Raw genomic sequence first — 269,121 nt, 5'->3', positions numbered from 1 at the left:
GCCCATGGGTTTATTGCCTCTGCTTCCTCTATCCACCACAACGTAACCTTTTGCTTTCAATTATTGCCTCTGTGTCCTCTATCTGCTACAATGTAACAATTTGCTTCCTGCATTAACTCTCTCTCTCCTGAACTTTATCTCCCTAAACTGTCAGCTAGGAACAAGGGAGGAAATAAGGAATGTAACCTCAGTGCCTGGTGTATTTCTATGCTCTCAGAGTTAGGTATGAAGAGCCGCCAAACATCGCTGTGTGAACTGGAGATGGGCCGATGTTATCTCCCCTTTTCCCACAATGGACCTAACACCTGGGGATTTGCCGTCCCATCCAGCCAGCAGACTATGGGGTGGGTCTGGCTTGGGGATACCTTAATCTATTGTTCTGCACAGGAAGTCTCAGGTCCTGTCTATTATGCCTGCTATCAATTACTCTTAATAAAATTTCCTGTTGGAAGAAATCACTTCCAAGAGTTCTGCTTTCTTAAGATGTAGGATTGAAGTGGGTCCTGACATTATTTTTGGAATGCATACAGCATTTATATCATAGTTCTGACAGTTTATTGCTATCAAATTTATCTATCTGTCTGTCATCCATCCATCCCATTGGCTTCTCTGTCACAAATTGTTGATTTGATTAAATATCATATTACCAATCAAACCTGAAAGAAAGGTTGTTCCAGTGGCTGCAGCTGAAATGCACTGCCTTCATCACCTCCTTAAGCAAACCTTCTCAGAATGAACATACCAGATGGATCAGTTCTAATTGGAAGACACAGTCACAATGATATCTAGTAACTAACCCATACAGGGCTTTATTCAGCCATCAAGTCCAACCACATATTCAGTATAGAATAAATATATAAAAGTTACAGAAATGAGGGGTCCTTGGTGCTCTGTGAGCTTGCTTGTTTCTTGCAGACATTTCATTACCGAAACTACATAACATCATCAGTGCTAGTAAGGAGTTCAGTTTGCTGTCAGTGTTGGTGGGGAGTGGTCTTAGAGATTCTTTGGTTGAGCTGATTGTTGTTGGATTCTTTGGAAGTTTCTTCTTGATTGGGGTATTGTTTACTTCACTGTTGGTCTGATGTTAATCTTGGAGTTAATCTATGCTTAACTGGGTGCTGATTGCTGGTGGAGAGGTGCTTCGGTCTTTTGTTCTTTTTGGGGGCTGGGTGATAGTCTCTTCTGCATAGTCTATAGATATTGTTAATGTCTATGTGTCTATTGATGGTTGATTTGTCAGATTGCCAGACTTCTAGAAATTCCCCAGTGTTTTTGGACTTTGCTTAGTCTAGGATGGTCAAATTTTTCCAATTGAAACTATGGTTTAATCCAGGGGTGTCAAACTCAATTTCATTGAGGGCCACATCAGCATTGCAGTTGCTCTCAGGGGGCTGGGTGGTATGGCCAAGGTGGGCGTGGCCTACTGGGTAGGCGTGGCAAGAGTGCATATGGCCTACTGGGTGGGCATGGCCAGCTCTACATCGTTTGCATCAAGGGTGACTATGGGGGCCTGGGCAGGAGTGGGACAGATCTGAGGATCTCTGGCAGGAGGAGGGTCTCTGGGCCAGGGCCAAGGCAGTGGGGGCCGTTCCCTCACTGTTTCCAGGATGGCTTTGCGGGCCACATGAAACCACTTCGTGGGCCGGATCCGGCCCCCGGGCCTTGTGTTTGACATGTCTGGTTTAATCTATCTATAAATTGTGAAATTAAAGAATTTTTATTATGTCTTCTGACTGCTAGTTGGTGTTCGTGGATGTGTTCTGCCAGTCTTCAGTCCTACATATTGATTGTTGCCATCCTTACATTGTATGTTGTAGATGACTCCTGTTTTTTTCCTGTTGGGTCTTTTGGTCTGCTTAGAATGTTTTGAAGGGCTTTAGTTGGCTTGTGTGCTATTCTGATTCCATGTGTTTGTGGTAGTTTGTTGGTAGTTTTGGAGATATTCTTGATATAGTTTGTGTTGATTGTGCTTGTATTGGGTTGAGTGGTCAGGGACTTTTTGATAAAAAGCAGCAAGGACCCCTCATGTCAACCATGAGCTACAAATATTCTTCTTTATTAGTTTCAGAAATGTTGATGCAGCCTTTTTAACTATATGCAGATCAGGAGAATTCACCATCTCCCTTAGTTAATGGTTCTACTGTTTAACTGTTTTTACTAATCAGAGGCTTTCCCCCCCTAGAATTTCACCAAATACAGCCACTCTTCTGCATATTGTGGGATGACAGATAAAATGTTAAATTTTGCAAGACTGATCTCATATCTTTTCTCAGTTGTCTTTTCTCAAATCTTTCCTCAAGGCTTCCTCAATCCACTCATGTAATGCTTACTTACTTCAAACTGGTAGATATCTAAGATATTCTAATATTGCACTTACTTATTTAAAAATATATTTGTAAATGATAAGTATGTGTCAGAATCTATTTATATTTCATTTCTAACTCTCCTCTGTGCAAAACCCAAATCTCATCTTCCCCTGGATTCTCCCATTCCCAAGGGGGAGAGGGGACAGGCATGTGGGTTTTATTGTCTTCACTTCCTCCATAAATGTACCCTTTTGTTTATTCCACCAATAGCTTTCTATGCTAGGCATTCCCTCTGAACTTACCGGGCAACTAGAAAAGGGGGTGGGGAGAAAAAATACAACCCTCCAGGATCTGGTTTGTTTCTCCAAAGAAAGTGTGAGGAGCAGTGGAAATGATTGTGCTGCATTCATCTTCAGTACCTCTAATGAAGTGTAAATGCCCAGTTCTATCAAGCTCAACTAAATTTTCACCTTTTCATCTTATTTACATAATCCAATGATATCCTAATGCATATTGTTGAGTTCAATCACCAATTCTTCTAGTCGAGCATCCATTTTCATTGTTTGAATGTAGACCATTTCTATGTCTAAAGTTCAAAGGCAGCCTGATTTAACCCAGTGATTCTTAGCACCCTCTGCCTTCAAGCAGGTTGGAGCTTGACTCCCTCTGCTTTGTGGCAGCCCCTGAGATATTGGAACACTGCTAACATGTCACCCATCATCCTTCTCTTCATTAAACTAGACCATGGGTCGGCAACCCGCAACTCTGGAGCCGCATGCAGCTTGTCAGAATCTGTTTATATCCCATTCATAAAACTCTATCTGTATGTTTCTAAAATCTTATACCTCTCCCTGGATTCTGCCATTTTTCCAAGGAGGAGAAGAGAAGATGTTAATAGGTGCAAGGATTGTTTATTCATCCTGCTGGGAGGCTGTCTTCAAAGACCAGGGGAAGTACCTTTGAACTGAGAACAACAAAGAAAGGTGGGGGGGGGGAAGAGATCTGGTTTGTATCTCCGATTAGAATCTAAAAGGAAGGAGGTAATTGTCGTAAAGGCATGGGAAAATCCCTCTTTCCCATGGAAGGGTTTGACACCTGAATTTTCATTGATCTGGCACTGACCAGATGGTTTGAGGGGAGGGGTTTGACTCGGGGAATCTTTAAAAGTACCAATCTGTAACACAGTTTCAGATCCTGTCTAGTATTCCCATTACCAATCATGTTTTAGTAAAAGCTCCTTTTGGACAATTCCTGATTCAAGAGTTCTTCCTTTCCTAAGATGTGGATTGGAGTGGGTCCTGACATTAGACAGGATCTGCAGTAAAAGTCAACCTGGAAGGAAAACCCTTACCGGGGGACTTTGCAAAAAATACAATGTCTAATGACGAAGCAAGGGAGAAGGAAAGCCCCATGGAAAGGGAGTTTTCCCCTCAACTGAAACCCCACCAACGGTCGGAAGCCGAAGCATCAGATTCCTCCGGGCAAGAGGTGGTGGAGACACATGACCACAAACCACGGTGGTCGTTGGGCGTTGGAAGGAAAATTGAGTGGGAAAAGGCACCGAGGAAAGTGACCCTGAGGCAGGGTGGCCACCAACCTGAATGGAGGCAAGAGATGGAGAGCTCCCTGCACATCAGTGAAGAGGAGTGGGTCCTCGAGAGAGCTATTGACCTGATAAAGAAAACCCTTAGCTCACTAAGAGAGGAGAAAGCTGAGTACCACAGCCGCAGCAGCACCTGGGTCCACAACTGGAGAGACAGTTGGGGGGGATCCGGTACCTACAACACCAGGGCCGTCCGCTGGAACAGGAGGTGCTGTCTCAGAAATACCCCCCCAGAACCACAGATGAGGATCAGGATGAGGGGCAATACCGCCCGCGGTGCAGACAATGATCCATTCAAAGACTTCCACCCCTAGAAGCTAAATTCAGGGGGGAGCCACCATGCTTGGGGGTTTTCCTAACCCAAGTCCTCAGCTATATGGAAGAATACGGATGAGACATCCCCAGTGACAAAGCCCACATCTGTATCATACAATCTGCCCTGGACAGACCAGCTGCAGACTGGGTAGTGAACCTGCATGACTCCAATGCCCCAGAATTCAATGACTTCAGCCGATTCATGTCATCCTTGATGAGGCAGTTTGAGGATCCTTTGGCTGATCGTAAGGCCCGGGAGAGAATCAAAACAGTCAGGCAGGGCAGCTGGCCGGTGGCTGAATATACCCAAGAATTCCGAGCCATTGCCAGCAAGCTGAACTGGCCAGAAGATATCCTCCTTAGCCATTTCAAGGATGGGCTAAACTACAACCTGTATGATGCTTGCCTGCCTCGAGGAGACCCACACCATCTTGACGACTGGTATGTCCTGGCAGAGGAGGCGGAGATGGACCTAATGAAGAGACACTGTCAGGGGAAACCATGGTCCTACCTGCCAACCAAGCAAACATGCGAGACGGAAAAACCACTGTCCACAGCTAAAAAATCAACAGGATGTTTCAAATGCGGGAGAGAGGGTCACTATGCCGCAGAATGCTGCTCAAAATCCCCCCAGTACAAATCAGAGGCATCACCCTCCAAGAAACTAGGGAAGCCCCAAGGCAACCCAAAAGAATCTTCCATGAAGGGGACAGAGGCTGTAGAGTCCACAACCCCTGCCAAGAACTGGGATTGGATTCCGGCCTACACCGCAGGGGCGGTGGATACCTCGGAAGATACCTCAGAGGGAGACCCTTTGGTAAGTGGATCCATCCCACCCATCCTTAACACAGTGACTATATTAGCTTCCTCTATGCCTGAAGCCGTCAAAATAAAAGCCCTAATAGACTCTGGTTGCACCTGCTGCCTTATCAGCCCAATGGTGGTGGGGAGGCTCAGAATCCCAATGAGGAGACTAAAACAACCAATCTCCTTTGGCCAGTTAGATGGGTCAATAGCAGGGGGGAACCAGCTACCCTAGCCACTTTACCAATTCACCTGTCCCTGGGGTCTCATGAGGAAGACATAACATTTGTAGTGGTCCCAGGCATGGAATGCCCAATGATTTTAGGAGTGGAATGGCTGAAGAAATGGAACCCCAGGATAAATTGGAGGACAGCAGAACTCAACTTCCCAGAGGGGGAAAGGAATGATGTTTACTAAACTAGACCTGAGGAAAGCATATTACTGCATTAGGATTAAGGAAGGAGACGAATGGAAGACTGCATTCAATTGCCCAATGGGTTGCTACCAGTTCAAAGTACTGCCATTTGGACTGCAAGGGGCCCCTGCAGTATTTATGCAATTAATTAATGACGTGCTAAGAGAGCACCTATATAAGGGGGTCCTGGTTTACCTAGATGATATCCTTATCTTCACTGAGACTAAAGAGGAACATATCAACCTAGTCAGAGCAGTCCTGAAAACGTTGCGGGCTGCCCACCTATATGCTAAACTATCGAAATGTGAATTCCACCAGGAAAGAATAGACTATCTGGGGTATCACATATCCCCAGAGGGCATCGAAATGGACTCTGGGAAAGTCAGGGCAGTATTAGAATGGGCACCCCCCCTGCACACGGAAGCAATTGCAAAGTTTCCTGGGATTTGCAAATTTCTATCGCCAATTTATCCCTTCATTTGCCCAAATAGCTCTACCCCTCACTAACTTGTTGAAAATGAAAGGGGGGTCCCCAGGGAAACCCATCCAGCCTCTGAAGTGGACAATGGAATGTTAAGCAGTATTTGAGATTTTAAAGAGACTTTTTTCTGCTGAACCTGTTCTGAGACACCCAGATGCCGATAAACCTTTTGTAATACAGGCAGATGCTAGTGATGCAGTGGTGGGAGCTGTATTATTACAGGAAAATGATGAGGGGGCATTGCAACCATGTGCATATACATCCAGGAAACTCACGGAGACAGAAAAGCGTTGGCCCACGTGGGAAAAAGAGGCATATTCAATAAGATGGGCATTACTCACATGGCGCCAGTTCTTAGAAGGAAATAAAATCCCTTTTCCAGGTCTGGCTAGACCACAAAAACTTGGAAGCATTAAAAACACCCAGGAAACTCACTTCTAAGCAAGCCCGCTGGTCCCAACATTTTCACCGATTCAATGTCACTCTCAAACACTTACCGGGGAAATTTTTTCCTGGCAGATGCATTATCTTGCATGCCCCAATATAGCAGCACACGGACCACTGACTCTAAACCACTTGTGCCTGAACTGTTGTTCAGCACCAGTCACCACCAGGGCTCAAATAAAAATGAAGCTGAGGGTGGATATCCAAACTGGAATAGAATTCTGAAAGTCTTTGGAAAGTTATGAATGGTTCCAGAAAAATAGACATGTGTGCTCAATTAAAGATGGACTACCCTGGGTGGGTGAGAAGTTATACATACCTGCCAACCAAAGGATCAATTTCATGCAACTGTGCCATGATACAAAATCAGCAGGGCATTTTGGGTTTGTAAAAACCATACACTTAACTAAAAGGCAATTTTGGTGGCCATCTATGAAAAAGGACATAGAAAGCTACGTGGGCAGCTGTCAAATTTGTGCGATGGCCAACAGGCTGCAAGGGAAATCACCAGTACTGTTACAACCATTGGTGAACCTCTCAGCCCCATGGAAAGAAATAGCCATGGATTTTATAGTGGAACTACAAGAAAGCAATGGGAACACAGTAGTCTGGACTGTCACAGATCTGGTCTCTAAACAAGTGCATTTCATACCTTGCCAAAAGATCCCTACCGCAAACGTTTTAGCCAAACCTTTTGTACAGCATATTTACAGATTGCATGGGGCACCACAACGCATCATATCTGATAGAGGGGTGCAATTTACATCAGCATTTTGGAAAGAATTTTTATCCCTTTTAGGAACCACCCAAGGACTGACATCTAGTCATCACCCTCAATTGAACGGTCAATGCGAAAAGGCTAACTGAGTGCTTGAGCAATATCTGAGATGCTTTATTAATTTCCAGAAAACAAACTGGACAGACCTATTGCCTTTCACAGAAGTGGCATATAATAATGCAGTCCACTCCAGCACAGGTTACACTCCTTTTCAAGTAGCTACCGGTCAAAGTTTCAACCCATGCCAGAACTAACCCCAACTGAACCGGTAATTCCCGAACTGAAAGAGTGGATTGCTCAATTACAAAACATTTGGCCAATCATTAGGAAAGCTTTAGATGAAGCTAGACAAGCATACAAGACACAGATGGACAAAAAAAGAGTAGATCCCATACCATTCAGGGTGGGAGAGATGGTATATTTATCCACAAAATACCTTAAATCACTACAACCCTGTAAAAAAACTCGGACCAAAATATATTGGACCTTTTCCAATTAACAGAATCGTAAACCCAGTAACAGTTGAGTTAGGACTACCTAAAAATCTTAGACAAATAGATCCAATTTTTCACTGCAGTTTACTAAAGAGAGAACAACAGTCACCCCTGTGAACAACCCCCCCACCTCCCATCATGGTGGAAGGAGAACAACACTTTGAGGTGAAGGAAATCCTAGATTCCAGGAAACACCATGGAGCAATTCAGTATCTCATAGCTTGGAAACACCTCCCCTACTCAGAAAATGGTGCACATTAAAGCACCAAAGTTGCTTAAGAGGTTTCATACAGAATATCCGAACAAACTGGGCTAATGTTTATATTTTATTTCCTCTACAGATGGACCTATCTTTTTTCTAAGGGGAGCAGATTTTCAGAATCCATTTATATCCCATTCATAAAACTCTATCTGTATGTTTCTAAAATCTTATACCTCTCTCTGGATTCTGCCATTTTTCCAAGGAGGATAAGAGAAGATGTTAATAGTTGCAAGGATTGTTTATTCATCCTGCCAGGAGGCCGTCTTCAAAGACCAGGGGAAGTACCTTTGAACTGAGAACAACAAAGGAAGGGGGGGAAGAGATCTGGTTTGTATCTCCGATTAGAATCTAAAATGAAGGAGGTAATTGTCGTAAAGGCATGGGAAGATCTCTCTTTCCCATGGAAGGGTTTGACACCAGAATTTCCATTGATCCGGGACTGACCAGATGCTTTGAGGGGAGGGGTTTTACTCGGGGACTCTTTAAAAGTACCAATCTGTAACACAGTTTCAGATCCTGTCTTGTATTCCCATTACCAATCATGTTTTAGTAAAAACTCCTTTTGGATAATTCCTGTTTCAAGAGTTCTTCCTTTCCTAAGATGTGGATTGGGGTGGGTCCTGACAGGCTCTTTCACCCATCTCCTGCAGTTCCCAGTCCTCCTCTGCCATGTGCAGTTCCCCTCCCCCAAAAAAGTGGGACTAAAAAGTTCAACCAATCACTTCAAACTTCTCATGAAAAAAAAACCTCGCCAATTTTGAATTGATTGGTTGAACTTCTTTGGTTTATGGGACTGCCCACAAACCTCTTTTCTTCTTCGGACTGCACATGGCGGCAGTGGAGGAAGAGAGTTGGAAAGGTGAGTGGGCCCTTTTTCCACCTGCTGCGCCTTCCTCGGGCTCCCCTCCTCCGAACACAGCGCTGCTGCCTTGCCTGACTCCCTCCCCACCCCACTCTTTTGCAGTAGGGCCGTCCACCCCTTTTTCCATCTGCTGCACTTTCCTCAGGCTCCCCTCCTCCGAACACACTGCTGCAGCCTTGCCCAACTCCCTCCCCACCTCACTGGGTGAAACAGTGGAGAAGGGGAGCCTGAGGAAGGTGCAGTATATGGAAAAAGGGCTGGACGGCTTGCTGCAAAAGAATGGAGTGGAGAGGGAGTCAGGCAAGATGGCAGTGGTGTGTTCAGATGAGGGGAGCCTGAGAAATGTGCAGCAGATGGGAAAAGGACTGGACGGCCCTGCTGCAAAAGAGTGGGGTGGGGAGGGAGTTGGGCCGTCCACTTTTTGTGAATGGAACAGAGAAGTCTGCAAGGCACACGCGCCTCTCTACCCTGGGCCAAGCAGAAGCGGCGCCTCTAGCTCAGTGTTTTGGACAGTGGGCATTTGTAGTTGCAGCAACCCACCCTTTCCTCCTTCCCCCCCTTCTCCCTGCATGCTCAGTTGGCCTTGGAGCCACTGCTGGGCAATGTCGTTCAAGTGCTACCGAAAGGTCATGATCCTGGGATACCACTCAGTCCATGAGTGGTGCTCTGCCCAGCCAGAGGAAAGTGGAGGGGGATGTCCATGGGAGGCACCATGTGGCAAGAGGTGCTGGGTGGCTGCTCTGCTGCAAGCGGTGCCCCAAGAGCATATGATATGATCTTGATTCTATCCCTCTGGTTAATGCAGCCTTGCACTGTGTTGGCCTTTTTGGCAGCTGCAGCACACTGCTGGCTCATATATTTAACTGATTGTCCACTAGGACTCCAAGATCCCTCTCACAGTTACTACTATTGAGCAAGGTACCACCTACTATACTTGTGCATTTGGTTTTTCTTGTCTAAATGTACTAAATGTACATTTACTTTTTTACCATTGAATTTCATTTTGCTAGATAGTGCCCAATGTTCAAGTCTTCAAGATCATTCTGTATCTGAAGCCTATCTTCTGGAGTGTTGGCTATTCCTGTCAGCTTGGCATCGTCTGCAAGTTTGATGAGTTCCCCATCTATCCCCTCATCCAAATCATTGATGAAAATGTTGAAGAGCACAGGGCCCAGAACAGAGCCCTCAGACACCCCACTACACACTTCCCTCCATGTAGATGCAGTTCCATTGAGGACCACACGTTGAATATGGCCGATCACCCAGCTACGAATCTATCTGGTGGTGATGCTGTCTAAACCACATTTTACTATCTTATCAAGTAATAGATAGTGGTCTACTTTATCAAATATGTTACTGAAGTACAAGTAAATTATACCCACAGTATTCTTCTGGTCCACTAATGTTGGCTTTTGGTAATGACTTTGATTGCCTAGGTGTTTGCTGATTTGTTGCTTGATTTGATTTGATTTGTTGCATGGGTGGAGAAGGAGGCCCTTGCCCAGTGTGGCCCCAACCACTCGATGGCTCTGACAGGGGTGGCTTCTGCTGCTGCTCCAACCAGTCAATCATGCAGGAAAGCAGGAGAAGGTGGAGGGGCAGCCGGGGGGAGGATCTGGACCCACCTTGGCTGCTCACTGGCAGCCAGATGAGGCAGCAGATCTCACACACCAGCTGCCCCTCCTGCTTCCCTGCATGGTTGACCGGTCAGAGCAGCAGCAGAAGTTGCCCCCATCAGAGCCAGCAAGTGGATGGGCCGGGCTTCCTTCCGGCCATCCTGGGGCCATCTCCACCTGTGCCAATGGGGCTCTGTGGCCAGTTAGCCATTTTTTAGGACAGTCAGCATGCTGTGGCTGCTGATGGACACTGTTGGCCCCCATGCGCTCACTGGCCTCTGTGTGCGGGGCCACACTATCTGTATTTTGGAACTAAGAAATCTCACTAACCTGTCCAGAAAGGAAAATTTGTATTTTTTTTAGAACTAAAGCAGAATGGGAGAAAACAGAGAAGTTGCTGGACTGAAGAACAAGTTGGATTGAAAATCTTCACACCATCTCAGAATTAATTTATTGGAATTTCCAGAAGAAATACCTATAGCAGGAGCCCCATTGGTGTGGGCAGAGATGGCCCGGGGACGGCTGGAAGGAAGCCTGGCGCATCCACTTGATGGCTCTGATGGAGGCAACTTCTTCTGCTGCTCCGATCAGTTAACCATGCAGGGAAGCTGGAGGGGCAGTTGGTGCGCAAGATCCGCTGCCTCGTCAGGCTGCCAGTGAGCAGCCAAGGTGGCTCCAGACCCCCGGCTGCCCTTCCACTTCCTCCTGCTTCCCTGCATGGTTGACCAGTTGGGACAGCAGCAGAAGCCACCCCCATCAGAGCCATTGAGTGAATGGGGCCACGCAGGGCAAGGGCTTCCTTCTCTGCCCACACCAATGGAGCTGCCATGATGCAGGACAGCCAGAAGGCTGTGACTGCTTACATACATCGTTGGCCCCCATGTGCTCAATGGCCTCTGTGTGTGGGGGCTGATGGTGCCAGGCAGCAGCTGCTCCAGCCCCTGCCTTACCTTGCCTTACCCCACGGCAATTGGCACACCTGCCCTACCTCACCTCACCTTGCAGGATGAGCCTCTGGTCCACCGCCCCACCCACCAGAGACTCCCTGGATCTCCTCCAACCCTGCCTGGCCCCCACAGGCATCCTTCCCCACAAGCATCATTGAGGTGGCCACACCCACTGGGGCCACACCCACCCAGTCAGCCATGATCACTGCAGCCACACCCACCCAGTCGGCCATGACCACCCGGCACCTGATGCTAAATAAATGAGCTTTGGGTTGCAGTTTGGGCACTCAGTCACTAAAAGGTTTGTGTTGTGTCCTTAGTTACGGAGGGTTCTCCTTCGGAGGGAAAACTCAGAGCAGCCATTGGCTGTTACTCTCGGCGCCTGATTCAAAGCCGGGGATTGGTTACGTTTGAATAACAGTTAGTATATAAGGTAGTGTTTAACCGTTAGTTAGTCAGTTGACATATGTGAGTTCAATAAATGTTCCTTGCTAAACCTCGCTGTCTCTGCTCGTCAATCCGGACTTAACAGTGGCGACGAGGATGGGATTTGACGGCAGATCAGCAAAGGAGCCAGGGGTAAATAAATAAATAAATAAATTAAAAAAACCCGACCGGGTGAAAAGCGGGAAATTTGAACCACAGTCAACTGAGCAGCAAGCGATTAGACCTAAAGGATGGCGCAAGTTGGGTCTCTGAAGGAGTTCGACCCTAATTACCCCGAAGACTGGGAGGAGTATGTCGGTCAAGTTGAGGGGTTCATGTTGGTCAACGGGATCACGGAGGACAGGAAAAAGGCGGCGGCTCTCCTAATAATCAGCGGCACACCGGTTTACCAGGTAGCCGTAGGCCTGTGCCAACCCCTGCCAGTCTCCAGCGTATTGTACGCTGACCTGTTGGCCAAGCTGAAGGTCCATTTCACCCCAAAAAGGTCGGAGCTGTTTTGGCAGCGGATATTCAAGAAGCGGAACCAACGGCCGGGTGAATCTATTCAACAGTTTGTGGCGGCGGTCAGAGAAACAGCCCTGCGCTGCAAATACGACAATCTGGAGATTCGTATTAGGGACAGAGTGGTTTTGGGACTTCATGACGAACAATTGCAAAACCGTATCATCTCAAAACCTACTGGCAACCTCCAAGAAGTTCTAGATGAGCTTCTGACATACGAATCTACCGGCAGACGCGACCCCCCCCCCTACAACAGCATGGCTGCCTCAGCTGAAGTAAACCTTGAGAGCCATGTGGACGGTGGGGAGGTGGATTACCAGTGGGAAGCTGATATTGCGGAGATCACCTGAAGGTTCGGAAAGATGGTGCCGAGACCATCACGCGCCGACGGACCTGACCAAAGCAGAAGACAGCATCCGCCCGCGTACCAACAATCCCAGAGGGACATTCCAAACAGACCTCACGACCCAGAAACGAAGTGTGGAAGCTGCGGGGGAAATCACCAACGCTCGACATGCAGATTCAGAAATGCAAAATGTCGAGGCTGCGGAAAAACGGGCCACATCCAGGCCATCTGCCGAAGCCGACCGCACGACAACCGTCTCCACGAGCTTGATGTTTGGCCCACAGGTGAGGTAACCCCCGATCGGAGTGGTAGAGAAGTCCCTAGACTAGAGGCACGCACTTCCAACCCGGGGGCTGGGGCGAGGGTCAACCACGTGGGAAACCCTAAATTTAATTACACCCCAAGAATCAACCACATATTGAGGCCTAAATTGAGGATAGAAGTCCAAATGCAAGGCATTCCTTGCAAGATGGAAGTGGACTCAGGGGCCTCTGTATCAATAATTTCAAGGGACACCCTGAGTTACATAGAAAGGAGAAGTGGCCATAGAATTCCCCTTAAACCCACCGAACTACAACTAGCTGACTTCCAAAAAACACCTATTGAATTAGTGGGAGAGGCTAGCATTATGGTTAAATACAAGGGGTTTAGAGGAGTATTAACTGTTCTAGTCACTGAAGGCCAGAGAACTACTCTTATAGGCCTTAATTGGTTCTCGGCCTTGGGCATCTGGGTTGGGGGAATTAACTCTATACAAAGGAAGACCCTCAAATCCGTCTGCGATAACTTCACAGATGTATTTGAGGGGTCATTAGGGAGGTACAAAGGACCCCCCATTAACTTTAATTTAGACCCAGCAGTCAGGCCCATTAGGCTTAAGGCCCGGAGGGTGCCTTTCGCCCTTAAACAGAAAATCGAGGCCGAACTAGATAAGCTAGTAGGCCAGGGCGTTTTAGAACCAGTTGAAGGGGGCCTTTGGGAGACACCAATCGTCACACCCCTGAAACCGAACGGGGATGTGAGGATCTGTGCCGACTATAAAGCCACCCTAAACCTCGCAATGAAAAAACACGCTTACCCGGTCCCGACGGTGAAGCAGGTCCTCGCGACAATCCAGGACGGCGCCATTTTCGCCAAGCTTGACTTGGCGCAGGCGTACTTGCAACTTACTGTGTCTAAGGAAGCCGCCGAGGCTCAAACGATAGTTACCCACAAGGGGGCGTTCTGCGTGCACAGACTTCAGTTCGGGATAGCTGCAGCTCCAGGCATCTTCCAGGAGGTGATGGAGAGGACCTTGAAGGGCATTCCAGGTGTATGCCCTTACTTTGACGATGTCCTCATCGCTGGAAAAACTGAGGACATCCTAGCTGAGAGGCTAGAACAGGTACTGGGGAAATTTAGAGAGGCAGGGTTGAAATTAAAAAAAGATAAGTGTTGCATAGGGGTAAAATCAACAGAATTCTTAGGGTTCAGGATTGATGCCCAGGGCATCCACCCAACAGAAGGAAAAATTAGAGCATTAAATTAGCTCCAGAACCTAAGAACAAGGCGGAATTACAAGCCTTCCTTGGCTTGATTAATTTTTATCACACATTCCTGCCTCACAAAGCAGCTATAGCTGAGCCCCTACACAGACTCTTAGATAGGAAGACCCCGTGGCAGTGGCAGAAAAAACACAGGACCAGTTTTCAAACACTAAAAGACATATTGTCCAGTAACTCCACTGTCACTCACTTTATAGAAAATAAACCCATATTCTTAGTCTGTGATGCTTCCCCTTATGGCGTGGGAGCTGTCATCAGTCACATGGATGATCTGGGTCAACAGAGGCCTATAGCTTACTATTCCCGAACCTTAACAAAGGCAGAACGGAATTATGCACAGATTGACCGGGAAGCATTGGCCTTCGTGGCAGGCGTAAAAAAGTTCCACGATTACCTGTACGGTAGGGACTTCACCATTTACACTGACCATAAACCCCTGCTAGGATTATTCACTACTGATAGACAAACACCACAAATTATGTCTCCAAGAATGCTCAGATGGTCAATCTTCCTATCGGCTTATACATTCTCAATTAAACACAGGCCAGGCAAAGAGGATACCATTAGAGGATAGTGACACAGACCCTGCACCTGTGGGACAGATCATGTCCCTACAAGAACTTCCTGAGTGCCCCCTGACGGCTAGAGACATTGCAGCAGCTACCAGAAGAGACCCCATACTCAGCAGGATAGCAGCATGGGTACAAGAGGGATGGCCCAACAAAAATCCTGACCCCAAGTTCACACCGTACTTTAGAAGGAAGGATGAATTGTCATCTCACTTAGGGTGTATCTTATGGGGAAACAGGGTTGTGATTCCAGAGTATCATAGGAACACAGTGATTGGGGAACTTCATGAAGGGCACCCAGGTATTGTGCATATGAAAGCTCTTGCTAGAAGCCATTTATGGTGGCCAGGGTTGGACAACGCCATTGAGGTCAAAGTTGCAGGGTGCTATCAGTGCCAGAGATCCAGACCAGAGCTAGCACATACAACAGTACATAAATGGGAAGAGGCAAGAAACCCGTGGTCTAGGATCCATATTGACTTCGCTGGCCCATTCCAGGGCCTCACATTCCTTGTAGTAGTGGACAGCTACTCCCGCTGGTTGGAGGTCGTGCCTGTTAAGTCCATGACATCAGCCAAAACCATACAGGTCTTAAGGGGACTCTTTGCCACTCATGGGTTACCTGACGTGATTGTTTCTGACAATGGGCCCCAATTCACATCTAATGAATTTCAGGACTTCCTCAAGGCCAACTGGATTAGGCACGCGACATCGGCACCCTTCCACCTCTCCTCCAATGGATTGGCAGAACGAAACGTCAGGACAGCCAAGGACGCCCTTCGAAGACTCATCCACAGCAACTGGCATCAGAGACTGGCTCAGTTCCTGTTGGCCCAACATACCACACCCTGCATGGCCACAGGAAAGAGCCCAGCCGAAATGAGGTGGGGCAGACATTTAACAACAAAACTGGACAGGCTGCACCCTGACAGGCTACCTGCTGAACAAGAGCTGGACGCTTCAACCCGGTCTCTGAACATTGGGGATATGGTGTGGGCTAGGAATTATGGACAAGGGGACAAATGGGTTCCTGGGGTAGTAATTGACAAAACTGGACCACTGTCGTATTTAATTGAGGGGGAAGGGAGGCAACTGCTTAGGAGACACATTGATCAGTTAAGGAAAAGGGCCCCCGAATGTGTGCTAGCCAACAAAGTAGGTGAGAACACCACAGCCAGGGTAAACACAGCACCAGGGGGTAATGGGAGGGAAATACAATTCAGGTCAATAGAAGCAACCCCCCAGATTCGCAATGCTGAAACAGAAATTGCGTTCCCTGACAGCCCAACAGAGTTGTCCAGTCAGTCCAGTGAACCCCAACAACAGCATCAACAACAACAGCCCGATAGGGATTCACCATCTGAAACACCAATACACACACCTGGGTCAGAGGCAATTGGCAATGGTGGAACTGAAACCCATTCAGCAGCTAGTATGGTCAGCAGATACCCAGTCAGGAAGCATAAGCCTCCTGGGTACTTGAAGGACTATATCCAATGGTAAATTTCATCCAGGGGGGAAGGGGTGTTGTGTCCTTAGTTACGGAGGGTTCTCCTTCGGAGGGAAAACTCAGAGCAGCCATTGGCTGTTACTCTCGGCGCCTGATTCAAAGCCGGGGATTGGTTACGTTTGAATAACAGTTAGTATATAAGGTAGTGTTTAACCGTTAGTTAGTCAGTTGACATATGTGAGTTCAATAAATGTTCCTTGCTAAACCTCGCTGTCTCTGCTCGTCAATCCGGACTTAACAGTTTGCATATATATATATAGCATTCATGACTCCAGCTTCTGGAAATTTGTTTGTATATATTTTCAAAACATGGGTGAAGACTTGTTTAAAGGAATGCATACATTGCAACTTAGAACAAACTCATACTGAATAATTAACATAACAATCTCAGAAATTATTAAGAACAATTTTATGAAGCAATATATAATGCCTTTGTTCCTCTTTACCCAAAGGACCACACCAAGTTATTATGTAACACTTGGTCCTGTAAAAAGAATAAAAAAAACTCCTAAAGGACTTTTGTTCCTAAAAATCCCTTCTTGCAGAGCATCATTAATTTCCTGTACATTTTTTCTTTAAGAAAGACATTAGAAGAACATTTCAAAATGGTACTATAGTCATTTCCTAGTAAGTGTCCTTGATAAACACCTAATTTTGCAGCAGCAACAACAATAACAGCAAATTTCAGTATACATAGTTTTGAACTGATGTTATTTGGGTTCTTAGGTTATGTAAAACATGAATTTAGCCCATAATAACAGAGTTACTGAACATGAAAAACTGACAAATTCCACCCTTGATGAGCCTGAGATGGGATTTTGCATGCTCAGAATCTATAACTGAAGAAGATATCTGCTGATTGTGTTGTTCAACTCCATCAACCAATCAAGATGTAAAAACACAGCCAACCAACCCGCTTACAGCAACAAAGCCAGCACCTCACACCCCCCACCCCCACCAATATTTATAGAGAGACGGCAGCTCCGACCACGCTTTGCTCACACAAGCACAAAGCCGAAGACACCAGCCTGAAGATGACGAGTGGGACCTCGTCAAAACGTCGCCAAGACACTCTCAATCTTACACAGGAAAAGACCCGAATATGCCAAGAATTACCTGTACCTGTGAAAATCTACAAACACACACACACACACACACACACACACGATCTGGCAAGCGTGCGAAGAAATGCGGGACATTTAGAAATGCTACGGCTGATTGAAGTTAATAGACCGGTGACCCACTCAATGAGCAGGGTGCAAAAGCAGCCAGCTATATAGGCAAACTCCTGGATCTCCTATTCTTACTGTGATGACGTCGGCAGTTTGGTTGACAAAAGCTAAGTGTTTTGCATATTACACAGTTTGTTTATTTTTCTATCCTGGTGCTGGATTCTTTTCTTTCTAATATGCACACACCCAGGATTCATATTTTTAGTTTTCAAAGGTTTATCTCAGCAGTAAATGAAATTTTCGTTACCACTACTTGTACATTTGATTCAATGTCTATTTTTTTAAAAAAAGTTGCCTTATAACTTGTTAATTAATCAGCCTGAGAATGAATATTGAGAATAAAAGTACTTTCCTAAACATGCGGACAAGCCCATTCACACATACTATGTTGTGAGTTGCACAGGAACAAAATATGTAATATGTGTACCTCTGATCCAGAGATTTACCTCTGAAGATTGCAAACACACACACACACACACACACACACACACATCCATAGAAAAAAAATCAGAACTTCCAAAATACATTTTTGCAGTTAATCATTATTAAATTAATAATTCATAATTCAATGAAATAGTTTTCGGATTTCTTCATTTAGGTCCAGTTGTGCTCTCCAAAGGAAAGAATGTTTCAGCCATATTTTATATTTCCTATATGCTTTTCTAAGAAATAATATTTAGTATAATTTTTCCATACATTACAGTATTTATTGAATATCCAACTCTGTACACATAGTTATATATGAAGCAAATGATTAATTTATGAACTATGGAACTCTGTCTGAAATTAGTTTGTTATATGAAGTCTCATGGCTTTTAGAAAGACAGGATAACTCTTCTATAGTATCTTATTATACCTCTATAGTAGAACACATTCTTTACATGTGATCTTTGAGGTATTTTGGTAGGATTAGCGAAGAATGTTGAAATCATGAAACTGATAATGGAGTAGAAAGAAACCAGTTGATATATGACTTTCATATATTTATATAAAGTTTCATATTATATTCTGGCAATTAAATATCAGAAACAAGACTTCCGGTCCTGCATGCAGCGAAGCAGTTTGAGGGATTTGGAATGCTGAGCCCTTCAGCTGAATTTCTTTCTGTTTGGGGACCCTAAATGGGCCAGAAGCCACCCCAGAGAGGTGGCATGAAGGAAGGAAATCCCAGGGACCTAGGAGAGATGGCAGTGTCCCTGAACGGTTCAGGAGAAACCTTCCAGAAACCAAGTCTAGCCTAACCGTCAGAGTCTAGCCCAAGCAGCAAACATATATAAACTGTATATATATACATATATATGTATACACACACACACATATATATATATTGTCAAAAAAGCCTTGGCAAACACTTAACATATATATATATATATATAAAGGGAACAGAAAATAAGACATCCTACTATTAAATGCACTACATTGTGTTGTTTAAGTGTTCCCTTTATTTTTTGAGCTATTGGTCGGCAGTTTGGTGGGTCGAATCCCGAGTGCTGCATAGCAGAGTGAGTGCCTGTTACTCATCCCAGCTTCTACCAACCTAGCAGTTCGAAAGCACATAAAAATGCAAGTAGAAAAATAGGGACCACTACGGTGGGAAGGTAACATTCCGTGCACCTTTGGCATCTAGTCATGTCGGCCACTTGACCACGAAACAAGCGCTGGCTCTTCGGCTTTGAAACGGAGATGAGCGCCAGCCCCTAGAGTCGGAAATGGCTACATGCATGTGCGGGCGAACCTTTACCTTTACACACACACACACACACATATATTGCTCAAAAAAATAAAGGGAACAGAAAATAAGACATCCTACTATTAAATGCAGTACATTGTGTTGTTTAAGTGTTCCCTTTATATATATATATATATATATATATATATATATATATATATATATATATATATATATATATATATATATTGTATATATATATTGTATATATATATATATATTGTATATATATGTGTGTACATATGTGTATGTATGTGTATATATATATATATATATATATATATATATATATATATATATATATATATATATATATATATATATATATGTTTTCTGAGGTTTTCGCGGGTGTTTGTATGTGGATCTTTGCTCATTCAGGTTTTTTCCCACGTAGAATTGAAGGTGTAAGAGCAACGTTTCGACGGAATCCCATCCGTCATCCTCAGGCTGGTGGCTTCAGCTTCCTTCTTCTGGGAGAAGCATGTGGTAGCGGCTGTTTGTTCCTCTTTTTTAAACTGCCAGAGGGGGTGTGTTCTGTGGGTTGAGGTGTGCTCTGATTGGGTGGGAGTGTGTTTTGAATGGTGGGTGTGTTCTGATTGGGTGGGGGTGTGTTTTGAGTGGATGGGCTGGTCTCAGCTGCCAGCCTTAGACCTGAGCTGGTGAGTTGTGCTGCTTTTGTTCGGCTTCGTGTTTGTGGTGGTGCCATGTTTTTATAGTGGGTGTCAGTTTGCTTATTGTGTGGTTTGGAGGGGTTTAAAGTGGCTGATGTTGCAGCTGTAGTTAGGTTTCTGTTTTGTGGTTGTGCGTTGTTATCATTGTGGGTTTGGATTTGCTTTTTGAATGGTTGTGTGGTGGTGATGTCATGTGATGTTATCATGAGTTTGGGTCTGGTATCATTCTTGGTGGTTGGGCCTTGTCTGTCAATCAAGGTGGGTTTCCAAATGGCTGGTAGACGATAGGTATCATCTCGTTTGTTTATGCTGTGGGGGCGTTTTTCTATCTCAATGGCTTCTCTGATTATTCTGTTGTTAAAATGTTCAATTTTGGCGATAGTTTTGGTTTTTTTAAAAATCAATTTCATGTCCCATGGCTTCAAAGTGTTGGACCAGGGATGAAGTTTGTTCTCCCTTTCTGAGTGAGTTTTTGTGCTCTTCAATGCATGCACTTATTCTTCTGTTGGTCTGTGCGATGTATGTGGTGGTGCAGGTGGTGCATGGGATTTCGTATACTCCTTGGTTTTCTAACCCAATTATGTCTTTGGGGTTTCTTAGGATGGTGGATATTTTTCTGTCTGTGTAGAATGCTGTTTTGATGTTGTGTTTTTGGAGGATCTTGCTGATTCTGTCTGTGATCCCTTTTAAGTAAAAATATCCACCATCCTATATATAGTATGAAGTATGTGTTAGATAGGCAGTGGTTGGTCAGATCTAGGATGTGTTTTGGGGGGTTGTATTTATTTAGGATAGCTGTCAAGGCTTCTTTGATTGGCACTTGGGTGAAGAGGGATACGACATCGAAGCTCACAAGTAGGTCACAGGGCTGTAAGTTTAGTTTACTTATGATCTCTATGAATTGGAATGAATCTTGTACGTGTGAGGTGATGGAATTTGCGTAAGGCTGTAGTTGTTTGGCAAGAAATTTGGCTAGATTTTGTAGAGGTGAGCCTATGGAGCTGACTATGGGTCTGAGTGGGGTTCCTTCTTTGTGTATCTTGGGCAGACCATAGAGCTGACCAACCACTGCCTATCTAACACATACTTCATCTACAATGGACAAAGATACAAACAAATGGAAGGAGCACCCATGGGATCACCCCTTTCACCTGTCATCGCAAACCTCTACATGGAACACTTTGAAACCCTCGCTCTAGAAAAATCCAACCACAAACCCAAACTCTGGCTCAGATACGTAGATGACACCTTCGTAATCTGGCCACACGGCAAAGAAAAACTGGATGACTTCCTCACACACCTCAATAGCCTACACCCCAAAATACAATTCACTATGGAAACAGAAGCTAACAATCAACTTCCCTTCCTTGATGTCTTAGTCTACAAGAAATCCAACGGCTCCCTAGGACACACTATCTACCATAAAAAAACACACACAAACCGCTATCTGAACGCACTCTGACACCACCACCCAGCACAGATCAACTCCGTAGCCAAGACACTCATCTCCAGAACAAAACACCTAGCTGACGAACAACACCAAAAAACCGAACTACACACTCTCACTAATGTACTAACAGCCAATGGATTCCAAAGAAACACGATTACCAACTTAATCCGAAGAGAGACACCCACAAAAACCCAAGACAGAGAACAAGAAAATGGCAAAGCCCTCCTCCCATACTTAAAAGGGACCACAGACAGAATCAGCAAGGTCCTCCAAAAACACAACATCAAAACAGCATTCTACACAGACAGAAAAATATCCACCATCCTAAGAAACCCCAAGGACATAATTGGCTTAGAAAACCAAGGAGTATACGAAATCCCATGCACCACCTGCCCCACCACATACATCGGACAGACCAACAGAAGAATAAGTGCATGCATTGAAGAGCACAAAAACTCACTCAGAAAAGGAGAACAAACTTCATCCCCGGTCCAACACTTTGAAGCCACGGGACATGAAATTGATTTTAAAAAAACCAAAACTATCGCCAAAATTGAACATTTTAACAACAGAATAATCAGAGAAGCCATTGAGATAGAAAAACGCCCCCACAGCATAAACAAACGAGATGATACCTCTCGCCTACCAACCATTTGGAAACCCGCCTTGATTGACAGACGAGTCCCAACCACCAAGAATGATAGACCCAAACTCATGATAACACCACATGACATCACCACCACACAACCATTCAAAAAGCAAATCCGAACCCACAATGATAACGAGGCACAACCACAAAACAGAAACCTAACTACAGCTGCAACATCAGCCACTTTAAACCCCTCCAAACCACACAATAAGCAAACTGACACCCACTATAAAAACATGGCACCACCACAAACACGAAGCCGAACAAAAGCAGCACAACTCACCAGCTCAGGTCTAAGGCTGGCAGCTGAGACCAGCCCATCCACTCAAAACACACCCCCACCCAATCAGAACACACCCACCATTCAAAACACACTCCCACCCAATCAGAACACACTTACTCCCCCACCCAATCAGAGCACACCACCCACAGAACACACCCCCTCTGGCAGTTTAAAAAAGAGGAACAAACAGCCACATGCTTCTCCCAGAAGAAGGAAGCAGAAGCCACCAGCCTGATGATGACGGATGGGATTCCGTCGAAATGTCGCCCTTACACCTTTAGTTCTACGCGGGGAAAAACCTGAATAACCAAAGATGCATATATATATATATATATATATATATATATATATATATATATATATATATATATATATATATATATATATATATATATATATATATATATATATATATGAAACAAGACTAAGAAAATTATTGGTTCAAGAGATTCAAGAAGTTTTCATTTGAATTAATAATTATGCTTAATTGTAAGATCATTACTACCTTAACCTGGTGAGAGCTAACATTCTGGTTAACAAATATTTAATATCCCTTTTCACATGACAGACTGTAATTAAAGAAAATAATAAAATTTATGAGTAATTATAGATTGTATTTGTTTTGTTCAGTGGTTTGAATATCAGCAACTGGCATTCCATAAAGTTCTCTGCAAACTCCTAGCAAGATAGGTTACAGTATTTATCTATATCTTTGGCTTTAGTATTTATCTTTATCATTTCAACCCTTTAAAGTATTGACAAGGCTCATTATGGACTACATATCACATGATATGCTCACATACATGTGCACGCTCACACAGAGATTTTCAAAATGATGGTTTTACAAAAATGATAAACACGTAATTTTTTGCACAAAGCATTAGAAAATACTGTGATATTTTATTATTAAAAATGCTGCTGAAAAGTTTATACATATGTGTCCAGCCATATATATCTTCTGTCCTTACTTAAGCCAAAAACCAAAAAGAAAAAAAATGAAGAAATAATAACAAAAGAAACTCTGCGTGCCTCTTAAGGTCAAGAAGAAAGGTCTGGGATTTTTTCTTTTCTTTAAAGTATCCTTTGTTGTTATTATACAATTCTTTGAAGAGACTAAAAATTTTCATTTATAAATCATACATCTATCCCAATGTATTAAATTATTAAAGTGACAACAACAATCATTGATTTTTAAAAGCTAAAATCATTCACTTACAGAAATGGTTTTACCCAAATGTCACAAGCCTGACACAGTATTGTACATATTGCTAGCAGAAAACAACTGGAAGTACTAAACAAATACCATGATTCACATAACAAACATATTCATCTGAATAAGTTGCCCTCATTTTCCTTATTTTTCCCCACTGAGTCATGAAGAAGTGTTATGTTTTAGTCATGATGGCAAAGATCCAGCTTTAGATAGCCAGTGTTACAAAGTGGTTAAGATACTGCACAAGGATTGAGAAGGCCCAATTTATAGTCCACCTTCAGCTAGGAAAGCTCACTAGATAACTTTATGCCAATCCCTACTTTTAAGAACTATCAATTTCACAGGGTTGTTTTCATGGGGAAAAGCTGGAGGAGGCAGTGTTATGGCATGAGCTCCTAGAGGAAAAGTGAAATATAAAACTAACAAAATAAAACCATTAGAATTACATTAAAATAATTAAGGAAAGCATTGAGTTCCTTTGACTATTGGGTAAAAATTGGAACTGTTAAAATTTTACCTGGAAGGAAAAGGAAAGTATGTACTAATTTTGTTTTCTAAAATGGAGGATTATGTTAACAATTCTATTAGGTCTCCAGCTGTTGTTTTCTACTCTAGGAACTTGTTTTCTCTCTCAGAAACAGCATGAAGCTGTTCTATACTCCATAGCCAGCAAAACATCAAGATAGCTATAAGTTAGAATAGCTCAAACTATCTATTTTAAAGCAGAAGGCATCCTGTGTTACATTATGTGACAACATATCACATACATATTTATTATTACAAAGATGATAGCATAGCAGTATTGTGCCTTCCACAATAAAAGAGAAAAAAATAGAATATACACCCCAGGAAAGACGTGATCTTGTGCAGAACAACTCTGTTCAAATATCTTTGGTTTCCACCTTTATAAACCATTTGTTACTCACTAATAACTACCTGTATTTCTACTTTTATAATGTCTGATTTATTTTGTTGATTGATTTTCTTTAGAACTGTTTTTCAACTCTGTACAGAGATGTCAGACATATTGTTGGAACAGCTGCATTTCACATCATACTTCCCTATGTTTGTAGATGATGTGAATAATATTTTCTTATAGAATTAATAATGATGAATTATTAAATGATTCAACTTCTTCAAGGAAACTCACCCATATACACTTGTTTTCCTTGGTATCAAACCTAAGCTTGATTAAAATGGGTCAAAAGTTTTAGCTACTGATCCAGCAAGAACTCCCTTCTTAATGAATGGGAAAAAATATCACCCTTTATCTGACTTGTGTGGTCTACCTTGTTCAACATAGCTATATCAATTTCCCTTCTTTGCATAACCTTTACTGCCATCTGCTAGGGCAGACAGAACCTTATTTTTTTTTAAAAAAACCTGGTTTAGAAAGTAGACTGTGAAAGAAGTAAAGGTTCATGGCACATAGGATACCAACAACAGGATTCCTAGATCAACTGAACAAGCTTGTTGAAATTCTTCTAATTTGTCTCTGTGTTACAATATAATAGAGGCTAACACAAAGAGGAAAGAAAATAGTAGGGTGGGGTGGGGGGAGAGAACCTTCTTTTTTTTAAGGGAGGAAAAATAAAATCCTGCTTCCTATCAACAAATGCCTTAACATACATCTATTTAGCCTGTAAAGGAAAATCTAGCAGGCCACACAGTCATCTGTGTACTTTGTATGATACAACATGTTTTCCCAGAAATGAAACATTAGGAAAAATCTTTCATGTTTGGATCATCAGTAGTAATTAAGAAGAACACCCTCATTTAGGTCTGGGAGGAAACATAGATGGTATGATTAATGCTTATACACATAAATCACAACTGAAAGCACATTTTTTTCTAAAAGCTTTTTTCAAACTGAAAACATCAATAAAAGCTTCTTTTTTAAAACTCACAGCTATGTACTTTTTTTTTACAAAGTTCCTTAAATATAGTTCAGGCTGGCAAGTCTTCTCTTTCACAGAACTATACATATTTACTGCATAGTCAGTCCTATTTTTTAATAATAATAAAATCTTATTTCCCCATTCTGGATTACAGCTTCTTAGGATGGGTAAAATCCCATGATGATGTTTTTGTATAACAAGGGCCATTCATGATATGGCACATATAGAACATCTTTTTTAAAATTTTATTTACTAAAAGAAAAAAAGAAGAAACCTATACAGTCACAGGCTCTGTGTTTGAAAAGTTCTGTTTCCGTTTGTTACACTCAATATATATCCTTTTCTAGGAGACTTTCTTCAGGCCTCAACTCTTATTTTCAATCAAAGTGGTTGAGATATTAAAGCAGAATTCTAATAGCAATGTACACATTTCACATTTCACAGGGTTTGGGAGGGTGATCTTTCTTGATATAAGAGTTCCTTTGGAAAGGATCTGAAGAAAATTATGACGGTTCTGCTCGTTCACCTTTTGACTTCATTTTCACAAATTGCTTGATGGAGAATATGAATTTTTCCCCTTTTTCTTAAGGTTAATCTTCCAGGTGAGTGACAGAGCTATACTCTAGTGGTGGAATGTCCATGAGGCAAATTAGTACTGTTCTGTCCTCCACTGAAAGTGTTGAAAGTATGCAAAGGTTGCATTCCTGTTAATGTATTTGGAATCATGGTTATGGTGTTGGGTGTCATGAGTGGAATATCATCTGGAGATCTTCTAAGAGTCAGGGTGTAATCAGGTGGACAGGTGAGTCTCAGAGTATCATGAGCTTGTAGTGACTCACAGTCATGATCATGCTCAAGCTGTTTCATCTGCAGTGACATAATTTCTTCATTTTGTATATGGGCAATATCATTGGTTGTGTTCCTTTGGGGACTGGGGCGTCTGTGTGTCTCATGACGTCGCTTGTCTTTCTTGTAGTACAAGGCTGCAAATGCCAAAATGTTGAGGAATAATAATGATGCTCCTACAGCAATAGTAACACTTAGCTCTGTAGAATAATCTCTCTTGTTTTCTATCAGGACACTTGTATCCTCTGGAGAGGTTTTATGGGTGTCTTTTGAATGCTTTGGATTGTTGCTTGGTGTCATTAATGGGCGTTTGGTGGTAAACTTTCCAGGAGAACGTCGGGTAACATAAGGGAATGATGTCATATCAGGTGGTGGCACCTTAGTCGTAGTGGAAACATATTGAAATATTTCATTCAAATTGTGCAAGTGTGGTACAAGTTCTAACCAGAAAGCGACTTTTGTTGCTCGGTAGTGATCTCGAACTCTAGGTTTCAAACCAATGTGCAAATAAAGTTGGTCTTTTGGGTTGTATTTAGACCAGGCAACTTCTTCAAAACGATTAGGCTTTGTATGGATGAATTTTGTATCTTGAGGAACAGGCTGGTTTGGATCCCTAAAAGTATACAAATAAATAATATTAAAAACAATCAACTTACATATTCAAATATATTACAAGAGCTAAAGTCAATTTCCTTATAGTCTTGACTTGATGATATTTTGAGTTTCAAAGTTATGACTAATACAGCATAGTCTGTTTAGATTAGAATAATTGCCCAAAATATATGCTCTGGATAGAGTTTATAATACTTGCAAAACAAATAGTACATTTGCCTAATGTATGAAAGTAATACTTTAAGTTACCTCTTCAAAAAAGGAAGGAAGGAAGGAAGGAAGGAAGGAAGGAAGGAAGGAAGGAAGGAAGGAAGGAAGGAAGGAAGGAAGTGATTTTCAATAATAGCTCACAAATGCAGATTTCAATAATGGGTATGGACACAGGCATTCAGAAAGTGAGTAAAGTGTCAGGTATGAAAGACCAGATCTACATGTGAAGATTCAATTAAACTGATTTATTGCTAAAAGCCTATGCACCTGCTTAGTTAGATAAGGGTCAACAACACTCAAGAGGAATTGGATTTAGTTTTTTTTAAATGGGTATGTAGGGATTCTAGGCTGTTTCCCCTTTTCATTCCACCCCAGGATTTGCCATCCCTTCTCCTACATAAATGGATGAACTATGAATTGTAATATCACTGAACAAACTTCATGACTTGACAACTTGAATCTGATTTGGGATGCTAATATGAAAAGGAGCTATTTCGTGATGTTAGGTGGTATGTTTCCTCTAAATTCTTTCTTATTATCCCATCACAATCTAACAGATTCTCAATTGCCCGCATAAATCAAATTAAAAATATGTTTATAAATAACCATAAAACACATACTATCAAAGAGGTATCATGATTTAAAAGCTCTCTAAAAGAGCCCAGTTTCTAATGTATTCCAGAAGGTGGCATATCTGCCTCCTCATGCAAGAGGCCATTCCAAAGGGCCAGAACTGCCACTGAAAAATATTACTTCTGAATGTTATTATTTATTTATTTTATTTTAATTCAGGGTGGCTTACAAGCTTAGCAGTTAACTCCACATGACCTCTTGAAAGTGGAGAACAGTCTGCTGCTTCTCGTAACTTGATTGAAACAGATGGGCCAGTGGGAGATGCACTCTCTAGATAGCTTGGCACTAAGTCATAAAGCATTAACATCAGAACCTTAAATTTTACTTAGAAGCTAACAGACAGTTAATGCACTGCTCAGAGTACAGATATAATATGCTCCCAAAAATAACTAAGGTTTAAGGTTTAAGGTTTATTATATTTGTATACTGCCCTTCTCCCAAAGGACTCAGGGCGGTGAACTACTGATAAGTATCCAGTAATTGCATTCTGTACTAAATGAAGCTTCAAGTAAGTTTTCAAAGATAAACTCATTCAGTATCATGATGGCTTACATCAGCTACCTATGAACACAGAAATCTTTTTTAAGGCTAAAATGTCAAATCTTGAAAGTTGTAATTAAAGTGTTGGATATCTCTGTAAAAACTAACAATTTTGAAATAAAGAACATTAAAGGTTTTGAGAATGTGATGGAATTTTTCTCTATCATCTCTATACATAAAATACACTCATTTCTTTGTCATAGAAAAACTGGTCCACCCCATGGGGTTTCATTTTAATTACAGAGGGCTGTTAAAACAAATCATTATAAATATCAAGCCTTTATTTTGCTATGTTCACCATTAGTTTTGTTGAAACAGCAGTAATTTGTATTAATGGCTACTGAAACAGTACATGTCAATAATTAGACCTCAAGTATAATTGGTATCCCCTTCATGGATTACTGCCTTGTCGTGGCGAAGGGGCTTGCGTAATTCAATGAAGCTATGAGCTATGCCGTGCAGGGCCACCCAAGACGGACAGGTCATAGCTGAGAGTTCTGACAAAACGTGATCCACTGGAGAAGGAAATGGCAACCCACTCCAGTATCTTTGCCATGAAAACCCTATGGACAGTACCAAAAGGCAAAACGATATGATGCTGGAAGATGAGCCCCTCAGGTCGGAAGGCGTCCAATATGCTACTGGGGAAGAGCAGAGGGCTAGTACTAGTAGCGCCAGAAAGAATGAAGCGACTGGGCCAAAGCCAAAAGGACGCTCAGCTGTGGATGTGTCTGGTGGTGAAAGGAAAGTCCGATGCTGTAAAGATTTTTTCTCCATAGGAACCTGGAATGTAAGATCCATGAATCAAGGAAAGCTGGACGTGGTCAAACAAGAGATGTCAAGACTGAACATCGACATCTTAGGTATTAGCGAACTAAAATGGACAGGAATGTGTGAATTTAATTCAGATGACCATCAGGTATACTACTGCGGGCAAGAATCCCTCAGAAGAAATGGAGTAGCCTTCATAGTCAATAAAAGAGTAGGAAAATCAATACTGGGATACAATCCTCAAAATGACAGAATGATCTCAGTTCGAATCCAAGGGAAACCATTCAATATCACAGTAGTCCAAGTCTATGCCCCAACCACCAGTGCTGAAGAGGATGAAATTGACCGGTTCTATGAAGCCCTACAGCACCTTATAGAACTAACACCAAAAAATGATGTCCTTATCATCATGGGGGATTGGAATGCTAAAGTAGGAAGCCAAAAGATAACTGGAATAACAGGCAAGTTTGGCCTTCGAGTACAAAATGAAGCAGGGCACAGGCTGATAGAATTTTGTCAAGAGAATACGATGGTCATAGCAAACACTCTTTTCCAACAACCCAAGAGACGGCTCTACACATGGACATCACCAGACGGTCAACACAGAAATCAGATTAACTATATGCTCTGCAGCCAAAGATGGAGAAGCTCTATACAAGACCAGGAGCTGACTGTGGCTCAGACCATGAGCTTCTCCTTGCAAAGTTTAGGCTTAAACTGAAGAAAGTAGGGAAAAGCACTAGGCCACTCAGGTATGAATTAAATCATATCCCTGTTGAATATACAGTAGAGGTGACAAATAGATTTAAGGAATTAGATCTGATAGACAGAGTGCCTGAAGAACTATGGACAGAGGTTCGCAACATTGTACAACAGGTAGCAACCAAAACCATCCCAAAGAAAAAGAAATGCAAGAAAGCAAAATGGCTGTCTGAGGAAGCTTTGCAAATAGCTGAGGAAAGGAGGAAAGCGAAAGGCAAGGGAGAAAAACATAGATATGCCCAATTGAATGCAGAATTCCAGAGAATAGCTAGAAGAGATAAGAATGCCTTCTTAAATGAACAGTGCAAAGAAATAGAAGAAAACAATAGAATAGGGAGGACCAGAGATCTTTTCAAGAAAATTGGAGAGATGAAGGGAACATTCCATGCAAAAATGGGCATGATAAAGGACCAAAATGGCAGGGACCTAACAGAGGCAGAAGAGATTAAGAAGAGGTGGCAAAATTACACAGAAGAACTATACAAGAATGAGCTTAACGTCCCTGATAATCACAATGAGGTGGTCACTGACCTCGAGCCAGACATCCTAGAACGTGAAGTGAAGTGGGCCTTAGAAAAGCTGAGCAACAACAAAGCTAGTGGAGGTGACAGTATTCCAGCTGAGCTATTCAAAATCTTAAAAGACAGTGCAGTAAAAGTGCTACACTCAATTTGCCAGCAAATTTGGAAAACTCAACAGTGGCCACAGGATTGGAAATGATCAGTTTACATTCCAATTCCAAAGAAAGGCAGTGCCAAAGAATGTTCAAACTATCGCACCATTGCACTCATTTCTCATGCTAGTAAAGTCATGCTTAAAATCCTACAAGCTAGACTTCAGCAGTATGTGGATCGAGAACTACCAGAAGTACAGGCAGGATTTCGAAGAGGCAGAGGAACTAGAGATCAAATTGCCAAGATACGCTGGATCATGGAGAAAGCTAGGGAGTTCCAGAAAAACATCTACTTCTGCTTCATTGACTATGCTAAAGCCTTTGATTGTGTGGATCATAACAAACTGTGGCAAGTTCTTAAAGAGATGGGAGTACCAGACCACCTTATTTGTCTCTTGAGAAACCTATATGCGGGTCAAGAAGCAACAGTGAGAACTGGACACGGAACCACTGATTGGTTCAAAATTGGGAAAGGAGTCCGGCAAGGCTGTATACTGTCGCCCTGCCTATTTAACTTATATGCAGAGCACATCATGAGAAAGGCAGGGCTAGATGAATCAAAAGTTGGAATTAAGATTGCTGGAAGAAATATCAACAACCTAACATACGCAGATGATACCACTCTAATGGCAGAAAGTGAAGAAGAACTAAAGAGCCTCTTGTTGCGGGTGAAGAAGGAGAGTGCAAAACTTGGGTTGAAACATAACATTAAGAAAACCAAGATCATGGCATCTGGCCCTCTCAATTCCTGGCAAATAGATGGGGAAGAAATGGAGGTAGTGACAGATTTTGTTTTCCTGGGCTCCAAGATCACTGCAGATGGGGACTGTAGCCAAGAAATTAAAAGACGCTTGCTCCTGGGAAGGAAAGCCATGGCAAATCTAGACAGCACACTAAAAAGCAGAGACATCACCCTGTCGACAAAAGTGCGTATAGTCAAGGTTATGGTCTTCCCAGTTGCAATGTATGGCAGTGAAAGTTGGACCATAAGAAAGGCTGAGCGCCAAAGAATTGAGGCCTTTGAACTGTGGTGCTGGAGAAGACTCCTGCGAGTCCCTTGGACTGCAAGGCGATCAAACTGGTCAGTCCTAGAGGAGATCAATCCTGACTGCTCTTTAGAAGGCCAGATCTTGAAGCTAAAACTCAAATACTTTGGCCACCTAATGAGAAAGAAGGACTCACTGGAGAAGAGCCTAATGCTGGGAAAGATCGAGGGCAATAGAAGAAGGGGACGACAGAGAATGAGGTGGCTGGATGGAGTCACTGAAGCAGTAGGCATGAGCTTAAATGGACTCCAGAAGATGGTGGAAGACAGGAAGGCCTGGAGGAACGTTGTCCATAGGGTCGCGATGAGTCGGACACGACTTCGCAGCTAACAACAACAAAATAATTGGTATAAAAGCTACAACTATATTCCTGCAACAGATTGTTTCAAGCAAAGGTATCAAACTTGCTATAATGCAGATCACCATCTTTATAAATATAACTTCATCTGAAATTATTCAGGCTACATTCTACATTTCCCATCATTACCCTTCTAATGGTGGAGCAGTGGGCTAATGCCTCCTTAAGTAACACCTGCTGCCTGCAATTAGTGCAGGTTTGCATCCTACCAGGCTCAAGGTTGACTCAGCCTTCCATCCTTCCGAGGTAGGTAAAATGAGAGGAGAGCCAGCTATGGAGAGGAGAGGGGAGCTTACTGTGCACCATTTCAGCAGTCCTGTTTGCTGGAGGAAGCTGAAGCTGTGGCAGACCAGCAAACAGGAGCCACATGGCTGCAGAGCAAAGGGAAGAAGAACTGTAGCAGGGAGGAGAGCCAGCATCAAGGGGCAGCACAGTGAATTACAGCCTGAGAGCAGCACATTGGTGGAGCAATGGGGAATCGGAGTCTGTCGTTAGTACAGACTGGCAACTGTGAACGGCAACAGAACAGTGTGATAGACCAACAGTTGAGGGGGACGGTAGCACTGAGAAAAGCAGGGAAAGCTGAATAGCAGGTAGTGGCAGATGAAAACACGTTGGAAGAGAGGCTAAAAAAAATACAGAACACAAGGCAAAAAAAAATAAAAGCTGAGTAAAAAAATAACAAACACAGAACATATAAAGGTAGAGAAGAAAGGAATAAATAAAGCTCACAAGAAGGCAGGGAGGAAAGGGATAATTATAGAACATTCCAGGACAGGATAAGAACTTGGCATCAACACTGAAAATTTTAAAAATTTGACATTTTAAATAAACTGTTAGAACTTTGCATTTTTAAACTAGACATTTTCCTCAAAATTTTTAAATTTTTATATGATCTCTTAGAATATCAAATCTCTAAATTGGACATTTATCCCTTTTAAAAATCTATGGCAAAACCCTCTAAACTCCATTTTTATTTTATTCTCACTTTCATTTTATTTTCATTTTCATTTTTTTAAATCCACTCATGAAAAAAAAGAAACTGATGCTATTGTGATCTGCAAAACATGTTCCATGTATACGCTTTTGCCCATAGAAGATCCAAAATATAAATGTACCAATGTAAACTAATTGTGTTATTAGAAGAAATAATAAAAGGGAAACTTGCTAAGCACATTGATTTGTGCTTTAAATTGTAAGCCGCCCTGAGTCTTCGGAGAAGAGCGGGATATAAATGGGATTAAAATAAATAAATAAAAAATAGATTAATCAATTGATAACAGAAGAAGAAATTCTTAAAGCAATTAAGGAACTGAAGGTGGATAAAGCGCCAGGCACGGATGGTCTGACTGCGGTTTACTACAAAAATCTACAATTGGAGCTGATAAAAGCGTTAAAGGAATTGTTTCAGACAATTCAGATGAGGGGAAAGGTGCCTCCGTCTTGGAGAACTGCTTTTATTTCTTTGATTCCAAAGGAAGATCAAGATGTTACTCAAGTAAAAAACTATAGACCGATATCACTTTTAAATACAGACTACAAGATATTTGCCAAGGTGTTAGCTAATAGACTGGTGAGGGTTCTGCAACAGGTGATTCATGGGGATCAAACTGGGTTTATTAGTGGTAGACAAATGAAAAATAATGTGAGGCATATAGTTGATGTGGTGGAGTTTTTGGAAAGGAACAACCAGATCCCTGCGGCGCTAATTTTCTTAGATGCTGAAAAAGCTTTTGATCAATTGAATTGGCAATTTTTGATGAAAGTTTTAGATAAAATGAATTTTGGGGACAAATTTTTACAACCAATTAGGGCATTATATCAAAAACAAACTGCCCGAATAATAGTTAATAATAGTTTGACTGAAGTATGCAATATTGAGAAGGGTACAAGACAAGGGTGTCCGTTATCACCTTTATTATTTGTTTTAACATTGGAGATATTATTGATAAAAATATGGAACTCAGAAAAAATTAAGGGTATTCAAATTAGAGATCAAGATTATAGACTGAGGGCGTTTGCAGACGATCTGGTTGTTACGGTGACTCAGCCAGAAAACTCTGTTGTGGACCTGATGGAGATAATAATGCAATATGGGAAGGTTTCTGGATTTAAGGTTAATGGACAAAAAACCAAAATTTTGGCCAAAAATATGACAGTATCGCAAAAGGCCCTTTTAGAAGGACTAACTGGATTTGAGATCGTTAAAAGGGTCAAATATTTGGGGGTGTATTTGTCACCCTCTAATACAAAGTTATATAAAAATAACTATGAAAAGTTATGGGGAAAAATTCAAAAAGAATTGGAGAGCTGGGAAAAATTGCAATTGTCCTTGTTGGGAAGAATTGCAGCAGTGAAAATGAACGTCCTGCCTAAATTTTTATTTTTATTTCAAATGATACCGGTCCTTAAAAAAGATTCTAATTTGGAAGAATGGCAACGGGGTATCAATAAATTTGTCTGGGCAGGGAAAAGGCCACGAGTTAAACTTAAGATTATGCAGGATACTCGTGAAAGAGGTGGTCTTAAAATGCCTAATCTTAAATTATATTATGAAGCTGCTGCGTTGTCAGGAATAAGTGACTGGATTAATTTGACACAAGGGAGATTATTAAATCTTGAGGGCCACGACTTGTTATTTGGCTGGCATGCATATTTGTTGTATGATAAGAAGGTAGATAATGTGTTTAAACTGCATATTTTAAGACAGGCATTGTTGAGAGTCTGGAAGAAGTATAGATATAAGTTAGATTACAAGATGCCGTTGTGGGCAATCCCAAAACACGCAATAGAAAATATAAATGTTGGCTTCAAGCATGATGTGACAACGTATAAGGAGATTTTAAGCTTGGAAAGAAATGTCTGGTGTTTGAAGCCGTATAATCTCTTGAGAGATGAGAAGATCGTTCAAACTTGGTTTCAATATACTCAGTTACGGGCCAGGTGGAAAGAAGACCAGAAAATTGGTTTTGCAATGACTGATGAAAATTTGATAAAGCAAATTAGAAACCAGGGTCCAGCACATATCAAACGGATATATCTTGCATTGATAGAAATTGACTCAGAAACAGAACTCGTTAAAGATTGTATGATAAAATGGGCTCAGAATATTCAAGAAGTTATTACAATGGACACGTGGGAAAAGATCTGGGTGAGGAACGTAAAATTCACGCAAGCCCAAAACTTAAGAGAGAACTTTTATAAAATGTTTTATAGATGGCATCTAGACCCTAAAAAGCTTGCAAGTATGTATCCGAATTATCAGCCTAAATGTTGGAGGTATGGAAGTGAAGATGCAACGTATTTTCATATATGGTGGACCTGCAAAAAGGTTAAGGCTTTCTGGATAAAAATTTGGTGGAATATGCAGAAGATTTTTAGGCAAAGGATAAAGTTTTGTCTACAACTGTTTTTGTTGGGCATAATTACAGAAGCTACTGTAGTGGACGTTAAGTTGATGCTGAACTTAATCACAGCAGCAAGACTTTTAATAGGTCAATATTAGAAAAAGGAGGAACTGCCGACTATAGAAGAATGGACTTTAAAGGTTTCTGACCTGGTGGAAATGGCAAAGATTTCGGCTTACTTGAAAGATCATTCGCAAGAACGTTATATTATGGAGTGGAAAAAGTGGATTGATTATATTCAGAATAAATATGGGATTAAGAAATTTCATTTAGCATTTGAGTAAGTTTCCTTTTCTGTTTTCTTTTCTTTTTATATGTAATATTAATATTGCTTGTAATCATTTTATATGAGCTAGAGGGTGATAGAATTAATAGTTTATTGTTGTTAGCATATGGATGCTTATGTTTGTTGTTTGTTTTTATACCCTGTATTTAGCTCTGGGAAGTCGGGGGGGAGGGGGGAATGGGGGGGAGGGATAGGGAGGGTTAGGTAGGGGTGGGGGGAGGGGGGATTGTTAAAGTTAAAATGTACTGTAAAACTTTTCAATAAAAAAAATAAAAATAAAAATAAAAAACTTCCAGTCTGATGCCATGACAAGAAGGGTGGAAGAAACCAGGGTTCTGGCTTCTTAGCCTGATTTTGTTTGGTCCGGTGACCCCAAGCGGTTGGTCCAGACGGACTGAAGAAACCTTTCTAAAGGATGGAAGAAAGGCTGCCTGGTAAGCACAGGCAGCCCAAGTCATTGTCAGCCGGAAAAAAAAGCTGTGGTGCTCCGCCAAACAGCTGATTGTCAACAGTGTGCTGAAACTGGGTGAGCCTGTTTTTTAATCCTTTTCCTTATAGACTCAGAAATACTGATCCCCTGATTGGGAAAAATATATGAAGTAAAGACCCCAGAAGGACTAGGGGAGAAGAGAGTTAAAAGTGGTGACAAATTACAAAAGGGGGGGAGGAATTTAAGGAATGTAAACGAATACTTTAAAATGGAACTTAGATTGACTTAAAGAAAGACTGCTTAACCTCCAGGACATGGAGGGAAATATATTTAATTTCTAGGGTAAATAACTTACAAAAAACCTTAAAAGAAAATTTTGTAAAAATCTTTTAAAACCAGATATAGAAAATACAGTGTATGAGGACATCCAGTGGTGAAAGAGATACTACAGTAATACCAAATAATGAAAGAATTTGAAGTGTTTGACCTTGAAACAACACCTGGTGTAAACAAAGTGCCTTTATATGACTTTGCATGAGAAAAGACTCTCTACAATTATATTTGTTGACTCTGGATATAACCAAAACATGAATTATTTGGAGACAGTGGGCATTTTACATTTGTGTTTTGACTGGAGGATTTGGATTTAGCCTAAAGTAGTTGGCTTAATTATATGAATGGATTTTAGCCTAAGATAGTTGGCTCAAAAAATGAGTGCATCAAATTTCACTAGACTTATGAAAAAAAACTTTCTCTGCACCTTCTGTTAGAACAACCTATCCAAAAAGCCAGGGATCTATTGAAACAATGTTGCAGCATGAGAAAATAAGCACTGCCCAAACTGAGATGCAAACCACATTAAAATTAATTCAAGAATCAATACAGAGAAACCATGAAGAGACAAAAAGTAATTTTGATAAATTAAATGAAGAAATGTTGGATATAAAGACACAATTTGAAGCTCATCAGCAAATGATTGTTAAAAATGAACAAAAAATTCAGAAAATGAAAAATAAATCAGATGATATTGACAAAAAAATGGAAGTACTAATGCAAGAAAATGACAAATTAGAACAAGCAAATCAAAACCTAGAAGGGGCGTGGCAGTTTTAGAAATGGAGAAAGAACATTATTTAAGATTTCAAAAGATTCCTGAAGACAGAGAAGAAGGTATAGCAGTTGTGATTATTGATTTACTGGCAGAGGCTTTGAAAGCAGACCGAGCAGAGATACAAATGGAGATAGATGAAATATTTTGAATGAATTCAAGCTATGCAAGGAAATATAAACTACCCAGAGAAGTTCATGTAAGATTCATAAAGAAAACAACAAGAGATGAAATACTGAGAAAAGTCAGAGATGAGCCATTACAATACAAGAATAAAGAAATTGTGGTGTTGAAGCAGATCCCCAAGAGAGTAAGAGACACCTGAAGACAATATCACTTCTTTTTTTTCCTTCCCCCCTCCCCCCTCCCCAACTTCCCAGAGTTAAATACAAGGTATAAAAGCAAAAAGCAATCATAAACAACCATATGCTAACAACAATAAACTATTATGTCTATCGCACTCTAGCTCATATGAAATGACTACAAGCAATACTAATATCACATAAAAAAAAGAAAAAAGAAAAAAAACTTATTCAAATGCTAAGTGAAACTTTTTAGTCTGGATATAATCAATCCACTTTTTCCATTCCATAATATAACGTTGTTGCGAATGATCTTTCAAATAAGCCGAAATCTTTGCCATTTCCGCCAGGTCAGAAACTTTTAGAGTCCATTCTTCTATAGTCGGCAGTTCCTCCTTCTTCCAATATTGACCTAGTAAAAGTGTTGCTGCTGTAATTATGTTCAACATCAACTTGGTGTCCACAACAGTAGTATCTGTAATTATGCCCAATAAGAACAATTGCGGACAAAACTTTATCCTTTGCTTAAATATCTTCTGCATATTCCACCAGATTTTAATCCAAAAAGCCTTAACCTTTTTACAGGTCCACCATATATGAAAATACATTGCATCTTCGCCACCACATCTCCAACATTTAGGTTGATAGTTCGGATACATACTTGCAAGCTTTTTAGGATCTAAATGCCACCTATAAAACATTTTGTAAAAGTTTTCTCTTAAATTTTGAGCTTGTGTAAATTTTACGTTCCTCACCCTGATCTTTTCCCAAGTGTCCATTGTGATAACTTCTTGAATATTCTGAGCCCACTTTATCATACAATCTTTAAAAAGTTCTGTTTCTGAGTCAATTTCTATCAATGCAAGATATATCCGTTTGATATGTGCTGGACCCTGATTTACCAGATTTTCATCAGTCATTGAAAAACCAATTTTCTGATCTTCTTTCCACCTGGCCCGTAATTGACCATATTGAAACCAGGTTTGAACAATCTTCTCTTCTCGTAGAAAATTATACGGCTTCAAACACCATACGTTCCTCTCCAAACTTAAGATTTTCATCAGTCATTGAAAAACCAATTTTCTGATCTTCTTTCCACCTGGCCCGTAATTGACCATATTGAAACCAGGTTTGAACAATCTTCTCTTCTCGTAGAAAATTATACGGCTTCAAACACCATACGTTCCTCTCCAAACTTAGGATTTCCTTATATGTACCGTATTTTCCGGCGTATAAGACGACTTTTTAACGCATGAAAATCTTCTCAAAAGTTGGGGGGTCATCTTATACACCCAGTCGCCTTATACGCTGGAAAATAGTAAATCCTTGGGAGCAGAGCCGTTAGTGGAAACGGAAAAATCCAGCGCTCGAGAATGGCGAAAGACGGCCTACTCATAAAGAAACCGCCCACCCCACCCATACACGCCTACATCCGCCCACTCCCTTTTTCCACCCCACCCTTCCCTGACACCCTCCTGCCTCACCCCTGCCTCCCGGTGTCTTCCGCTCGCCAGGTAAACTTCCATTGTACTCCGGGACCACCTCCTCGCAGCCCACCATTCCTCCCACCATGCCCATCACCCACCCGTGCATGGCCCCCTCCCAGCTCCAGTCCATGGCCCCCTCTTCAGCCTTCACAGGCTCTGACGCTGCTGCCGACAATATCACTTCTTAACTACAAAGCTAAATGCAAAAGGTATAAACTTCAGATGGTTAATGCCAGAAGGGATCTTAATCAACTAATAATACAAGATACAATAATACAACTGGACTCAGTTTGGAAGGCACAAGAATTTGAGGAAAGAAATCAAGCATTTTTAAATGAAGGAGTATAATATCAACAAGAGGAGAGAAAAGATCAGAAACAAACAGAAGAAGCAACTGAGTAAGCAACTATACAAGCAGAAGAACAGAAAGAAAAACTTGATCAAGAGTGAGGGAATAGCCAGAAAACAGAGGACTATGAGATTGACAAGACCTAAATATAAAAGTAATTGAAATTGAGAAAGAAAACGGATTTTGTTAATGAATATAAATGGACTGAATTCCCCTTCAAAAAGAAATAAATTTTTTAGAAAACTACAGAAATTAAACAGAGATGTAATTTTTTTTGCAAGAGACACATATAAAAAGACAATATTACAAACTGTTGGAATATCCAAAAATTGGGAAACTTTACCATGCATCAGCGCAGCAGAAAAAAAGAGGTGTAGCTGTAGAGACAATAGACTCTAAAAAGATTTATTCAGATAAAAAGGAAGAATTATAATGGTAGAAATATTTCTACATCAAAAACAAACATTGTTGGTAGCAATATATGCATTGCAAATGAATCTGCAAAAGAAGATTCTGAAAAGAGAAATGGAAACAATAAAACATAAATTAACTTTGTTGCATTCAGAAAAATTGGCACAGTAAATAAAAAGAGCAAAACAATTTTTTTTGAAAATGCAAACAAACCAGGAAGATGGTTAGCTTACAAACTTAAAAAACAGAAGGAGAGGAAACTGATAATTTAGTAGATGAAAAAGGTTGCCTACAATTTAAAAACAAAGAAATAAAAAAGATAATTAAATAATATTATAAGAAAATGTATGATATAGAAGAAATTCCAAGGGAGAAAATGATTCAATATCTGGAAGAAAATAATCTTCCAAAAATTTCAGAAACTTTTAAAATTATACTAGAGGAAAAAATAACAATGATGGAAATAACAAGCTATAAGAAGACAAAAAAATGAGAAAACACCGGGGCCAGATGGACTACCGGTGGAATTATATAAAGCTTTACAAGATATATTAAGTGAACCATTGAAGGATGTGTGCAATGAACTTTTGTTGGAGGCTAAACTCCCAAATACATGGACAGAAGCAAATATTACCTTAATACCAAAAGAAGATTCAGACTTACACAGATAAAAAAAATTACAGACCGATGTGTATAAATGAAGTGTAGAAAAAGGGCTACCTGAAATACCAGAGGAATACAGAGATCTTGCTGAAATTTGCAGTGAGGAGAGGGCAGATGAGCTCCCTCTCCACCAACCCATGGACTGTGCCATAGAATTCAAGCCCGGGGCAAGACTCCTGAAGTCCAGATTATACTCGATGAGCCCAAAGGAGAAGGAGGAAATGGAAAGATTCATAAATAAAAACCTAGAAAGGGGGTTCATTGAGCCAGCCAAGCCTAAAGTGGCCACTCCGGTTGGCTCTTTATGCTTTTACGTAGACTATTGCCTATTGAACACAATCAGTGAAAGCAACCTATACCCCTTACCCCTCATGAAGGACATGTTATCACACCTCTCGAAAGGAAAAAAAAATACTAAACGAGATCTAAGGGAAGCGTATTACCACGTTAGAATTAAGGAAGGGGATGAATGGAAAACTGCATTTAATTGTGCAATGGGGTGCTACCAATTTAAAGTTTTGCCATTTGGATTACAAGCCCCCCCACAGTATTTATGCAATTAATCAAAGAGGTACTAAGGAAGCACCTATTTAAGGGGGGCCTGGTTTATCTAGATGACATCCTTATCTTCACTGAAACAAAAGAGGAACATGTCAACCTAGTCAGAGAGGTTTTAAAGAAACTGCGAGCTGCTCACCTACATGCCAAATTATCGAAATGCAAATTCCACCAGGAAAGAATAGACTACCTGGGTTATCACATATCTCCACAGGGCATTGAAATGGACCCAGAGAAGGTTAGAGGAGTATTAGAATGAGCACCACCTCGCACAAGAAAGCAACTACAAAGTTTCCTGGGCTTCGCAAATGTTTACCGTCAATTTATCCCCTCATTTGCCCAGATAGCCCTGCCCCTCACAAACTTATTAAAAACAAAGGGAGTATTCTCAGTAAAGCCTAGCCAGCCACTAAAATGGACAATGGAAATGCCAAGTGGCATTTGAGAGATTAAAGAGACTCTTTTCTGCATAACCTATTCTGAAGCACCCAGACATGGATAAGGCCTTTATAATACAGGCAGATGTAAGTGATGTGGCAGTGGAGGCTGTACTATTACAAGAAAATGATGAAGGGTTATTGCAACCCTGCACATATACATCCAAGAAACTCACCAAAACGTAACAGCGCTGGCCCGTGTGGGAGAAAGAGGCATACAGGATACGTTGGTCATTACTTACGTGGTGTCAGTTCCTTGAAGGGAATAAAATCCCTTTTCAGGTGTAGACAGACCACAAAAATCTGGAAGCATTGAAAACACCCAGGAAGCTCAACCCCAAGCAATCCCGCTGGTCCCAATATTTTCACCAATTCCACTTTACGCTCAAGCATTTGCTGGGAGAAAGAACTTCCTGGCAGATGCACTATCTTGCATGTCCTAATATAACAGCACATGAGCCACCAATTCTAAACCACTTATGGTGGAATCACAACTGGCAGCACCAGTAACTACCAGAGTCCAAGCTAAATTAAAACTGCAGCTGGATAGCCAAGCCGGAATTGAATTCCAGAAAACTTTGGAAATGGATGAATGGTTTCAGAAAAATAAACACGTGTGCACAGTGAAGGATGGACTACCATGGATGGGGGAAATGTTATATACACCAACCACCCAGAGGGTCACATTCATGCAGCTTTGCCATGACACCAAATCAGCAGGGGATTTTGGATTTGTAAAAACATTACACTTAATTAAAAAGCAATTTTGGTGGCCATCCATGAAAAAAGACATAGAAAGTTACGTGGCCAGCTGCCCTACTTGCACTACTGCAAAGAGGTTGCAAGGGAAATCAACCAGACTGTTACAAACAGTGGCAAATCCCTCATCCCCCTGGAGGGAAATAGCCATGGATTTTATAGTGGAATTACCAGAAAGCAATGGGAATACTGTAATCTGGACACTCACAGACTTGTTTTCCAAACAGGTGAACTTCATCCCTTACCAAAAGATTCTCACCGCAAAATCTTTAAAAAGTCTTTAAAAACCAATCCTTACTATCTCTTGGATTCTGTCATATAAAAGGGGACGGGGTAAGCATGGGGGTTTTACTACTTTTATTGTGTATTTACATGTTATATGTTATGTTACCATGTTCCTAGTTATGAGGAAGCGTAACCACTTGACAGCTCTCGGCTGTCAAGAACCGCCGGTTACTGCACAGGCGCGAGTAGCTTGACAGCTCCAGGCTGTCAAAACTCCTTCGCCGATTGGCCCGCTTGGACAAGTGGGAAACCGGCACAGCCCTGATTGGTTGCCGACCGGCCAGCTGGAGTATAAATAGAAGGCATTGTAAGTCTGTTCCTTGCCCGGTTCTGACAATAAAAGGTTTTCGTTAGCCAGCTGTCTCGCGTGCCTCTTCAGCTGACAGAGCACTGGCGACGAAGGTGGGATTTACTGCTTCGCACTGCTGAAGTCACTAGCCAAGGGAAAGAAGAGATTATTTTCCGCGGCTCAGAGCTAAGTAATGGCTGAAGTCACCGGCGGGAAGTACAACTTCCCAACGCCCGCGAAGCAGTACCCACAACCGGGACAGTATGGCCAACCTTGGCCACATCCGCGAGTTCAATATTCGCCACCCTGAGTGCTGGGAGTCGCATTGGGGCCAGGTAGAAGGGTTCCTGCTGGTCAATAAGATCACGGACGACCAGGCCAAGGCTGCTGCACTCCTTTGCCTCAGCGGACGCCGTCCAACGAAGGTTTGAAAAGCTCAAGATCCAACGTGACAACCGAGGGGGGCCCCCAAACAACAAAAGCACTAACCAGCAAGGCATCAGAGCCAAATGCGCCAGCTGCGGGGGAAACCACCCAAGAGTGTTGTGCCGTTTCCGCAGTGCCAAATGCCACAGCTGTGGCAAAACAGGACACCTCAGAGCTGTATGCTGTAGCCAGAGCCGGGAGAACCTGCACGAATTGGAGGTGACATCCGCAGGTACGAGTCCGACAACATCCACCGGGAAAAAGCCCTCTAGGTCCCTAGTACTAACTGTCAGAAGGAGTAAGGGGGTGGGAGCAGTCCATTTAGTGTTAAAGCCCAAGGTTAAGGTTAACGTCCTGCTCCACGGGGTTCCCTGTGAAATGGAAGTCGATTCGGGATCCTCAGTCTCCCTCATTTCGTGGAATACTTATAAAAGCATTTGCAGCCGTAGCTGGCAGCAAACCTCCCTACAACCCACCAACTTATGCCTTGCTGACTTCCAAAAAAACCCCATCCGACTCAAGGGAAAAGCCAAAATTCTGGTGGAATTTAGGCAGTTTAGGGGACTCCTCACGATTCTAGTTACGCAGGAAAACCGAACCAGTCTACTGGGTCTTGACTGGTTCGAAGCATTAGGAATTGCATTAACAGGAATTAATACAACTCAGTCCACAAGCCTAGAAGCTGTCTGCCAGCAGTTCGCAGACGTCTTCGATGGCTCGTTAGGGAAATATACTGGCCCCCCAGTGTCACTAAAATTAAACCCCGATGTACTGCCCATACGAATTAAAGCTAGAAGAGTCCCGTTCGTGCTAAAAAACAAAATTGAGAACGAACTGGACCGACTTGTCAATCTAGGAGTTTTAGAACCAGTCGAGGGGGGGAATGGGAAACACCAATCGTAACCCCAATTAAATCAAATGGCCAAATAAGAATTTGCACCGACTATAAGGCCACCTTGAACCGAGCATTGAATTCGCACGCTTACCCCGTCCCAGCAGTGAAAGACATCCTCGCAGCCATTAGATCTGGCACCATTTTTGCTAAATTGGATTTGGCGCAGGCGTATTTACAACTACCTGTCACCCCTGACACTGCCATGGCACAGACAATCGTCACACACCGCAGAGCCTTCAAAATAAATCGCTTACAATTTGGCATATCTGCAGCCCCAGGGATATTTCAAGAAATTATGGAAAAGACACTTAAAGGAATCCCTGGGGTCTGCCCGTACTTCGACGATGTACTTATTGCAGGGGAATCTGAAGGGGATTTGGCAAACAAATTGCAGGAAGTTCTAAGCAAGTTCAGGGCAGCAGGACTTAAATTAAAAAGAGATAAATGCTCCATTGGGGTTCCATCCACAGAATTTCTAGGTTACAAAATTGACGCAGGGGGAATTCACCCCACGGACTCAAAAATCAATGCCATCAAAACGGCACCCACTCCAAAAAACAAGCAGGAACTTCAAGCCGTTCTGGGGCTACTAAATTTTTATCATGCCTTCCTGCCCCACAAGGCAACCATCGCGGAACCCCTGCACAGGCTACTGGACAAGGGTACCCCTTGGTCCTGGTCCCCTCAGCATGACTCCAGTTTCAAGCCCCTTAAAAACCTGCTCACCAGTAATTCCACTGTTACACTTTACAAAGAAGAAATGCCCCTATGTCTAGCATGCGATGCTTCCCCTTACGGGATCGGGGCGGTCCTAAGTCATTTAACTCAGAATGGAACCCAAACGCCAATAGCGTTTTACTCCAGAACGCTTTCCAAACCAGAGCACAATTACGCTCAAATTGACAAGGAGGCTTTAGCGATAGTTGCCAGTGTGAAAAAATTTCACGACTACCTCTATGGACGGCAATTCACTATTTTCACTGACCACAAACCACTACTTGGAATTTTTACATGGGATAAGCAGACACCACAAATTCTATCCCCCCGCATTCTCAGATGGTCTACCTTTTTATCTGCTTATTCCTTCAAATTGATACACAAGCCGGGGAAGGAAATGGGGCATGCTGATGGATTAAGTAGACTCCCCCTTCCCATAATAGACCCGGACCCCACCCCTGCTGGTAACATCCTAGCAATTTTGGAGCTACCTGAATGCCCCTTATCTGTCAAAGACATCGCGGCCGCTACAACTTCCGACAAGACCCTGGGCAGAATCCTTAGCTGCATCACCTCGGGGTGGCAATCTAACCCCCCTGGTCCCGAATTCCAACCATATTTTTCAAGGAAAACGGAATTGTCATCCCACCTGGGGTGCATTCTGTGGGGGAATAGAGTAGTAATCCCTGAAAAGCATAGGACCAAGGTTCTAGAAACATTGCATGAGGGACACCCGGGGACTGTTAAAATGAAGGCGTTAGCTAGAAGCTACGTATGGTGGCCTGGCATTGATAAGCAAATTGAAGCATACGTAGCCGGCTGCTACCCCTGCCAGGTTGTCAGAGCTGCACAACCGCAAGCACCCAATCAGCCCAACATCAATACCTGGGAAGATAATGGAAAAGATAATCAAAAAACAGATCTGCAAACATTTAGAAAGAAATAAAGTTATAAGTAGAAGTCAGCATGTGTTTGTTAAAAACAGATAATGCCAAACCAATTCTTTGACCAAGTAACTAAATTAGTAGACCAGTATAGTATACTTAGACTTCAGCAAGGCATTCAACAAAGTAGACTGCAACCTACTTCTTGGGAAGCTAGAAAAAAGTGGGTTAGTCAGCATCACTACCCAACAAGCAGTCCTTAATGGTATTACGTCTACATGGAGGGAAGTAAACTGGGTTATCACAAGGTTTTTTCTGCCCAGTACTCTTCAACTTCATAAATGACTTAGATGAGGGTATAGAAGGGGAACATATCAAATCTGCAGATGATACTAAGCTGGCAGGAATAGCCAACATCCTAGATGATAGACTTAAGGTCTTGACAGACTTGAACACTTGCCCCTATCTAACAAAATGAAATTCAATGTAGCAAAAAGTAAAGTCTTACACATAGGTTTGAAAAACCAAAAGTACAAATATAGATTCGGTGAAACCAGACTTAATATCAGTAACTATGAGAGGGATCTTGGAGTCTTAGTGGACAATCAATTGAATATGAGCCAATATTGTGCAGTGGCAGCCAAAAAAGCCAATGCAATCCTAAGTTGCATTAACAAAGGGATTCAATCAATATAACGGGACATACTAATACCACTCTATAAAGCCTTAGTAAGACCATACCTAGAATACTGCAACCAATTTTGGTCTCCACACTATAGAAAAAATGTTGATACTCTAGAAAAAGTGCAAAGAAGAGCAACAAAGATGATTAGGGGACTGGAGGCTAAACATATGAAGAATGGTTACAGGAACTGGGCATGGCTAGGACAGGGGAGACATGATAGCAGTGTTCCAATACTTGAGGGGCTGTCACAGAGAGGAGGGGATCAACCTATTTTCCAAAGTGCCTGAAGGCCAGACAAGGAATAATGGATGGAAACAGATCAGGTAGAGATTCAACCTAGAAATAAGGAGAAATTTTTTGACAGTGAAAACAATCAACTAATGTAACACTTTGCCTTCAGATGTTGCATGAGTTTAATCACTGGAAGCTTTCAAGAAGAGACTGGACTGCCATCTGTCAGAAATGGTGTAGGGTCTCCTGCTTGAGTGGGGGTTTGGACTAGATGATCTACAAGTCCCTTCCAATTCTGATGTTATGTTATGTTGTTATGTTATGTTATGTTATGTTATGTTATGTTATGTTATGTTATGTTATGTTATGTTATGTTATGTTATGTTATGTTATGTTATGTTATGTTATGTTATGTTGTGTTGTGTTGTGTTGATGTTATTTATGATTTTAATGGGAAAAATTACCACTTTGATGGAGGTCAAAGTGGGATTGATCTATCTGTCCAATCATCCATGCATCCATTTCTCCATCCATCCAAAATGTAAGAATGCAGTTGAAATTTAGGAGTCAAGGAAGAATGAAGAGTACATCACTTTTTAATATAGAGAAGGATATGTTCTCTCTTGGTTTCTTTGTGGAACAGAAACAATTGCTTGCTTTTGTGATGATATGTACTATGCCAGTCTGACTTTCTTAAATCCTATGAAATCTACTTAAGTTCCTGAATGAATCAGGACACTATGTTTTTCTCTGAACTGTCCAATATTGCTGCATATCATTTTCTGTACTGCAGTAGAGCTGCGGTTCTGAAAGCATGGATTTGCCATAAAGGTTCACTGGAAAGATTGATGGGCCCTTACTCCAAGGAACATTCTTAAAATTCAATACTAAGACAAGAAAAGAGAACCAAAAAAAGTTTCAAAACCTGAAACAAAAGAACAACCATCACTGCTATCTAGAGGGGAAAATACTGCATCTGTCGGACAAAATCGCTCAGATTCGGGCCGGTCTGGATTCCGACTGGGCAGAGTCTGACGGACATGACATGAGCGGTCTTGGTGATGTTATCTGGGAAGAGTGTGACCCTGTGACTCCGGAAGATGTGGACAGGATCATGGGGAAGCTGAGCTCCACCACGTGTTTATTGGACCCGTGCCCCTCCTGGCTGGTCTATGTGGCTCGGGAGGGGACACGAGGCTGGCTCCAGGCAGTGTTAACTGCTTCTTTGAGTGAGGGTAGCTTTCCTGCTGCCTTGAAGGAGGCGGTGGTGAGGCCCCTCCTCAAGAAGCCTGCCCTGGACCCGGCTATTTTGAATAACTATCGTCCGGTCTCCAACCTTCGCTTTCTTGTGAAGGTTGTTGAGAGGGTGGTGGCGCATCAGCTCCCTCTGTTCCTGGAGGAAGCGGATTATCTGGACCCGTACCAATCGGGCTTTAGTCCCGGGTACAGCATGGAGACGGCATTGGTCGCGCTGGTGAATGATCTCTGGCGGGCTCGGGACAGGGGTTGCTCCTCTGTCCTAGTCCTATTAGATCTCTCAGTGGCTTTTGATACCATCAACCATGGTATCTTACTGCGGCGCCTCAGGGGGTTGGGAGTGGGGGGCACTGTTCTCCAGTGATTCTCCTCCTACCTCCTGGGAGGAGGGCAGAGGTCGGCCTCAAGGCCTCTCTTTTGTGGAGTTCCTCAGGGGTCGGTCCTCTCGCCTCTCCTGTTCAACATCTATATGAAGCCACTGGGTGAGATCATTCGTGGTTTTGGAGTGGGGTATCATCAGTACGCCGATGATACCCAGCTTTTCATCTTCACCCCAAACCACCCCAGTGATGCCCTTGATGTGATGTCCCGTTGCCTAGAGGCGGTTCGGGTCTGGATGGGGTGGAGCAGGCTTTGGCTCAATCCTGACAAGACCGAGTGGTTGTACGTTTTGGCATCCCGGGAAATTCAGTTTACTCCATCTTTAACCATGGGGGGTGAGGTGTTACCCCCCATAGATAGGGCTCGCAACTTGGGTGTCCTCCTGGATTCACAGCTCAGTTTGGATGACCATGTAGGAGCTGTGACCAGGGGGGCTTTTGCCCAGGTTCGCCTGGTGCACCAGTTGCGACCCTATCTGGACCGGGATGCCTTGCATAAAGTCACTCATGCACTCGTGACCTCTCGTATAGACTACTGCAATGCTCTGTACATGGGGCTGCCCTTGAGGACCACTCCGACGCTTCAGCTGGTGCAGAATGCGGCCGCGCGAGTTGTGATGGGGGTCTCCCGATACTCCCATGTAACACCTCTTCTCCACGAGCTGCATTGGCTTCCAGTTGCCCTCTGGGTGAGATTCAAGGTGCTGGTAATTACCTATAAAGCCCTAAATGGCATGGGTCCGGACTACTTACGGGATCACCTGCTGCCGGTGTTATCTTCCCTTCGCCCTGTGTGCTCCCACAGAGAGGGCCTCCTCAGGGTGCCATCGGCCAGAGAGTGTTGGCTTGTGGCCCCCAGGGGGAGAGCATTCTCTGTGGGCATGCCAGCCTTCTGGAATCAATTACCGGTTGACCTCCGGATGGCTCCCGACCTTCGCTCTTTCCGCCGGGATCTGAAAACCTATTTATTTGAACAGGCCGGCCTGGTTTAAGGGTTTGGGGTATTTTTAATTATTTATTGTTAGGGCTTAATTAATTTAATTTCATTTTAACTTTTGTATGTAAAGCATTTACTGCCCTGTATACCGCCCTGAGTCCTTCGGGAAAAGGGCGGTATAGAAATTCAATTGAAATAATATTTATATAAAATGTTTTCTGTTAGCTTTACCAATAAGTTCCTCTGACCTATTGTAGCATTATGTTCCTTTCATATGCTTCACAAATGTATAGGGAGCTTTCACATTTAAGAAACTAACAATACATTTTAAAATTAATCATATACCTAAATGAAGAAACAAATATATATAATTACTTCTATTGCATCTTCTACCCCTTTTTAATTTTAAAGGCAACCAATTAATTATATAAAGAAACCACAGTGGCAGTATTGATTAAATCATTTTTCTTTTGTTTTTTTCTTTGTAACATATTATATGCCCTAAATGTTACGGGAATATACAATACTGAGAAAACAGGGCTGAAATAGACAAACTAACCACATTGTTGCTATTTATGAAACAATTTAATGTGACAAAGATATCTCTCAGCCATAGCAATATCTATATGCAGAAATCAAATGTGCTTGATTATTGAATTATATTTTGTATTGCAATTCTTCCAAAGAAATGTAGTTGGATGGCAAGAAATATGATCTGTAGTCTTGATAATACCTAAAAATGGCAAATTTGCTTTAGTGCCTTGCCTCTTTTAAACAGGGTTGATGGGATAAGGCCTATTTTAGTCAAAGATAATAAACTTTATTGTATAAGATCCAAAGACTTGAAAGCTATTTAGAAAAATTTGTAAAAAAGAGAAAATAATTAATCCTTATACTTTTACATATATAGAGATCAAGTTCTTAAAAATCTACACATTCTTTTAAGCTAGCCTTGCTTATATATTATATGTGGAACACACTGCTTTCATTCTAGAGCAGGGTGCTCTCTGTGAAACAAGGACAGGTCCAACAAGGATTGTATAAGAATATCAAAAATAACCTTTTATCATTATAATTATATTATTATAAAGCAGTGAAATGCCTAAAATTTTAGTGTCATCCTACCCTGTTTTGGCAAAGTTTGTCCAATAGGTCATAACAACCGCACTGAGCATGACATCATTCTTTGAAAAGTTGCAGTTGAATAATTCAGTAGGACCTATCATGGGGATACCAAACACATAAGGGACTTCATCACCATGTGCAGAATCAGCCCAAGTGGGTTTCATTTCACTTTGGCAATGGTGATAAAATGCATAGAAGTAGGTTGGAGAACCATATTGAGCATGGAGGTCTGCTGTGGCAACAGCTGGTGCAACCCATTGGTGGTCAGTAAAAAGTGCTACCAGGGTCTTCCTTCGTGTTTCAGGATTCTCCTTGTCTGCCCAATCTGTGTACATGAATTTAATGGTTTCTCTTAGAGTATCTTTCCCTTCTGGATAACCATATAGATTGTCCACAAAATTAGACACGGAGAAATCAAAATCATTTGGAGATATGCCTTCTTCATTATCCACAATTCCATCTACAAATTTTAAACCTTCTCCTTGGTTTACACCTAGCATTATATCATAGTTCAGAAATTCTCCCTGTTCCATTAGAATCTGTGGATCATCTGGAATTACATCCCCATCAATCACAGGCCCAAAGGCAATGTGGTATGTAGCTGGCGTGATTGTTTGCTGAATGAGTTCTTTGTAGTTCTTATTCCGAAAGCATTCAACTAAGTCTGTAGTGTCCAAAGTGTTGCATCCCACTTTTTCTGCCAAAATTGCAGTGTACTTGGCAGGCTGGTAATTCACTGCCCAGCTGGACAGGGCTGTTCCACTCTGAATGATTGCTTTTTGGAACAGACCTGCAGGTGCAAAAGTGAAAATTAAAATACACATACAAACAAAAGGTGACAAAGCAAAAGGAATATTTATATGATTTCAAGAAGACGTACTGATTAAGAGAAGCACAGTTCAGTTTGCTTAGAACAATGACAACAAAACATTATTGCAGTCCTCTTGCCAAATAATAGCTATATTTCCTCTCATATTCAATGTTCATTGTATTAAAAAACTGAATATCTAAGAGGTGAAATTATTTCTGAAATGTACAGCACATTGAAATAATTGACTCCAATTTTCACTGAATCCATCTATGTAATAGGATGTTACTTTCTCTTCCTAACATACATACACATTGATAGCAATTGTTATCTGGCAACATTAACTTTTTTATTTAAAAAAAAACACCTGCAATGCTTTTGACATTTGTATGTGGACTTTGCTAAGCTTCATGGAATCTCTTATACATAAGCTACTTCAAAACAGAGAACTGATTTGACAATCAAGTCTGCAGATTTTGTTCAAAGGGATGATTCAATCAACTCAACTTCAAACAGAATAGTGGAGTAGAATATTTAAGTAGAATATTGTGCAGTCTAACACAAATTTATATCTTTTTTTTTGCAATATGTGTGGTTGACCAATCTAATTGTGGCAAAAGATTTTTGGATGCTGTATTTTTTAGAATGGAATTGTACTCATTTGGTCCTGATTAGTTTATTGATTTAATCTATATATTATGAAAACATTTATTATCATGACTTTTAACTGGGCAAATAATGCATGATAGGGCAACAATTTTTGAGCTAAGGGACCTCAAGTGGGCTAACTTACAGAATGCATTCAAAATCTGTGACCCATGTCTCCCATGGTAATGAAATTTGGAAAAGTTGTGATTGCTACAGATTGCTGCTGCATTACTAGACTGCTGCTGCAGTCACTGATCTTCATTTTCAATGTCTCTTGAAAGTTTCCCAGCCAGTCTCCCAATGACTTGCTTCCTCCCCCACTCATCAGCAGCCACTTACCTACCTGTCGAAAAGGGGAAGGGAAGGGAAGGGAAGGGAAAGGAAGGGAAATTTCCATTGTTAGCTGTCAGATTCCCATAAGGAAACTCAGTGAGGAAGCTGGCAGGGAGTTGGAAGTCACTTCTGCTCCCATTACTTTTTTACCCATGCTTAGTCATTCTGTTTCTTTGTTTAGATAAGGAAATATCATTGAAACAATGATCCATCCAGGCATGTGTGTCTAGTATTACATAAGTTGCTGATATCATACAGGTAGTCCTTGACTTACAACCATTTGTGACCATTTGAAGTTATAGACACACTGAAAAAATGAAATTTCCATTTACGACCCAACACATCTCCATGGTCATGTGTTCAAAGTTGGACACTGGCAACTGGCATGTATTTATGAAAGTTGCAATCTCCTATAGTCATGTGATCACCTTTAGCGACCTTCTGATAAGCAAAGTCAATGAGGAAGCCAGATTCATTTAACAACTGGGTTATTAACTTAACAACTGCAGTGTTTTACTTAACAATTGTGGCAAGAAATGTTATAAAATGGGGTAAAATTCACTTAATAAATGTTTCACTTAACAGAAAATTTTGGCTCAATTGTGGTTGTGAATTGAGCATTACCTGTACTAATTTCTAGAACCAACTCCTACTGATTTTGCAATCCACTCTTGCTTTATGACTATTAAAATTATATTATTTAACATGGAGAATGGTTACCTTCTGAATAGTGGGATAATGTCAACAGACTAACACAAGATGCTCCAGCTCCTGATCCAAAAATAGTGACTCTTTTGGGGTCTCCTCCAAATGATCCAATATTTTCTTCAATCCATCTCAGAGCTTGAATTTGGTCAAGTAATCCATAATTGCCTTTTGCTGCTTGGTCTCCAGTACTTAGGAAACCTAAAAATTAAAAAAGAAAGAAAGGAAGGAAGGAAAGAATACATTAAACTCACTAGTCAGCGAATGAGTTACAGGGCACGCACTACATATCTTTCCATCTTCCAATTTTCAAAAGCTTACAGTTCTACTAAAATATAATTAATACAAGCTTTAAGGACCTAATTATTTTTTCTATCATATAAAAATGTAGGAAGTATGGCTATTTTTGTTTCTTTTATATTTATTCTCCTATAGCAATTACAATATTAAGAAAGGTTTGGTTTTTTAAAAAGTGTTTCCTGTCTGGTCTATGTAATAAGGCAGATAGGAGCTGACAATTTTGAGGCCTAACCCAAAGACAACTTTGTGAGATCCAAGCAAATCCAGTTCTCTTCAGGGAGGGAAGATTTTTCTTTTAACAATCTTTTATTATTATTTTAATAATCACAAATCCTTAATATTTTATAAGCAGCATGTTGTCTGGGTTCCAGTATTTAGCTTACTAATACAGTACATATTAAACTCCCTTCTCTCTACCTCCTTTCTCACATTGATAAAATGTTCTGAAGTATTCTGAATCTTCTGAATCTTCTTTCTTTCATTTTCAATGTAAGTCTGTCCATTTCTACACCAAAATTTTCTTGATTATCTCTTCCTCCATCTCTTCCTTAATCTTTCTAATATTGAGCAAATACAAGTCTCGCTGCAGTCTACATTTCCAATAATTGCTAGACATATTTTTGAACATTTTTGCTAACTGCATAGGTGTTAAGTAAAACATTTTATACAGGTTTTCTTTGTAAGCCACTGCCTTTGTTATTTTAGACTTTCTTTCCGAAAGGCTTTGCCAGTTTTCTAATTCTATGTTAAGCCCAAAGTTTTTTGCCCACATTATCATTGTTTCTTTTACTTGTTCCTCTTCCATCTTTAAACTTAACATATATTTATACAGTTTCTTAATCAATTTTTCATCTGATGTCAATAGTATCTGGCCAAATTCTTTTTCTTTATAAAATCGAGATGTTTTAGGATCTTTTTCCTATCTTGTTTGAAATTGCAGGTGTGGCCACCATGATGGATAATGCCCTGTTCTTCCAGTTCTTGTCTAGATTTTAGTTTCCCTTCAATATTCAAAATGTCTTTATAAGTCAAAATTTTCTGATAGTTAATTAGATTGGGTGAACAAGCACTTCCATTGTTGAAAACCATCCAGGTATTTTCATATAAATTTTCACTTTTACCTTTTCCCATTCTAGAAAAAGTGCATTTCTTATATAGTGGCTTTGAAAGTATTCATGTATTTTATTCTTCCTATACCATAGGAAGGCATGCAATCCAAGTTGTAGGTCATGCCCTTCTAGGTATAATAATTATTTATGTCTAAGGGTTATCTATTCTTTCAACTATGTTAATACAGATGCCTGATATTATAAAGGCCAATCTGGCAGCCCAAATCCTCCATTTTGTTTTGCTTCTTGTAGCATTTTTAATCTAATTGTCAGGACCCACCCCAATCAACATCTTAGGAAAGAAGAACTCTTGGAGACAGGATTGTCCAAGCAGGAACCTTTACTAAAACATGATTGACAGTGGATAATCTACACAGGATCTGGAAACTGTGCTGCATATTGATACTTTTAAAGTGTCCCCAAGTAAAAACCCCTCCCCTCAGTCCATTTGGTCCATCTCAGATCAGTTAAGTTTCATGTATCAAAACCTTTCATGGGGAAAAAAGAACTTCCATGCATTTACAACATTTGTTTCCTCCCCTTCAAATACCAATCGGAGATACAAACCAGAATCCCCCCCTCTTTCTTTGTTCTTCTCAGTTCAAAGGTTCTTTCCCTCATCTTTAATGATGGACCCCAGGCAAGCTGAATAAACAACCTTGCATCTAATGGATAGGGATGGCCAGTTAACATCTTCTCTTCCTGTCCTTGGGAATGGCAGAATCCAGTAAGGGGGTGGGATTTAGGTTTGCACAGATAGGGAGTTAGGAATGGAATATAAATAGATTTTGACACTAATTCTGGCTTTTTTTCCTTGCCAAATAAATTTCAAGATCAATGTATTTAGTTCATCAAAGATTTTCCCCCCTAGTTTTATAGGCATTGTTTGAAATAAAAAGAGTAGTTTTGGTAAGATATTCATCTTCACCATTGCTATTCTCCCTAACATTCAAAATTGTAGATTTTCCCATTTTTCCCAAGTCTAGTTTTGTTTTAATAATTTTACATAGTTGTCTTCTTTTATTGTTGCACATCTTGCTGTTAAGTATATCCCCAAATATTTAACTTTCTTAAATATTTGAAGATCTGTTTTTTTCTGACAGTTGATTTTTTTTCCTTTATCTGAAGGTTTTTGGTTATCACTTTGGACTTTTCTCTATTTATTTTCAGTCCTGGCATTCTCCAAATTCTTCTATCTTTTTCAGAAGCTTGAGGCTTGTCTCAAGGGGCAATTCTAACATAAAAACCAAGTCATCCGCGAATGCTTGTAGTTTGTGTTTTTCATCTTTTATATCCATTCCTTTGATTCCTGAATCTTGCCTAATATTTCTATTAGGAAGAATAATTTTATGGTAGTTGCACCCTATTTCCCAGAATGTGTGTGTGTGTGTGTGTGTATGTATGTATGTACATATATACATACTTTGGGAGACAGAGTACAACTAACATAAAATTATTCTTCCCTCCCCATCCTGTTCACAACTGCACATTATCTTGTCTTGGACTCATCTCTGGAATGTGCTATCTCTTGCCTCGGAAGCCACAGTGCTACTGCTAACTTCCTCCTGCTCTCATTCCTTCTTCAGGTACACTATCCATATACAGCTGTTGAGATGGAGTGAGGTATTATCAACATGGGATGGGCAGAAGAGCTTTGGAAGCTCTGATCCACTGCCTGGAGATCATTAGGTCCAGAGAGAGAAAAACAACATAGGCTTAATTCCATATAGTAAACATAGCAACTATTTTCAAAGGTAGTTCATTTTGGATATTAAATGAACTCTAATGAAACATCTGGATATCCTCATGGACTCACAAATTCTGCATAAATAGCAGATAGAGACTATGACTTTTGCACAGTAACATGTTTGTTTATTTTATTTATTTATTTATTTATTTATTTATTTATTTATTTATTTATTTATTTATTTATTTATTATTGGGACTTATATCCCGCCCTATCTCCCAAAGGACTCAGGGCGGCTAACAACAATAACATACAATAAATACAGAAATTAAGATAAAATTAAAATTAAAGGCCTCTGTACAATAAATTAAAATTAAAATTAAAATAAATTAAAAATTAGAGTTAAAAATTGTAAACATAATTAAAATCCCTGTCAGTCCAGATCAGCCAGGTGGAAAAGGAGTGTTTTGAGGCCGCGGCGAAAGGACTGGAGATCTGGGGCCATCCGAAGCTCAGGGGGGAGCTGGTTCCACAGGGCTGGCGCTCATGAAAAAGAAAACTTTTCTCTAGGTTGTGATCTTGTCATCTAATTGCTAGACTGCTACAGTTTGTTTTATATAAGTCAGCCCTTGAAAATTATATGGAAACCTATTGATTCAGCACACAGTAACAGAAGGAACACCAGTTAACAATAATGGAGTCTGCACTGGCTGCCATCTGTTGAAGGAAAAGTCTTCATCCAAGCTGGGGATAAACAACATGGTGACTGCTTTAGGAAGAAGGTTACAGTTTATTGCAGAGGAAAGCCAGACAGAAAGATGGTTCCAGAAGAAAAAGGACTGAGCACATGTAGGTTTTTATACCCTCTGGAGCCTTTTGTTTGGAGTTATTTCCTGTGTCAAGCTTTGTATTTCCTGTGTCACATATTCTGACCTGAGTCTGGGTGTGCCTTTCTGGTATTTTTGATGGTTGTGTGGGTGTGCCTTTTCTGGTATCCTTGATGGTTGTGGGTCAATCCTAGTATGTCCCTGGGGCTGGGGTATGTAGATTTTAAGTATTTTGTCTTCCTAAGCTTCTAGCTCCAATCTTCCTGATGGTTTACATTTGCATGTCTATAGAACTGTTTTTCTCCTTGGGGGAAAGAGACCTGGGCTATTAAGAAAACTGGGCATGCTTTCCTGGTTCTTCAATATCTTTTTAGGAAATATATTTTTCTGTCCTTTTAATATTTCCTTTTCTGGGGAGCTGACTTCCCTCAATCCCCCCTTGGCACCATATAGTTTGAGTGACACACTTACTGGCACAAGATTAAAATTGGTCTGATCAGGGATACTTGGTAAACAAGCTTTAAACTGTTAATGCAAAAAGAAGAAAAACACTAACGGAGAGGCAGAAAAAGGATCCCTGCAGTTTCTCCCAAAAGGGAGCTTCCAACCCATAAAGTTCTAAAAGTCAGGGCAAAAACTTTGTTAGGTGGAAAAGAAATTTATAGTGTCCAATATTCTGTCCCAATCCTTTTCAAATGTTGGATGTCACCTTTAGCTTCCAATCAGGTTTGCACATTACTCCCAAAATTCTTCACAGCCATGGTTTGCCTCAGTACATAATCACTGGCTACCCATTTTCAAGACTTATTTCCTGTGTTAGCTCTTAGTTCAGTGCATCCAGGTTTGTAATGTCCAATTGAGGTTAGCCAGTATGTAAGCCAGGCTATTTTTTTTTCTTAAATTGCACATAGTGAATCCACCAGTACAAAATATTCAAGGCTTAGGTTTGAGATCTCTTTTCTGCTACTTCCTCAGTCAGGGCATATGAATTGCAAATCACCTGAGGGGGCCTGGTTCCCTCCCCCTTGGAATTTTGCTGGAGGTTGTTCCTACAAAGTTTTTAATGACACAGGACAAGAATCAGGCTGGAGCTTTACTGAAGGTAAGTGGAGGGGATAGACTCAATGTGATTCTGAATGGTGTGTGTGTGTGTGTGTGTATGTGTACAGCTACTAATACAAACAGGCAATACAAACAGGGCATATGAATTGCAAATCACCTGAGGGGGCCTGGTTCACTCCCCCTTGGAATTTTGCTGGAGGCTGTTCCTACAAAGTTTTTAAAGACACAGGACACCAATGCCCAGTGTATGAACAGTAAATAGGGTGAACTAGAAATCCAGGTAAATGAGGGCAGATATGACATTGTTGCCATTATGGAAACATGGTGGAATGAAACCCACAAATGGAACACTCAGCTAGAGGGATTTAAATTATTTAAAGGAAAAAGACCAAATAAAAGAGGTGGAGTTTCTCTATCTATAAGAAATAACTACATCTCTACGGAAATAGAGCACAACAATGATGAAAACTGTCTTGAATGCATTTCAGTCAATATAGAGGGGGGAAAATGACATTGCCATAAGGTGTATACTATAGGCCACCCAACCAAACAGAGGAAATAGATAAACTTTTTGCTCGTCAGCTAACTAAGGTATGTAGGAAGCACATCACAATAGTAATGGGGGACTTTATTTACCTTGGCATCAACTGGGAGACAAACTGCACCAAGTGGAAGATCAAACAGATTCCTGACAAACCTAGCAGACAACTTTGTCTCCCAAAAGTAGAGAAGGGAACTAGGGGATTATCCATACTGGATCTAATCCTCACTAACAGAGATGAAATGATAGAAGGTGTTGAAGCCACAGGAACCTTGGGGGGGAGAGTGATCATGCAATATTAGAATTCAACATTATGAAAGCACAAGCAATAGTCAAACTAGAACCGTGGTGGTGAACCTATGGCATGCATGCCACAGGTGGCACACAGAGCCGCCTCTGTGGGCATGCGCACCATTGCCCCAGTCCTAGGCATTCAGCTGGGTTTTATAAAACTTTTTTGCTTTAGGCCTCCACCACCGTGTGCAAAAAAAAAGAGATTCAATCAATTTCAACTTCTCACAGGAAAAAAAAAGATCTCGCAAAGTCGGGATTGATTGATTGAACATTTTAGTCCCACCCAGTCTGTCATTACCACTGCAGCCACGCCCACCCAATGGGCCACACTTATCCGGCACCCAACAATACATAAGTAGGTTTTGGGTTGCAGTTTGGGCACTTGGTCTCTAAAAGGTTCGCAATCACTGAATTAGAATCTTGGACTTTAAGGGAGCTAATTTCAATAAATTTAGAGAGGGCTTAGGAAGGATTCCATGGATGAGAATCCTCAAAAGGAAAACAACTCAAAAAGCTTGGGAAATTTCTTAAAAAAAAAACAGTCTAGCTAGCACAATACCAACAAAGAGGAAAAATAACAGCTCTCAAAAGAAACCAGCATGGCTGCATTAAGAACTCTCTGATAAATTGAAAAATAAAAAGGACAAGTATAAAAAGTGAAAAGGGGCACATAACTAAAGCAGAATATCAGCAAATAGTCCAAGTCTGCAAAGATGAATTGAGGACAGCTAAGGCTCAAAATGAACTAAGGCTTGTGACCAAAGTTAAAAATAACAAAAAAGCTTATATTAACATGTAAAAAACAAGGAAATGATTGGTTCATTACTGGGGAAAGTGGCAAGAAGGTGACAAGCAACAGGGAGAACTATTTAACTCATTTTTTCTTTTTCTTTTTTGCATCTGTCTTTACACAAAGGGAGAGAAAAAACAGTCCAACCTATCAAAAACAATAGCATAAAAATAGATTAGAAACACAAGTTAAAATAGGCAAGAAAATGGTAAATGAGCACCTATCCAGCCTAGACGAGTTCAAATCACCAGGACCAGATGGATTACACCCAGGGTTCTCAAGGAACTGGCAGATGTGATCTCAGAACCACTGAACTATATTTTTCAAAGATCCTGAAGCACTAGGACTGGAAAAAGGCTGATGTGGTTTCCATCTTCAAAAAAAAAGCAGAAAGAAAGAAGAAAAAAAATAGATCCAGGAAAATACAGACCTATCAGTCTCACCTCAATACCTGGGAAGATTCTGGAAAAGATAATCAGACAACAAATCAATGAACACCTAGAGCACGAGTCGGCAACTCTTGGCTGTGGACCTGCATATGGCTCTTTCAGCTGTCTCCTGCTGCTCCCAGTCCTCCTCTACCATGTGCAGTCCAAAAAAAAATGTGGGAGTAAAAAAGTTCAACCAACCAATTCAAACTTACCACAGGAAAAAAAAAACTTGTGAAATTTGAATTTATTGGTTGAAGTTCTTTGGTTTTTGGGACTGCCCACAAGCTGTTTGTGGGACTGCCCACAAACCTTTTTTCTTCTTTGGACTGCACGTGGTGGCAGTGAAGGAAGAGATGGGAGGACTGCTGGGTCAGTCAGATGGGGCGTGCTCTAACAATCAAGATGGCGCCTGACTGATTTTTTTTCTTTTTAACAAGAAGCGAAAGTGCTTTTTCTCAAAGTAAAGTGACTGTTTGAACTGAGTAGGAATATGTAAAATGGACTTTTAAACCTTAAAAGAGCTAGTTACAATTTGGAGGTGCTAAAAAGTTATTTTCAAGATTTGGTTATTTCACAGTTTAACTACAAAGTAATAAATGGACTAGAAAGTGAAAGTGTGTATTGAAAGTTATTAGTTGCAAAAATGGCTCCCAAACCGCATAGACCTGTGTGAGTGCTGAGGCATTGTTTGTTCAGCAATCTGGAATGCAGTCTTTGAAGTTACCTCCCGAAGCTGCTACATCTGTATTGACTTTAAAAGATTTACAATATGCTCTAAACGATGCCTTAAAAATTCAGTCTGAAAAAATATTTGAGAAGGTGGCAGAATTTATTGGAAAGGAGAGCAAGAAAATAAGGGAGGATACTTTGATGGCACTTCAAGTGTTTTCAGGCTGTATTGAGAATCTGGATGAATGTGTGGAAGAAGTGAAACAAAATAATCTGATGCTGGAGGCTAAAATGGGTGAAGTGGAGAATAAAATGGAAAAACTTGAAGATGAAATGATGATAATGCAATATAGAGATATGGAATTCGCCTTGAGGATCAGAGGTTTGAAAGAAAATCCGCAGGAGAATCTGGAAGAGACATTGGTGGATGCCCTGGCGCCTATTTTGGTGTTTCAACTTGAGGATTTTTTTGGGAAGATAAAGTATTTTGTGTTAATTCTTGGATTGCTAAACAAAGGAAACTGCCAAGGGATGTGGTTGTGTATTTTACAAAGAGAAACATTAGAAATGAGATCATTCAAATCTCTTATAATAAAAGACTTAAAGTGGCTAATCAGGAGGTTTTGATTCTGAAAGAGATTCCTCCAAGAATTTTGAGAAAAAGGAAAGATTTTTTCTTTCTGACAGATGAATTAAAGAAACAAGAGCTTCGGTTCAGGTGGGAGATACCATCGGGGATTGTGGTGAATTATTCTGGACAAAGATATTGTCTTAATACAGTAGGGAAGGTATGTGATTTTTATTCTAATGTATTGAAAACAGGCTTACCATCATCCTCAGAAGTCAAAAAAGGAAAGAAGGAGAGCGACAGTTACAAGAAATAGTTTCGGAAGCTGTGCAATCCTTGGTTTTATTTAAAGATCTTAAGATTCAAAGAATGACACAGGCTGCATTTAGATTTAAGGAATAATAATAATAATAACAGTAGAGATTAATGGAGGACTTTGATAGAAATAAGATTTAGACATGGAACTTGTTAAAGATTGTAGGATAATCAAGATCTAATAATGGTGGATATTTGGGGATGGTATTTACAGTAGATCTTAAAAATTAGTATGTATGTATTTAAATTGTTAGTCTAAATGTTGAAGATGTGGTTGTGATGATGCAATGTATTATTATGTATGGTTGAATTGTAAAAGATTACAATTTTAAAAGTTAAAGTAATTTAGTGGAATATGTAAGATCTTTAAGATGTTGGAAGAAGGCTGATTTGTCTTTTATAGAAGAATGGATTTTGAAAGTTTTGAATCAGATAGAAATGGTAGAATTTGGAATATGTGAAGAATATTTGTAATGGAGATATATTATGAAGTTTAAGGAGAGTTAAAGCGCAACTGGATTTAAAGTGTAATTATAGTTAGTATATTTTAGATTAAGATTGTGAAAATAATACCCTGTATTCTGCTTTGGGAAGTTGGGGGGGGCTGGGGAGGTAGGGGTATTGGGTGGGTTAAGGTATGGGGTAGGGGTAGGGGGGATGGGGTTTATGTTCAAAAATGTACTTTAAAACTTTTTAATAAAAAAAGAAAGAAAGAGGGGATTTGGCAGCCCACAAGCTTTCTCTTACCAGTTTTGCTGGTTGAGGAAAGACGTAATCCCCTTTCCCCAATCTGTATCCCCCCTAATACCCATTGGGCACCACTGTGTTTGTTAGAAGGAAAGAAACCAAAACCCACCCCTTTCACATTCCTCCTTCCAAGGGAACCTTTGGGGGGAGGAAAGGGTGAAGCAAACGCACCCCTCCCCCAACTGTTCCTTGCAGAAGAAACCAAGACGGATCTAAGCAGATCAGCCACAATTATTAGGAAGCGGTCTCTTTATTTTGGAGAACTAGCAGGGTCCCTGCTTTGCTTTTCCTACATCAGCAGGGCTGGCACTCCCTTAGTCTGGAAAAAGAAGAGTAAGAAAATCAAAGAGATGGTTCTTGCACTAGAGGCAAGGAGCTGTGAAGGTTGGTAACTCAGGAGAAATGGCTGGGGGAAGGTGGTGTAGGAAGAAAGGGAGGCGATGGATCTTGGTGGGGCAGGTGATAATGATGGCGGCGCCCCAGGAGGGGTCCAGGTGAGGAATTTGGATCGGCAGCGAAGAGGAGAAGGGGGAGGCAGAGGCAACGTTGCGGCAGAATCTGGAGACTAAAGGTGCTGCATCCCCATGAGATTGACCGTCTACAAAGCAACCACGACAATGACAATGATGGGGCTGGGCTTACTGGAGCCTGGCCCGAAGGAAGAGGAGCCACTGCCACATCTCCACCAGCATCCACCTCCCCCGCAGAACCAAATTCCCATGCCGGCCCCCATGGTGGGAGCGGGCCCCAAGGGCCAGGCAATTGTTCTGGCAGCTGCGGCTCCTGGAAAACAGCAACAGGAAGGTGGCAGCGGCTGCTGCTGTTGGGATGGCCTAGTGCCCTTGCCGTGCCCAGCAGGCAGTACTCATCAAGCAGGCATGAGCAATGCTGCCAGCAGCTCCTGCCCCTCCAAGAACCAGGTGGTGCTGCCTGGACACACTGCTGTTGCTGTCGCCACAGCCACCAAAGACAGCAATTGTGGCGGCTCCTGTGCCGGGCTTGGAGAACCTTCAGAATCTCTCACTGGCACCTCCACTGCTACTGTCATCGGCTTCTGCTACGGCCGAATCCAGGCAGCCTCCTTCACCCCCAGCAGTGGCATCCAGGGTTTCTCTGGTTTCATCGAAACCAAGCAGCAAGTGGAAAAGTGTTAGTAGTAGCAGCACTACCAGGAGTGGTTTCAATCAGCCCCTTCATTGCCTAGCATCCCCATGGAAGTCAATGGATGTCCGCTGCAACTCGAAAGGCCAGGGGACCCACCTGGCTGAGTTTGGACAAAAGATCAGGCAAGGTCCAACCTTTGCTACTTTGGCCAGGAGAGACCTGCACTCTGATATTAGCCAATCCTCCTGCTCGCTGGTCTGTGTTGACACCAAAGCTGAGGAGGAGGAGTTGGTGGCTTGCCGGTAAAATCAACAGACTTGGAGGTGCTGCAGACCTCCATTGACTTCCATGGGGATGCTTGGCAATGAAGGGGCTGATTGAAACCACTTCAAGGATAGAGCTGCAGGATGGCTTTGAGTGGCAGAGAGACACAAATGCATCTTCACAGGAGATGCAGCAAGAGCAGGAGACAAGGAGGAGTCAGCCTATGTCTGTGCACATGCACATGTGGATGTCTGCAACTGGTTGTTGCAAAAAACAGGAGAAAAGGGGGAAAAGTGGGCGTGACTATTTAAAGACCCCCACTTTTCCTTTCCTTCCTCCTCTTTGGCAGTGTTGACTTCTGCTCCTCCAATCCTGGCTGCTCCTCGCAGTCCCTGCCCGCCAGCCACTGCATTCAACTTTTCTTTCATTTGCTTGGCAGACTGGTGAGAGAGGCATTCCCCCGCATCTTTTCACTCCCGCCATGATGATTTCTGAGAGCAGGGAGCAGCTGCCTGCTGGGCAAGCCCTGAAAGAATTCTTCTCCCCGATCTTGCCTTTCTTGCTTACCCTCTGATGTAGGGGTCTGCTGGGTTTCCTCAACCTCCCCCCATTTTATTTTAATCCCACCACTGCCTCCCTCTTTCACAAAGCCTTGGAAGATTTGCCATAGCAGCTCCTTCTCCCTGTTGGTCTTCTCCTCCACTCCCTCAGAACCTTCACGCCAAAAGGCAGAAAGAAGAAAGTCCCAAAGAGGGAAGACCATGGGGTGGGTGGAGAACAGTCTTTTCCGAGGGGAGGAGAAGCCAGGATGGTGGAGCCATCCATACTAGAGGTGGATGGGGTCAGGGCCGGTGCATGTCTCGCCTTAGGCTCCACTCTTCAATCAAGCCCCCTGTTCTGCACTTGTGCGTGCACATTTTGTGGCTTCCAGTTTTTTTCTTTTGTGAGGGAAATGGGTCCAAGTGGCTCTTTCAGTATTTCAGGTTGCTGACCCCTGATCTAGAGGCAAACAAAGTCATTACTAAAAGCCAACATGGGTTTGTCAAAAACAGATCATGCTAGACAAATCTTATTGCATTCTTTGACCAAGTGACAAAATTAGTGGACCAAAGGAATGCTGTGGATATAATTTGCTTGGACTTCAGTAAGGCATTTAATAAAATTGGTATAGGGTTTCCTGCCTGAGCAGGGGGTTGGACTAGATAACCTCCAAGGTCCCTTCCAACTTTATTATTATTATTAAATGCAAGAGTGAAACTTATCCAGCAGATGAACTTAAAACATTCCCTCCTGCTAACTTTGGGCTGTACTTAAGAGTACAGAGAGAGAAAGGGAGAAGAAAACAAACAAACAAACACATTTTTCTTCACTCTGATTGTTGGCCAGACAAACAAAGTGAGGGTATTTTCCTTTTGGTAGCTTATTTTAAGCAGAATTTCTAGCAGAATTTTAAAATTCTTTTCTTTTTGGGTTAGAAACAATTAACAGTCACACTTACCTCTCACATAAAGACTTTGACACACATATACACACAAAGACAAGGAAAAGAGAACAGAACAGGGAAACAGAAGTCTTAGTTTTACACATCCTAGTCATTCCCACCATAAATGTCAGGTAACTCAAATTAGGGAAGGCCTATATCTTAAACATACCACGTGGTTGCAGAGAGAGAGAGAGAGAGAGAGAGAGAGAGAGAGAGAGAGAGAGAGAGAGAGAGAGAGAGAGAGAGAGAGAGAGAGAGAGAGAGAGAGAATCACTATTTCTTATTCTTTAATTTCCTTTTGAGTACCTTTATTTAGCCAAATTGATTTCCCAGCAAAGCCCTAGCAAAGTCCATTTATATATATATATAGTTTCTCTAGCTATCTCTTTTTCATACCTGCCTGAACGGGTAGCTGATTCCCATCCCAGGCCTCAAGCAAGCTTTACTCAACCCTTAAACTAGAACACCCCATGATTCAGGGGTTCACTTTGGTTCTATTGGGTCCGACACACTGAAGCCTCCTAGTGAGACTTCTGCCTACCACCACAGTTTGGGGTCAAAAAGGATCCCAAGGAGCACTCTGGATCCCTCACAGAGAACTGTGATGCTCCTTTAGGGATCAACCACCATGGTTTCAGACCAAAAAGGGGTCTGTTGAGGACTCTTCTGCTGCCCTGCAGAAGGTACATGGATGCTTACCAGCTTTACTTTCACTTTTCACCACCACTTTTTGCAGACTTCAAATGTCTGGGACAGTGATGCTGAACCTTTTATAGACCGAGTGCCCAAACTGCAGCCCAAAGCCCACTTATGTATTTTAATAATACACAAAACAACAATTCTGAAAAGAACTGCACAGTTAATTTAACAGGACAAGGTTTTGAGCAGGAATGTCGATGAAACTAAATTTTTACTTTGGGTACTCAAACTTCAAAGATCCCACAATAACAAACTAAAGCTTTTTTTGGCAGAGGGTGGGGAAAAGATGTATAAAAGCATCTGGCTTCCTGTCATACAAACCCCATTTACACTTTTATCTTGTTATCAGATTTTGGGAATGGAAATGAGCTATGTCTGCAGGTGGCCTTGTAATTCAGAAAGCTGTCAAATTCACAAGCTTCAGATTTGCTTTGATTTTCTGAAAGCAATTCACTTGGAACAGTTTGAATTCCACAGTATATATGTCAGAACCCACCCCAATCCACATCTTAGGAAAGAAGAACTCTTGGAGACAAAATTGTCCAAACAGGAACTTTTACTAAAACATGGTTGACAGTGCATAATATAGACAGGATCTGGAAACTGTCTCACAGATCGATACTTTTAAAGTGTCCCTGAGTAAAAACCCCTCCCCTCAGTCCATTTGGTCAGTCAAGTTTCAGGTGTCAAAACCCCTCATGGGAAAAGAGAAACATCAGTACATTCACAACATTATTACTTCCTCCCCTTCACATTCTATTCAGAGATACAAACCAGATCCCCCCCCACCTTTTTCTTTGTTCTTCTTAGTTCAGTGGGTTTCTTCCCTGGTCTTTTTGATGGCCTCCAGGCAGGCTGAATAAACAAACCTTGCATCTAAGGGATAGAGATGGGCAATTAACACCTTGTCTTCTCTTTCCTTCCTTGGGAATGGCAGAATCCAGTAAGGGGGTGAGATTTAGGTTTGCACAGATAGGGAGTTAGAAATGAAATATAAATGAATTCTGACAATATAGCTTTCTAAGTCCTAATTTATCATTTTTATTATCATGTTCCCAAGTATGATTTTTTAAAACTTTTTTTTACTTCACAGGCATTATTTCTATGAGCCCTTTCAGAATTGTTGCATTTATGCAAAATGTAATTGGAATTGATGGAAAATTCAGACTTCATCACTCCCACTTGAAATACTTGTAGGCACCCAACATTTGAAAAGGTGTCACCCATTAGCATTTGTAAATTATCATAACTGTAAATGTCAAGTAAGCTGTCAACTGGAAGCTAAAGAAATTTTTGAGAGCTTTCTTTTCCACATAAATATTTTAATGTTATTGCTTGTTGTTTTGTATGGGTGGAAGATTGGTAACTCTGAGAAAAAGGAGATTATTTGAGTTGAAAGGACATGATTTCAGATTTAGGTGACCAGCCTAACTAAGGTAATACAGAGTTAAGACTAATCTACATTTTCAAAGTCATTTTGTTAGGCATGCCATATTGAAGGTTTGGAACAGGTTTAAAGCAAGATTGAGTCCCAAAATTCCTCTATGATTGTCACTCCAAGAACCTTTTTTAGAAGAGAAATGATAGTCACACAGACTTGGTTGACCTACATTGATTAATTGATTTTTTAATGGAGAACTTAGAAAGGAATTGGAGAAGGAGGCTTTTATTTTACTTTTACTTTGTCCATGGTTTCTTTATGCTCAGTTTACAGAAAGATTTAAATTTGATAAGAAGAATTTTAACTTTATAAAAGGGGAAAAAACTGATTCCATCCTGGATCTGTGAACCACTTATGAACATGCTATTGCTAAGATGTATAAACTTTCATTGAAAATTAATATGGAAGAAGAATATGTTAAATACTGTAACAGTAAATTGACATAATATAATGTTTGATCAATATGAATATATGTGGAGTAAGGAATTGAAATTCATATTGAATTATAAGAGAATGTATATGATATATCATTGGTATTTAACACCTGATAAATTATCAACGATGTATAATGGTGTGTAAAATACATGCTTGAAATTTAATCAGTCTGAAGATACTTTTTATCAGCTTTGACAGACATATAAGAAAGCCAAGCATTATTGGGACCATATATGTATTTTAATTCAGAGAATTCTTTAAAGAAATGTACAACTGAAACCAAAGATTTTTCTTTTAGTTAGATGAATTAGCAGTTTGAAAAAAAACATGGGAACTGAAGAAGCTTCTTGGATGAGAAACAATATGTCTTCAAGGAAAAACAAAGAAAGTCAACTTGCCTTTTGAAAAAGTACCTTTGGGACAACATGGAACTTTATTTTTATATATAATAACAGTAGCAGCTTTATATGCACAGAAAAGGAAAGATATACAGATTTCCACAGTGCAAATATGGATGGTGAAGTCAATGAAATTGGTGGAGATCATGAAACTACTTTGATTAAAAAAAGTACTTGTAGCTCATGGAGAAGAGGTGTTACACGGGAGTATCGAGAAGCTCCCATCAAAACTCACGCGGCTGAATTCTGCACCAGTTGAAGCCTTCGGGTGGTCCTCAAGGGCAGCCCCATGTAGAGGGCATTGCAGTAGTCTAACCTCCGGTCACGAGCGCATGAGTGACTGTATGTAGAGCATCTTGGTCCAGATAGGGACGCAACTGGCACACCAGGCGAATCTGGGCAAAAGCCCCCCTGGTCACGGCTCTTATATGATCTTCAAAACTGAGCCGTGAATCCAGAAGGACGCCCAAGTTTCTGGCTTATTCTTCTTCATTTTCAGTCAGTACCTCTTATTCACTCTTCAAATAGGGCACCAATCATCCATGCAGATTTCCAGGTGATGGGAAGGTCTTTGCGCTGCAGGTTCTTGAATGAGCACGGCTTTGCCAATTTACCAACCTCCAAAGGTTTTAGTTTCTCTCCGATTAAGCTAGCACACAGCAGAACTGTGAAATGTTCTTTGGGGAAGTTTTCCACTCTTACATTTGTCACCCCTCATAATGAGGTTCCTGTCAGGCATCACTTTGAAAAAGAGTCCACATTTGTCAGTGTTAAAGATGTCATCATCTTTGAAGCCACTGGCAAAGTCCAGAAACTTTTCAATGAACTCAACAACTTCTACTGGAAATACATTAGATTCACCACACAATACTTTCTAGGTGATCTTGTGTCACAGTTTAATTTTTTTGAGCCAACCACTTGATGTTTGGAAATCTGATACTCTGAGCTCCTTTGCAAACGTTTTAGGAATTTCTTGGGTCATTGGCCCATCGATTCAGGCATTAATGGCTCTCATTTGTTCGAACCAATGTAACATGGCTTCATTGACTGTAGAGGGGGGAAACAGCAGCAGCAGCAGGACAATCCGTATGGGGGCAGAAACGGTGGCAACGGCAGGACAATCTGTATGGGGGCAAATGGCAGCAGCAGGACAATCAATATGGGGGGGAAATGGGGGGAGGGGCAGGACAATCCGTATGGGGGGAAATGGTGGCAGCGGCAGGACAATCCGTATTGGGGGAAAACAATGGCAGTGGTATGGCAATCCATGCCATGCCTCGGCCAGGGCTCAGGGGATTGATTGGAACACCAATCTGTAGAGATGGAGGTCAAGGATATGAAGGGACCATGTGCAGCAAACTGCCTGCCTTATTATCCTGTTTACCGCATGTCTATGAGCTCACTACAATTAGCACCAATTAGCACTGCCAGGAACCATCTAGATATGAGAGACTCTGCCCTGGCTGGGATGTTCTCTAAGATTGACTAGGGAGTACACCAATAAACAATGCTTTTGCTGTGTGCTCTTTCCTGCTTGTTAAAACTGTATAAAAGACAATAAACTCTGCGTAGGCAGACAGACATTTTTGGACACCCTGCTATGACTGCTCTCTGAATCCCACACCCATCTTCCCTCCCCCCACCATGGCAGGCTGTTACTCACCACACTGTGGGCTGCCCTTGCAGCCCACAAGAATCAAAGGCCAGTTGTGACCATCTCACCCCCGGTCAGAAGGAGCCAGCCACCTGGGTTACGGGGGCAGACGGGGGTTCTGCTTTCCCAAAAGGCCAACAATTCCTGGCTGGCAACCTGCCCAATGGTCCCACCCTGTCAGCATCGTAGCATTGCCTGCCTTCCCTGGACCCACCCCCGGCCACCACCTCGGCCCCTCTGCCACAGAAGGTGAATGCGCTGCCAAGGCTGGGGGCAAGAGGAGGCAAAAATCCATGCCACTTGCCGGTTTTTGCCTCTGGCTGGAAGCAAAGATCTGCCCCTCTTGCCAGCTGTTTGCCTCTAGCTGGAGGCAAAGATCCATGCTGTACCGAAACCAGACATTTGCTGCGACATGTGACACAGCAAATGTCTGGTTTGGCAAGGCATGGTTGCTTGGCTCTGGCTGGAGGTGAGTAGCCACCTTGCATAGCATGGCAGAGGGCCAGTTTTGGGCACATCGTGGCAGAGGGCCAATTTCAGGTGTGTCGCAGCCACTTGACTCCTTCCAGAGGAGAACGGCTGTCTGGCATGTTTCATCTATTCCCCCACCCCCGTCAATATCATCTATTCCCCCACCAGTATCTCTTTCCCCACCCCCTTAAGTATCATCTCTTGCTCCATCACTGGAGGCTTTTAAGTAGAGATTGGATATTCCATTGTCTGGAATGGTATACGTCAAAGGTCTCTTCCAACACTCTTTCAGAGAAGTGCTGCCAGTGCTTTTTTTCTTAAAAAAAAAAAAAGGTGCCGGAACTCTCATCTTTGCAGGTGCAGGAGGCAGGGGGCGGTGCTGCTGCAGTCACAGGTGCGAAGGGTGTTGGTGGCAGGCTCCCCTCCCTGGGGCCAGAGCCGGCGCGGCTGGTGCTGTGGGAGCAGCAGAGCCCACTTTATATGGCGGGGCTGCGCAATGCGGGCAGCGGAGGCAGTGTGGGCCAGGCGATGTTTTAATCTTATGATTTTAAAAATATATTTTTTCTATTGTAAGTTTCCCCAAATCTTGCCATGTGGATTGCATACAAATATTATATAATTGGTAAGTAAAGGTAGAACATATGTTAAATATACATCAAATGATAATATGCTTCCCCACAAAGTCAATTCTTGCTCAATGACAGACCAAGGAGTTAACTCGGAAAGGCAAGAGGAAAATCTAGAAGAGGTCTGTGCAGCTCTTCAACATCTTCATCAATGATTTGGATGAGGGGATAGATGGGGAACTCATCAAATTTGCAGACAACACCAAGCTGGCAGGAATAGCCAATACTCCAGAAGATAGGCTTAAGATACAGGAGGATCTGGACAGACTCGAACACTGGGCACTATCTAACAAAATGAAATTCAATTGTGAAGAAAGTAAGGTTCTACATTTAGGCAGGAAAAATCAAATGCACAGGTATAGTATAGGTGGAACCTTGCTCAATAGTAGTAACTGTGAGAGAGATCTCGGAATCCTAGTGGACAATCACTTAAATATGAGCCAGCAGGATGCTGCAGCTGCCAAAAAGACCAACACAGTGCTAGGCTGCATTAACAGAGGGATAGAATCAAGATCACGTGAAGTACTAATATTACTTTACAATGCTTTGGTAAGGCCACACCTGGAATATTGCATCCAGTTTTGGTCACCACGATGTAAAAAAGATGTCAAGACTCTAGAAAGAGTACAGAGAAAAGCAACAAAGATGATTGGGGGACTGGAGGCTAAAACATATAGGGAACGGTTGCTGGAATTGGGTATGTGTAGTTTAATGAAGAGAAGGATGAGGGGGGACATGATAGCAGTGTTCCAATATCTCAGGGGCTACCACAAAGAAGAGGGAGTCAAGCTATTCTCCACAGCACCTGAAAGCAGGACAAGAAGCAACGGATGGAAACTAGTCAAGGAGAGAAGCAACCTAGAACTAAGGAGAAATTTCCTGATAGTTAGAACAACTAACCAGTGGAACAACCTGCCTCCAGAAGTGGTGAATGCTCCAACACTGGAAGTTTTTAAGAAGAGACTAACCAGCCATTTGTCTGAAATGGTATAGGGTTTCCTGCCTGAGCAGGGGGTTGGACTAGATGACCTCCAAGGTCCCTTCCAACTTATTATTATTATTATTATTATTATTATTATTATTATTATTATTATTATTATTATTGTTGTTGTTGTTGTTGTTGTTGTTGTTGTTGTTGTTGTTATTATTATTATTATTATTATTATTATTATTATTATTATTATTATTATTATTATTATCTTGTAGAAAGGAAAGGCCCACACTGATAAATTGAAAATCTTTGTGGTCTGCAAAGGAATGCTGGTGGGCTATCAACAATTTGGTGACTAGAGGAGCATCTACAGTGTTGGAGCTTGTGGTCATGGTAAGCCATGGAGGCACTAGGCAACATGACTTTCAGGGCAGTGGTGGTGATTTTATTACTTAAAAAAAAGTCTGTGCTCTGTCCAAGGGTGCTTGGTAGGCTGCATGTACAGGCTCGATCTAGAATTTATTTTGGAGCATTCAACTATCTAGAGCAGGCATGTCAAACTCATTTTGTTTGAGGCTACTTTTTATAAAAGAATTGTCATTAATTTGTTTTAATAAAATAATTTAAATCAATTTTTCACTTGATTTCAATTTTTTTAAATGGTTGTTTTTTACTATTTTATTGTCATTGTATTTTAATTGGGCATTGGTTTAATTTCTTTTTAATTTTTGTACTGTTATTTATACATGCCCTGTTAACCGCCCTGAGTCCTTTGGGAGAAGGGCGGTATAGAAATTGAATAAACCTAAACCTAAATGAATGAGATTTTTTTAGTACAATTGCCAAATACAATAAACTGGTTTTAGGTATATGTTACTGGAAGGAAAAAGCAATCCCTCTTGCGTTACTGATCCCAGAGAAACATTTGCATGTATGCAGGTATCCTTAGGGTGCCATAGTTATGGATGAGAAATATTGGTTGCAAAGTTGGCATTTCTGGATGTAATACAGATATTTTGGACTTATTTTTGTTTCTTTGCATGTTTGATATTTTTAAAAAGGCATATGCTACTGACTACGCTTATGCACATATGTAACATGATCACTGCTTGTCCAAAATTTTACTGTACAGATAATACCACCAGAAATTATTTTAGCCTTTTTAATAAATGTTGTTATTGATGTTAAGCTCACCAGGGAAAACATCATATATTGTTATGTATATGCTAGGCTAATTATTTAAAGACTGAAGTGCAACATAACTAGATTCTAAATAATCTATTTTACAAAACACACAACAGTCCAAACAGTAAAAGTAAAGTCTAAATTAAGAATATTTCATTCTTAAGAATTGTTTAGATTCAAAATAGTTTTCAAGAGTGTACAAAAGAGACTATTTTTTTCTAGAATCAGCTAAATTAGACATATTACATTGAGAAAAATGTTTCTCATTTCTTTCCTGTTAGCTTTGATTTCAGTGCAGAGATGTTAACATAAGAAATAGATTATTTTGTTATCTAATGTTACCTTCCAAAAGACAGAAGCAGATGAAAAATGTGAGGTTCTTTCCTGTTGGCTTTTCTGAATTAGCTGTTTTAGATTCTAAAATTTTAGTTCCTAAAGAAGTAATCCTGTAAATAATTTTAATGTCCTCCTCTAGTGCAGGCTCTTTTATGAGTCAAGGACTTCAACTCCCAGAATTCCTGAGCCAGCATGGCTCAGCTTGGAAACCTCTCCCTTTCCCCTCAGCATGGCTGGCTCAGGATTTCTGGGAGTTGAAGTCCACGAGTCATAAAAAAGAGCCAAGATTGCTAGCTCCGCAATAGGCTTAGGAAAACCAATAAGGGAGCTGGGTTGTTTGTTTGTTTGTTTGTTTGTTTGCAAAAAAGGTTCTGGAATGCTGTTCTGAGCGTTCTATGAGAAAAAAAGCCCTGAGCGCTGCCAACCTCTCCCCCTCCCCTCGTCCCTTCCTGGGCACGTAGAAAGGGAGGGAAGGAAGAAAGGAAGGATGGGAGGGAAACAGGAAGAAAGAAAGGGAAGGAAAGAAGGAAGGAGATGGGAATGAAAAGGAGGGAGGCAGGGAAAGAGGGAAGGAAGGAAGGAAGGAAGGAAGGAAGGAAGGAAGGAAGGAAGGAAGGAAGGAAGGAAGGAAGGAAGGAGATTGGAATAAGAGGGAGGGAGGGTCTGAGGGAAGTCCTGCCTTAGCACTTGGCCATCAGCAGCCCTGTTGCTCTTTTACTATCCCCTGGTGACCATCCTATTGCTGAGGATGCTTTGGTTACAAAGCCAGGTCTCCTCGCATGGAGGGGGGGTGCGCCTCCCTCTGACCCACACACTTTGCCCTCCTGCACCCACCATGAGCAATCTGGTCAAGGAGAGTGAACACTGAAGCAGTAGCCTTGAGGAGGAGGTAAATGCAGCTGGGCAACCCCTTGGGGAAGTGCGGCTAGGGTAGGCAAAGCTATGGGATCCTGGTGCCATGAGAACTCAAAGGCCAGGCTGGGCACTTGACCTCCACTGTCCAGGGCTCCAGGCAGTTGGTGCCACTGTCCAGGGGCCCCCTGTATGGCCTGAGGCATGGCCCTGGCATTCGCCCTGATCCCACCTACCCCCTCTGCCGGAAACCCTCAGATCTCCTCCAGTCCTGCCCAGGCCCACACAAGTGCCCGTGGCGTGAGTGACATCAAGCTGGCCATGCCCACCCAGAAGGCCATGCCCACCCAGTGGGCCATGCCCATCTGGCACCCAACGATAAATAAGTGCAGTTTGGGTTACAGTTTGGGCACTTGGTTTCTAAAAGGTTCACCGTCACTGGACTATTACGTGAATAAACATTTCTTTGAATATGGCTAAAAGAACAAAGAATTTTGAACATAAAAAAGCCTTATAACAAGAAGGATAATGAGATTTAAGTAACATAGTATGTTTTATAATATCATCAAATGTTAAAATAGTAGGTTGATATAACTTTTATTAATATATAAGTAAACTGATTGAAAAGGATGTTATATCTAGATACTATAAGACAGATAAAAAGTATAGTATTTTTATAATGCATGACATAAAATATTGGGATGATGTACTTAAAAGGGAAAACTTAGTTAGATGACTAATATGAAGAAAGTATGACGGATAAGAATTGGACTGAATATAAGGGAATTTAAGCTAACAAAAATTATAAAAATAGGATGCTGAACAAATGAGATGATGGTTATGAAAATAATATAAGCTGAAAAAATGTTATATAGAGAGATTATTATTATTTGTATAAATATAAAAAATGCCTATACCTAATCATTTATATATTGAAATTATTAAGAATTATATTTTGGCTAAGGTTGAAGAAGGAGAATACAAATGGGAGAAGGGAAAATCAAAGAAATGTATTATTAATTAATATATTAATTATGGAATTATCAAATTTAATCATTGATTGTTAATTAATTACTATTGTCCTTTTTTTCTTGTTAAAATATAAACCAAGGCACTGGAGATTGTTATAATCAAAAACCAATAAAATATTTAAAAAGAAAGAGAGAAAATAGGAATATTGCAAGTAAATGATATTGTCAAAACTCACTTCAGCCCAAATCTTAAGAAAGGACTCTTGGAGACAAGGTTTTCCAAACAGGAACTTTTACTAAGAAATATGAGATAGCAGGCATAATAGACAGGATCTGAGGAATTCCCTCACAGATTGATATTTTTAAAGCATCCCCAATTAAGCCGCACCCCACACTTTGTTTGGTCAGTTCCGGATCAGCCTAGCTCCAGGTGATAAGCCCATTGTGGGAGAGGGGAGTTAACAGTCCGTTTGCAGCATGATCATTTACACACACACACACACACACACCCATACTTCATTTGGAGAAACAAACCAGATTCCAGAGAGTTTCATTCCTCCCTTTTCCACCCCATGTCTTAATTGCCTGTAAGATGAGAGGGAAACGTCTAGTGAGAGAGTAATTGATTATATTGTGATGGATAGCAGGCAGGCTGAATAAAGAAAAGGTTACATTTGAGGAAGGAAGTGAAAGCAATAAAACCCCTTGCTTGTTCCCTCTCCTCCTTGGGAATGGCAGAATCCAGGGGAGTGTGAGATTTGGGTTTTGCACAGAAGAGATAGTTAGAAATGAAATATAAATGGATTCTGACAGATATATAATCATGTCAATGAAAGAGATTTGATATCTGAGGACATTCTTTGTCTATCTGGATGATATGATAGTTGGCACAAGACACACTACAGTTCATAATGAATAATAAAAATGAGTTTAGTCAAATTTGTGAGCATTACAGGAAGATTTTAAAATGTATCCTATAGACTTGTTGTTGTTAGTTGCGAAGTCGTGTCCGACCCATCGCGACCCTATGGACAATGTTCCTCCAGGCTTTCCTGTCCTCTGCCATCTTCTGGAGTCCATTTAAGCTCACGCCTACTGCTTCAGTGACTCCATCCAGCCACCTCATTCTCTGTCGTCCCCTTCGTCTATTGCCCTCAATCTTTCCCAGCATTAGGCTCTTCTCCAGTGAGTCCTTCCTCCTCATTAGGTGGCCAAAGTATTTGAGTTTTAGCTTCAGGATCTGGCCTTCTAAAGAGCAGTCAGGGTTGATCTCCTCTAGGACTGACCGGTTTGATCGCCTTGCAGTCCAAGGGACTCACAGGAGTCTTCTCCAGCACCATAGTTCAAAGGCCTCAATTCTTTTGCGCTCAGCCTTTCTTATGGTCCAACTTTCACTGCCATACATTGCAACTGGGAAGACCATAGCCTTGACTATACGCACTTTTGTTGACAGGGTAATGTCTCTGCTTTTTAGTGTGCTGTCTAGATTTGCCATGGCTTTCCTCCCGAGGAGCAAGCGTCTTTTAATTTCTTGACTACAGTCCCCATCTGCAGTGATCTTGGAGCCCAGGAAAATAAAATCTGTCACTACCTCCATTTCTTCCCCATCTATTTGCCAGGAATTGAGAGGGCCAGATGCCATGATCTTGGTTTTCTTAATGTTAAGTTTCAACCCAACTTTTGCACTCTCCTTCTTCACTCGCAACAAGAGACTCTTCAGTTCCTCTTCACTTTCTGCCATTAGAGTGGTATCATCTGCATATCTTAGGTTGTTGATATTTCTTCCGGCAATCTTAATTCCAACTTTTGATTCATTTAGCCCTGCCTTTCTCATGATGTGCTCTGCATATAAGTTAAATAGGCAAGGCGACAGTATACAGCCTTGCCGGACTCCTTTCCCAATTTGGAACCAATCAGTGGTTCCGTGTCCAGTTCTCACTGTTGCTTTTTGGCCCACATATAGGTTTCTCAAGAGACAAATAAGATGTTCTGTACTCCCATCTCTTTAAGAACTTGCCACAGTTTGTTATGATCCACACAATCAAAGGCTTTAGCATAGTCAATGAAGCAGAATTAGATGTTTTTCTGGAACTCTCTAGCTTTCTCCATGATCCAGCGTATGTTGGCTATTTGATCTCTAGTTCCTCTGCCTCTTCGAAATCCTGCCTGTACTTCTGGTAGTTCTCGATCCACATACTGCTGGAGTCTAGCTTGTAGGATTTTAAGCATAACTTTACTAGCATGAGAAATGAGTGCAATGGTGCGGTAGTTTGAACATTCTTTGGCACTGCCTTTCTTTGGAATTGGAATGTAAACTGATATTTTCCAATCCTGTGGCCACTGTTGAGTTTTCCAAATTTGTTGGCAAATTGAGTGTAGCACATTTACTGCATCGTCTTTTAAGATTTTGAATAGCTCAGCTGGAATACTGTCACCTCCACTAGCTTTGTTGTTGCTCAGCTTTTCTAAGGCCCACTTCACTTCACATTCCAAGATGTCTGGCTCGAGGTCAGTGACCACCTCGTTGTGATTATCAGGGACGTTAAGCTCATTCTTGTATAGTTCTTCTGTGTAATTTTGCCACCTCTTCTTAATCTCTTCTGCCTCTGTTAGGTCCCTGCCATTTTGGTCCTTTATCATGCCCATTTTTGCATGAAACGTTCCCTTCATCTCACCAATTTTCTTGAAAAGATCTCTGGTCCTCCCTATTCTATTGTTTTCTTCTATTTCTTTGCACTGTTCATTTAAGAAGGCATTCTTATCTCTTCTAGCTATTCTTTGGAATTCTGCATTTAATTGGGCATATCTTTCTTTTTCTCCCTTGCCTTTTGCTTCCCTCCTTTCCTCAGCTATTTGCAAAGCTTCCTCAGACAGCCATTTTGCTTTCTTGCATTTCTTTTTCTTTGGGATGGTTTTGATTGCTACCTGTTGTACAATGTTGTGAACCTCTGTCCATAGTTCTACAGGCACTCTGTCTATCAGATCTAATTCCTTAAATCTATTTGTCACCTTTACTGTATATTCAACAGGGATATGATTTAGTTCATACCTGAGTGGCCTAGTGCTTTTCCCTACTTTCTTCAGTTTAAGCCTAAACTTTGCAACAAGAAGCTCATGGTCTGAACCACAGTCAGCTCCTGGTCTTGTTTTTACTGACTGTATAGAGCTCCTCCATCTTTGGCTGCAGAGCATATAGTCAATCTGATTTCTGTGTTGACCGTCTGGTGATGTCCATGTGTAGAGCCGTCTCTTGGGTTGTTGGAAAAGAGTGTTTGCTATGACCATCGTATTCTCTTGACAAAATTCTATCAGCCTGTGCCCTGCTTCATTTTGTACTCCGAGGCCAAACTTGCCTGTTATTCTGGTTATCTTTTGGCTTCCTACTTTAGCATTCCAATCCCCCATGATGATAAGGACATCATTTTTTTGGTGTCAGTTCTATAAGGTGCTGTAGGGCTTCATAGAACTGGTGAATTTCATCCTCTTCAGCACCGGTGGTTGGGGCATAGACTTGGACTACTGTGATATCAAATGGTTTGCCTTGGATTCAAACTGAGATCATTCTGTCATTTTGAGGATTGTATCCCAGTATTGCTTTTTCTACTCTTTTATTGATTATGAAGGCTACTCCATTTCTTCTGAGGGATTCTTGCCCGCAGTAGTATACCTGATGGTCATCTGAATTAAATGCACCCATTCCTGTCCATTTTAGTTGGTTAAGATGTCGATGTTGAGTCTTGTCATTTCTTTTTTGACCACATCCAGCTTTCCTTGATTCATGGATCTTACATTCCAGGTTCCTATGGAGAAAAAATCTTTATAGCATCGGACTCTCCTTTCAGCACCAGACACATCCACATCTGAGCGTCCTTTCAGTTTGGCCAAGTCGCTTCATTCTTTCTGGCGCTACTAGTACTAGCCCTCTGCTCTTCCCCAGTAGCATATTGGACGCCTTCTGACCTGAGGGGCTCATCTTCCAGCGTCATATCGTTTTGCCTTTTGGTACTGTCCATGGCAAAGATACTGGAGTGGGTTGCCATTTCCTTCTCCAGTGGATCACGTTTTATCAGAACTCTCTGCTATGACCTTTCCGTCTTGGGTGGCCCTGCATGGCATAGCTCATAGCTTCATTGAATTATGCAAGCCCCTTCGCCATGACAAGGCAGTAATCCATTAAGGGGGATCAGATAAGTAGACCAGCAAAATGCTGCGGACATAGTATAATTAGATTTCAGTAAAGCATTCAACAATGCAGACCACAATCTACTGCTTGGTAAGCTAGAAAAAGGTGAAATAGACAACATTACCACCAGATGGATTTGTAACTGGCTGACAAATTGTACTCAATGAGCAGTCCTCAATGGTACTACATCCACATGGAGAGAAATAAGCAGTGAGGTACCACAAGGCTCTATCTTAGGCCCAGTACTCTCAATTTCTTGAAAATGACTTAGATAAGGGAATAGAAGGGGAACTCATCCAGTTTTCAGATGACACTAAACTGGCAGGAATATCTAACACCCCAGATGACAAGCTCAGGATTCAAAAATATCTTGACAAACTGGAACAATGGGCCCTATCCAACAAAATGAGTTTTAATGTGGAAAAAAGCAAAGTTTTACATTTAGGCAGGAAAAATCAAAGATATAAGTACAGATTAGGTGAGACTTGGCTCAAAAACAGTAACTGTGAGAGGGACCTTGGATTCCTAATTGATGATCACTTGAGTATGAGCCAGCAATGTGCAGTAGCAGCCAAAAAAACTAATACAATCCTGGGTTGCATAAACAGAGGCTATCAGTGCTTCTAACATTGTACGTTCTTGCTTTGACCACATAGGGAGATGCAGCCTTTTTCTTTCCTATGCTTTACTCTTAGAATTAGATGATACTGGGGGAGGAGGAGGAATGTGATGGGAGTTAGTTAGACATAACAATTCAGGGGCTTTTGAAATAAGAGATGATAAAGAAATGGCGGGTTGGAGAACGGGAGGGAAAGCTTGCATTTCAAACTAATTGGAGAATGTGATATATGACTGTTAATTAGGGGAGGGAATTGTGCTTTGATACTATTCGTTTAGGGTAGGGGAATTCAGATTTTTGCTTTAACCATGTATATGCTGAAGCTATGCTACTCAAATAAAAATTCTTTAAGGTAAACAATGCCTTGAAGTACTTTGAAGAGTTTCATTTGTCAGAACCATGACAGAGGCATAGAATCAAGATCATGCAAACTATTAGTACCACTTTATAAAATGCTAGTAAGACCACACCTGAAATACTGCAACCAATTTTGGTCACTATACTACAAAAAAGATGTTGAGATCTTGGGAAAAGTTTAGAGAAGAGCAACTAAGATGATCCAAAGCCTGGAGACTAAAACATATGAAGAATGGCTGCAGGACTTGAGTTTGGCTAGTCTAAAGAAAAGAAGAAATGGGGTGACATGATAGCAGTATTCCAGTATTTGAGAGGCTGCCACAAAGTAGAATGGGTCAAATTATTCTTCAAAGCACCAGAGGGCAGGATGAGAATCAATGGTTGGAAACTTATCAAAGAGAGAAGCAACCTGGAATTAAGGAGAAAGTTCCTAACAGTGAGGACAATTAACCAGTGGAACAGGTTGCCTTCAGAAATAGTGGGTGCTCCATCACTGGAGGCATTTAAGAAGAGCCTGGACAGTCACTTATCTGAGATGGTATAGGTCTGTGGTGGCGTACCTATGGCACACGTGCCACAGGTGGCATGCAGAGCCCCAGACGTAGGCCTTCAGTCCTGTCCATGAGCAAAATGCATCAATACCCATGCAGGGTAAGGTTGCCGTGCCTGCCCCCACCTCCCCAAGTGTTTTTTTAACTAACCTGCCTTTCAGCTGCATTCCATTTCTCCATTTGCTTCTCAGCCTTCACCGCGTGTTTGTAGGACTATGGGTAAAAAAAAAGTTCCACCAGACTTTCTAAGTTCTTGAGATCTCGCGAGAAGTTAGAAGGTCTGATGGAACTTTTTTTTTACCTATAGTTCCACAAACATGTGGCAAAGGCTGAGAAGTGAACTGAGAAATGGAATGCAGCTGAAAGGCAGGTTAGTAAAAAAAAACCTTGGGGGAGGTGAGGGTATCTGGGCAGGGGTGGGCATGGCAACCTTACCCTGCATGATAGCGGGAGGGTGGGGCATGTGCCTTTCCCATGCCAGGCCAGCCCCTGCAGCCCCAGGGTGGCCTTGCTAAGCCGCAGTGGGCAGGGTGTTGAGGTGGAGGTCGGCAGGCTGACCAAATCAGTAGGTGGAGTGCTGGAGGCTCAGGGAGGGAGGGTGCTGAAGTAGGTGGTTGTGCCATTGGCAAGAGCAACATGTCTGAACATAAAGTGGCCTCGGACAAGTGGAGCAGGTAAGGAAAAAAAATCTTTGCTCCCCCCAGGAATTGCCTTTCTTTCCTTACCTGACTCTGTGCCCTGTGCCATTTCTCCTTTGCAATCTGCTGTCATGTGCAAGGAAACAAAGGAAGGTTTTTTTGGGGGGGGGGAAGATCAATCAATCAATTTCAACTTCTCATGAAAGATCGCAAAGTTAGAATTGATTGACTGACCTTTTTCCCCCCAAAAAAGCTTCCTTTGTTTCCTTGCATGTGGTAATGGCAGCAGATTGCAAAGGAGAAGCAGCGGCGGGAGAAAGGTGCTCTGCGAGGGTTGGGTTGGGGCGGTGGGAGAATGGTGCTCTGCGAGGGTTGAGTTGAGGCAGTGGGAGAATGGTGCTCTGGAAAGGTTGGCTCAGGGCAGTGGGAGAATGGCACTCTGTGAGGGTTGGGTTGGAGCGGCATTGGGTGGAATATGCGAGATGGCCAACAACCAGTTCTTCACCTCCACCCGGCTTGCTCCATGGCCTCATGGCAGTTGCATTGGGCAGGAGGTGGCAAATGGCCAGTTTCGGCATGGCGCAGCTGTTTGCCTTTGGCCACGGCCATTTGCTGCCTCGTGCATCCCACCCAATGCTGCTGCAATGAGGCTGCAGAACAAGCCAGGTGGAGGTAAGGAACCGAGTCGGGGCAGTGGGAGAAGGGCATGCTGTGAGGGTTGGGTCAGAGTGGCAGGAGAAAGGTCTCTATGAGAGTGGGTCAGAGTGGTGGGAGAACAGTGATCTGCGAGGGTTGGGTCAGAGTGGCATTGGGAGCAATACATAAGGTAGCAAACAGCCGGTTCCTTATTTCTGCCAGGCTTGTTCCATGGCCTCATGGCAGCCACATTGGATGCAACGTGCGAGGTGGCAAACAGCCACATTGTGCCGAAACCGAGGGGCCAGCAGGCTGTGGCTGCTAATGGACACAGTTGGGCCCCATGCACTTGCTGTGTGCAGGGGCTGATGGTGTCAGGCAGCAGCCGCCCCGTACCCTGCCTCGCCTTGCCTTGCCCTTCGACAATGGCACCCCTGAACCCTGCCTCACCTCACCCTGCAAGAAGAGCCTCCTTCCCACCGTCCCACCCAGCAGAGACCCCCTGGATCTCCCCCAACCCTGCCTGGCCCCCACAGGCATCCCTCCCCATGAGCAACATCAAGGTGGGCATGCCCACCCCAGCCACACCCACCCAGTCTGCCATGACCACCTCAGCCATGCCCACCCAATGGGCCATGCCCACCCAATTTGCCACATCCATCCAATGGGCTATGCCCACCTGGCACCCAACGATACATAAGTGGGTTTTGGGTTGCAGTTTGTTTTGCCATCACTATTCTATTCTATTCTATTCTATTCTATTCTATTCTATTCTATTCTATTCTATTCTATTCTATTCTATTCTATTCTATTCTATTCTATTCTATTCTATTCTATTCTATTCTACACCCATCAGTGGTCCAACTGCATTTGAAAGACAAGGATAACTCTTTTGAAGACAACAAAGTCCACATTTTGCATAAAGAGGAACACTGGTTTGAAAGAGGGGTAAAAGAGTCCATCTATGTTAAAACTGAATAGTCCTCTCTCAACAGAGATAGATATATATGACACCTTCTGTTTACAACACAGACCGTTCAGCAATTCCAAGAAGATTCCACACCCATTTGCACTCTGATTCAGGTGAACCTGAGGGCAAAGATAAACAGTAATGCCAAGTGGCTGTCAGAGAGAGTATTAGCAACCAGATGACTGCACAGTAATATAAACCTTCAAACCCCTCTCCTCCTTCCATCTAGTCAGAAGTAAAGAAGCTTCTTGGATGAAAAGTGAAATCTCTTTATTAAGCAAAAAACATAGTCCAGTTGCCTTTTGAAAAAGCACCTTTGAGACATCGATGACCTGGATGAGTGAGAATCTCCATAGATAATAAGAGACAGTAAGCATGTTTAAAATAAAAGGAAAAGAATAATAGCTGTTCAATTATATATATATATTTTCCTTCTCATCCCTATGTGTCTTTGTCAGGACCCACCCCAATTCACATCTTAGGAAAGAAGAACTCTTGGAGACAGGATTGTCCAAGCAGGAACTTTTACTAAATCATGATTGTCAGTGGAAAATCTAGACAGGATCTGGAAACTGTGTCGCAGATTGATACTTTTAAAGTATACCCGAATAAAAACCCCTCCCCTCAGTCCATTTGGTCAGTCTCAGATCAGTTAAGATATGAATCAAAACCTTTCATGGGAAAAAAGAACTGCCATGCATTTACAACATTTGCTTCCTCCCCTTCAGATTCCAATCGGAGATACAAACCAGAATCTCTCCGCCCCATTTCTTTGTTCTTCTCAGTTCAAAGGTTCTTTCCCTGGTCTTTGATGATGGCCTCCAGGCAGGCTGAATAAACAACCTTGCATCTAATGGATAGGGATGGCCAATTAACATCTTCTCCTCTCCTCCTTGGGAACGGCAGAATCCAGTGAGGGGTGAGATTTAGGGGTACACAGATAGGGATTTAGGAATGGAATATAAATGGATTCTGACAATCTGCTCTCCTTAAAAGAAAGATAGGTCCATCTGTAGAGGAAATAAAATATAAATGTTAGCCTGGTTTGTTAGGATATTCTGTGTGAAAACTCTTAAGCAACTTTGGTGCTCTAATGTGTTTATTGACCCACTCATTTTCTTAGGAGGGGAGGTGTTTCCAAGCTACTAGATATTGAATTGCTCCATGGTGTTTCCTGGAATCTAGGATTTCCTTCACCTCAAAGTGTTGTTCTCCTTCCACCATGATGGAAGGTGGCGGCGGTGGGGTTTTTGTTCATAGTGGTGACTGTTGTTCTCTTTTTAGTAAACTGCAGTGAAAAATTGGGTGTATCTTCCTAAGATTTTTGGGTAGTCCTAATTCAACTGTTACTGGGTTTATGATTCTTTTAATTGGAAAAGGTCCAATATATTTTGTTCCAAGTTTTTTACAGGGTTGTAGTGATTTAAGGTATTTTGTGGATAAATATACCATCTCTCCCACCCTGTATGGTTTGGGATCGACTCTTTTTTTGTCCGCCTGTGTCTTGTATGCTTGTCTAGCTTCATCTAAAGCTTTCTTAACAATTGGCCAGATGTTTTGTAATTGAGCAATCCATTCCTTCAGTTCGGGAATGACCGGTTCGTTTGGGGTTAGTTCTGGCATGGGGTTGAAACTTTGACTGGTAGCTACTTGAAAAGGAGTGTAACCTGTGCTGGAGTTGACTGCATTATTATATACCACTTCTGCAAAAGGCACTAGGTCTATCCAGTTTGTTTGCTGGAAATTAATAAAGCATCTTAAATATTGCTCAAGTACTGAGTTCAATTTTTCACATTGACCGTTTGATTGAGGATGATGATTAGATGTCAGTCCTTGGGTGGTTCCTAAAATGGATAAAAATTCTTTCTAAAATGCCGACATAAATTGCACCCCCTTATAACATAAGATAAAAGGGACATGGTGGCTCAGTGGGTTAGGATGCTGAGCTTGTTGATCAGAAGGTCGGCAGTTTGGCGGGTCGAATCCCGAGCGCTGCATAACAGAGTGAGCACCTGTTACTTGACCCAGCTTCTGCCAACCTAGCAGTTCGAAACACGTAAAAAATGCAAGTAGAAAAATAGGGACCACTACGGTGGGAAGGTAACAGTGTTCCATGCACCTTTGGCATCTAGTCATGCCGGCCACAGGACCACGGAGATGTCCTCAGACAAGCGCTGGCTCTTCGGCTTTGAAACAGAGATGAGCACTGGCCCCTAGAGTTGGAAACGACTACCACACATGTGCGGAGGAACCTTTACCTTTACCTATCAGATATGATGCGTTGTGGTGCCCCATGCAATCTGTAAATATGCTGCATGAAAAGTTTTGCTAAGGCTTTTGCGGTGGGGATCTTTTGGTAAGGTATGAAATGCACCTGTTTAGAAAACAGATCTGTGACTGTCCAGACTACAGTGTTCCCGTTGCTTTCTGGTAATTCCACTATAAAATCCATGGCTATTTCTTTCCATTGGACTGAGGGGTTCACCACCGGTTGTAACAGTCCTGGCAATTTCCCTTGCAGCCTCTTAACCATTGCACAAATTTGACAGCTGCCCACATAGCTTTCTATATCCTTTTTCATGGATGGCCACCAAAATTGCCTTTTAGTTAAGTGTACAGTTTTTACAAATCCGAAATGACCTGCTGATTTTGTATCATAGCACAGTTGCATGAAATTGATCCTCTGGGTGGCAGGTATGTACTCCATCTTTAATTGTGTACAGGGTACTCCATCTTTAATTGTGCACACATGTCTATTTTTCTGGAACCATTGATCGCTTTCCAAAGACTTTCGGAATTCTATTCCAGTTTGGCTATCCACCTTCAGCTTCATTTTAGCTTGGGCCCTGGTGGTGACTGGTGCTGCCAGTTGTTGTTCAGGCACAAGTGGTTTAGAGTCAGTGGCCCATGTGCTGTTATATTGGGGCATGCGAGATAATGCATCCGCCAGGAAATTCTTCCCTCCCAGTAAGTGTTTGAGAGTGAAACTGAATCGTTGAAAATGTTGGCACCAGCAGGCTTGCTTAGGAGTGAGTTTCCTGGGTGTTTTTAGTGTTTCCAAATTGTTGTGGTCTGTCCACAACTGGAAAATGGATTTTATTTCCTTCCAGAAACTGGTGCCATGTAAGTAATGACCACCTCACACAATAAGCCTCCTTTTCCCACACGGGCCAACGTTGTTCTGTCTCTGTGAGTTTCCTGGATGTACTGTATATGCACATGGTTGCAACTCCCCCTCATCGTTTTCCTGCAATAATGCGGCTCCCACCGCCACATCACTGGCATCTGCCTGTATTACAAAAGGTTTATCGGCATCTGGGTGTCTCAGAACAGGTTCCGCAGAAAAAAGTCTCTTTAGCCTCTCAAATGCTGCTTGACATTCCATTGTCCACTGCAGAGGCTGGCTGCGTTTCACTGGGGACCCCCCCTCATTTTCAACAAGTTTGTGAGGGGCAAATGAAGGGATGAATTGGCGTTAGAAATTTGAAAACCCCAGGAAACTTTGCAATTGCTTAAGGGTGCGGGGGGTGTCCATTCTAATACTTCCCTGACTTTCTCAGGGTCCATTTCAATGCCCTCTGTGGATATCTGATACCCCAGGTAGTCTATTCTTTCCTGGTGGAATTCACATTTCGATAGTTTAGCATATAGGTGGGCAGCCCGCAACTTTTTCAGGACTGCTCTTACTAGGTTAATATGTTCCTCTTTGGTCTCAGTGAAGATAAGGATGTCATCTAGGTAAACCAGGACCCCCTTATATAGGTGCTCTCTTAGCACTTCATTAATTATTTGCATAAAAACTGTGGGGGGCCCTTGCAGTCTAAATGGCAGTACTTTGAACTGGTAGCAGCCCATTGGGCAATTGAATGCAGTCTTCCATTCGTCTCCTTCCTTAATCCTAATGCAGTAGTATGCTTCTCTCAGGTCTAGTTTGTGTTGTGACTCAGGGCCAGCCTGTGGGTCCGACAGCCGGCTCCGATGTATCGGATGACTCAGATGAGGGGGAGGAGGGAGACGAACCGGCTGATGATGGCTTGGAGGCTTTGCAGAGCCCTCAGCCGGGGACCTCTTCTCAGCTGCGTGAGCCCGATAGTGCGGAGGATGATGACCCACAGCTGGCCCTGTTCAAGGACGCCCGACGCAGGAGGCAGTCGAGCAGGAACAAACAAAGAAAGGCTGTGGGACTCCTCGGGAGGAGGCACAGGGAGACCACGCCCTGAACTCTAAATAAAAGGAGTGTTTGGGGAGGGGCTGGTTGCTGAAAGCAACCCTTCCGCTTGAGGATTCAAGTTCCTGTGTTTTTGTTTCTTGTTCTGTTAATTGACTAATAAATCTTGGCAGACGCTTTTCAGCCTTGGACGCTCTCCAGTCTCTTCTGTTAGAATAGGGGTTTGCCTTACTACAAGGCCGGAAGAGGGCTGGTTCAGAACAGTTTGGTAAAACTCCTTCCTTTCGATAGGTGGGATAGCATATCCTTCATTAGGGGTAGGGGATACAGATTACATTCACTAATTGTGTTAATGGATCTATAGTCCACGCACAAGTGAAGCGAGCCATCCTTCTTCTCCCTGAACAGGACCAGGGTGGCCACTTTGGGTTTGGCAGGCTCAATAAATTCTCTTTCTAAGTTTTTCTTTATGAATCTTTCCATCTCTGCTGTTTCCTTTGGGCTCATGGCGTACACCCTCGGCTTTGGAAGTTTTGCCCTGGGTTTAAATTCTATAGCACAGTCCGTGGGGTGGTGAAGGGGAAGCTTATCTGCCCATTCCTCACTGAAAACTTCAGCAAGGTCCCTGTATTCCTCTGGTATCTCTGGTAACCCCTTCTCTTCCCCCACTGTTGGGGGGGGTGCTTTGGGGTTTTAAGCTCCTATGCTACCCCTCTGGGAAGTTGAGTTCTGCTGTCCTCCAATTTATCCTGGGGTTCCATTTCTTCAGCCATTCCAGTCCTAAAATCATTGGGCATTCCATGCCTGGGGCCACTACAAATGTTATGTCTTCCTCATGAGTCCCCAGGGACAGGTGAATTGGTAAAGTGGCTAGGGTGGCTGCCCCCCCTGCTATTGACCCATATAATTGGTTAAAGGATATTTGTTGTTTTAGTTTCCTCACTGGGATGCTCAAATTCCCCACCAGCATTGGGCTGATGAGGCAGCGAGTGCAATCAGAGTCTATTAGGGCTTTTACTTTGACGTCTTCAGGCATAGAGAAAGATAATATAGTCACTGTCTTAAGGATGGGTGGAATGGATCCACTTACCAATGGTTCTCCCTCCAAGCTATCTTCCGAGGTGTCCACTGTCCCTGTGGTGTAGGCCAGAATCCAATCCCAGTTCTTGGCAGGGGTTGTGGACTCTACAGCCTCTGTCGCCTTCATGGAAGATTCTTTTGGGTCGCCATGGGACTTCCCTAGTCTCTTGGAGGGTGATGTCTCTGATTTACTCTGTGGGGCATTTGAGTGTTATTCTGCGGCACGGTGGCCCTCTCTCCTGCATTTGAAACAGCCTGTTGATTTCTTAGCCATGGATGGTGTTTTTTCCCCCTCGCGTGTTTGCTCGGGTGGCGGGCGGCCCCATGGTTTTCACTGGTGGTGCCTCTTCAGCAAGTCTATCTCCGCCTCCTCTGCCAGGAGATACCAGTCATCGAGATGGTGTGGGTCTCCTCAAGGCAGGCAAGCATCATACAGGTCGTAGTTTAGCCCATTTTTGAAATGGCTGAGGAGGATGTCTTCCAGCCAGTTCAGCTTGCTGCAATGGCTCGGAATTCTTGAGTATATTCAGCCACCGGCCGTCTGCCCTGCCTCACTGTTTTGATTCTCTCCTGGCCCTTACAATCAGAAAAAGGATCCTTGAACTGCCTCTTCAAGGATGACATGAATCAGTTGAAGTTGTTGAGTTCTGGGGCATTGGAGTCATGTAGGTTCACCACCCAGTCTGCAGCCAGTCCGTTCAGGGCGGATTGCACGATATGGATGTGGGCTTTGTCACTGGGGATGTCCCGTCCGTATTCTTCCATATAGCTGAGGACTTGGGTTAGGAATAACCCCAAGCATGGTGGCTCTCCCCTGAATTTTGCTTCCAGGGGTGGTAGTCTTTGAATGAATCATTGTCTGCGCAGCGGTGGTATTGCCCCTCATCCTGATCCCCATCTGTTGTTCTGGGGCGAGGGGTACTACTGAGGTGGCTGCTCCTTGTCCAGCGGATGGCCCTGGTGTTGCAGGTTCCAGATCCCCCCCACTGTCTCTCCAGTTACGGCCCCAGGCGCTGCTGTAGCTGCGGTACTCAGCTTTCTCCTCTCTTAGTGAGCTAAGAGTTTTCTTCATCAGGTCAATAGCTTTTGCTAGGATCCGCTCCTCTTCACTGATGTGCAGGGAGCTCTCCATCTCTTGCCTCCATTTGGTTTGGTGGCCACCCCGCCTCAGGGTCACTTTCCTTGATGCCTTTTCCCACTCGCTTTTCCTTCCAACGCCCATCAACTACTGTGATTTGTGGTCATGTGTCTCCACCACCTCTTCACCGGAGGAATATGATGCTTCAGCTTCCAACCGTTGGTGGGGCTTCATTTGGGGGGAAGACTCCCTTTCCATGGGGCTTTCCTCCTCCCTTGCTTCATTGTTAGACACTGTATTTTTTGCAAAGTCCCCTGTTAAGGTTTTTCCTTTCAGGTTGACTGTTACTACAGATCCTGTCTAATGTCAGGACCCACCCCAATCCATGTCTTAGGAAAGAAGAACTCTTGGAGACAGGATTGTCCAAGCAGGAACTTTTACTAAAACATGATTGTCAGTGGAAAATCTAGACAGGATCTGGAAACTGTGTTGCAGATTTATAAATGGATTCTGACAGTGTTCCTCAATCACAGGTCCTCTAACACAGAGGTCCCCACACTTTTTGGCACTAGGGACCAATTTTTCCATGGACACTGGGTGTCCAGTGAAGTTTGTTTTTTACTCATTTTGGCAAGGTTTAATATGTGGGCTTACCAAAACTGTGACTGAGACAAGTGGACAGTTCAGAAAAGAGTCACAGACAGAAGTGGTAAATGAAATAATGGTCAGGCCATGCACAGACTAAAATAAGTGTGGGATTCTGACTTAAGGCCTGCCACCAGATGATTTTGCTCCAGAGAAAAATCAGAATAAACACACAGGGAATAATTCACTGGAAGAGGCTTACTTTTTCTCCAAGGAAAAATTAGAATAAAGGCATGGGAAAGCCTTCACAGAAGAGGCTTTATTGTTCTTCTCTGGAAGAAAATCAGAAGACAGAGAGAAACTGTTATGTATTGAAATAGATTATTTGGGCCATTATAATTGAATAACAGCTGTGTTGTCTGAAAGTTAATTGCCTGTCTGCAACTTTGCAAGCTTGTATTTTTGGACGGGAGAATTGCTTAAAATTCATTAGCTGCCACCTATCGACGGTCCATATAAATAGATGTCAAAACAGCTGTTAGAGCCGCTTCTGTGTTAACCTAATAAACGTTCTGTTACTTTCACCTTCGCCTCATCAATGTCTTAAAAGATCACAGTATTTAACTGTGGCGACAAAGGTGGGATGTGCTGCTAAGAAAGAGAGAGCTAAGAGTCACTAGGGGAAAGACCTGACCCTGGTAGGAACCACATTCCTCCCTCTGCCTGCCAGCAAGCCATGCTGGAAGCATCCACATCTAAGGGACCCGTCCCTAGGATCAACACAGAAGCCTTTAGCAGCACAAGGCATTGAGAGGTCAGAAACAGCAAACTATGTCCAAGGTCAGCAAGCTGTCAGAGTTCGACATGTCGCACCCAGAGAGATGGAGCTCATACGTCTCAAGGATCGAGAACTACCTAAGAGCTAACCAAATTAGTGAAGATGGCTTAAAGGCTGCAATGCTACTTTGTGTGTGCGGCCAGGAGACATTCGATATAACCAAAAACTTACTCACCCCAGCAACTCTAGAGTCGGTCACCTACACGGATCTCAAGAAAAAACTCAAAGAGCACTTCATACCAAAGCTCTCCATCATTGCATGGAGACACGCGTTCGAACAAAGGGAACAGCAACCAGGAGAGTCAGCTGCCGAATTTGTGGCCACACTACGACAGACGTCCAGGCTCTGCAAATTCCCAGACCTAGAAAAAAGGCTCAGGGACTGACTGGTATGTGGCTTCAGGAAAGGGGACCTTCAGCAGAAGCTGTTTGCGAAGGAGACCTTAATGTTCCAGGACACTTTGAAACAGGTAATGGCAGAAGAGGCTGCCGGGGGAGCTGTCAAAGCCTTATGGCCCTCCAAGAATGTTCCGAGCCCAATAACCGTCCACCATGAAGACTCTGAAAGAGCCGATGACATAGATGAGGACGATGAGATCGACCGGCTGTAGGAGCTACCAGAAAGAGGGCAGCAACCGCTTGACAAAGCAGTTCCCTGTACCTGCTGTGTGGGCTTTGGAGGTCGACACCGGTGCTCTAAGTGCAGGTTCGTACAGTTGTGTGCTGGGCATGTGGCAAACAAGGCCACATCATCAGCATTTGTAAAGGTCACCAGAGGGACTCTCTACAAGAAGAATTCCCCAGGAAAGGTACAGAGGCCCCGGGCAAAACAGAGTTGGTTATTGCTCTAGTAGGAGGAGTATATTTAGAACAGGAGCCCATTGCCCCCTAAAAAAAAAGCTTAGGCTCAAAGTCAAGCTTCAAGGAACTGGACACAGGGTCATCCTTATCCATAGTTTCTTAAAGATCTTTTAACCACATTTGCAGTCATAGTGGCAAAAGAGTTAAACTCAAGCTGTCAAATCTCATGTTTACGGATTTTCAAAACTCCCGCATAGCAGTTAAAGGTGAAACTACACTTAAAGTACAGTTCAAAGAGTTTGAAGGTCCCCTTGACATCATGGTAGTTGAGGGTCGACGCTCAAGCCTCATTGGGTTAGACTGGTTTGGTGCCCTGGGCATCCATGTGACTGGCATCAACAAAACACAAGCAGTGGACCTGTTGCCAGTCTGCCAGGAATTTGCTGATGTTTTCAGTCCCAGCTTATGCAATGTACTTACAAGGTAGCTCCAATTACCCTCCACCTTGATCCAACTGTAACCCCAGTCAGGATCAAGCCTCACAGAGTACTTTTTGCCCTCAAACCTAACATTGATGCAGAGTTAGACAAGCTGGTGAAGCAAGGGGTGTTGCAGCCAGTAGATAGCAGTATGTGGGAAATTCATAGTAACACCACTTAAACCCAACAGTGAGGTGCGCATCTGCACAGACTATAAGTGCACTATAAATAAAGCACTTCAGCAGCATGTATATCCAGTACCTGTAGTCAGCCATATTTTGGCATCATTACAAGGGGGTTGTGTATTTGCCAAATTGGACTTGGCACAGGCGTACCAGCAACTGCCCGTGAATGATGCCATGGCAGAAGCCCAAACTATAGTAACCCACAGGGAGCATTCAGGGTTCGTTGCCTGCAGTTTGAGGTCAGTGTGGCCCCAGGTCTTTTTCAGAGCATGATGGAGCGCACACTCAAAAATATCTCAGGTGTATGACCTTATTTCAATGACATCCTCATAGCTGGGGAGTCAGAAGAAATATTGGCTGAACGGCTCAGAGCCGTCCTTCAGCGTTTCTGCGAAGTGGGGCTGAAGCTTAAGAGGGATAGGAGTGAACTCCACTGAGTTCCTTGGTTTTCACATAGATGCCGCAGGCATACACCCTGCTGAATCCAAGCTCAAAGCTATTCAGCAGGCTCCCAGATCAAAGTCGAAAGGGGAGCTACAGGCATTTTTAGGATTACTCAATTTCTACCATGAATTCCTTCCACATAAGGCTGCATTGGTGGAGCCCTTACACAGGCTCTTGGATAAGAAGGCACAATGGCAGTGGACGAGTGTCCATGAGCAAAGTTTTACAGCAGTCAAATCACTGCTGTCATCAAACTCCATCCTAACACATTTCAATGAGAAGCTGCCTATCAGCATTGCTTGTGATGCCTCTCCTTATGGAATAGGAGCCGTCTTGAGCCATCTAATGGCCAATGGAAGCCAAGCTCCTATTAGCTTATTATTTAAAGACACTGTCACCGGCAGAAAGGAATTATGCCCAGATCGGTAAAGAGGCATTTGCCATTGTGGCCGGCATCAAAAAAATTCATGACTTCCTTTATGGTCACAAATTCATGGTCTTTACAGACCACAAGCCACTTCTGGGTCAGTTCGCAATAGACATCTTTCTTGCAGCCTATAGTTACAGGCTAATTAACAAATCTGGCTGGGAAGTGGGCCATGCTGATGCACTCAGCAGGCTGCCCCTGCCTAACTGAGAGCCAGACCCTGCACCTGCTGCACGCATCCTGGCAATCCAGGACTTGCCTGAGTGTCCCCTTCACGCAGGGGATGTGGCTGCTGAGACAGCCTCTGACAAAACTCAGTTGAGTTTTGAACTGGGTGCTAAGGAGGTGGCCAGAAGCCAATTTGGAGACAGAATTTCACAGCTTCATCAGAAGGAGAGATGAACTGTTGGCTTACAAGGGCTTCATTCTTTGGGGGAGTCAGTTCATAGTTCCAAACTCTTTGAGGACTAGAGTCTTAAAATCTCTGCATGAGGGACATCCTGGAATAGTCAGGATGAAGGCACTTGTGAGAAGCTACCTGTGATGGTTGGGGTTGGACAAGGATATTGAGGTCCAAGTACAAAGTTGCCACGTTTGTCAGCAATCCAGACCTGAAATGCCTCAAGCCCCAGTATATCGCTGGGAAACCAAGAAAACCCCATGGTCTAGAATCCATATAGACTATGCGGGACCATTCCAGGGACAGCTGTTCCTCATTGTCATAGACAGTTACTCTAAGTGGTTAGAGGTCACACCTGTCCCTACTATGACTACTGCCAGGACCATCCAGGGACTGTGCAGAATCTTTGCCACACATGGCTTACCCAACTTAATAGTTTCTGACAACAGAGTACAATTTACTGCTGCTGAATTTCAGTCCTTTTTGAGGGCTAACATGATTAGGCATGCCACTTCAGCCCCATTTCACCCTGCTTCGAATGGCCAAGCAGAGTGCATGGTCAGGACAACCAAGGAATCACTAAAGAGAATTGTGTCTGGTGATTGGCATCATTGACTGGCAGACTTTCTGCTCTGCCAGCACTCAACCCCCAGCTCTTCAATGGGCTGCAGCCCAGCAGAACTCAGATGGGGACAATGGCTAACTACAAAGCTGGACTGTCTCCATGCTGACTGAGTTGCCTCGGATACCCCACAGCCAAAGCCTTCAAGGCAATTGTAAGTTAGCAACCAGGTTTCGGCAAGAAATTATGGTCAAGGGGTACCATGGGTGGTAGCTGTGGTTTGTAAGGTGTCAGGACCACGTTTGTATGAAGTTGAGTGATCCACCGTCACATCGACCAACTGCACCAGTGGCTAGAGAACCCGATGCTGGCTCCTCACAGAGATGAGAGCCCAAACCAGTAACAGCATGACAGTGGCTTCACAATGGACTCTCAGACTGCTGGTAAGACTCAGGGAGTCGGGGATGGTGGGTTACCTGGGAGCGAGTCATTCCCAAGCAAAGAGACTGCACCCATTGAGCAGGACTTGCAGAGAAACTGGTGTTCCAGCTCATTGGAAACTGCTCCATCCATGGATGTTGGGTCAGGTCTACCTGGACAGACCAGCCAAAAGGACATGGGTCTACCTGTAACCAGCGAGTTGGAGAGCCCCAGTCTACCCAGCCAAGTGAGGGAGTTGGTAGACTGGCAACCACCAATGACTCCAAGGCATTCTGAGAGGTTGCAGAAGCCACCAAAATACTTACAGGATTATGTTCATTCTTTAACTGTGAACCATCTAGAGGGAAGGGGTGTTATGTATTGAAGTAAATTATATGGGCCGTTATAATTGAATAATGGCTGTGTTGTCTGAAAGTTAATTGCCTTGTCTGAAAGTTAATTGCCTGTCTGCAAGTTTGCAAGCTTGGGTGGGAGAATTGCTTAAAATTCATTGGCTGCTGCCTATCGGCAGTCCGTATAAATAGATGTCAAGGCGACTGTTAGAGCTGCTTCTGTGTTAACCTAATAAATGTTCCGTTACTTTCATTTTCATCTTGTCAATGCCTCAAAAGATCCCAGTATTTAACAGAAACCATCACTGAAAGAATCGCTCTGCTTATACTCCAGAAGAAACCCCCAATCAAAGGGGAGGGGGGACAGAAAGAGGTGTGAATGAGTTTTCAATGGTTCAGTATAGTGTTTCTCTTTGAGATTAGAAAGGAAGAGACAATCCTAACTCAGCCTTCCAGAAAAACAAACCAAAGACCCAGCACGTTGTTGAGGAACTCAAACCAACTCAGCTCTGTGCAAGCCCAGAAGTCTTGAAAAGGTGCAAATGAGAGAGGGATTCTCTTGGAGACACAGTGTTAAAGGGGAAACATAGCTTCTTCCTCCCTTCCTCCACTACAAGCCAGGTAGGAGCCTGCTTGGCTTGCAAACTTGGAGAGCTGCATGAAGAAAAGAGCATTAGCCTGGTTGGGGTGCCAGGAGGGGGGCAGGAGGAAAGTGAGAAAGAAAAGGAGGAGAAGGAAGAACAGGTAGCAGGAGGAAGTGCTGAGAAAACCTTAAAAAAAACCAACTCGGCATAGCACAAAGCCTCTTTGCAAAGAAACCCAAAGCATGCAGCTGCCTCAACTTGCAAAGACTTGGTTTCCAAGCAGTGAAAACCTTTTAAATGTGCACACACACGCACACCCCCATACCTCACACACACAACATTAAACCATGAAAAGCAGGCAGGATGTATCCAAAATATAAGGCATCCTGGAGCATCAAAAAAAAAAAAAACTCCAGCTGAAGTGCAATGTAGCCCAGCACTCTTAGACAAGATGAAAATGAGATAAGGATTCCCTTGGAGACCAGTGCTTAAGATAAAAGTTAGATATCAACGCTGCTAACATCAAACATTATTGCTTTAAGAGATTTAGTTTAAGGTTGGGAGGGGGGACAAGTAGGATTGCACCTTTCAAGGCCATCTCGCACAAGCAGCCACCGCAGTGGGGGAAAGGCCAGTGAAGAAGCCGGCAGGGAAAGAGTTTCAGCAATCCTCCCAGCTGGGAGCTAAACCCAGACAACCAGGAGAATTGGTCTGGTCGTCAGAGTGGATTAAGCCCAGCGGAGACTCCAGGTGCCTCGGAGCAGCCAGGCCAGCTGAGAGTGAATACTTGGCTGAGTGGAAAATCCTGTCTGCAGATCAGACTGCCTGCCAGACCCAGGAGTCCCCTGCCAAGCCCTCCAGACCCATAGAGACAGAGGAATCCAGCCTGGGGCCTCTACAGCAATGGGAGGTTAGAAAGCCCCCACATGTAAAAGGCCAACAACCTCTGAGCTTGCCCCAGCTAATAGAAGCCTTGCAACAGCTGGGGGTGGTGCAGAAGCCTGGAAATCAGGAGCTGGTGGGAGGACAACAGCAAGGGTAGAAGCAGCAGGACCCAAACATGCAACCCCTGAGGATACAGCAGGACCAGTGGGGCCAGCAGCAGGGGGGGCCCTGGCAGCCATTAAATCAGCAACCAGAGTGGGGCCAGCAGCAACTAGAGACACAACAACAGCAGTGGGGCCCCTGGCAGCCAGTGAGTCAACAATCAGGAGGGGGCCAGCAGCACCTGGGACCACAACAACAGCAGTGGGGGACCCAGCAACCATTGATCCAACAACCAAGGGGGAACAGCAGCAATGGGGGCCCCAGCAGCCATTGAACCAACAACTAGGGTGGGGCCAGCAGCAATGGGGGCCCCAACAAGCAATGATGAGCCCACCCTTCAGAACAACCTTCGATGGGGGCCCAGAGAAATTGATTTTTTTCTCTCACTTGAATCGCTGGAGTCACTTTTACCCAGACCCGGGTGCGATGGTCGATGTGATTGCATGCAATCTAGAGGGAGAAGCATCTGAATGGTTGAACAATTTATATAACAAGAAGGCCCGTGAATTGGAGGACCCCCACCTTTTCCTCCTGGGCCTGAGGGAAAGATTTGAGGACCCATCCATTGCCCTCAAAGCGGAAGAACAAATCCATAAGATAATGTAAGCAGGCCGGCCTGCCCTGGAGTACATGCAGGAGTTTCGAAAGATGGCAGGTTGGACAGAGACATGGCCTGAGCAATCAATAATTCATCTTTTTAGCGAAGGGTTAGACGACCATCTTTCTCAGGCATGTATCTACTGACCTGTACCCGACCAGCTGCATGAATGGTACCAAGCAGTGTTGAAATTAGATGTCCAGCTTGCCCGCTATAAAAAGCCTCTCCCACCTGAAGCTGTGACAAAACCAGGATCCAGAGGGCTACCACCCCCCAAAAAAACCCAAACTACTGTTACGGCCAAAAGACCTAGACCACCTACAGGTCTGCCAATCAAGTGCTTTCGATGTGGACAGCAGGGACATCAAGCAGCAAACTGCCCAGTTCCTTACCCGCATCAGCAGAGTAGACCAGATCCAAGAACGAGGAAGAAACCCGCACAGGAGCCATCAAGAGAAAAGTCCAACTGGGCCACCCAGCAGCCTGTTACCCAGGTTATGTCCCTCACCCAGGAGGACACTGTCCCACCAACCGGACCCACCCCCACTTTACCCAGTTTTGAAAGAGACGATGAAGGGGAGAATGACTCGATGGTAAGACGACGCATCCTACCTTTTTTATTGCCTCCTAAACTCATAATCCCTAAGTCAGGGGAACAAGTAGACCTGAAAGTGCAAGTTGATACCGGCTGCTCCCGATGCATCATTAGCCTGTCATGTGCCTTGAGACTGGGCATATGAGCCAAGCTGCTCTCCAAACCTGTGAGGTTCGAGCAAGCTGATGGCTCCCTAATGGGAGGGACTTTAGTCACGCAATTAACAGAGCTCTTATGCCTGGAAATAGGCGAGCACTGGAAGTTTATTCACTTCCTGGTAGCTCCAAAGTTGTCTGAGACTGTGATCCTAGGACTAGCCTGGCTAGACAAATGAAAGTCATTTATCTGGTGGGAAAAAGGAATGAGAAATGTGACATTACCCATAGGGCCCGATCCCCTCATTGATTCAACAGATGTTACAGGGGATTTTAGCCCACCCAATGAATAAGCACACATGGCTGCCTTACGGCCACCTGGCGAGCTGCTTATCCCCACCGAGTACCAGGACCTAGCGGAGGCATTAGTGAGAAAGAATGTGATAACTTGCCTCCTCACCATCCCAATGATTGTTCCAAACTCCCACAATCAAGAATGTACGCTATGTCCCCCCTTGAAATGGAGGAGATACAGAGATATGTGGATACAAACCTAGTGAGAGGATTCATCGAACGGGCCAAGTCTACTGTGGGAGCCCCTGTATTGTTCAAAGAGAAAAAAGATGGTTCTCTACATCTCTGCGTGGACTATAAAGGCCTAAACGCTGTGAGTGTGGAAAATAAATACCCTCTCCCGCTCCTGAAAGACTTGCTAACCCACCTGGCAAAGGGGAGCAACTTCACCAAGTTATACCTGAGAGAAGCATATTACCGAGTAAGAATAAAGGAGGGTGACGAGTGGAAGACAGCCTTCAACTGCCCCTTGGGGAGCTACCAGTTCAAAGTCATGACATTTGGCCTACAGGGGGCCCCAGCCATATTTATGCAGTTGATTATTGAGGTCCTACATAAACACCTATACAAAGGGGTCCTAGTATACCTTGATGACATCTTGATATACAGCACAAATATGACCGACCACATAAAACTGGTCAGAGAAGTGTTAAAGAAACTATTGAATGCCAAACTTTATGTCAAATTGTCGAAATGTGAATTTCACCAAACTCGATTAGATTATCTTGGCTATAGAATCTCCAATGAGGGTATCAAAATGGACCCAGCCAAAGTAAAAACTATAACTGAATGGTAGCCCCCCTAAACCCCACAAACAGCTCCAGAGCTTCCTAGGGTTTGCCAACTTCTACCATCAATTTATTCCCTCTTTTGCCGAGATTGCTCTACCTCTTACAGAACTACTCAAAACGGGCAAGGGAGGGGGAAAACCATGACCTGGCCAACCGCTAGCATGGACTATGAGTTGTCAGAAAGCTTTTGAGAATTTAAAAAGACTATTTGTGGCTGAACCAGTCCTTAAAGCACCCCTGCCCAGGGGAGCCTTTCTTAATTCAGGCAAACACCAGTGACATGGCAGTCGGAGCAGTGTTATTGCAAAAGAATAAAATTGGGGCCCTACAACCTTGTGCTTACACCTCTAAGAAATTTACTGAAAGCGAGAGGAGATGGACATTCTGGGAGAAGGAGGCCTTCTCTATTAGGTGGGGGCTATTAAACTGGTGGCACTACATAGAAGGGAGCAAGGTGCCTTTTGAAGTATGGACAGATCACAAAAATTTAGAAGCACTGCAAACTCCCTCCAAATTGTCCCCAAAACAAGTATGATGGGCACAGTACTTCAACTGTTTTAACTTTACTCTAAAGTACATACCAGGAAGAAAAAACTTCCTAGCTGATGCGCTCTCCCAATTGCCACAGTATAAAAGCAAATGCGAAGAAGTTCATGAGGCAATTATCCCAGGTCCACAAACTGCGGCCCAACTCACACCTCACAGGACCCCTAATCCTGATGACCCTGGGATAAAGAAAATAAAGTGAGAACTCCTCACTGATCAATGGTTTAAAGACAATCAGACAACCCTAACATGCAGGGATGGTCTGGCTTACAAGGGGGGAAAATTGTACTTGCCTGAAGCTCTTCGTCTTAATGCCCCAAAACACAGCCATGATGTCAAACAGGCTGGATATTTTGGATATCTAAAAACTCTACATCTTACTCGCCAGCAATTTTGGTGGCCGGGACTAAAACGAGACATAAAAAACTATGTCAAGACCTGTACTGTATGTGCCACCTTGAAAAGAATCCCAGGAAATACCCCTGGGTTACTGCAACCGGTAGCCGAACCTTCTCAACCATGGGAAGAAATAGCTATGGACTTTATAGTAGACCTATCTGACAGTAGAGGAAATACTGTCATTTGGACTGTGATAGACCTATTTTCAAAACAGGCTCACTTTATTGCCTGCAAAGGACTTCTATCAGCTCAACACCTGACTAAGTTGTTCCTAAAAATATCTATTGAATACATTACACTCCTAAGCAAATAATTTTGGACAAAGGGATGCAGTTCACAGTGAAATTTTGGAGAAACTTTCTTAAATTAATTGGATTATTTCAAGGCCTATCAAATGCTTTACATCTGGCTACTAACAGAGCCACAGAATCCACCAACAAAATGGTGGAACAATACCTTAGATACTACGTCTCTTACCAACAAACAAACTGGACCGACCTCCTCTCTTTCACAGAGGTGGCTTACAATAATTCAGTACATAGCAGTACTAGCTACACTTCTTTCCGTGTAGCCACAGGGAAAGAATTCAACCCCATACCGGAATATCCTCAGTTACCCTCCGCTTCCCAGACTTTTGATCATTGGGTGAGGGGTTGGGAAGAAGTTTGGAAAAATTCAAAGGTGGCCTTAAAAAAGACCTTTGAGACCTACAAAAAGCAAACTGACAAAAAGAGAGCTCTCCAAAGAACATTCCAAGTTGGGGAAAAGGTCTATTTGTCGACCAAATACTTACGCCTTAAACTACCCAATAAGAAATTGGGACCAAAATTCTTGGGGCCTTTCCCTATTGTGAAAATGATCAACCCAGTCAACCCAGGAAAATTGAAACTACCCAGACTTTTGGGAAAAATTCATCCTGTGTTCCATTGTAGCTTGCTTTAACCTTTTCGAACCTCCACTTTAAGACCTCCCCCTAAGAAAGCACCTGGAGCCCTCATGGTAGCAGGTCATACCCATTATGAAGTGAAACGTATTTTTGACTCCAGAATCTTTAAGGCAAAATTGCAATACATAGTACAATGGAAGGGATATCCATTGTCTGAAGCCATTTGGGTGAAATCTACTGATGTGAAAGCTTACAGACTTATCAAAAGGTTTTATGAGAAACACCCTAATAAACCATAAGCCATCTCCTAACGTATTTTGTTTACATTACAGAATCTGTCCTTTCTGTAAGGGGGCCGGATGTCAATGCTGCTAACATTGAATGTTATTGCTTGACAAGCGATGAAGAAGTAGCCATTTCATATGTTAAACTTGTGTATTGCTTTAAGAGATTTAGTTTAAGGTTGGGAGGGGGACAAGTAGGATTGCACCTTTCAAGGCCATCTCTAACTAGAGAAGATAAGAGCTTGGTGGCTTTTCTAACGTAAGGGAAACTGATTCTTTAAATTAATTGGAGAATATGATTAATGACAAAATTAGAAAGGTGGAGAATTGTGTTTTAATATATTGTGCAAGGGGCGGAGATTTCAGATTCCAGCTTCCTTCGAGCAAGCATTTGCCGGTGTATTAGGCTAATAAAGGACTTTTAAGGTAAACAATGCCTCAGAGTCACTTGAAAAGCTCATACGTTGGTAACTTGACAGTAGCTTTTCCCTGCCCCTATTTGCACTCTGAGAAAAAGACACCCACCCCCACACAAACATACTTTGGGGGGGTGTCTGCCTCTAACGAAGCTTTGGGGTAAACGTGGTTGTAAGCTGGGTTGGGGTGTGCTTGTCTTGCAAATGTGGAGAGATGTGTGAAAGGAGTGCATCCGAGTTGGGCTGCCGGGAGGGAGAGAGGAGGAAGCTTAGCTGCCGGAATACCTTTGCACTGTGAAAGACAGCTTCTGCTCCGCCATTTTCCTTCCCCAGCCCCGACTCCTGCAGACTTCCCACATGGGTGGGAAGACATGCCTTCAGTGCACCTCCAGCTGTGTGGCCCAGCTCCTAACTAGCCATGCACCAGGGATTGGGGACCCCTGCTCTAACAGAGTTTGGAAGTTTGAGGCTGGTGTGCAGTATCTTAGCTGTTGTGCTGTCCTTTTCGCTCTCTCTCTCTCACACACATGTAACTGTGGTTTAGCAAGTTTATTAATATTTCCCAGCAATTTCCTTCACCAAAAAACCCAGAACTGTCCCAATTAAGTCCAGCCATGAGCATATCAATGCTAGTCCACAGAGCAATTGCCAAAGAGTCCAAAAGGCACTTGAAAGTTTCTCAATCAAAATAGAATAGAATAGAGCTGGAAGGGACCTTGGAAGTCTTCTAGTCTAGCCCCCTGATCAAGCAGGAGAACCTATATCATCTCAGACAAGTGACTGTCTAGCCTCTTAAAAATCTCCAGTGATAGAGCGCCCATGATTTCTGAAGGCAAGCTGTTCCACAGGTTAATTGTCCTCACTGTCAGGAAGTTTCTCCTTAATTCCAGGTTGCTTCTCTCTCTGATCAGTTTCCAACCGTTGTTTCTTGTCCTGCCCTCTGGTGCTTTGCAGAATAATTTGGCCCCCTCTTCTTTGTGGCAGCCCCTCAAATACTGGAATACTGCTATCATGTCTCACCTTTTTTTTCTTTTCTTTAGACTACCCAAACCCAAGTCTTGCAGCTGTTCTTCATATGTTTTAGTCTTCAGGCCTTTGATCCACCAGGAAAACTTAAATCCACAACACAAAAGAGTTCTTGAGGCAAGAAATGTCCAGAGTTTTCAACGTTGCCTCCCTCTGTCTGCTGGTACAGCCCACCAAGAAAGGTGAGGCTTTCTCCTCATGAGTAGTCTGATTGACCTTCTCTGCTTCTGCGGCAGCAGTGGACTTGGGCCGTTCTCAACGACCAGCACTAAGCGGTGGCATTCCTGGGGCCTCTTGGCCCGAATGGCAACACTTGACCTGTTTTTGGGCCACCTCGGCGGCATCAGTGTTTTCTGGCCTATTTGGGCCGCTTGTGGAGGCCAGTGACTGGCTGCGATGTTTCTCGGGCTCTCGGCCCTTCCCGCCGGCGGTGGTGCTTTCATCTCACCCCAGACTGCATCAGGCTGCTTTTAGTGACGCTATCGTCCTCGGGCCGTTTTGGCGGCGGAGAGGGCGACTGAGAGTTATCCTAGCAGCGATGATGCTTCCTGTGCTACCTCGGACCGCTTGTGTTGGCAACGGCGTCTTTGGACCGCTTCAATGGAGCAACAGGCGGTCTTTATACCACCTTTGGACCGCTCTAACGGCAGTGACGCTTTTAGACCATTTCGCCCATTTTGGCCCGTCTACTCTTCTGCCTGAATATATAATTTTGTCTGCCTCCCCCTCTCCCCTTTGGATTTGGTCGGTCCTGGGTATCAGCCATGGTGGGAGAGTGGCTGACTTTTACATCTGCAGCCCCATAGAGGTGGGAGCTCTATGGGGCATGCCTACCCAGAGTATATCTTTGACCATCCCCAGGTACAGAGTTGCAACTTGCCGTGAGAGGGCGGGGGTGACCTGTTTACTGGGGCACCCAGCTAAGTGGCAGTGCAGCTGGGTGTGGATCCAGATATTTTCTTTTCCGGCCTTCGACCCTCCTATGGACTTGATCATCTCCAGGACTACCTATTCTGGACTTGCTGGACTAACATGCGACAATATACTAGCACGGACTTGCTCGCCCTCAGGGGTGCCCCCCTCGCCTGGGTGCGACCCGCCTCTTTAAATTCTAACCTCGATGAAGGGCCCGAGTTCTGGGTCTCTGAGAGATGGCTGGGTAGGGGTAGGGGCCGTCAACATAAATGTAACAAGAGGCCCCTGATTTTGTTTTTATCAAAATTTTTTACGGGGTTGGGGAGGGGGGTGGGTGATAGGGGTTGTTTGGTTTTGGGGGGCGGCCAATCAACCATAGTTCAGGCCAGACTTGGGTCTGACCGCGCGGGGGGAGAACGAGGGGTCGTTGTCTCCGGGGCTCATGAGCGGGTCGTGGGATTATCAATTCCCACGACGGGGAATGGCAGCAGGCGGATAGACAGGGGGCCATATCGTTACCGGGAGCGCCGTCTCCGCTATTTGCAAGCGGTGGGGCGCTCCGACCCTCTGCTTCTTTCCCGAGGTTCCGGGAGCGAGGATGTGCAGCCTCCTGAGCTCCGGCTGGTGTACCTGAATGCCAGGTCCGTGGTCAACAAAGCTCCCCTTATTAGGGATTTAGTTGAGGGTGAGCATGCGGACCTGGCTTGCATCACGGAGACTTGGTTGGGGCCAGAGGGTGGGGTCCCTTTGGTTGATCTTTGCCCACCAGGCTTCCGGGTGCTACACCAGCCTCGAGCTCAGGGTAGGGGTGGGGGAGTGGCGGTGATCGTTAGGGAGACCTTATGTCCGCGGGAGACCACCGTTCCTCAGATAGTCGGGTGTGAGTCTCTCTTTATGAGATTTGGCTCTGGGGCGCAGTTGGGCTTGCTGCTCGTGTACATTTCGCCTAGTCGCGTAGCGGCAGCCCTGCCCGAGCTGCTCGATGTCCTCTCAGGGTTGGTGGTTGAGTTCCCCAAACTTATAGTTTTGGGAGACGTCAACCTACCATCCCTGGGAGGTTCATCTGAGCTTGCTCGGGAGTTCATGGCTTCCATGACGGCCATGGACCTGACGCAGGTAATTTCTGAGCCAACTCATGAGGGAGGCCACACCCTTGACCTGATTTTCTTATCTGGACGGTGGTTGGATGATCTTGGTGGGGGCTTTCCACTTACTATGCCCCTGTCATGGACCGATCATCACCTCCTGCGGCTGGTCTTCCATTTTGCCACCCCTCGCCGTGGAGGTACGGAGCCAACTAGATGGTACCGCCCCAGACGCCTAATGGATCCTGAGAGATTCCAAGCGGCGCTGGGGTCTCCACCTGCCTCCATTGCTCACAGCTCGGCGGATGCCTTAGTGGAAGCCTGGGAAAGGGCAGCCACTGAGGCACTCGACCGGGTTGTACCCTTGCGGCCCCTGACCCGGCGCAGATCCCAGCGAGCTCCATGGTTCTCCGCGGAGCTCCGGGAGATGAAGCGGCGGAAACGGGGCCTAGAGAGCTGCTGGAGGTCCAGCCGATCTGAACCCGACCGATTGCGGTTAAGAACCTATATTAGGTCTTATCTCGCTGCGATGAGGGAGGCGAGGTGTAATTACTTCTCTACCCTCATCGCGTCCGCAGACAATCGCCCGGCCGCCTTGTTTAGGGTGACTCGCTCCCTTCTTAATCAGGAGGTGAGGGAGGATCCCTTGCAGGGTCGTGCCGAGGAGTTTGGTCAACATCTGTTGGATAAAATCGCTCGGATTCGGACCGGTTTGGACTCCAGCTGGGCAGAGTCTGACGATCAGGACACGGGCGGTCTTGTCAATGTTATCTGGGAGGAGTTCGATTCTGTGACCCCTGATGAAGTGGACAGGATTATGGGGAAGCTGAGTTCCACCACATGCTTATTGGACCCGTGCCCTTCTTGGCTGGTTTACGCAGCTAGGGAGAGGACACGAGGCTGGCTCCAGGCGGTTATATCTGCTTCTTTGAGTGAGGGTTATTTCCCCACCGTCTTGAAGGAGGCGGTGGTGAGACCTCTCCTCAAGAAGCCTGCCTTGGACCCAGCTGTATTGAACAACTTCCGTCCAGTCTCCAACCTTCGCTTTCTTGCGAAGGTTGTTGAGAGTGTGGTGGCGCATCAGCTCCCTCTGGTCCTGGATGAAGCGGATTATCTGGACCCTTACCAATCGGGTTTCAGGCCCGGGCACAGCACGGAGACGGCATTGGTCGCTCTGGTGAATGATCTCTGGAGGGCTCGGGATAGGGGGTATTCCTCTGTCCTAGTCCTATTAGACCTCTCGGCGGCTTTTGATACCATCGACCATGGTATCCTGCTGCAGCGTCTCAGGGGATTGGGAGTGGGAGGCACGGTTTTTCAGTGGTTCTCCTCCTATCTCCTGGGACGCTCGCAGTCGGTGTTGGCAGGGGGGCAGAGGTCGACCCCTAGGACTCTCGCTTGTGGAGTTCCTCAGGGGTCGGTCCTCTCGCCTCTCCTGTTCAACATCTATATGAAGCCGCTGGGTGAGATCATTCGTGGTTTTGGAGTTGGGTATCATCAATATGCTGATGATACCCAACTTTTTATTTCGACCCCAAACCACCCCAGTGATGCCCTCGCTGTGATGTCCCGTTGCCTGGAGGCGGTTCGGGTCTGGATGGGGAGGAACAGACTTCAACTCAACCCTGACAAGACTGAGTGGCTGTACATTCCGGCTTCCCGAGACACCTGGGATGTTCCACCTCTTTCTATGGGGGGTGAGCTTTTACCCCCTGTGGATAGGGCTCGCAACTTGGGAGTCCTCCTAGATTCACGACTCACTTTGGAGGATCACATAGTGGCCGTGACTAGGGGGGCTTTTGCCCAGGTTCGCCTGGTGCGCCAGTTGCGGCCCTATCTGGATCGGGAGGCCTTGTGTACGGTCACTCATGCGCTCGTGACCTCTCGCCTAGACTACTGTAACGCTCTCTACATGGGACTTCCCTTGAAGACTACTCGGAGGCTCCAACTGGTACAGAATGCGGCCGCGAGAGTTGTCTTGGGAGTTTCCCGGTACTCCCATGTTACACCTTTGCTCCGTGAGCTGCATTGGTTGCCAGTTGTCTTCCGGGTAAGGTTCAAGGTTTTGGTTATGATCTTTAAGTCCCTACATGGCATGGGTCCGCGATACCTCGAGGACCACCTGCTGCCGGCGTCGACTCCCCTCCGCCCTGTGCGCGCCCACAGAGAGGGCCTCCTCAGGGTGCCTCCTGTCAAGGAATGTCGACTGGTGGCCCCCAGGGGGAGGGCCTTCTCTGTGGGTGCTCCGGCGTTATGGAATCAACTGCCGGTCGAGCTCCGGATGGCATCAGACCTCCGATCCTTCCGTCGCGGGTTGAAGACCCATTTATTTGAACTAGCGGGTCTGGCCTGATGGGGGTACTTGGGTTTTTTATTGGTTTGTTTTAGTATTCTGGTTTTAACTTGGGCATTAATTTAATTATGTTTTAATGTTTGTATTGGTGTTTATATTTATGCCCTGTGAACCGCCCTGAGTCCCTTTGGGAGAAGGGCGGTATAAAAATCTCAATAAATTAAATTAAATTAAATTTTCTCTACCCTACGTGTTTTTGGATCAGGTGCAGAAGGCAGTTCTTCCTCCTCCTCACTGACCAGCCACAGCTGCATGCTTTCCCCACATGGAGCATTAGCCAAATCCCTGACAGATGGCTGCTTGAAGCCATCAATCAACTCAGCTCCTGATGTACCAGGAACATCCTCTCCTGAGCTGACTTCTGGGGAAGCATCCCGGGAAGTCATCACACTACCCCCACACACAGTATGCCCCATCCTCTTGGAGGCCCTTAGGCCAGGTTTGTGCATATACCAGCAGTGGAACCAACAGACCAGGCAAAGGGCACACATAACACTGATATCTTTCCACAACACATCTTCTGGGCCATAACCATTCCCATCCCCAGCAAACACAGGAATCCACAATGCATGCCACCTCATATTCCAGCTGTGCCTGCACTAACACTGGCTCTGGTGGGGGATACAATCCAATGAGGGCTGGCCAACGTGACAGGCATAGGCAAGGATCAGTGGAATACCAGGTGGATGTGCATTTGGCAAGGCAGGGTCAGACAATATGCCACCAGGTTGATGACCACTTCCACCAGGAATGGGCCCAGGAAGCAGTGGTTGAGTTAGGAGGATGGTAGTTATCATGGAGAGTCAGATGCAGTTGCCAATTGCCAAGAGAGGCACATTTCAATTGTGCTGATAAGTGAACTGTTTATAGTCCTCCTTGGCCCTCTCCAATTGTTCCTGCAATACTCAATGCATGGTGGTGAGTTCTTACAAGAAATCTGCAGCCACAAGCACCAGTGAATCTGTGGTGGTCAGAGGGAACAAACATGGATAAAACTCATAGGTCACCAAGAATGGAGAGATGTGAGTTGAAGCATGCTGGACATTGTATACAAACTCTGCCAGCACCAGCAGTTGTCCTATTGGAAATTCACATAGCAGTGCAAATAATGCTCCAGCATGGCATCCATCCATTCCAGGCCTCCATCCATCTCCAGATGATGTGAGGATGAGAGATATAACTGCACCTGCAGAAGTTCCAAGAGTGCATGCCAGAACTGGGTCATGAACTGGGTACCTTGATCTGACATAATACACTAAGGAAAGCCATGTAGCCAGAAGATGTAGCACATAAACAGCCATGCCATTTGCCACACCATGGGCAACCCAGTGCATGGCATGAAATGGGTCATCTTGGTGAACATGTCCACCACCATCATAGCTACCTGTGATTTTGGGAGATTGATGATGAAATCCATGGATATGCTTCCCCAAGTCCTCCCCATCATGGGCAATGGGTGCACCAGTCCCAGTGGGGGTCCTGGTGCATTCTTGGCTTGCCAGCACTCCAGACATGACACCATGTATGTCTCCACATCATGGCGCATCTGCGGCTCCCAGGTGCAAAGTGTTGAACTGGCCAAAATGCCACTATGTTGTCTTACACTGGCACAGGATCAGGCTTCAGGAGGGCTCCTCTGGCACATAAATTCTTCCCCAAAACCTCAACAAGTCTTCTGAGAATGACCAAAGGAATGAAAAGCCTCTGACTAAGTCTAACTCTGCTTCTCTGGCTGGGACAAATGAGTATTGACACTGCGCCAGCCTGATTTGCTATTTTAAATTGACAGGTCACCGCAAACCTTTCCACTGAAATCACTGGCCAGAATTGCACCTTGTTCTTGGCTCAGGTGTATTCCAGTTTGTGTGACAAGGCATTAGCTCTCTGATTCCGGCCTCCTGGATTATAGATTATTCAGAAATCAAAGTGGGTGAAGACCATTGGATCTGTCACTGGTTGAGCTTCCTGGCCATCTTCAGATGCTCCAGTTTCTGATGGTCCATCTGCCCTTGAATCTGGTGTCGAACCCCTTCTACATGGTACTGCCATACCTCGAAAGCCATCTTAACTGCCAGCAACTCCTTATCCCAGATTGTGTAGTTCTGCTTGGCTGAGTTGAGCTTGCATGAGTAGTAAGTGCAAGGGAAGAGTTGCTTTGAGTTCAAGGGGGTTAATAGGAACACTGTACCCACCATGACATCTGATGCCTCCATCTCCACCACAAATGGCTGTGACAGGTCAGGATGGCAAAGAATGGGGTCTGTAGCAAAGGACTTCTTCAGAAACTGAAAGGCGTGCTGCTTGGCTGACCCCAACATGAACCGCATCCCTTTCTGAAGCAACGGAGTCAAGGGAGAATTCATTGCAGCAAACTGGAGAATAAACGTCTGATAATAATTTGTGAACCCCAGGAGCCTCTAGATGTCCTTCACTCAATGCAGGAGCTGCCAAGATTGCAAGGCCTCAATCTTCTCTGGATCCATGGCGATGCCCTTGGGCATAATCTGTTAGCCCAAAAAGTCAAAGGTGATTTGTGCAAATGGGCACTTTTCATGCTTTGTGAAGATGTGGTTATCTCACAAGCACTGGAGTACCATTTGTACATGGGACCAGTGTTCTTCAGGTGAAGACAAGTACACCAGGATGTCACCAAGTAGATCACCACAAAGGTGTCCAAGAGATCCTGGAACACATCATGCATGAGGTGCATGAACATGGCAGGGTCATTGATGAGTCTGAATGGCATCACTATGTATTCGAAATATCCATACTGGGTGTGGAAAGCTGTCTTCCATTAATCATCTTTGCAGATTCTCACCAAGTTGCAAGTCCAACCTGGTAAAGAGTTGTGCCCACCTTAGCCACTCCAGGAGTTCCTGATTGAGGGGGAGCATGTACCAGTTTTTCCAGGTAATGGCACTGAGCTTATGGTAGTCACAGCAAAGCCTCAGTTCCCCCGACTTTTTCTTGACAAAAAAGACTGGGGCCACTAAAGAGGATGTTGATGACGTTCAAGTTCTTCTTGATAGAGTCCTTGAGAGCCTCAAGCTAAGGATCAAAGGCTTTTTCGGCACCTAGAAAGATCAGTGCCGCAGGGATCTGGTTGTTCCTTTCCAAAAATTCCAACAAGTCGACTATATGCCTCACATTATTTTTCATTTGTCTGCTACTAATAAACCCAGTTTGATCACCATGAATTATCTGTTGCAATACCCTCATCAATCTGTTAGCTAAAACCTTAGCAAATATCTTGTAGTCCGTATTCAAAAGTGATATTGGTCTGTAATTTCTTACTTGAATGACATCCTGATCTTCCTTAGGAATCAGAGAAATAAAAGCAGTTCTCCAAGACGGAGGCACCCCTCCTCCCCTTTGAATTGTCTGAAACAATTCCCTTAATGGCTTTATCATCTCCAATTGTAAGTTTTTATAATACACCGCAGTCAGTCCATCCGTGCCTGGCGCTTTATCCACCTTCAATTGTTTAATTGCTAAAAGAATTTCTTCTTCTGTTATCAATTGATTAATCTCTTCCTTTTGTTCTTGTGTAAGAACCGGGATGTTGGCATTCCTCAAATATGCATCATTAATTAATCTTCATTAATCTTATCTTTAGCATATAATTTAGAATAAAAGTCCACAAAAGCTTCCTTAATAAGATCCTGTTGATACACAACCTTACCCTTATGTTCTATTTTATCTATATTAGCTTCCTTAACATGTAAGCTAACCATCTACCTGGTTTATTGGCATTGCAAAAAGTATTATGCCTAGCAAACCGTAAGTTAGTTGCCACCTGATCAGCCATCAACTTGTCAAACTGTCCTCTTAACCAATTAACTTGTCAAACTGTCCTCTTAACCAATTAATAACTTCTTTGATCTTCACATCCGATGGATTCAAAATTAGGGCCTTTTCTTTTTCCCTAATTTCATTCTCTAATTCTTTCCTCCTAAATTCCATATTACGTCTGTATTTGTTATTCATATATATTAACACCCCTCTCATATAAGCTTTGCTAGCATCCCAAACCATGTCCATAGAGGTACCCTTATTCATGTTAGTTTCAAAAATGTCCTTCATCTGTTTTTTACATTCTTCCACGTTTCCCTGGTTTCTAAACAAGTTCTCATTTAGGCGCCAAGAGCGCCTATCTCTATTATCCTTGTCAATCTCTAACCAGACTGGACTATGATCAGACATAGTTCTTGGACAAATCTTTATCTTCTTGATCCTGGAAAAAAATCATTAGTCGTTAATATAAAGTCAATCCTGGAAAAAGATTGATCTCTATCAGAAAAAAAGTATAATCCTTTTCTTGTGAGTGTCTTTCTCTCCAAATGTCTCGCAACTCCAAATCATCCTTCATCTCGAAAAAAGATTTAGGCAATCTAGCATGGCTTGGAGTACGCCTAAAAGAACTACACTTGTCCAGTTGTACATCCAAGACACCGTTCCAATCTCCCATAAAAATAAATGATTTATAATCCAACTGAGTGATCTTACTGTGTAATGAACTATAAAAATCAGCTTGTTGTTGATTAGGAGCATACAGTCCCACCAAAAGCGTTTTTTTGCCTTCTAACAACAAATCTATTATAACATATCTTCCTTGTTTGTCTGCTTCTATTAACTCCGCTGTCATAGTATTCTTGACATAAATAACCACTCCATTCTTCTTATTCATTGCAGAAGCAGTAAATTGTGTACCCAATCTAGAGTTCAATAAGTACTTTTGGTCCATAGCCCTAATATGTGTTTCTTGCAAGCAAATAACATCAGTCTTAAATTGTTTTAAATATTGAAAAATTTTCTTTCTCTTCTGTGGTGAGTTTAAGCCATTAACATTCCAAGTTAGAAACTTAGTCGCCATCCTTAGCGACCCGAAGCTTCTGGAGCACGTCTGCCAGGAGTCCCTTAACTTCCTTAGGCCGCGCCTCTCCCACAGCTTCGCTATAGGTACGCTTTGGAGGTTCCATAACTTTCTGCTGTGGTCCTGTTCTTGCTCTCGTCTCGCTCGTCTCAAGGCAGCACGTGTCATCCTCTGGTCTCTGGCATCTTCTGATGAAACTGTAATTTGATCCACTCCTGTAGCTTGCTCGTCTGCCTGCGTTATTCCTTCAGCATCTTGAGGCTTTCCCTCACCATTCTTCTTTGTAGATTCCAAAAGTGGTAAAGGGATTGCTTTTAAAACATTGCTATAAAAATCACGTGCCTGCATCACTGTGATAAGACGATGTCTCGTGCCTTCATGCATCACCACCATACCCACTGGTATCTCCCATCTAAACTTGATATCACGTCTCTTAAGTTCCTGTGCCAGAAAAGCAAAATCTTTCCTTCTCCTTAAAATTCTTGGAGGGATCTCTTTTAGAACCAAAACTTCTTGTTCACCAACCACAAGCTTAGTATTATAGGAAACTTGAATGACTTCATTCCTAATTGCTCTCTTTGTAAAGTAAAAACCCACATCTCTAGGTAACTTCCTTTGCCTTGCAATCCATGAATTCACATGAAAGATTTTGTCTATATTTCCCACAATTTCAGCTGCTGACTGTCCCAGTACCCCTTCCAAAGCTTCTGAGACTATTTGCTTCAAATCTTCTTTAGGATTCTCTTTTAAGCCTCTGATTCTGATAGCAAACTCCATCTCGTGGTACTGGACCAAGGTCAAGTCGCTGTCAATTTCATCCACCACATTTTCAGTCTCTAACACTTTTGCTTCTAATCTAGAATTATTTTGGCTAAGATCTTCCACTCTTTCGTCCAAGCGTTCAATACATAAAGCCATACCTTGAAGTGCAGGCAAGATGTCTGCCCTCATTTCTGTAAACTTCTCCTCCAGCTTTTCATCCATCTTTTCATCTATAATATCTGCTATTTGTTGTGAATGCTTTTCCAAAGCATCCTGTAAGTCTTTAACTGTCAATGCTGGAGCAGGTGCAGGAGGCAATAAAGCTTGCAGCGAGGACTGTTGCACCGGGGAAGCCCCCGCACTTCTGAGAACTTTGGAGGATTTAGCCGCCATCTTCCCCCACTTTTACTTGCTACGCACTTTCACTTTCAGAGTCTATGAAATCCGTTGAGCTAGAGAACAAAAATCCACTTTCACCTTGATCTCCTGTATCGCTCTGCCTGCATCCTTGCACTCCAGAATCCTTTCTGCTGGCAGGGGTGGTTGCTAACGCTTTGTTCTGCTCCCAAAAGCATGAAGCAGAAATGCTGTGCAGCCCGGAGCAAACCCAGGCTTCGGGGGGGGGGTGTTGTGATTCAGGGTCAGCCTGTGGGTTCGGCAGTTGGGTCGGACGACTCAGAGGAGGAGGGGGGTGTTGAAGACCTTGCTGAGGGGGTTGAAGATCTTGCTGATGATAGCCCTCAGGCAGGCCCCTCCCACTTGGTCACCATGGAGACCCAGCTGTGTGAGCCTGACAGTGTGGATGAAGATGACCCACAGCTGGCCCTGTTCAAGGACGCCCGACGCAGGAGGCAGTCAAGTAGGAGTAAACAGAGGAAGGCTCTGGGGCTTCTTGGAAGGAGGCAGAGAGAAGCCACGCCCTGAACTCTTTATAAGGGGAATGTGTGGGGAGGGCTGGTTTGCTGAAAGCAACCGCTCGGATAGTGTTTCAAAGCTCTTGTATCTTGGTTCGTGTCTTGTTTGTTTTTGTAGTAATAAATTTGGCAGACGTAATTCCAGCCTCTTGCCGTTTGTAAAGGGGTTGTCTTTTCTGCAGGACCGGTAGCAGGCTGGTACAGAACAGTTTGCTTTCAGCCTCCCACCCCTTACTAATATTATGGAGCAGCTACGTGCTGAGAATGCCCAGCTCACCCAGCAACTCACTTTGCTGGCAGCTCAGGTGGCTCAACTGCAAGCTCAGGTTCATGCTGCACCCCCACCATCACCCCCACCCAGGAGAAAATGCCAAGTTGCAATGCCGGATAAATTTACAGGCACTCCAAAACTGTTTCCTGCTTTCCTGAGACAATGCCAGCTCTTTATCAGCATGAGAGCAGCTGATTTCCCCACTGACCGGGATAAGGTGGGGTTTGTGTTAAGCCTTCTTTTTGAGTTGAGGAAATTAGAAGTCATATTTCGGTTAGTAAAATCTAGTTCGCCTTTTCTATAATGTTGTTATGAAAATAAAAAAATATTAAGTGGTTCTAAAAAAGCAGCTGGTTGGGGCACGCCTCTGCTGGCTCAACCTAGCCCATTGTTGGACAACTTTGTGGGGTTTTGTGATTATATGTGTCTGATGTATGAGGACCCTATTAAGACGCAGACTGCTACTCGACGCCTGAAAGCTCTGAGGCAGGGTCAACGCCCCCTACAGGGCTATATCAGTGATTTTCGGCTGCTTAGCCAGGATTCCGCCTGGAATGAGGCTGTGGATGCCTTCCAGGATGGATTGTCGGAGGAGATGTTGGATGAGCTGGCCCGTGTGGATATTCCCTTAGACCTGAATGGGCTGATCCATCTCTGCCTGCGGATCAATGCTCGGTTGCAGCAGAGAAGGAGTCGCCGTGCCACCCCACAGACCCCTGCAGCCCCTTTTGTGCGTGAGCCCCCAGTCCAAAGGGAGGAGCCAATGGAGCTGGGTGCCGCCAGGTCTCGTCTCTCGGTGACTGAAATGAACAGACCATGATTGGGGGGGTTGTGTTTTTACTGTGGAGACCCTGGGCATTTGGCTGCTTTTTGCCCAAAGAAGCGACAGCGGGCATCAGTGACCGAGCCTGCCCCGAGAAAGTCCCCTACTTTTCTGTCGGGAAATGCCCCGAGCCCGATCTAGACGGTGTGATAGATCGGGCGTCCCACAACAACACTGAGCGACATCTTTCCGATGCTGCCTGTGGACCTCCACGGCATTTGATTTTGGAGGCACGTCTGATCCTTCCTGGCAAGCCAGAGGGGATTCCAGTCCATGCCTTAATTGACTCTGGGGCCACCACAAATTTTATGGACTCAGCATTTGTGGCCAAATGGGCTGTTCCCCAGTGCCTGGTGGATCCACCCATGTTAGTGGAGACTATCGATGGTCGAGTGCTCTTGTCTGGGCCTATTACGGCCGCCACGCAACCATTATGTATGGCCATCAGTTCCCATGTGGAGGCCATCCAGTTCTATATCACCTCAGATCTGCACTTCCCCGTGGTCTTGGGACTGGCGTGGCTCCGGGCGCATGACCCACAGATCTATTGGTCACAGAACTTGGTCACCTTCCCAAGCTTGCAGTGCGTGGACCACTCCCGCCATATCTGTGCCGGCCAGGTGGAGGGTTTCCCAGGGGTTTCCTTGCCTCCCGAACTGTCCGACTTTGCTGATGTGTTCAGCGAGACAGAGGCGGATCATTTACCCCCGCACAGGCCCTATGACTGCCCCATTGATTTAGTCCCTGATGCGCCTCTCCCAGTGGGGCATTTGTACTCCATGTCAGACCCCGAGTTGGCTGCATTGCGGGACTTTCTGGAGAAGAATTTGGCTCGTGGTTTCATCCTGCCCTCGTCCTCGCCAGTGTCTGCACCCGTGCTCTTCGTCAAAAAGAAGTCGGGCGAATTGTGGCTTTGCTGTGATTATAGGAAACTCAACGCCATCACGGTGCGCAACCGTTACCCGCTGCCCCTCATCCCCGAACTCTTGGACCGACTCTGGGAGGCTAAGATATTCACGAAACTGGACCTGCGTGGAGCTTACAACCTCGTCAGGGTTCGGCCGGGTGATGAGTGGAAGACGGTGTTTGGTACTCGCTATGGACATTTTGAGTACACGGTGATGCCGTTTGGCCTGACCAATGCCCCCGCCATGTTTCAGCATTTCATGAATGACATTTTCCGGGATTTGTTGGATCAGTTTGTCGTGATCTACTTGGATGACATCCTGATCTACTCCCCGTCGCGTGAGGTGCACCATCAGCATCTCCATCAGTTCCTGCAGCGACTCCGAGAACATCGGCTGTTTGCCAAGTTGGAGAAGTGCCAGTTCTACCGGGTGACCATCGATTTCCTGGGTCACCGCATTTCTCCTGAGGGCATCACCATGGAGCCGAGTAAGGTTGAATCTTTGCAGAGTTGGCAACCCCCGCGTTGCGTGAAGGATGTTCAGCGACTTCTTGGGTTCGCCAACTATTACCGAACTTTCATCCCTGGGTTTGCTGCCTTGACAGCCCCCCTCACCCGGCTCCTGCAGAAGAAGACTCGGTTCCAGTGGAACGCTCCAGAACAACAGGCTTTCCAGACTTTGAAGGAAGCCTTCATGAAGGAGCCCATCTTGAAGCATCCTGACCCGCAACGGCCGTTTGTTGTGGAGGTGGACGCCTCCGACATTGCCATTGGGGCGGTGTTACTCCAGGCAATGACGCCCAGCGATACCCTCTTCCCTTGCGCGTACCATTCACGAAAACTGAACCCTTCGGAGCGCAATTATACAATCTGGGAGAAGGAGTTGCTGGCCATCAAAGCGGCGTTCGAGGCCTGGAGGCATCATCTGGAGGGAGCGCAGCATCAAATCGAGGTCCGGACAGACCATAAGAATTTGGAAAGCCTGCAGACCGCTCGGAATTTGAACCAACGCCAGATCCGGTGGTCTCTTTTCTTTGCGAGGTTTGACTTCCGGGTTCGGTACATACCTAGCGGGCACAATCAAAGAGCGGATGCTCTGTCCAGGAAGCCCGAATATTCCAGAGTGGAAGACAAGCTTCTGCCCAGGACAGTGATCCCCGTCGAGTCTTTTGCTGTGGTGCGGGAGCCGGTTGATATACAGGTTCGGTTCCGGGAGGCACAGCAGCAAGAGGTGTGGGTGGCTCAGCGGAAGGAGGAGGTGGGGCCAGATTCTCCTTGGATGGTCACGGATGGACTCTTGTATTATCGTGACCGGATCTACATTCCGGGAGGGCCACTCAGATTTGCCTCTCGTCCGCACATCATCCTCAAACTGACGGGGGAACCGAGAAGGTTATCGGTATCCTGGAACAATATCTGCGCTGCTACGTCAATCTGCAGCAAAACAATTGGGTGGACTATCTGGCCATAGCTGAGTTTGCATTTAACAATTCGCAGCACACCTCCACACAGATGACACCGTTCTTGGCCAATGTGGGATAGCACCCCCGGTTTTTCCCCCTTTCTCCTGTGGACTCACCAGAGCCGGCAGCGAACGACTTCATGGCAGAGTTACAGGCGATCCATCAATTGGTGCGACGTCAGTTAGAGAAGGCCAAGGCCGATTACAAAAGGTTTGCTGATCGGTCAAGACGGGATACGCCTCCACTATCGGTGGGAGATCAGGTCTGGTTGTCCACCAGGAACCTACCGTCAACACGGCCGGTGAGAAAGTTAGATCACCGATATTTAGGACCGTTCCCAGTCGAGGCTGTCATCAATCCGGTCGCCTATCGCTTAACTCTGCCACGTTCCCTGTGCGTGCACCCAGTCTTTCATCGGTGTCTGTTGGTCCCCGAGCAACCGGCCTGTCCACTCCGCCGAGTGGAACATCCCCCATCAGGACCTCGTGATGGAGGCAGCACCCCTGAGTACGAGGTCGCCAGCATCAGGGATTCCCGTTGGCTGAAAGGTCGTTTCCAGTACCTGATTGAATGGAAAGGTTACAGACCAGAGGACTTCACCTGGGAAGACAGGACCGCCGTTCATGCCCCTGCGTTGGTGACCACTTTTCATGAACAATTTCCATCCCGACCACATCCAGATTGGCAGACCCGGGGGAAGGGCCCTGTGGTGCGGGATAGTGTTGTGATTCAGGGTCAGCCTGTGGGTTCGGCAGTTGGGTCAGATGACTCAGAGGAGGAGGGGGGTGTTGAAGACCTTGCTGAGGGGGTTGAAGATCTTGCTGATGATAGCCCTCAGGCAGGCCCCTCCCACTTGGTCACCATGGAGACCCAGCTGTGTGAGCCTGACAGTGTGGATGAAGATGACCCATAGCTGGCCCTGTTCAAGGATGCCCGACACAGGAGGCAGTCAAATAGGAGTAAACAGAGGAAGGCAATGGGGCTTCTCAGAAGGAGGCAGAGAGAAGCCACACCCTGAACTCTTTATAAGGGGAATGTGTGGGGAGGGCTGGTTTGCTGAAAGCAACCGCTCGGATAGTGTTTCAAAGCTCCTGTATCTTGGTTCGTGTTTTGTTTGTTTTTGTAGTAATAAATTTGGCAGACGTAATTCCAGCCTCTTGCCGTTTGTAAAGGGGTTGCCTTTTCTGCAGGGCCGGTAGCAGGCTGGTACAGAACAGGGGGCTCGATCCTTTAGCCGCCCGAACTTAAAGCTCAGGCAGCCTCGGAGAGCTCAACCCCTACCAGGATACTCAGCCCCTCCTCTTCTCCCGAGGAGGGGGCTTCCGAACCGCCAAAACAGCTGATTGGCACTGTTTTCAGTGGTTCTACAAAGCCGCGGAGCGGACAGCCTAGAAATGGCTGTCTTCAGCGTCGCATCGCCACCGGAAGTGGTTTTAATATGTCTTTTAATTACTGTTTTAAATCTGGGCATAATATTTAATTGTTTTTTAACTTTTGTATTTCGTTTTTATATTTATTGCCCTGTACACTGCCCTGAGTCCTTCGGGAGAAGGGCGGTATAAAAATATAATAAATAAATAAATAAATAAATAAATAAATAAATAAATAAATAAATAAATAAACAAACAAACAAACAAACAAACAGCTCCATATGGTTTCTCGTATTTCTCTAAAGAGCTTGGTAACCTGGTTATTTGGCCCTGACTGAAGCAGCAAGCCGTCAATGGTTTCCATTGGGGTCTACCTCATGCTGTGGCACCTTCCTATTTGTGGCAAAAGCTGTGTCCATGAAGTTTTCAGTTGCCCCTGAGTCCACCATGGATTGCATGAGAAGCTCCTCACCTCTGGGAAAAGTTGATGTCACAGCCATCACCAAGTGCCAAGGCAGTATAATCCATGGTGCAAACACCTGGCATACCCCAGAAATTGCACAGCCTGGCAAGCCAGTTAAGTTGGGCAGGAAGGTTTCCCACCATTGCCAGAGTTTTCTTCATGGGACACCTAGAGGCTATGTGACCGGGGCTCCACAGTACAGGCACAAACATTCTCTGCACCTCCAATCCTTTTCTGCTGGCATGAGGCCTGTCCAGGCCCTCTCCACTTGCATGGGTTCCTCAGGGAGTTGAGGCTTCACATGGAACCTCCTGAATATTGAAGCGGCCACCACTCATCACTGCGCCCTTCTTTGCTGGAGCCGATCATAGGTACATTAATGTTTGTAGTGTGCTAGGACAGTCCATCTGGGCCAACCCATTCAGAAACTCAAAGGACAGGCCTTTCTGGAATTGGTCCATTAAGACCTCTCATTCCATCTCTAATGCTGACTCATAAGATGAAAATCAATGATAGTACAGGGCCTGAATACCATTGGGGCTCAATAAGATTTATTCTCCAACATGTGCCTTAGGACCATGAGGTCTCCTCGACAGGGCATCTGCATCCCTGTTCCTTGCACCCAGCTAATAACTCAGGAGAGGGCAGTTAGCCACTGATTCCTCATGACATTGAGTTTGGCTGTCGTAAGCAGATACAGGAATGGGTTATTGTCTGTCTTAACAAACTCCACTACATATAGGTAATACATTAACTTATCTACCGCTGCCCACTTAAGCACCAGAAATTCCAGCTTATGGATGGGATAGTTCTTTTTGGCTGAGTGAGGCCCCTCCTGATGTATGCGATGGGCCACAGATGTTTATCATGTTCCTGATACAGTATCCCCCAAGACCATCCTGACTAGCATCAACATGTAGTTCATATGGCCAGTTTGGGTCTGCATAGGCCAAGACAGGGTTCGTTTGTGAGTCTGCTCTTTAGTTAGTCAAGGGCTTGCTTGCACTGCTCAGTCCACTCTGCCAGAATTGATTCCTGAGACTTCCTGGGTCCTGTATTCTGATGGAGCTGGCCCAAACAACCAAACACATTCTCTACCTCCTCATTCTTCCACAGATCATTGAGGCAATGGGCTATCTTTGCAAACCCTTTGACAAGTCTCCAATAGTATGAGCAGAACCCTAGAAATGATCACAGATTGGCAAACATTTTGGGGTCTGGGCCAGGAAGTGACAGCCTCAAGCTTCATTGGATCAGGTGATATCCCTTCTGCAGAAACAACATGACTCAGGTATATGGCACATGGTTGGTAAAATTGGTATTTCTCTAGTGATAGCTTCAATCCTTCTTCATGTAGCCTGGTCAGAACCTTTTCCAAGCGCTCCTCATGTTGTTCAAGAGTCTCACCAAAGGCAATGATATCATCCAAATAAACTAGCACCTCTATAAAGTTCATGTCTCCCACAGTTGGATCCATGAGTCTCTGAAAGGTTGCCAGGGCCCCTGATAACACTTGAGATATTTGATTGAATTCATAGAACCCCAAGGGGCATATTAAAGCAGTTTTCTCTCTATCATCTGGATGCATGGGAATCTGGTGATAGCCCCTTCTTAAATCTAGCACACTGAACCACTTTGCTCCCAATAAAGAGTGCCAGGAGTCCTTGAGTCGAGGAGCAGTGTACTGATCTGGGATGGTCCTCTGATTTAGGATATGGTAATCTACACACATTCTCAGGGATCCATTCTTGTTCCACTCCAATAGCACATAAGAGTGAGAAGAGTCCTGGTCCACTGCCCTCATTTCCTATAGAATAGGCACTTTTGGCCAAGCATCTACAGGGATGGCAATTGATACGCTCAACTTTACCTTGCTGTTCTGGTCCTTACACTATTTAGTGATGGTGGTGGAGTCCATTTTGCTCACTTGGCTCATGTCCAAGTTCTGGAGAAAGGCTGGAAGGAAATCCTGGATGATTCCCCACTTGTAATGCTACCCCTGTAAGAGTCCCTGGAGTCCAGGTTCTCCTGACCCTCTTGGTATGGCTGCTGGTCCACAGTGGTCCCCACTCAGGCACCTGGAATTTAGGAGAAAGTTCCTGACACTGAGGACAATTAACCAGTGGAACAGCTTGCCTCCAGAAATCGTGGGTGCTCCATCACTGGAGATTTTAAAGAAGAGGCTGGATAGTCACTTGTTTGAGATGGTATAGGTCCTCCTGCTTGAGCAGAGGGCTGGACTAGAAGAACTCCAACGTCCCTTCCAGTTCTATTCAATGACCTCTGCTTGCCTGGGTCATGGGTGGAGTATTGATCACTCTCTTCCAGCATGCGGGTCACGTGATGGGATGGGGGCCAGTCTTTTCCCAGCAGGCAGGTCAAGTGAACTTTAACTGTTTTTTTCTGACATTATTATGTCATTAAGCTTAAGCTGTACAACCATAATCATAATTGGAATCAGCACAATGAACCTTCTTGATTAAAATGAGGCTCACTATTAATTACCTAGAATTATCACAGAAATAGAGAAGAAATGTATTACGCAACTTTTTTATAGTTTTATCCAATTATTAATATATTGGTTCATGAGAAGATCCTAAATGAGTATACCTACATTTGTTTCAATGTTGTGAAACATCATGAGGGGTGGTGTCCCTCTGGTTGAACTGTGCACTCCAGGTTTCTGTGTGCTACACCAGCCTCGGGCTCAGGGCAGGGGCGGTGGGGTGGCGGTGGTTATACGGGAGACCTTATGTCCGCGGGAGACCACTGTTGTCCAGATAGGCGGGAGTGAGTCCCTTCTCATGAGATGTGGCCCTCGGGCTCAGTTGGGCCTCTTGCTAACATACCTGGCGCCCAGCTGTGTAGCAATGGCCCTGCCTGAGCTGCTCGACACCCTCTCAGGGTTGACGGTGGAGTTTCCCAGACTTATAGTTCTGGGAGACTTCAACCTGCCTTCCCTGGGAGAGTCGTCACAGTTAGCTCAGGAGTTCATGGCTTCCATGACGGCCATTGACCTGACCCAAGTAATTCAGGGCCCGACTCATGGGGCGGGTCACACTCTTGACCTGATTTTTCTATCTGGTCAATGGTTGGATGATCTGGGAGGGGGCTTGCCAACTATTGTCCCCCTGTCATGGTCTGATCATTATCTCCTGTGGCTGGTCTTCTGCTGTGCCACCCCTCACCGCTGGGCTGTGGAACCGACCAGGTGGTTCTGGCCCAGGCACCTAATGGACCCAGAACGGTTCCAGATGGTGCTTGGGTCTTTACCTAGCTCCCTCACTCACAGCCCGGTCGATGCCTTGGTGGATGCCTGGGAAAGGGCGGCCACCGAGGCACTCGACCGTGTTGTACCCTTGCGACCCCAGACCCGGCACAGATCCCGTTGGGCCCCATGGTTTTCTGTGGAGCTCCGGGAGATGAAGCGTCGGAGATGGGGTCTAGAGAGCGGTTGGAGATCCACCCGGTCTGAATCTGACCGATTGCGACTAAGAGCCTTTACAAGGTCTTATCTCGCTGCGATGAGGATGGTGAAGTCTAATTACTTCGCTGCCCTCATCGCGTCCGCAGATAATCACCCAGCCGCCCTGTTTAGGGTGACTCACTCTCTCCTTAATCGGGAGATGAGGGAGGATCCCTTACAGGGACGGGCTGAGGAGTTTAGTCATCATCTGGTGGACAAAATCGCTCAGATCTGGACTGGTTTGGACTCTGACTGGGCAGAGTCAGGCATGGAGGAATCAAGCGGTCTTGAGCATGTTATCTGGACTGAGTTCGATCCTGTTTCCCCTGATGACATGGACAGGAACATGAGAAGGCTGAGCTCCACCACTTGTTTACTGGACCCGTGCCCCTCCTGGCTGGTCTATGCGGCTCGGGAAGGAGACACGAGGCTGGTTCCAGGCAGTAATATCTGCTTCCTTGAAGGAGGGTATCTTCCCTGCCACCTTGAAGGAGGCGGTGGTGAGACCCCTCCTCAAGAAGCCTGCCCTGGACCTGGCTGTTTTAAATAACTACCGTCCGGTCTCCAACCTCCGCTTTTTGGCGAAGGTTGTTGAGAGTGTGGTGGCGCATCAGCTTCCTCTGTTCCTGGAGGAAACTGATTATCTTGACCCGTACCAATCAGGTTTCAGGCCCGGGTACAGCATGGAGATGGCATTGGTCGCACTGGTGAATGATCTCTGGCGGGCTCGGGACAGGGGATGTTCCTCTGTCCTAGTCCTTTTAGATCTCTCAGCGGCTTCCGATACCATCGACCATGGTATCCTACTGCGGCGTCTCAGGGGGTTGGGAGTGGGAGGCACTGTCTTGCGGTGGTTCTCCTCCTACCTCCTGGGCCGCTCGCAGTCAGTGTTGATGGGAGGGCAGAGGTCCGCCCCGAGATCTCTTGTTTGCGGAGTCCCTCAGGGGTCGGTCCTCTCTCCCCTCCTGTTCAACATCTATATGAAACCGCTGGGCGAGCTCATGCGTGGTTTTGGGGTAGGGTATCATCAGTACGCTGATGATACCCAACTTTTTCTTTCCACCCCGAACCAACCCAGTGATGCACTTGACGTGATGTCCCGTTGCCTGGAAGCGGTCTGAGTTTGGATGGGGAGAAACAGGCTTCGTCTCAATCCTGCCAAGACTGAGTGGCTGCGCATACCGGCATCTCGGGTTAACCAGGTTGTTCCATCACTAATGATGGGGGTGAGGTGTTACCTCCCGTCGATAGGGCTCACAACTTGGGCGTCCTCTTGGATTCACGGCTCAATTTCGAAGACCATATAGGAGCCGTGACCAGGGGGGCTTTTGCCCAGCTTCGTCTGGTGCTCCAGTTGCGGCCCTATCTGGACCGAGATGCCCTACGCACAGTCACCCATGTGCTCGTGACCTCCCGGCTAGACTACTGCAACGCTCTCTACATGGGGCTGCCCTTGAGGACCACGTGGAGGCTTCAACTGGTGCAGAATGCAGCCGTGTGAGTTGTTATGGGAGTTTCCCGATACTCCTGTGTAACATCTCTTCTCTGTGAGCTGCATTGGCTTCCGGTTGCCCTCCGGGTGAGATTCAAGGTGCTGGTAATGACCTATAAAGCTCTGAATGGCTTGGGTCCGGATTATCTAAGGGAACACCTGCTGCCGGCATCAACTTCCCATCGTCCTGTGCGCTCCCACAGGGAGGGCCTTCTCAGGGTGCCAACGGTTAAGGAGTGCCGGCGGGTGATCCCCAGGGGGAGGGCATTCTCTGTGGGCGCGCCTGCCCTTTGGAATGATTTACCGGTGGAACTTCGGACCGCCCCCGATCTGCGTACATTTCGCCGGGATCTGAAAACCTGGTTTTTTGATCTATCAGGCCTGGACTGAAGGGGTTTTAGCTTTTAATATTGTTTTAATTGTTGGGCTTATGTAATTTAATCTATTTAAATTTATACTATTTTTATATTATATTTTATGCTGCCCTGTAAACCGCCCTGAGTCCTTCGGGAATAGGGCGGTATAAAAATTTAATTAAATAAATAAATAAATAAATGTGTCTATATGTGCCTGGACATGCATATAAACTCACACACACAACATTAAGGAAATACTGTGAGAAACATATCTAGAAATATATAAATAGAAAAGCTTTAACAGGGGTGTCAAGCTCGATTTCATTGAGGGTCGCATCAAGGTTGTGGTTGACCTTGGGGGGGTGGGCATGGACATGGCTGGGGGTGGGCATAGTGAGGGTGGGCATGGCCAGGGTGGGTATGGTCAGCTCAACATCGCCCCTGTTGGAGGCACCTGTGGTGGCCCGGGTGCGGCTGGGGGAGATTCATTGTCTCCAGCCGAGGAAGGCGAGCCCAGGGCGAGCCCTATACCTTTGTCCACCAGAAGAGCCTTGCTGTCCCTCTCAGGCCACACAGAGGACCCCCGGTGATGCAGGCTGCCCAGAGCCCTTGGCAGTGGCAGACAAGTGCCCAGTCCAGCCTTTCCCAAGGGGATGCCCAACTGTGTTTACTTCCTCCTCAAGGCTGCTGCTGATTGGTTCACTCTCCTTGGCCAAGTTGCTTATGGTGTGTGCAGGAGAGCAAAATGTGTGGGTCAGAGGGAGGCCCACTCCCTCTCTCTGCAAGGAGACCCAGCTCTGTAACCAAAGCATCCTCAGCAATAGGATAGGAGACCATCAGGAGAGGTCAGGAGGAGGGGACAAGGAGATGGTGAAAGGGCAGCAGGGCTGTCATGGCAAAGTGCTAAGGCAGGATTTCCCTCAGACCCTTCCTCCCTCTCACTATAATCTTCCTTCCTTCCTTCCTTCCTTCCTTCCTTCCTTCCTTCCTTCCTTTCCCCCTTTTCTTCTTTTCCCTTCCCTCTTTATTCTCCTTCCCCTCTTTCCTTCTTTTTCTGTGTCTTTCCTCTTTCCCTTTCTCCTTTCCTGTCCCTTTTTTTCTTTTTAAGGGGAAACATTTCTTGATGCCTCCTTGCCTTGTGATCAAATGCCACTTTTGCTAGTAGTCTGTGGCCACTTAAAAGACTGAGAACAAACCAGGCTCAGTTTAATCCCATGCTTGCATTAGTGGGAGCGTCTACAGACAACAGTATAGCAAAACTGTCAAAATGCTGACTGTGATAGTTGATCAGAGCTCTTCTGTTTTTTATGTGCAACAGCTTTAGCATTTAGGAACAGAGGTAAGTTAGTTGCTTTCCTATTAATATATAATCCTTAAAAGAGCTCTCCTGTAGGGACCCTGCCATTATCTAATTCAGACTGGAAATACAGCAAAGGAAAATATTTTTCCCCACTCTGCTTTGTCCTGTTTTCCCCATAGGAAATGGCTGTTTGCAACACCCAAGGAGGGGATACTTTTCCAAGAGTTCACAGTTCAAGAATACCAATGTTAACTTGGATTGCCAATAAAGCCCTGTCTGTGACAAAAGAGAACACAAAATTGCTTTCACCTTTGTCCCCAAGTTTCAATGGATCCAGGATTGAATCCAGGATTGCATGAATTGGGGCATCTCCAACCAAGTTGCCTCTCCTTCCTTCCTTCCTTCCTTCCTTCCTTCCTTCCTTCCTTCCTTCCTTCCTTCCTTCCTTCCTTCCTTCCTTCCTTCCTTCCTTCCTTCCTTCCCCTTCTCATCTCTTTCCTTCCTCCATGCTCAGGAAGGGGTGATGGGAGGGGGAGAGATTGCTAGCACTGTTACTGTCCATGCTGCCGCCAGCTGTCACTATCCCACATGGGCGGGGCCGTTCCCAGTGAAAGGGAAGCCTCGTGGCTGCAAGGCTATGTCAGTGAGTGGGCCATGGAGGTACTGGGTGGGGGGTGGCACTGATCTACAACCTGGTTGCATCCCTCAAAGCCAGAATGCACTCAGCCTTAGATCCATGGGGATCCATCCTGGAAACAGTGAGGATTGCCCAGCCGCCTCTGCCCCGCCCCTTGGGTGTGCACAGGAGATGACCAGTGCGGGCCTCCTGAGTGATGCCAGCCTGTGGAACAAGACAGCCACCAAGGAGATTGGACTCCACTTGCATGCATGCCCAGGGGGTGGGACAGGGGTGGCCATCACTGGTTCCAGGACTGCCCTGTGGATCTAAGACTGAGTATGTTCTGGCTTTGATGGCTGGCCGTAGGTTGTAGATCAGTGCCCAGTCAGCCTGGCCTGTGCCAAGGTAGTGTGGGCCAGTCCTTTGCTCTTTCCAGAGCAGGTCCCTGGGCAAGACAGAACCACATGGTGGGCCCACGGGCCTTGTGTTTGACATGTCTGCTCTAACGTTACAACAGAATTTCATTTTTTCTCTAATCTATCCTTTCTAATCATCAAACTCATAATCACACAGTCTTTTTTTCCCCTTTTTTCAGCAAAGATCCATAAGGGGTTTCCAGTTACAATAAATAAACCCTTTCTCTAATCAGACAAATCAGTTTTGCCATCTCTGCTGTCATTTTCAACAGCCATTCCTCCAGGATGGATATTTAGGAATCTTCCATTTCTGAGCACATAGTCTTGCAGAGGTTAACATATATAACAATCTTTCACAACTCTTTTCTAATTGTCTATCAATTAATTTCAGCTAGAAAAAATGGTTTCAATTGAATATTAATCTTTTTAAAAAAAATATATAACATTCTTTGAACCCCCAAATTTCTCGGTTTTACAGGTGCATCAGGCATTATAAAATGACTCTTCATGTTTTCCACATTTTCCACATAGCTTGTAAGTGTCTTTATACATTCTAGATAATTTCTGTGGAGTCATATGTTAATAGTACATCATGTTATAAAAAATCTCTTTTAAGTTATAAGATAATGTAAATTTCAGTCTTTTTAACCACATATTCTCCCACTGTTCCATCAGTATATTATGTCCAAAGTACTTAGCCCATTTTGTCATACATACATTTGTACTTGATTCAATTACAGATTCTGTCTCGTGCTGTTGAATTCCAAAAGTGCTGTTATCTTAAATCTTAAGTCTTCCTCTTCACCATGCATATGAAAACCATTGAAAGCTAAATTCCTCTACAGTCAGTTTTTCTGTTGATTTCTTAATATGGATTCTTAATGTTTTTTTTCTAACAGCTCTCTATATGTTAATGATCTATCTTTGTTGCTGTTTCTTTTCTATCAAATTTTCATGCAGCATCTTGATTTATATGCATTCTGTATTTTTCAATATGTCACTTTTTGGTCAAACTTCAAAAAAAGACAAAAAAGACCAAAAAAAGTAAAAATCTCAAACTCTCTGTCTTTCATTTTCAGAGAGGGCAATGAAAATTATCATCCCTCTTGTAACATTTTCATCTTCATTCTAGCTTTCTTTCCTTGCCAAACAAACTTCAAAATTAATGAATTTAAATCTTGGAAGAATTTTTCTCAAGTTTTATCATAATTGTTTGGAATAAAAATAAAGTCTTTGGCAATATATTCATTTTGACTGTAGCAATTCTTCCTAGTATTGACAATTGCAAATATTGGAATGTGCAGAGAGGGACAGATTAACTATGAGTTTGAAAGATAAAGAAGAAACAGAATACTACCAAATTTGGGAGTCATTCTACAAATGGCTAGAGGAAAGAACCAAGGTGTCAGAATCTATTTATATTTCATTTCTAACTATCTCTTCTGTGCAAAACCCAAATCTCACCCTCCCCTGGATTCTGCCATTCCCAAGAAGGAGAGGGAACAAGCAAGGGGTTTTATTGCTTTCACTTTCTTCCTTAAATGTAACCTTTTGTTTATTCCGCCTGCCTGCTATCCATCACAGTATAATCAATTACTCTCTCACTAAGCATTTCCCTCTTATCTTGTGGGCAGCTAGGAAAGGGGGTGGAAAGAGAGGAATGAAAGCCTCTGGAATCTGGGTTGTTTCTCTGGGTGAAATGTGAGGGGATGGAAATGATCCTGCTATGAATGGACTGTTGTCTCTCTTTTCCCACGAGGGGCTTACCACCTGGAGCTTGGCTGATCTGGAACTGACCAAATGAACTATGGGGTGGGGTTTGCTTGGGGAACACTTTAAAAATATCAATCTGTGAGGGCATTCCTGTCTATTATGCCTGCTATCTCCTATTTCTTAGTAAAAGTCCCTGCTTGGAAAACCTTGTCTCCAAGAATCCTTCTTTCTTAAGATGTGGGCTGAAGTGGGTTTTGACACAAGGATTAGGAATTGATTATGTATTAGTGCTTTTGAATCCAGACAGCACACTCGTTGAAAAATTAACGTATGTATGTAAGAGAAAAACTAATAAAATCTTTATATAAAAAAAGAAAAATTATCATCCCTCCTCCCACTTGGGAGTGAGTTCTGAAGCAATGCCACTGATATTGTGAAAAATCTATTCTGAATTAAAATATATGCCTTAATTAATTAGATGATCAACTTCTCAAAATTATTTAGTGGGAACTCAAGGGTTCGTAAAAGAGACTAACATTAGGACACTTTATAGAGTGCATATTGATTTTATTGTCAGTGTTTTCAGAAATAAACAATATTCAGTTTTAAGGAACATCTTCTAAACTAAAAGAGGAAATTGTGATTGTGGCCTAAATTATACACTAAATATTGGCACCTTGTTCAGAAAGGATAGTACTTGGCAAGGAATTCCGTACTTTGTGAGTAAAATGTCTTTTTAGTGTTAAAATTAATATATTTAAATTAATTTCTATGATATGTCATTTAAAATAAAGTATAGGGTGGAAGATTACATTGATCTTTAATATATTATGTATATTTAATAGATTATTTATTATTTTCTTTTTTTTTAAAAAAGATCACTTTAATTTTTTTTCTCCCAGTTTTCGGCCACTATTGCTCATTTTGGTACAAGGGCCTTAAAGCCTTGTCAAATCACCAAGAATTCATTTTCTAAATTGAAAAACAAATGCAATTAGATGGAGGATTTGGGGCTGAACATTATCTTTGCTGTTTATTTATTTATTTATTTATTTATTTATTTATTTATTTATTTATTTATTTATTTATTTATTTTTGGGACTTATATGCTGCCCTATCTTCCGAAGGACTCATATATATAAAATAATTTTAAAATAGAATATTAGAACTGGAAGTACAGTAGCTGATCTATTTGGAACTTTGTGTTACTGAACCATAAATTTAAAAGACTTGTGGTATATGTTGATTTTGATCAATGGAGCTCAAGTATTTTCACATAGAATCAAGATGTGATGTTGTGTGAATTACTCCAGTGTTCTTCCTTAGTTTTTAAAACAAAAATGATTTTTTCAAAATCCTTAAGGTCATGGAAAGCTGATTTAAGTTTTAATGTTCATGTACACACAAGACTGGTGTTGAAGATAATACTCTGTGAGGACGGAATAATTGATCCTGTTGCTGTGATAATGGCCAGATCATATTACATCTGCAAAATCTCTCTTGAAAACTCTGCCTGATACCAAAGTTCATAATAAGGGTCTCCATTGCTGCTGGTAGTAAAGATTATGTAGAACTACAAACTGAACTTATGAATATATAAAATGATATATGCACACTATGAAAATATTGGTTATAATCTTTCACTGAAGATGTGATAATAAAAACCTTTGCTAAATATATCATACAATATCTGGAACAACAATGTGCAACAAGAAAATGTATATTTTGTTTGATCAGAAAAATCTTTTGGTATTCATAATGACTTCAGTAAAACCCATCAACATTTCCCCATGTATCTGCTGTTTAATATCTATAAACATTATTGGCAGTAATTAGAAAGGCTTACTTTTATAACGACTGCATAATATTAAAAAAATGATCATCTGTCTCATTGTCAAAAACTGTACTTCAATTCCAGTAGTAAACAGTATTAAACAGCCATCATTATGTTCTTATGAACAATCATTATCCAAATCCCATATAGTTAGAAGATATCAAGTTGGGAAGGCTATTCTTCAGAAGGCACTCTCTAAAAGTATCAGCCACACTGAACAGGCAGAAAATCAATTCAAGAACTAGAACAATATTTTATTGTGATTGGCTATGATAGGAGTAAGTGAAAGGTCTTCAAAATGTAAAATTATAAGAGAAAGTAGCTGTAAGAAGAAGTAGCTGTAAGAAGCAATAGCTAGCTTAAAGATAAAACAAAACAAATTGAAAAACAGGAAAGACAAAACTAATCAAACAGGAAAGGACTTATTTTTCTAAAAATCCATATAATAATTGAAAACTCAAAAATTAGTTAAAAGATCATGCTCAATAGGCTATTGAATATTATCTGACAAACCTTGCCTACATTGTCTGCTCATTTAATGTATGATTTAGTATGTTTGGGGAGGGTAGTACGGAATATGTAGAAGGTGTTCAGAGACAATGTAATCTCATAGTACCTCAGCCAATGGATAATGAGGAGGGATGTGTGGCCAGTGTAAGGAATATATAAAGATGTTGATTTGAAATTATGTACTTTGGAGAGAACCAAGCCTCAATGACTTCTCCCTGCTTATTGCAATAAACAAAGCTAAAGGCCTTCACTGTGGCTGGTTATTGGTCAGGCAGGTTTGCCTCTGGTTGTGAAGGAAAGTGGCTAAGAACACATAACAACTATAATTGTGCAAGTCTGATTGTGGTTTTCCTCTCTCCTTCTTATCCCCAATAAACCAGTGAGGAGCCTGCTGAGTCACTTCTAAATACTATCTTGCTTGCTAGGACTTAAAGAATTTAAGGAACAAAAAAAAGATAGTTAAGGCCATCCTAAGAGGGTTAAAAAAAGAAGTCAACAATTCAGGAATTCTAGACATGCGCATTTGCATTTGGGAATCTCCCTTTGGGCTGTGTCATATATAGTACAGTTTATGACAATTTTCTGCATTTGGAATGTTACACACCATCAGATGATTGGGTGATCATATTAAATCCAGACTTTCATCTTCCTAAATTATATAAGAGGTGTATCATCCTTACTTCATGATGACAATACAGTGCTTGTATTGTGAACTCTAATAGGATATAAGGTCTTGCCTCAGCTAGCCCTCCCAAGAAAGCAGAACTTGTGAGACAGGCATTATATCAAAAGGAATTTTCATTGAGACAGTGACAGCAAGACCGAAAAGCAAGATCTAGTATTTTCCTGTGCAAAACTTTATATTAAAGTATCCCTAACACACTCCACTCCAATGGCCAGAAGACTGGTTTGATTTCATCCAATCTTCAGGTGCAAAGTTGTTATGGGAACCAGATTGTTAAGTGTAGTTCTCAGGCTCCATTCTCAGGGTTTCAATTTCCTCTCAGCCTCTTGATCTCCTCCTTTTGGCATAGAGATAAGACAGATGGCCCAGGGCACATTCCTTTTTCTGTTGACACCTGCACCAGCCTCCCCTTCCCAACAGCAGAATAGCAGAGCATCCTTCTCCCCATTCCCCACAAATGGCAGACCTGAACATAGAAAGAAAACCGATATAATAAATTAGGGTCTGATATGTTGCCCCCCCCTAAAAATGGAAGATCCACCTGCAGGAGAGAGAAAATAAGAAAATGGGAAAAGAAAAATAGACCGTTAGCCAGATTTATCAGGATAGCATTCATGGAAGCATTTAAGTAGCTTCGGGGCTACTATTTTAGGAAGCTGGTAAATCTTTCCAGGCTACCAGATATTGGACAGCCCTATGGTGCTTATGTGAGTCTAGGATTTCTTTAATTTCAAAGTGTTGTTCACCTTCCACAATAATGGGCTGTGGTGTAGAAGGTGTCTTTGGCCTTAAAGGTGAAGTTATCTCAGGTTTCAGCAAGCTACAATGAAATATGGGGTGAATCTGTCTAAAAGTCTTGGGGAGTTCCACTTCCACAGTAACTGGATTTATGATGTGTTTGATTGGAAAGGGACCTATGAATTTGGGTGCTAACTTCTCTGAAGGTTGCAATGATTGTGGGAACCTAGTGGATAAATAGATTTTGATGCCAATGTGGAAAGGTTTGGGTTCCCTTCTCTTTTTATCTGCTTGAGCTGTATAAGCCTTCCTGGCTTCATCTAGAGCTTTTCTGACTACTGGCCAGGTATTTTGCAACTGATTCATCCATTCCTTAATGGAAGGGCTGGTGGGCTCACTGGTAGGTATTGAAGGCATAGGATTGAATGTGTCCCATGGCAACTTGAAAGAGGGAGTACCCAGTGCTGGAGTGAACAGCACTGTTATATGCCACTTCAGCAAAGGGCAAGAGATCAGTCCAATTGTCCTGCTGGTAATTGATGAAGCATCTTACATACTGCTTTAGAACTGAGTTCATTTGTTCTGTCCCCCCATTCATTTGAGGTTGATGACTAGAACTCAAGCCTTGTTCTGTGCCTAATAGAAGGCCCCTCCAAGGTCCCTTCTGTCACTGCACGTTTTTTTATGTTCGTCAGAAAAGTTCATTTCTAACTGTACATTTCCCCTGCTCTCTGCACCTGTTGTGATAACTTATCTGGTAACCATAGTGAATCCCATATGACTAGCTATGTTATGGTTTCAGTCTGTTTAGTGCGCATGTCTAGAGAAAGTTCTGAGTTATTATCTGTATTGTCTTTTTCACTTTGCTGTTACTGTCTGTTACGTTAGGATGTAGTGAGCTAGCTCTGTATAATATATTTAGTAAAAGGTATTTAGTAAGATTATGCGTCGTGTTTTTCTTGCCTTCCTGCAAGTGTATCATGCATTCTCTGAAGCACGGTCCGTCGCCCTCTACAAAGGTTTTTTTTTTTTTTACCTTGACATTTTGGTATCGAGGATGGTTTGATTTATGTTTTTGGAGATGCATGTTTCTGCGGCTGTTATCAGTTAGTTAGTGCTAGTGAGGCAGTGGTGATTAACTGCTGAAACATGTCAGGAAGGAAGCCACGGCTGGAAAGGAGTCTTTCTGTGGGGCAGCTCCCTTCGACTTTAAAAACTCCGATAGCTTCGGCCACATGCCTTGGAGAAGACGCACCTGCTCCTGTCGACGATGCAAGGTCAGTCACTCCTTTTTCTACTTTTCCAAGCTCCCTGGCAGCTGTTTTTGGAAATGTTCACACTCCAGGGGCTCAAGATGATTTTCAAAGGCTTGGAGTGAAACCTAAAGTTCAGCCGAAGAAAATTCCTTCTGCTCCTTCAAGCCCCAAGCAAACTATGCGAGATAGGGCTATGCAAGGCTACTGTGAACTAATTGGGGTTTTTGAAAGGCGTTTGCAGCAGGCAAAGGAATATGTGTCAATGGTTCAGCAATATGAGAGGAATTATGAGCATGAACCAGCCATATTGCCACACCCACAAGGAGAAGCCATATTGCCTCCTTCTTCCCCAAAGCCAAAGTCACGCCCATCATTAAGTGTCATGCAAGACGAATGGGAACCGGAGGCTCCTATGTCACATGATTATGGGCTGTCCCAAAGGACATACAGAGCCACAGTGATGCCTGAAGCAAACGTTATAGCACCATCTACTGGTGAAGCTGCATTAAGACATAAATTAGAGCTCTCACTCTCGCAATTGTCTATGGAGGAGTCTTTGCTCAGAGATACAAGATTTCTGCCGTTATCTGAGGCTCCAGTCCCTGATGGTGCTAGGATTCCTATCACTATTGCTTCTCCTGTTAATATTGCTTCTATGCAAGTCCCTCTACCTGGCAGAGCACAGCCATATTTAACCCACATGCAATTGCCACCGGGTTCTTATATGCGAAGGCCAGTGTCATCTGCAGATTATGCTAATGCACCAGCCCCAGCGCCAGCGCCTCCTGCTGGCCAGGGTGGAATAGCAGCTCAAAGACAGTCACAGCCAGCACCAAGACTACCGGCAGCTTCAATGCAACTGCCGCATGTCCAGGCACAGACGCCACTGGTGCCCCCTGCAGGTTATGGTCGGATTGCACAACCTGCACAGCCAGTACCTCAATTGTATATTCCTCATCAAACACCTTCCATTGTACCACTGGCTGGTGATTCAAAATTAAAGAAGTCAGGACAGAATTACAGGGCATGGGTCAGTGAGGTTGGACTTTTGTTACGCAGAGAAGGTACTCACATGATGGTGTTTAATCCTCCTGCCCAGCCATGGACTCCTGACATATGGGAGTTGGATAATAGAGCATGCACAACATTATTGATGTCAATGGACACTGAATTGCAGCTCACGTTTTCACAAGATGCAACTGCCCAACAAATTTGGACTCAGTTAGAAACATGTTATCGGCCTACATCAATTGAGTCTACATGTTTGCTTTTGTCTGAGTTCCATGGTTCCAGATTAAAACCTGGTGAACATATTGGAGCACATTTGACTAAAATGAAAGGTATTAGAAAAGAACTGGGTGAAAAAGGCTATCCTATTGATGATTTTCAAATGATCAGCATTATCATCAATTCTTTGAATCATGAGTTGAAAGATGCTATTTCCAAGATTAATCAAGTGCCTATTGCTCAACGCACAGTGGATCATGTATGCAGAATCTTAGCCGAAGAAGAGGCACTTATGCAAGCTGCGCCACATTTAAGGGAACCACCTGCATCAAGAGCTTCAGCGAGGCGTGCCTTCCGTGGAAGGACCTACGTTCCAAGAATGCCAAGATGCTACATCTGCAATCGTGTGGGACATGCCACCCGGGATTGTCCCCAACGAGTTCCAGCGCCCGTCACATACCAGCCCAGAGGAACAGATTCCAGAGGAGGCAGAGGTAGAGGCGGACGACAAAGTCGTGGTCGTGGTTCCAGGCGTAATCCACAAGCTCCACTTGTCACATTGGTTGTGACCAACGATCCACAGCCTCAACCAGAGTACGACAGACGACTTCTTTGGACTTTGGACAGTGGAGCAGCATTACATGTTACCTACAGAAAAGAGCTTTACACAGAGATGCACGAGCCTGAACCTGAACTTCGTGAACTTTACTCTTTTTCCAATCATCCTGTTCAGGTCATGGGAAAAGGAACTGTTTATATTGAAGAGCTCGGTGCTCTCATTCCAAATGTTTACTATGTTCCGTCTGCCAGTAGTAATTTGCTTAGTCAGAGTCATTTGTCTAGGTTTTCTCATTTTCAGGTCCACCATCTTGAAAAAGCAAGTTATATAGTCAAAGACGGAGATATTGTTGCTGAAACCATGTTGATTGGTGGTGTTTATTACTTAAAACCAAAGTCTAAGCAGCAAGAGCAGGTAAGTATACACGTTCCAAAGAGCACAGGCCCAGAGAGAGACGTCCCAGAGAGAGATCCTGTTGCTACTCCAAAGGTTCCTAATAATGATAAAAATACAAAAAAGACACAGGTTGCTCACAGCAAGCCTGGGGTTCCTAACAAAAATGCTAATGTTGAGAATTCACTAACAGGTAAACCTTTGCATTCCAGGTGTATCCATAAGTGGCATAGAAGATTGGGTCATGCCAGTTTCCGTGTTCTGAAGAAGATGCCAGAGTTCGCAAGAGGTTTGGATCTAAAGGGGTGTAAGGTGTTTTTGGACTGTGCTGTCTGCAAGAAAGCCAAATCCAAGGCAGCAGCAATTCCAAAACGCGCTACACGCCTGTCAACACGCATTTTTGATTTGGTACACACTGACATAGTTGGTCCTTTTGAACCCACACTTGGTGGTAAAAGATATTTCTTGACAATCGTTGATAATTATTCTAGATATGGATATGTATATCCTATGAAAGAAAAATCTGAGACCTTTCAGATCTTTAAAGACTTTGCTAGTCTTGTCTATACCCAATTCGAGGTCAACATTGCCAGAATCCAGAGTGATCGCGGTGCTGAATTCATGTCTCAGCGTTTCCAGGACTGGATGCGTGAGAATGGGATAGTACATCAGACATCTGCTCCTTATACTCCAGCTGAAAATGGGGTGGCAGAACGCAGAAATGGGGTTTTGCAAACCATGATGCGTTGCCTCCTTGAAGATGCTAACCTCAGTCTTCCATACTGGGGTGAAGCTATCAAATATGCTAACCATATCATCAACCGTACTTGGAGTAGTGCGATAAATCAGACCCCTTATTTCATGTTGTATGGACACAAGCCTGATCTCTCACATCTCCATATTTTTGGTTCCTATGCTATGGTGAATATTCCTTTAGCCCAAAGAAAGAAAGGGGGTCCTGCAGCAAAAAGGATGAGATTTATGGGCATTGATGATAATTCAAAATGGAGCAAATACATTGACTCTCATCATGTTATTGTGGTTTCACAATCTGCTACTTTTGAGGAAGATGCTGACTGGTCCAGGATTCATTCTAACGATCCTGGAGTTTATTTTCCTAGAGATGATGTTGCTGATGCCACGCAACCTGATCAAGATTCACAGGCGAATGTTCCTTCCACGAGTTCTTCTCAACCTACTGTTCCGTCTTCGCAAGCCGCCGATGTTGCTGCTGGCGACGATGATGAAGACGAGGACGACACAGAAGAAGAATGGACGGTTGGCCCGAGACGTTCCAAGAGGTCCACAAAGGGAATCCCTCCAAAACGGTATTCGTGGCAAGTAACAAAAACACCTGTACCTTTGATTTGTAATGTTACACTTCCACCTGAGAAGTTCACACAGATCAAACATCTTCCTGAATCAGAACAAGATAAATGGTTTGAGGCAATGCAGGCTGAAATGGACAGTTTAAAGAAACTTCAAGTGTTTACGCCTGCAAGCCCTCCAGCAAACAAGAAAGTTATTGGTACTCGATGGGTCTACAGGATCAAAAAGAAGCCGAATGGTGAGTCGTTGTACAAGGCCAGACTCGTAGCCCAGGGTTTTGCTCAACGTTATCCTGAGGACTATACAAATACATACTCACCCACAGTGCGGACTGAAAGTGTGAAAATTGCTTTAGCCACTGCAACTATCCTTGGCCTGGAAGTTTTTCCAGTTCGACGTTGAAACGGCTTATCTACACGCTAATCTTGATGAGGACATCTACGTCAAAGGTCCTCCAGGTTTCAGACAGCAAGAAGGGGATACCTGGTTTCTACACAAAAGTCTTTATGGTCTGAAACAGTCTGGTTTAATGTGGTACTTATGTCTTTCTGACAAACTAAATTCAATGGGCTTTATTAAGTCCGAAACAGATGAATGCGTGTTTACCAAAAGATCCGGTAATAGGTATGAGATAATTCTTGTTTATGTCGATGATATTGTTTATATTGGTCCAAATAAGCAGATGAGTGAGGTTTTTGCTAAAGCTTTACAAAAGTTTTTCACGTTGAAGTCTTTAGGATGTATTAACACTTATTTAGGTGTTCAAATTGCCAAAACTCAGAAGGGGTTTAGTCTCACACAAGAAGAGAAGATTGAACAACTGTTACATCACTGTAACATGGAGGACGCTAAGCCTGTGAGTATACCAATGCAAACTGACTTTCATATTTTGGCACATGAACCAAGTCCTGAGTTCGAAGATCAAACACTATATCGCTCAGTCATTGGGTCGCTGCTGTATATTAGTAGTTGGACTAGACCCGACATTGCACTTAGTGTTAATCTTTTATCACGACACGTAGGCAAGGCAGAACAGTTTCATTGGACATGTGTTAAAAAGTTATTGAGGTATCTAAAACACACTAAAGACATGAAGTTGTTGTTGGAACCAACACATACTGACTATGCAGAGTTATGTTGTTTTGCAGATTCAGATTGGGCGAGTGATAAGAAGTCACGGAAAAGTACATCAGGTTACATGATGTTCTTAAATGGATGTCCTGTTTACTGGCATGTGCGTAAACAGAATTTTGTTTCTTGTTCCTCTACAGAAGCTGAGTATGCTTGTGTGTCTGATGCATGCAATTCTTTAACCTGGTTTGATGCTTTAGTACAGATATCTGGACACATCCGATTCGACCAATCACAGTGATGGAAGATAATGAATCTGTGGTTTATATTTCTGAAACACGTTTTACAGGTTCAAGGTCCAGACACATTGACATCCGATATCAAAACATAAGGCAACTGGTGAAACAAGGTTTTGTGACATTACAGTATGTGCCTACACGTGATCAAATTGCTGACATGCTGAACAAACCACTTCCTACAGCCCAGCATGAGTATCTGCGTGAGAAGATGTGCCTTACTTGAGTCTTCACTTTGCTGACGAAAGAAGGGGAATGTCACTGCACATTTTTTTATGTTCGTCAGAAAAGTTCATTTCTAACTGTACATTTCCCCTGCTCTCTGCACCTGTTGTGATAACTTATCTGGTAACCATAGTGAATCCCATATGACTAGCTATGTTATGGTTTCAGTCTGTTTAGTGCGCATGTCTAGAGAAAGTTCTGAGTTATTATCTGTATTGTCTTTTTCACTTTGCTGTTACTGTCTGTTACGTTAGGATGTAGTGAGCTAGCTCTGTATAATATATTTAGTAAAAGGTATTTAGTAAGATTATGCGTCGTGTTTTTCTTGCCTTCCTGCAAGTGTATCATGCATTCTCTGAAGCACGGTCCGTCGCCCTCTACAAAGGTTTTTTTTTTTTTACCTTGACACCTTCCAAATTATTATTATTATTATTATTATTATTATTATTATTATTATTATTATTATTGTTGTTGTTGTTGTTGTTGCTGCTGCTGCTGTTGTTGGTTCAAAAAGGCCTTCAAGAACTTAGAAGTAAACTGTACACCCCTGACAGAAATTATGCGCTGAGGGGCTCCATGCAACCAGTAAATGTGTTGTAGAAACATCTTAGCTAAGATTTTAGCAATTGGGATCTTTTGGCATGGAATGAAATGGACCTGCTTTGAGAATAAATCATTTACGACCCAAATAACTGTATTTCCTGAACTCTCTGGCAGTTCCACAATAAAGTCCATGGAAATCTCTCTCCAGGGTGCTGAAGGGCTCGCTACTGGCTGCAAAAGACCAGAGATTTTCCCTTGCCTTCACTTTGCTGCAGTGCAAGTAGGTAGTTGGCCATGTAACGGTCAATGTCCTTTTTCAATGACAGCCACCAGAATTGCTTTTTTATCAAGTGTAGGGTCTTCACAAACCCAAAGTGTCCTGCAAGTTTTGAATCATGGGAAACTTTCATAGTTCTTAACCTTTGAGTGGCAGGGACATAGAATCCCCCCCCATGCTAGTCCATCCTGCATTGAGCAGAGATTTTTATGCTTTGAAAACCATTTGTCTTTCTCTAAAGCTTGTCTGAATGCTTTTGAGGCAGCATTGTCCAATGGTTTGGGGATTCTCTTTTGTGACTTCATGACCACTAGAGCAGCTAGTTGTTGTGCTGGTAATAAAGGTTTTATGACATCAGCCTTGGACCTATTGTATTGTGGCATCCTGGATAGGGCATCAGTTAAGAAATCCCCCCCACCGGCAAGTAGTGTAGAGTGAAATTGAATCAGTGGAAGTGTTGGGTCCACTGTGCTTGTTTAGAGAACAGTTTCCTGGGCATCTTGAGAGCTTCTAATTTTTTATAGTCAGTCCATACTTGGAAAGGGATTTTGCTCCCTTCCAAGAAGTGCCTCTAGGTAAGGAGGGCCTAGTGTACTGCATAAGCTTCCTTCTCCTAGGCTTCCCAATGCTGCTTGATTTCTGATAATTTTTTGGAGGTGTAAGCACATGGTTGTAGTTGGCCTTTCTTGTTTTCTTGGAGCAATATTGCTCCTATAGCCACATCACTGGTGTCAGCTTGGACTACAAATCCCTTTTCCAGGTCCAGATGTTTTAAAATTGGCTCTACCAAAAAAAATCAGCTTCTCAAACACTGCTTGGCACTCATTGTCCATTTTAGGGGCTGGCTTGGTTTTAGCTTATTAATCCCTTTTGTTTTTAACAGGTTTGTGATAGGTAAGGCAAACTGGGTGAAAGAAGTGATGAATTGCCAGTAGAAATATGAAAATCCCCAAAAGTTATATAACTACTTTCTGATGTGGAGAGCCACCCATTTCAGAACAGTGTGTAGTTTCTCTGGATCCATCTCCATTCCTTTGTGTGAGATCCGGTAGCCCAAGTAGTTAATTTTCTCTTTGTGGAACTCACATTTGATAATTTTGTGTAAAGATTGGCTGCTTGGAGTTTATTCAGAACTACTCTGACCAATTTTATGTGTTCTGCCTTTGTTTCGATGTAGATTAGGATATTGTCCAAATCCCCCATATACAGGTTCTTGAGGAGCACCTCATTGATCAGATGCATAAACACCACAGGGGCCCCTTGAACGTCAAAAGGGAATACTTTAAATTGGAAAGAGCCGAGGGGGCAGTTGAAAGCAGTTTTCCACTCATCCCACTAGTTGATCCTGACTCAGTAGTATGCCTCCCACAGGTCCAATTTGGAAAATATCTTTCCTTTCAATAATTGGGCCAGCATATCTTTCACGTGGGGCAGTGGATACACATTTTCCACACAGACTGCATTCAAACCTCTATAATCCATGCAGAGAGCCATCTTTCTTCTGAATAGCACAAGGGCAGCCACGCAGGATCTAACTGGCTGGATAAAACCACAGGCCAGGTTTTTAATCAATGAACTGATACAGTTTGTTCAACTCCGTAGGGGTCATGGAGTACAGTTTTGGTTTTGGTAGGTTAGCCCCTAGCATGATTTTGTTGGCACAATCTGTGGGTTGATGGGGGGGGGCAGCTCATCCAAACTTTTTTTGCTGAAAATCTCAGCTAAGTCCTGATATTCTCCAGGTATGGTTTGCAGGGCTTCACCACTGAAGGTAGCCACTATTTCCCAATTTTTTTCCTTTCCTGCCTGGCATAGCTTGCTTGGCCACAGGGGTTTTCTCTTTGGGAAACTTCAAATGTCCTATCTGCCAGTCTATTAATAGATTCCATTTTTTCAGCCATGCTAGCCCCAGTACTAGAGGCCATTCCATTCCATTCCTGAAAGTTAGAGTCTCTGTGTGGCATCATATAGTTGGTCCCAAGAGTTCTGTAGCTAAAGTGGCTGGGATGCCCCCTCCAACGAACCCATGAAATGGGATTTTTTAACCTTCTCAGCCTAACCTGTAACTTTCCATCTAAGGCTGGGCTGATCAGCCATCACGTACACCCTGAATCTAAGAGAGCGGTTAGGGTCACATTTTCTTCTCTGCCCCATGGGCATGGTCATTGGTCTGATTGGCCCACTTACCAATGGGTCATTGTCATAGTCACTTTCTGGTGCCCCTGGCTCATTCTCTGGTAGGGTCGGAGTCCCCCGCCCTGGTTTGGGATTGGACAGAACTCCATGACCTCAAGCATTCCTCAGGGCCATATCTTTCTTGCGTTGAGTGGACTTGGTCAGATTCCCTCCAGGCTGTCGCTCACCTCTCTTGGTTGGAGTTTTGCTGCAGCACTCTATGGTGCGACCTTAAGTGTGACCTTCCTTGCCACACTTAAAACAGGCTGTTGAGCATGGGGCTGCAGTCAAGGCTTTAGTTGCTTCTCTTTTCTTTTCTGGCAGGGACCTTTTCCACATTTTGCCAGAGTGGTACAGATTGTGGTTCTGGTTGATTTCCATCTCCTTGGCTAGGAGGCACTAATCAAGCAATTGTACTAGGGCACCCCTGGCCACGCATGCATTATACAGGTCATCATTCATCCTGTCCTGGAAACAGCTGATCAAAATATCTTCAGGCCAGTTGAGGCAGCATGCCAGGTTCCTGAATTCTTCCGTGTATTCAACTACTGGCTGGCATTCCTGCCTCACAGTTTTTATATGATCCCATGCCTTTCAGCCAGGCAGTCCTCAAACCTCCATCTCAAGGATATCATGAAACAGTTAAAGTTTCGGAGCTCTGGTGTGTTGCAGTTGTGCAAGGCAATCATCCACCGAGTTGCCTTTCCTTCTAGGGCCAGGGTGACAACTCTGACTCTGGCTTCTTTGCTGGGGAGGGTTGTCCCATAAACTTGCATGTAGGTGAATACGTGAGGCAGAAAGAAGCCCAGTTGTTGGGGGTTCCCATTGAATTTCACCCAGAGGGGAACCAGCTTTGATTCTTCTAGTGAGGCTCTCCCCCTGGGGGTTGGTGGAGAATTCCCCCTTCTGGGGACTGCTGGCTACTGTTTCTCTGGGGTGGTCACTGAAGTTTCCATGGAGCCTGCTGCCCCTGTTGCACTTTTGGTTGTCCCCAACTCACTCCTACCGCCCTTGGGTTTTTTCCCCCAGTTTTTCCTTCTTTTTGCTCTTGTGTCACCCGGACTTCTTTAGGTTCTGAAAAGCTTCCACCATGTATTGCACAGCTTGCTTCAGGATCTGGTTGGTCAACTCCTGCTCTCCTTCATATTTTTCCTCCTCATCAGAGAACAGTTCCATGTCCTGCTTCCAGTGCTTTCTCCAGCTGCCTTGAGTGAACATTTTTCGCTGGGCTTTTCTTTCTCACTCTTCTCTCTTTCCTACTCTGACTGACCACCTTGGTTTCATGGAGCTTTCTGCCATAATCATTTCTTCCATTCATCCAGAGGAGCTTTCTTCTGTGTGGACTTTTGCAGTGGACTCTCCCCAGCATCCGGTCTCATCTTGTTGGCTGCCATGGAGGGACATGGTGTGCACAGACCACACAGTAGGTCAGTTGCAGATCTTTCTTATTGTAAAGTCTTGCCTCAGCTAGCCCTCCCAAGAAAGTAGAACTCTTGAGAAAGGCATTATCTCAAAAGAAACTTTTATTGAGAGACAGTGACAGCAAGAAAGCAAAGCAAGATCTAGTATTTTACCATGTGACAAGATCTAGTATGTACCTGTGTGACAAGATCTAGTATTTTTTGTGTGAAATGTTACATTAAAGCATCCCTAACACACCCCACCCCAATGGCTAGAAGTCCAGTTTGATTTCAACCAATCCTCAGATGCAAAGTTGTTATGGGAACCAGATTGATAAGCATAGTTCCCAGGCACCGTTCTCAGGGTTTCAATTTCCTCTCAGCCCTTTGTCAGTCAACAGGAGTGCTAATTTACCACCACCTTAGGAACTGAGGTCACAGGAACAAAAGAAAAGAACAATCAGGCTTCCGGTTTGCCACGCAGCCACTATGGATGGCTGGGAAACTTGCTCTCTCTCCCCCGTCCAGTTTCGCATCACTGGGGGCCCCTGAAAAGGGCTGAAAGTTGCCCTGAAGAGGCAACTAGCAAGGAGGGGTGCTTGCTGGATCACAGGAGAGGTGCAACTCTCCCAATAGACCTGGAGATCCCTCCAAACCGGCAGACAAAAGGACCGGCCATCATGGCTCATTCCTAGGCTGTGAACAGCTGAAGTCATATTTTCCACCAGGCAACTCTTAAAGCAGCACAGAAGAGACTGGTGAGATCTACCTCTTCTACACCCTAATTACTTTCTGTATCTCCTTAAGCTGCTAAGCATTCTCCCTTCTGCGGTGAGGGAAGGGGAACTTTTGCCCTCCCTCCAGAAAGAATGGCAACTTAATACTCAGGGGTGTTTTAAATGTTGAAAAAGTAACTGAATCCCAATTAGAACTTTATTTCTCAAAGCATGTGGACTGAAAGATTTTTTATTTCTTATTTTTCATTGTCTACTTCTGTTGGAAATGTGGATTCTTTCTTATGAAAAAAAAAAGAAAAACTGAAAAGATTAAGACAACTTTGGGACTCAGAGGGAAGCATGAAAAGGGACCTGGCTGACTGCCCAGGGAAATAGATAAGATACATAACCTTGAGAACTTTGAAACAACAGCTGTGAAAGGCTTTGTGTTCCCTACCTAGAAAAAAAAGTCTCTTAGCTTAAAATACCAATATGGAAGAAGACCAGGAACAAAATTTATTTATGGATGAAGACCAACAAACTCTCGCTATGTTGAAAACACTAATCCAAATTTTTACCACAACCAATGAAATACTAAGAGGCTATGGGAAGGAACAAGAAGGCAGCCCAGAAATGAAAGCCCAAACTTTGACCACAACTAAAAAAACCTCTATACAAAATACAATAGAAAAAATGAAACATTCAAAGACGATGACAGAATAATCTACTATTCAACAAATATTGATATTTGAAAATCCAGAAAAGACATTGCCAACTTGGAAAAAGTAAAAGGTTTTTTATACAACTCAGAAGGAACCAGAGGATCTAGAAAAAGAACTGTTGGGTGAGAAAACAAACAATTCAGAACAACGACGTCAATATGGAAGAATAAAGAGATGACACAGTAGACCTACAAGTCCTCTCAAAAAAATGGTGACTGGATGGTTTTGCCAATATCAATTAATATACATGATATTACAAGGAGATTGGTTCAGTGACCCAAAAGCAAGGACATGGAAGACAATTTGACAAAGGAAAAAAGCCAGAATAAGACTCAAGAAGAATGGAGGTTCAACCATCTTATTGAAATCTGAAACAGAATATATTTAAATATGAAATCACAAGTCTTTATTGATTAGCCCTTGGGCCATATCAAAGTGCAAAGTTCCAGCAACAAATTGTTACTAAAATTTGATAAAAGCAATTTAAAATGGAATTTGATAAAATACAATTTAAAATGGAATTAGAATAAAATACAATTTAAAATGAAATGGTAATAAAATACAATCTAAAATGAAATTATAATAGTGTACAATAATTTAAGATATAGATAAAATATGATAGAATTATATTTTGGAGTCACCGTTGCAATCTACCCCAATCAGTCCCACATATGCAGATCTCAACCGAACCATTTTGTTTAGGTACTGTGCTACGTTAAATGTTATTTTCAAGTTCTAGCCAGACGTAAGGTAAGTTATTTTCATATGGGGATCCCAATGGGTCATTCGTTTGGTATATAGACCAAGATACCTGTCTTTCACCCTCTTATAGAGGCAACAGTCAAATAGGATGTGAGCCAGGTATTCTACCTCTGCTGCTCTGCAAATGCAGAGACGCTCATTATATGGTATAGCATGAAATCTCCCATATCTGTCAAGCTGTTCGAATCTCGCTCCCATAAATATCTCCCTAAAATGTTTTGGCAGTTGTAACTTCAAATAACTGTCTACTTGGAAAGTACATTAGTATTTACTCAGCCATTTCAAGTTACCCATCTTACCAAGGATAGCTATATCAGTTTGTGCTTCTATATCCTTAATTCTTTGGGCAACTCTTTTTTTGGGATTGTTCTCCTGTTATGCAAGAGACAGGATGGCCACAGCTTCTTACAAAATTTGTTAGTTTGGTGATCCAGGAGATTTATGATTGTAGTTTTATTTGCTCTAGTAGACATAACTTGGGGAGTCTATCAGTCTCCATTTCATTAACTTTGCACCAGTAGTTATAAGCTCTAATTTTAGATAATGCCTGAATTGTATGAATTCCCAATTCAGCTCTAACTGCTGCAGCAGATGTTCTTGGATCTACACCCAAAATACATCTCAAATGCTGGGACTGTGTTTGTTCTAGTACTGTGGTTGAGTAAAGACCCCAAATTTCTGCTCCATACAAGAGCATTGTGGTAACCTTAGCCTTATAAAACTTGATTAATGGGGCTAGGGACACTGGGTAACTATGGTTCTTTAGTTTGAGCAGTAAATTCAAATTGGCTTTTGCCCTAAATGTACTCTGTTGATGATGGCAGACCCAAGATCCAGTCTTGGAAAAAGTTACGCCCAAATATACAAAGGTGTTAACCTGTTCAATTGGTTCACCATCTAATTGCCACTTATGTCTCTTATGGTTCCTTCCAAACACCATTATTTTTTATTTAGATTTGCTAATGATTAGGGAGTTATCCTGGCAATAAGAGCTGAATCTTCTTAATAGCCTATGTAATCCTACTTGTTAGTATGTTAATAAAATCATATCATCAGCATAAAGCAAGCTGTTACAGTAAGTATTTAGGATCATCGGCATGTGTACCATGGTATCCTTCATTAACCCTGGCAAGTCATTGATGTATAAATTAAATAATAATAGGGCCAGGATACACCCTTGCCTTATCCCTTTATTTGTGTGAATCCTGTTAGTCAGGGCTCCATTAACCCCATACCACACCCTCAAACAGGTACTTGTGTAAAGGGCTTTAGTCAAAGCCAGGAGTCTGGGTTCTATTTTAAGAGATGTCAATTTACTCCATAGTACTTCTCTATTTACCATAGCAAATGCTGCTGTAAGGTCTATGAAAGCAGCAAACAGGGGTCTCCTCTTATAGGCATATTTGGCAATTAGATGGTTCAAGACAAAGCAGTTATCAATAGTAAATCTGTTTTGTCTAAAACCTGCTTGTTCTTCTGTGAGGATGTTGTTTTCCTCTACCCAGATTTCAATTCTGTTCAAAAGGTACCTAGCATATATTTTTGCTACAATGTCAATCAGGCTGATGGGCCTGTAATTACTAGGATCCTTTTTATTCCCTGTTTTATATATGAGGACAACTATTGCCATCTTCCACCCATCTGGTATATGGCAGGTGTTATTTATGTGTGTAAAAAGCCCTGCTAATACAGGGCCCCACCAATTGGGAAATTTCTTAAATAATTCTGCTGGTAAAAAATCCTCACCTGGGGCTTTATTGCTCTTTAAGCTTTTAATGATGGACTTTATTGCTTAAAGAGCAATAAAGCCTAGGTGAGGATGCTTTGTCTTGAACCATCTAATTGCCAAATATGCCTATAAGAGGAGACCCCTGTTTGCTGCTTTCATAGACCTTACAGTAGCATTTGATATGGTAAATAGAGAAGTACTATGGAGTAAATTGACATCTCTTAAAATAGAACCCAGACTCCTGGCTTTGATTAAAGCCCTTTACACAAGTACCTGTTTGAGGGTGCGGTATGTGGTTAATGTGGCTCAGTGGGTTAGGACGCTGAGCTTGACGATCAGAAGGTCGGCAGTTTGGCGGGTCGAATCCCGAGTGCTGCGTAACAGGGTGAGCGCCTGTTACTCGTCCCAGCTTCTGCCAACCTAGCAGTTTGAAAGCACGTAAAAATGCAAGTAGAAAAATAGGGACCACTCCGGTGGGAAGGTAACAGCGTTCCGTGCGCCTTTGGTGTCTAGTCATGCTGGCCACATGACCACGGAGACATCCTTGGACAAGCGCTGGCTCTTCGGCTTTGAAACGGAGATGAGCACCGGCCCCTAGAGTCGGAAATGACTAGCACGCATGTGCAGGGGAACCTTTACCTTTTACCTTAGGATTTTCATCTATGGAATCTTTCCTAAGTTCTCTCAGAGTTTGTTAAAATCAGCTCTTTTGATGTTTAAGACACGGGTTGGATTATTTTCTGGTGCTTGTGTTTGCATTATATTGAACCTCAGTATGATGTGGTAACTTTCACCCAAGATTCCAGCAACTTCAACTCCTTCTATCAGTTCTTCCCTACTAGTAATAATTTGAATTAGTGCCTTCTATTTGAAGTTTTGGAATATATGATTTTGGAGAAAATTTTATTAAGTGGGGAAGATTGATTTATACTTTGTAGAAAGCAGAAATATTTGTTACTGGAAATCTAATAAAACATTGTGAGATATACAAAATGGACAAATTAAGGATGCCCATTGTTTCCTCTCCTGCTTATTCTAGTTCTTGAAATATTACATAAACATACAAGATGAAACAATTTAATAAATATTTTTTAAAAAAGAATTTATAAGTCAAGGGCATTCACTGATGACTTAGTATTGGCTTTGGAGGATCCACTAGAGGAAATAGAAATATTGATTGAAAAATTAAAAGAATTTGGTGCATTAGCTGGTTTTAAAATTAATAATTAGAAGACAAGGTGTTAACAAAAACATGAAAACAGAGGCTGAAACAGAGGCTGAAAGAAACAAGATTTAAGATTGAGAAAAAAGTAAAATATTTTTAAAGAAAAATGTTGGTTACCTTGACTACTTGCTAGAATAGAGTTGGAGTATAAACTGAATATACTGTATATATAAATTAGATTGAATGTCAGCAATTTAAAGGTTCCAGGGATTACTCCCCTAGACCCCCAGAGTATAAATTCTGGGGGTTGAAGGGTGAGAGCCCCCCTGAAGCCTGAATTTGCTCTGGACTTGGGGACTCCTCTGCTCCAAGGCAGAGGAGCAGGACACTGCAACCATCCCTGCAATCAACAATTTATTTATTTATTTATTTGGATTTATATACCGCCCCTCTCCGAAGGGGCTCGGGGCAGTGTACAGGGCAATTAAAATGCTATAAACAACACACAATGTATAAAAATTAAAATGAGATTAAATTAAATAGCCCTAAACAATAAACACATTCTAAAATTTAAAATTTTTTAAATTTAAGATCTAAAATCCCAATCCCTCAGTCCAAGTTCAAATAGCCAAGTTTTCAGGTCGCGGCGAAATGAGCGAAGGTCGGGAGCCATCCGGAGCTCAACCAGAAGCTGATTCCAGATGGCAGGCGCACCCACAGAGAATGCTCTCCTCCTGGGAGCCGCCAGTCGACATTCCCTGACCGACAGCACCCTGAGGAGGCCCTCTCTGTGGGAGCGCACAGGGCGATGGGAAGTTAACGCCGGCAAGAGGTGCTCCCATAAATAACCCGGACCCATGCCATTTAGGGCTTTATAGGTCATCACCAGCACCTTGAATTAACTTTGGATTACTTGGATGCAGGCAGAGCTGTGCAGGAGAATATTGAAACAGCAAGTATTTGAACTTTAACTCTGGTTTACTTTGAAAGAAAAAGTCGCAAGTGGTGTGGAAAGTGAAAGTACGCAACGGAAATTAACTGGGTGTTAAGATGGCTTCTAAATCAACCAAAGCTTCTGTTCCTAGAAGTGCTGGTGCTTCACCAGTTCAGCATTCTTCATTACAGGCTTTGATGCCTCCTCCTGTGGCACCCGCACCCGCATTAACATTAAAATATTTGCAAGATGCTTTAAAAATACAATCCCAGCAAATAGCTGAACTTATTGAGGAGAAGAATACTGAAATAAGAGCAGACATTTTAGCTGCATTTCAGGGGCTTGCAGTCTGTACTGAGCACCTGGATGATCGTGTGGAAGAGCTGAATGAAAATAATTTGAGATTGGATGCAAAAATGTTGGAAGCTGAAAATAAGATGGAAAAGATTGATGATGATGTAGTTATGATACAATATAGAGATATGGAGTTTGCTTTGAGGATTAGAGGATTGAAAGAGGACCCAAAGAAAAATTTGAAAGAGTTATTGGCACAAGCCCTCAAACCGATCTTGGAGCGTCAGGCGGAAGATATTATGGGGGATACAGACAAAATATTTCGTGTTAATTCTTGGATTGCCAAAGAAAACTACCTAGAGATGTGGTGGTCTATTTTACAAAGTGATCGATCAGAAATGTGATTATCCAAGCCTTTTTTAATAATAGATTTAAAGTTGCTGAGCAAGAAGTTTTACTTCTGAAAGAGATTCCTCCAAGAATTTTAAGGAAAAGAAAAGAATTTGCTTTTTTGGCAGATGAATTAAAGAAACGGCAGCTTCAGTTTAGATGGAAGATACCAGTAGGCTTGGTGGCAAATTATGCTGGCACGAGATATCATCTTAATACAGTTTTGAAGGCACGAGATTTTTATTCTAACATATTGAAGGCAGGTCCTCCGCCATCTCCAGAATTCAAAGGAAGGAAGGAAGAAGGAGAGCGTCAGACTCAAATGGAGAGTAAACAAGGAGAAGAAGGAGTTACTTCGCAGATGATTAAAGAATCTCAGCTACTTGTAGAAGTTGAGCAGCCCCAGATGTTGACAGAAGAGGTTAAAGTACAAAGAATGACAAGGGCTGCAATTAGACGAGTGAGACAAGAACAACAGAAAGCTGCAATCATATCTCAAGAATTTACTTATAGTAACAAGACAGGGATGCTCCCTATCACCATTGTTGTTTGTTTTAACGTTAGAGATTTTATTAATTAAAATTCAAGAGTACTCTATGATAAAGGGAATTAAAATAAAACAGAATGATTATAGATTGAGAGCTTTTTCTGATGACTTGGTTGTGACATTATCTCAACCGATGCAATCAGTTATAGATTTGATGGAAATTATAACTCAGTATGGAAAGGTTTCTGGGTTTAAGGTAAATAGTAATAAGACCAAGATATTGTCTAAGAATATGTCTATGAGTGAAAGGGAAATGTTAACTAAATTAACAGGTTTTGAAATAGTAAAAAAGGTTAAGTATTTAGAAGTGTATATTGCAGCTTCAAATGCAAAATTATATAAGAATAACTATGAAACACTATGGTTGAAGATACAAAAGGATTTAAATAATTGGAAAAAATTACAATTATCTCTATTGGGAAGAATCGCAGCTGTTAAAATGAATGTTCTGCCAAAGTTTCTCTTTTTGTTTCAAATGATACCTATATTGAAAAAGGATGCCAACCTTGATGAATGGCAGAAGGGTATTAATAAATTTATCTGGGCAGGGAAAAAACCAAGAGTCAAATTTAAGATTCTGCAAGATGCTAGGGAAAGAGGGGGACTCAAGGCGCCTAATTTGAAATTGTATTATGATGCAGTGGTCTTGACATGGGTTAGCGATTGGCTTAATTTAACTAATAAAAGAATACTTCACCTTGAGGGTTGGAACTTGGTTTATGGATGGCATGCATATTTGCTTTATGATAAAAAGGTGGACAGGGCTTTTAAATCTCATATTCTTAGAAGTGCCTTGCTGCGTGTCTGGAAAAAGTATTATTATAAGTTAAATTATAAAATACCAATTTGGGGAATTCCTGGACACATGATAGAAGGCGTATCTATGGGAGTGAGTTTGGATATGTTTTCCTATAAGGAATTACTTAGATTGGAAGGGAATAATTGGCAACTTAAATCATTAGATGAGTTAAAACAAGAAAACATAAGTTACTCTTGGTTTCAATATACCCAATTTAAAGCTAGGTGGAAGCTGGATCAGAAGGTTGGCATCACAACTACAGATGAAAACTTAGTAAAACAAATTAGAGATTTAAATAGTGCACATATAAAGAGGATATATAATGTTTTAATTGAATTGGATTCGGAAATGGAATTAGTTAAAGATTGTATGATAAAGTGGGCACAAAATATCCAGGAACCAATTCCGTTGGATATTTGGGAGGTAATCTGGGTTAAAAATGTTAAATTTACACAGGCTCAAAATTTAAGAGAAAATTTTTATAAAATGTTTTATAGATGGCATTTGGATCCCAAAAAGTTGTCTAACCTACAGTCTAAATACTGGAGATGTGGTAGTTTAGATGCCACCTATTTTCGTATGTGGTGGACTTGTAGAAATATAAAAGCTTTTTGGATTAAAATTTGGTGGAACGTTCAAAAGATTTTTAAGAGAAAGATAAAGTTTTCTCCACAATTGTTTTTATTGGGTATTGTTGTAGATTGTGATACTAAACAAACCAATCTGATGTTGAATTTGAAACAGCAGCACGGTTACTGGTGGGACAATACTGGAAGAAGGATAGTTTGCCTACTATAGAAGAATGGGTACTTAAAGTATCGAATCTTGCAGAAATGTCTAAGATTTCTGCTTATTTGAAGGATCATTCACAAGAAAGATATATTTCAGTTTGGAGAAAATGGATAGATTATATTCAGAATAAATATGGGACTAAAAAGTTCCACTTAGCTTATGAGTAGATTTTAGAGGGATATTGTTATTAATTTTAGTATTAGTATTGATTATATTTTTGCTTAAGTTATTATTATTATGTTTTTAATAATTTGAATGTATCTATGTTAAAGGTGAGTTAAAGCACATTATGAATTTGGTTAATTTTATAATGCATAATTTTAGTTAGAATTATAGTAGAATTATAGTTAGTATTATATCTATAACCCTGTATTCAGCTCTGGGAAGTGGGGGGGAAGGGCGGTGGTTTGGGGTGGCGGATTTTGGGGATATGTATTGTAAAAAATTTTTCTAAAACTCTTTAATAAAAAAAAAAGAATTTACTTATAGTGAAGCTGTGGGAGGAGTGAGACCGAAGAGGCAGGTCCAGGTGGTTCTGCAAGAGGTGCTCCAAAAGCTTCAGGTCACAAAAGATGACGACAAAGTTTCTAACCTGGAATGTTAATGGATTAAATTCCCTGCACAAGAGAAAGAAAGTTTTTCAGTATTTGAAACAATTTAAAAATGATGTTATTTGTTTACAAGAAATGCATATTTATGCAGCTGATCAAAAATATCGGATAAACTCTAGATTGGGTGTACAGTTTAGTGCGTCTGCTCCAGATAAGAAAAATGTAGTTATTTATGTGAAGAAGAATTTAACAGCTAATTTAATTGAAACAGATAAACCAGGAAGATATATTATAATTGAACTTTTAATAGAAGGCAAGAAAATTCTTTTGGTTGGATTATATACTCCTAATCAACAGCAAGGAGAATTTTATAAACTTTTACACAGTAAGATAATTCAATGGGATTATAAATCATGTATTTTGATGGGAGACTGGAATGGAGTCCTGGACACACAGAAAGACAAAAAAGGCCTTTTCAAAAGTACACCAAATCATGCTAAATTGCCTAAATCTTTTTTTGAGATGAAAGATGACTTGGAATTGAGAGATGTTTGGAGAGAAAGAAATTTGGAAGAAAAAGATTTTACCTTTTTTCTGATAGAGATCAATCCTTTTCCAGGATTGACTTTGTATTAACTACTAATGATTTTTTCTAGGATCAAGAAGATTAAGATATGTCCAAGAATTTTATCAGATCATAGTCCAGTATGGTTGGAATTGGAATAAGAGAGTGGAGAGAGGAGGTCTTGGAGATTGAATGAAAATCTGTTTAGATATCAAGAAAATGTGGATGAATGTAAAAAACAGATGAAAGAATTTTTTAATACAAATATGTATAAGGGTACTTCTATTGAAATGGTTTGGGATGCAAGTAAAGCTTATATGAGAGGAGTGTTAATATATTTGAATAATAAATATAGGCGTAAATTGGAATATAAGTGAAAAGAGTTAGAGGAGGAAATTAAGAGGAAAGAGAAGGTTCGAATTTTGAATCCATCTGATAAAAAGATCAAAGAAGCAATTACTTTGTTAAGAGGTCAGTTTGATATGTTGATGGCAGATCAAGTGGCAACCAACCTAGCATTACATAATACTTTTTGTAAACATAATACTTTTTGTAATGCTAATAAGCCGGGTAGGTGGTTAGCTTATTTGTTAAGGAAGAAACAAAGGTCACGTAACATAGATAGAATAGTATATAAGGGAAAAGAGGTGTTTCAGCAAAATCTTATTAAAAAGGCTTTTGTTGAATTCTATTGTAAGTTATATGTTAGGGATAAGATTCAAGGTATAGATATAGATAGATATTTACAAGAAGTGAATATCCCTGTCCTTACACAAGAGCAAAGGGAAGGGACGAATCAACTGATAAATGCTGAAGAAATTATTTTAGCAATTAAACAATTAAAGGTGGGGAAAGCACCAGGAACAGATGGCTTGACTGCCATTTATTATAAAAATTTACAGTTAGAAATGGTGGAACCTTTAAAATAATTATTTAGAACAATCCAATCCGGAGGTGAAGTGCCTCCATCATGGAAAACAGCTTTTATATCGCTGATTCCGAAGGAAGATCAAGATCTTACCCAAACCAAAAATTATAGGCCAATATCACTCTTAAATACTGATTACAAGATATTTGCAAAAATTTTAGCAAATAGATTAATGAAGGTAATGCAGGAAATGATTCATAGTGACCAAACAGGATTTATAAGTGGTAGACAAATAAAAAATAATGTGAGACATATTGTAGATTTATTGGAATTTTTGGAAAGAAATAACCAGGTCTCTGCAGTGCTGATTTTTTTGATGCTGAAAAAGCTTTTGATCAATTGGACTGGCAATTTTTATTTAAGGTACTGGAGAAAATGGAGTTTGGGGATAACTTTTTGCAACCTATCAGGGCAATATATCAGAAGCAAACAGCTCAAATAATAATTAATGGTAGTTTGACAGAAACATGTAACATTGAAAAGGGGACAAGACAGGGGTGTCCGTTGTCACCTTTGTTGTTTGTTTTAACATTGGAAATATTATTGATTAAGATAAGAGACTCAAATAAAATTCAGGGAATTAAATAAGAGGTCAAGATTATTGATTGAGAGCGTTTGTGGATGACTTGGTTATTACTTTAAGTCAACTGACCTACTCAGCTGTAGATCTGATGGAGATAATATGGAAAAGTTTCTGGATTTAAGATAAATATGCAAAACACTAAAATATCGTCTAAAATATGACTACAGAACAAAAGGTTGTTTTAGAAGAACTAACTGGATTTGAAATAGTTAAAAAGACTAAATATTTGGGGATATATCTTTCAGCTTCAAATGTGAAATTATATAAAAATAATTATGAATTGTTATGGTTAAAAATACAAAAAGAGTTAGATAGTTGGAAAAAAATTACAGTTATCTTTATTGGGAAGAATTGCAGCAGTGAAAATGAATGTTTTGCCAAAGTTTTTATTTTTGTTTCAAATGATACCTATACTTAAAGAGGATTCAAACTTGGAGGAATGGCAGAAAGGTATTAATAAATTTGTTTGGGCAGGGAAAAGACCAAGAGTAAAATTTAAGATAATGCAAGATGTACGTGAAAGTGGTCTTAAAATGCCCAATTTTAAATTATATTATGAGGCTGCTGCTTTATCATCAATTAGTGATTGGTTTAATTCAACACAAGGGAGATTATTGAATATTGAGGGTTGTGATTTGTTATTTGGTTGGCATGCATATTTATAGTAGGATAATGTTTTTAAGATACATATATTAAGGTATGCTCTGTTGCGAGTTTGGAAAAAATATCGACATAAGTTAAATTATAAAATACTGTCAGAATCCATTTATATCACATTTCGTAAATGTATGGGTAGAATATTGTGTTTATTCTGGGGATTCTGCCATCTCTCCGAGGGGGGGGGGAAGGATGGTTACTCAGATTGCAGTAGGCTGTGTTTCAAAGACCAAGGAAATTTTTGATCTGGGGGGCTGCATCTCCGTTTACAACTGAAAAGGAAGAAGCAATAACAATAAACACAAGGAGAGTTCCTTTTCCCATGGAAGGGCCTGACACCTAAGTAAATGATGTGAGCCTGACCAAATGGATGAGGGGGGGGGCTGAAATGGGAATGCTTTATATAGGATTGAAATGTAACTCTGTTAGATCCTGTCTTGTATTGCCACAATTGATCTCATCCTAGTAAAGTTTTCCTTTGGACAAATTTGCATCCAAGAGTTCTTATTTCCTAAGATGTGGATTGAGGTGGGTCCTGACAAATACCAATTTGGGCAATACCTAAACATGCAATAGAAAAATATAAATGTGGGATTTAAACATGATGTGACTACATATAAAGAAATTCTTAGGCTGGAAAGAAATGTGTGGCAATTGAAGCCATATAATATTTTAAAAGAAGGGAAAATAGTACAAACTTGTTTCCAGTATGGGCAGTTACAAGCTAGATGGAAGGAAGATCAGAAAGTTGGTATTTTGATAACTGATGAAAATTTGGTTAAACAAACTAGAGATCAAGGTCAAGCACATATAAGAAGGATATATAATACATTGATAGAAAAAGACTCAGAAACGGAACTTGTTAAAGATTGTATAATAAAATGGGCCCAGAATTTTCAGGACATCATAACAATGGATACTTGGGAAAAGATATGGGTTAGAAATGTAAAATTTACACAGGCTCAAAATTTAAGAGAGAATTTTTATAAAATGTTTTATAGATGGCATTTAGATTTTAAAAAATTAGCAAGTATGTATCCGAACTGTCAGCCTAAATGTTGGAGGTGTGGTTGTGATGATGCAATGTATTATCATTTTGGTGGACTTGTAAAAAAGTCAAAGCTTTTTGGATTAAAATTTGGTGGAACATGCAGAAGATATTTAAGAAAAGGAAAAGGTTTTCTCCACAGTTATTTCTGTTGGGTATTATTACAGATTGTACTGTTATAGATACTAAATTGATGTTGAATTTAATTACAGCAGCAAGACTTTTAGTAGCACAATATTGGTAGACTGGACTTTGAAAGTTTCAAACCTGGCGGAAATGGCAAAGATTTCAGCATATTTGAAAGAACAATCGCAACAGAGATATATTGTGGAATGGAGAAGATGGATCGAGTATATTCAGAATAAATATGGGACTAAAAAGTTTCATTTAGCATATGAATAAGTATTAGTTTTATATGAAGTATTATTGGGTATTCATTATTAGTTAGTTAGTTAGTTATGTTTAAAGAGAGTTAAAGTGCAATAGAATTTAATGTGTTTTTTTAGTTAGTTAGCATATTCTAGCTTTAGTTTGTAAAAGTTAATACCCTGTATTCAGCTCTGGGAAGTCAGGGGGGAGGGGGAGGGAGGGTAAGTGGGGGGAGGGGGAGGGAGTTTATGTTTTTAAAATGTATTCTAAAACTTTTCAATTAAAAAAAAGAATGCCTTCTTAAATGAACAGTGCAAATAGAAGAAAACAATAGAATAGGGAGGACCAGAGATATTTTCAAAAAAATTGGAGAGATGAAGGAAACGTTTAATGCAAAAATTGGCATGATAAAGGACCAAAATGGCAGGGAGCTAACAGAGGCAGAAGAGATTAAGAAGAGGTGGCAAAATTACACAGAAGAACTATACAAGAACAATCTTAACATCCCTGATAATTACAATGAGGTGGTCACTGACCTCGAACCAGACATCCTAGAATGTGAAGTGAAGTGGGCCTTAGAAAAGCTGAGCAACAACAAAGCTAGTGGAGGTGACAGTATTCCAGCTGAGCTATTCAAAATCTTAAAAGACGATGCAGTAAAAGTGCTACACTCAATTTGCCAGCAAATTTGGAAAACTCAACAGTGGCCACAGGATTGGAAAAGATCAGTTTACATTCCAATTCCAAAGAAAGGCACTGCCAAAGAATGTTCAAACTATCGCACCATTGCACATATTTCTCATGCTAGTAAAGTTATGCTGAAAATCCTACAAGCTAGACTCCAGCAGTATGTTGATCGAGAACTACTACAAGCACAGGCAGGATTTCGAAGAGGCAGAGAAACTAGAGATCAAATCGCCAACATACGCTGGATCATGGAGAAAGCTAGAGAGTTCCAGAAAAACATCAACTTCTGCTTCATTGACTATGCTGAAGCCTTTCATTGTGTGGATCATAACAAACTGTGGCAAGTTCTTAAAGAGATGGGCATACCAGACCATCTTATTTGTCTCTTGAGAAACCTATATGTGGGCCAAGAAGCAACTGTGAGAACTGGACATGGAACCACTGATTGGTTCCAAATTGGGAAAGGACTCCGGCAAGGCTGTACACTGTCACCCTGCCGATTTAACTTATATGCAGAGCACATCATGAGAAAGGCAGGGCTAGATGAATCAAAAGATGGAATTAAGATTGCCGGGAGAAATATCAACAACCTAAGATATGGCAGAAGGTGAAGAAGAACTAAAGAGCCTCTTATTGCGGGTGAAGAAGGAGAGTGCAAAACTTGGGTTGAAACTTAACATTAAGAAAACCAAGATCATGGCATCTGGCCCTCTCAATTCCTGGCAAATAGATGGGGAAGAAATGGAGGTAGTGACAGATTTTATTTTCCTGGGCTCCAAGATCACTGCAGATGGGGACTGTAGCCAAGAAATTAAAAGACGCTTGCTCCTGAGGAGGAAAGCCATGGTAAATCTAGACAGCACACTAAAAAGCAGAGACATCACCCTGTCAACAAAAGTGCGTATAGTCAAGGCTATGGTTTTCCCAGTTGCAATGTATGGCAGTGAAAGCTGGACCATAAAAAAGGCTGAGCGCCAAAGAATTGAGGCCTTTGAACTATGGTGCTGGAGAAGACTCCAGCGAGTCCCTTGGACTGCAAGGCGATCAAACCGGTCAGTCCTAGAGGAGATCAATCCTGACTGCTCTTTAGAAGGCCAGATCCTGAAGCTAAAACTCAAATACTTTGGCCACCTAATGAGAAGGAAGGACTCACTGGAGAAGAGCCTAATGCTGGGAAAGATTGAGGGCAATAGAAGAAGGGGACGACAGAGAATGAGGTGGCTGGATGGAGTCACTGAAGCAGTAGGCGTGAGCTTAAATGGACTCCAGAAGATGGTAGAGGACAGGAAGGCCTGGAGGAATGTTGTCCATAGGGTCGCGATGGGTCGGACATGACTTCGCAGCTAACAACAACAAAACAGTATTTGAAGATAATGCTGTTTGCATTAAAATGGCAACAGGTGACAAAGTCAAAAGTAGAAGCAAACATGTGGACATTAATTATTGTAATGTCAGAGAAGCCATCAAAATTAAACTAATTTGCTTGCTTCATTGTTCTTCAGATGACAATCTGGCAGATGTAATGACCAAGCCATTGGGTGGAGAACACCATGGGAAGAGTATTAAATTATTTGGTTTTATGTCTATTCCAGTGATAAAGGGAGAAGTGTCAGTGTGCAAGAATTTATGAACTGGAATAACCATAGCAACAAACCAGCCAATGAGAACTGTTTTTGATTAAAACACAGTACTGGCTGTGTGAGGCATGTGATCCAGCCTAGGTCTAGGTGTGTCTTAATCTCTCCCTGTGTCCTGATCTCCTGAGTTAGTTGTTGTTCTCTACCACATTGCCAAGAACTGAATGAAACTGTATTTATCATATGTATATATTATAGATAATGTTTTTCTAAACTATGCCTCCTGCTCATTTTGAATGTGTGCTTATTTTTTGGGCTTATTTTTGCGCTGGAAAGCTGTAAAATTCTAATAAAAACAGTAACTGTGAGAGGGACCTTGGAGTCCTAGTGGATGATCACTTGAATATGAGCCAGCAGTGGGCAACAGCAGCCAAAAAAGCTAATACAATCCTGGGCTGTATGATCAGAGTGTAGAATCAAGATCATGTGAAGAATTAATACTGCTTTATAAAACCCTAGTAAGACTTCCCCTGGAATACGGCAACCAATTTTGGTCTCCATACTACAAAAAAGTTGTTGAGACTTTGGAAAAAAATCAGGGAAGTGCAACTAAGATGATCAAAGGCCTGGAGACTAAAACATATGAAGAATGGCTGTAGGATTTGGGTTTGGCTAATCTAAAGAAAAGAAGAAATGGGGTGACATGTTAGCAGTATTCCAGTATTTAAGGGACTGTGACAAAGAAGAGGGGGTCAAATTATTCTCCAAAGCACCTGAAGGCAGGACAAGAAACAATGGTTGGAAACTGATCAAAGAGAGAAGCAACCTGGAATTAAGGATAAACTTACTGAGAGTGAGGACAATTAACCAGTGGAACAGCTTGCCTCTATTGTATTTTATTCTGTTCTGTTCTATTATCTCAAGATTCTTACCAACACTAAAGAGATATAAAGCCACCCTATTATTTTGTCACATCAGAAAAATAGGGGGTACCTTGCTCAATAGTAGTAACTGTGAGAAGGATCTCGGAGTCCTAGTAGACAATCACTTAAATATGAGCCAGCAGTGTGCTGCAGCTGCCAAAAAAGTCAGCACAGTGCTAGGCTACATTAACAGAGGGATAGAATCAAGATCACGTGAAGTATTAATACCACTTTACAATGCCTTGGTAAGGCCACACTTGGAATACTACATCCAGTTTTGGTCACCACAATGTAAAAATAAAGAGATATAGATACAACATAAGCAGTGGTGGGATTCAGCCAGTTTGCACCACTTTGGCAGAACTGGTAGCTAAGTTTTTGTTGCCCAGGCCCAGAATGGACTTCTGGAAGCGGCATCCACACAGAGAACTGGTTGTTCACATATTTGAATTCAACCACTGAACATATGTATGAATGTGTGCATGTAGATATCTGTCTTCTCACAAACTGATCAGTAAATTAGCAAGAAGCAAACTAGTTAGCATCTAATGTTTTGCTAGTTTTAACAACTCAGGGCTGTTTAACTTTTATGAGAAAGCTTAAAAGCAGACATAAATTCATTCAAATGCCAGTGAGAAAATCATGCTGATCTTCAGAGACTACCAAATACATTCATTCATAGTGTTTAAAATCTGGAAATATAATTCAATGTAGCAATAGGTGCATTTTTCTAAATAGTAGTAAATCTTACATTTTATCTTCCTTCCCCTTGCTCAAAATACAAATACAACTATATCTTTTTAAGAAGAAATATTTCAGTAAAGTTTTATTTAGTGCAAATCATTGGGATGAATTAATTATAAAGAATGATTATAAGGAAGTTTTCTACTCTGGGAAAATATATAAGTTACTGAGTTACAATAAGTTGTGTAGCCGTCTTGAATTCATATTACAAATTGTGTTTTATTTATGACCACAATTGGAAATAGAAAAAGTAAATAATAAAATAAAATAAAATAAATCACAATTGTTATTATTAATTGAAGCTACCCGATTTTACACCTTTTTCTGTTGTGGTAATTAAGCAAATCATCATGGTCATTAAGTGAGACATCACATTATTGCCATAATGTCATAAATGTGAGGACTGGTTGTAAGTCACTTTTTTATTATTTATTTATTTATTTATTTATTTATTTATTTATTTATTTATTTATTTATTTATTTATTTATTTATATATTTTATTTCTATACCGCCCTTCTCCCGAAGGACTCAGGGTGGTGAACAGGGCAGTACATATTAAAAGACAAAATACAAAAATTAAAAAAAGATTAAACAAAATGTCCACGAATAAGTTAAAACACATTAAAAAAGTAGGTTAAAACACATTAATAAAACCCACCCCCATCCCATCAGGCCAGGCCAGCTTGTTCGAAGAGGTAAGTTTTTAGATCGCGCCAGAAGGAGCGGAGGTCAGGCGCCATCCGGAGCTCGACCGGAAGATGGTTCCATAAATCCGGCGTGCCCACAGAGAACGCCCTCCCCCTGGGGGCCACCAGTTGGCATTCTTTGACCGGTGGCACCCTGAGGAGACCCTCTCTGTGGGAGCGTACTGGGCAGAGGGAAGTTGACGCCGGCCGCAGGTGCTCCCCAAGGTATTCTGGACCCATGCCATGTAGGGCTTTGTAGGTCATTACCAACACCTTGAATCTCACCCGGAAGACAAGTGGAAGCCAATGCAGCTCGCGGAGCAGAGGTGTAATTTGGGAGTGTTGGGAAACTCCCAACACAACTCTCGCGGCTGCATTCTGTACCAGCTGGAGCCTCCGAGTGGTCTTCAAGGGTAGCCCCATGTAGAGAGCGTTGCAGTAGTCCAGACGAGAGGTCACAAGTGCGTGAGTGACCGTACGTAAGGCATCCCGGTCTAGATAGGGCCGCAACTGGCGCACCAGGCGAACCTGGGCGAAGGCCCCCCTAGTCACAGCTACTATATGGTCTTCTAGAGAAAGCTATGAATCTAGGAGGTCTCCCAAGTTGCAAGCCCTATCTACGGGGGGTAATAACTCACCCTCCATAGAGAGAGATGGGATATCCTGAATATCCTGAGATGCCGGTATGCACAGCCACTTGGTCTTGTCAGGGTTGAGTTGAAGCCTGTTCCTCCCCATCCAGACCCGAACTGCCTCCAGGCAGCGGGACATCACGTCGAAGGCATCACTGGGGTGGTTTGGGGTCAAAATGAAAAGCTGGGTATCATCAGCATACTGATGATACCCAACTCCAAAACCATGAATGATCTCACCCAGTGGTTTCATGTAGATGTTGAACAGGAGAGGTGAGAGGACTGACCCCTGAGGGACTCCACAAGCGAGAGGCCTCGCGGTCGACCTCTACCCCCCTGCCAACACCAACTGCGAGCATCCCAGGAGGTAGGAGGAGAACCACTGAAGGACCGTGCCTCCCACTCCCAATTCCCTGAGACGCCGCAGCAAGATACCATGGTTGATGGTATCGAAAGCCGCTGAGATGTCTAATAGGACTACGACAGAGGAATATCCCCTGTCCCGAGCCCTCCAGAGATCATTCACCAGAGTGACCAATGCCGTCTCCGTGCTGTACCCGGGCCTGAAGCCCGATTGGTACGGGTCTAGATAATCCGCTTCATCCAGAACCAGAGAAAGCTGATGCGCCACCACACTCTCAACAACCTTCGCAAGAAGCGAAGGTTGGAGACCGGACGAAAGTTATTTAACACAGCTGGGTCCAAGGCAGGCTTCTTGAGGAGAGGTCTCACCACAACCTCCTTCAAGGCGGCGGGGAAACTACCCTCACTCAAACAGGCAGATATAACTGCCTGGAACTAGCCTCGTGTCCCCTCCTGGGCTGCATAAACCAGCCAGGAAGGGCACGGGTCCAATAAACATGTGGTGGAGCTCAGCCTCCCCATAATCCTGTCCACTTCCTCTGGAGTTACAGGATCGAACTCCTCCCAGATAACATTGACAAGACCACCCGTGTCCTGATCATCCAACTCTGCCCAGTTGGAGTCCAAATCGGTCCGAATCTGAGCGATTTTATCCAACAGATGTTGACTAAACTCCTCGGCACGCCCCTGCAAGGGTTCCTTTTAGTGCCAATGTAGCTTCAAATGATCGCTAAATGAATGGTTGTAAGTTGAGGATTACCTTTACTACGCCACATAGCCTGTGAATTCTGCACCATAAGAAACAGCCACAAAAAGATATTCTCAACAATATAAATTGGTTCCATTAATCAATTTTCTGCACTTTAGAAAAAGAAAAAAATCACAAAGAAGCTACATTAGCCTTTCACAATTCCTTAAACTGTTTTGCTGTCAACTTCTTTAGGAATTGTAGCTTGAAATTATGAAAGTGAACTGGAAAATTAGAGGGCAAGAAGCTAAGCAAAACTGAGTTTCACCAACAATAAGATTATCTAACTGACTTTACAAAACATGGTCCAAGTCTTTATTGCTTAGAACACAATAGCAACAATGTGGTGCAGTCAAAAGAAGGTACAGTCATAATTTTGAATGTTGGACTTCGAAATGTTCCAACATGGCAAAATGTTACCTTCATCATACCATATCAACTGTAATAAAAAGGGCCCCTACACCTAAGCCAATGCAAAAAAAATTTAAATTAATTAAAATACATCATATATGTTCAATGGTTTAAAAATGTATAGGTAAAAGGTAAAGGTTCCCCCGCCCATGTGTTCTAGTCATTTCCAACTCTAGGGGGCAGTGCTCATCTCTGTTTCAAAGCCGAAGAACCAGCACTTGTCCAAGGACGTCTCCGTGGTCATGTGGCCGGCATAACTAGACGCCAAAGGTGCACAGAACACTGTTACCTTCCCACCGTAGTGTTCCCTATTTTTCTACTTGCATTTTTATGTGCTTTCGAACTGCTAGGTTGGCAGAAGCTGGGACAAGTAACAGGCGCTCTGTTACGCAGCACTCGGGATTCGACCCACCAAACAACCGACCTTCTGATCGACAAGCTCAGCGTCCTAACCCACTGAGCCACCGCGTCCCTTAAAAATGTATAGGCAGACTTAAAAATAAGTCTCATTGAATCCAGTGGAGCTCATTGCTGAATAAATAGCCAAAGGGGTTTTTTTAGTATCAGAAAAAAAAGAAAAAAACCAATAATGCTAAGTATAAAAGAAATCAGGAATTAATAAATTTTAAACAGAGAGAGGGGGAGAGAAGTTGCTGGGGAAAGAGGAATAAGAGGAGAAAACAATCACTTACCTAGAACCCCTAGCCTGTAGTTGATGGTTACAACAATGACATTCCCGTAGCTTGCGAGTATGCTGCCATCAACTATATTTCCTGTACCTTCCATATATGATCCACCATGAATATAGATCATCACTGGTTTCTTGCTGTTCTGATCATGTATATCTGAAAAGAGTACAAGTAAGGAAAACATAAGAAAGTAATACAAGTATTAAATTAAAAAATCATAGTCTTTTTTATCGCCAAAGAGCTAATTAGCTGTTTTGTACATTTTCTCATTTCAAATGTATTTCCTATATGATTGCCTCTATTTCTCTTTGGTTATAACCAATAACATAAAGCAAACAAAGCCAGTTTAATAACCCCCAAATAATTGTGAAGGCCTCCTTCTCCCACACTGTCCATGTCCTCTCTCCTTTAGTGAATTTTTTAGAGGTGTAGGAACAAGGTTGCAGGACTCCACTTTTATTCTTTTGCAGCAACACAGCTCTGACTGCCACTTCACTGGCATCTGCTTGAATTACAAAGGGCTCCCCTGGACAGGGGTGCTTTAGGACCGGTTCAGCTGTAAAGTTTTTTTAAATTCTCAAAAGCTTTCTGGCAACTCATAGTCGATGCTAGTGTTTGGCCAGGTCACAGTTTTTCCCCTCCTTTCCCATTTTGAGTAGTTCTATAAGGGATAGAACAATCTCGGCAAAAGAGGGAATGAATTGACGGTAGAAATTGGCAGACCCTAGGAAGCTCTGGAGCTGTTTGTGGGTTTTGGGGGGCTGCCATTCGATTACAGCTTTCACTTTTGCTGGGTCCATTTTGATGCCCTCATCAGAAATTCTATAGCCAAGATAATCTAATCGGGTTTGGTGAAATTCACCTTTCAATGATTTGACATAAAGTTTGGCATTCAATAGGTTCTTTAACACTTCTCTGACCAGCTTTATGTGGTTAGTCATATTCGTACTGTATATCAGGATGTCATCAAGATACACCAGGAGTCCTTTGTATAGTTGATCATGTAGGACCTCACTGATCAACTAGCATGACTTTGAACTGGTAGCTTCACAAGGGGCAGTTGAAGCCTGTCTTCCACTCATCAACCTTCTTTGTTCTCACCCGGTAATATGCTTCTCTCAGGTCTAACTTGGTGAAGACACTCCCCTTCACCATGTAGGTTAGTAAGTCTTTCAGGAGGGGGAGAGGCTATTTATTTTCCACACACACAGCATTAAGGCTCTTATAGTCTATGCAGAGATGAGGAGGCCCATCCTTTTTCCCTTTAAACAACACAGGGGCACCCATGGTTGACTTTGACCGCTCGAATCCCCTTGCTAGTTTTGTATCCACATATCGCTGCATCTCCTCCATTTCAAGGGGGGACATACATGCATTTTTGGTCATGGAAGTTTGGCCCCCAACAACAGTTCAATAGAACAATTATTGGGCTGGTGATGAGGCAAGGTATCTCATTCTTTCTCACTAAATGCCTCCGCTAGGTCCTGGTACTCACTGGGGATGAGCGGCTTACCTGGTGGCCATGAGGTAGCCATGTGCGCTCTCTCATTGGGTGGGCTAAAATCTCCTGTAACATATTTTGAATCAATGGGGGAATCAGGCCCTATGTTTTTGACAGATACATTATTCCATCTTTCAAAGCACACTAACATAAGCCACTAATGTAACTTAGAATGTTACATACATTAGAGAAGGCTAATCTTATTTTTTTTACCTGCATAGTTTTTCAAATTTCTATGAGAAAAGTAATTCAACCAGAATCCTTTTAAAATATGTTTTTAATATATTGTGATGACTTTACATACTTAAAATAAACATTAAAAAAGTTTGCAGAGTGGCATTTTGAAAGTATTTTCTATCTAGGTTATCATGGGGTGTGGGATGATATTTTGGGGTATAATGCCTGCAGAAGAATCATGTAAATTAAGATTGAAGCTTGTGCCGTAAATGATAAAATTAATTGAAATACCCATTTGTTTTAGGAATGTGTACTTTTGACAGCTTCTTTGGGTATGGTTTTGTTTTAGGATTATCACCTGATTTTTCCTCAGTTTTCATACTTGATACATTCTACACCTATTCACCAATTTGTCTTTCTATTCCATTCCATTAAGAAATGTGCATAGTATGGCTTTTAATATCCTGCTTTTTAGAAATATATCTGCTAAAATATCTGCTTCTTGGGTAATGCAACTGTTACCTTATTTTTCCTTGCAGTCTTCAACTATTTTCAAATAATGAAACTAGGTGTTTATTCCATAATAAACATACAGGATTGTGGGATCCCAGGAACAACTTAATTTTAGTTGTAGGACTACTTTACCTCCCATTGAAAATTCCTACATGAATATAATAACAATATATTACAAAATATGATATTTCTGAAAAAATCTTTTAAAAAATTTCAATCTATAGCTATACAAACGTATCAGATCTTAACTATTAATTGGTAACACATTGTCCAGACAAATACATCTTTGTTCTTTTTGGTTGTGCTCCAAAGTTACCTTTGGAGCAAAGCAAATGTCTTCAAAGAAAGATGTTCATAACTAGCAAGCCAAGTCTTTGCAATGCTTAGCGATCTGTTGTATGGCTATTTGGAATAGACTGTGAAATGTGTCCTTGATGTTGGTTTATTATGCGGCTCGATGTAGAATAATGAAGTCATTCATTTCATTTCATTTATTTGACTTATATACCGCCCTTCTCCCGTAGGACTCAGGGCGGTTCACAAGGTTTTTTTAAAAAACAATACAACAAGTTACAAAAATTAAAAACAATTAAAATGATTACACTAACCTTGAATTAAAAACCCCAATTACAATTAAAATACAATTAAAACCCCAGTTAATACTCTCAGTCCAGGCCAGAAAGCTCGAAGAGCCAGGTCTTCAGGTCCCGACAGAATGAGCGAAGGTCAGGGGCAGTCCTAAGCTCTACAGGAAGCTGGTTCCAAAGGGCCGGCGCACCCACAGAGAAGGCCCTCCCCCTGGGTATTGTCCGCCGGCAATCTTTTACCGGCGGTACCCTGAGAAGACCCTCCCTGTGGGAGCGCACAGGACGAAGGGAGCTTGATGCCGGCAGCAGGTGTTCCCTCAGATATCCTGGACCCAAGCCATTAAGGGCTTTATAGGTCATCACCAGCACCTTGAATCTCACCCGGAGGGGAACCGGAAGTAGAGTAGAGGTGTTACATGGGAGTATCAGGAAACCCCCATAACAACCCGTGCAGCGGTATTCTGCACCAGCTGGAGCCTCCAAGTGGTCCTCAAGGGCAGCCCCATGTAGAGAGCATTGCAGTAGTCCAATCAGGAGGTCACGAGCGCATGAGTGACTGTGTGCAGGGCATCTTGGTCCAGGTAGGGCCGCAACTGGCGCACCAGGCGAACCTGGGCAAAAGCCCCCCTGGTCACGGCTCCTATATGGTCTTCAAAACTGAGTCACAAATCCAGGACGCCCAAGTTGCGAGCCCTATCGACGGGGGGGTAACACCTCACCCCCCCATCATTAGAGATGGAATGGACTGGTTAGTCCGAGATGCCGGTATGCACAGCCACTCAGTCTTGGCAGGATTGAGACGAAGCCTGTTTCTCCCCATCCAGACCTGGACCGCCTCCAGGCAGCGGGACATCACGGCGAGGGCATCACTGGGTTGGTTCGGGGTGGAGAAAAAAAGTTGGGTATCATCAGCATACTGATGATATCCCACCCCGAAACCACAAATGATCTCGCCCAGTGGCTTCATATAGATGTTGAAAAGGAGGGGAGAGAGAACCGACCCATGAGGAAGTCCACAAACAAGAGGCCTTGGGGTGGACCTCTGCCCTCCTGTCAACATCGATTGCGAGCGGCCCAGGAGATAGGAGGAGAACCACTGCAAGACAGTGCCTCCCACTCCCAACCCCCTGAGATGCCTCAGTAGGATACCATGGTCGATGATATCAAAAGCCGCTGAGAGATCTAATAGAACTAGGACAGAGGAGCAACCCCTGTCCCGAGCCTGCCAGAGATCATTCACCAGCGTGACCAATGCTGTCTCCATGCTGTGACCCGGCCTTAAACCCGATTGGTACAGGTTGAGATAATCAGTTTCCTCCAGAAACAGAGGAAGCTGATGCGCCACCACACTCTCAACAACCTTCGCCAGAAAGCGAAGGTTGGAGACAGGATGATAGTTGTTTAAAATTGCTGGGTCCAGGGCAGGCTTCTTGAGAAGGGGCCTCACCACCGCCTCCTTCAAAGCGGCGGGGAAGACACCCTCACTCAAAGAAGCAGATATTACTGCCTGGAACCAGCTTCGTGTCTCCTCCTGAGCCACATAAATTAGCCAAGAGGGACACGGGTCCAATAAACAGGTGGTAGAACTCAGCCTCCCCATAATCCTGTCCACATCATCAGGGGAAACAGGATCGAACTCAGTCCAGACATGCTCAAGACCTTCCGATTCCGCCATATCAGACTCTACCCAGTTAGAGTCCAAACCAGCCCGGACCTCAGCGATTTTGTCCATCAGATGATGACTAAACTCCTGGGCTCGCCCCTTCAAGGGCTCCTCTCTCACCTCCTGATTGAGGAGGGAGCGAGTCATCCTAAACAGGGCGGCCGGGCGATTATCTGTGGATGCAAGGAGGGCAGCGAAGTAATTACCCTTCTCTGTCCTCATTGCATCAAGATAAGACCTTATGAAGGTTCTTAACTGCAATCGGTCAGATTTGGAATGGCTGGACCTCCAACCACTCTCTAGACTCCGTCTCCGATGCTTCATCTCCCGGAGCTCCAAAGAAAACCATGGAGCACAATGGAATCTGCGCCGGGTCAGGGGTCGCAAGGGTACAACACAGTTGAGTGCCTCAGTGGCCGCCTGTTCCCAGGCATCAACCAAGGCATCAACTGGGCTGTGAGTGAGGGCGATGGGTATAGACCCAAGCGCCATCTGGAACCGTTCTGGGTCCATTAGGTGCCTGGGGCAGAACCATCTGGTCGGTTCCGCAGCCCAGCGGTGGCAGGTGGCATAAAAGAAGACCAGCCGTAGGAGATAATGGTCGGACCATGACAGGGGAACAATGACCGGTGAACCCCCTCCAAGATCATCCAACCACTGTCCAGACAGGAATACCAGGTCGAGAGTGTGACCCCCCACATCAGTCTGGCCTTGAATTACCTGGGTCAGGTCCATGGCCATCATGGAAGCCATGAACTCCCGGGCTGACTCCAACAACCCTCCCAGAGAAGGCAGGTTGAAGTTACCCAGTGCTATAAGCCTGGGAAACTCCACCGCCAACCCTGAGAGGGTGTCGAGCAGCTCGGGCAGGGCTGTTGGCACACAGCTGGGCACTAGGTATGTGTTCTGTACCAGCCTGCTACCGGCCCTGCAGATAAGGCAGGGACAACCCTTTTTACAAGAAGGCAAGAGACTGGAACTAAGCCTGCCAAATTTATTAACATAAAAACATAAACAGAGCAAAGAGAGCAAACACGAACCATGAAACAGGAACTATTCAAATGGTTACCTTCAGCAAACCAGCCCTCCCATGCATTCCCCTTTTATACAGTTCAGGGCGTGGCTTCTCTCTGCCTCCTTCCGAGGTGCCCCATTGCCTTCCTCTGTTTACTCCTGATTGACTGCCTCCTGCGTCGGGCGTCCTTGAACAGGGCCAGCTGTGGGTCATCTTCATCCACGCTGTCAGGCTCACACAGCTGGGTATGCATTGTGACCAGGTGGGAGGGGCCTGGCTGAGGGCTCTCATCAGCAAGCTCTCCAACCCCCTCAGCAACCTCTCCAACACCCCCCTCCTCCTCTGATTCATCCAACCCAAATGCCGAACCCACAGGCTGACCCTGAATCACAACAGTATGTAAGCAACAAGCCCATCTGAACCCAGGGGCCACATCTCAGGAGGAGGGTCTCATTCCTGCCAATCTGGACAATGGTGGTGTCCCACGGACATAAAGTCTTCCTAATAACCACTGCCACCCCTCCACCCCTACCCTGAGCCCATGGCCGGTGTAGCATATGGAAACCTGGAGGGCATAACTCGGTCAGAGGGACCCCTCCCTCCAAGCCCAACCAGGTTTCCATAATGCATGCCAGATCCGCGCGTTCCTCCTCGATCAAGTCACTAACGAGGGGAGCCTTATTAACAATGGATCTGGCATTAAAATAAACAGGCCTAAGCTCAGGACCTGATCACCCTCATCCCCGGGTGAGAGGGTGCTAACCAGAGGGTCGGAGCGCGCCACTGCATGTAGACAGCAGGGGCGCGATCCCAGATGTTGATGCGGCCCTCCGTGCAACCACCTGCCGCCATTCCCTATTGTCGTGGGGATTTGAAACCCCACCCCAGCACACACAGAACCAGCAGTCTCTACCCCCAACCCTATCCCACCGGGACCCCTCATCGGCCCAGATTGAGTGCTAATTGAAAATTCCCTCCCCACCCTACTATCCCTCCCCTTCCCTAACACTTTAAAATACCCAGCTAAAAAATGTATCAGGGGTCTCTTAATACATCTCCACCAGAGGCCCCTAGTTAAGCCCAGCCACCTCTCGGGGTCCCAACAATTGGGACCGTCATCAAGAGAAATGATAGAAAGAGAGGCTGGTCGTATCCAGGAGGGAAACTCCCCCCTGAAGGCATACAAGTCCGATCTAGAATATGGCAGTACTTTTTGAATAATACCAGGGCTTGCTTGAGCTAGCATCCATGTGTCTGGTACATTGGGAGAAATTAATGGTCAAGAACATGTAAGAAATATTGTTCTGTAAAGGCAACTCAGGGAATAACTGCTGTTTAAATTGGCATTTGTTAATTGGCACATTTTGCTGACTACATGGAACTATTTCTTACATTAGTTGCCAATGGTAGTACAGATGGAAAAGCTAAGCAGGTTTGGATGTGTTTAGTTGTTGGATGTAGGACTACCAGTAAAGTAGAGTTAGAAGATGAAAAGAGCATCCTAAAAGAAGGCAGTGGCAAAACATATTTATTACACAATTTATCTAATGTTGGAATCATTGGTGTCTCTAAGTCAGTGCTTTTCAAACAGTGGTATGGGTACCACCTGTGGTACATTGGCACCTAGCAGGTGGTACACGACCATCCTAGAAAGGTGGTAGCGGGGGAGGGGAATGAGCTGAACTGGTGGCAACACCACACAAGCCTGAGCGAGAGATGGCTGGAGCTGCAGGGCTGTCAGGGTTTAGCGGAAGCACCAGGATCAGTGCCAGGCTCCAACTGTAGCTTGGCACTGATCCTGGTGCTTCTTCTGAGCCCAGAAGAAGCACCAATCAGCTTGAATATTGCAGCATCTCCAGGGTCTTGTAATTTATATTCAGATGCTTGGCAACTGATTCATATTTATGACGGTCACAGTGTCCCAGGGTCGTGTGAAGTGACCAAAACCTGCTGCAACCACCCAGCAGATGGGGGGAATAAAAACCAAACATCCCCCCCACCCCACCCCTGGTGCCAATCCTCAACAAAACTGCTCACAACAATGAAAAACTCGGACAGGGGGAAGAGTGCCGCCGGGCGGGCAGGCAGGTGTCTTGCTTGGCTGTGGCTTGGGAGGCACTTTTTTCAGTGCCATTGTAACTTTGAACAGTCACTAAGTGAACTGTTGTAAGTCGAGGATTACCTGTACTTCATCACTTTTTTCCTTTTTTTTTTGGTCATCAAGTTTTTGGCACCTTGCTAGGACACTGGTGGTACTCGGATGTTGCCATATCTTAAAAGTGGTACAATAGGTGAAAAAGTTGAAAAGCCTGATCTATTGTTTGGGTTTGCTATTCAAAGGGGAAAAGTAAAAAATGCTATTGTGTGAATCTATAATTAGATTTTAATACTGTTCTCCAACAAAATCTATACAATATCCTTAAGACTGTTATTTTTTTTCCTTCTGTTCAGTAATGTCTGATTCTCAGAGACTGCATGGACAAATCCTTGGTAGTTTTCTTGGCAAGATTTTTTCAGAAGACACTTGCCATTGCCTCCTTCCTGAGGACTGAGAGAAAGTGACTGGCCCAAGGTCATAGAGCTGGTTTTGTGGCCAACATGAGATTTGGACTCAGTTTCCTAGGTCCTAGCCTGATAGCACTATACCAAAGCAGCTTTTGTTATCATAATAATTGCTAATAGATCAATATGAACATATAGTCAATTAGCATTTTATACAATTGACAGCCTGTAGGTCAAAACCTATTTTACAGATCTGATTTCAGACAAAAGCACATCTGAATATGAATGAATAGGGTTCACATGATTAATGCACTGTTTTGAAAAGATTTGAGTTAACTATTACAACCAAAACACAATCTCCTAAAAACAGCAACTTATATAAGGTGGAGAATTTTGTATCATTGTATTGCATTGAAACATTTCAAACTATGGCCTTTGCTGAACAATTATGACAATTTCTTTCAATCTAATGTTTTATATATTTGTTAAAGTTTTCAGACAGAAACACCTAGCCTTATTCTCTCTTCTTATAGGATGCATTTCTCTCTGTGTATACGTTTTAAACTTTAATCTTGAACAAACAAGCCTTCATACAGCAAAAAACGTGAAATCTATCTGCCTCAGATAACCTTTTAATAGAATTTCATGAGTGGACTGTTTTAGTCAACATACAACAATGCCAACTTGAAAAACCTGAAAAGGAAAATGAATATGGAATATGCAAACAGGTATATGATTTACTGGGGGTACAATGGTTAGAATGCAGTATTGTAGACAAACTGCCCAGAGCCTGGAGTTCAGTCCTGATGGAGGTGAAAGTTGACTCAGGCTTCCATCCTTCCAAGGTTGGTAAAATGAGGACTCAGATTGTTGGGGGCTATATGGTGACTTTGTAGACCACCCAGAGAGTGCTGTAAAGCACTATGGGATGGTATATAAGTCTAAGTGCTATTGGTATTGCTATTATTTTTAATAATATGAAATGCTTTTGCCTTATGTAGAAGATAGGCATAATATAATATTTTTGTTGTATAAGTTGGCAACAGCATTCATCACCTGAGGACTTTCCTCATATTTTATACTATAATTAAAATCCAATAAATAAAAATCAAAAGCAATTTGTTCAGATGTAGTATTATGTTCAATCATAATTTTATATTTGCCATTCGTAAAGGAATTTGGGTTTACCTCTGATCAGAAAAAAAAATGCTGAGGCAGCTTAAGCCTTTGGAGCACTATGAAAATATATTAAATATGAACATAGGAAATGGGAAGTAAAACCATTTACTTTTAAAACAAATCCAAATAACAGGATAATGCAATATGGGACTGAGGCATTTTTTTAAAGCATGGGGATTGCTATTTCAGTTTGAGGATTTTTCGGTACAATCCAGTTCAACCCTGATTACCAGCAATCATACAAAGCCCCTTCACATCTGCTCCAAGGAAGCTAGCAGTGGGAATAGTGAAATGCCAGCATATATTCATTGAATTCTGTAGAATTACTGAGAAACATTTCCCCAATAAATAGCAGCTGTGAAAACATACACTCGATCAGAAATACTTGCTTATAAAGAACTTACACTTCATTAACATGGTTAGAATAGGCTGGATATACAGATACCAGTGTTATTTAATCTGTATGTCATTTGATACTCCTTGTTTTATTTATTTTTTTCTGTTTTAATTGTTGTTTGAAAGCCACCCAGGGGTACAGTGCATAAGATGGGCAGCTATATTATTCAAACAAACAAACAAGTAAGCAAACAAGCTATTAAAATGACCTTCAGGAAATTTGTGGACTACTAGGAGACCACAGCTATTGTGTTTTTTCCTAAGTGAAGATTGTCTATGATGGATTATGTTAGGGTTTTACAGTTTTTTCAGCAGAAAAATAAGCACAAAACATAAGCACACATTCAAAATGAGCAGGAGGCATAGTTTAGAAAAACTTTATCTATAACATAAACATGATGCATACAGTTTCATTCAGTTCTTGGCAACAACAACTCAGGAGATCAGGACACAGGGAGAGACTAAGACCTAGATTGGATCATATGCCTCACACAGCCAATCAATTAAATAACAGTTCCCATTGGCTGGTTCATTGCTATGGCTATTCCAGTTCACAAATTCTTGCACACTGACACTCCTCCCTTTATGACTGGAATAGACAAAAAACCAAATAATTTAATACTCTTCTCAATTTATCTGTATTCTATTTATGTGGATCTAATAATTATTCTTAATGTGGTTATGTTGTTATTGTTTAGTTAGACCTCAATGTTCACATATTAAATTTCTAATTTGTTTTCAAATTCTCATAACCATGCCACTTTACAGAAAGAAAATAAAATATGATTTCTCTATTATTTGTTTTATCACATGTATTTATTATCCCTTTCCAATGCTTTATAACCTCTGTATTTAAAAAGGCACGCTTAAGAAATGAGTACATTTCTGTACTGATTATTGTTCAGAATACATAATAAAATACATATTAATATAATTATTTTGCAATCCCATTCTTAATTAATAGAAATAAGCACATGAAAGCCAACATAAGTAGGATTATATTCTTATAAATGTGTATGTGTGTATACTAAAAAAAAAGATGAGTACCAAACAAACCACCTGACTTACCATGTGATCCTTTTATTGACCAGGAAAAAAGTCAGCAACATTCCCAGCATGGCCAACTTCCTGTCCATTCTCTGCAGCCATTCACCACTTCCTGTTGCAGTATGTTGAGTACCAAACAAATGATAAGTATCCGGACATTTTTGCATCAAAATGCATTGAGTACCAAATTCAATGAGTTTTGAAGCAGTTGAGTACTGAGGTACTTGTGTGTGTGTGTGTGTGTGTGTGTGTGTGTGTGTGTGTGTGTGTTTGACATATGTATAGTACTGTGCAAAAGTGTTAGGCAGTCATGGAAAAATGCTATAAATTAAGAATACTTTCAGAATTTGAAGTGTTAATAGTTTATTAAATAAATAAACAAAATAGAAATCTAAATCAAATCAATATTTGGTGTGACTTCCCTTTGCCTTCAAAACAGCATCAATTCTTACACTTGCATACTTGCACAAAGTCAGGGATTATGTAGGATTACAGTCAGGTGTATGATTATTATAAGGTACTAATGGTCATCAATTGCATATATAGAATAGATAGAATAGAATAGACCTTGAAGGGACCTTGGAGGTGTTCTAGTCCAGCCCCTGCTCAAGCAGGAGAACCTATATCATTTCAGACAAGTGACTGTCCAGTCTCTTCTTACAAAATCTTCAGTGATTGAGTGTCCACGATTTCTGAAGGCAAGCTATTCCACTGGTTAATTGTCCTCACTGTTAGGAAGTTTTTCCTTAATTCCAGGTTGCTTCTCACTTTGGTCAGTTTCCTTTTTTTTATTGAAAAGTTTTACAGTAGATTTTATCTTTTACAATCCCCCCTCCCCCCACCCCTACCTAGCCCTCCCTGTCCCTCCCCCCATTTCCCCCTCCCCCCCCGACTTCCCAGAGCTAAGTACAAGGTATAAAAACAAAGAACAATCATAAACATCCATATGCTAACAACAATAAACCATTAAATCTATCGCTCTCTAGCTCATATAAGATAACTACAAGCAATATTAATATTACATATAAAAAGAAAAGAAAGAAGAAAACAGAAAAGAAAACTTATTCAAATGCTAAATGAAACTTCTTAGTCCCATATTTGTTCTGGATATAATCAATCCACTTTTTCCACTCCATAATATAACGTTCTTGCGAATGATCTTTCAAGTAAGCCGAAATCTTTGCCATTTCCGCCAGGTCAGAAACCTTTAAAGTCCATTCTTCTATAGTCGGCAGTTCCTCCTTCTTCCAATATTGACCTAGTAAAAGTGTTGCTGCTGTAATTAAGTTCAACATCAACTTGGTGTCCACAACAGTAGTATCTGTAATTATGTCCAATAAGAACAATTGCGGACAAAACTTTATCCTTTGCTTGAAGATCTTCTGCATATTCCACCAAATTTTTATCCAAAAAGCCTTAACCTTTTTGCAAGTCCACCATATATGAAAATATGTTGCATCTTCACCACCACACCTCCAACATTTTGGCTGATAATTCGGATACATACTTGCAAGCTTTTTAGGATCTAAATGCCACCTATAAAAGTTCTCTCTTAAGTTTTGAGCTTGTGTGAATTTTACGTTCCTCACCCAGATCTTTTCCCACGTGTCCATTGTAATAACTTCTTGGATATTCTGGGCCCATTTTATCATACAATCTTTAACAAGTTCTGTTTCTGAGTCAATTTCTATCAATGCAAGATATATCCGTTTGATATGTGCTGGACCCTGATTTCTAATTTGCTTTATCAAATTTTCGTCAGTCATTGCAAAACCAATTTTCTGATCTTCTTTCCACCTGGCCCATAACTGAATATATTGAAACCAAGTTTGAACAATCTTCTCATCTCACAAGAGGTTGTACGGCTTCAAACACCAGACATTTCTTTCCAAACTTAAAATCTCCTTATAAGTAGTCACATCATGTTTGAAGCCAACATTTATGTTTTCTATTGCATGTTTTGGAATTGCCCACAACGGCATCTTGTAATCTAACTTATGTCTATACTTCTTCCAAACTCTCAACAATGCCTGTCTTAAAATATGCAGTTTAAACACATTATCTACCTTCTTATCATACAACAAATATGCATGCCAGCCAAATAACAAGTCATGGCCCTCAAGATTTAATAATCTCTCTTGTGTCAAATTAATCCAATCACTTATTCCTGATAACGCAGCAGCTTCATAATATAATTTAAGATTAGGCATTTTAAGACCACCTCTTTCACGAGTATCCTGCATAATCTTAAGTTTAACTCGTGGCCTTTTCCCTGCCCAAACAAATTTATTGATACCCCGTTGCCATTCTTCCAAATTAGAATCTTTTTTAAGGACCGGTATCATTTGAAATAAAAATAAAAATTTAGGCAGGACATTCATTTTCACTGCTGCAATTATTCCCAGCAAAGACAATTGCAATTTTTCCCAGCTCTCCAATTCTTTTTGAATTTTTCCCCATAACTTTTCATAGTTATTTTTATATAACTTTGTATTAGAGGGTGACAAAAACACCCCCAAATATTTGACCCTTTTAACAATCTCAAATCCAGTTAATCCTTCTAAAAGGGCCTTTTGAGATACTGTCATATTTTTGGCCAAAATTTTAGTTTTTTGTGCATTAACTTTAAATCCAGAAACCTTCCCATATTGCATTATTATCTCCATCAGGTCCACAACAGAGTTTTCTGGCTGGGTCACCGTAACAACCAGATCATCTGCGAATGCTCTCAATCTATAATCCTGATCTCTAATTTGTATACCCTTAATTCTTTCCGAATTTCGTATTTTTACCAATAATATCTCCAATGTTAAAACAAATAATAAAGGTGATAACGGACACCCTTGTCTTGTGCCCTTCTCAATATTACATACTTCAGTCAGACTATTGTTAACCATTATTCGGGCAGTTTGTTTTTGATATAATGCCCTAATTGGTTGCAAAAATTTATCCCCAAAATTCATTTTATCTAAAACTTTCATCAAAAATTGCCAATTCAATTGATCAAAAGCTTTTTCAGCATCTAGAAAAATTAGCGCCGCAGGGATCTGGTTGTTCCTTTCCAAAAACTCCACCATGTCAACTATATGCCTCACATTGTTTTTCATCTGTCTACCACTAATAAACCCAGTTTGATCCCCATGAATCACCTGTTGCAGAACCCTCAACAGTCTGTTAGCTAACACCTTGGGAAATATCTTGTAATCTGTATTTAAAAGTGATATTGGTCTATAGTTTTTTACTTGAGTAGCATCTTGATCTTCCTTCGGAATCAAAGAAATAAAAGCAGTTCTCCAAGATGGAGGCACCTTTCCCCCTCTCTGAATTGTCTGGAACAGTTCCTTTAACGGTCTTATCAGCTCCAATTGTAAGTTTTTGTAATAAGCCGCAGTCAAGCCATCCGTGCTTGGCGCTTTATCCAACTTCAGTTCCTTAATTGCTATAAGAATTTCTTCTTCTGTTATCAATTGATTAATCTCCTCCTTTTGTGCTTGCGTAAGAACCGGGATGCTAGCATTCTCCAAATATACATCGATGTCCTTTTCATTAATCTTCTCCTTAGCATATAATTTAGAATAAAAATCTACAAAGGCTTCCTTAATAAGATCCTGTTGAAACACAACCTTTCCCTTATGTTCAATTTTATCTATATTAGAAGCCCTTTGCTTTTTCCTTAACCTGTAAGCTAGCCATCTACCTGGCTTATTCGCATTGCAAAAAGTATTATGCCTAGCAAACCGTAAATTGGTTGCCACTTGATCAGCCATCAACTTATTAAATTGTCCTCTTAGTAGATTAATAACCTCCTTAATCTTCACATCCAATGGGTTCAAAATTAGGGCCTTTTCTTTTTCCCTAATTTCATTCTCCAGTTCTTTCCTTCTAACTTCCAAAGTACGTCTGTATTTATTATTCATATATATCAACACCCCTCTCATGTAGGCCTTGCTAGCATCCCAAACCATGTCCATAGACGTATCCTTATTCATATTAATTTCAAAGAAATCCTTCATCTGCTGTTTACATTCTTCCACATTTCTCAGATTTCTAAACAAATTCTCATTTACGCGCCATGAGCGCCTGTCCTTATTGTCCTTATTGATCTCTAACCAAACTGGGCTATGGTCAGAAGTAGTTCTTGCACAGATCTTAACCTTCTTAATCCTAGAAAAAAGTCATTAGTCAACAAGATAAAATCAATCCTGGAAAAAGATTGATGTCTATCAGAAAAAAAAGTATAATCCTTTTCATGTAAATGTGTATCACGCCAAATATCACGCAGTTCCAAATCGTCCTTCATTTCAAAAAAAGATTTAGGCAATCTAGCATGGCTCGGAACACGCTTAAAAGAACCAGCTTTGTCCATCTGTACGTCTAAGACACCATTCCAGTCTCCCATAAAAATAAAAGATTTATAATCCAATTGGGTAACCTTTGTGTGAAGTAAGTTGAAAACATCAGCTTGTTGTTGATTAGGAGCATACAATCCAACTAGAAGCGTTTTTTTACCTTCTAACAGCAAATCTATCATAACATATCTTCCTTGCTTATCTGCTTCAATTAGTTCCGCTGTTAGAGTACTTTTAACGTAAACAACCACTCCATTTTTCTTGTTCATCGCAGAGGCCACAAATTGCGTACCCAACCTTAAGTTCGATAAGTACTTTTGGTCCATAACCCTAATATGCGTTTCTTGCAAACAAATAACATCAGTCTTAAATTGTTTTAAATATTGAAAAACTTTCTTTCTCTTCTGTGGTGAGTTTAATCCATTGACATTCCAGGTTAGAAATTTAGTCGCCATGCTTGGCGTCCCGAAGCTTTTGGAGCACATCTGCAATGGCCCCTGTAGTCTCCTTGGGCCGCGCCCCTCCCACAGCTTCACTGTAAGTACACTTTGGAAGTTCCACATCTTTCTGCTGGTCTTGCTCTTGCTCTTGTCTCGCTCGTCTTAAAGCGGCACGCATCATCCTCTGCTCTCCAGCTGATGAAACTATAGCTTGATCCCCTCCAGCACCATTCTCCTCTCTCTGTCTACCTTCAGCATCTTGAGGTTTTCCCTCTCCAATTCCCTTTGCAGCTTCCAGAAGTGATAGAGGGGTTGCTTTTAAAACATTACTATAAAAATCACGTGCCTGAGTCACGGTAACCAGACGGTGTCTTTTACCTTCATGCATCACCACCATTCTGACTGGAATCTCCCATCTAAACTTGATATCACATTTCTTAAGTTCCTGTGCAAGGAATGCAAAATCTTTCCTTCTCCTCAAAATCTTTGGAGGAATCGCTTTTAGAACCAGGACTTCTTGCTCAGCAACCACAAATTTAGTATCGTAAGCAGCTTGAATAACTTCATCTCTAGTTGCTCTCTTTGTAAAATAGACCACCACATCTCTAGGTAGTTTCCTCTGCCTTGCAATCCATGAATTTACATGAAAGATTTTATCCATACTTCCCTCTATTTCAGATGCTGGCTGGCCCAGTACTGCTTCCAAAGCCTCAGAGATCAGCTGCTTTAAGTCTTCTTTAGGATTCTCTTTTAAGCCCCTGATTCTAATAGCATACTGCATCTGATGGTACTGGACAAGGCTCAATTCTCCTTCCATTTTATCCCTTATATTTTCATTCTCTAGTATCTTTACTTCTAATATAGAATTCTTTTGACTAAGATCCTGCACTTTTTCATCCAAGCGTTGCACACATTCAGCCACACTTTCAATTGTAGACAAAATGTCTACCCTCATTGCACTAAACTTCTCCTCCAGCTTTGCCTCCAGCTTTTCCATCTTATCATCCATCATATCTGACATTACTTGCGATTGCTTTGCAAAAGCATCTTGTAAGTCCTTAAGCGTCAATGCCAGAGGAGGTGCAGGAGGAAGCAGAGCTTGCAACGAAGTCTGTTGCACCGGGGAAGTTCCCGCACTCCGAAGAGTTTTAGAAGATTTAGCCGCCATCTTTCCCCACTTTCACTTGTTGCGTACTTTCACTTTCAAGCTATAAAATCCATTGAGCTAGAGAGTAAAGATAAAAGTCCACTTCACCTTGACCTCCTGTACCGCTCTGCCTGCACCTTAATACTCGAGAGTCTTTCCTTCTGGCAGGGATGTTTGCTAATGCCTGGCTCTGCTCCAAAAATCACGGAGCAGAGACGCTGCGCAGCTCGGAGCTAACCCAGGCTTTGGGGAGGCTCAATCCTTCAGCCGCCCAAACTTTCAGCTCAGGCAGCCCCGGAGAGCTCAACCCCTACCTGGGGCCTCACCCCCTCCTCTTCTCCCGAGGAGGGGGCTTCAAATCCACCTAAACAGCTGATCGGCGCTGTTTTAGATGGATAAACACAGCTGCGGAGCGGACAGCCCGGAGACGGCTGTCTTCAGCGCCGCGTCGCCACCGGAAGTCCCCACTTTGGTCAGTTTCCGACCATGGTTTCTTGTCCTGCCCTTTGGTGCTTTGGAGAATAGTTTGAGTTCCTCTTCTTTATGGCAGCTCCACAAATACTGGAATACTGCTACCATGTCACCCTGTTTCTTCTTTTCTTTAGACTAGCCAACCCAGGTCCTGCAGCCATTCTTCATATGTTGTAGTCTCCAGGCCTTTGATCATTTTAGTTGCTCTTCTGTGAACTTTTTTCAAGGTCTCAACATCTTTTTTGTAATATGGTGACCAAAATTGTTTGCAGTATTCCAGGTGTGGTCTTACTAAGGTTTTATAAGTTGGAAGTAAACTCTGTTTATACAACCCAGGTTTGTATTAGCTTTTTTGGCGGCGGCTGCATACTGCTGGCTCATATTCAAGTGATTGTCCACTAGGACTCTAAGGTCCCTCTCAGAGTTGTTGTTTTTGAGCCAGGGCTCGTCTAATCTGTACTTAAAACTTTGATTTTTCTAGGCTAAATGTAAAACTTTGCTTTTCTCCACGTTAAAACTCATTTTGTTGGATAGGGCCCATTGTTCAAGTTAAGTTCGCAGATGATACCACCGTAGTGGGTGTTATTACAGGTGGAGATGAGACAGCATACAGGGGGGAGGTACAAAAACTATCCATATGGTGTTCCAAGAACAACTTGCACCTGAACATCGGCAAGATGAAAGAGGTGGTGCTAGACTTCTGGAGGAAAAAAGAGGAACCTGCCCCCCTTTATGTCGGGGGGGGCTGTGTGGAGAGAGTTTCCTCCTTTAAATTTCTGGGAGTCTACCTCTGTGAAGATCTTACCTGGAAGGTTAATACAACCCAGGTGGCCAGAAAGGCCCAACAGAGACTTCACTTCCTCAGGGTCTTGCAGAAGAACAGGGTAGAACGGCTAATGACCATCTTTTACCCGTCTACTATAGAGAATGTCCTCTCTTACTCTATTGTGGTTTGGTATCCTGGTCTGACAGCCACAGATAGGAAAGTATTACAAGACATTGTGGGCTGTCTCCTGACACCACTGGATGACATCGCCAGGGCTCGCTGCCTTGGAAGAGTGAGGAAGATTCTCAGGGACGACTCACACCCTGGTTGGTATCTCTTTACTCTCCTACCATCTGGTAGGAGATATAGGAGTATAGCCAGCCGTACCAACAGGCTGAAGAACAGCTTTTATCCATGGTCTGTTAGGCTCTTGAACGGGAAATAATTTTATAATTTTATGTATGACTGACTTGTGAGGCCGGTGTGTTGTGCAATTAGCTCACATGGTGTAATAAGATGGAGGGTTTGTTGTCACTGTGAGTTGTGGGGGGGCACAAAAGGAGGCTCAGTCAATCTCAATGTATAAAAAGGTAAAGCTTCCCCTGCTCATGCGTGCTAGTTGTTTCCAACTCTAGGGGTCGGTGCTCATCTCCACTTCAAAGCCGAAGAGCTAGCGCTTGTCTGAGGACGTCTCTGTGGTCATGTGGCCAGCATGACTAGATGCCAAAGGCGCATGGAACACTGTTACCTTCCCACCGTAGTGGTCCCTATTTTTCTACTTGCATTTTTATGTGCTTTCGAACTGCTAGGTTGGCAGAAGCTGGGACAAGTAACAGGCACTCACTCTGTTACGTGTCACTCAGGATTTGACCCACCAAACTGCCAACCATCTGATCGACAAGCTCAGCGTCCTAACCCACTGAGCCACCGTGTCCCTCAATGTATACATGGTTGTATTTTGACAATAAAGTTTCATTCATTCATAATGCAATTCCACCCCTGTTTCTTTTGAATAGTTTGTATCCTTTCATCAGTACATTCCAGTCATGAGTTTCATCCCACCAAGTTTCAATAATGGCAACTATATCATATCTGCCTTCATGTATTGAAACTTCAAGTTCACCCTGTTTGTTCACTAAACTTTGAGCATCAGTGTATAGGCCAGGGGTCAGCAACCTGAAAGAGACACTCGGAACCGGTTCCCTCACAAAAGGAAAAACTGGGAGCCGCAAAAAATGTGTGCACATGCACGTACATGCGCACATGCGCAGAACAGGGTTTGACTGAAGAGTGGAGCCAAGGCGAGATGTGCACCTACCCTGCATATTTGAATTGATTGGTTGAACTTTTTAGTCCCACTTTTTTTGGGGGGACTGCACATGGCAGAGGACTGGGAGCCGCAGGAGATGGCTGAAAGAGCCGCATGGGGCTCCGGAGCCGCGGGTTGCAGACCTGTGGTATAGGCATTTAAGTCCTTTTTGGTCTTGGGTACATTTCTTATATCTCCTCCTTTGTAACTGAGATTGACATCCTTTCCATCACTCTCTATTTCATTATGTTCTTTTATTTCTTTTTTCTCTTTACTCCCTTCCTCCTTATCTGATTGGTTATCTAGTGATTTTTGCTTGGAATTAGTTTCTATAGGTCATGAAGATTGGGCCCCCTCCCCCTCAATTTTAGTTTAAAGCCATTTTGATAAGATGAGCCAGTCATTTTCCAAATATATTGTTTCCTGTTCTTGTGAGATGCAGTCCATCCCTTGCCAGTAGCCCTTCATGTAGGTAATGCAGACCATGGAAGCCAAAATTCTGTTTGTGACACCAGTTTTTAAGCCAGTAGTTTATTTCTAAAATCCTTTCATCCCTCATTGGATGTTGGCCTTTTGTGGGAAGTATAGATTACTACTACTAACAACAACAACAACAACAACAACAAATTTATTGTCACTTTGAATGTACACCAATCGGTGTACATCAAAATGAAATTTTGTTGCATACAGCTCTCAAAGGGTCACCACCTCCGATATACACTCCTTGTTTGTGGCCAGCTCAAGTTAAAGATATTCCATTTTAGTCTCTAGGGAGCGAACGATGGCAAATAGGACACACCACTTGTGCTCAATTTTTTGATTGGGGTGTGGATGGCTATTGGCTATTGTTTCCTTGTGCTGCTAAGTTCTCAGCTCCTAAGTACTCATAAGCTGGTGATAAATCAACACTCCAAAGCAGGGGTGTCAAACTCAATTTCATTGAGGGCTGCATCAGCATTTCGGTTGCCCTCAGGGGGCCGGGTGGGTATGGCCAGGGTGGGTGTGGCCTACTGGGTGGGCGTGGCTAGAGTGCTTATGGCCTACTGGGTGTGCGTGGCCAGCTCTATATCGTTCACATCAAGGGTGCCTATGGGGGCCTGGGCAGGAGTGGGACAGATCTGAGGATCTCTGGCAGAAGGAGGGTCTCTGGGCCAGGGCCAAGACAGTGGGGGCCATTCCCTCACTGTTTCCAGGATGGCTTTGCGGGCCACATTAAACCACTTCGCAGGCGGGATCCGGCCCCCGGGCCTTGTGTTTGACATGTCTGCTCCAAAGGATAACATGGATGTATACAGAAAAAATGTAGAAAAATAGTTTTGCCTCTTTGACAGCAGTTGCAGAGCTGATGTATCGTTGTGATACTGATCTATCCTTCGTATCTACCATATTTTCCCCAAAATAAGACCTACCCCCAAAATAAGACCTAGCCTGATTTTTGGGGTTGGGCCTAATATAAGCCATACTCCAAAAATAAGCCCTACTTAAGAGCCTGTGCAGCAGCCACCTGCGCATTCCATCACATGGTCTAGGTTACTATCATGAGGTGGGGGACACGGAGAGGTGGGGTGAGTAGCCCCACATACCCCATAACCACTTACCATGTTGAAGGGCCCCTGCAGCTAGGCCTACCACACCCCGACACCTCTTGCACCTCACTTTTTTGGTAGTGGCTTCTCCCACTTTCTCCTTCTTCCTTCTCCTTTGAACAGCCCTTCGCTCCCACTGCTGCTTTTTCAGTCCTGGATCTCGATTTGTCTGGAGCCTGTGCAGTGGGTCTTTGGAAACAAAGCCTTGCAGCGATTGGGTGGGATGGGAACTATTCCCTTTGCTTTTGGACCAGCTCCAAAATTGAGGACTTCAAATCTGGCTTTGCAGGAAGCAAGAGGATTGGAGGCATGTGATTGCAAGGTAGTTTGACATCTCAAAAAATGGTTTTTTTCCCCCTGCTTCCAGATTTTCACTGCCATACTGTATAACTTTGTTTGAAGTTTTTTTTTTGATGCAGAAGGCAGATCCTTCTCATTCTGCAACAAGTAAACTTTAAAGAAAGTTAAACAGTAGGGCAACAAAAATCCATCAGCGGGGGAAAAAACTGGTCTCACGTACAAGGAATCTGCACCACCTGCCTCCCCCCAATGCCTTCACTAAATCGATCACCTGGCTAGAAGTGAGGTTTACAGTAGTAGGCCAAGTGTGCAGGCAGAGGTAGAGGCGGGGGAGGGGGGGGCGAGAGGTACAGATTTCCTGTGAGACTGGGTTTTTTTCCCCACTGCTGGACTTTTGCCACCATACTGTTTAACTTTCTTTAAAGTTTACTTGATGTAGGACAGGAAGGATCTGCATTCTGCAGATAAAGATGAGAATGGTAAAAGAGAATATGGGCATCTGCCAGGGAGCATATACATATTGTGTATATGGTAACAACATGATGCAAATGACATGAATTATAGAGTTCAAACCATTTTAACCATCTGCATGATATATATTTTTCCCAATGTCTATGAAAGACAGTGTAAGGGAGAATGTCTGCAATTCCAGAAGACAGCATAAAATAAAACTAGAATTATAGGAGAAAAACTGCACAAAGTAAGACAGGAGGGAAAGGCCTGTTTCTATTTGCCAAGTTTTACCTTGACCTATTTATGTGCTACAAAGTTTGACAGCCACATGCAACCATTTGACAACCAGTCCTTTACTTACAATCTTTGCAGCAGCTCTACTGCTGAAATTTGGGTGCTTGACAACTGGCACACATTTACAATGGTTGAAGCATCCCAGGTATGTGATTGCCCTATGTGATCTTCCCAGCCAGCTTCCAACAAACAAAGTCAATGGGAGAAACCAGATCCGTTTAATGACTGCATGATAACAACTGCAGTGATTCACTTAATAAATGGCAAAAACATTGTAAAATTGGATGTGACTCACTTGACAATCATCTTGTTTAACAATGGAAATTCTGGTCTCAGTTGTGGTCATAAGTTGAGGACTACCTGTAATCACACAAAAATTCACAAACACACACTTTACCCTGCCTAAATGGCCAATACCACAGCATACTTCTTCCTTCTATTCCTGTATTTTTTTTCTTAAGACTTATTTCTTAAATATCCTATTCCTGCTACACTCTATTTTTAGATTATTTCTAGCAGACTCAAGTTCTCTTCCATCAAACACACATTTTTATTCTTTTGACAAAATTTGTTTCTTGTAACACATCACATTTTATTTACCGTCTACCAATATTTGCATGCATTAATACTTAATTTTTTAAAAAACATACGTTGCATGTATTTTATTTTTTAAAAAAGGCTTTTTTTGGATGTGACAAGATACAGAACATAATAAATTATGCATTGATTTGTTCATCCTTTTTCCATCCTTTATAAATATTCTTCCAATCTATATAGGATAATTTTTCATCAGTGATGTTTAATTGTTCACTCACCTTTCCCTACCAAACTTAACTACTAGTTTCATTTTCAGATCCTTATTCCTCATGGCGCTGTACATTCTAGCATTCACTGCAAATCCTTTGGATTCTTAATTGACAACATAGCATTTTTTAATTAAACAATGCCATCTCTCAGGATTCTTTTTGAATGAGGTTCCCCCTAAAATCTAGATAGATCTCATTCTGCTGTTATTTAAACTTTTCACCCAGGTCTTTGGCAAGGGTGAGTGAGCCCCCAGATTTCATTACACCGGCCATCTTTTATCCTTAACTTTCATGTTTTATTGGTTTGTTTGATCGTTGTGAATCACCCTGAGTCATTGACAGGCAACATACAACTTTATGAGCCGTGGTGGCACATAGGTTAGAATGCAGTATTGCAGGGTAACTCACTGTTCATTGCCAGCAGCTCGATCCTCACCAGCTCAAGGCTGACTCAGCCTTCCATCCTTCTGAGGTCAGTAAAATGAGAACCAAAATATTTGGGGAACTGCTTCAAGAGGGCTGTAAAGCACTGTGAAGTAGTATATAAGTCTAAGTGCTATTGCTATTTATATCATTATTATCCAAATCTCTAACTGATTTCTTGCAGCTTTCTCTTCCTTCAGTTTCATTGCAAACAGTTCCATCATTTTTTTTAAAAAAAATATTCCTGACAAGTTCTACATTGTGCATTGAGTACCAAACAAACCAAGTATCAGAACTAAATTTTCATGTCAGAATGCATTGAGTACCAAATTTGATGAGTTTCAAAGCAGATGAGTACCACCAACATACAGTGTAGTTCATATTCTAACATATATTAAGATTTTTCATTCATAAATAATCCTATACTTTCACAAACATGAAAGTTGATGAATGTATTCACAATTCAACCCAATATAAACTTTCCTTTCTCTTAGTTTTACAAACTCTTAACAGTTATTTTCCCTTTTTTATTGTACTATTAGTACATTCTGTTTACAAAACACCTCTCATATTTCATGTAGCAAATTTCCACCTGCTATTTCAGTAGCCAATTTATATTATCATCTATGAAAACATTATGCAAATAACTAATAAAATAATTCAGAGTTGAAGAAACAATACAATATTCATGTCCTGATATCTTGGAAAGTAAAGACACCGGAAAGTAATAATCCAAGAAAATGGCTTTTTGTGATAATGTTCCCCTCTGAAATTAATCAAGCAAAAGAAAATAGTAACAATCTTCTTAATTCCAATATATTATTGTGGCTGCTATGGTAACTGCTCTTCTGATTTAAACTGCTTTAAGGGCAGTTAGAACTTGTTAAAGCATGTCACAGTGACAGCTCTTTCTTGACTGAAATTTTTCTTTTCTTCTATCAGATATAAAGGCAATGAAAACTTACATGTTTCAGTCCTGACACATAGTACAACCTTGCCTTTTACTACTGTGAAGTTTCATATAAAATATAGGTCACGGATGGAAGTTGTACTAGAAATACCAAAAATATTATTGTTCACCACTTAAATATAAGAAGCCTGAGATTAAGAATATTTTAAAAGCCTACTTCTTGACAGACATTTTTGTTCAGGAGGTGGGGAGGGAATTTAAGCTAATGTGAATTTAAATTTTACCATTAAAATATATTTTGGGGGTTGAGGTTCTTTGGTCTTGGATGGGGTGGTATTAATCTGGGGGTTCTCCTTGACTCATGACTCCTGCTTGAACAGCAGGTAGCAGTTGTGCCCAGGAAGGTCTTTGTACAACTGTGGGTTGTGTGCCAATTATGCCCTGTCCTGGACCAACAATCCCTATTCACATTCATTCATGCCCAAGTCACCTCCAGTTGCTTCAAGTGCGCTCTGCATGGGGCTGCACTTGAAAAACATCCAGAAGCTCCAGTTGGTTCAAAATGCAGTGGCCCACATGGTTTTGTGCAGACGTTGGCATGCACATGTGTCATCTCTCCTGCAGGAGCTGCATTGGTTGATGATTTGCTTCCAGGTGCAATTCAAGGAGCTAGTTGTCACCTTTAATGCTCTTCATGGCTTGAACCAGGTTATCTGAGGGACCGTCTTTTGCCAATCATATACACCCAACCCACTAGAGTGGACAGGCAAGGAATGTTATGGGGCCTGTCCCCTAAAGAGGTACAACTGGCAGGACCCAGAAAAAGGGCTTTCTCTGTGGTGCCTCCCTCCATCTGGAACATCATTACTTTAGAAATTAGACTGGCCCCACTCTGAAACTCTTTTGGAAGACCTGAAGACATGGTTTTGCCAGTGGGCTGGGGAAACAAGAATGGGATGGAGCCCATTAAATGGCTGATATGAGTGTGTGTTGTCACCGAGGAGGTGGATGGTTGGTTATTATTTTTATTATTTTTTATTCCTCCTACATTGTGTTTTTATTTTCTATAAGTCACCATGACCAAATAGGCAGCTATATAAATTTTCACAAATAAATAAATAATTTTTGTATAACTGATATTGGGAAACCAGATTGGAGTTATGAGTATAAACAAAGATATGTATTTTGAAAGGAGTGAAAATTATTGTTGATCATTTTATCTTTAAATCATCTTTAAATTATAGAAGTTGAAACTGAAAATGGATACTATGTCATAATATGAGCTTAATTTTATGTCAAATGGAAAATAGGAACAAAACATCACAAACCTTTTGCTCAGATAGTTTATATTTAATGTAAAATCCAGTAAAATCTAAGGATCCTCAAAGCAATATCAGAAAATCTAGGCTATGGCTACGGTAGACCAAAAACATCTATAAAAAGAACTCTTCAAAGCTTGTGATATCTGAAAATTTGTAACACATCACATTTATAACATAGCAGGTCGTCAGATGGACAGGACACCCTGAAATGAGGGAAATAATCTAAGTGTTAAGGAAAATGGGAGCTGGAGAAAAGAACAAATTTTCTACTAAGGAAAAATAAAGCCTTAAGATTATGAAAGAGATTCAGGTAAGAATGTGTTGGTAGCCTTCATATTTAATATGAAATTGCTTTCTATTCAGGTAAGATTTAGATTATAATCTGAAAGGTGTTCATAGGTAGGAGAATCAGACAATACCAGCATGAAGTAGCAGAGTAGTATAAGAAAAATAAGCTAAAACCAGGGCTTTTTTTTCTCACAGAACGCTCAGAACATCATTCCGGCACCATTTTTTTTGCAAAAAAAAAACCCCAACCCAGCTCCCTTATTGGTTTTCCTAAGCCTATTGCGGGGCTAGCAAGCTTGGCTCTTTTTTTATGACTTCAACTCCCAGAAATCCTGAGCCAGCCATGCTGAGGGGAAAGGGAGAGTTTTCCAAGCTGAGCCAATGCTGGCTCAGGAATTCTGGGAGTTGAAGTCCGTGAGTCATAAAAGAGCCTGCAATAGAGGAGGACATTAAAATTGTTTACAGGATTACTTCTTTAGGAACTAAACTTTTAGAATCTAAAACAGCTAATTCAGAAAACCCAACAGGAAAGAACCTCACATTTTTCATCTGCTTCTGTCTTTTGGAAGGTAAAATTAGATAACAAAATAATCTATTTCCTATGTTAACATCTCTGCAATGAAATCTAAGGTAACAAAACAAATGAGAAACATTTTTCTCAATGTAATATGTCTAATTTAGCTGATTCTAGAAAAAATAGTATCTTTTCTACACTCTTGAAATCTATTTTGAATCTAAACAATTCTTAAGAATGAAATATTCTTAATTTGGACTTTACTTTTACTGTTTGGACTGTTGTGTGTTTTGAAAAATAGATTATTTAGAATCTAGTTATGTTGCACTTCAGTCTTTAAATAATTAACCTAGTATATACATAACAATATATGATGTTTTCCTGGTGAGCTTAACATCAATAACAACATTTATTAAAAAGGCTAAAATAATTTCTGGGGGTATTATCTGTATAGTAAAATTTTGGACAAGCAGTGATCATGTTATATATGCACATAAGCGTGTTGTTGTTGTTGTTGTTAGTTGCGAAGTCGTGTCCGACCCATGGCGACCCTATGGACAATGTTCCTCCAGGCCTTCCTGTCCTCTACCATCTTCTGGAGTCCATTTAGGCTCACGCCTACTGCTTCAGTGACTCCATCCAGCCACCTCATTCTCTGTCGTCCCCTTCTTCTATTGCCCTCAATCTTTCCCACCATTAGGCTCTTCTCCAGTGAGTCCTTCCTTCTCATTAGGTGGCCAAAGTATTTGAGTTTTAGCTTCAGAATCTGGCCTTCTAAAGAGCAGTCAGGGTTGATCTCCTCTAGGACTGACCGGTTTGATCGCCTTGCAGTCCAAGGGATTCGCAGGAGTCTTCTCCAGCACCATAGTTCAAAGGCCTCAATTCTTTGGCGCTCAGCCTTTCTTATGGTCCAGCTTTCACTGCCATACATTGCAACTGGGAAGACCATAGCCTTGACTATACACAGTTTTGTTGACAGGGTGATGTCTCTGCTTTTTAGTGTGCTGTCTAGATTTGCCATGGCTTTCCTCCCAAGGAGCAAGCGTCTTTTAATTTCTTGACTACAGTCCCCATCTGCAGTGATCTTGGAGCCCAGGAAAATAAAATCTGTCACTACCTCCATTTCTTCCCCATCTATTTGCCAGGAATTGAGAGGGCCAGAGGGCCCGCAACAAGAGGCTCTTTAGTTCTTCTTCACTTTCTGCCATTAGAGTGGAATCATCTGCATGTCTTAGGTTGTTGATGTTTCTTCCGGCAATCTTAATTCCAACTTTTGATTCATCTAGCCCTGCCTTTCTCATGATGTGCTCTGCATATAAGTTAAATAGGCAAGGCGACAGTATACAGCCTTGTTGGACTCCTTCCCCAATTTTGAACCAATCAGTGGTTCCGTGTCCAGTTCTCACTGTTGCTTCTTGTCCCGCATATAGATTTCTCAAGAGACAAATAAGATGGTCTGGTATGCCCATCTCTTTAAGGACTTGCCACAGTTTGTTATGATCCACACAATCAAAGGCTTTAGCATAGTCAATGAAGCAGAAGTAGATGTTTTTCTGGAACTCTCTAGCTTTCTCCATGATCCAGCGTATGTTAGCAATTTGATCTCTAGTTCCTCTGCCTCTTCGAAATCCGGCCTGTACTTCTGGTAGTTCTCGATCCACATACTGCTGGAGTCTAGCTTGTAGAATTTTAAGCATAACTTTACTAGCATGAGAAATGAGTGCAATGGTGCGATAGTTTGAACATTCTTTGGCACTGCCTTTCTTTGGAATTGGAATGTAAACTGATCTTTTCCAATCCTGTGGCCACTGTTGGGTTTCCCAAATTTGCTGGCAAATTGAGTGTAGCACTTTTACTGCATCGTCTTTTAAGATTTTGAATAGCTCAGCTGGAATACTGTCACCTCCACTAGCTTTGTTGTTGCTCAGCTTTTCTAAGGCCCACTTCACTTCACATTCTAGGATGTCTGGCTCGAGGTCAGTGACCACCTCATTGTGATTATCAGGGACGTTAAGCTCATTCTTGTATAGTTCTTCTGTGTAATTTTGCCACCTCTTCTTAATCTCTTCTGCCTCTGTTAGGTCCCTGCCATTTTGGTCATTTATCATGCCCATTTTTGCATGAAACGTTCCTTTCATCTCTCCAATTTTCTTGAAAAGATCTCTGGTCCTCCCTATTCTATTGTTTTCTTCTATTTCTTTGCATTGTTCATTTAAGAAGGCATTCTTATCTCTTCTAGCTATTCTTTGGAATTCTGCATTTAATTGGGCATATCTTTCTTTTTCTCCCTTGCCTTTCGCTTCCCTCCTTTCCTCAGCTATTTGCAAAGCTTCTTCAGACAGCCATTTTGCTTTCTTGCATTTCTTTTTCTTTGGGATGGTTTTGGTTGCTACCTGTTGTACAATGTTGCGAACCTCTGTCCATAGTTGTTCAGGCACTCTGTCTATCAGATCTAATTCCTTAAATCTATTTGTCACCTCTACTGTATATTCAACAGGGATATGATTTAATTCATACCTGACTGGTCTAGCGCACATAAGCGTAGTCAGTAGCATATGCCTTTTTTTAAAATATCAAACATGCAAAGAAACAAAAATAAGTCCAAAATATCTGTATTACATCCAGAAATGCCAACTTTGCAACCAATATTTCTCATCCATAACTATGACACCCTAAGGATATTTGCATACATGCAAATGTTTCTCTGGGATCAGTAATGCAACAGGGATTGCTTTTTCCTTCCAGTAACATATACCTAAAACCAGTTTATTGCATTTGGCAATTGTACTAAAAAAAATCTCATTCATTTAATTTGAAATCAAGTGAAAAATTGATTTAAATTATTTTATTAAAACAAATTAATGGCAATTCTTTTATAAAACGTTGCCTCAAACAAAATGAGTTTGACATTCCTGCTCTAGATAGTTGAATGCTCCAAAATAAATTCTAGACCAGGCCTGTACATGCAGCCTACCAAGCACCCTTGGACAAAGCACAGACTTTTTTTTTAAAAAAAGTAATAAAATCACCACCACTGCCCTGAAAGTCATGTTGCCTAGTGCCTCCATGGCTTACCATGACCACAAGCTCCAACACTGTAGATGCTCCTCTAGTCACCAAATTGTTGATTAGCCCACCAGCATTCCTTTGCAGACCACAAAGATTTTTAATTTATCAGTGTGTGCCTTTCCCTTCTACAAGTTGCACAGACGTCTTCTAGATTTTCCTCTTGCCTTTCTGAGTTAACTCCTTGGTCTGTCATTGAGCAAGAATTGACTTTGTAGGGAAGCATATTATCATTTGATTTATATTTAACATGTTCTACCTTTATTTACCAATTATATAATATTTGTATGCAATCCACATGGCAAGGTTTGGGGAAACTTACAATAGAAGATATATATATTTTTAAAATCATAAGATTAAAACATCGCCTGGCCCGCACCGCCTCTGCTGCCCGAACTGCGCAGCCCCGCCATATAGAATGGGCTCTGCTGCTCCCACAGCACCAGTCGCGCCAGCTCCGGCCCCAGGGGGGGAGCCTACTGCCAACACCCTTCGCACCTGTGAGCCCCCCACCTCCTGCGCCTGCCAAGATGCGAGTTCCAGCACCTTTTTTAAGGAAAAAAAAGCACTGGCTAAAATACTTTCAAAAAAATAATATGCAGTAGATATCCTAGAATAGCATAGTTACTCTTGATATGTTGTAAAATTTGTGAGAAAAATAGTATTGAATAAACAAAATAAATAAAAGTGGTTCTAGTAAGATTTATCTTTATAATCTATAAGATGATTCTTTATGTTTTCAGAAAGTTTCTCTATTGGCCTAATAAAACAGTTATTTTGGTTTGGTTGGTTTGTTGGTTGATTGGTTGGGTTTGTTTTGTTCTGGTGACCTTCAGTCAGTTTTGACTTCTGTTTACTTCCTGGACTAGTGCCATAGTTTCTTGACAAGATTTTAGAAATGGTTTGTCCTGGACTTCTTCCTAAAGCTGAGAAAGAGGATGTTATGTATTGATATAAATCACTTGTAAACTGTTTAGTAATTGTTAACAGCCAAAGCTGTTTAAACTCTAGACTGCTTTTCTCCAGAATAGTTAGTTTGCATTTTAGGCAGGAACTACCGCTTTAATTCTATTGGCTGCTGACTAGTGGTGGTTCATATAAATAGAAGCAAAGCAGCAGTTAGTGTTGCTTCCATGTTAATTTTTGAATTTTATTGAATTTATTGAATAAACGTGTTGCTGTTTCACCATACTAACTTGTCAATGCCTCGCCGATCCTGAAACATAACAGTGGCGATGAAGGTGGGATGTGCTGCTAAGAAGAAGAGAGCCAGAAGTTACTAGGGGTGAGGCCAGGCATCAGAGCTCTGGCAGGAACTGCGTTCCCCCCTCTGTCTGCCAGCAAGCCACGTTGGAGGCATCCACGTCCTAAGGACCCATCCTTGGACCAGCACAGAAAGCTTAGCGGCACAAGGCACTGAGAAGTCGAAAACAACTCACCATGGCCAAGGTCAGCAAGTTGGAGGAGTTCAATGTGGTGCATCCCAAGAGGTGGAGTTCATACATTTCCCACATCGAGAACTATCTGAGAGCTAACCAAGTTAGTGAAGATGGCTTAAAGGCCACAATGCTCCTGTGCATGTGTGGCCAGGCAACGTTTGATATAGCCAAAAACCTAGTCCCTCCTGATACACTAGAGTCGGTCACCTACACAGATCTTAAGAAGAAGCTCAAGGACCATTTCGAGCTGAAGATCTCTGTCATTGCATGAAGGCATGCATTCGAACATCGGGAGCAGCAACCAGGAGAGTCTGCCACCAAGTTCATAGGCACCCTATGATAGGCTTTGCAACTTTACAGACCTTGAAGAGAGACTGCAAGACCACTTAGTATGCGGGCTGAAGAACAAGGACCCCCAGCAGAAGTTGTTTGCAAGGGAGACTCTCATGTTCCAAGATGCCATGAAGGAGGTAATGGCCCAAGAAGCTGCTGGGGGTGTTGTCAAAGCCTTACGGCCCTCCAAGAACACTCCCAGCCCAGAAACCATCCACCATGAGGACGCCAAAAGAGCCAAAGACTCTGACATGGACCATGAGATCAATAAGCTGCAGAAGCAACCAGAAAGGAGCCAGCAGCCATTTGACCAGGCAGTTCCCTTCACTCAATGTGCAGGCTGTGGAGGCCGACATAGACGCTCGGAGTGCAGGTTCCGCACAGCAACATGCTGAGCATGTGGCAAACAAGGCCACATTGCTGCCATCTGTAAAGGTTGCCAGAGGGATGCTCCAGTCAAAGACTTTCTCAGGAAAGGTACCGGGGCCTTGAAGCTTAGACTTCAAGGTGTCCCATGTCACATGGAACTGGAGACTGGGTTTGCCCTATCTATAGTTTCCCAAGGAACTTTTAACCACATTTGCAAATGTACCAGCAAACGAGTTAAACTCAAACCATCTGACCTTGTGCTGACTGATTTCCAAAACTCCCGTGTAGCGGTTAAAGGGGAAGATATGCTCAATGTGCTGTTCAAAGAGTTTGAGGGTACCCTGGACATTGTGGTGGTTGAGGGCCACCGCACAAGCCTCATTGGACTAGACTGGTTTGATGCATTGGGCATCCATGTGACTGGCATTGACAGAATGCAAGCAGCAGACCTGTCAGCAGTTTGCCAGGAATTTGCTGAGGTTTTCAGCCCTAGCTTAGGAAAGTACAAGGGACCTCCAATTGCCCTCCATATTGATCCATCCATAGTCCCAATACAGATCAAGCCTTGTAGAGTGCCTTTTGCTCTCAAACCAAAAATCAATGCAGAGCTGGACAAGCTGGTGCAACAAGTCGTGTTGCAGCCAGTTGATAGCAGTGTGTGGGAAACCCCCTTAGTTACGCCACTCAAGGCCACATTTGTGCAGATTACAAGTGCATGATTAACTGAGCACTTCAACAACACACATATCCGGTGCCTGTAGTCAGCCATATTTTGGCATCACTGCACGGAGGTCGCGTGTTCGCCAAATTGGATTTTTTAAAATCCCATTTATATCCTGCCCTTCTCCAAAGACTCAGGGTGGCTTACAATCTAAGCACAAATCAATGTGCTTAGCAATAGCCTTCATTCTATGTATATGCCTGCTTATTAGGGCTTTCAGGGGCCCCCAAGCGGCATTACTGCCCCCAACATTCTGGGTCCTCATTTTACCTACCTCAGAAGGATGGAAGGCTGAGTTAACCTTGAGCCTGGTGGGATGCGAACCTGCACTAATTGCAGGCAGCTGGTGTTACTTAAGGAGGCATTAGCCCACTGCTCCACCAAGGCTCAAGGATTTGGCTCAAGCCTACCAGCAACTGCCTGTGGATGACACCACGGCGGAAGCTCAGACCATAGTCACCCACAGGGGGGGCCTTCAGGGTAAGGCACCTACAATTTGGGGTCAGTGTGGCCCCAGGGCTCTTCCAGAACATAATGGAGTGCACGGTCAAGAACATTTCAAGTGTGTGCCCCTATTTCAATAAAGTCCTCATAGCCGGGGAGTCAGTCAAAGTTTTGGCAGAACGGCTCAAGGCCATCCTTCAGTGATTCCGCCAAGCAGGGCTGAAATTGAAGAGGGAGAAATGCAAGATTTGGGTGGACTCGTCTGAGTTCCTCAGTTTCTGCATAGATGCCACAGGCATTCATCCAGCTGAATCAAAGCTCAAAGCAATTCAGCAGGCTCCCAGCTTTAAGTCAAAGGCCTTCAGGCCTTCTTAGGCCTACTAAATTTTTACTATGCCTTTCTTCCACACAAGGCCACAGTGGCAGAGCCATTACACAGGATAAAAAGGCACAGTGGCAGTGGACAAGCATTCACAAGAAAAGTTTCTCAGCAGTCAAATCACTGCTGTCTTCAAACTCGGTACTGACACACTTTAACAAAAAGCTGCCTATCAGCATTGCTTGTGATGCATCCCCATATGTAATGGCTGATGGGAGACAGGCTCCCATCACTTATTATTCTAGGACTCTGTCTTTGGCAGAACGCAACTATGCCCAAATAGACAAGGAGGCATTGGCCATAGTGGCCGGTGTCAAGAAATTTCATGACTACTTGTATGGCCGCCATTTTACGGTCTTCACGGACCACAAGCCACTTCTGGGTTTGTTCACCACGAACAAACAAACACTTCAGATTCCATCTCCCAGGATGCTGAGGTGGTCTATTTTTCTTTCAGCCTATGATTACAGGCTGATTCACAAACCGGGCAGATAAATGGGCCATGCAGATGGCCTCAGCAGGCTACCCCTGCCACACTTAAAGCCAGACTCTACTCTGGCAGCCTGCATCCTGGCTATCCAGGATTTGCCATAGTCTCCCCTTCATGCTGGGGACGTGGCTGCCGAGACAGCTTCAGACAAGATGCTTAGCAGCATGTTGAACTGGGTGTACACAGGATGGTTGGACAGATGTCCGGGGCCAAACTTCCAGAGTTTTATATGAGGAAAAGTTAGCTCTCAGCTCATAAGGGCTGCATTCTTTGGGGCAGTCGTGTCACAGTCCCAAGCTCCTTGAGGTCCAGGGTTTTAGAGTCGCTGCATGAGGGACATCTGGGAATAGTCCGGGTGAAGGCAGTTGCGAGAAGCTATCTGTGGTGGTCTGGGTTGGATAAAAATATTGAGGCCCAAGTACACAATTGCTACACTTGTCAGCAATCCCAGCCCGAAATGCCTCAAGCCCCAGTCCATCGCTGGGAAGCCAGGCAAGCCCAGTGGTCAAGAATCCACATTGATTCCGCGGGACCATTTCAGGGACAGCTGTTCCTCATTCTGGTGGACAGTCACCCGTCCCAACTATGACTACTGCCAGGACCATCCAGTAATTGCGCAGGATCTTTGCAATGCACAGGTTAACTGATGTAGTGGTCTCAGACAATGGGGCTCAATTTACTGCTGCAGAATTTCAGTCCTTTCTGAGGGCTAACATGATCAGGCATGCCACTTTGGCTCCCTTTCACCCGGCCTCAAATGGCCAAGTGGAATGAATGGTCTGGACGACCAAAGAATCCTTAAAGAGGATCGCAACAGGCGACTGGTAGCACAGGTTGGCAGACTTTCTACTCTGCCAATGCATGACTCCCTGCACTTTTATGGGCAGAAGCCCAGCAGAGTTTAGATGGTGATGGTGCTTAATCACCAAGCTGGATCAGTTGCATCCAGACCGAGTTGCCTAAGACACAGCACAGCCTAAACCACTGCAAAGTTTGCAAGTTGGTGATCGGGTTTGGGCCCAGAATTACAGTCAAGGGGCACTGTGGGTGGTAGCTGTGGTTGGTAAGGTGTCAGGGCCACTCTCTTATGAAGTGGTCCTGGAAGATGGTCAGTACTATGCTGGCACATTGACCAACTATGCTGGAGGCTAGCGAATCAGTCACCAGCTCTAGACTCTCATGAGGGCCCAACCCATAGACGGTGCAACTGCGGCCCAGCAGCAGAGGCCACATGCACCAATGAGACTCCCAGACGAGGCAGGGGGCTAGCAGTTGGCGATCACCCCCGAACACAGAGACTGCACCCACTGAGTGGAACCGGCAGGCAGCTCTGTTTCTCAGCCCAGGTGAAACTGTTCCACCAATGGACTTTGGCTTGGAGCTACTGGGACAGCCCACCCAAAGGGATTCGGGTTGACCCGAACCACACAGGTCTCAACATCCTGGTCTACCCAGCCTGGCATGCGAGCAGGTAGAATGGGAACCTCCAGTGACTCTGAGACATTCGGAGCAGTCATAAACGCCTCCAAAGTATTTACAGGACTATGTTCAATACTTCAGATTTTGAACCATCTAGGGGGAAGGGGTGTTATGTATTGATATAAATCACTTGTAAACTGTTTAGTAATTGTTAATGGATGAAGCTGTTTAAACTCCAGACTGCTTGTCTCTGGAATTGTTAGTTTGCATTTTAGGTGGGAACTACCACTTTAATTCTATTGGCTGCTAACTAGTGGTGGTCCGTTTAAATAGAAGCAAAGCAGCAGTTAGTGCTGCTTCCATGTTAACTGAATAAACATGTTGCTGTTTCCCCATACTGCCTCGTCAATGCCTCACCAATCCCGAAACATAACAGAGTGACTGGCCCAAAGTCACCCAGCTGATTTTGTGTTTAAAAAAGAAATAGAACTCATGGTCTCCTGCTTTCCAGTGTGTCCCTTAACTATTACTCTAAGCTCTTAATAAAACAGATACAGAATACAAAACACTAGATTGTTTTATCCAAAACAAATTGAAATGAGGTAGAGAAACCATAGTACTTTATGATCTCCAGTAAAATTTAAGTATTCATTCTGCAAAGACATCAGAAAAAGTTTAATCTATAGGCACCTGTGGAAGACTCTATGGTATAATATATGTTACTCAAGGAATAGGGAAACACTGCAACATAGATCAATGTCGAGCTACTGAATTCTGGCTGATTTGGTCTCATATCTCTCACATGCACTGCTGCTCCTCTTTTTTTCAGCAAAAACACTTAACAAGAATTGGATGTGAGAAAGTTTAAAGAGGATAAAATGGACCAGAAATTTTGAAATATTAAATTTTGGTGAAAATTCTTTTGAAAATATTGGAACTAAACAGACAAACAGATGTCATTGTGGGAATAGACAATTTACAAAGGAAAGATAAAGGTAAAAAGGTAAAGGTAAAGGTAAAGGTTCCCCCGCACATGCGTGCTAGTCGTTTCCAACTCTAGGGGTCGGTGTTCATCTCTGTTTCAAAGCTGAAGAGCTAGCGCTTGTCCGAGGACATCTCTGTGGTCATGTGGCCAGCATGACTAGACTCCAAAGGCGCACGGAATGCTGTTACCTTCCCACCGTAGTGGTCCCTATTTTTCTACTTGCATTTTTACGTGCTTTCAAACTGCTAGGTTAGCAGAAGCTGGGACGAGTAATAGGCACTCACTCTGTTACGCGGCACTCGGGATTCAACCCGCCAAACTGCCAACCTTCTGATCGACAAGCTCAGCGTCCTAACCCACTGAGCCACCGTGTCCTTTAAGATAAAGGTAATGTAAACCAAATTGTGGCACTGATTGTAACAAAGTATTCCACTTCAGATGAAAGTAATCAGGACACAGAAAGAAAAAAAATAAGCTGGAAGTGGGGAAGCCTGCCTTTTAGTTTTTCTTTTGTAATTGATACTTTCACTTTTGGATTACAATATTAGAATGGAAGCTACCAGAAGAGTGGTAAAAAGAAAAAGAGATGAGAGCATATTAGAGCAATCTGCAGAAAGAGGATTCACTTTATAGTTGCTTTAGGAAATGTATGAGTACTTAAGCAAAAAGCTGTCTGAATCACTTAATATTAAATTAACAGCTTTTAAAGACAGAATGGATGAAAAACTTATAAAGATGAAAAAGGAGATGAAAGAAAGAGTTAATAAGATGGAAAACTGAAAAATAAGCATCTGGAGATAACAAATGAATGACAAAATAGAAATTTTGGAAAGTAAGAGAGAGGTTATAAATAGCGGGAAAATATGTAAATAATGAGGCATTTCGAAGTTGAGAGAGAAATATTTTTTCTTGAGATTAAAAACAATGCAACATGATTCTGGTGAAGACATTAGAGATGACAGAACTTTTGAGAAAAATATAAAAATGAACAAGATAAATTACCAAAATATGTGATAGACAATTTAGAGTTTATTAATGCATAGAAACATAAACTGGCAATAAGGGAGGATATTTATTTTCTGAAATTCATAAATTTAATCCCATTTATATCCCGCCCTTCTCCGAAGACTCAGGGCGGCTTACAACTTAAAGCACAAATCAATGTGCTTTAGCAATAGCCTTCATTCTATGTATATATTATTAAGCGGCATTATTACAAAGTCAGCTTATTGCCCCCAACAATCTGGGTCATCATTTTACCTACCTCGGAAGGAAGGAAGGCTGAGTCAACCTTGAGCCTGGTGCGCTGCGAACCTGCACTAATTGCAGGCAGCTGGTGTTACTTAAGGAGGCATTAGCCCACTGCTCCACCAAGGCTCTTTTTCAAGAAGACATTTTGTGGATTTCAAAGAATTTGATTATCAAGGTTCATAAAATAGTGATATTACCAAAGACCTTTTAAGAGCATAATCCAGTGGGTTTGGTTTTTAAAGGAAAACCAAGTTCTTTTAGATGAATTATACATGAAATGCTGTTACAAAAAGAAGCAATAGCAGAAGATTGTAAAACGAAATTGTGTGCTTTTTTAAAAAAAATATAATCTTAATAAAATTACAGACAAAGAATGGATTGGGACACAAGCAAAGCTTTCATGAGCGATTACTTTATACAACATAATAATGAGCTTAAAAGAAAGGCAAAGGAAAACAAGTTATTTTTCATGAGATAAAAGAAGAGGAATTAAGATGAGAAAACAAATATTACTTGACAAATTAAGCTTCTACAGAAATGTTTATGTTCACAGTAGGAGAAATGGAAATACAAATGAATAATGTAAAATAAAAAAAATTAATCTGCAAATAAACCAGGGAAGTAGTTTTATGAAAAGAAAATGATATTGAAATTACAAGAAGGAGATATTGTAATAACAGATAAAGTGGCTATGAAAATGTATTTCATCAGTGTTATTCCAATTTATACAAAGAGCAATAAATTTCCCTGGAGAAAATAGTTGAATATTTAAAGAACTAAAATTAACCAAAGATTACAGAGAAACAGAGAGAGATTATGAATGGGCTGATAATAATAAAGGATTAAAAAAAAAGTTTGCAGAGCTATAAAAAGACTAAAACACGAGATGTCCCTAGACCAGATGGGTTACCAGCTTCTTACTATAAATGTTTTGAAGATGAATTTTTACAATCTTTACAAAAATATGACAATTTTTATTTTATAGAGAGGAAAGATGTTGAAGATTGGGAACCAGCTAATATAGGATTAACACTTAATGAGGGGCAAGATTTGATTTTAACAAGAAACTACTGGCTTATATTATTATTGAATAACAACTGTAAGTTGATTACAATAATTTTAGCTCAGAAGTTGAAAATAATTTTGAAAGAATGTATGCATGATGCTGTGTGGGTTTTTACCTAAAAGACAATAAAAGGATGACATAAGAAATGTGTTGGACATTTTGGAATACTTGGAGGAACATAATGAAAAACAACAAGCCACTTTGATTTTTCTCAGATGTAGAGAAAGCCTATGACAATTTAGAAGAGAAGAGAAGAGAAGAGAAGAGAAGAGGAGAGGAGAGGAGAGGAGAGGAGAGGAGAGGAGAGGAGAGGAGAAGAGAAGAGAAGAGAAGAGAAGAGAAGAGAAGAGAAGAGAAGAGAAGAGAAGAGAAGAGAAGAGAAGAGAAGCCCTAGTTTTTGGGGAAGGCACAAACCTAAAAATCAAGCTAGGGCAGGGTGGGAGGGTGGCTCTGCCGCACGCACCCTGCACCCACTTACTTTGCAACCAGGACTCTCTGTGCCAGCTCACTTCTTTTGCGGTGTCTTCTGCAGCCAGGTCTGTATTTCTCAGACATAGGCCTTTTTGAAAGGCCTATGCAGCCAAGAACCGAGCTATGGATTCAATCCATAGCTCAGTTCTGCAAGACCTCTGCAGCCGAGGAACGACATATAGATTGAATCCATAGCTCAGTACTCAGTTGCATAGGCCTTCCGGAAAGGCATGACTGCAAAATGCAGGCAGAATGCAGCTGCAGAATGCAGCTGCTCCTTCGGCCCCAGAATAAGTGGACCTACTGGCAGGGCTGTCAGTGCCAGAGATAAGACATCCCCCTAAAATAAGACCTAGTCTTATTTTCAGGGAAACATGGTAGGAAGTTTCTCTTTACTTTCAGGTTGCTTCTCCCTTTGATCAGTTTCCAACCATTGTTTCTTTTTTCTTTTTATAATATTTTATTGATTTTCTCATTTTATAATTGGATATTTAAAAAGCAACATGATGACTGGGTTGACCAATAGTTCAGTACTGTACATAAGTCTTTAGTATAAATCTCTTGTTACAACACCAAATATTTCCTCTTTTTTCCATTAATATCTGCTATCTCATACATCCCTAAAGAGACGTACAGCCTGGGCTTCTGGGTTTGACTTTTATAACATAGTCTGTGGGTCAGTGAGGAGAGAGCTCATCTGCTTGTTCCTCACTGAAAACTTCAGCAAGGTCCTGGTATTCTTCTGGTATTCTGGTAACCTCTTCTCTTCTCCCACTGATGCTGTCTCTGCTCCTCGGGTTTGGGGTGGCTTTTGGGCTTCTAAGTTCATACGTTCCCCTCTGGGAAGTTGAGTTCTGCTGTCCTCCAATTTATCCTGGGGTTCCATTTCTTTAACCATTCCAGTCCTAAAATCATTGGGCATTCCATGACTGGGGTCACTACAAATGTTATATCTTCCTCATGGGTCCCGAGGAACAGGAGAACTAGTAAGGTGGCTAGGGTAGCTGGTCCTTCCCCTGCTATAGACCCATCTAACTGGCCAAAGGAGATAGGTTCCTTTAGTCTTCTCACCGGGATGCCCAAGTTCCCCACTAGCGTCAGGCTAATAAGCAGCAGGTGCAGCCAGATTCTATTAAGGCTTTCACTTTGACAGCTTTGGTTCATGGAGGGGGCTAATATAGTCACTGTCTTGAGGATGAGTGGAATGAATCCACTTATCAGGGTTTCACCCTCCGAGCTGTCCTCTGAGGTATCCACCGCCGCTGCAGTGTAGGCCAGAGTTCTCTCTGATTCCTTTGCATGGGTTTGGAATTCTACAGCCTCTATCCCCCACATGGCGGGTTCTTTTGATTTGACTGGGGACTTCCCTGATCTCCTGGCTGGTGATGGGTCTGATTTGTGCTAAGGGGCTTTTGAGTGGCAATCTGCGGTGTGGTGACCCTCTCTCCTGCATTTGAAACAGCCGATTTCTTAGCTGTAGCCAGTGGTTTCACTGGTTCGCACGTTTGCTTGGGAGGTGGGTGGGCCCATGGTGTCCCTTGGTGGTGCCTCTTCAGTAGGTCTATCTCCACCAGGATGTACCAGTCATCGAGGTGGTGTGGGTCCCCTCGAGGCAGGCAAGTATCATACAGGTTGTAGTTTAGCCCGTCTTTGAAATGGTTAAGGAGGATGTCTTTCGGCCAGTTCAGCTTGTTGGCAACGGCCCGGAATTCTTGTGTGTATTCAGCCACCGGCTGTCTGCCCTGCCTCACAGTTTTGATTCTCTCCCGGGCCTTAAAATCAGCCAAAGGGTCCTCAAATCACCTCCTCAAGGATGACATGAACTGTTTGAAGTCATTGAGTTCTGGGGTGTTGGAGTCATGCAGATTCACCACCCAGTCTATGGCCGGTCTGTCCAGGGTGGATTGCATGATGCGGATGCGAGCTTTGTTGTTGGAGTTGTTCTGTCTGTATTCTTCCATATAACTGAGGACTAGAGTTAGGAAAAATCCTAAGCATGGTGGTGGGCCTCCTGAATTTCGCTTCCAGAGGCAGGAGTCTTTAAATGGATTGGTATTGCCCCCCATCCTGATCCCCATCTGCAGGTCGGCGGGGGGGTGCTGCTGAGGTGGTAGCTCTGGGTTCAGCAGACGGCCCCTGTGCAACAGGTTCTGGATCCCCCCCCCATTTCTCCAGCTGCAGCTCCAGGTGCTGGTGCAGCTGCAGGACTCAGGTTTCTCCTCCTTTAGAAAGCCAAGGTATTTTTTTTTCATCAGGTCAATAGCTTTCTCTAGGATCCAGTCTGTGTGTGGTGCATAACTCCCATCCTTTTCGCTGACATGCAGGGCGCTCTCCATCTCTTGCTTCCATCCAGGTTGGTGGCCGCCCCATCTCAGGGTCACTTTCCTTGATGCCTTTTCCCACTCGCTTTTCCTTCCAATGCCCATCGACCACTGTGGTTTGCGGTCATGCAACACCTCTTCCCCAGAGGAATATGATGCTTCAACTTCCAATAGTTGGTGGGATTTTGGTCGGGGGGAAAGTTCCCTTTCCATGGGGCTTCCCTCCTTCCCTGCCTCATTGTTAGATATTGTATTTTTTGCAAAGTCTCCTGGTAAGGTTCTCCCTTCCAGGTTGACTCTTAATGCAGATCCTGTCTAATGTCAGAACCCACTTCAATCCACATCTTAAGAAAGAAGAACTCTTGGAGACAAGGATATCCAAGCAGGAACTTTTACTAAGAAATAGAAGATAGTGGGTATAATAGACAGGATCTGAGAAATCCCTTCACAGATCGATATTTTTAAATGTCCCCAAGGAAGCCCCACCCCACAGTTCATTCGGTCAGTTCCAGATCAGCCAAGTTCCAGATGGTAAGCCCCTCATGGGAAAAGGAGAAACATCAGTCTATTTATAGCAGAATCATTCCCACCTCCTCACATTCCATCCGGAGAAACAAACCAGAAATCCGGAGGGTTCCATTCCACTCCCTTTCTTAGTTGCCCATAAGATGAGAGGGAAAATACCTCTCATTGATCTTATTGTAATGGATAGCAGGCAGGTGAAATAAACAAAAGATTACCTATGCTTGTTCCCTCTCCTCCTCAGGAATAGCAGAATCCAGGGGGGTTGGGGTGTGTGATTTGGGTTTGCACAGAAAAGAGAGTTTGAAATGAAATATAAATGGATTCTGACAATAATTCTGAAATGTCAGAGTGAGATTTCAAGGCTTTTTTCATAGAATTGTTTTAGAGTATAATAAACATAGTCAAGAAGATAATAGTCCTCTCTCCATTAATATATTCATCCTTAATATATGAAAAAAAGACCTCCAAATACAGCTGAATGAATGGAGGGTTTTTTTTCTACACATTCCAGGACTGTGAAAAACAGATTTCTTTGACAAAAGACGGATTGACAAACACAGTTGTACCAGCCAGAATGTTTTTTTAAAAAACTTAATATACATCTCATTATAGGAAAAGCCTGGTGTTGAGCTGTTCCTATATGCCTATCAACTCTATTTGAATTTACTGTATACATTTTAGGAATTGGCTAATGTTTCTCATTTCGGGTTTTTTCTAGTCTGATTTATTTTATGATCTCTTTTTTGTTTTCCTGCTGATCCAAAGTATTCTTTGGAATCTTTTACAATACCAAAGTTCAAAAACACAACTAATCTTTCTAGTTTGCTTTTTTAATGTCAACTTTCACCTTCACAAATTAGGAAATTTCCTGCAGAATTTTGATTTTTGTAGATATACTGGTAGTCCTCAATATGACTATAATGGAATCTGCCTATTACAGTCATAAGCTGTGACAGTCATAAAATGATTTTACATTTTTACATTTCAACCATTAGGTAAATGCCACGATTGTTAAGCAAATGCTGTAGTTGTTAAGCAAACCAATGGATTGTTATTGGCATAGCTTTGCCAAAAACTGGAAGTGCCAGTTTTTGGCAAATCCATTGCAAAATACTGTTGTAAATGCAGTGTGTTGCCAAGTGCCTGATTATTATTTAGTTTGTGTTAGCAAAGGCCAGCATCACCAATTGCCAGGGAAGATGAGGTCTGAAATTCAACCTTTATCAGAAAACTTCTATATAAGTACTTTGTTTATTTATTTATTTATTATTTATTTATTATTTGGATTTATATACTGCCCATTTCCCAAAGGACTCAGGGCAGTTTATAGCATTGCCTGGTTAGATAATTCTGGTATTTTCATATAGCACAGTGATAGCACAGCCTTCTTTTCTGCTCTTCACACTATTTCTACTTCTTTGAATCTGATATTGCCTCTGAACATGGAACATGGCCAAATGAGAAAATAAGAGCTGAGCTTCTCAGTAGATTACAGTGTGAAGTTAGTAATCATGTTTTGAAAAGATTGATCCAGTGATATTAGTAGCTAACTGAATCACATATGCCTTTGCCAGTGGTGGGATTCAGTCAGTTTGCACCACTTTGGCAGAACTGGTAGCTAATTTTTTGTTGCGCAGACCCAGAATGGACTTCCGGAAGTGGCATCCACACAGAGAACCAGTTGTTCACATATTTGAATCACACCATTGGCTTTTGCCCTTGAAATTCCACAAGAGATACTAGAAACTTTTAAAGTATTTATTTTAAAGAAAAGCACAGATGCTGGAGAATTTTCAAAAGAAATAGTTTCCATTTCTTTCTTTCTGTGCAAAGCTTTTTCTCACTTGTGATTCCAGATCTGTTGCTGCAATGGAGACAAAAATGGAAACCTATGCTAAGGCAAAAGCAGCAGTGGTAGTAATGTACAACTATTATAGCCAAGTTATATAATGACATCAGTTAGGCTGCCCTTAAAGGAAAGCAAATTTGACAAACACTGGCTAGAACATTCCAAACAATGCATCACTGTTTTAGAAAAAGAAACTTTAAGATTATTGATAAGATTTTAAAATCATATCATTAATGCTGCTCTGAAATATTGTTTTTATCTTCTGTTAGAGAAGATGCGGTCAGATCGGTATTCGAACAAGGCTGGCAAATGTAAATTTTGTGAGAGTTGTTCATTTCAAATCTAATTTCATGGTCTGTCTCCATAAAAACATTGCTAATTTCTGACCGCCTGAAACCATATTATGAAATATAATATATTCATTCTGAATTCTTGGGACACCCTGAAAAAAATATTTTTCTTTGACTTTAAAGAACCTTTTAAATCTGTTACATGATTCTGAAGTATAGATTTAATTTCTAGTAGTCTACCTAGATATATTGATTGACAACCAGAGAATTGTAACAAATACTATTATGACAATAACTATTTCAAAGAACCTGTTCAGTGGAAAGAGCTAGAGTTTGGGGGAGAATAAGAAATCAGAATGGTCCAAAAATTTTTTTGCTTTAATACATGCCCACCATAAGTGATAGTATGTAATGGGATTTTGATTGTAATTCCAATTATTTACTAGACATATTTTTAAACATTTTTGCTAATCTAACAGGTGGAAAACGCCATCTATAAAACATTTTATATAAGTTTTCTTTATATGAAGTAGCCATTGTCAGCTTATAATTTCTTTCCCAAAGATTTTGTCATTTTTCTAATTCTATGTTATATGCCAAAATTTTGCCCATATAATAATTGTTTCTTTCGCTTGTTAATCTTCCATTTTTAAATTCAATAAAAAGTTATACAAAAGTTAAAAAGTTAATCAATTTCATCAGAGATCAAAAACACCTGATCAAATATTGTCTGATCTTTATTAAAAAAATATGTGTTAACATCTTTGTCATACCTCCATTGCATTTGCAATCGGGGCCATCATGATAAGTCAATGGTCTTCTAGCTTTTAATTTAATTTTAATTTTTTAATTTCCCTTCTGTATTCAAAATATCCCTTTATGTTAAGTTTTTTTCAAATTTAACTAGATTTGGATGAGCAAAAGCTTCCATCGTAGATAGCCATCCTGGGATTTTCATGTAAATTTTAGGTTTTATCTTTTCCTATACAGATAGTATTGCATTTCTTACATAATGATTTTGGAAATATCTATGGGTTTTATTCTTTTCATACCATAAAAAAGTGTGCCACCCAAGTTGCAGGTCATGTCCTTCTAAATATAACCTTTTGTTTCTGAGAGTTATCCTTTCTTTTAGCCATGTTAGAGCACATGCTTGGTAGTATAGGGCCCAATCTGGTAAACCAAATCCTCCATTTTCCTTGGTTTCTTCTAACATTTTCAGCTTAATTCTGGCTTTCCTTCCTTGACAAATAAATTTCAAGATCAATCTATTCAAATCATCAAATAACTTTTTTCTATTTTTACAGGTATTGTTTGAAATAAAAAATGAAGTTTTGGTAAAATATTCATTTTCACAGTAGTTATTTTTCCTAGTAATGATAATTATGGATTTTTCCATTTTTCCAAGTCTATTTTTATTTCACTTGGTAATTTATGTAGTTATCTTCTTTTATCATTGAACATCTTGCTGTTAAATATATTCCCAAATATTTACCTTTCTTAACTATTTGTAAGTCTGTTTTTTCTGACAGTTGTGTTTTTTGCTTGTCTGTAAGGTTTTTAACTATAACTTTGGTTTTTTCCTCTATTTTCAGTCCTGCTATTTCTCCAAATTCTTCTATCTTTTTCAATAATTTGGACATTGTATCCAACGGTTCTTCTAGAATAAATGCCAAGTCGTCTGCGAATGCTTGTAGTTTATAACTTTCATCTTTTATCTCCATTTCCTTAATTCCTGATTCTTGTCTGATGTTCCTATTGAGAACTTCCAACATTAGTATGAATAACAGTGTGGATAGTGGACATCCTTGTCTTGTACCTTTCTTTATATTAAAGTTCTCCATATAGTCTCCATTGACAATTACTTTTGCTGTTTGTTTATCGTATATTATTTTAATAGTTTTTTGTGAACTTTTCTCCAAAATTTGTAGTTTAATTGTTGTATTGTAAATTGCCAACTTACATTATCAAAAGCTTTTTAAGTGTCTAGGAATATTAAACCCATTTGTTTTCCTGGATGCATTTCCTAGAATTCCAGTGTATCTAAAATAATCCTCAAAGTGTTTTTTGTCTTTTTGGTAAAAATCCATTTTGATCTGGATGGATAAATTCAATCAAGAATCTTTTCAATCTTTCTGCTATTATTGAGGCAAAGATTTTATAATCCACATTTAATAATGATATTGGTCTATAACTTTTTATCTGCATCAAATCTGAATCTTCTTTTGGTATTAAATAATATTTGCTTCTGACCATGTATTTGGTAATTTGGCCTCTGATAATACCTCATTAAACACTTCCTTCATTGGCAAGCTTAATGTATCTTGTAGACATTTGTAGACCTCTGCAGGTAGCCCATCTGGTCCTGCATTTCATCATTTTTCTGTTTTTTTATAGCTTCTATCACTTCCATCATTGTAATTTTTTTCATTTGATATATTTTTCAGGTTTTCTGGAATTTTTGGTAAATTATAATTTTTCCAAATATTTTATCATTTTTTCCTGAGAGATTTCTTCTACATTATATGATTTTTCACAAAATTCTTTAACTATTTTTTATTGCATCAGTTTGAAATTGTAAATCGCTCTTCTCATCTTGTAGTTTATTTAACAATTTCTTCTCTCTTTCTTTTTTCAGTTTATAGGGCAACCATCTTCCTGGCTTATTTGCATTTTCAAAGAAGTTTTGTTTTGCCCTTTTTATTTGTTGAGCCAATTCCTCTGACTCTATTAGGTTTAATTTGTGTTTTATTATCTCCTTTTGTCTTTTCACAGTTTTCTTTTGTGGATGTATTTGTAATTCTAACTCCAGTTTCTTAAATTCTTCCCTTAATCTTCTTTTTTTTCTTTGTTCTTTTAACCATATATGTTATAGCTAACCCTCTAAAATATGCTTTGGCTGTGTCCCATACATTCTGAGTTGATATCTCTTCCTTTTTTTCTTTAAAAAAAATCAGTTGCCTTTGTTGCTAGTTCTACAATTGTTTCTCTTTTAGCAGAGATTGATTCAAAGTCCATCTTGGTTTCTTCTTTACCTCTTTCTAAGTCAGCTTTATCAGATTATGTTCCACCCAAATGTTAGATTCTAATTCAATCTTATAAATATTAGTTCTTAGCTCGGGGGACATCCATATCATATCAATTCTAGACCAAGATTTGTGTCTATTCAAATACAATGTGTACTGGGTCTTTTTTTTGGTTTCTTTCTCTCCAAGTACCCTGTATAGAAATTTATTCTGTCATTCTAAAGAATGCCTTAGGGAGTCTTTCTTCCCTTTTTTCCTATTTTACTGCTTCTATGGTCTAATTTTCTGTCTACAATTGTATTAAAATATCCTATTAAGCGAATATTTTGATGTTTCATTTCCAATATTTTCCTATGTAGTTTTTGATAAAATTCTTCTTGTTTATTGTTTGGTGCATATATTTCTACCACCAATATCTGTTTTTGGTTTATCATTATTTCTACCATTAAGACTCTTCCTTCTTCATCTGAATAGACCTGTTTGGATTCCAATGTCTTTTTTGTATATAAAGTACTCCTCTTTTCTTTTGATGTGCTGATGTAAAATATAGTTTTCCAATTTGGGGGCATTCCAACAGTTTATGGTGTTGTTTTTAATGTGCATTTCTTGGAGACAAATTATATCTATTTTTAGTTTTCGTAGTTGTGTACATTTTTTTTCTTTTTGGTAGGGAGTTCAATCCATTTATATTCATTGAGAAAATTCCACTTTCTTCTCCTTTTTCTTTACTTATATTTAGATTTTATTCTCCTAGTGGACTTTTCCTGTCTCTGTTCTTTTATCACTTCCTTTCCTTCTTGATTTGTCTTCTTTTTCTTCTTCTTCTCTTTGTATGGCTGTCTCTTCTGTTACTAACTTTTTCTGTTTTTCATATTCCCTATCTCCTTGTGGTTCTTGTGTTTTCCCTTTAAGGAAACTTCTGTGTTTCTCATAGAACTCTGTTGCCTTAATAATGGAGTCTAATCTATATATTTTCACATCCCAATTAATTAATATCCCCTCTGGGACCAACAATCTGAAATTCACTCCTTTTCATTTAATTTTATAGTCAAGAATTGGTAGTATTTTTGAGAATCTCTTATCCTCCTAGGGATCTGTTTCAGAAACACAATTTCATTTTTCCTGTACATCAGTGGTTCATCTCTCACTCTATTCAGTATTTCACATCTTATTGCTTTTTTCATGAATCTAACGTGCACCTCCCTAGGGACTCTATGTCTCTTTGCGTAGCTTGAGTTAATTCTATAAATTTGAACTAATTCTCCTTCCATCTCATTTTTTTTCCATTTCTAGCGCCTCAGTAAACAAGTTAGTAATCAGTTCTGCTAGGTCTTCATTCTGTATGTTCTGTAGTCTTAAGAAATGTGATGCTTTTTCAATCTCTAGTAGTGTGACTGTATCTTCCAAGCTTTTATTTGCCTGTGCTAATCTTTTATTTTCTTCTTTTATTTCCTCCATCTTTTTCTCAATTTCTTCTGATTTCTCTTCCATTTTCTGGATTCTTTGCTCATTCTTTGTAAAAATTTGTTGGAAGTTTTCTAGTTGTGAGTTTATATTGAAGACCTGCTCATTTATCTTATCCAAATTATTTTTTGTCTCCTTGTGGTTTCTTCTTGTGTCTTCTTTATGTGAGAGAATTGCTTCCTGAATTGTGTTGTTTGCATTTCTTTTTGAAAATTGTTTGCTTTTTCTTATTGAAGCATGGTTTCAATCAATGTCTGATATACTGGGCTGGGTGCTCCAGGTGATGGTGGTGAAGCTGTTTTTTTAGCAGTTTTAGTAAGGTTTGGGACACTCATTTTGTTTTTTGTTTGTTTGTTTGTTTTATTTACCCCCAGTTACTCTATCATTTGTCTGTTGTGCTCCCTGGAAAGTGTCTTTAACTGCAAAGAAAGACAAATCTTATATTCAATACATCCTTATACAATTAAAATTGACATCATGTTGTGTAGTTCTTATAATTCTTATCTAATGTGCCACAGAAAACAAGAGTTTTGTAGTCCAGTTTTATCTGTCAGTATCAGGTCTGGAGTGGGAGTTATAAAGTCTACTACAGTCCTCATGAACAGAGTCCAGAGCCAAGAGTTGTGAATCAAGTGATGTTTGTAATCCAAAATGTCTAATAGGTATTAAACCAATCAGTAGGACCCACCAAGCCAGGAGTAATAAAAACATGTTTTTCTCTGTCTCTAGATGTTTCTTAGAATCCTAGGTCAAAAAATGTTTGTAATCCACAGTGTGCAGTATAATTCCATATGCTCAGTGATAAAATATCACAGAGTCCTGCTTCTTTCTATCTTCAGCTGTTTATTACAGGTCTCAGGGTTTTCAAAGTCATCCAGCTGGCTGCTTAACTGTGACTGGGCTTTCTGCCAAGTCTATCCCAGGAATAACATACAGAAATATTTTGTCTCTCTTCCGCCACTAGGTGTCACTCTCTCCCAAATAATAGAAGCTTAAATCAAAAGTTATTCATAAAATTAGTCTCAACTTGTTATTTTTCCAGCAAAAATTAATAATTTTGACAGTTATGCAAGTTTGGCAAAGCAATGTCTTTATATTAATTCTGATTTCTCATTCTGTATTCTCTATTTCCATCCCTCTTAAAGTTTTCTTCCTGCCACTTATGTTTCTCCGGTAGGGCTGGGGGGGACCCCTTCCTCCAGTCATGCCTAAGGAATTCTTGCCTTGCAGGAGTTTGTCTGTTCCAGGAAATAGTGTTTAAAATGGTAGAGAGGAAGAAAATCTTCTCACCCAGTTCCATGACATGCTGTTATTGATCCACTTGTAGGAATCCTCATCTTTCCTGGCTGTCAGTAGCTTTTGGACCAATCACATGTATGCGGTCTATCTTTCTTCTGTCGATTTGGAGGGATTTCCTTGGATCAAATGGGCTGACAACCATCTGCCCATGATCAACAAGGTTCCCCTCCTTTATTGTTGCTTCTCCGGGGCAACCTTCAGCCCTTTAGGGGTCCCTGACAAAAGGAAATCAGTTGTGGGGCATGAAGCTCCACTCACATGTCTGAATTGCTACAATATCAAACTGGATAAACCTACTACTCTGTTGATAAGATAGAAAAATGTGGGATATAAAGCATCACCACCAGATGAATTCATAACTAGCTGATAAAACCACGCTCAACGTATAGTCCTTAATGGAACTACATCTACATGGAGGGAAGTATGCAGTAGTACGATACTCCAAGGAAATGTCTTAGGCCCAGTACTCTTCCATATCATCATGAAAGCTTTAGATGATTGAATAGATGGGGAACTCATCAAATTTGCAGATGACACCAACCTAGCAGGAATAGCCAACACTCCAGAAAAGAGGCTCAAGATACAGAAGGATCTTGACAGATTTGAACACTGTGCCCTATCTAACAAAATGAAATTCAATGGTAAGAAAAATAAGGTTCTACATTTAGGCAAAAAAACCAAATGCACAGATATAGTACAGGTGATATCTAGCTCAATAGTAGTAACTGTGAGAGGGATCTTGGAGTCCTAGTAGACAATCATTTAAATTTAAATGGTAAGTTAAGGGGGAGTGCAGAGGAGAAAGAGAGTTGAGCTTCTAGTTGGATCTCCATTGTATTTGAACTGCCTAGAGCTGCTGGGAAGTACTGCATGCTGTGAGTTAAGGGGGAATGCAGAGGAGAAAGGGAGTGGCCCAGGCACCTATCAGTGCACAAATCATATAACTAAAAAAATCTAAAACAGCAGTAGTACTTTCAGGGCAAGTGCATCTGAGATTGAGATTTCATTTTATTTCAAAATGTGTGGCTAAGTTCAATGTAACACTTGTTTTGCAGCTGTCTTTCCCAGTACTCTTCAACCTTGGATACTGTCCTATCTGTAAACAAATCACTAGTCTACAAGGACAGATTACTTATCTAGGGTCTGTAATCTGTGCTCTTCAGGCAGAAATTAGGTGTTCAGTTCAGCCCTTCTGCTCTATTGCACGTCTGCCCTATCAGCCCCCTCTGCCACAAATATCCTGCAGGAGAAGGGCAGTATGGACAACCATGGGATCTGCAGGGTGCGAGGTGTAAACCATAAACACAAAGCTTTTGCTGTGTCCCTGCATAACAGATACCATGCCCTTGCTGACCTTAACAGGGACACTAAGGGGACAGGTCAAGGTAGTTGTGATGATGATAACTCAAATAAGCAGGGGATCATGGTCCGAGATGAAGAACTTGTTTTGGACAGGGGAAAGTGTGAATCAGGTATTATACATCAGTCATGCAAGAAGAGCAAGGCATCCAAAAAGAGAAGCCACCTTCTGGTTGGTGATTCAATTATAAGGGATATAAATATAGGAATGGATACAGAGGTTCTGAAAGAGGTCAGGTATTTTCCAGGTGCTACTGCCAGTAGGGACAAGAGGCATATTTTTAAGATAGTCAAGAATGCCAGCAAGGACTGTGATGTGGATGCTATTGTACATCTTGGCACTAAAGATCTGTCCCAAAAAGGTGTACTCCCTGTGCAGAATGATTTCCAGAGCTTGGGGCAGGAACTTAGCAGGATAGGCTGTAGGCTTACATCAGACATGTCAAACTCATGACATCATGTATCAGGACAGTTTTGCTATTGCTGGCAATGGGGTGGGCACGGTTTCCACATGACGCATCCGGCCTGTGGGCTGGCAGTTTCACACCCCTGGCTTACATTTTCAGAGGTTTTACCAGTGTATAAGGAACAAAATGGAAAAGGCCAGCATATAGCAGAATTCAATATGTGGCTAAAGGAGTGATGTAAAGGGGAAGGCTTTGGTTATATTAGTCACAATGTCTGTAGCTGGTCCAATGAAAAGTGTACAAAAGAGATGGTTTGCATCCATCAAAGATCCATCAAAGACCATGATCCCCTGCTTATTTGAGTTATCATCATCACAACTACCTTGACCTGTCCCCTTAGTGTCCCTGTTAAGGTCAGCAAGGGCATGGTATTTATTTGGCAATAAATTCACAGATTTTTCTGGAGAAATATTTAAACTGAACAATGGGGACAGTGAGTTAATTGATACAGAACATTGCTGTCCTCGGCAATCTAAAAATTATAGGGTTATCAGTGCATGTAACATAGAGGTGCATGTGGACAAGAATATCGACCTAGCTGTCAAGTAAAATCAAGCTTTTAATAGTGAGTGCCACACCAAGTGCACAAATCAAACAGTTGGTAAGAAAATAGGGGAACTGAGGCACCACACAGGTTATGTAGAAAGTAAACACAGGGTCAGTCATAAAGGACTCAAATGGCTACACAACAATGCACAGAGTATGAGCAATAAACAGGGTGAACTAGAAATTCAGGTAAATGAGGGCAGATATGATATTGTTGGCATTATAGAAACCTGGTAGGATGAAGCCCACAAATGGAACACACAGCTAGAGGGATTTAAATTATTTAAAAGAAACATACCAAATAAAAGAGGAGGTGGAGTTGCTCTCTATATAAGAAATAACTACATCCCTATAGAAAGAGAGCAGAACAATGATGAAAACTATCTTGAATGTATCTGGGTCAATATAAAAGGGGAAAAAATGACATTGCCATAGGTGTATACTATAGGCCAAGGCTTTTCAACTGGTGGTACACAAGCAGCTGGCTGGTGGTACATGGTGTCACCTTCCTTCCCCCCCCCACCTCCTCCCCTGCTCCACTCCTTCCCAGCTCACTTGCTTGAAGAAAACATGCTGCTTGACGACGGCCTGCAGGAACCTTACCGAGGGCGTGCAAAGAGCCCCCTTCTTCTTTTCCCCCTTCTCTCTCTCTCTCTCTCTCTCTCTCTCTCTCTCTCTCTCTCTCTCTCTCTCTCTCTCTCTCTCTGTTGCAGCCTTCCATCTTTTTTTCCTCCCCAACCCGCGAGCTTGCAATACCCCTCATGGTGCCTCTTGGGGCTTGAGACTTTTCACCCTCTCCTCTTCCCGAGGTGGCCTCTGCAGCTCACAGGGTCGATGCAGCAAGGCCGGTGATGGGCGTGACTTTATTTCCCCCTGGAGGACCTCTGCTGTGCTTTGCACAACTCACCCTTTTGTAATGCAAAAAGTGAGTAAAAGCCCTGCTATTTGGGGGGGGGGGGGAAGAGGATTCCCAAGGAACAGCGCCCAAAGTCAGAATGCAGCTCAATTGAAGCCTGTTTTGCAAAGGGGAAAAGCAAGAACTGGAAACCCCACACATGGGGCTCTACACAACCATTACTGCCACCTTCCCTGCAAGCAAGTGAGCTGGGCAGGAGCCCAGGCGACACCAGCGCTTGCAGCTTTTCTGCAGCACAGACCGAGGGTTGCTTCGTTCCTACTTGCCCTCTTGCAGTACCTGGACTGCCAGGAAGGAAACCCCAGATGCAGGGGCAAGCCAGGGAAAGAGTGTGGGTGTGTGTGTGAAGAAATCCCCAGCTGCAATTCCTGTGCACAATTTCTTGCTTGCAAAAGAAAGGGACAAAGAGGGAGGGAAGGAAGGAAAGAAGGAAAGAAGAAAGGTAGGGACAATGGGAGGGAAGGAGGGAAGGGACAAAGATGGAAGGGAGGGAGGGAGGAAAAGGAAGGGAAGGAAGAAGGAAAGAAAGGAAAGAAGAAAGGTAGGGACAGTGGGAGAGAGGGAGGAAAGGAAGGATGAGACAAAGAGGGAGGAAGGGAAGAAAGGAAGGAAAGAAGAAATGTAGGGACAATGGGAGAGAGGGTGGGAAGGAAGGCACCCACCCAAGTCCCACCTCCCTCCATCAGAGACCCACGGATTTCCCCCCCCACACACACACAGGCACCCTGCAACCTGAGTGATGAGCTGGCCATGCCCCCACCCAGCCATTGACTTCGCTTGTCTAAAAGTTGTAAAAGTTGATCACATGACTCTGGGACACAGAACATCATAAGTATGAATCAGTTGCTAAGCATCCAAATGTAAATCACATAACCCTGGGGATACTGCAACAGTCATAAGTGTGAAAAATGGTCATTAGTCACTTTTTCAGTGTCTTAACTTCAAACAGTCACTAAGTGAATTGTTGTAAGTCGAGGACTACCTGTACTTTATCATTTTTTCCTCTTTTTTTTGGTCAAGTTTTTGACACCTTGCTGGGCGACTAGTGGTACTCGGATATTGCCTTATCCTAAAAGTGGTACAATGGATGAAAAGGTTGAAAAGCCCTGCTCTATCCCATCATCCAAATCATTGATGAAGATGTTGAAGAGCACTGGGCCCAGAACAGAGCCCTGGGGCACCCCACTACACAGTTCCCTCCATGTAGATGTAGTTCCATTGAGGACCACATGCTGACTGCGGCCAGCTACAAATCCATCTGATGGTGATTCTGTCTAACCCACATTTTTCTATTTTATCAAGTAGTAGGTTGTGGTCTACTTTATCAAATGCCTTAGTGAAGTCCAAGTAAATGATATCCACAGCATTCCTCTGGTCCACTAATTTTGTCACCTGGTCCAAAAATGCAATAAGGTTTGTCTGTTTTTGACAAACCTATGTTGGCTTTTGGTAATGACTTTGTTCACCTCTAGGTCTTTGCTGATTCATTGCTTGATTATCTTTTCCAGAATCTTCCCAGGTATTGAGGTCAGGCTGATAGGTCTGTAGTTCCTAGATCCATTTTTTCCCTTTTTTGAAGATGGGAACTACATCAGCTCTTTTCCAGCCTTCTGGTAGTTCCCCAGTGCTCCAGGATCTTTAAAAGATATAATTCAGTGGTTCTGAGATCACATCTGGGATGTAGTCCATCTGCTCCTGGTAATTTGAACTCTTCTAGGGTGGACAGGTGCTCGCTTACCATTTTCTTGCCTATCTTAACTTGTGTTACTAATTTGTTTTTTATGGTACTGTTTTTGATAGGTTGGACTGTTTTATCCCTTTGTGTAAAGATGGATGCAGAACATGAGTTAAATAGTTCTGCTTTCTCCCTGTTGCTTGAAAGTTCTTGCCACTTTCTCCCACTAATGCAGGGCTTTTCAACTTTTTCACCCATTGTACCACTTTTAGTATATGGCAACATCCACCAGTCGCCTAGCAAGGTGTCAAAAACTTGATGACCAAAAAAAAAAGGAAAAAAGTGATGAAGTACAGGTAGTCCTTGACTTACAACAGTTTTAGTGACTGTTCGAAGTTACAATGGCACTGAAAAAAGTGCCCCCCCCCCAAACCACAGCTGAGCAAGACACCTGCCTGCCTGACTGGCAGCGCTCTTCCTCCTGTCCGAGGTTTTCATTGTTGTGAGCATTTCTGTTGAAGATTGGCAGCGAGGGTGGGGGGTGGGTAGTTTGGTTTTTATTCCCCCTGTGTGCTGGGTGGTTGCAGCAGGTTTTGGTCACTTCACATGATCCTGAGACAATGTGACCATCATAAATATGAATCAGTTGCCAAGCATCTGAATTTAAATCACAAGACCCTGGAGATGTTGCAACATTCCAGCTGATCAGCTCTTCTTCTGGGCTCAGAAGCACCAGGATCAGTGCCGAGCTCCAGCTGGAGCCTGGCGCTGATCCTGGTGCTTCCGCTGTGCCCTTACAGCCCCGAAGAAGCATTGATCTGGCGCTTCTGCTGAGCCCTATCAGCCCTGCAGCTCCAGCCATCTCTCACTCAGGCTTGTGCAGTGATGCCACCGGTTAAGCTCATTCCCCTCCCCCGCTACCACTTTTCTAGGATGGTCGCATACCATCTGCCAGGTGCCAATGTACCACAGGTGGTACCCATACCACTGGTTGAAAAGCCCTGGGATAGAGGGAGAACTCATCAAAGTTGCAGACAACACCAAGCTGGCAGGAATAGCCAATACTCCAGAAGATAGGCTTAAGATACAGGAGTATCTTAAAATTAGCAACTAGATGGTCTCCTTTAATTCACATAATATATACAAGAATGAAGAGAGACCTATCTGATGATTTAAAAGCATTGATATGCATACCTGGCTGGCAAAAGAAGAAAGCTAGAATTAGATTGGAAAACTGGGGGTCCTTGTTTTATTAAAGAGGATCCTAAACTGTCAGTTAGTGGACCAAAGGGAGATTTTGAAATAAAAGGAAGTTTGAGTACTAGATTTAAAATAGTCAGAAAATAGTAAAAAACAGGGAAATAATTGGTTAAATATTGAAGGTTCAGATTAACAAGGGAAATTTAAATTAACTATAAAAATAGGTTTGAATTATTGATTAGCCCAGTGTATATAGATGATGGATCTGAACTAATAAGATACTCTATTATTAAGGCAGTGATGTATTAGGATGGGAAGTAGAAAATGTTTATGGAATAAATAAGAACATGTTTAAGTTTTAATAGGTGTACCGTATTTTCTGGCATATAAGATAACTTTTTAACCCATGAAAATCTTCTCAAAAGTCAGGGGTCGTCTTATACGCCGGGTGCTGAAACTTTAGGGACAGGGCTGGCTGGAAAACCTGGAGCGGATCTCCCATTTGGTCTGCACAGGGAAAGCTGGACCAATTGAAGAAGAAGCTGCAGTCTGTAATTTTTTACAGGCTGGGGTCTGGGAGTCTTTTCTTCTAAAGTTGAAGAGCAGCTGCAGTCTATCCCAACTTGAAAGGCAGGTGGGGAATGCAGCAGTCAGAGCAGCTGCTTAGCTCTAAGGACACATTTGACTCAGGAACTGGGAGGGCTGGCTGGAAAACCTGGAGCGGATCTCCCATTTGGTCTGCGCAGGGAAAGCTTTAGAGTAAATTGTTGTTGTTGTTGTTGTTGTTGTTGTTGTTGTTGTTAGTTGCGAAGTCGTGTCCGACCCATCGCGACCCTATGGACAATGTTCCTCCAGGCTTTCCTGTCCTCTACCATCTTCTGGAGTCCATTTAAGCTCACACCTACTGCTTCAGTGACTCCATCCAGCCACCTCATTCTCTGTCGTCCCCTTCTTCTCTTGCCCTCAATCTTTCCCAGCATTAGGCTCTTCTCCAGTGAGTCCTTCCTCCTCATTAGGTGGCCAAAGTATTTGAGTTTTAGCTTCAGGATCTGGCCTTCTAAAGAGCAGTCAGGGTTGATCTCCTCTAGGACTGACCGGTTTGATCGCCTTGCAGTCCAAGGGACTCGCAAGAGTGAATTAGGAAAATTTTAATCCACTTGCACTGTTTTATGTTTACATGTTTGATGACAAACAGCCTTATGTTTATAAGTGGCAGTTTTCCTACTAAATACCTGCATGTCATAAGCATTTGAATTAAAATTACCATATTAAAATCAAATCTGATGTTTTTTAATTTTTATTTGGTGTGCATTGGAAGAGGGGTAGTCTTATACAGCGAGTACAGCCCAAACCCTATAATTTAACAGGAAATGTAGGGGGTCATCTTATATGCCCAGTCGTCTTATACGCCGGAAAATACAGTATTTTAGATATTATAATTTTTATGAAATGAGATAAAGGAAATTTGGGTTACCTGAAAGTTAAATACTATGGATATTAAGTTAAATTGGAATACTGTAACTAAAAATTAAAATTGGTAAAATTTTATAACAGGACATTGATTGTCTATTGAGATCTATTAAGATATCTATAAGCAAAAAGAAAAAATGTATTTATAAATGAGATACTGAAACTTTTATTGAATCTTAATATAATTAGAAATTTATTAGCATAAATATGAAATAGCAAATGTCAAGGAAAACTGAGAAGAGATATTTGATGGTGTAACCTGAGATACTCACTAATGATTGTATTACTGACCTATTGTTTAACCCAATTACCACATTGCCTTCTAGAATGTTATTCTTAACCTTATAAAATCTAATAAAATATTTTTTAAAAAAAAGTTACAGGAGGATCTTGACAGATTTGAACATTGGTCGTTATCTAACAAAATGAAATTCAATAGTGAAAAAAGTAAGGTTCTATATTTAGGCAAGAAAAGCCAAATGCACATACAGGTTCATGGTGGCAAACTTATGGCATGCCGTCTCTGTTGGCATGAGCACCATTGCTGGGCTGAACTGCTCTCTTCCTCCTCTCTGCACATGCACAGTCTGGGAATAGGCAAGGCTATAAAAGGAGCAACTTTGGGCGGGAGCAGCACTTGGTGCAGACAGTGAGTGAGCGAGCACAAGCCAGAACAGCACTTGGTGCAGACAGCGAGCAAGTGAGCATGAGCTGACAGTGGTAAGTTTCAGCAGCCGGCCACACAGAGGAGGAGGAGGACGAGGGGTGGCCTGATGTCTGAAGGTGCCTTGCCTCAGCCTTGTGGGGTGAAGGCAGTAATGGCGGTGACAGCAGCAGCAAAAGACACGGAGGGTGGCCTGCCTGGTGTCTGAAGCTGCCTTGCCCTTGCCCTCATGGGGCAAAGGCAGCAATGGCGGTGGCGGCAAGAGGTGTGGAGGGGGGTTGGCCTGCCTGGTGTCTGAAGCTGCCTCGGCCTTGTGGGGCGAAGGCAGCAATAGTGGCAGCAGTGAAAGGCACGGAGGAGGGACAGGCTGCCTGGTGTCTGAAACTGCCTTGCCTCAGCCTCATGGTATGAAGGCAGCAATGGCAGCAGTGGCGAGAGGCACGGAGGGGGGAGCGGCCTGCCTGGTGTCAGATGTTGCCTTGCCTCAGCTTTATGGGGCAAAGGCAGCAATGGTGGCAGTGAAAGGCACGGGGGGTGGCCTGCCTGGAGTCTGAAGCTTTGTCTTGGCCTCATGGGGCGAAGGCAGCAATGGTGGTGGCAAAAGGCATGGAGGCTAGAGGGCAGCCTGCCTGGTGTCAGAAGCTGCCTTGCCTCAGCCTCATGGGGCAAAGGCAGCAACGGTGGCAGTGAAAGTCACGGGGGGGCTGCCTGGTGGGGCAAAGGCAGCAATGGCGGTGGCAAAAGCCATGGAGGCTAGAGGGCGGCCTGCCTGGTGTCTGAAGGTCCCCTGCCTCAGCCTCGGCCTTGTGGGGCAAAGGCAGCAGTGGCGGCAAAAGATGCGGAAAAGGGGGCGGCCTGCCTGGTGTCTGAAGCTGCCTCAGCTGGCCTCAGAAGGTCCCAACAAGGCAGGATTCACTCACCAAATGCCCAGCCTCATGGGGTGGTGGCTATGGTGGCGAAGAAAGGCATGTGGGGGGGGGGGCAGTCTGGTGTTTGAAGTTGCCTCGCCTGGTTCCCAATGAGGCAGCATTCACTCACTGAGGCAGCATTCACACTCACCAGCTGCCCAGCCTCATGGCAGCAGTGAGGGGTGGGCATACACCACAGTGTGAAAAATGGTCTTAAGCAGTGCTTTTTTTCTAAAAAAAAGGTGCCGGAACTCAGAGGTGCTGTCACTGGGAGTGATGTGTCTTCCTATGGCATCACTGCCTGTCTTTTGCACCCCACCCCTGTGGCTCAGAGCCACATGCCATGGGGATTCCCCTCCCCACAGCCACCATGGGGATTCCCCTCCCTGCAGTTGCCACACCGCAGCCCATGCCGAGCCCTCACCTGGAGCTGCTCCGAACCCCGACCCAGAGCTGTGTTCCTCGTGTCAGTGGTCTCCGGCACCAAACAACTGATGGCCTCCAGCACCATCACTCATTTACTTACTGCCCCATCGCTTCCAAATGCAGTAAGTGAGCGAGCGAGCAAGTAGCGTTTGGAAGGAATGGGGCAGTGAGTGAGTGAGTGAATGAGCAAATGGCATTTGGAAGCGACAGGGCAGTAAGTGAGTGAGTGAATGAGCAAATGGCGTTTGGAAGTGACAGGGCAGTAAGGGCAGGCATAGGCAACCTTGGCTCTTTTATGACTGATGGACTTCAACTCCCAGAAGATGTTACATAACATAACATCAACTGGAAGATGTTAAACTGCATGAAGAAGAAAGGTTCTATTCCTGAACCACAGTAGCTGAAATTCTTTGGCTGATGAAGTCTGAAATAGGCCCTTTCTACTAGAATGATTGAGTACAAAATGAAGGAGGGCACAGGCTGATAGAATTTTCTCAAGAAAATACAATGGTCATAGCAAACACTCTTTTCCAATAACCCAAGAGACAGCTCTACACATGGACATCACCAGACAGTCAACACAGAAATCAGATTGACTATGTGCTCTGCAGCCAAAGATGGAAAAGCTCTATACAGTCAGTAAAAACAAGATCAGGAGCTGACTGTGGCTCAGATCATGAGCTTCTCGTTGTAAAATTAAGGCTTAAATTGAAGAAAGTAGGGAAAAGCACTAGGCCACTCAGGTATGAACTAAACCATATCCCTGACGAATATACAGTAGAGGTGACAAATAGATTTAAGGAATTAGAGCCGATAGACAGAGTACCTGAAGAACTATGGACAGAGGTTCCTAACATTGTACAAGAGGTAGTAACTAAAACTGTTAAGGAATTTGTTGTGCAGAGGTCTCCTTGTGCTACCAAAGAGTTGCACAGACAAGGAAGGGTACTGAGAGCAGCAAAAGTCACACAGTAAACACAAGAGTACACTGAGTTGTATAAGCAAAAAGTAGTTTACTTTTGAGGTGGTGTAAAAACTGTTAGGCATATGGTGTTAGCCTACAATGTTGGGTTGAAAATATATTAACCATAATGCTATGTCTTTAAGTTGTTAATTGGCCAATGGGTGTGTAAGTGTTCTCATGGCCATAAGAGGAAGCTAGGAACGTAGCTTCTCTCTCTCTCTGATTTCACTGATCTCTACTGTTACTTTTTTTGCTCTGCTGTTAGTTTACTACTGTTGTAAACCTGAACTGTGTATTGACCTCTGGACCGGTAAGAAGACTCTGTAGTTTGGATTACTCTTTGGACTGTTGCTATTGTTTATATCCTGGACTGTTTATTTTTTGACTGTGCATTTTTGTTCTTACACCACCTCAAAAGTAAACTACTTTTTGTTTTTATAACTCAGTGTATTCCTGTGTGTGATTCTTGCTGCTCTCAGTACCATTCCTTGTCTGTGCAACTCTTTGGTAGCACAAGGAGACCTCTGCACAACTAAATTCCTTAACACTGGTTATGGGCCCAGGCCTGTACTGAGAGTTAGTACACACAGTTTTCCTAGCTGAGTTTGTGTTAGCTATTTGGTGTAAAATGGCACAAGACCTGTTGTCAGGCATCTCCTGGATAACCCGGTTGGATGGGACAAACTATGTTTCCTGGTCCACGAAATGCTGCTTGCTTTTGTGCAAGGAAGGACTATGGGCTGTTGTAAATAACCCACCAGATACTACTGCTTGGGATCCAGATGACGAAGAGGATGTAAAGAAGATAGACGACTTTAAACGTAGCAATGAGAAAGCTCTTTGCATTATTGGACTAACACTGAATGACCAGCAGCTTGTCCATATTCATGGTGAGGAGTCTGCTGCTAGGTGTTGGGGCGTTTTGCGAAGGCTTTATGTTCGTGACAGTGTGGGTGCATATATACACCTTACACGTAAGCTGTTTAGGGCTCGTCTGCAGAAGAATGGAGATATGCTGACCCATTTAAATTACATGAAGGCAACTTTTCAAGAGCTTCATGAAAAGGAGCTGATTTTTTCAGAGTTGCATCAGGTCTACATTATTCTGTCATCTTTGGATGAGAGTTATGATGGGTATGTTTCTTCTTTGGAAGTCCTGACCAGAGAGGAACTGACATTGACTAACATTACTGGGAGACTGCTGGAAGAGTCCAGAAGGAGGAGTGACAGAGACCAGCTGAGAGAGACACAACCACGAGAGGAGCAGCCATTCACCACTGCTTACAACGTCAAGAAATGTTATTCTTGTGGGGCTAAAGGGCATATAGCCAAATTCTGTAGAAAGGGTAGAAAACAGAATGTAAATAGCAGTGGGAAGGCTAAGAAGAGCATTGGTTTGGCTATTTCTGGTGAACCAACATCCAGAAATAATGAATTGTGGGTTGTTGATAGTGGGGCTTCACAATGCATTACTAAAGAGAAAAAGAGGTTTATTAATATGAAAAACAGCAACCAATATGTTTCACTAGACAACGGTTGGAGGATGAAGGCCTCTGGTGAAGGTAATTCCTATTGTCCATGCATTAATGAACAGTTACCTATGTTATATATACCTAAAGTAAGATTCAACCTGTTATCTGTAAGGGAATTGGTTAAAGTTGGGTTTGTGGTAACATTCAGAGGGTAGCAATGCACTATTGAGAGGAATGGAACCTGTGTAACTGCTAATTTGAAAAATGGTTTATTCGTTCTCACAAGTAACCAGGTTAGTACAGTTAAAGCTAACTCAATATGTGAGAACAAGAAGCCACATGACGAATGTATACATTTATTGCATAGGCGGTTAGGGCATGTAAACTTTAACTCACTACGTAAAACAGTTGAGTTAGTAGGAATTAAACTGAAGCCATGTAGTAAGTATTTGAATTGCAATGCCTGTAGTCAGGAAAAGAGTAAGGCAACTCCTGCAAACAGGTTAAACGGCTTCAAAACAACTGTTCCTTTGGAAGTTGTGTTTGCTGATTTAATTGGACCCATGAAACCAAGTTTAGGAGGGTCATGTTATATTTTAAGTATATTGGACCACTACTCTCGTTATGGTTTTTGTTAGCTGCTTAAGTCAAAGGCAGACACTTTCCAACAATTTGCAAACTGGCTGAAGTTCATTGAGAGAAAAACAAAGAGAAAGGTTCAGTGCATAATTACTGATAATGGTACTGAATTTACAAATAAGCGTTTTGTTGATATGCTAGAATCTGCTGGCATTGAGCATAAACGTTCAGCTCCTTATAGGCCTCAACATAATGCTTTTGTTGAGAGATGTGGGCAAACATTACAAGCCATGATTAGAACCATGTTAAAAGATTCTGGCTTAACAGATAGACTGTGGGGGGAGGCAGCAAAATGTGCAAACCATGTTCTGAATATAGTTGTTAATACTTCTACCGGTAAAATACCATATACAATATGGCATGGTAGAAAACCAAACCTTGATTACCTGCACACATTTGGCACCCCAGCTTGGGTCCACATTCCTGCACAACTCAGGAGTAAAGGCCAACATAGGGCTAGGCAATTATACTTTGTAGGTTATGAAGCTAACCATAGATCATATCGTTTCTGGGAACGAGGCACAACTAATGTATATAATAGTGCAAGTGCAAAATTCCTTGAGCACGTTGGTTGGGATAGACTAGAGCAAGAAACTGTTAATACTGATCCTCTAGTGTTTGAGGAATCCTCTGATAACGTAACTAGTCATGATAATACATCTCCTGTAAATATAAAAGATGAATCAGAGGAAGAAAGGGAGTCAGAAATTCAAAGCCCTGTAATTCCTTGGCGTTCAAGGCGCATCAGACGTCCACCTGATCGCTATGAAGCTAGTATAATATGTCAAGTTAGTTTAGTGCCTTCTAACTATGATGAGATCAGGATGTATCCTGAAAAGGAACAGGCATCATGGAAAGCTGCAATGAACAGGGAGTTGAAGTCTTTGCAGGATCTTAAGGTTTATGTGAAAGCAAAACTGCCACCTGGTGAGCAAGCTATAGGTTGTAAATGGATATATAAGATAAAGAAGGGAGTAGATGGAACTATAACCCATAAGGCACGTTTGGTTGCACAAGGTTTTGCCCAAACTACTGAGGATTATGATGAAGTGTTTGCACCCAGTCTGAGGGCAACTACTTTAAGAGCAGCTTTAGTATGGGCGGCTAAAAACCAATATATGGTTAACCATGTAGATGTTGAAACTGCATATTTACATGCTCCATTGCAACATACTATTTATTTAAGAATACCACCAGGATTGACCAGTGATAGAAACCATGATTGTTGGGAATTAAAGAAAAGCCTCTATGGATTGAAACAATCAGGCTATGAGTGGAACAAATGTATAGTTAATGAGTTGAGTGCAATAGGTTTTGTAGCCAGTAATGCTGATCCTTGTTTGTTTAGAAGAGAACACAATGGAGTGTTATCTTTTCTTTTATTATTCACAGATGATATTGCAATAATAACAAAAACTGAGTTAGAAGCACAAACTATCATTTCAGGATTGCAAAATGAATTCACAATTAGAAATCTTGGGAAAATAAGCCACTATTTGGGGTTAGATATTGTGAAAACAAATAGGGGTTTTAAGATTTCACAAGCCAGTAAAATATCTCAGTTATTAAAGAGATACAATATGGAAATGTGTAAACCAGCAAAAACTCCGATGGCTATGGATTTTAAGGACACTAATGTTGAGAGTCCTGTATTTGATAAGGCTATGTACCAATCTTTGATAGGAAGTCTTATGTATCTTAGTAATTGGACTAGACCTGATATTTCTTACTGTGTAAACCAATTAGCCAGGTACAACAATAATCCTACTGTTAGACACTGGCAATCAGCTAAACGAGTATTAAGGTATTTGAAGCAGACTATTCACTACTCGTTATATCTAGAGCCAAATCGTGAGTTAATCCTCACAGCATATGCAGATGCGAGTTTTGCCTCTGATACAAACACTCGTAAATCTACCTCAGGGCTGGCTATATTGTTGGGTGATTCTTTGATTGGATGGAAGTCCATTAGACAAAAACACATAAGCTTATCTACAATGGAGACTGAATTTTCATGTTTATCAGTGTTATGTACAGAACTGCTAGTGTACAAACAATTATTGTTAGATATGGGTTTAAATGTAAATGATCCATTCATTGTATATGAGGACAATCAAGCTGCGATAAAGATGGCTAATAATGCTGCAGTAAGAACAAGATCTAAACATACTGATCTTCGTTATTTAAATGTCAGACAATGTGTCAAAGATAAATTAATACAGCTAGAGTATTGTCCATCTGATGTAAATATTGCAGACCATTTTACGAAGGTACAAAGTGCTGTGAAACACAATGCTAATTGTGAAAGAATGTGCATAAGATTGTAAGAGTTATATATTATTCTACCCAAAGGGGAGAATGTTAGGCATATGGTGTTAGCCTACAATGTTGGGTTGAAAATATATTAACCATAATGCTATGTCTTTAAGTTGTTAATTGGCCAATGGGTGTGTAAGTGTTCTCATGGCCATAAGAGGAAGCTAGGAACGTAGCTTCTCTCTCTCTCTGATTTCACTGATCTCTACTGTTACTGTTTTTGCTCTGCTGTTAGTTTACTACTGTTGTAAACCTGAACTGTGTATTGACCTCTGGACCGGTAAGAAGACTCTGTAGTTTGGATTACTCTTTGGACTGTTGCTATTGTTTATATCCTGGACTGTTTATTTTTTGACTGTGCATTTTTGTTCTTACACCACCTCAAAAGTAAACTACTTTTTGTTTTTATAACTCAGTGTATTCCTGTGTGTGATTCTTGCTGCTCTCAGTACCATTCCTTGTCTGTGCAACTCTTTGGTAGCACAAGGAGACCTCTGCACAACTAAATTCCTTAACAAAAACAAAAATGCACAGTCAAAAATAAACAGTCCAAGTAGCAATCCAAAATACAAAGTCTTCTTACCGGTCCAGAGGTCAATACACAGTTCAGGTAACAGAGCAAAAACAGTAACAGTAGAGAGCAGTGAATTCAGAGAGAGAAAGAAGCTATGTTACTAGCTCCCTCTTATGGCCATGAGAACACTTACACACCCATTGGCCAATTAACATCTTAAAGACATAACATCTTGGTTAATATATTTTCAACCTAACATTGTAGGCTAACACCATATGCCTAACATTCTCCCCTTTGGGTAGAATAATATATAACTCTTACAATCTTATGCACATTTTTTCACAATTAGCATTGTATTTCACAGCACTTTGTACCTTCGTAAATGGTCTGCAATATTTACATCAGATGAACAATACTCTAGTTGTATTAATTTATCTTTGACACATTGTCTGACATTCAAATAACGAAGATCAGTATGTTTGGATCTTGTTCTTACTGCAGCATTATTAGCCATATTTATTGCAGCTTGATTGTTCTCATATACAATGAATGGATCATTTACATTTAAACCCATATCTAATAATAATTGTTTGTACACTAGCAGTTCTGTACATAACACTGATAGACATGAAAATTCAGCCTCCATTGTAGACAGGCTTATGTGTTTTTGCCTAATGGACTTCCATCCAATTAAACAATCACCCAACATTATAGCCAACCCTGAAGTAGATTTACGAGTGCTTGTATCAGAGGCAAAACTTGCATCTGCATATGCAGTGAGGATTAACTCACGATCCTGCAAAGACTTCAACTCCCTGTTCATTGCAGCTTCCCATGATGCCTGTTCCTTTTCAGGATACATCCTGATCTCATCGTAGTTAGAAGGCTCTAAACTAACTTGACATATTACACTGGCTTCATAGCGATCAGGTGGACCTCTGATGCACGTTGAATGCCAAGGAATTACAGGGCTTTGAATTTCTGACTCCTTTCCTTCCTCTGTTTCCTCCTTTATCTCCCCTATCTCCTCTTCATCTTTTATAATTACAGGAAATGTCTTATCATTACTAGTTACGTTATCAGAGGAGTCCTCAAACACTAAAGGATCATTATTAACAGTTTCTTGCTCTAACCTATCCCAACCAATGTGCTCAAGGAATTTGGCACTTGCACTATTATATACATTAGTTGTGCCTCGTTCCCAGAAATGATAGGATCTATGATTAGATTCATAACCCACAAAGTATAATTGCCTAGCCCTATGTTGGCCTTTACTCCTGAGTTGTGCAGGAATGTGGACCCAAGCTGGGGTGCCAAACGTATGCAGATAATCAAGGTTTGGTTTTCTACCATGCCATATTGTGTATGGTATTTTACCGGTAGAAGTATTAACAACTATATTCAGAACATGGTTTGCACATTTTGCTGCCTCCCCCCACAGTCTATCTGTTAAGCCAGAATCTTTCAACATAGTTCTCATCATGGCTTGTAACGTTTGCCCACGTCTCTCAACAAATGCATTATGTTGAGGCCTATAAGGGGCTGAACGTTTATGCTCAATGCCAGCTGATTCTAACATATCAACAAAATGCTTGTTTGTAAATTCAGTGCCATTATCAGTAATTATGCACTGAACCTTTCTCTTTGTTTTCCTCTCCACAAATTTGAGCCAGTTTGCAAATTGTTGGAAAGTGTCTGCCTTTGACTTAAGCAGCTAACAAAAACCATATCGAGAGTAATGGTCCAGTATATTTAAAATGTAACATGATCCTCCTAAACTTGGTTTCATGGGTCCAATTAAATCTGCAAACACAACTTCCAAAGGAATAGTTGTTTTGAAACCATTTAACCTGTTTGCAGGAGTTGCCTTACTCTTTTCCTGATTACAGGCATTGCAATTCAAATACTTACTACATAGCTTCAGTTTAATTCCTTCTACTAACTCAACTGTTTTACGTAGTGAGTTAAAGTTTACATGCCCTAACCGCCTATGCAATAAATGTATACATTCATCATGTGGCTTCTTGTTCTCATATATTGAGTTGGCTTTAACTGTACTAACCTGGTTACTTGTGAGAACAAATAAACCATTTTTCAAATTAGCAGTTACACAGGTTCCATTCCTCTCAATAGTGCATTGCTACCCTCTGAATGTTACCACAAACCCAACTTTAACCAATTCCCTTACAGATAACAGGTTGAATCTTAGCTTAGGTATAAATAACATAGGTAACTGTTCATTAATGCATGGACAATAGGAATTACCTTCACCAGAGGCCTTCATCCTCCAACCGTTGTCTAGTGAAACATATTGGTTGCTGTATTTCATATTAATAAACCTCTTTTTCACTTTAGTAATGCATTGTGAAGCCCCACTATCTACAACCCACAATTTATTATTTCTGGATGTTGGTTCACCAGAAACAGCCAAACCAATGCTCTTCTTAGCCTTCCCACTGCTATTAACATTCTGTTTTTTACCCTTTCTACAGAATTTGGCTATATGCCCTCTAGCCCCACAAGAATAACATTTCTTGACATTGTAAGCAGTGGTAAATGGCTGCTCCTCTTGTGGCTGTGTCTCTCTCAGCTGGTCTCTGTCACGCCTCCTTCTGGACTCTTCCAGCAGTCTTCCAGTAATGTTAGTCAAAGTCAGTTCCTCTCTGGTCAGGACTTCCAAAGAAGAAACATACCCATCATAACTCTCATCCAAAGATGACAGAATAATGTAGACCTGATGCAACTCTGAAAAAATCAGCTCCTTTTCATGAAGCTCTTGACAAGTTGCCTTCATGTAGTTTAAATGGGTCAGCATATCTCCATTCTTCTGCAGACGAGCCCTAAACAGTTTACGTGTAAGGTGTATATGTGCACCTACACTGTCTCGAACATAAAGCCTTCACAAAATGCCCCAACACCTAGCAGCAGACTCCTCACCACGAATATGGACAAGCTGCTGGTCATTCAGTGTTAGTCCAATAATGCAAAGAGCTTTCTCATTGTTTCTTTTAAAGTCATCTATCTTCTTTACATCCTCTTCGTTATTTGCATCCCAAGCAGTAGTATCAGGTGGGTTATTTACTACAGTCCATAGTCCTTCCTTGGGCAAAAGCAAGCAGCATTTCGTGGACCAGGAAACATAGTTTGTCCCATCCAACCGGGTTATCCAGGAGATGCCTGACAACTGTTCTTGTGCCATTTTACACAAAATAGCTAACACAAACTCAGCTAGGAATACTGTGTGTACTAACTCTCAGTACAGGCCTGGGCCCATAACCAGTGTTAAGGAATTTGTTGTGCAGAGGTCTCCTTGTGCTACCAAAGAGTTGCATAGACAAGGAAGGGTACTAAGAGCAGCAAGAGTCACACAGTAAACACAAGAGTAAACTGAGTTGTAAAAGCAAAAAGTAGTTTACTTTTGAGGTGGTGTAAAAACAAAAATGCACAGTCAAAAATAAACAGTCCAAGTAGCAATCCAAAATACACAGTTCACTTAACAGAGCAAAAACAGTAACAGTAGAGAGCAGTGAATTCAGAGAGAGAAAGAAGCTACGTTCCTAGCTCCCTCTTATGGCCATGAGAACACTTACACAGCCATTGGCCAATTAACATCTTAAAGACATAACATCTTGGTTAATATATTTTCAACCCAACATTGTAGGCTAACACCATATGCCTAACAAAAACCATCCCAAAGAAAAAGAAATGCAAGAAAGCAAAATTCTGCTTTTTTACTATTTCCCAAAATATTTCTTTTTCTGGATTTTCCCCAGAAAATGCAAGAGTATGTAAATATTAAGAACCATAAATAATATACTTTAATGGAAAGATTGTGTAATTAAACACTTCAACTTTCTATTTAAAAAGGAATACTTATTCCCTTATTTCAATAATTCTCAAACAAATACCAAAAGTATTTAGGAATTCATCTCTAGGATGAAATCATGTCATGAAAAATATTGTTAGAAACTTGTATGAATATTCAGAACAAATTTCTACATATTAGAATTGTAAAGGCCACAACAGAAGAAAGAGGAGGGTTAGTATGCTATTAGGGGAAGGTATTGGTTATGGACCGGATTCCACTGGGGTTTTTTCCAGAAGCATAAGAACCAAGTTTAGGACTATTATATTTAGGTTGCAAAAATCTGGACAATCACCAGATGGCAGCAATGAAATTCAGTTTTCTGCATAAATGTCTGTCTGTCTGTGTCTATCTATAGATCTATCTATCAATCAATCAATCGCCATCTCACTCTCCCTTGTGCTTTAATACCATGCTATGACAGTCTGCCATTAATTATGGGGAGGGCGGATGGGAGGGGCGATGCTTGGGAAAAAGCAAAAGTAACTTCTGCTTGGGGAAAGTGAGAGTAATTGCTGAATCTCCCTGGAATGCTGTTTCAAGGTCACCAGCTGGGAGAAGAACGCAGCTGCATACCAACCTACACTTGAAGTGACTGTTCTGAAAACATCTTGCTTGAATCTGATTGGTCATCAGAAATGGGAGGCAGGTCAGGGAGGGAAAAGTTGAACTTAGGGATTTTGGCACACAATTCTCAGTTCTGGTTATGCATTACTCCAATGTATTTGACTTCTAATAAAATATACCTTTCTCAACAAATGGAGCCAAGGATCATTTCTATTTAGAGATTTAGGTTTGTAGCAGGTCTGACTCACTCTATCTATCTATCTATCTATCTATCTATCTATCTATCTATCTATCTATCTATCTATCTTACCTTTGTTACTTTACAATTACATACATAACACTCCTTCCTCCTATTTTCCTAACAACCCTGTGGATTGAGTTGAGAGAGAGTGACTGGCTCAAAGTCACTCAGATTACTTCTATGTCTAAAGTAGGATTGGAATTCACAGTCTCCTGGTTTCTAGGCCAGCACTTTAACCAATGGTGGGATTCAAATACCCAAACAACCAGTTCTCTTATTGGATGCAAGCCTGGGCCTCCGAGGCCTAGAATGGACTTCTGGAAGTGGCATCCATGCACTTCCAAGAGGCCATTCTAGGCCTGGGAGGCCTCCTCCAGGCCTCCAAGGCCTAGACTGGACTTCCAGAAGCAGTATGCATTTAGCCGCTTCTCCGAACTCAGCAAAATTTAGCTACCAGTTCTGCTGAACTGGTGCAAACCAGCTGAATCCCACCACTGATTTTAACCACTATACCAAATTGGCTATTGGTTCAGATTTTGAATTCTGGAACCCATATTTAGTAGTCCTAAACAAAATTCTTTAAAAATGGGATATAATATATTTTTAAAGTTGTAATTAAAAATGTAATCAATGTTTAATTATCCAATTGTGAGGTATGTCTGATCACTTTATTCAGTAACATGGCAGGGGGCTTTGTTGTCACAAATCTTGTTTTTCAACACAGAAAATTCTTCCATCAATCTTTGCCCTCTTTTTATGGGCTCCCTTGTGTGATTAAATGGGGGGAAAAAAGCATCTAAGCGTACAGTTCTCTCCATCCTTGTTTTGAATAATCACATTGAAAGAGCTTTTTTCACATTTATTAGTTTTCACAGCACCAGATGAGCAAAGTAAACTCCAAGGAATTATTTGTTACCCTTTCAAATGGTTAGGGGGAAACTTAGCATCTGCACCTCAATGTCATGTTCAAAATCAGAATGATTTTGATGTAGCTCTAGCTGTGCTTTTTAAAAAACAAACTGAACTGGGACTATAAAAATATATTCATTTTTTAAATTAATCTTCAAGGGTCTAAGGGCCAAAATAATAACAAAGACTCATTTTAGTTTGCATACATTTCCAAATTCACCTCCCAATATACTGAAAATGTGTGCTAAAGCAGCAGTGCAAAAAAGGTTATCATTTGAATAATTTTTAAGGCCAGATTCTCTATTATCTAGAAGAGAGGGAAAAGCAGTCCTTTAATGTCACTGAAATCTCAAACTAATATTTTTCAGAAGAAAGATGAGAAGGAGGAAAAGCAAAACAACAGGGGCAATAAGAACAAAAAATGGTGAACTAAAGCAATTAACTTTTAAATTCTGGGTAGAACATAGGGTCTGAAACAGGACCATAGTTGCTAAATTAACAATAGAATAGAATAGAATAGAATAGAATAGAATAGAATAGAAGAGAAGAGAAGAGAAGAGAAGAGAAGAGAAGAGAAGAGAAGAGAAGAGAAGAGAAGAGAAGCCCTAGTTTGGGGGGCAAGGAACAAACCTAAAAATCAAGCTAGGGCAGGGATGGTGGGTGGCTCTGCCACACTTGCCCTGCACCTTTACTTTTCTTATTAGCCTATCTCCGTGGTGGCGAACCTATGGCACACGTGCCACAGGTGGCATGCAAAGCCCTCTCTGTGGGCATACATGCCGCTGCCCCAATCCAAAGCCTTAAGTCCCATCCATGAGCAATCTGCATCAAAATCTCCCCAGGCAATGTGGTGGCGCTAGCATGGTGGTAGACCAGTTGCTTCCCTCCCCCTGCCAGACACCTGCCGAAGCCACACAGGGTAAGGTTGCCAGGCCCACCCCTGCCCAGATGCCTTGCCTCCCCCAAGTTTTTTTTTACTAACCTGACTTTCAGCTGCATTCCATTTCTCCATTCGCTTCTCAGCCTTTGCTGCGTGTCTCTCTTACTATAGAATCCATTTGTATCCAAAATTTAACTATTCTTTTAACCATATTCAAACAAGTGTTTAGTCATATAGTACTCCATCTGGCAAGTCAAATCATCTCTCTTGAGTCTGGCTCTCACCTTCTTCTCTTGCCTAGCAGCTTTCCAAGTCAGTGTTTTCAGCTTGCCATATAATTCTTCATGATTTTTCATAGGTGTTGTTAAGAATAGGAAAGACAAATATTTGAGTAAGGTGCTTTTGAGGGGGAGTTTCACCCATTTATACTTGTTAAGAAGCTTCCACTTTTCTTCTCTCTCAATTTCTCTTTCCATTTTTTCTCTCCCAGACTTAGTGATTGTCCATTTTGTCAAATCTTCTTTCTTTTTCTTTAGGTCTACTTTGATGTTCTGAAAAATGAAATGTCTTTTCCATTTCCAATATTATAGCAAAATCTTGTAAGTTTTCCTTTGTCTGTGTTAAGTTGTAGTTTTCATCATTTGTAGCCTCTATCTTTGAATCACTTTCCTCTACTTTTTGTTCTATTATCTGATTTGTTTCTTCATTCTTTATCACCATTTTCTGAGAAGTTTTTAATTGTGAGCTTAGGTCAAAAATGTGTTCATTTATATCATCAAAGTTATTTTTAATCTCATTATGATTTAAATACATTGTCGTTTGAGTTAATTGCAACATAGCATACATTTCCTCCTGGAAAATATTTATCTTATCTTGAAATATTTCTCCTGCAGATCTCTGATGTTCCAGACTGGGGATTTTAGAAAAGAATATTGTATGTGGTTTCTTACTACTTTTAGTTCTATATGCAGCCTCCATTTTCATCAAACTAACCAATCTTAAATTCCAAACACTTTAGTCTTATATATCTCTTAGCTTTATAAACATCCAATATATTCAGTCATTTAAAAACAATCCAGTAATTTCCCCCTGGGAGAATAGCCAAAAGGTCAAAGTTTTTCTTTCTCTGCAGACTATTCTTAAACTTAAATATCACAGCTCAGAAAGTATTTATAATCCAAGGTCAGCAATTTTCATAAACAATTGTATTCGTCATTCTGCAATAGATAGCTCAGTGTATTTTCTCATAAGGGACGCGGTGGCTCAGTGGGTTAGGACGCTGAGCTTGTCGATCAGAAGGTCGGCAATTTGGCAGGTCGAATCCCGAGTGCTGCGTAGCAGAGTGAGCGCCAGTTACTCGTCCCAGCTTCTGCCAACCTAGCTGTTCGAAAGCACGTAAAAATGCAAGTAGAAAAATAGGTACCACTGCGGTGGGAAGGTAACAGCGTTCCATGCGCCTTGGGCATCTAGTCATGCCGGCCACATGACCACGGAGACGTCCTCGGACAAGCGCTGGCTCTTTTGCTTTGAAACAGAGATGAGCACCGGCCCCTAGAGTTGGAAACGACTAGCATGCATGTGCGGGGGAACCTTTACCTTTACCTTTTATTTTCTTTCTTCTACTCCCAGCTGTTTTCTGTTTGGCTAAGAGTTCTTGAGGATCAAGGGGATAAAAATACTCTGTTTCTGGGTGTCTTGCCAGTTTCTGAGGCAGGACAGCTATAATTCTATACTCTGTTCCATCACTAGATGTCAGTATCTGTTTATTTTCCAGCTTTTAAAATGAAACAAATATTTTCTTGTAATTCTTTTAAGTAGAAAAATCTTAACAATTTCCATAATTTTCAGTTTTATCCAAATTATAGCTTTACATTAGTCCATTTCAATGTATTTCTGTCCCTCATAAAAATTAAATTGTTGCTTCCATCTATGGAAGGGTGGGGTTATAGTTCTCTTCCTTGTCACTTTCAGAGGATTTTTGCTTCTTGGGGAACCTTTGCAGGAAATCAGTTTCAAAATAGAGAAGATCAATAATCTCATCCAGCTCCAACACACTGTTCACAGTTGTTCTTAGTTGGTGCTTTTGGACTTCGGATGCCAGTAGCTTGGGCTAGTCACTGAAATGCAGCTAACCTTTCTCCTGTTGGATTGGAGGGCTTCCCCCAGATCAAACGGATTGACCATGATTGTTCTGCGATCATCGGAGTGCTCCTTCTTTGCTGCCTCTCTGGGATGACATTAGGCCCATTCAGAGTTCCCAGGCAGGGCAAAACCAGCCATAGGGTGCGACGCAAAACCAGAAATCTGATTTCTTAACCACTGGTAAGCAGTGACTAGCCAGCACCTCCTACGGCTTTTGTTGAATGACTGCTCTGTTCCTTAATTGCCACTTGTTGTCATTCCAATCTATTAGGGGATTCCTTTTCTTCAGCCAGGCTAACCCTAAAATCATCCTTTCCAGGGGCTACAATAAAATGAATGATTTCAGCATGCTTGCCCAACTTTATAGTCATTGGTTTGATGAGGTAATTTGCAGGTTCTCCCCCCCCCCATGAGAGACCCATCTAACTGCTCAAACCCCATGGATTGCCTCAACTTTCTAAACTGCAGTCCAACATTTTTTTTACTGTGGGCAAGCTGATCACAAACCTAATGCAGCCTGAGCCAATAGGGCCATAAGGGTCTCCTTTACTCCTGAAGAAGGTAGAAATATTTTTACTTTGGTAGTCATTGAAGAAGGGACGCGGTGGCTCAGTGGGTTAGGACGCTGAGCTTGTCGATCAGAAGGTCGGCAGTTTGGCGGGTCGAATCCCGAGTTCCGCGTAACAGAGTGAGCGCCTGTTACTCGTCCCAGCTTCTGCCCACCTAGCAGTTCGAAAGCACGTAAAAATGCAAGTAGAAAAATAGGGACCACTCCGGTGGGAAGGTAACAGCGTTCCGTGCGCCTTTGGCGTCTAGTCATGCCGGCCACATGACCACAGAGACGTCCTCGGACAAGCGCTGGCTCTTCGGCTATGAAACGGAGATGAGCACCGGCCCCTAGAGTCGGAAACGACTAGCACGCATGTGCGGGGGAACCTTTACCTTTACCTAGTCATTGAAGAAATAGAACCGTGGTGGCGAACCTATGGCACACGTGCCACAGGTGGCACACAGAGCCTTCTCTGTGGGCACACATGCCGTCACCCCAATCCAAGGCCTTAAGTCCCGTCCACAAGCAACCTGCATCAAAATCTCCCTGAACAAGTGGCTTTTTAAGCTGGATTTTATAAAACCTTTTCACTTTAGGCCTCCGCTGCCGTGTGCAAAAAAACCCAAAATTCAATCAATCAATCAATTACAACTTCTTGTGGGGAAAAAAAAGATCTTGCAAAGTTGGAATTGATGGATTGAACTTTTTTAGTCCCACACAGTGGCGGAGGAAGTGACGCGTATAGAGCTGGAAAGGTGTTGTGTGGGGGTGGGGGGAAAAGCAAGAGCAGGGTGCTCCATGTGAGGGATAGGGTGGGGCCTGTGCATGGGGAAGAGAAGCAACGTGGCGGCTTCTGTCCCCCTGCCAGACACCTGCCAAAGCCACGCAGGGTAAGGTTGCCAGGCCCACCCCTGCCCAGATGCCCTTGCCTCCCCCAAGCATTTCTTTTTACTAACCTGTCTTTCAGCTGCATTCCATTTCTCCATTCGCTTCTCAGCCTTTGCCGCATGTTTGTAGGACTATCGGTAAAAAATAAAATGTTTCATCAGACTTTCTAACTTCTCACAAGATCTTGAGAGAAGTTAGAAAGTCTGATGGAACTTTTTTTTTTTACCGATAATCCCACAAACACGCGGCAAAGACTAAGAAGTGAACGGAGAAATGGAATGCTGCTGAAAGGCAGGTTAGTAAAAAAAATGCTTGGGGGAGGCAAGGGCCTCTGGTCGAGGGCGGGCCCGGCAACCTTACTCTGCATGGTGGCGTGAGGGTGGGGCGTGTGCCCTTCTCATGCCAGGCCAGCCCCTGCAGCCCTGGGGCAGCCATGCTAGGCAGTGGTGGGCAGGACATTGAGGTGGGGGCTGGCAGGCCGACCAAAGCAGCAGGTGGAACAATGGAGACTTGGGGAGGGAGGGTGCTGAAGCATGCAAAGGAAACAAAGGAAGGGGTTTTTTTGCTGGAAAAAAGGTCAATCAATCAATTCCAACTTTGTGATGTTTCACGAGAAGTTGGAATTGATTGATGGACCTTTCTCCCCCCCCAAAAAACCCCCCCTTCCTTTTTTTCCTTGCACGCCGTGCTGGCGGATCATGAAGGAGAAATGGCATGGGGCTGCGAGTCAGGTAAGGAAAGAAAGGCAATTTCTGAGGCTGCTTTCCACTCAACTATATTGCTCTTGCCAATGGCCCGACCACCTACTTCAGCACCCTCCCTCCCTGACCCTCGAGTGATCCACCTGCTGCTTTGGTGGCTCTGTAAGCAGAGCTGTGAAGTTCTCTTCTGTCAGAGAAGAGAACTTTGTAGCACGGCCTATAGAGCCACCAAAGCTATAGCTGAATGGGCAGGTGACGGGAGAACCTGCTGCTCTTGTTCCACGGCTGCTTGCAGCCAAGCTGCATTGCAGCAGCATTGGGCACAATACACAAGGCGGCAAACAGCCACACCATGCCAAAACCAGCTGTTTGCCGCCTCCTGTGCAATGCTGCTGCCATGAGCCTGCGGAACAAGCCTGGTGGCAGTAAGAAACCAGGATACTGCTTCCTCACCTCTGCCCGTTTTTTTCTGCAGCCTCATGTCAGTGGCATTGGGTGCGACGATGTGCAAGGCGGCAAATGGCCACGGCCAGCAACAGCCACATCGAAACTGGCTGTTTGCCATCTCGTGTACAATGCTGCTACCATGAGGCAGTGCAACAAGCCGGGCAGCAGTAAGAAACCAGTATACCAGTTCCTTATCTCTACCTAGCTTATTCTGCGGCCTCATGGCAGCAGCATTGGGTGCGACACACGAGGCAGCAAATGGCTGCAGCTGGCAGCAAACAGCCATGTCGCACTGAAACTGACCATTTTCCGCCTCATGCATCATGCCCAATGCCGCTGCCATAAGGCTGTGGAACAAGCCGGGTGGAGATAAGGAACTGGTATACCAGATTCCCCCCCCTCACTCCACCTGTTGCTGGAGGGCTGGCCCAGTATTTGCAGCAGGCTGCGGAGCCTCAGAGTGTGCCAGTGGAGGGGCAGGCAGGCTGTGGCTGCTGACAGACACAGTTGGCCCCCATGCGCTTGCCTTGCCCTGTGGCCATGGAACCCCTGCCCTGCCCTCTGCCTGGTCTCACCTCACCCTGCAGGATGAACCTCCTCCCACCATCCCACTCACCAGAGATCCCCTGGATTTCCCCCAATCCTGCCCGGCACCCACAGGTGTCCCTCTCCACAAGCAACATCAAGGTGGCCACGCCCACCCCAGCCATACCCACCCAGCCTGCCATGGCCATTGTAGCCACGCCCACCCAATGGTCTCACCCACCCACTGGGCTATGCCTACCTATCACCCAATGATAAATAAGTATGGTTTGGGTTGCAGTTTGGGCACTCGGTATCTAAAAGGTTCACCATCACTAAAATCGAACCACTTATCATAGGGGAATTCTCCCCTTCACTATCACTCTCATAGAAAACCAGTCCAGGTTTCTCAGAGATTGGAGTTCTCTCTCCTTCACCAGAGGGTGGAGAGACCTCAACAACCTGTTAATCTACTTTGTTTCTTTCCTTGTTTTTTGGTTCTGGCTTCTTTGGCTTTGACTTAGTTGGAGGGCAACTGCTAACATTGGATGTGAGGCAGGGCAATCCATGGCTCAGTGTCCCTCCTTACAACATCGAAACATGCTCCCATCCCCTGATGGGTTCTCTCTCTTCTGGTCCTGGTAACATTACTTTTACTTCCTCTGTCAGCCAGCTGTCTCTCACTAATAGGACAAGGTTGAAAATCTGGAGCAGTATGCTGTTGATAATATATTAAATCTAACTCTACCTCCATAGTTAACTGGTACCAGTTGTGGAGTTGATAGGACACCCCTCTGGGTAGACAGTTGTAATAAAGTTTCTTGTTTCACCCATCTCAAAATTGGTAGACTAAATATGTTTTGGGCAATCTCTGACCCAAGTGACCAAGCTATGAAATCCCCAAATATCTCTTCCCTTGCTTGAAGGAAAAATAATTTTTAAATCCCAAGAAATCAAACCATAACATATAACAATGACATTCCCAGCCAATCTCCCCCTCCAATGTAGCTCATGCAAACAAATTTTCTTTTGTTATGGGAACTGTCTGCTATTTTCTTCACACCTACTAGAATGTCCTTGAAAGATTTCCAGACAGCCATCTCTCAGCAAACTTCTGAAGAACTGGAGAGGTTTCATTTCTCTAACTAAGCCAGTTGAAAGCATCATCTCTCCCCCTTCCTCTAATAGCAAGATGAAAACAAAGAGGCACATAGCTGTCAAATTTTCACTCTTGACAGTGGGTTGTGGAGTGTCTAACAATGCTTCGAGCTCTAAGCACATAGTGCTTATAAGCAGTATTCTGAATAACAGAAAATGAGCTTCCTATGATCTTCCCCCAGCTGTCCTTACCACTCTCTTTATGGACTTGCTATCTGAGGCACTGCTACCACCAAACCAAACAGTGATGCAGTTTGTTAAAATGCCCTCAGTCATGACTCTGTAAAAAGTGGCCAGGACAGAAGGAGAAAGATGTGCTCTTGTCATTTGATGCAAGAATTGCAAATGCTGGTTTGTATACTTCACTAAAGATAACATATGAAGAGACCAAATCAGATTGTGAATTATCTATACTCCCAGGTACTTAATAATATTGACCACCTCCACGGCTGAAACCTTGATACAAACAGACTCAAAACACAGCCCTGTGGGGAACCCATATTCAAAATGATGGAATTGGAAACTTTTCTCCCAACTTGCACAAACTGGAGCCTATCAATAAGGAAGTCAAGTATCCAGTTACATAAGGAAGAAGTAAAGTCTAATATGCCCAGTTTGTTCACCAAATGTTGAGGAATGACTATGTTTAACACCAAACTAAAATCAACAAACAGCATTTGTATGTGAGTATTCTTCTCCTCCAGGTGCGCAAAACTAAGATAAAGCATACAAGAAAGTGCATCATCTATAGAGTAGTTCTTCTAATAAGCAATCTGAAATAAGTCAAATATAGGGGGAAAACCATGAAACAATATAGTCCTTTACCAATCTCTCAAAACACTTTATTAGAATGGAAGTGAGTGCAACTGAATGGTAATCATTAAGACATGTAATTGTAGATTTTTGGGGGATTGGAACAATGACTGAAGTCTTAAAACAAGATGGAACCATGACCTGATGCAACAAAAGATTGAAGATGTCTGTAAGAACAGAGGCCAGCTGGTCAGCACACTCCTTAAGTACTCACGCAAGGATATTATCAGGACCCACAGCCTTTCGCATGTTGACTTTTTGCAAGTCAGTTGTATCAAACTTAAGCACCTGTTCATCAGGAAGGGGCACAGACTTTCTTGCTGGAACATTATTTAAGGCCTCAAACCATTCAAAAAATATGTTTAGCTTATTTAGAAAATCCATGTCACTCTTACATGTCAGGGAAGTTGCCTTATAATCAGTGATAACCTGGATACCTTGCCATATGTGTCTAGGGTCCATAGGAACTTAAAAAAAGTTCTGTACTTTCTGATTATAGGCGGTGCACTGCAGCCTACTTTTTCTGCAGCCACTCAGCACCGCTTACATGCATAGCCCCGGCCTCCATTTCACAGCCAAGAATGAAGCTCTGTGTTGACACACATGTGACCCCTGGCTTCTGTTTTGCCAGCAGAGGCCTTCAGGAAAAGGGAGAGAAGAAGCAGGAGACAGGCACCGCAAACACTTTTTGCACTGAGAATGAAAGTTTCTAGGGTCCATAATCTTGTGCAACTAAAACACCCATCCTCTTTTGCAGAGAATGGATGCCTAAACTCTCGTGAAATCATGGATCCGAGAAACTTCCATTCTCTGTGCGAAAAGCATTTCCAAGCCGACTCTCCTCTCCCTCAAAGGCAAAGAAACAGTGGCAGAGAGGAGACAGACCTTAGCAAGTGAGTCTGGCATGGAAGGAAGTGAAGGGGAAGCAATTGTGGGGAGCAGGGAGGGGGAAATAGTGTTTCAGAGCCTCTGCAGTCATTCATAAGGGTGAACAATTGTTGTGGTGCCACAACACTTGCAATTTTGGGACATGTTCATAAACACTACGGACTACTTATTGTGTAACTTTGAATGGATGCTAAGTGAACATTCGTAACTCAGATTACCTGCATACTACTTCATAATGCTTTACAGCCCTCTCTAAGCAGTTTACAGTGAACATATTTTTTTATTTTATTTTTTATCCTATTTATATCCCGCCCTTCTCCGAAGACTCAAGGCGGTTTACAATCTAAGAAGCACAAATCAATGTGCTTAGCAATAGCCTTCATTCTATGTATATGCCTGCTTATTAGGGCTTTCGCCTCCCCCCCAAGCGGCATTTTTACAAAGTCAGCTTATTGCCCCCAACAATCTGGGTCCTCATTTTACCTACCTCGGAAGGATGGAAGGCTGAGTCAACCTTGAGCCTGGTGGGACTCGAACCTGCACTAATTGCAAGCAGCTGGTATTACTTAAGGAGGCATTAGCCCACTGATCTACCAAGGCTTTATTGCTGGTTCTTCATTTTACCAACTTCAAAAGAATGGAAGGCTGAGTCAGGATTGAACTGGTAATTTTAATTTGACATTTAATTTTCCAATGGTTTATTAAATAGAAATTATCTCTACTTATATTGGTACTCTGAAAGCTTGAATCTTCTTTTATAAATCTAACTGACAATTGAATCTTCTTTTATACATCTAACTGACTATTTTCCAGCCATACCAAACAGGGCCACTAAAAACATCCATATAGCCATTCCATGGAAACTATTTATTTATTTATTTATTTATTTATTTATTTATTTATTTATTTATTTATTTAAATTTATGCTGCCCTTCTCCCCAAGGACTCAGGGTGGCTCACAACAATAAAAATTAAAAGCATAGAATAGAAAATTAAAAAAATAAAATAAAAATAAATACAATAATTATATGACAATTTTAAAACCAGTAAAAAGCTAATTAAAACCATAGTCAGTCCAGGCCCGCTTGTTGGAACAACCATGTCTTCAGGTCATGGTGGAAGGACTGAAGGTCAGACGTCATCCGCAGCTCCGGGGGCAATTCATTCCAGAGGGTCGGCGCGCCCACAGAGAAGGCTCTCCCCCTGGGGGACGCCAGCCAGCATTGCCTGGCCGACGGTACCCTGAGGAGGCCAACTCTGTGGGAGCGAACCGGGCGATGGGAGGTTGACAATGGCAGCAAGTGGTCTCGCAAGTACCCCAGGCCTAAGCCATATAAGGCTTTAAAGGTTATTACCAGCACCTTGAATTGCACTCAGAGGGCAACCAGAAGCCAATGCAGCTCGTGCAGGAGTGGTGTAACATGGGACTACCAAGATACTCCCATAAGCACCCGTGCGGCCGCATTCTGCACCAGTTGAAGCCTCCGGGTGCTCTTCAAGGGCAGCCCCATGTAAACAGCATTGCAATAATCCAGACGAGAAGTGACAAGGGTGTGAGTAACCATGCATAGGGCATCTTGGTCCAAAAGGGGGTGCAACTGGCACACTAGGCGAACCTATGCAAAGACCCCCCTGGTCACGGCTGTTAGATGATCATCCAAGGTGAGCTGTGAATCCAGGAGGACACCCAAGTTGCGAGTCCTTTCTAAGGGGGGCAATACCTCCCCCCATCAAAAGAGAAGAAACTTGTTGGACAGTATGAGATGCCGGTATCCACAGCCACTCGGTCTTGGAGGGGTTGAGCCTGAGCCTGTTCCTTCCCATCCAGACCTGCACCGCCTCCAGGCACCAGGACATCACGTCAAGGGCATCACTGGGTTGGCTCGGGGTGGAGATGAACAACTGGGTATCATCCGCATATTGGTGATACCTCAACCCTAAGCCATGGATGATCTCACCCAGTGGCTTCATGTAGATGTTAAACAGGAGGGGGGAGAGAACCAATCCCTGAGGCACCCCACAAGTGAGGGGCCTTGGGGTAGATCTCTGTCCCCTTGCCAATACAAACTGCGAGCGGCCCGAGAGGTAGGAGAACCACCGTAAAACCGTGCCTCCCACTCCCAACCCCTCGAGCTGTCGCAACAGGATACCATGGTCGATGGTATCAAAAGCTGCTGAGAGGTCAAGTAGGACCAGGACAGAGGAACAGCCCCTGTCCCAGGCCCGCCAGTGATCATCCACTAGTGTGACCAATGCCATTTCCATGTTGTAACTGGGTCTGAAACTGGACTGGTATGGGTCCAGATAGTCCACGTCCTCCAGGAATTGTGGGAACTGACGCGCCACCACGGTCTCAACAACCTTCACTACAAAGTGAAGGTTGGAGACAGGATGGTAGTTTTTCAATGAGGCTGGGTCCAGGGCAGGCTTCTTCAGGAGGGGCCTCACCACCACCTCTTTCAAGGTGGAGGGGAAGATACCCTCTGTCAAAGAAGCATTGATCACTGCCTGAAGCCAGCCCCCTGTCACCTCCCGGGCGGCCGAAACCAGCCAGGAGGCACATGGGTCCAATAAACAAGTGGTAGCACTCAGTTTATGCATGATCCTGTCCACATCATCCAGAGTCACAGGGTCAAACTCACCCCAAATGGTATAATCAAGGCCTGCCCTCTCCACTCTGCCGGATTCTGCCCAGTCAGAGTCCAAGCCAGTCTGGATCTGAGCAATTTTGTCCTGCAGATACTGTACAAATTCCTCAGCCCTACCCTGCAAGGTGACATCCCTCGGTCCCTGGTTAAACAGGGAGTGGGTCACTCTAAACAGGGCAGCTGGGCGGTTATCTGCGGATGCAATGAAAGCGGAAAAGTAAACACACTTTGCTGCTTCCATCACCACTAGGTAAGACTTAAGATAAATTCTTAGCTGTGTTCAATGAGATTTGGATCCGCTGGACCTCCAACAGCTCTCTAGGCATCTTTTCTGGCACTTCATCTCTCGGAGCCCCTCAGTAAACCATGGGGCCACCCGGGGTCTGTGCTGGGTCAGAGATTGCAATGGCACAACTTGATCCAAGGCCCCAGCAGCCACCCTCTCCCAGGCTTCTACTAGGGCCTCGGCAGAGTCATGGGCAAGGGAAGCAGGAAATGTCCCAAGCTCAGTCTGGAACCTTTCAGGGTCCATCAGGCACCTGGAGCGGAACCACCTGGTCGGTTCCGCATCCCAGTGGTGGGGGGTGGCGAACTGAAAGTCTAGCCAGAGAAGGAAGTGATCGGACCATGACAGGGGTTGGACAGTTAAATCCCCCCTACCCAGATCATTAATCCACTACCCAGAGATAAAAACCAGGTTGAGTGTGTGCCCTCCATTATGGGTCAAGCCCTGAATTATTTGAGTCAGGTCCATGGCCATCATGGAAGCCATGAACTCCCGGACCAACTCAGACGCCTCACCCACGGAAGGTAGATTGAAGTCCCCTAGAACTATAAGCCTGGGGAACTCAATCGCCAACCCGGACAAGACGTCGAGAAGCTTGGGCAGGGCTAATGACACACAGCTGGGAGACAGGTACATGATCAATAGGCCCAACTGAACTCCAGGACCCCACTTCAAAAGGAGAGACTCACACCCACCTATCTGAGGGACAGTGGCCTCTCAGACAAATTCCCTAATAATAACTGCCACCACCACCCGCCCCTGCCCTGGGCCCGCGGCTAGTGAAACACCCGGAAACCTAGTGGGCATAATTCTGAGAGGGACGCCCCCATCTTGGCCCAACCAGGTTTCTGTGATGCAAGCCAGGTCCACGTTCTCCTCCACAATAAGACCATATATGAGGGGAGCCTTTTTAACCACGGACCTGGCGTTGGTATAGGCCAACCTGAGCCCAGGGTTCTGCAATCCTATGCCCCCGGGGGAGCGAGAAGAGCAATGAGTGTGGGAACAGGCCACCACTTGAAGACAGCGGTAACCTGTTCCCCGATTACGATGAAGCCCTCTGCTCCCACATTCTCTGCCCCTCCCAATCACCATTGGGATAGAAAGACCTCCCTCGGAGCTGCTTCCCCCCCAACTCCCTACTCCCCCCACCATGATCATCTGATGGTATGGATTACTGTCCAGGTCGAACTCCCCCAAGTTCACTCTGGATCCCTTGGGCCTCCCCCCTCCCGGATCCCCTTAAAATTTTATTTAAAAATCTTAATAAAAAACCCCTCAAACTCCTCTTTGCAGCATACCAACTCTTGGGGTCCCACAACCCATCATCAAGGGAGATCTTCCATAAAAAAGATGGTCGCTCCTGTGAGAGGGGGGAATCTCACAGGGAGTAAAGTTCTGCTGCAGTATACGCACACATACAAAAAGGGAAATGGTAACATCAAACAATGAAGGGTGCCAGCAGTTGGAAACAGTAAGAAAGTTCAGTCAACCAGTGGCAGATCCCAAAGCCACAGTCATAATAACAACGATGGTATGGTCGATGGCGGCGACAGCAGAAGCCATAATAAGAGTGGCAATGACAGTTCCAAAAAAGGGGCATGGCCCCGATGACAGTAATGGCAACCCATCACGGGGAAGCAAAAACCCAAAACAATGGGTTCAGCCATGACGGCAGGAACAGCTACAGCCTCTGCAGAAGGCAAGGGGGGAGCACTACAGCAGGCACCGTAGCCACAGCAATAGCGCCACCAGGTCCACCAGGTCCGTAGAGCCAGGCTCGCTGAGTGGCAGGGGGGAGGAGCCACGATAACACGATAACAAAAGCCCCTTTCCACACACACCCCTGCCACAACCCAACAATCAGTAACAAAACACACAGGCAGCGTCTGGCTCCGGCTCCAATCCACTCGACTCAGCTTTGCTCAACTCAGCTCAGGAAAAGAACAGTCAAGTTGGTCGGCCCCGCCCAGCCACCAGCATCCTTTCACCAGTATGTTTGAGTGTCCGTCTTCTCCTCCTCCATCCTCTGCCATTTCCAGTCATATCCCGACGGGGGAGGGCACTAACGCTCCACCGATAGTTCAGCTGACTGAATGGGGACCAAACAATCGTAAAAAGGTCCCATGGCCACCCAACAAAGCCGAAATCCGTTTCCTCCCTGGCACTCAGAAACAGCAGACAGCCATCATGGTCATGCGCTAAAGGTTGGACTTCTGAATATTGCCTATAATTATACCTGAAACATGCACCTATTTTATTCTATAAATAAGGTTTTCCATTGCTGGTGGAGGATTCTTTCAATCTGAATTCTTTCAAATCCTGTTTATCCCAAATGGGCCCACTAAAACAGATTGGTATTTCACATCTACCACATGGGAAAATGAAATTATTTTGTAATGTTATTTATAAATTCAATCTTTTTTTTAAAAAAAAGATAAATATCAGACAAAAGTGAATTGAATTGATTACTTTATTTGGCCAAGTGTGATTATACACTTAAGGATTCTGTCTCCATTGCAGAAGCTCTCAGGAAAGTAGAATGTCATGAAAGTAGGCTCTAGCACAAGTGTCTTCAAACCCGGCCCTTTTATGACTCATGGACTTCAACTTCCAGAATTCCTCAGCCAGGCATGCTGGCTGTAGAATTCTGGGAATTGAAGTCCATGAGTCATAAAAGGGCCGAGTTTGAAGACCCCTGCTCTAGCACAAAATTTCTGGCAATTACAGTACATTTAATAAATGTATGCCAGAGATCACAACTTTCCAAAAATTAGATGAATTAATTTGATACCAACCCACTTCAAGTTAGAGACCAAATAAATTCCTTTTATAATCTTTTCTTCCTCTGGATTATTTTTTTAGTCACCTATAAATTACTTGATTTTATATTAATCTTTATATAAAGTAAGTCCCTCAATCTTGGTACCAAAATGATAGTGAAAATACAAGAATCCCCTAGATTAAATTAAAAAGTATTTTAGTCTCAACTTGAACAGCTTGAATGCATGCAGGGTTCATTTGCTTTGTGCATATGTATGAGATAGGAGGTATACCTTTGGCTTTTTTTCCTGTTAATTGAAACTCTTCATGTTTAAGAACAATTTGGTAAAATTGCCTCCGTTTTATTGTACAAAATTAAAAAAGGAAATTGGAGACTGACAAGACTTTATTTTTCCTTTATATAATGTCAAGCTGAAATCTTCCTTCCTTTATTTATGCAGCACCATAGCTCTCCATTAAAATCATGCTAGTTTGCTCTTTTCCTCACTTGTTGTGAAATAATTGGTCAGACTTTTCCATAATCCATCTTGAATTGGCCAACAGGTTCTTTATTCCATCAATAAGAGGAACACAACTTACCAAGTATATTTGAAAAACTGAACCACTAACTCCTTCAGTTGAGACAGAAAAAATGAAATAGATAGATTGTAATATGCTTAATAGGAAAGGGGATGGAAAATGTGCCAAGGCTTCATAGCTTAAGTGTTGTTGTTTTTTTTACATTATTGGTAGGAGTAGCAGCAATAATAATAGTAATGTTTCATTTTTCTTTTTTAAAGTTATGAAGTATGAATTAATTATGCCAGCAGCACTGCCAACACTCAACAGAATCTAAAATAAAAGCAAAAACAAAGCAAAAAAGCAAAGCAAAATAAAACAGAACAAAACCAGAATAGTGATATTCAGAGGCCTCAAGTACTTTGCTATTTTAAATAAACAATTTGTGCAGGGTACATAGATAGTGATAAATATATTCTTATGAACAAAAGGAAATTGAAATGATATGTTTTAAATATTTTACTAATACACATCTACAGGACAATTTTATATTATTCTGTATAATAGAACCAAAAGTTATTTGCTATGTAAATCATTATCTTTGGGAAAGGAATAACAAAGCTAAGGCTATTAATAAGAATGTTAATGAGGGTTTATTTAAAATTATAATGAGAAAAAGAATAAAATAAATATTTGTAATAGAAATAATCCATAGAAAAACATTACAGAAGGATACTTACTGTATGTGAAACAATTAATAATAACTCTTGGCTATTTTGTTATAGTTATTCATTGGCTTATTTGCAATTGTCTGAATTAAGAATTATATATCTATATCTATGCACAGAGCTATTAAAATTCTGACAGCTTAAAAATCAAAATATTTCTATGTCATATAGATGTAATATTTATTCTAAAATAATAAAAAGTTGGGAACTTCTAAAAATTGAAATGATCTAAAAATGATCAAAAGTTTTCTATTAAAATAAGGTATAAACATTTTTTTCATTTCAAGGCTTGCATAATATATTACTGTATTAAAATTTGTTTATTTTTTTTGTTTAGTTACAGAGCCATTTGTATTTTTTTTACTATATATCTTGACTTTTCCTCTATAAACAACCAGAGATTGACATAGTACACTCTTTGAAGGAAAAATTGGAGTAATATTATAAATGCATGTAACAAATGTGAACAAGTAATACAGGCTATTCTTATAATGTTTTAATCTAATAAGAACCAATAATAGCTCATCAAAAATGTGAACAAGTAATACAGGCTATTCTTATAATGTTTTAATCTAATAAGAACCAATAATAGCTCATCACAAAGGTCACTGCAGAATTCCTAAAGTGTATGCTTCAATAAATTGTGCAAATTGGTTAGTGAATGTACTTACCATCCTCAGTTGGTATGTAGATGTTCAGATAAAGACAGTCTTCATTTTGATCTTGCACATAGGTCATTACAGTATCCAAGTTGGCAGTAAACCAAACTGGTAGCATATCATTAAGCAGTGACCTCTCATCCAGATACTGTGGACAAACAGCAGCAAACTGTGTGGCATTCCGTATACCAGTCCATGATGAAGGAGGTTCTGGGGGTTGGAAACGTCTCTCTCCAGTTGGAGGAGAAGCATAAGGGACTCCCAAATACTGTTCCACAGGACCAAGGATTTCATTGGGCAAGGGTGTTCTTACACCACGGATTTTGCCATAATTTGTAGTTACAACTGGGTATTGTGCTTGTCCTTCAATAAACGTAAAACGTATTGCTAGGGCAGTTATCCAAAGGAGGAAATTAGAATTCAGCATGACACAAACAGGAGTAAAAATCGAAGGCAGCCATAAGAGTCCCACTGGCTTTGACATGGTTTCACATCAGCATTAGCAGGTCCTGAGGACGTTCACACCCAGGAAGAAAAATAAATTTTGTAGAAAGAAACCAAAACAGCAATAAAAATCAGAAAAGGGAGGAATCAGTTGGCAGGAAGAGAATAATTTAACAAGGAAAATGTAAAATATTCTTGGTCAAGCAGGGAAAACCCAATATAAATGTGGTAGGTGTCTCAGCAGATGGACTTATTCTGGCTATAGCCCATCCTTTGATTCTTGTATTTAATGTTGATATGTATCCAAGAAGATAAGATACCCAGATACTTAGAGCCTACTGTGCAAATCCATTTGAGGGACCCATTTGAGTTAATTCCACCATGATGTAGAACCCTGCCAGGGAAGAAAAGGGAGAAAGAGAAAGAATTATGTTTTTGCTAATAATATTTTTTTAAAAAAAATACAATTAGATTATTTTGCCACAATTTTATTCCCTTTATTCATTGCTACAAAATAAGCAACAGGATGCAAGAACAGCTCATTCATGAATCATAATGGAATACTCTATCCCTCTCCACTAGCAGCCATGCTTTAATAATCATATTAAACATAAACTACCATGTCCATTGTATATTTCATTTTCAGCATATTAAAAATTGGACAAGAAATGCCATGTACAACACCTAAATCTAATAACAAAACTCGATGTCATTACCAATTTACTTAAATTTAACTTAAAGAAAAGTTGGAAGGAAATTCAACAAAACCAAATTTATATCATTGAACTGAGGAATTTTTAATTTGCAGTAAACGGTAAGGTAGGACAGGGGTCCCCAACCCCCAGTCCGTGGACCAGTACTGGGCCATGGTATGCCAGCAACCAGTCATTGCAAACAAGCAAAGCCCTATATGCAGAATGCAGGTAGTACACAAAACCATGCACTCTCTGGTCCATGGAAAAATCTCTCTCCACGTAACCGGTCCCTTGTGTCCAAAAGGTTGGGAACTTCTGAGGTAAGGTGTTTACTTTTTTGTAGTTGAAGGAGTAGTTGAATACAAACTATACTCCTTGAGCATTAGAAAAAATATTGAACATTTTTAGCATGCTTATGCATGAGTATGTATTTTCACAAGCAGCAAAATACCGTATTTTCCAGCATATAAGACGACTTTTGAACCCCTGAAAATCTTCTCAAAAGTTGGGGGGTCGTCTTATACGCCCAGTCGCCTTATACGCCGGAAAATCAGTGGGTGGCGTTTGGCGGGAGCCGGCAAGGCAGTCCTGCGCACGCACGCACTCCCCGGCTGCTTCTTAGCAGCTGGGGAGTGCGCGTGTGTGCAGGACTGCCCTGCCGACTCCCGTCCGACGCCCTTTGCTCTTGAGGCAGCTGCTGCCTCAAGAGCGAAGAGCGTGGAGCCGGCAGGGAAGTCCTGCGTGCGCGTGCGTTTGCAGGACTTCCCTGCCGGCTCGCTCTTCCCTCGCGTCGGACAGGAGCCGGCAGGGAAGTCCTGCACACGCGTGCACTCCCCGGCTGCTCCTTAGCAGCTGGGGAGTGCGCGCGTGTGCAGGACTGCCCTGCCGACTCCCGTCCGACGCCCTTTGCTCTTGAGGCAGCTGCTGCCTCAAGAGGGAAGAGCCGGCTCTCTCTTCCCTCTTGAGGCAGGAGCTGCCTCAAGAGCGAAGAGCGTGGAGCCGGCAGGGAAGTCCTGCGTGCATGTGCGTTTGCAAGACTTCCCTGCCGGCTCGCTCTTCCCTAAGAGCGTCGGACGGGAGCTGGCAGGGAAGTCCTGCTCCCGTCCAATGCTGCGCTTCCGCCGGGCGGTGCTGGCCGAGATGAGCCAGCAGGCAGCCGCCGTGAGCGCGGCGCTGAGGGGCAGCAGCCCCATGCGCAGCAGCAGCCGCCGGCTCAGCAACAGGTCCGAGCGCAGGAGCCGCACCGCCAGGCTGCCCAGGAAAAGCAGCCACACCGAGAGGCTGCACGCCCAGTCCAGCTCCATGAGGGGCAGGGCAGGAAGCCGGTCGGGAAGAGGGACTGGGAGCCCGGGCCGAGCGCGCCTCGGCCGACGGTGAGAGGGAAGCGGCACATGAAAAAGAGGCTGCGGGCGGAGCTGCCCCGCCCTGCGCAGAATGGGAGAAGTTCAAGGCCTGGGGGGAAAGCAGGAGGGGCGGGACTCAGCTTTCCATCCTTCCAAGGTAGGTAAAATGAGGATCCAGATTGTTGGGGGCAATAAGCTGACTTTGTAATAATGCTGCTTGGGGGGGGGGTGAAAGCCCTAATAAACAGGCATATACACAGAATGAAGGCTATTGCTAAGCACATTGATTTGTGCTTTAAATTGTAAGCCACCCTGAGTCTTCGGAGAAGGGCAGGATATAAATGGGATTTTTTAAAAAAAAAGACCAAATGGGAGATCCGCTCCAGGTTTTCCAGCCAGCCCGCCCAGTTCCTGAGTCAAATGTGTCCTTAGAGCTAAGCCGCTGCTCTGGCTGCTGCCTTCCCCACCTGCCTTTCAAGTTGGGATATACTACAGTTGCTCTTCAACTTTAGAAGGAAAGATGCCCAGACCCCAGCCTGTAAAAAATCACAGACTGCAGCTTCTTCTCCAATTGTTCCCGCTTTCCCTGCGCAGACTAAATGGGAGATCCGCTCCAGGTTTTCCAGCCAGCCCTGTCCCTAAATTTTCAGCACCCAGCGTATAAGACGACCCCTGACTTTTGAGAAGATTTTCATGGGTTAAAAAGTAGTCTTACACGCCGGAAACTACGGTATTCTTTCTTTCAAACAAAATAAAAATAGACTCATTTACACCAAGTCAGAGTTCCACTTCTTGTTTTCATTAACCATATTTAAGAGTAAAGCTATCAGGACTGTGCAGGCTTCAAAAAATGACTCAGAAGTTAATTAATCCCATACATAATTAATGTGGTTTAAAAGCAACTGTAGGGTTTTTTTTGTCTGCTTCAAATGGAAGCCTGAAAAAAGAGATTCCTGATAGAAGTTACACATGTAATCATGTCAGAATCAAATCATTTGTTTCAAATTGTTTTCAAAATATGAAAAGCACCACTAATTAATAACTGGTAATTTATTTCTACAAAATATACTGTATTTTGACATCTGTAAGATGCTTGACTTTCCAAAGATGAGGGAAATGGATCAATCTACCTAATATTGCCTCTAGTTCCACCTACTACTACTGTGTCATTCTCAACAATAGATGATATCTGTAGGAATGCAAGTTTAAAAAGTTCCACTACTATTTGTTTTTTAAAATCTCAATACTTTTTTCAATTAAAAAACATATTTAGAAAATAAAAAGCATTACCACAAAAAGAAATTTTATAATTAATGAAAGGAAATCTGTGATAACCTCACTTTTGTAAATAATAATAATGAACAACTGCCACATTATCCCATCTCTTTTAAAAGGACAATCTGAAGCAGTATGGAAAAACATCACCTGAAACAGGATTGCTGCTCAGCAATGTCTATAAAGCTAAGACACTCCAATAAAGTTTGGACTGGACAAATGTGCCACCCTCACTATCAGCAGGTGAAAAATAGTGAACAAGGAAGGAATCAAGATGCCCTATGGAAATATCATAAAGTGTCCAGATGAAGACAATCACTACAAATACCTGGGCATCCTTCAAGTGGACAACATCCATCTCACTGAAGCCAACAAGGCTAGAAGTGAATAATCATGAGGGTGAAGGAGAATTTAAAGCCCAAGTTTGTTGTGACAATTACCATCAAGAGAATTAACTTATTGGACAATTCCAATTATTACATACATAGCTGAAATAGTTGACTGAACTCAAGCAAAACTAAAAGCTTTATATAGAGAAAGACCAGAAAAAGGATGACAATGAATTATTCCTTTCATCCATGCACTGGCACTGAAAATCTCTACTTATAAAGGACCATAGGTGGGCATCGAAAGTTACAAGTACATCAGACAGATGAAAAAGAAAGACATTGGAAGAATATCTGGAGGTCAGCTCCCATCTTCCACGTCCAGATTCGCATCACTGGGGGGGGGGTTCCTAAAAGGACCAAAGAGTTGCCCTGGAGGGCTGACCAGACAGAAGGGGCTTTTGCAGAAACACGGGAGAGTTGCAACCCCCTCATTAGTGCCTGCATTCCTTTTATACTGGCGGACGAAAGACTGGCAATAGGAATATGGCCAGTTACTAGGCTGCAGACAGCCAAAGTCAAACTTACCATCAGGCAACATTAAAACAGCATGGAAGAGATGGGGGTAAAATAAGCTGCTAAGTACTTTCCCCCCTGTGGAGAGGGAGGGGGAAATTCAACCCTCCCTTCAAATAAGCAGCAAGCAAGCCCAGGGGTGTTTCTTTTTTTTAAAAAAAAAAGCGTTGAAGAAAGAAATGGACTAAAAGAAAAGACTTTCCAAAGTAATTGGGGGACACCCAGTAGCTAAACTTGAAATTGCAATTTGACTTTCTCTTTAAACAAAACCAAGAAAATATTTAAGAAAAACAAGATAAGAGTAACCTTGAACACCAGATGTGAAACTTCATTATGGAAGAGTTTCAAAAACAAATCCATGTTATGTGGGAAATATCTTACCAAACTTATCAGTTCCTTTCTACAGCTGGCGACAAAATAAGAGCTTTTGATCCTTTGCATTTTCATTGTTATGGGTAAGTCTTGCAGTACTTTATTTGTATATGGTAGTTTATATTTCCCTTCTTTTATCTCTTCCATCTCTAGATCCATTTCCTCTGCTTCATCTTCTGGTTTATTTGTTCATATTTTCTAGTTGTAGATTTTATTTGGAGATTTGCTCATTTATATTATCTAAATTATTTTTAGCCTCATTATGGTTTCTTTTTATGTCCTCTTTGTATGCAACAATTGTTTCGTGAATTAGTTGTACCATAGAGTATATTTCCTTCTGAAAGGTGCTTGTTTTTTCTTGAGGCATCATTCCTGGAGATTCTCTAACATCACCAGTCTCAATAAGAGTAGAACAAAGTTTCCTCTAGTTTTCTTGTCTTTATATATAGCCTTTATAATCCAATAGGTTTCAGAATACAGGTCCTGTCCCAAAAGCAATATTTTATAGTGATCCTTTGTCTCAGGCATCCAAAAATTGTCAGTCAAGCAATGTTCAAAGTGTTCAAAATATTCAACCCCCCTGAAAACAGCTAAAAAGTCTCTCCCAGCCAGACATAATAAAAGGTCAAAATTTTCTTTCTCTCCCACTAGCTCTTGAGATTAAAAGTCCAAGCTCTGTAGGTGTTTATAGTCCAAAATGGTCAGGGTGATAAGTATGCCAAAATATTTTCCTTTATTGCCAGCTGTTCTCCCTTGAGCTAGGAGTCACCAAGCAGCCAGGAAGCTAGTTATAGTGCTGTACTCAATTCCACCAGTAAATGTCATTCAAAATCCATTTTCCACTCTTAAGACAAAGGATTGATTTCTTATATTTCACCTCAATGTTTTTTCCCCAAAGAGAAAATCTTAACAATTATCTCAGTTCTCGAATTTATCAAAACTATAGCTTCATGTTACTTTCACTTCGATATTGTGTATTTCTGTCCCCCACAGAAATTAAAATGCCACTTCCATTCACATTTGGAGGTTTTTAGCTTCTTGGGAGCTTTTCCCAGGAAATTTAGTTGCAAAATAGTAAAGAATGGATCAATATGCTTACTCAGTTTCAAACATGCTGTTTATGATTTATTAATTGGTGCATTTCTTCTTCAGTTGTCAGCAGCTAATGGCTGGCCACAGTAATGTAGCCAGTCTTTCCCCTGCCAGTTTGGAGGGCTTTTATTGGACTGAATGGAAAGACCTCCATCTTTCTCCTTCTTCATTGCCTCTTCGGGGTGACTTTAGGCCCTTTTTAGGGTCCCCAGTAGGGCAAAATAGGGTGCAGAAGGCAGATTCCTGCCTTCCTGCGTCCATCTCACTGTGATGCAAAACCGGAAGTTGCTGTCTTCTCTCTTTAGTGGACCTACAGTTTCCTTGACTTTTTTCTTATTATTTATATGTTGAAAGAAACTTTTTAAATTATCTTTGACTTTTGTTTGAAGTCTTTGTTTGTTCTGAGCCTTTGCTTTTCTGATTTCTTTGCAGATTCTGGCTATTTGCTGATAATCAGCCTTAGTTATATGACCCTTTTTTGTACTTATCCTTTTTGTCTTTGAGTTTATCAGAGAGATCTTTGTACAGCCATGATGGTTTCTTGTTAGATTTTTTGTTTTTTGTTTTTTTGTTTTTCAGTGGTATTGTGATGGATTGGGCTTTTATGATCATATTTTTCAGAGTTTCCCAAGCTTCTTGAGTTGCTTTCCCCTTCCGGATTTTCATTTAAAGAATCTTTCCTAAGTTTTCTCAGAGTTTTTTAAAATCAGCTCTTTTATAATCTAAGACTCTGGTGTCATTATGGTCTATTGCTTGTGTTTGCATTATATTGAATTCCAGTATGACATGGTCATTGTCACCCAAGGTTCCTGCAGTTTCAACTCCCTCTATCACCTCTTCTCTGTTCATGAGAATTAAGTCCCATATGGTTGTCCCTCTAGTTCCCTCCTGTACCTTTTGGACAACAAAGTTGTTGGCTAGGTTGGTCAGGAATCTGTTCGATTTCTCACTTGGTGCAATTAGTCTTCCAGTTGATGTCAGGGTAATTTAAGTCTCCCATTACTATTGTAGTGTGTTTCCTACATATATTTGTTAATTGTTAGCAAAAAGTACATCTATTTTTTCTGCTTGGTTGGGTGGGCTGTAGTATAAATCTATGGCAATGTCATTCCTTTTTTCTTTTATATTGATTCATATTCATTCTAGGAGGTTTTCATCTTTGGTATCATGCATTTCTGTAGCAATATAGTAGTTTTTTACATATAGTGCAATTCCATCCCCTCTTTTATGGGGTCTGGTTGTTTTTTTTAACAGAACTGTTATCTACTGGGCTCTTAAATAATACCATGTGGGTTGCTGGAGCAGCTAACGGCTCTCAGCAACTGAGACTACAAGTCTCCTGTGCTGCAATTGGCTATCTCCAGGCGGCAATGGTTGATTCAAACCTATTGGCTGCCGCCTAGGGGCTAGACTATATATTGTGGCTAGTTTCAGCCTTTTCCCCAGTACAGTTTCTGCACGAAATAAACTATAAGTTAACTTGTACTCAGCTTCGCGTGTGGGGTTTTTCAGAAGCCGTAGAAGCGTATGCTGCACCGGGGCTCAACGCCCCCCCAAACCCAAACTTAAGCTCATGATAGAGCTACAAGGAGTTCCATGTAAGATGGAATTGCACTCTGGCTCAGCAGTTTCAATTATTTCTCAAGACACTTTTAACTTCATGTGTAGGCGCAGTAAAAATTGGGCCAAACTAAGACCCTCAGATCTTATCCTAACAGATTTTCAAAATGCTCACGTCAAAGTTTTGGGAGAAGCCACCTGGTTGGTAAAGTTTAAAGGGTTTTTGGGGCACCTGGATGTAATAGTAGTAGGGGGCCAGAGAATGAGTCTCATTGGACTCAATTGGTTTGATGCCTTAGGTATTCAGATTACTGGCATAAACCAGACACAAATTGCAGACCTTGCATCAGTATGCAAGGAATATGTGCATGTTTTTGATTCAACCCTAGGCACATACACAGGCCCGCCTATCTCATTTAAGTTAGATCCCAACATAGTTCCAATCAGGGTTAAGCCTCGTAGGGTCCCCTTTGCCTTAAAACATAAAATTGATTCCAAAATCGATAAGCTCGTAGAACAGGGCATGTTACAGCCTGTTGATGGTGGGGAGTGGGAAACTCCTATAGTCACCCCACTTAAAGCCAACGGGGAAGTTCACATTTGTGCTGACTATAGATGCACTCTAAATAAAGCCCTCAACCAACACGCTTACCCGGTCTCAGTGGTCAATCGTATTTTAGCCTCCTTGCAAGGGGGTACTATCTTTGCCAAACTTGATTTAGCACAGGCCTATCAGCAATTGCCGGTTGATGAGGCCACAGCCGTGGCTCAAATGATCGTGACTCACACGGGGGCTTTCAAAGTTAAATGCTTACAGTTTGGAGTCAGTGTTGCACTGGGTATTTTTCAGGGAATCATGGAGCATACACTCAAGGGTATTCAGAGTGTCTGCCCTTATTTTGATGATGTTCTTATTGCAGGGGAATCCCCAGAACTGTTGGCTAGTAGGCTCAGGGCTGTCTTGCAGAGGCTTTGCGAAGCAGGCCTCAAATTAAAAAAGAACAAATGTAGTATTGGGATTTCTTCAACAAAATTCCTGGGTTTCCAAATTGATGCTAATGGCATTCAACCCGCTGATTTTAAAGTGAAGGCCATTAAAATGGCTCCTAGGCCCAAATCAAAAGGAGAGCTACAAGCATTCTTGGGCCTCCTAAACTTCTATCACACATTTTTACCTCATAAGGCAGCAATAGCAGAGCCCCAACACAGGCTTCTAGAGAAATGGACTAACTTATATGAAAAAAGTTTCCAGGACTTAAAAGCACTATTGTCAGAAATGTCCACTGTATCTCACTACAAAGAGTCTAAACCTGTATGTCTTGCATGTGATGCATCTCCCTATGGGGTGGGGGTAGTTTTAAGTCACATAGAAAAAAATGGGAAACAGGTTCCTATAGCATTTTACTCAAGGACATTGTCCTCTGCTGAGCGCAACTATGCTCAGATTGACAAAGAGGCCCTGGCTATCGTTGCTGGAATAAAAAACTTCCATGACCATTTATATGGCAGGGATTTCACAATATAGACTGACCACAAACCTCTGTTGGGACTTTTCACAAGAGACAAAACTCCCCACATACAATCTCCAAGAATGCTGAGATGGTCTATTTTCCTATCTGCATACAATTTTAAATTAATTCACAAACAGGGCAAGGAAATGGGCCATGCTGATGGCCTCAGCAGACTACCACTGCCACTAATGGATCCTGATCTGGCTCCAGCTGCTAGAATATTGTCCATACAGGACATACCTGAATTTCCCCTCCATGCAGGGGACATTGCTGCTGAAACTGCCACAGATAAAATACTTAGTAGAGTGTTGTCATGGGTATACACGGGCTGGTTGGATAAAAGTCCAAGCTCAAAATTTCAGAGCTATTTTGTCAGGAGGTATGAGTTATCTGTACATAAAGGGTGCATTTTATGGGGAAACAGAGTCATAATTCCCACTTCCCTAAGAGACAGGGTTTTACAATCATTACATGAAGGCCATCCAGGCATTGTCAGAATGAAAGCTTTAGCTAGAAGCTACCTTTGGTGGCCTGGCCTTGATAAGGCCATTGAGGCTCAAGTCCATGGTTGTTATACATGCCAGCAATCTAGGCCTGAAATGCCACAGGCCCCAGTTCACAGGTGGGAGGAAATGCACACTCCCTGGTCTAGGGTTCACATAGACTATGCTGGGCCCTTCCAGGGACAGCTCTTCCTTATAGTAGTGGATAGCCACTTAAAATGGCTGGAAGTAATTCCAGTTCCTAACATGACTACTGCTAGGACCATCCAGGTGCTGAGAAAACTCTTTGCCACACATGGGTCACCAGATGTCTTAGTTTCAGACAATGAGGCCCAATTGACTGCTGCTGAATTTCAGGCCTTCCTTAGAGCTAATCTCATCAGACATGCAACGTCTGCGCCTTGTCATCCATCTTCTAATGGTCAAGCTGAACGCATGGTGAGGACAATGAAGGAAGCACTCAAGTGCACTGTCACAGGTGACTGGAATTACAGATTGGCAGATTTTTTACTCTGCCAGCATTCTATGCCCTGCACTGCTACAGGCAAAAGTCCTGCAGAACTACATTGGGGGAGGTGTTTGATTACTAAACTGGACAGGTTGCATCCAGATAGTGGCAGCAGAAGCCTCTCGACCAAAACCCCCGAGGGGGCTGCACATGGGCGATTGGGTTTGGGCCAGGAACTATGGTAATGGGAATCTGTGGGTTCCTGGTCAAATTACCAAGGCATCCGGATGCCTATCTTATGAAGTGGGGTTGGAGGGAGGGTGAGTTGTCAGATGACACATTGGTCAGTTCAGGAAACGGTTTCCAGAATGGCCACTAAGTGAGGACTGTATCGTATGTCCCTCCCAAGGTCCTCAAATTTGCGGCCAAGCCAGTCCTCACATGGACGATCAGAACTTTCTTTTCTTAACTGAGGCAGAAGCAGAGGGAGAACTGGGGAGCCCTGGAATGCAACATGAGTCCCGTGAAGAAGCAAGCCAACCGAACTTCAGCAACCGCTGTGGCTACTCTACCGAACAGTCTGACTCTGGGGTGGGCCAACCTGGAGAGGCCAGCCAGAGTGCATCGAATCCCCTTGACTCAGGAGCACAAAGGGACACAAGTCTACCCAGCCCACTGGGTAAGCTGGTAGACCAGAAAGTGATGGGAACTCCAAGACGTTCCTCTAGGGCACACAAGCCTCCTTCATATCTTGCAGATTATGTTGTAAAATAAAGAGCTATATATTGTTGTAATTCCTGTTGCCAGTACACTACAGTACACTACAGAAACTAGTGCTGCGGCTGGTCTTCCGTTTTGCCACCCCCCGCCGTGGGGGCATGGAGCCAATTAGATGGTACCGCCCCAGACGCTTAATGGATCCTGATAGATTCCAAGCGGCGCTGGGGTCCCCACCTGCCTCCATTGCTCACAGCTCGGCGGATGCCTTAGTGGAAGCCTGGGAAAGGGCAGCCACTGAGGCACTTGACCGGGTTGTACCCTTGCGGCCCCTGACCCGGCGCAGATCCCAGCGAGCTCCATGGTTCTCCACGGAGCTCCGGGAGATGAAGCGTCGGAAACGGGGCCTAGAGAGCTGTTGGAGGTCTAGCCGATCCGAACCCGACCGGTTGCGGTTAAGAACCTATATTAGGTATTATCTCGCAGCGATGAGGGTGGCGAGGTGTAATTACTTCTCCACCCTCATCGCGTCCGCAGATAATCGCCCGGCCGCCCTGTTTAGGGTGACTCGCTCACTTCTTAATCAGGAGGTGAGGGAGGATCCCTTGCAGGGTCGTGCCGAGGAATTTAGTCAACATCTGTCGGATAAAATCGCTCGGATTCGGACCGGTTTGGACTCCAACTGGGCAGAGTCAGGCGATCAGGACACGGGCGGTCTTGTCAACGTTACCTGGGAAGAGTTTGATTCTGTGACCCCTGATGAAGTGGACAGGATTATGGGGAGGCTGAGCTCCTCCACATGTTTGTTGGACCCGTGCCCTTCCTGGCTGGTTTATGCAGCTAGGGAGAGGACACGAGGCTGGCTCCAGGCGGTTATATCTGCTTCCTTGAGTGAGGGCTATTTCCCTGCCGTCTTGAAGGAGGCGGTGGTGAGACCTCTCCTCAAGAAGCCTGCCTTGGACCCAGCTGTATTGAACAACTTTCATCCAGTCTCCAACCTTCGCTTTCTTGCGAAGGTTGTCGAGAGTGTGGTGGCGCATCAGCTTCCTATGGTCCTGGATGAAGCGGATTATCTGGACCCCTACCAATCGGGTTTCAGGCCCGGGTACAGCACGGAGACGGCATTGGTCGCTCTGGTGAATGATCTCTGGAGGGCTCGGGACAGGGGACATTCCTCTGTCCTAGTCCTATTAGACCTCTCGGCGGCTTTCGATACCATCGACCATGGTATCTTGCTGCGGCGTCTCAGGGGATTGGGAGTGGGAGGCACAGTTCTTCAGTGGTTCTCCTCCTATCTCCTGGGACGCTCGCAGTCGGTGTTGGCAGGGGGGCAGAGGTCGGCCCCTAGGTCTCTCGTTTGTGGAGTTCCTCAGGGGTCGGTTCTCTCGCCTCTCCTGTTCAACATCTACATGAAACCGCTGGGCGAGATCATTCGTGGTTTTGGAGTTGGGTATCATCAATATGCCGATGATACCCAACTTTTCTTTTCGACCCCAAACAACCCCAGTGATGCCCTCGCTGTGATGTCCCGTTGCCTGGAGGCGGTTCGGGTCTGGATGGGGAGGAACAGACTTCAACTCAACCCTGACAAGACTGAGTGGCTGTACATTCCGGCATCCTGGGACATTCAAAATGTTCCATCTTTCTATGGGGGGTGAGCTCTTACCCCCCGTGGATAGGGCTCACAACTTGGGAGTCCTCCTAGATTCACGGCTTACCCTGGAAGATCATATAGTGGCCGTGACTAGGGGGGCTTTCGCCCAGGTTCGTCTGGTGCGCCAGTTGCGGCCCTATCTGGACCGGGATGCCTTGTGTACGGTCACTCATGCGCTCGTGACCTCTCGCCTGGACTACTGTAATGCTCTCTACATGGGGCTTCCCTTGAAGACCACTCGGAGGCTCCAACTGGTACAGAATGCGGCTGCGAGAGTTGTCTTGGGAGTTTCCCGGTACTCCCATGTTACACCTTTGCTCCGCGAGCTGCATTGGTTACCAGTTGTCTTCCGGGTGAGGTTCAAGGTCTTGGTTATGATCTTTAAGTCCTTACATGGCATGGGTCCGGGTTACCTCGGGGACCACCTGCTGCCGGTGTCAACTCCCCTCCGCCCTGTGCGTTCCCACAGAGAGGGCCTCCTCAGGGTGCCTCCAGTCAGGGAATGCCGACTGGTGGCCCCCAGGGGGAGAGCCTTCTCTGTGGGCGCCCCGGCATTATGGAACCAACTGCCGGTGGAGCTCCGGATGGCATCAGACCTCCGAACCTTCCGTCGCGGTCTGAAGACCCATTTATTTGAATTAGCTGGTCTGGCCTGATGTGGGATTATGGGTTTTAAATTGTTGTTTTAGAATGGTATTATTGTTTTAATTGGGCATTGGTTTAATCTTTTTTAACTTTTGTATTGTTATTTATATATGCCCTGTGAACCGCCCTGAGTCCCCAGGGAGAAGGGCGGTATATAAATTTAATAAAACCTTAAACCTTAAACTGTCTAACAGTGCCATTTCTGAAGCCTATTCAGTGAGACATTGTTTAATAACATTGTATCCTATATTGTTCTTTTTACTTTTATTATTATTATTATCACTTTTATTTTAGTGTGTTTGGATAATAAGTCTTGACAATTGTTGAGACTAATTGGTGTTATTATGGTTTGGTCTAAGAGAGGAGGGGTGTTATGTACTGGGCTCTTAAAGAATACCACGTGGGTTGCTGGAGCAGCTAACGGCTCTCCAGCAACCCAGACAACAAGTCTCCTGTGCTGCAATTGGCTATCTCCAATTGATTAAAACCTATTGGCTGCCACCAATAGGCTGCCACAATATTGCAGCGAGTTGCAGCCTTTTCCCCAGTACAGTTTCTGCATGAAATAAACTATGAGTTACCTTGTACTCAGCTTCGAGTCTTCATTCCTGCACCAAAGAACCCACTATTTGACAAGAACAAATGCATGCAAAGCCAGAATTGAGAAGGCAGCAACAGGAAAAAAAATAATCCACCTCTCTAAAGAAGCTGAAGACACAGTAGACCACCTAGTTAGCTGCTGCAAAAAGATAACACAGACTGATTACCAATAACAGTGTGATAAAGTAGTAACAGTGGCACATAGGAAAATCTAGAAATACTATTTGCCTGCACCAAAAAATAGTGGGACCACAAAATGGACAGAAAATGAAAAACTGAAGTGCTCTGGGACTTTAGAATTCAAATAGATAGGCACCTGACTCAGCTATTGTTTCATTGTAATCTACAATCTCAAAAATGCTAGGCACCAGCAAAATTTATGAAGGAAGAAAACATATTCTTTTTCCTAACACCACAAAGCTTTTGACTATGTTAACCAGGGCTTTTTTGGTCATAGAACGCACAGAATGGTGTTACAGCACCTTTTTTTGATGGATTTTCAACTTCTGCTGCCCCCAGTAGGGGAACTGTGCTGGACCACTATATATTCAGCTGCTCCATTTTATATCTTGTTTAGGAAGCAAGAACTGTGTTAGTGTATTTAGCATTTATAGGGTTAATACAGCATCCTTAGTATGTAAGAACATGTAGCATTTATAGGGTTAATGCTATTTCCTCAGGAGATGACTTATGGGAATTGTAGTCTAGCTGTTTAGTGAATACCGTGGTTTCTAGTTAAGTGGGTGGAGTTTCATAGTTTACTACAGGATTTCCTGGCTGTGTGCCAGGCTTGTAAGCCCTTTGTACTACCTATGCTACACATGTGCCTAGCAGCTGTAATCAAGTAAAGCTGATGAGATGGAGGAATTACTCCTTTTTTACCTATGAAAATGGACAGATATGATTGTGACTGGACCAGTCCATAGCAAAGTACGTTTGCCTAGATTATCTGGAAAAAATTATTTCTAAAGACCCATTTTGTTGAGTTACACTGTATGATTTCTGGAATTATAAAGCATCTCAATTCTGGCAGCCACAACAGAAAAAAGGAGTAACTCTCCAGTCTCCAGCTGGCCACAGTAACAAAAAATGATTTACTTATACATCTCTTGAAGGAAGTAAATTTGTATCTCTATGAATCGCAGTTTCTTCCTGTCTTTACTCTAAATTTGTATCTCTATGAACTGCAGTCTCTTCCTGTCTTTCCTTTCGCATGGGGCCCGGTGCCTTAGTAAGCCTTGCCTGTTAATTGCTAAGAGATCAAACCTCAATAGCCAGCCTTTGCTCGGAATGAATGGAATGTAGTTAGAGTCACAGAAACATGCAATTAACTCTTTGCATGCTTGGTGGCAAAGGTTTTAGTCCCTACAAACAAGCTTTCTGCCTGCCACTGAGTCTGCTAGCCTGCACTGCAAAGTAGAATGAGAGCATGTCTGTTTGTTTGTGAAAGATATTGGTGCACAGGAGATAAGATTAACTCTTAAAAATTTCTCAGTTTTTGGCTGAAAGATTGAAGTTTTCAATTACAAAAGAGACTGTTGGCCCTTGTGTGTTCAGCCATGGCTATCTTCATTAAGAGGCTTTAAAGAAATGATTCCCCTTCAATGAAAGACCTCCATCTGTGCTCAAATTTCCCTGCCTGCCATCATCCTCTGTTGAAAACTCAATTTGTGTTTGAAGCTGATTCATGATACAGCATTTAAAGCAAGTTGTTGTTGTTAGCTGCAAGGCCGTGTCCAACTCATCCCTATGGACAACGTTCCTCCAGGCCTTCCTGTCCTCTACCAATTTCTGGAGTCCATTTAAGCTCACGCCTACTGCTTCAGTGACTCCATCCAGCCACCTCATTCTCTATCGTCCCCTTCTTCTCTTGCCCTCAATCTTTCCCAGCATTAGGCTCTTCTCCAGTGAGTCCTTCCCTCTCATTAGGTGGCCAAAGTATTTGAGTTTCAACTTCAGGATCTGGCCTTCTAAAGAGCAGTCAGAGTTGATCTCCTCTAGGACTGGCCGGTTTGATTGCCTTGCAGTCCAAGGGACTCGCAGGAGTCTTCTCCAGCACCATAGATCAAAGGCCTCAATACTTTGGTGCTCAGCCTTTTTTATGGTGCAGCTTTCACTGCCATACATTGCAACTGGGAAGACCATAGCCTTCACTATACACACTTTTGTTGACAGGGTGATGTCTCTGCTTTTTAGTGTGCTGTCTAGATTTGACATTGCTTTCCTCCCCAGGAGCAAGCGTCTTTTAATTTCTTGGCTACAGTCCCCATCTGCAGTGATCTTGGAGCCCAGGAAAATAAAATCTGTCACTACCTCCATTTCTTCCCCATCTATTTGCCAGGAATTGAGAGGGCCGGATGCCATGATCTTGGTTTTCTTAATGTTAAGTTTCAACCCATGTTTTGCACTCTCCTTCTTCACCCGCAACAAGAAGCTCTTTAGTTCTTCTTCACTTTCTGCCATTAGAGTGGAATCATCTGCGTATCTTAGGTTGTTGATATTTCTTCCAGCAATCTTAATTCCAACTTTTGATTCCTCTAACCCTGCCTTTCTCATGATGTGCTCTGCATATAAGTTAAATAGGCAGGGCAACAGTATACAGCCTTGCTGGACTCCTTTCCCAATTTTGAACCAATCAGTGGTTCTGTGTCCAGTTCTCACTGTTGCTTCTTGGCCCACATATAGGTTTCTCAAGAGACAAATAAGATGGTCTGGTACACCCATCTCTTTAAGAAATTGCCACAGTTTGTTATGATCCACACAATCAAAGGCTTTAGCATAGTCAATGAAGCAGAAGGAGATGTTTTTCTGGAACTCTCTAGCTTTCTCCATGATCCAGGGTATGTTAGCAATTTGATCTCTAGTTCCTCTGCCTCTTCGAAATCCTGCCTGTACTTCTGGTAGTTCTCGATCCACATAATGCTGGAGTCTAGCTTGTAGGATTTTAAGCATAACTTTACTAGCATGTGAAATAAGTGCAATGGACACCTTTTGACCTGAGGGGCTCGTAGGATTTTAAGCATAACTTTACTAGCATGAGAAATAAGTGCAATGGTGCGGTAGTTTGAACATTCTTTGGCACTGCCTTTCTTTGGAATTGGAATGTAAACTGATCTTTTCCAATCCTGTGGCCACTGTTGAGTTTTCCAAATTTGCTGGCAAATTGAGTGTAGCACTTTTACTGCATCATCTTTTAAGATTTTGAATAGCTCAGCTGGAATACTGTCACTTCCACTAGCTTTGTTGTTGCTCAGCTTTTCTAAGGCCCACTTCACTTCACATTCTAGGATTTCTGGCTCGAGGTCAGTGACCACCTCATTGTGATTATCAGGGACATTAAGCTCATTCTTGTATAGTTCTTCTGTGTAATTTTGCCACCTCTTCTTAATCTCTTCTGCCTCTGTTAGGTCCCTGACATTTTGGTCCTTTATCATGCCCATTTTTGCATGAAATGTTCCCTTCATCTCTCCAATTTTCTTGAAAAGATCTCTGGTCCTCCCTATTCTATTGTTTTCTTCTATTTCTTTGCACTGTTCATTTAAGAAGGCATTCTTATCTCTTCTACCTATTCTCTGGAATTCTGCATTCAATTGGGTGTATCTTTCTTTTTCTCCCTTGCCTTTCACTTCCCTCCTTTCCTCGGCTAATTGCAAAGCTTCCTCGGACAGCCATTTTGCTTTCTTGCATTTCTTTTTCTTTCGATGGTTTTGGTTGCTACCTGTTGTACAATGTTGCGAACCTCTGTCCATAGTTCTTCAGGCACTCTGTCTATCAGATCTAATTCTGTCTATCATATTTAATCTAAGAGCCTTGGTGGAGCAGTGGGCTAATGCCTTCTTAAGTAACACCAGCTCCCTGCAATTAGTGCAGGTTTGCATCCCACCAGGCTCAAGGTTGACTCAGCCTTCCATCTTTCCGAGGTAGGTAAAATGAGGGCCTAGATTGTTGGGGGCAATTAAGCTGACTTTGTAATAATGCCGCTTGGGTGTGTGTGTGAAAGCCCTAATAAGCAGGCATATACATAGAATGAAGGCTACTGCTAAGCTTGTAAGCCGCCCTGAGTCTTCGGAGAAGGGCAGGATATAAATGGAATTAAAATAAAAAAATAAAAAAAACAATTCCTTAAATCTATTTGTCACCTCTACTGTATATTCAATAGGGATATGATTTAATTCATACTTGGATGGCCTAGTGCTTTTTCCTACTTTCTTCTGTTTAAGCCTAAACTTTGCAATGAGAAGCTCCTGATCTGAGCCAGTCAGCTCCTGGTCTTGTTTTTACTGACTGTATGGAGCTCCTCCATCTTTGGCTGCAGAGCATATAGTCAATCTGATTTCTGTGTTGACCGTCTGGTGATGTCCATGTGTAGAGCCGTCTCTTAGGTTGTTGGAAAAGAGTGTTTGCTATGACCATCGTATTCTCTTGACAAAATTCTATCAGCCTGTGCCCTGCTTCATTTTGTACTCCGAGGCCAAACTTGCCTGTTATTCCGGTTATATTTTGGCTTCCTACTTTAGCATTCCAATCCCCCATGATGATAAGGACAACATTTTTTGGTGTTACTTCTATAAGGTGCTGTAGGGCTTCATAGAACTGGTGAATTTCATCCTCTTCAGCACTGGTGGTTGGGGCATAGACTTGGACTACTGTGATATTGAATGGTTTGCCTTGGATTCAAACTGAGATCATTCTGTCATTTTGAGGATTGTATCCCAGTATTGCTTTTCCTACTCTTTTATTGACTATGAAGGCTACTCCATTTTTTCTGAGGGATTCTTGTCCGCAGTAGCGTACCTGATGGTCATCTGAATTAAATTCACCCATTCCTGTCCATTTTAGTTCGCTGATACCTAAGATGTCGATGTTCAGTCTTATCTCTTTTTTGACCACGTACAGCTTTCCTTGATTCATGGATCTTACATTCCAGGTTCCTATTGAGAAAAAAATCTTTACAGCATTGGACTTTCCTTTCACCACCAGACACATCCACAGCTGAGCATCCTTTCGGCTTTGGCCCAGTTGCTTCATTCTTTCTGGCACTACTAGTACTAGCCCTCTACTCTTCCCCAGTAGCATATTGGACACCTTCCAACCTGAGGGGCTCATCTTCCAGCGTCATATCATTTTGCCTTTTGGTACTGTCCATAGGGTTTTCATGGCAAAGATACTGGAGTGGGTTGCCAT

At 42.6% G+C, this 269,121-nt stretch overlaps 1 protein-coding gene across 1 annotated transcript; it reads right to left on the bottom strand.

The window, feature by feature from the left end:
* Positions 1 to 25,987: 25,987 nt before the first annotated feature.
* On the bottom strand, positions 25,988 to 250,660 carry NLGN4X (neuroligin 4 X-linked; the record flags this gene model as incomplete). The annotated part of the gene is made up of 5 exons (XM_083362692.1): positions 25,988 to 26,831; positions 50,132 to 50,921; positions 52,641 to 52,826; positions 163,305 to 163,457; positions 250,189 to 250,660. The coding sequence occupies 5 exons, from the start codon at positions 250,658 to 250,660 to the stop codon at positions 25,988 to 25,990; spliced, it is 2,445 nt and encodes an 814-aa protein (XP_083218818.1).
* Positions 250,661 to 269,121: the final 18,461 nt, after the last annotated feature.

Source organism: Vipera ursinii, assembly GCF_947247035.1.
Source record: "Vipera ursinii genome assembly, chromosome: 4".
NCBI lineage: Eukaryota > Metazoa > Chordata > Lepidosauria > Squamata > Viperidae > Vipera > Vipera ursinii.
The sequence above is the reverse complement of the archived record's forward strand: the minus strand, read 5'-3'. Positions and strand labels throughout refer to the sequence as shown.